The 262,500-nt window shown below is 45.3% G+C and overlaps 5 protein-coding genes and 1 non-coding gene across 7 annotated transcripts in view; 5 read left to right on the top strand and 1 right to left on the bottom strand.

Annotated features, from left to right (window-relative positions):
• The window catches only part of LOC8036004 (protein unc-13 homolog B), a 281,470-nt gene extending 198,340 nt beyond the window's left edge, over nucleotides 1-83,130 (top strand). The window contains exons 11-40 of the mRNA XM_042288825.1: nucleotides 9,465-9,529; nucleotides 13,080-13,167; nucleotides 18,408-18,482; nucleotides 19,741-19,960; nucleotides 23,206-23,326; nucleotides 26,065-26,276; nucleotides 34,181-34,322; nucleotides 35,323-35,364; nucleotides 35,798-35,925; nucleotides 36,742-36,857; nucleotides 37,968-38,030; nucleotides 40,176-40,273; nucleotides 41,323-41,473; nucleotides 43,320-43,388; nucleotides 43,535-43,624; nucleotides 44,104-44,366; nucleotides 45,275-45,360; nucleotides 51,359-51,485; nucleotides 52,627-52,723; nucleotides 53,561-53,704; nucleotides 55,767-55,844; nucleotides 56,316-56,393; nucleotides 57,811-57,899; nucleotides 59,208-59,424; nucleotides 60,002-60,070; nucleotides 65,624-65,722; nucleotides 66,344-66,557; nucleotides 70,138-70,236; nucleotides 76,378-76,537; nucleotides 78,376-83,130. Coding sequence (XP_042144759.1) covers nucleotides 9,465-9,529; nucleotides 13,080-13,167; nucleotides 18,408-18,482; nucleotides 19,741-19,960; nucleotides 23,206-23,326; nucleotides 26,065-26,276; nucleotides 34,181-34,322; nucleotides 35,323-35,364; nucleotides 35,798-35,925; nucleotides 36,742-36,857; nucleotides 37,968-38,030; nucleotides 40,176-40,273; nucleotides 41,323-41,473; nucleotides 43,320-43,388; nucleotides 43,535-43,624; nucleotides 44,104-44,366; nucleotides 45,275-45,360; nucleotides 51,359-51,485; nucleotides 52,627-52,723; nucleotides 53,561-53,704; nucleotides 55,767-55,844; nucleotides 56,316-56,393; nucleotides 57,811-57,899; nucleotides 59,208-59,424; nucleotides 60,002-60,070; nucleotides 65,624-65,722; nucleotides 66,344-66,557; nucleotides 70,138-70,236; nucleotides 76,378-76,537; nucleotides 78,376-78,667 — 3,792 coding nt within the window. The 3' untranslated portion in view covers nucleotides 78,668-83,130. The remainder of the gene's footprint in view (nucleotides 1-9,464; nucleotides 9,530-13,079; nucleotides 13,168-18,407; nucleotides 18,483-19,740; nucleotides 19,961-23,205; nucleotides 23,327-26,064; nucleotides 26,277-34,180; nucleotides 34,323-35,322; nucleotides 35,365-35,797; nucleotides 35,926-36,741; nucleotides 36,858-37,967; nucleotides 38,031-40,175; nucleotides 40,274-41,322; nucleotides 41,474-43,319; nucleotides 43,389-43,534; nucleotides 43,625-44,103; nucleotides 44,367-45,274; nucleotides 45,361-51,358; nucleotides 51,486-52,626; nucleotides 52,724-53,560; nucleotides 53,705-55,766; nucleotides 55,845-56,315; nucleotides 56,394-57,810; nucleotides 57,900-59,207; nucleotides 59,425-60,001; nucleotides 60,071-65,623; nucleotides 65,723-66,343; nucleotides 66,558-70,137; nucleotides 70,237-76,377; nucleotides 76,538-78,375) is intronic.
• Nucleotides 83,131-123,420: 40,290 nt separating this feature from the next.
• LOC8051326 (multiple C2 and transmembrane domain-containing protein 1) lies at nucleotides 123,421-247,128 on the bottom strand. The gene is made up of 21 exons (XM_042289145.1): nucleotides 247,098-247,128; nucleotides 246,196-246,459; nucleotides 242,343-242,512; nucleotides 240,553-240,784; nucleotides 205,498-205,720; nucleotides 204,331-204,460; nucleotides 144,862-145,056; nucleotides 143,993-144,123; nucleotides 140,245-140,437; nucleotides 135,701-135,755; nucleotides 134,917-135,058; nucleotides 132,033-132,135; nucleotides 130,845-130,946; nucleotides 130,681-130,755; nucleotides 130,098-130,217; nucleotides 129,483-129,611; nucleotides 129,373-129,423; nucleotides 129,115-129,221; nucleotides 126,877-126,986; nucleotides 125,466-125,563; nucleotides 123,421-124,015 (listed from the first exon to the last, which is right to left on the bottom strand). Exons 1-21 carry the CDS (start codon nucleotides 247,126-247,128, stop codon nucleotides 123,938-123,940), a joined length of 2,739 nt encoding a protein of 912 aa, XP_042145079.1. The 3' UTR covers nucleotides 123,421-123,937.
• Nucleotides 155,939-156,010, top strand: Trnas-cga. The gene has a single exon. It is a non-coding gene; the product is annotated as a tRNA-Ser (tRNA).
• Nucleotides 210,566-220,213, top strand: LOC120836013. Of its 2 annotated transcripts, none has more exons than XM_042288824.1 (3): nucleotides 210,566-210,811; nucleotides 216,775-217,080; nucleotides 218,665-220,207. In XM_042288824.1, the coding sequence occupies exons 2-3, from the start codon at nucleotides 216,793-216,795 to the stop codon at nucleotides 219,649-219,651; spliced, it is 1,275 nt and encodes a 424-aa protein (XP_042144758.1). In that variant the 5' UTR covers nucleotides 210,566-210,811; nucleotides 216,775-216,792; the 3' UTR covers nucleotides 219,652-220,207. The 2 variants fall into 2 exon arrangements, with proteins under 2 accessions (XP_042144758.1, XP_040064756.3); XM_040208822.3 differs by lacking the exon at nucleotides 210,566-210,811 and adding an exon at nucleotides 215,400-215,427 and having other exon boundaries at nucleotides 218,665-220,213.
• On the top strand, nucleotides 225,073-227,565 carry LOC121046317 (TNF receptor-associated factor 6). The gene is made up of 2 exons (XM_040500428.2): nucleotides 225,073-225,401; nucleotides 225,953-227,565. Exons 1-2 carry the CDS (start codon nucleotides 225,102-225,104, stop codon nucleotides 226,973-226,975), a joined length of 1,323 nt encoding a protein of 440 aa, XP_040356362.2. The 5' UTR covers nucleotides 225,073-225,101; the 3' UTR covers nucleotides 226,976-227,565.
• Nucleotides 231,989-237,693, top strand: LOC8051328. The gene is made up of 2 exons (XM_042288823.1): nucleotides 231,989-232,823; nucleotides 236,285-237,693. Exons 1-2 carry the CDS (start codon nucleotides 232,476-232,478, stop codon nucleotides 237,305-237,307), a joined length of 1,371 nt encoding a protein of 456 aa, XP_042144757.1. The 5' UTR covers nucleotides 231,989-232,475; the 3' UTR covers nucleotides 237,308-237,693.
• Nucleotides 247,129-262,500: the final 15,372 nt, after the last annotated feature.

Here is a 262,500-nt window from a genome sequence, read left to right as displayed (position 1 = left end):
ATATAGCGAAGTAATTTTCGATTCCCGTTGACTTAGTTATAACCGTAGTCGGTTATAACGAAATATCGGATATAGCGAAGTGATTTTCGATTCCCGTTGACTTAGTTATAACCGTAGTCGGTTAGAACGAAATATCGGATATAGCTAAGTGATTTCCGATTCCCGTTGACTTTGTTATAACCGTTCTCGACATGTACTACGAGATCCGGAACGCATGTAGTCGAGGCCAGCGGCGCGCGTCTAGTATGGGCACTATAACGGCGTCTTCGTTGACGGTGAGTCTAGAGGAGTAGAGAAAACAAGGTCTACGAAACCCCACTAATACCCCACGATCCTATACGCTTGTTTCTGCGTGTGATTAGTTTATATAAAAAAAAGAAACACAAAGACAACTGCCGTCTGTACGATGCACTTTTGACGCTGCTTCAGATTGGCCGCGTCGAGTCGTAGCGTCGGCTTTTGGTCGGTCTTGAATCGAAACCTACACGAGGCATCGGCGGGCAGCGCTGTTGCGCCTGGCCCTAGGGTGCGTATACATGTTTCCGCAGCTCCGTAAAAGGGTAGGCACCTACCTGTCCCAACGAGAACGTTCGTTTTCACCACCGTGCAGCTTAGGGCTGCGCGGTTTTCCACCTTCGCTCCAACTCGCATTATTTAGGGATTAGACTCGGGCGAAAAAAAATAAATAAGAGGGAGACGAAGAGTCTTTCGAGTGGGGAGGCTTATTTTTAGCCAGCTTGCTCAAAAACACCGTATATATGCGCAATCGGCTTTCGCAGAGGCAAAGAGTAAAAATTCCTTTCAATCGTCGAAAAAAAAAAAAAAAAAAGATGTAAGCCTTATAAACTCTGTTTCGCCATAACGTAGCGCACGGAAAAGACTTATACGGCCCTATACCCTTTTCACTCCCTAAGCTGGCATTCCGGTGGGAGCTGTGGGCTCGCGGAGATGCAGTCACTCGCGTCCCTTTCATCGCGTGGCCCTGCTGTCTGCCGATCGCGTTCACGTGACGAAGTATATACACGTATGACTGGACCAACTGGTTACGTATACAGCTTGCAGCGCAGGGTACAGTCGCCCGTTGAACCGGCGACTTCTAACAACTTGGTTTTTTTGTGTTTAGCCCTTTAAAGAGATGCTGAACCAAGCATTTCAGTGTCTATAAATAAGTGCCGCACTATCTTTCAGTGAGTCAGCAGCCGTCGGTGTGCGCGAGCACACGCAACGACAATGACGTCATCATATCCCACAGTCAACCTTATTAACCTTGAATGCGGGATATGATGACGTCAGTTTCGTTACGTGTGCTCGCCCACACCGGAGGCTGCTGACTCGTTGAAAGATAGCGCGCCACTTATTATAGACACTGAAATGTTGGGTTCAGCATCGCTTTAAGGAAAGAAAAGAAAAAAGAAAAGAACTATATATTTATATTGTTTTTTGTTTGTTTCTTAAAGGGGACCCTGTTGTCTTCTTTATCTCTTTATATTTAAACGAATACTAAATAATGTTTCAAAATTGGAAACCATGTAGTTGAAGGTTTTTTTTTCTTTATTTTTTATTAAAAATTTATTCTCTTGTTTGTCCCGATGTTAGTTAAATAACGTCTCGGAGAATCGGCGCTATGCAACTAAGAAATTTAAAGAGTAACTCGAAATTTCTCTACTTCGTGAGCATAATGTATACAATAAATGTTGGCCACTTCACGTTCTCCAAGACGGAAGCCTCACTTCATTCCGACTAGTTATTCGAATCGAATCACTTTACGGTTATCGTCACGTACGCTTTCTCGGCGCGGCTCTCTTTACATTCTGAGCCAACTCAGCGGCGTTTTTAGTGTTACTCGGAGGCGTTGTGGACAGTGTGCGCAGCAGACCCGTTATCACCGAGAGCGTATATACATACGACAGTGAGGCTCGGCCCGCGTCTGCCTAATTAAGCAACTTCGGCGCTGTCAGCCGCAGCTGCGCATCCTGCAGCAGAGAAATAGACTGTGGCCGACCGTTGGGCGGAGGGGAGCCTCCTGCATTCGAAGGACAGCAGGCGGAAACCGAAACTAGCTGCGAACACGAAGCGGATGAGCTCTAGCAGACGAACAGGCTTGCATGGGAACGTCGCTGTTGCCTGTTGCCAGACTTCGGGACGAAAAAGAAAAGAAAAACGAAGCCGGAAACGGCGTCTGTTTCGGAATTATCTAATTAGTTGGACGTCGCGTGTCATTAGCGCGAATGGCACATATAACCGCCAAAAGTCGCCACCGCGGGCTTAGGTTTGGTCTGTTGTTTTGCTGTACGCGTGTCTCGCTGCGGCTAGCGAATTGACAGTGCTTTTATATTTTTATTTTTGTGCTGTCGTTAATTTGTTGTGTTAAGATTTATTCTAACGTCGCTAGATAAAACGTACCGAGGGACCCCAAAAATTAAATTAATTCACTAACTTGCCGAGTCTGAGAGCTCATTAAAATTTAATCTCCAGTTGAAAAATCTGGTGAATAGTTTCAATCACCTTATTTTTCGCTGCATGGCGGGCTCCAGCTTTTTCTCTTTTTTTACATTCTTCTCAACATTTGAAGCTGGTGTGAACTTAACACCAGCGCTATACTCACTCTGCCTGAAAAACGGTAACAGAAGAAACAAGAAAAAACACAAAAAAAACTGGCTTTTTGCGGAGTCTTTTTATAATCTCCTACTTCGCATAATGAATGAAGAGGCTGGTGTGCCGGTTTGAGATAGACTATTTGTTATTTTTAAAAACGTACACAATTCTTGTAGAAAGTAGTTCGCGTAAACCTGATTTACAAGATATATATATATATATATATATATGTATATATATATATATATATACATATTTTTCTTTCGATATTGTGTATAGTTTTATAACTATCACGGGCTCAACGTTTGTGGTTTCGGGCGTTACGGCGAAACCGGAACTATCTGCTAGAAAGATGGAAACACTGATCATCAGCCGTATGGCTGATGATCAGTGTTGGCTTAGTCTAGGTGGCGCAAGCTACCGCCCTTTACAAAGGGTATAGCCATTAACATCCATCCATCCACTAAAAGCTAACCCGCTTGCCGCCCGCCAAAGAGCGAATGGTCGCGTCTTTAAAATCGGTTTTAGCGGACTACGCGGCTTCACTTTGACGTAATACATCGGCTGTGATCGTATTTCGTGCAACTACAGCGATACCGGTCATTTATTTTGGTTTCGTTTTCGACCGCAGTTGCATGAGGGCAGCGCAGTCTCTTAAAACTACATAGCTAATTTTCTCAACAGAAATGCATTTTCTGAAAAAAAAAAAAACAAGCAGTGTGAAGCTGAAACCAGACGGCCAGGGTGAGGGTGTGTGAATTCAGACTCGTGGAGTCACTTCTGCTCTTTCACTTCCTTACTTCCGAGGGCAAAAACCCCTAAAAACAACGGACAAGTAAAAGAAACGAACAACACAGAGCACTAATTGCAACTGAAGTTTATTCTCGGAAAACATACATTTATATATATGCACCGTGAAATCACGACATGTACCACAGAATTACGACATCATGCAATCAGTGCTTGTCTTTCTCCTATTTACTTTACAAAAGATTTTAAAAACGCCACCTCAGAGCCAAACAGGGCAATCGATGGAGCGCTGACACACGTGCCTCAACGCACTCAGTTCCTTCGAGGCACTCCCGCGACTGCGCACTCAAAATGGTTCTATACCGACACCTTTGCGGCGGTTCAACACCCATAAACATCCCATTTAGTGGTCCCCACTAGTTTCTTAATTGAAGATGCGCCTCAGATGACCCATTCACCTCTAAAATATACCCGGAGTTCTCGGATGCCTTCGCGCGCGACTGGCGGAATTGGATATGAAAGCCACATCTTGAGTGTTGAGTATTCCAATTGCTGGCTGTTGTGTCGTGGTTGTTGTGCCGTGGTTGTTGTATCGCGTTTCTGTCATAACATCGCTTCATAGACGCAGAAGACACACACATAAACACGCGGATACACGTATACAAAATGTGCAGGATCACGCCGCATCCACTGTGCTTGCTCAGTTTAGTCGGTGGTTTAGCGCACCCGCAAGGACGATGGTCACCTTGACGTTGCCCTTTAGGGCGTCGGCTGAACGTTTTCCAGTGTGTGTGAGATCAAACCTACGCAGCATCTATGGGGGGGGGGGGGGGGGGGTTGCTATAGCTGATAGCTTTGCCAGAATTATTTCGAAGTCCGTTGTGGAAAAATGCTACGTAAAACTACGAGGAAATGCACTTGGATATTGAAGTGTTCTTCACTCTTAGAAATGGGGTGTGGTCAGGGGTACACCCGTTGTCCCATACGTGACACTCCAAAATTATATTTGGACGTTCAGTTTACTGACGTCGAGCTTAGATGCCCACTTTTACGAGCGACTTGATAGCTGTTGGGTATAACGTACTAAATTGCTAATATGCGTATCAAAAACTAGAAAAAAAAAACAAAAACACTGAGGTATTGCAGCAGGGCCAAAAAAAACCTTGCCTTTAATGCATACATTAGCTAAATAAGTTGTATCGGTCGACTCTTAAGCCGCTCTTGAAAGTTGGTATCGTCGGTTTGACGTCCGTGGACTGAACGTCGAATTGTTGTTTTGGGGTGTTACATACGAGACAAGGGGTGTGCCCCTATACACCCTCTATTTCTGAGAGTGAATTGGGTTACCCGAGGGGTAGCGCCAGTGCATTCTCTCGAGGGAGTCACGGCTAAATGCAAATGAGTGAAGTACCCTCTATGGTCAAACGAAGTTGAGGCGCGCATAAACAAACGCTTTGTCAGCAAGGATGAGTTGGTCTGTATCCCCTCCTCTACATACAGTTCCCTCCGCCGGTATATGCCTCGGAAAGAGGCCGTCGAGCGGACGCAAGAACACGATGAATACGATCGCCGTCATCTCGGGGCGTTCTCGCCGACTATACGTCGGTTCGATTTCGGCTGGAGGAAGCTACAGGGGGCTCTTTCGAAAAGCCGACGCCGTTCGCCACGGCGGCGGCACCCCCCCAGTTTGTGATCGATATGGCAGATACGCAAATGCGTCTAGTCGTTGTTTGCCTTCTTCTGTCCGCTGTCTTCAGCCTTCGGCGAGACGCGTTAACTTTCGCGTCTTCATTTTCCGCGTTCGCTGACGGACAACCGTTTCGCGAATTTCCCACTGCCCCCAGGTCATCCGTCGACCCCCATGCTCTTTCCCTGTCTTCCCTATACCGCGTGCCCTCTTCCCCACTTCCCCTAGTTTCCAAGTTTGAGTTTGTTCTTGTAGGCTTAAAACGCGGCTTGGGTTTCTTTTTCTTTTCTTTTTTCTTGCGAGGTTGTCGGCGGTAGCCGTTGTCGTCGGTGGCTCATTCGGCTCTCTTTGAAACTCGTCCCTTCTTTTTCCCCCTTCGGGACAGGCCTAAACTGACTGACGAAAAATGCCCGTTAACGGCGGACTCGATGCACTACACTTGTCCTCACGAAACGTGCATGCTTTGCGCGTAGGTCAAACGATGCGCGAAGTAATTCTTGCAAGATTTAGTTTTCAAAAGAAAAATCAACGTTATTTTCCTTTTTTTGTTTGTTTTCGTTAAAAAAAAGAAAGAGAAACAACAACATAGGACAACATATGGCTGATCTTAAATTGTGCGTCTGCGTGGGGGGGCGTGAGGTGTAAAGTGTAGTATGTAACTATACTATACTTCGTTTCACCTTATCAAGGCGAAAGCCTTATAGGTTTCATCGTTCAGTCCTTTAGCTAAAACGCATCGCCGACACGAAAGGTACCAAAACCCGCGGTTCGCCACCGGACCGCGAGATGGCGGTACTTGAACCCGAATCGGCGGGGGCGCGCGCGCGGTGCAAACCCAGCAAACAAGGACATCCCGAAAGAGAACAGCGCACCTCAGAAGGTATACTGGACTTATATTTCGAGTTCATCAATAGTAATAAGGTCGAGAACTGGGTAACTTGGTATTCCTTGCATAGTTAAACAACGCAAAAAAAAAAAAAAAAACGTACAGAGGGAACGAAACAAGCGTATACAGGTCAAGCGCTTTTTCTTTCTCGCTACTGTTTCGTCCCCTGCGTACGTGTTTTTGCGCTGTTTAAAACCGTACGATGTGTGACTAATAGTCCATTAAAAACATACTTTTGGTGCGTACATCTTAGTTGCCAGACTGAGCCAGCAGTAGAGTTCGTATGCGCCATATACTATATAAAAGTTCACTTAAATTATAGTAGTATATCTTAGTATACTTTTAGTGTATCGCTGTTTTCCAAAGCGGCCGCGCTGATCGGCCATTGCGAGACTTATTTCGCCACATCGGTTTTCCCTAAATACCCTTCGTCGTCACTTCCATTTTTTATACCCCCCCCCCCCCCCCCTCCTCCTCTCATGGCCCTGCACGCGGGCGTCACCAAGCTTCCACCATCGTCTTACCCTCCCCCCGTTCTTCTCCTCAGCCTCTCTGCAAAGAGCAAGAAACTTAATAGTTCCGTCATCCGTTTCACTTTTCCCCCGCTCTCCCCTTAATCAAAGTCACGTCGTCGTGTTGCCGCTGCTTCTACTATAAGAGGGAGCGATCTCCAAAGCACTCCGCGTCGCCATTAAGCCCTCTCGCCCCCCCTTTGTCTCCCTCGCCCACTAAAACACTTGGGCCGGCGGCGAGCCTTTTCCTTCGTTCCCCGTCTTCTTCTGCTCGTCTAGTTTTACGCGTTCGTGTCTTTATCAATCTTCGTGGACGCGAAACATGTTGAGCGCCGTCGAAGATTGCCCGAGAACTTGTGAAGATTAGTCTCCGTTACGGTTTTGTATACTTAGTCTCCGTGGGCCAAACAATCCTGTTGTCGTTTTGCTCGTTATTTCTGTGAGCCGCGATTTTTTTGTTTGTTTTAATAATAGAGAGTCTTAGTAGGAGGTGTATAGTTACCGGATCGCAACCACGGCGTACTAATTTGGGGTTTTAGTAGATCGTTTCGATAAATTGATACCCGATAAGGGTATACGATGCATGCTCTTCCCCTCTGAGAAAAGAAATAAATCATAAATGGTTTGTTAAAAAAAGCAAAAAAAAAAAAAGAAACCCATATAAATTATATTGGGCGTGTATAGAAGTGTATCATATCTTGTATATTATCACATATTTATTGAAATATGTGATATTTCAATAGTTTTGTCACATATCCCATGGATGGGTATCAAATTGTCTAAAAAAAAGTTAAACAACGCTGAGGCTGGTTGAGGGCTCGGCTGTTGTTGACGTTGCACAAAACATTGACAGTGCAAGAGAAACCGGAGCGGTCTGTCTCGTATTTTTTTTTTCTCAAAATAATCGAAGGTTTAGCGTTCCAAAATGCTGTACCTTAACAAGAAATTGGTTTGTTGTATGTGTGTGTGTGTGTGTGGGGGGGGGGGGGGGGGGGCTACTTAATTGCGCAATCCTATGAAAAACAAACCTCGCGAAATCAAGAAACACATTTACCGCGCCCGTTCCATTGTCAACCGCTAAGTCTCTTTCGCGTTGTCTTTCCCCATTTTCCCCCTTGTCCGTCTTCCCACCTGTTCTTTTTTTTTTTTTTTCTATACTGGTTTTTTGTTGACCGAGGAGAATGTTTGACCACCTGTTAACAATGCCGGCTCACCACGAGCTCCCGAATTGGGGAAGCCCCGTTTTGTCCTCAAATGGGCGAATCAGTCAGACGGGAAGGAAGCGTTTCTTGCATTCTCGTCCCCATGGGGAGGCTTTTTTATCTTTCGCCGACGTCGCAGTTAAAACTGCCGTTTGCGCCTCCCCAACGAACGAAATCTCTGTCGGTAGACGCGCGTCGGTCGAATGACCGTTGAATACTCTGCATGCGTCGCGGCCATCGAGGTCACGCTTCTTTCCCCTTTTTTAGCGCCTTGGGAGTCTCACGCTGCTGGAGCGGGGACCGTTACTGGGGAAATGGGGAGGAGGTGGGTCTAATCACCCCATTACGCAGCCGAGATGACGCCCCATCCAACGACGGGCAATCAGGCCAGGAGAAGAAAATGGCTCAAGTGGCTCCCTTAAACCTCGGCTAGGGGAAATAGGGAAGCGTAGGCGTGTTCTTTCTTTTTTTTTTTTTTTTTGGTCGGATAGAAAAGAGAAAAGTGGAGGGATAGCACTCCTTACCCTCTCCCCACCGTCGTGGCTTGGCTTGGCTCTCTTGAGCTGTCCTTGGATTAGTTCCGGGTGCAGTTTCGAGTTTGGTGGTGGTTAGAAATGGGACATACTATTTTCTGTTTTTGGATTGTTTCGTGGATGCCAGTCAAAACATGGCACCATGCATGAAGGCAAGATTTTAATTTATTTATTTTTTGTTTTTGGAGGGGGGAGGGGGGGGAGTTGAGGGGGCGCACGTAATATTTTTTGTTTTTTGCTTTTTTTACGTGTTGCAACTGTGATCAGACTATGTCTGCGAAGAACTCATAACTTATTTTGATTTGTGTTACACGAGAGGTGTCAAAAACGAATTATACAGTCAAAGTACAAATTGAGTAGAACGTAATGTTAGCAGTTCAAGGCAAACAAAATGGAAACAATATATATATAAAAGATGGGTCAAATCTGGACATTTTTCTCAAAACTACCTGATGCAGTTCGCGAAATTCGGCCCGGTTATATGACCGAACTTGGAATTTCTGTTCTCACGGAGAGAATTCCACTTATTAATACCTAGAAAAGAGATAATATTGAACTGCATTAGTTCCTTCGATTTTGACTCGGCGTTCAGAATATATGACATAACATGTACGTTTCACTGTTTGATCGCTTGGTACAGCTGACGGTTGATAATAACCATGCAGTGGAACAGGTGGGAAAAGAGGGGGGGGGGGGGGGGGGGGGGGGGGTTGGCCTCATGCATTTAACACGGGTGTCTTAACACCCCTGCTTCGAGCGTTCTCCAACATTCGGCGCAGCAGACAAACGCCAACATTCTACACATACAAAACTGGTGTGTGCAAATGGTTAGAAGAATATAACTAAATCGCTTCCTTCGCGGGTGCTATGCCCTCGGAAACTTCGACGTCGATCTGACTTTCCATCGACTTCCCGGGAGGTCTTTAGCCTGTTGTGCCTATCTTCTTCAAAAGAGACACTTCCTCTGCGTCGCTTTCCAAATGCGTTTTTTTCTTTCCTGTTCGTTTGTTTTGTTTTAAACGGAGATACGCCTTTCCGGTCTGCTCGGGCGTCGATTAAAGATGGCGGCGACACACGCCATTTTTCGTACCGTCTGCAAATTCGAATGCTTGTCACCAGCAAACTTTTGTCCGTTGGGATCCGTTGATGAAAACGAATTTCATGAAAGGGTGCGTTTTTTTTGTTTTTTTGTTTTTACTTGTATCACGGAAATCACGACGTTCGTTCTTATGATGAAGCTGTAGTCTATTTCAGGTTGCAAATGTACTCATGACGTGTTTCTGCTTTTGTCTGTTTCAGAGCGGAGGCGCTCTTAGGTCAAGCAGTCGTGATGGACCCAAGAGCCTATGGCCTCGCAGCAATGCGTGAGTTGTTTGTTTGTTGTGGTTTTGCATGGCTTCTCCCGCATCGACGTGGATTGCTTGTATAAGAGGAGGCCCCTGGTAGAATGGCGGGGCGCACTATATATATATATATATATATATATATATATATATATATATATATATATATATATATATATATATATATATGGGCGGTTTCATTTGGATTAAGGCAATGAGGTGCATTCGTATTTTTTTATTTTGCTTCCAATTTTTATATTGCGTGGCACATGTTCCAAGAAGAACAATTCTTTTTTTGTTTTGTAATGTCCAGACATCTTTAATATCCGAGAGAAAAAAAAACACAAAAACCTTAAAGAAGCAGGAAAGAACGACGAGGTTTTGACAATTGTCGTGTGTGGCGTTTTTGAATCACTCTCAGTCTCGAAGTATTAAAAAGAGAGCGTCTATATTTTTTTATTGGGATATATACGCAAGTGGGTAAAACGACATTATAACTTGTATTTATTATTCGTCGCTCCAATTTTTGTAAAAATCCCCAAACATGCATTCACGAAGAACTGTAACCTAGACTGCGGATGTTTTCTTTTTTTTTTTTTTTTTTTTTGAGTCGACTATGTTTAGTATTGCTTTTAAAATAATACCACCTGTAGAACCTTTCATTGCCTTCTAAATTATGCAAAATTTGTGTCAATCACGTACGAGTACTTCGAAATAAATTATGAAACAGAGAAGGTTGTCACTTTTTGTTCAATTTCAGCACGCTGTATATAAAAAAAGAGCAATTTTTATTGATTTTTTTTTTATTTTTCTCGCGTCGCGTTCTTTTTACACCCTTCTTTTAGCCAGCATTCTATTCGTTAGAGGTATATGCGCTAATTTTGGGTTTTAAGCCTCTAAATATGCTAAAAAAAAAGAGAAAATGCCGATGGTGTGGGGTTTATGGGTTATAGCTGTATATTTTTTTCGTTATTATAAAAAATCGAAGGGACGTTTAATAAGTAATCATATAAAATACATTCATGTCGTTAGGCGTAGAATAATAAGTTTGCAATTGCAAACGTCAAAACTTTCTATAAAATCGAAACTGCCGAAAGCGGGTTTTCAGACAATTTCCGCCGGTGCTACAATCGGAGAGGCCTCAAGCCTAAACCCTATGCGCTACATAATCTATACTACATCAGAAATATGGAAGTATAATATTGTAAAATATTACAGTAAAATACAACTCCTATTGGAAGCCTAGAGTTTTAAATCGAAATTTTATATTTTTAATCCGAAATTCATGTTAATAACACTACAGTATTTATTTTTGTCACTCTTCAATGTTTACGTTTTTATTTTACTCTGCAAACAACTGGTAAGTCTTTTTTAAATTATTTTTTTTATACAGCTGCTGAAATTGAACAAAAAGTGAAAACCTTTTTGGTTTCATAATTTATTTCTCAGCACTCGTACATGATTAAGGCAGAAACTTTGCATAATGTGGAAGGCAATGAAAGGTTCTACGCGTGGTATTATTTTAAAAACAATACTAACCATAGTCGACAAAAAAAAAAAAAAATCGCAGTTTAGGTTACAGTTGATCGCGAAGGCATGTTTGGGGATTTTTACGAAGGTTGGATCGGCGAATAATAAATAGTATTTGGGATGTAGTTTTACGTACTTGCATATACATCACAATAAAAAAGTATAGAAGCTCTCTTTTGAATATTATGAGATTGAGAGTGATTCGAAAACGCCACACACGACAATCGTCAAAAGCTCGTCGTTCTCCCCGCATCTTTGAGATATTTTTTTTTCTCAGAACCTAAATATTTTAGGACAATAAAATAAAAAGGATTGTTCTTCTTGGAACATGCCCCACGAAATATAAAAATTTAGAGCAAAAATAAAAAGAAATAAAAATACGACTGCACCTTGTTGCCTGCATCCAAATGAAACCGCCCATATATATATATATCAATCCTTTTTATTTTATTGTCCTAAAATTGTCCTAAATATATATATTGTCCTATATTGTCCTAAAAATATATATATATATATATATATATATATATATATATATATATATATATATATATATAATTTTAATTCGTTGGTTTATAATGATAACTCAGTCTGCGAGCCCCAAGCTGCCTAGATATACTAAAATTACGATAATGTGCGGCTTATTTTTGTATTAAAACATCTAAACACGCCACCTTTTTTTTATTTTTTTTTTTGGCCTGGAGGATTGGTGTTATGTATGATTATGTTTTGAATATGGAAATGGATCACGGAAGTCATAATTTGTGTTTTCTTTGGATGTTAGAGCGCGCAAAAATTAACGACGTAAACAAATAAAATACGCGCAAATTATTTTTAAATGCATTAAACATACGCCGTGTTGTTGTTGTTGTTGTTTTTTTTTACGCACGTCAGTTGAACGTCAGTACAATCTAGCCGACAGGATTGCCATTGACAATCACGGCAAATATTTCTACTTCCGCTTTGGTATTTACTTCTGCTGATCATTTGGGGGACCCAGTCGGTGACGCTTAAGGTGTAAACTGGATTGTTGACAAGCTGTGTTTGGCTTGGTGTCGAGCGGTATTTCTTGTTTGTCGATCTTCCGAGGTGACGTCCTTGTGGACAATGTAGGCTTCTTTGAGCCCAAATAAAAGTGGCGGTGTTGTAATAAAAAAAAAAAAAAAAGAACAAGAACGTGACGTGACAGTCGCGAACCCACTTGTATACATCAGGGAGTGTTACACTAACAGCAGTGAACACAATGTTCATAAACTGTAACGTTACCACGATATGTCGAAGGTCAGATGAAAAAAAAAAAAAAAAAAAAAAAATTGCAATCTCTCCTTTGGCCGCTGTCGACGCCCGGACAAAGTCAATTGACACTCTGAAATTCGTCACGTATCTTAAGAGTTCTCGTCTGCGACCCCCTCTCTATTTACTTTTATATTTAAAATTCTGCGTTTTTTTTTTAATGCCCCGACTGGTTGAATGCAATGAACAACCAGTAAAAAAAAAGGCACTGTATACATGCTACATGAACGAAACATACGTAGCCTCATAAACATAGATAAAAAAAAAAAAAATATAACGTCAAAGTTCGACAACACGCAATAGCGAAAACATAAAATACAACTGGAAGCCACCATAGTGCGTTCAGTGTCGCATTTTGTACCTTCCGTCTATACTCGGTTTTACCTAAAAAACGTAGTACAAAAAAAAAAAAGGCCTGGTTTTTTTGCGGAGGAATTTCGATTTCCCCATTTATGTAGAAAATTATGATATATGTGCGTTAATTTCAGATTAGATATAGCCTCGCTTTTTCGTCCGACAAGCGTATCTTCAAAGGCATATATTTTCGCGCGGGTTTTCCAAGTTGTCTTGGACTTCTGGACAAAGACGATTCTCCCCCAATTTGATCGAACTAAAAAAAAAGAAAAAAAAAAAGAAAGAAAAATGTTGTTTGACGCAACTTTGCGTTCCGCTTGCTTCTCACTCAAAATGGCGGCGTCTGCCCGTTTTTGTGAGTGCGTGTCATCCGCGTGTCTTTTTGCTTTGGCAGGCCTGGGGATAATCCCTTCTACAGTAACATCGACTCGATGCCTGATATCAGGCCTAGAAGAAAGTCAATTCCTCTTGTCAGCGAGTTGGTGAGTGCCCTTTTTTTGGCCGTGCTCTCTCTCTCTCTCTCTCTCTTTGCCTTGCTCGTGACCTTCCATTCTCATCACTGACAACTTAGAAAAAAACGCGGATCGTGCACCTTATTACGTTCACGCGTCTCTCTTCGTAATTTCTTTCTTTCCTTCGGCGTTCTTATCGGTTAATTTCATCTGTTTGCGGTACGATAATAAAGCCCCCGGGGTATTCGCTACGTGACGCCCGTCTCTAGGCTGTCAGTGGCCGTACAAAGCGAACATTTATAAGAGCGTTCAACCGATACCACTTAGAAGAAAAGGCCTGCTCGTGACGTCATTGTTTCTGGACCCCCGATCCGCCCCCCCCCCCCCCCCCCCCCTTCTAGGAGTTCCGTATTTAAAGCAGCTTTAAACTCGTAGAAGACAGATACACTTTATTTATTTATTTATTTATTTTTAAATAAGAGTAAGTGTGGTGAAAGAGCAGGAGCCGTGTCGGTGTTGCCTGACGAGACCACATGTATGGGACGGCAAAATTTACTTCATCTTTCGTTCCTCAGGTGCTTATTCGATAGGAACAAAATGGCGGCCAACGTTAGTTGAGTAAAAGGTTTAATATCGCGGGGGGAACAAACGGGGACAACGAAGAAACACGGACGACAGGACAGGCGCTTCACTCTCAACCGGTTTTTATTATTACCATCGTCACCTATATGCATATACGCATTGCCGGAACCGCATCGCACTCAATCGTCACAATCAAAAGCAGCCACCCAAACACACCATTTCACTCTGAAGCTCGGACGCAATTTCTTTATTTCTTTTTTTTATGTAGAATGCCTCTTAATCTCTTTCCGTTTTGTCTTTTGCCTTTCTTAAAAACTTGTGGGAATCGGGTCAGGTTTACGCCCCATCGCCTACAATGGTCAGCAAAATGCCCCCCCCCCCCACCCCCCCCCCCGTTTTGTTGCGCATGCACACACAGATTACGGCCTCGTGCTCTATCATTGAAGCAGCGCCGAGTCTGCCCAGTGTAGAATCTGCCACAACTAAACGCAATCTCGTATATACCACGTTGGTGACGCAGGCTGTATATTGCACCGCGTGTTTCTTGGAACAGGTTGTATTTTTCTGCCTCGCCAACATCGGACAGCTCCCAGCAAGTTTACAGGGTGCCGAAAAGACCACGTTAATATCGTATCTGCCAGCTACCTTTTTTTTAGATTAATAAGATGTTAACGTGGTTAATATGACCATCAATCAACTCGCCCAACTTTACACCTTGTTGTGGAAACCTGACCTGATTTCCACGACGTTTTTAAGAAAGAGAAAACGAAAAGAGAGATCATAAAGGCTTTCCACACAAAAAAAAAAAAGAAAAAAAAATGAATTGCGTGAATTGAATCCGCGTATCTTTTAGAGTAAAATTGTGCTTTTGTATGATTGACCGATTGTGGCGATTGAGTGCGATGCGGTTTGGGCAATCCTCTCTCTCTCTCTCTCTCTCTCTCTCTCTGTATATATATATATATATATATATATATATATAGGTGACGATGGTGATAAGAAATAAAACAGTTGAAAGTGAAGCGCGCCTGTCCTGTCGTCCGTGTTTCATCGTTGTCCCGGTTTGTTCGCGCTTTTTTGCCTTTTATTCTGTAACGGACCAACTAGCCCAAACTCAAGTTTAAATGCAACCAAAAATTGTCCTTTTTCTTTTCTCCTTTTCGTGAAACGGTCCAGTCTCCCTGCGCACCCAAACCTTTGCCACCTATATGTGTATGCCTTAAGCGCGAAACACATGTACGACGAAACCGTCCGATCCGACGTCCGACCGCGCAATACGACGGTCGGAGGCGAGGGTTTTCAACGCTCTCCGATGCTACGAAAACCCTCGCCTCCCAAGGTCATTCCGGCAGTCCGCACGTCGGATCGGACGGTTTCGTCGTACATGTGTTTCGCGCTTAAGTCGGTTGACTCCGATCGGGCGGTTAAACGCTCTCTCGTGCTATTGGCTCTCTACGCCACCCAGTGCACAAGACGGCGCGTCTCACGAGTCACGACCCATTGGCACTTTGGCGATCCTATAGACTGACCGGCGCAGGACGTATTTGCTCCGTTGCGCATCTAGACAGCGCCACCGCTTCGGGTGACCTTGTAGACACGAGTTAACTCGTGCTTATTATTCGCAGACGATTGAATCTTTCGAAGAAAAAAAAAACGGGTTATTGCGCGTGCGCAGTGCTGCCCGAACCTGCTGTTAACAAACAGCGTGCAGCTTCGACGCTGCGTGTCACGTAATGTGACCTTCGGAAGGCGTGCGCAGCGACGCGTAGTCACGTGATATTTTCGCATGACTGGATTGGCTGGTGGGATGGCTCGTAGCGTCCGCTCCGGTCCACCGTAAGTGGGATGCTGCTTTCTAGGCACCGAATCCAACGTTCACGTCTTCGAAATGGCTCGCCTATGCTCCCAGGAGCCAAACGGAGTTGGCGCGCTTGTCAACACAAAGTTAAAGAGCCAAATTGATTTTTTTTTTTTTTCTTTTGGGTATGAGTTTTTGATATGACCAATGCTCCGATATATATATATATATATATATATATATATATATATATATATATATATATATATTTTTTTTTTTTTTTTTTTTTTTTTTTTTAATGGGGAGGAAGTTTAGGATTGCATGAAGTGCTATGCATAGAGTTATTATAATGTACGCTAGGGGTTCAAGTGGCGCTAGTGTGCTGACGCAAATTGAAGCAGACAGCAACCAGTCGAAAATGGACTTCCGGTAATGCATTTCTATGGGAAAAAAGTGAGTGCATTTTTTCCCTGCGCTCGATCATAAGAGCAAATATCGTTCACTGATGAAGAAAAATGCGCTAACTAAAGCAATTACACTTTTACAGTGTTAATCAAGGTACATGCTATTCGGTACGACCCAAATAACCAAAGTGTTCCGTGTTAGTTTCCGGCGAAGAGACCTGTCTGTTTTTTTCTGTTACTTCTGCTCTTCAAAAAAAAAACCCAGTCTCAGGGTAAACGACGAAATGGTTGACAAAATGCACGCGCGTTTTCCCATAGGAATGCACAGGAGCACCGCAAAAGTAGACTGGTTGCTGTCTGCTTCCATTTGCGTCACGGAAGTCGCATAGACACTAGCGCCAGTTGAAGCTCTAGCATACATTACAATAACTCTATGGTGCTATGTACCTTTTATACTCTGTGTCATCCCCTTCGTGTTCGGGGGATCGAATACGCGCGAGTGTGTGTGTGATATCTGTCCGTTGTGAAGCGTCTGTTTCTGACAACTTGTCTCTCGATTCCCTTCTGACTTGTGATTTTCTCTTTCCATCTTTCCTCTTTCTCCCCCCTCGCCCTTTTGTGTCTCTGCTCGGTGCGCTTCGCTCTGCAAAGGTGCTCAAGGTACTCCTTTGAAATACTCTTTTTTTTTACCCCCTTCCATCTTTGATCTTAAGTTTTCCGGTTCTTTCTCGAAGCTTTTAGTTTATTTTTTATCGCCCGCACTCATCTTTTCGTGTCCCCCTTTTTTTTTTTTTTTCCTTTTTTTGCTTCCCGTTTTGAAATTTAGTCAAATTGGTTTTCTTTGTTTCTGTTTGCTTGGATCGTCCCATTTTGGAGCCGTTTTTCGGGGAACGACGCTTTCCGTCCCTTGTTTGTTTTGTTACAACGCATTCTTAACACTTTTGTTTTGTCTACTCTTTATTGCGTAATACGCTTTCGAAGCGTCGTTGATTTTTTTTTCCCCCCCATACTTTTGTGGTGTCTTTTCCCCGAGTGCTCCTTTAAACTTTCTCAGATTCTTTTGTGTTCGTCGACAACGTCTCCCTATACTCCCAGTTCAACTTCGTACTTCATCTTTTTTATTTATTTATTTATTTTTTCTCAGGCGCTTCGTGCATGCAGCGTTCTTTTGGAGGTGTCGTTTGCATCTTTGGTACTCCCCATCTTGCACCTCTTAGGCCCCTTGGAAGTGCCTGCTCTGAAATGCCGAATACGCCCTTTACGTGAACTTTGGACCCTCCCTCGGTCTCGCCTGTTTATTTTCTTAACCGCCATCCTCCAACCGCCTTCTGCCAACTGATTATGCGGCGTCTGCGACGAACGCTTATCTTTGCATTGTTTTTTTTTTATTTTTCTTGTCTTTATTTTTATTTTAATGGCGTTTGTTGCATTTGAAGTCACTCTGCATTTGTAACGCGGAAAGCGTGCGCCGCCTAAATTGAAAAACCCCCAAAATCCGTAGAAAAAACAGCAGACACGATGTTTTGGTTTTTTTAATGCCAGATCTGGCGCCGCTTCCTTTTCTCTCTCTCTCTCTTTCTTTCTTATTTTTGGGCCAACAAGTTTGTAACTGCGAAGTTGAGATATCCGTTTTCGAGCCCAAGAGACTTGCCACTACATCGCGGCGCTATTTTTTTTTTTTTTTTTTTTTTGAGTAGATGTGTTTTTTTTTGTTTTTTTTTTCAGGTTTTTTTTTAGCTTTTTTTGACTACGACGCAGCTCAGCTAGGGTATGACGTCACTACCTCCGAAGTGCATAGTCAAGAGGGGAATTGGAAAACATAGGTTCATGTCACCTTGTCCGTTTATTTCTTCCCTGTCTCGGGGTTCGAACTACGACATATGGTCACGTTTGATGCATCGTAACCTTGGTTACCGATTCCTTGGTTGATAAGGGCTTTAAAAAAACAAACAAAGGAAACTAAAGTCCTCAATTATGTTTTGTAAACTACAAAACAGATGTGTTTATTCAAGTGCTTAATGATTGAAGTTTCTTAAGAACTGTCGAACTCACTCAGTAGGATACAAGTATCCACGTTAGGAGTTTTGGCAACAGAACCCAATTTCTGAACCCAACGCTTAAAAAGGCAACTTTCTGTTTTCATTCTGTTATTGAAACTGTATTAAACATTAACTTTAGGATCTACCTATAGATGCTTAAAGATGCCACATTTTCCGCCGCGCTTTAGTTTATGCTCGGGCGTAGTAGGGCGTATGCCTTTCTCTCTAAAGGCCCATTCACATAGCATTGTTCGCTTACGTTTTCTTACGTTAAGTCACCGGTACGGTACATCCACGCCTCGAATGTCGTGTGCAAAACTATACTTCTTGAATAATCGTCATGCGAAAGCACGGATGTCCCGATGATCTTTGGCGCAAGCGGACATAAGCTGTCGTGACATCTGTCGAATGGTTTGTGACACACGTAACCCTTCCCCGATGGCGCAGACTATGGCTGCCACTAAACGGAATGCCGGATTGACTTCAGCCGTTCCTCGCCAGTCGCTCAACGACGAAGAACTGGTACGTCCTTCTCCGATCTTTACCAGCTTTGGCGTCGTCGTCCTGTACGATCCTACCTCGACCCTTTTAGATTATACATTTGGTCTGGAATCTTTTTTAAGATTACTTTGTTTTAAGGCACTTTTTATATATATATATAACTCCTACATGGATCAGTGTTGCTCTTGGTGCCATAAATTCGCATAAGTTTCCAGACCAGTTAGTAGTTCGTCTAAGAACTGGGATACCACACTATGGCGCCTAAACGCATCTCTGACTCCCGTGGAACGGCGTTAACGCACCTCACAGGAGCCACTGCCAATGTGACTCTACAGATCGCCGCCGTCCTGACGGTGGCTTGCGAAAGCGACGCTGTAGTGGACGAACGGGCGGTTGGTATCGCCGGTGTATAAGCTGGGCGTCCCAACCTCCGGTTTTCGGAGTTTCCGTGGACCGACTGAAGCTTCGGCCGCTGGGAGTTCGGACGGATGGATGGATGGATGGATGAATACGGCTGAGCCCTTTGGATCGGGCGGTAGCTTACGCCACCTAGCCATTTTGTTTTACCATTTAAGCTCAGAATATTTAAATGTGAAATCTATATTCACTCCGCAGTGCAAAGAAAGTGAGGCTATGAAACCCCCTTGCCATCAGTGGATAAGAAAATACCTAGTTTTCTCTCGATTTCTGCCACCATTCACTTAATCTTTGCTTGGTAATCTCTACAGTCTTGAAATCCACTCTCCCTTCGCTGTCTCTAAAACCCAATGACTTTATTAAATCTTTATTAAAAAGAAAGGACGCGCTGCGACGGCAGCGACACCTTTCGTTCGCTCGTCCCTTTCGTCGGAACTTCTACGACCGACCGCCAGGATCGCGACGTTCGGCGGCGTGACGCGCTCCGGCTTCCGTGACGTCATTCGTTGCCGCTTCCGGTTCGACTTTCCACGTGCACCGATCGTAGACGCGCTCCAGGCACCGTGCCTCGGTCCTACGATCACTGGCAGAGCTAGAACGACGGGGTGTCTCCAGTGCCTGACCTCCAACGAGCCCTCGTCGCCTTTCCTTCCCGCATTGGCTGGGGAGTGCGTGCTCAACGCTCGCGAGACGCCGAAGCAAGTGTGACCGACGCTAGGAAGCTCTCGCTGGAGGCGGGACAACCGGAGAACCTTCGTGCCGTTCTAGCCCTGCCGGTGACTGAAAGTGCCTCACACCTCGGAACGAAGCGAGGGAACGCACTACAGCGAATTCAATCGGGTTGGTCTCCCCCGGCGTGCAGAAGACGCACGTGTACAAGAAGACGCTGCAGGCGCTCATCTACCCGATCTCCAGCACGACGCCGCACAACTTCCAGTCTTGGACGGCAACGTCGCCCACGTACTGCTATGAGTGCGAGGGTCTGCTCTGGGGCATCACCAACCAAGGCCTCAGATGCACCGAATGCGGCGTCAAGTGCCACGAGAAGTGCCGCGACCTGCTCAACGCCGACTGCCTTCAGAGTAAGCCGACGTCGTCGCCTATCTTGACATCTTTACACGTTTGCAAGTCCGGTCTCAGGGCGCCGCCATCTTGCCCAGGGGGGTGCGCTTGGGCGCGGCCATAATCCGATTATGACGCCTCAGCAAGGCTTCGTAATCGGGTTAGGACGCGTCCAATAGGTGAGCGGCGTTTGGCAACTTCCGGTTCCTTAGGAAATTTTGTTTAGCTGTTGACAAGTGGCGACGATAATCTGCAAGCCTGTCTAAGCATGGTTCTGAAAACTACAGTCTGGAGGTTTCAAAATTATGCTTCCACAGGCTTCCAGCTCATTGTTGTGCTTGTCAATGGTGAAACAGAATTTCCTAAGGAACCGGAAGTTGCCAAACGCCGCTCACCTATTGCACCCCAGCGAGCAAGATGGAAGCGCCCTGAAGCCGGACTTGCAAATGTTAGTCAGCCCCAAATGGGCGTCTGCTGTCTCAGCCGTAGATGACAAATTCAGCCAGTGTAGTACAACTGCTAGCCTGAGGCCTTTAACGTGCATCACGCGGTGAACATGCACGGCCACACGCCGTTACGATGCTCATCCGCACATCCAAGTGGGCAGGAGTGGGGATTGAATCCAGGATCTCCGGGTTCTGCAGCGCAAAAAAAAAAAAAAGCAAAAAAAAAAAATTTTTTTTTTTTAAACGGTTTAGATGGAAAAAGGACTCCATAAAACGATTTTACAACGAAGAAAAAAAAAATTTTAGAGCTATATTTACGGCGCAAAACGAATTTGTAGTTGGCGCCCGCGGGCACCGCGGAAAAGTGGTTCGTATTTATCACGTGACTGGTCTTTATCACGTGGTGCTTGTGCTCTTTCGGGAGCTTCCTATGGCCTCTAAAAGTAACTTATTCATCTTTGTTTGAAGTATAACAAAAAACCAAGACGAATAAGTAACTTTTAGAGCCCAAAGGAAACTCCTGAAAAAGCGCAAGCAGACGTGATAGACTTGTGCGCCGGTCAGACGACGGCGGCGGCGCCCCGAAGCAGACGAACTTGTGCGGCGGCGGCGACGGCGGCGTGGAGAAACGCGTTGAAGCGGCGTTCGCACAACGCTCAGCGTGCGGCGGCAACGCAGCGCGGCGGCGCGCGGGCCTACCACGTGACCAGCGGCGGCTCCCACGAGCGCCAACTACAAATTCGTATAGCGCCGTAAATATAGCTCTAAAATTTTTTTTTCTTCGTTGTAAAATCGTTTTATGACATCCTTTTTCCATCTAAGCTGTCAAAAAAAAATGTTTTTTTCCTTTGCATGTGTCCTTTAACACAATCGGTTATGCGCATTTTCTGCCGCAAAGATTAATGGCTGTTACCGCGGGGAAATTTGTTACATCTTTAAAAAAAAAATAGATTTTGTTGTCTTTCGAATGTAAAAGTTTATTCGCGCGCTTGCGTTCGCGTGCCCGAGAAGCGTGCTTCTCTGTGGTACATCTGTGTACTGCGGGGAAGCCGAGAGATGGGAGGGGCCATCGCGCCGATGCGGCCGCTCCCGCGAGTCTCTGACAAATGAGCTAATTTACTAGCGCAGCAAGTGTTGGTAATATTTTTGCTTCCTTCAAAATTTTGTGTTTTTTTTTAAATTTTGGTTTAGTGAGATATATTGATATTCAATGGGATTTTTCGAAGTGAATTTGGGATATTTTTTTTATAAATAAAATTGCCGTCCCACTGCTATCATGCAATGTTGGTAAAGTTGAAATTTTGGAATGCGTGCCCAATGAACATTAGTTTTGGGTCAGTGGCATATTCAAGATTTTATGTAAAACCTGGTAGGATTTAGGTATTAGTGAAATCTATCGTCGTGCAGCTTTCTTTCCCAAAATTATTTTGACTGAACTAGCTGGAAAATAATTTGTAAGTCATGCGATGTCGCCAAGATGTCTGCAGAAAACTTGAAGCAGTTGAGGGATTTTTCAAAAATGTGCATAATAAGCGTGGAGAAAATGTGTGCTTTATGTTAACCAATACATGCAGGGAGGATTAGGGGAAATAGGGAAATCTCGGAAAGTGTTACTTGAGAACTTGGGGGAAAACATAGGGAAGTCAAGAAATTTCACTAATATGTGCAGGGACAAAATGGTAAAAATTGACAGTATACTTAGGGAGAACCGGAGGAGGTTGGGAAATTTGGTTTACAGAGTTAGTATAAGCCGGAGAAGTCAAACTTTGGCTTTTACATGAAGGACTACCTGGAGTACTTGTCTAGGGACATTCTGGGGAGGTTGAATATTGTATTTAGAGAAATCTTCAAAAGTTGTGGGGAATTTTGTTTGAAAATTTGGGGAAACCGTGAGAAGGAAATTACTTGTTACATGCGTGGACAGCCTGGGGTGTCGACCAATGCCTTTAGGGTAATTTGGGGGAGTTAGGAAATTTGACCCCTGGAAAGTCAGGAATTTGTCTAAAACAGTTGGGAATAACCTGGGAAGTTATGTATTTTGAATAAACATTCAGGGAATTCCTCATAAAACTGTGAAGTTCTTACAGATTTACAGAAATATATGAAAATTGAGGAGTACTTTTAGTGACTCAGAAAACTGCAGAAGTTTTAAAATTTAGCAGTTATATATGCTCAAACAGCTTGAGGAGTTTGCCTCATACAGTTACAGAAGGTTGGGAATTTATCTGAAACAAATAGGGAAACTTGGAGAAGTCAAGGAATTTGGCTATACATTCAGAGAAGACCACAGGAGCTTTGGATGGCTAATACATTCAAAACAAACTCAAGGACATGAAGAGAAGTAGTTGGACAGTTTGGATAAGAGTCTACAAACCTTATTAGATTGCCTAAAACATTTAGGAAAAATCGTGAATTTATTTGAAACAATTGGGGAAAATCTGGAGATATTGGTGTATTGTGTTAAGCAATCGGGAAGACCTGTAGGAGAGGTGGAATCTGGCTAATACATTCAAAACAAACCCAAGGATGTGGAGAAAAGTAGTTGAACTTTTTGGGTAAGAGTGTGCCAACCTACGGAATTTGCTTTGTAATCTAGAGAAAATTGGGAATTTAGCTCAAATGATTGGGGGTAACCTAGAGAACCCAGGCAATTTGCCTATGTAATCAAAGGAAACATCCAGAAGCTGTGGAATTTGGCTAATACATTCAAAGTAAATCCAAGAATGTGGAAAAAAGTAGTTGAATGCCTTGAATAACAGAGACTGAACAGCTGGGGAAGTTGGAGAACTTCAAAATGGCTACTTCATTTCTTACAACAGGGGCAGCGGAGAAAAGCACGAAACACGGAGCCGAAGACAAAGCAAACAACATCATCATGGCCATGAAGGAAAGAATGAAGATTAGGGAGCGCGATAAGCCTGAAATTTTCGAATTAATCAGGTATGCCCTTTCCATGGTTTTGTTCTTTGTTGACTTTTCTGTGCTAACAAGACTAACCCACTTAACCAAACTAATACTTCCTGGCATCTAATGAGCTTTGACTGTTACCTTTTAAACTATAAAGGGGAACAGCCTTCAAAGGAAAATTCTCCCTTCAGGCTGTGGGACTCTTTAAGAGCCAGCTTAAAAATTAAAATGGCAAAGTCTTGCCAGTAACTAAATTTCTAAGTTGAATATATTTTTAAGTGCTTCATTTTCATGAATCATATTGTGTATGTTGTTTATTATCGTTGAAGCTTACAATTTTGTGTTTTAAGCATAAAAAGGATGATGATTTGGTGTGAGGAAATTAGAATGTCTATGAAATGGAAGCATAGTTGTGTTCAATATATTTGGGGTCTATGTTTCAATAATTTATTTTGTGTTCATATTTAAACATTCAAACATATAACAGTGGTGGATCTATTTTATATTAATATATAGTGGGATCATCTTAAGAAAGTCTGTCCTATGTTTAAAACTAAAAGTAATAGAGTTCCTAAAGTCTCTTGTATTTGTTAAACATTTCATTAATGTTATTTTATATTATCACTTTTATTGTAATTATATTGAATTTAATATTACGTTAGTGATCAACAAGTCAGTTATTTGGTTTTGATTAGCACATTTATTGTAAATATTTTGAATCTAATATTAGCTTTGTGATCAACAAGCCAGTTGTCTCCCGCCCGTAAGTAAGCTATGGTGTTTTGGGCTTCTGGTACAATAGACTCTTTTCGAAATTCAGTGCCATCTGGTGGTTCGTAAAGCAGTTTAGCTTTTGCCATATCAATGGCGGAAATGAACTTGTATTGGCACCGTCACTTTTGCAAGTCAACGGCACGCGAGGAATTCTTCAGTGTGAGTTCTTTCTCGATCACTTTCAGTTCGATGGTGACCAAGAACCTGCGTTCAGAACAAAGCTCCAACCCACTCAGATGCCTCGGGAAAATTTTATACACCAAAATGCTTTGAAGCCAATTGTGTGCAGCCGGCAGATTGACTGAATCTGAGTTATTAGAAATGAACGCTTACGTAGCTCTTGTGTTTCATTCCTACGTCGCGTCGTACTGACCCCTCGGATGTACAGGCCTTGCATCATCCGCTTAGAAGCATCTTCAACGTCTTCCTTTATGAGTCGTTAGAAGGCCGCCATTGGTATGGCACAGGTGCCTTTCCACAGATGATGATAGCGATCAAAGTGGCCAGACTGAATTTCGGAAAGGGTCTATTCCTTTGTGTATATCTATGCCTAAAGTTATTATTCATAATACTAGCTTTCATTATTTGGGCAGTGACAGATTTCAAAAGAGGCTGGGAAAGTTGGGTGATTGTTTAATTGTGGCTAGATGTAGGCACAAACTGTCGAGGTCATTGAACCAAATTTTCCGGAAGTGCACTCCTGGTCATTTTTCGCCAAGCTTGTACTTAAAGCGGACAGGGCCTGTGTATACACCGTCTCACTAAAACTGTGTAGTACAGCCAAAGCTACAGGGGAGAGAGTGTATCCCAACCTGTTCAAGAGAAGGGAAAGGTGGAATGAGGGAATCCCAGCTTTTCTCTCCCATTCCTCCTTTCCCTCCTCTTGAGCAGGTTGTTGTATACTCTCTCCCCTGTAGCTTTGGCTGTGCTGCGCGGTTTTAGTGAGACGGAGTATAGACCCCTTCACACACTTGCGACCTCTTAGAACCGGGTGCCTTGGAACCTCTTAATATCTCCTACAATGAGAGGACACACTGGCACCATTCCGGTAGCGGTGTAAACTTAGCAGTCCAGCATATTTTTTATTTCTCTTGTGCAATATCCTTTCTTTCTTGGCTCGAAAAACTTTTCTCAACGTTCTAAACGAGCCTTTCTTATAGGTATTGCGTACATTTGACCTCAGAAATCCCACAAAACCTTCGCTCTTGTGAAATGCAATGCTAGGGTCACTGCATAGGTGGCGCCAGAGTGCCAGTTTGTTCTCTCGTCCTAAGAAATTTTAAGAGGTTTCAACAGGTCTCGTCTCTCTCAGTCGTACTCGGCTGCACGAGTGTGAACGGGCCTTATAGGTAAAGTAAGTCTGGTAACACTGAAAATGGAATAAACTTGGGGAAAATTGGGAAATTGGCAAAGGTTTGAGATGCTGGGAATTTGAGCAAAACTTAGTCAGACTCAAGACAGTTTGCTAGAAAGTTTTTCCACTGGTTCCAGAGGAGAAGCAGAAAGTAAAAGAAATAAATGGCTGAAAGAAAACAAACCAAATGCCCTGTTATAAGAAGTGCATGATCCTGTTGGGCCGTGAAATCTGCTCGGACCAATTTTATTCTTTAAGCTGCATCATGAAGCTTCTAAGACAGCATCAAAGGAAACTTCATTTTGTCTGTGCAGTACTGGTGGCCAAGAAAATTGATTGAGTGGTTTGTAGAGTTGTACTGGGACATATTACCAAAATGCAACGCAACACTTTTGTGCCGCCCAGTTGTGCAAAGAAAACACTGACAGGGCTGTTCGTATCAAGAGTTGCAGCATAACTTTCTGGCATTTAAAATGGAGGAATGTAATTTCTGTTGACTGCAGAAACCGATAACCTTTTATGTGCAGGCCACTTACATTATATGGAAAGCCGTGTAGACGTTCCTTAGGTGCATCTGGCACATTTTTACCACACCAGCTCTGCGTGGGTTCTCAAAAGACGGCCCTTTTGCTTTGTGTTTCAGCGAATGTGTAGCGAGTGTGCTCAGAATTTTTGTGATAGCTGTTCTGTTGCAAACAGTCGTGCAGCGGTACAAACCTTTGTGGACTTTTGTGTGGTGCCGCTTCAGGGAAGTGTTTAGCGTGGATGTTAAGAGCCATGCGGGCCACCAGAAGGCGGTAAAGCAAAGTGTCCTTGACGGAACGTCCAAGTGGTCTGCCAAAATAGCCATCACTGGTAGGTACAACCGACACGTGCACCACTCCCTCTGGAGGGCATCCTTCTTTGTTGAGAACCACAGAGGTCTCGCTGGCAGGAACCGCCACATCTGCCGGCTTTCACCGAAGATGGCTGTGACAAGGTTGATCTTCTGCGAGCTATTTTTCAGATCGGGGGAAACGTCAGAATAAGAGGAGGTGGGGATACCGTTTAGAAGACAATGCCTTGGCAATGATTGAGGCCATTTCGGTTGTCGGGAAAGTCTAGACAGAAGGTTCTTGACCTATGTTGAGTGGCAGCTTTCAATGCTTCTGTTCCATTTTTGTCGTGTACTCTGTAGTTTAGGTTCTGCAAGATATTTTGAAAATTGCTGCTAATACAGTATTGTTGACTGTGCTGTAACCTGTGTAATCAACAAACTTTGCATAGGAGTGCAGTTTTAGGAGGCATTTTTTCATGTAGTGCTTCAAGTGTAGTTTTAGTATATAAGTTAATCTCAGTATATGTCAGGACTACGGCTACTTTACTTGGAGTAGATGGCATACTTTTCCAAGAGAAGCATGACAGCCGACCTCATAGTACATTTCTAAAATTTTTCCAAGTAAAAATGTTGAAAGTATTGATGGAGTCATTTGGCTGATTGGCTTACATTGGCTTTTTCAAACCAAACTCTGCATTTGTTCCTTGCTAATGTAGTGCACTTAATTTTAACTGCACTCATTTCTATTTCAGGTGTGCAGAAAGAAAGCTTATCTGAAACGTATCTTGCAATTTCTTAAGTGGACATTTTGTATAAAATGTATTTCTTAAGGGTACATTTTGTATAAAATGCCTTAAGTTAAAATGTATCAATTGCTTTGAACTTCAAATACCTTTTACATCAATGCAGAATCCCTTTTAGAATAACTCCACATACAGTTTTATCAACAGCTTGTTACTGCAAACATTTTTGCAGAATGTAGCCCTGGTCTTTAGTGTAGATGCTGCAGAGACATAAATAGCTGTGAAGCGTTGACCAGAAGTGTAAGTGGCCGAAGGAACACTTGGTCTACTTTTGGTCAACGCGAGGCATTCTTTCCATTGATAGCGTAGACCAGATCCCGTAAAAGTGCATCTGTCATTGCCACTCATACTCTGAGCTTCATGCAATGCTGCCAGAGCACATCTTGCAGCAGACTAGACCTTGTCACAGCTTTCTTTGGAACCTAGCTGGCTTCCAGACATGGCTTTTCCACCAGTTGAGCACACACACATTTCCAAACCTCCAAATGAAAGCGTCAAAGAACGCTGAAACTCGAAAGAATCCGAGAGTCGCCAGAGTACACCACCTGTGGTGCCTGGAACGAAGTCCAGCCTGCAATGGCACGCCGCTGCGGAAGGTGTGCTACGTTTCCCCCCTGCCTGCCGAGCGAGAGCCCCTGTGACGTGGTGATCATGGTGACGTGATTAATGTGACGTGATTGCTTACCCCCGCAAGCTCCCAACGGTCGACGCTGGCGGCGATTCCTTTGTGGGACCTGTGTGACCTCCCGCGTTTCCATGTTTGTGGTTTTCTTTTTTTTTTTTTGTGTGTGTTTGTCGCTCACGTTGACATGGTTGTGGTTGGTGCTGTGCTGTGTCATCCTCTTGTGTGCCCCTGTGTGGAACTTGTGACAAGTGAGCTTCGGTGCGCATCACCACCACGCTGCGGCATCGCTTGAGGGGTCGTGGAGCGCTCCGGGCAATTCGTTGTGGCTATCTGACATCATGATTCGCAATGGGAAAGTTTGGGGATGACCTCTGGCGTCTGGCTTGACATTTCATCTTTCGCTGTTTTATTCAACGCTCTTTGATAAAAGCCGTTGTGTGAAATTCTGCTTTGTCGGCTGCGCAGTAAAATGGAGTCAGAACTCGTGTGGTGGTTGGCGAAGTTTATGACTGCTTCACGATACTCGGGAGAAAATGATCTGTCTGGAACAATCTCTATCAGTTCTGCTAATTGTTCATTTTTTTTACAAAGAAGCCTGCTCAATAGTGGAAAGATTTTATCTTGCATATAGACTCAGTTTTGAGGAAAAAATTCGGCACAATTTGGTCTCACCTTACGTATAGCAGAAGAGGTCTGAAATTATGAGGCAATTTATCTGTAATGTTTTAGTAATAGCTTAAGATTATTGTTAATTTTTGGAGTGCACTTTAGAAGAATAGAAAAGGGTAGTTCCTGTTTGCCTAGAATGGGCAGTTCTGAGACCAACACTTTTATCAGGCCTCATTGTTCTCATTGAATTGGGCTTTGTGGCAGTCTTATTGGTTGTATAGCTGGTTTTAAGTATTTCCTCTAGATTTGGCCAAAGAAACTTCAGGTTGGGTCACATTTGATGCCATAGTTTGAAGGGCTTTGAGTTTGGGTTCGGAGCGAGACTTCATCTAGCTTATTTGAGTTGGATACAGGTTGAACTCCCTGTTACGTGACAAGTGCTGGAGCACACTAGTCAATAGGAACACTGGCATCAGTTGGCCTGGTTTTAAAACTTGTAAATGGCTGTTCACTGCAGAGCGAGTCATGTAAAGCCTCCCTCTCCTTACTTCATCTTTGGATGGTTCTCTGTGAAAGGCATTACTGGAAGTTCGTGACACAGTGGACGATTGCTGGAAGTGGCCGTCGATACATCAAGCATCCGAAAATTGACATCCTTCACTGCTCCACGGCCCCTCGACATTGCGATAGGTTGTGGCAACATTGGTTGCGACAACGCTAGCTGTGGCGGCGACAGTAGTGGCAGAACTAGTTGAGACAACATTAGTTGCAGCAACATCAGTTGTGGCAACATTAGTTGCGGCAGCATCAGTTGCGGCAGCGTCAGTTGCGGCAGCGGCAGTTGGGGCAGCAACAGTTGCGGCAACGTCAGTTGTGGCAGTGTCAGTTGTGGCAACGTCTGTTGCGGCAGCGTCAATTGTGGCAATGCCAGTTGCGGCAAGGTTAGTTGCAGCAGCAATAGTTGCGCTAATTTCCCCCGGGCGACAACAGGAACCCGGTATGTCCCTCCTCGCAGCGCGCCTCACAAGGCAAGCCCCCCTTTCTTTTTGTGTCCGGTTGCTGTTTCAGGCTGACTTTCTCGATTGACCCCGACACTCACATTGACGCCATCCAGGTGGCCGAAGAGTCCATCTTCGAGGGCACTTCCAAGTGGTCGTGCAAAATAGCCATCACAGGTATCCGCGTCAGGCCCTTGCAACCCCCTCTCTCCCTCTAGGGGCCAGGTTTTTTTGCGTTTGGGGATCGCTCCAGGTACCCCCCTGGCATATGTTTTTGGCTCGGCATCTCTCTTTCTTTTTTTTTGCAAGTGGTCGCTTAGATGAGCGCTGGCTGCAATGCTCTGCTTTGGAGCTCCGAATGTTCTGTGTTTTAGAACTTGCTTCACCTTTCTAGAAGCTTTATTTATGTATTCTGTACAACATTTCTGCAAGATAAATCAAAGTTTTGCACTGCTTTAGATTGGAAAGATTGGTGGGGGAATGTAACTTTCATAGCTCTTATGACCCTACAAGATACAGAATTACTACTCTAGAGTGTAGGTGAGGAAAAAAATTGAAAATTGGTTATCTGATGAGTAAAGAAAGGTTTCAGATCATTGGCGGTCATGTACCTTCCTTGCTAAAGAATCTTAATGCCGCTTTTCATTTCTTTCAATCTTCAGCTGGTTACAAACATTCTGTGGAGTGTTACTTTCAATTAAATAATTGTGACATACCTTTGACCAGAAAGTATTAGGGATGGCGACACCTAACATGTCCTACTGTATCGACTGAATGTGTGCCTTTTCAAACAGTACAGTTACTAACTCGTCAGAAGTTTTGAAACCATTGAATGTGAAATCATCTAAAGAATCTGCAGGTCACGAAAGGGAATACCGATGCAGCTGCATAAAGCACGGCACGAGCTCTGTTTGGTTTAAAGTGTCGCAGTCTTCGCAGCTCAACCGCATCAACACAGAACATTCGGGCTCTAGCGCAAGCTAGTCTCTCGGTGCAGGCTTTGAGCCGCCATTCTTTTTGTTCCTTTCAAACCTGCAAGCCAGTCTTTTTTTTTTTTTTTTTAATCTTGAGATTTACACACTCGAGTAGCCTCCAAGTTAGCAGCACATCTAGAGGGTATGTTTCTAAAGGCATGGGGGATCTCTCAACGGGCTCTTTTTGTGGCTAGGCTCCCTCAAAAAGAAACACACCGGCCATTGGCGATGGCCTCTCCTTTCCTCGAATGTAGTGGAGCCAATCTCCTCCTTAAGGCAGCGGTCTGCAGCACGGCATGGGACTACTGTTGGTGGATTTTAGAACAAATTGTTGTCCACCAGTAGTACGGTTATGCACTCTTCGTCGTATGGGCGGGATGCACCTGGGCATTCAATCCACCCTCACAATGAATCCGTTCTTGCAATGACTATCTTGTAACAGCTGTCTCATAGTGGTTATCCCTCGGTGGTTATCCCATTGTGGTTATCTCGTATCAGTTAGCTTGTAATGGCCATCTTGTATTGGCTGTTTCTTAGTCACTATTTTGCAATGGCCATTAAGAGAAAGGCTTACGTTTTGTGCATAACTAGTAAAAAGTACCAGGAAAGTCAGTGTATGCATTTTTTTTGAGACAGCTGTGTTGGGGAATCGGTGTAGGTTGCAGAAGCTTGTGCTTTTGGATTTAGTCGATTTTCTGCGCTTCCAGCTGAGAGAAACGTACCAGGAGATACTTGTTGCCACTAAGAATACTATTGGATTGAGAATATGGTTGCTGTTCTTATTGACACATTTGTATCTCCACACCCAATTCAAGGGTACTTGGTGTCTACCAGCTCATGTGCGCTCTCCTCATTACCTATTATATATTGCTGCAATGATAAGGTGCTTTGATGTGCCATGCTAGGAAAATAGACGTCTTCATTAATGGCATTGCCCACTACAAAGATCTGACCTTTTCGAATATGCATTGCAGTAGGTCACCTGGACAGGCTTATGTAAGCTGAAGCATTTCAAACCGTCCCAGAAGTAAGGCTGGGGAATTTTGGTTTGCAGTTTGCATAAAAGTATATTAAAGTCCCTAGATTTTTTTTTACACGTTAGTATAGGATATAAAGAAGCTGTATTTGTATTCATACTTAACAGTAGTAATAGAGCTTTTTTTAATATGAATGCAGTCTGCCTCCCTTTGCAAATTGGTTTACTTTGAAGATTGCAAAATTTGAGGAATAGTTATAAGTCTTTTTTTTTTTCTTCCAACAGATCTAGATGTTTAGGTTTCTTTTTGGCTGCAAACATTGTGGGATAGTTTAATGTATTTTCTTGTTTTTTTTGTTTTTTTTCCTTACCTCTAACAAAAATTTGAGCATTGTGTCAAGGAAATACTGTGCTTCTGTGGCAGTCTCACTTCGGCCAGTTAAAATGTCTTCAGTGCCAAACCGAACACAGTACAAACTACTCTTGTTTACTTGAGGGTACCACACTGGTACATTGGAAAAGTACAACACAATGTAAATTTGACCTTGCGACTTGACTACAGCTGGTTCGTTTTTAGTTTTGCTCCAAACTTGTCTTTGCAAACAAGCAAAAAAAATACATGCCTCTGCATTTCTGCATGCTGCATCCTTCTAGAGCCTTACTGCCCCGCTCTTTTTGGTCGTCGCATGCTGCATAATCAGTGTCATTTCTGTCCGCACGTTCCCGTGCATGTGCGCACAGACTCGCTTGCATTTGCATGTACCTTGCCGCCCACTCTTGGACTTCTTTCTTTTAAGCTGTCGGATCTTAGAACGGACTCCGACGCCTTCTAGCAAAGCGTCGTTGGCGAGTCTTGAGAGTCGGCATTGCAGACTTTGACATCGAGTAGACTAACTCGTAGAGTGTGCTACTTATTCAGTGTTTAACCACCATGTTTATGTTGTCTGCACATCACTGATGTGATTTCTTTGCTTGAATACGATTCAGAGATTAGTATAATAAATACGGGTCTTTGAATGCTGCAGTCTCGGAAGCCATCTTGAATGTTCCTTTTGAAATCACTTAAATTTTAAAAAAAGTGTTTGCGATTTTGATTTTTATACAGGTAGTATTTAGTGAATCCCCTTATGTTGTACTAGTCTCTGAATGGTCCGAGTTCACTGCAGCCCCAGTCTATGAGGCTGTGCATTTTGTTTTGGTTAGCTCACAATGCAGTCTTTGTATTGGTCTAGTACAGTATTGCATTTAAAGAGAACTTTTAGTATAAAAACTTTTCCTGTTTTGAGGACCGTGAGTGAACTATCTCCTGAAGTGAACAGTGCTGTGGTGGTTAGAGGAAGTTTGCAATCTCTGTGGTTTAGGTAGTTGCCACATCCAGAATACTCATTCTGATTTCCTCGTGGCATCACGCTCACTCATGTGTAATGTGCCAAATAGCTTAGGTGCCCTCTCACCACATCCACTTCCATCCCACCGCAGCCGCCGCATTACATTAAGGGGGTTGAGGGTTCTTAAAATTAGGTTCTTATTTAACAATGTGTCTCACTCAAATACAGTGCGAAGACGTAATTCTTAATGGTGGTTTTGAATCTGCAATGAGATTAAAAATATCTCTCCAAGCAAAGTATATGTCAAAATATATAATCCTCTTTAAGTAGGTAAACATTTCTTAATGCGAAAAAGTGAAATAAACGTTCCTACTACTACTACATTAGGTCACTTCCAGTGGGCTGTTAAAGTGATTTTTTTATTTAAAAACTCTTCTTTTAACTACATATAATATTTTATAAGAATCCACCATACACCCCTAAGCTAAAAGGGTATTTTTTAAGGGGTGTTATTTATTAAACATAAATCAGAATCGCAAAAAGGAAATAAATGGGGTTATAATTGCCTCAAGTTGCAGCTAATTACTTTTCATTTATTAATTAGTGAAGCTTTAGGATGCAGTTCAGTTATTGTAGAAACCAACAATACTAAGAAAGTTACTCTCAAAGTTTCTCCTATTCTTGAAATCCAGCTCCTGGAGATTGAAATCTGCTGTTTTTAAAATAGCTAGAGATGGTACTGTGCATCCATATTTTGGGGCGAGATACTCCAGGCTGTAAAGATTTCTGAACTGATTTCTTAAAAATTAGTGGTTTTTTATATTTTTTATTTGAAGACCCTTACTCCCTTTTAATGCAGATCAGAGTGCAACTTGAGTGGCATTTTACTGTAAGGTTCGCTGGTGCAGAGATTGTGTGGCTAGAGCTCTGGACCATTTGCTTCTGGTAATATTTATTTTACGGAGTGCTTTCCTGCATCAATATCTTTCCATTAAACTTTTGCCATGTCTTAACAATAAAACTTGGTAAGGAACTCCCTTCAAGTCTTAAAATGGTTGCCAATGTTTAGCAAGGCAACTTGGATGACTCCTTTAGAAACATCTTGCCAAGACTCTTGACGAAATTGCTTCTAGTATGTTTCTTTTTTAAGGTTTTCCCACCAACATAGAATCCTCTCCTGTTTTGTTTGGTCTTAACAGTAGGGTCAAGAGGCTCTGGGTTATAGGAGTTTAGGAGTGGTTTCCGAATTTGCCTCCTACAAGATTTGGACTAACACTTTGTTGACCCAATGGCTGTGTCAGATCTTTCAGAATTTGACAACTACAGGTTACTGCAGCTAATTGCTGTTGAACAAAACATTCAATTGATTTAGACTGTGTGTGAAGTGACAAAATTCTCGTGACAGGTTTGCACTATGTGCTGCTTCAGTTCCAAGATGCAAAGTCCGCGAGGAGAACTTGAATTTCTTGTGGGGAGGTCTTTGCCTGGTCCAGTAACAGTGATAGGCATTCGATTGATTAATTGATTGATTAATTAACATTGTTCTTAATGACATTTGGAGTAATGCCTCATACTTAGACTTGCAACATTGCAAATGCCTGACCCCGCCTTCTTTGCATCCCTGCACAGTCATCTGTGCTCAGGGTCTGATCGCGAAAGATAAAAGCGGAACCAGCGACCCTTACGTGACGGTTCAGGTTGGCAAGACAAAGAAGAGAACAAGGACCATGCCGCGTGACCTGAACCCAGTGTGGAACGAAAAGTTTTTCTTGTGAGTGCCGTTTCGTTTTTCTGCTTGCATTCGTGACCATTGTTGGCCATTCTGGAACTGGTTTTAATGAAATTGGCACCCACTGGTTAGGGTAAACAACTTAATTTTCACGAGGATCTCATTTCGATGAGTATTGCAATTTGAAAGATTTTGTAAAAAATTTATCGCGTGATTACACAAACCTATGGTTACGAATATACAGTCCACCACTTCGAGTCGCAAAACATTATGCTCGTGAAATATTCCCGAAGCTCTAACTTTGCAAATTTCATGAAATATTGAGCCCATGAAAATAAAGCTGTTTAAAGCACGTGAGGTTGGAGAGATGTTTTCCTTTGTGTCTGTTGTCAGTATTTCAACGCAAATGGCTCCTTTAAAGGGGGAATGGGTTTTTAATGCTAAATTATTTCACAAAAACTTGCATTCTAAAAATTGAAAAAAACTTAGCTATATTTTTCCTTGTCTACCAACTTTTGATTTTGATATTTGAGCTTGATATTTGAACGTTGATATCAGTTTATAACATCTAAGCGATTTGAAATTTCACTGGAGTTGACGCTAAAACTGGACTTCCTCAAAACACGAATGTTAGACTTTGCAGATTTGTGGGAGGAATATCTCAGCATCTAGGGTGGGTAGGATTGTAATTTTTTTGTATCATGTAGCAAAATATGCGAAACACCTAATGTTGGAAGCAGAATTTCGGTATAGCTTTAGGAAATATGTTAATTGCTCTGTCTTTTATTACTTGGTTGCGTTTGTGATATGAACCTATTCCAGCTATCCCACTATTTATCATAAACCTACGTATATCAGTTCACTTGTCTTATTATCGTGCTCTCATAGAGTATGCATGTTCCATCAACCTACAAGTCTATAGAATGATCTACATACCTCCGCATCCGTGTTAGCTACGTAGGTGTTTATATGAATGCTCTTGCAGTGACAGTGATTTCCAAAAAAAGAAATTAAAAGCTTTTTTTTTTTTTAATTGTTGCAGCGAGTGCCATAACTCTTCGGACCGTATCAAAGTGCGAGTCTGGTAAGTGCTTGTAAAGCCATGCTTTGGGCACTTGTTAAAATCTTCCAATGTTTTGTGGAATCTTGCTCTCTTCTGAGCATCCTTTAAAAACACTGTCCTCTAAATATTTTTTGAAAATGTTTGATTTGCATCAGGAAAGCCACAGCAGCGCAGAAAAGGCCCATGGCCCATGTCGTGAGACAAAACGTCATTTGGGTTCTCAAAATGGCAGCCTATATTGCGCTGAGATCAATGAATGAAATGGCAACTGGCCCTTTTGAGGCTCTATAATTAATTTCTTTTTATTATTTCATCTCATTGCTTTCTCTGTACTTCAAAGCTCTTATTTCCTAATTCCCCAGACTATGACGTTCTCTAGAACTTTGATGTTCCCCAGAACTTAGTGTGACACGTTCCCTTGAACTTGACGTGTCAATTGCACGGATCTCTTCAGGGATGAAGACAACGACCTGAAGTCAAAGTTGCGGCAGAAGTTGACGAGGGAGTCGGACGATTTTCTCGGCCAAACAATCATCGAAGTCCGAACACTGAGTGGGGAGATGGATGTCTGGTACAACCTTGGTGCGTGCCCGTTTCTTCCTAATGGGACCCTGAAACGCGTGAAGTTATTTTGTCGGGATAGCACCATGTATTCTGCAGAACGCGTCACGTTCCAAAGCGACTACTGGTTGCAGAATTGTTTTGTCCGCTAATTCTGAGGCTGATGGTTCTTTGTGCTCGATCTCCGGCGAGCCCGGTTAAGCGAATTATGCGCTGCTAAAAAAATAATTTAGTTTTTATCATTGTTTTATCGGACTGGCAGGCTTAGGGGGAAAAGTGGGAAGTGGGAATGAAAGGGAGTCCAATTCTCATAGTTTCATTTTATATATGAAGAGCAGCACATGTAATCTAAGACTTATTCTTGTTTCGTTTTTTTATCTGTCAACTAGTTAGACAGAATTTAAAAAAAAAGAAAAATTTACGAGTTATTTTAAAAGTTTATAAAACCATCGACGGATCCTTTAAAAGGATCATGAAACGGGTGGCATACGTGCTTCAGACAACGTTGAGTCAGTTTGGTGAAAGCCATAAAACTATTTAGGCTTATTTAAAAGGATTAAAACATTTTGAGGTCCTCAGCCTCTTGTTTAGGGGCGACTGTAGTGATGGCCATTGAGGAGCAATATTTTCACCCAACCAGACAGACTTGTGTTAAATGTTCACATTCAAGTTTGAAAAAACTGTCTTGCAGAGTTTCTGCAGATGAGATTGAACTGAGTTCTAATCCAAGCATATAATGTCTCGCTGCACAAACTAATGAAACCAGGAAATGAATGTGTGCGTTGGTCGGAAATTGGAATTTTGTCGGTGATGTCGGCCGTTCTGATCTCTCCACAGAAAAGCGGACGGACAAGTCTGCGGTTTCCGGTGCCATTCGCCTCCACATCAGTGTAGAGATTAAGGGTGAAGAGAAAGTTGCACCGTACCATGTGCAGTACACATGTTTACACGAGGTGGGTTCACATTTTCTTGAGTCGTTCACATTGCACATATGTTGGCCGTGTGAACTTGAAAAAAATCCTCCTGGAAGCCTCAGAGCTGCTGCCAACACTTGGCTAAGATACTTATAGTCTGTTGCAGGAGTAGCAAGACATGTCTTTCCCACAATGCTCTCTGCTCATCATATTTGGTTGTTTTCTCCTGTCCACTCACTTCCTTTCCAGCGTTCGCTCTTCTAAAGTGAAAAGAATGAAGGGCTTCTAGGGCGGAGCTTGTCCTGCCTGCTATTCTGAACCTGCAATGGACCATAAATTCATTCATAGTTTTTATGATTAATATAGAAAGAAGGTCCACCATCTTCCCACACAATTCGGGCACCTCGAAACGGTCCCAGGATGCCAGGCGAAGCCTCTGTTAGGGCAGTCAGGCAGCAAATCATTAGTGGCAAGATCGGTACACACTGTCTTTTTTTCAGCTTTATTTGGCAAGAAGACTTTAGTGCCATGCATGGCACAAAGAAAACATTGGCCAGCAACGAAACGAGTTCAACACGTTGCTGCACCTAGCCCTATGTCTGCTTTCCTTTCATGGTTTACCTGTCATTCTCTCGTTCAATCTCTCAAGATCGCCGTTGTCTGCGCTCACGATTTGCCACTCTCCACTCCTGTCTTCATCCCCAAGGCTTAATCATTGCAGGTTATAAGTATGCTTGTATAAATGGGCATTTGAGGTGGTCCTGCAAAAAAACTGTCTTGACTGTGGAGAAGGTTGTTTTTTCTCTTGTTGTAGAACTACCATCAGTTAACAAAATAATTGTACATTCCACCAGAGGGCCATGCGCATGTGCAGAAAGAAGCTTTGCGAGAGTGAAGGGTTTGCACATGCTCTAAGTGGCATATGTATGGGTATATAGTTTTTCTTGCTAATAATGTCTTATGATTATGTATGTTGGATATGCACATTATGAACAGTACACCTAGGGTCTTGTACCCTTACATTTTGATCAGTAAATCTTCGGTGCTCCATTTTAAGCTGTATCATCAGTCAAGCTTAACCTTTCTTTTTCTAATGCTCTGTTTCATGGGGTTGTGATGTGGTATTAATGTTGCCTTTGCCCGTTTCAGAACCTGTTTCATTACCTATGTGAACACAACGCTGGAGTTGTAAAACTTCCAGAAGCGAAAGGGGTGAGTCGGGAATTTCTCACGAAGCGTGCTTGCAAAGTACCGCTTCACTTTCTGAGCACTAGGTGATACGCCTTTCTTTATAGCTGTAAGCATATTTGAATACTAAGTTACCTTTGAAATGCCATTTATTTATAATCGTAATTACCTAAATTCAGAACTAATTGCAACTACTTCTGCACAAAAAGTAATTAATTATTATTTGCAACCTTAGGGAATACTGCAATTATTTTACGATTACTTTTGCGATTTGACTTTGCACAATGTTTATGCTAACAGCATTTTGCAGAAATTAAACATTTTGATTAGCTTCTTGCCATGCTCAGGACTCATTATGCGGTGTTTTATAATCTTCAGATTTGAGTCTTTTGTTGCAACAAGCTTTTGTGATTTACAGCAATATGTCAAGTTGGAGCACCATAGAAGTCTCAGATATTTGCTGTTGAGCAAGAAGACAGAAATCCTTAACTTCCTTTTTTCAGTTTATCTAATGAATAAACTTGAGTATTGCAGAATCATTGTGAAAGTAGTGGTAATTGTAATGTAGGTTTTGTAGCTTCCAATGCCAAAAAGTAATTAGATCATATTGGAAACTATTTTTAGTCAAAGTAGTGAATTGGACTCATGATTTACTCGAAAATGTCATTTGATTTTTAGTCATGGTGTGAATAGTGGATTTTCAGTTCAAAGCAAATAGTAGTTTCAGCCAAATATTTTCAAATCAAATAGTTTCTCTAAGCCTTTCACTACTGCACCATGCTTAAACAAAAACCCAGCTGAACTCATGAAGGTTGTTCTCAAGCTTTCACTTGTCCATTTCTAAACTAAATTAATTTTAATCTAACTATATTTATCAACTGTGGCCTCAGAAAGTTCAATGCATACATTAGGTTGGCAAGTAAAAGGCGCATTTGACATAAAATTATGCCTATGAGATGCCCAGCTACACCTAATTAAGGGGATTTATAAATATTCTTGCTATATGCAATACCTTTTCTCCAGTCAGGAATGATTGACCCAGGTTGTCGGGGCATCTCTGCCTAACTTATACTCATGCAAAATAGACCGTTTGATTTTGAAAATTTTACTGCAATGTAAATATTTCGTTAAAAAAATAAGATACAGCAGACGCACTGTCACCATTCTGCATTGAGGATGTGCTTCTCTCCTAAGCATGCGGCTGCAATACTTGAGTTTTTTTCTTACGAAATGAGCCAAATCTATGTGAAGCAAAACTGAGATAAACAGGAATGTGTGCTTATCAGACTAGCTTTGAGCCCCGTACCGTGGCCACATCTACATTGGTTTTTCTCGCATAATAGGACAGATTTCAGATTAATACCTTTTGAAAACAATGGACCCCAAGGTATACTCTGAATTTCAGCCAAAATTGGCTTAGTTTCGGTTTCTGGATTTGGCTTATTTCGAGAAAAAAAAAAAAAAACCTGTTAATTTGTATGTGTTTATCCTGCCGTTTTAGCCCCATTGAGTGCACTTCCTACCAAGCACCAATGCACTGTGGAGAAGCGACACCCACGGAAGTTAGTTCTGCGGGTGTTGCTTCTCAGCAGTGCACCGGTGCTCCGTAAGAAGCACGCTCAACAGGGCTAACCCGCTGCAATCAGCACTAAGAAAAATACAAATATTGCAGTCCACCTTGAAGCAAATATCGAATAGCATATTATTCTAAACTGCTATTCGAAAATTTGAGTACTTGCACAACACTGTTAATTGTAGTTATTCGTCATTACTCAAATGGGGTTGTTAAATGTTATTTTTTGTGGAGAACATTTCTGGTGATTTCACCGAAGAATTATAATTTTCGTCAAATATATCTGTGTGAAGTCATGCCTCATCACTTGCGTTTAATTTTGTCAGTTCAAGTTTAAAGTAGTAGTACAGTGTTTGGAAACACAAGATTTATACATGTTTTGTATATTTAATCTAATATTTCTTTCTCTCCTTCACTGCCTTCAAGTGAAGGCTGGCAGTAATATTGAATATAAAAATAAATAAATTGTTGTAGGTGGAATCTCCTTTTCTGAGTTGTATTTTCAGTATGAAAACATGCCATTTCTAAAATCCCGGCTGTTAATGTTGCCAAGTGTCCTGGCACGTTCCTCAAGTGTCCCTGCTTTCAATTTGCAGGACGACGCCTGGAAAGTTTACTTTGAAGAAAATCCAGAGGAAATAGTGGACGAGTTTGCTATGCGATATGGGATTGAATCAATCTACCAGGCAATGACGTAAGTGCTTCTTAATCTTTCTCTAGAAACTCTTTGGCTGGCATTACCCACAAAGGAGCTTTGTATTACAGAATGCTCGCTAATGGTCCAGATTGTAGCATGCCCATTTATGTGAATAAAGGAACTGAATACATAAGATAATGTCGAGAAAGGAATTTTTAGAATGGTTGAAGCGAGACAGATAATTAATGAGGCAATTACCTCAATGTTCGTTTGTCTTATGTCAATCACTTTTGCAGCCACTAGAAACCCGGCATATTGTCATTCGTCAGATTCTTAAATATTCTTGTTCTCTGCAGGGGAAGGGATGAAACCTCGGTTGCCTTTCATGGAATAAATGTTGGAGCCTTCCTTAAACTTTTTGTTTCATGAATATTTCCGTTTAATATAGATTTTATTTAGGCTACAAAAAAAAGAAAAGAAAAACGTTTACAATTTTCCGTAATGCCGAATTAGAGCGCAGTTCTCAAGGAGAAGGGGGGGGGGGGGGGGGGGAGGATATGCCCGTGTTACGTCACAAGGGTGACGTCACTCGGGACATCGCTCCTGACTCGTGACCCTTGCGACCCTCGAAACGTCACACATGATGTCACGTGTCACGTCATTGTGGGAAACGTCCTGTAATGCAACGCCCAATTGCGCCGACAGTGACGGCAACGTTGCTTAATCCAGAAATGGGCGCCTAAGAGCTGCACTTTAAAATATAGGGTTTTTTAAAAGTGTGAATACCGACAGGCATAGTTTCAGAAATTTTGAAGCTTTTGTTTGCCGTCCTTGAGTGCAGGTTTACTCGATGCCTCCTTTCAGCATGTGAGTTTTGCTGCGATGCAGTCGCCCCTTGCAGCGAACCATTCCACCGTGGCACTATTAAGAGCTTTCTTTCATTGATTTCCTTCCGTCGACTTTCTTTCGCCGACAGTCATCGGGTCACGTATTCAGTCTCTATTACGCAGTGTATTGAACAATAGGCATCTAACTTTTTGACTCGTAGCCCCGACATCCTCGGCTCCTCTAATTCCGTACGTTGGATTGCTGGTGTGTCCCCCTAGCCACTTCCACTGCCTGTCGACCAAGTACATGTGCCAAGGGGTACCTGCTGTGATGAGCACCCTTCTTGCCAACATCAACGCCTACTATGCACACACGGCCGCATCGTCTGCTGTCTCTGCGAGCGACCGTTTCTCGGCTTCTAATTTTGGGGTGAGCGTGCTGCCGGGACCCTGCACCTGCGGAATTACGAAATTAGCACCAGACTGAATTTGAGGCCGGTTTGCACATACGACACGGTGCCCAGATAAGGCTAAGTTTGTGCTGAATCAAAGCTATAGTGTCAGCGTTAAAAACCAAAAGCACAAACACTAAGAAAAGAAGAGAAGAGGGGACGGGACAGAGCACTTGCTCCAACTGTTGGAATATAGGTGTTCAGTGACAGTCCCGGACGTGTATGGCGAGATGCCCCGATGGTGATGACTTAAGAGAAAGGTGATGCTCTCGAAGTCTCACATATTCCAACAGACTAAAACCCTCAAGCATTACTATAAAAAGAGATCCAGCGAACTCCATGAGGCAAAAACCATCTTGTCTCAAGGGGAAGCTTGCATAAGCACACCATGAATAGCATTGTCTGAGAAAGAGATAGGGTACCTCAACCTTCTGTCTTAACCCAGGTCGCTTTAATGTTTTCTTACTTTATCTTTGAGCTGGTTGCTTTTGTTTATTGAAGTCACATTTAATTTTAATCTCTTTAATGCATCTATAATTTATAACATTAATTTTCGTTTTATGTCTTGCTCGGCGAATGCATTAAACACTCAGTTGAAGTAAGCGCTCCTGTCCTGTCCCCTCTTCTCTTCTTTTCTTAGTGCTTGCGCTTTTGATTTTTGATAATGTATAACCAACTAGCCCAACATTTAATTTTGATCTAGTGTCGGTGCTCTGAGTTAGCGCTGCCTCGTGGGTGGGAGGAGGAAAAGGTTGGGTTGCACTCGCAGAAAAGCAGCGACGCAGTGCCAATATGTGGTGGAAGGTCAGCGCTGCATCCGTAGTACTCAGTTAGCACCCTGCTGTATGAGTGAACAGACCTTTCAGTGAAGAGTAATTCACCCAAACTACTTTTTAGGGAAGCATGATTAGGGCTGTATTCTAGCTCTGTGCTCCACCTGGGGGGTTTCGTGGAATCGTTTGGGAACGCACGGGTTTGGGGGAAAGTTTCCAGGGGTGACTTTCTAACGCATTTTGAGTTTTTACGAGAACAACTTTATGCATCGGAGCTATGTATAGTCGCAGACCGATTTTTCTGACTTTGCAGGTTCCGAAAGAAACGTCCAAATACTAATAGAGCAGTCCGAAAAACCAGCAGACTAAAAACTTGCCTTTATTACGTCCAAGCAGGCTTAAAAACGCCGTCAATAGTGCCTTGCTTCAGGTTACGCCTCCGCTTGCATTCGGCCACTTTCTATTAGCTTGAGAATCGCCGCCTTCTTTTTAAGCATTACGGTCGAGTAGTACTTTCCGTGCTTTTTAGTGATACTTTGTGGCGGCGGAAGAACAAATGGGGCCACGACGTCCAGGCCGGCATAGTTTGAAAACACGATTTACCGAGATGAAAGGCGCAAGTCCATGATTACAGAATAGCGAATGAACAAAGCAAAATGCTAACAGTGATGATAATGACACGCAGCTGGAGAAAGGGAAAGCCGTAGCGTGGCGTCACCTAGCGGTAGGACTTAGCAGTATCCAAGTAGCACTGCCAAATTAAGCCAATCCATGTGCAGCCAACGTAGAATCTAATGGCGGCTTCTCGATGGCATTTCCCTCCGATCGCTCGCGACAATTTTGTCAGAAGAATTAAACTGTTGGACTTAGAGCTGTCTGAAACATCGGTTGTGATTATGCGCTAGTTCTATCGTGTAGGTCACTGTTCGTCCTTTAGGTCGGAAATATCGAACAAGTCCGAATTATCGGTGTCCAAAAGATCGGTCAACGACTGTAGTACTCGCAAGCATACTGGTCATTTAAAACATTGTTGTCTTCTCATTTTTTACAGAAAGAAAAGTTTGTAAAGCTTCTAGACCAGTTGCATAATTCTCTAAGAATCGACCTTTCTATGTACAGAGTAAGTACTACCACTTTGCCCCTTTCTTTTTTGTTCTCAAGAATGCATGCACTCGTCAGCTAGGGGTATACTAGAGTACAAGGAAAGAGTTTTTTTTTTCTGAAAATGAGCCCGATTTCTGTTGATTCAAGTGATTACTCTTTCAGAATAATTTCCCTGCATCGTCTCCAGAGAAGCTACAGGACCTGAAGTCAACAGTGGACCTTCTCACTAGTATCACCTTCTTCAGGATGAAGGTATGCTTGCACTGCAAAGATTTTGCCTTCAAGCAGAAACAGTGATCGAGCCTGAAGGATGCCATTCTATAATGTTTAGTTGAGTCGAACATTGTTATTTTGATATCCTACATTGACATCTGTTACTTCTTTTGTAAGCAACACCCTTTTTTGAACACTGCCATTTGTGGCATAGAAATTTCCGAGTATGTTAATACGCCTGAGCTCAGCATTGCAGCGGAAGCCGTTCATCCCTACGTATTTGAGGACTTCCTCGGCAGCCATTTTCCGATTTAAAATTTCCGAGAATCGCCGATAACTTCCTTATTGTTCTACGGCTAAGTTCCGAAACTCGGTCCTCTGGCCACGACGGCTAGTGCTACGTTTCGGCCGAGACTGGGCATTCGGTGATGCATAGTTTGTTTCTGCGGTGAGAAAAACATGGTTCCCTTTTTTCCTAACCACCCTGTGCCCCTCAATACCACCCGGTCGTCGCGCAGGTGCAAGAGCTGTCGAGCCCACCGAGGGCGAGCACGGTGGTGAAGGACTGCGCCAAGGCGTGCCTGCGGTCCACGTACCAGTTCCTGTTCGAGAACTGCTACGAGCTGTTCAACCGGGAGTTTCAGGTGGACAGCCAGCAGGGGGAGAAAGATGAGGACCACGGCCCCAGTCTGCACAACCTCGACTTCTGGCACAAGCTCATCGCCCTCATGGTCTCCGTCATCGAGGAGGACCGCAACAGCTATGCCCCTGTGCTCAACCAGTGAGCGCTGCCGCCATCTTTTTGCGATTGACGGATCCAGCTTTGTTAGGTCTACTCAGTTGTGGAACTGCACTGAAAACTGGATCCATTCCGTTGTGGAACCTCACCGAAAACACAGGAACCCTGTGCGATAGAGCCAGAACTCTACTGCACACATTGCAACTTGTCCTAAAGCGACAACTTTTTATAAAAACCCTGCAAGAGAGAGCCAGCAGTACAGACCGTTTTTTTGTGCAATTTATCGAATTTGAAGACCGACTACTTGAATAACCGGGTTGTGTTACTGGGCTTTTTGGTTTTTATAAATATTCGGATACTCGAACAAAGTGTGCACAACCAATGACATAGCACTGCGTAGAGTGGGGGGTTCAGCTGGTAAGCTTTGTAGTAACATTACCCTGTATCCCACCCCCGCTACGGAGGAACAAGGGCTACATAAGAGAGTAGGAACTGATTATTGATAGAATAATCCTGTAGTAGATGCTGTGCATTTCACCATCAGATTGCATGCGCGGCAGCATTTTAGAGGAAACGGTCCAATGCCACCGAAGAAGAAGATGAGGTAAAGAGTGTGTGCGGTGGCAGGCCGAAGCCGACCAAGCTTGACGTGCACATGGCACACCCGAGCAGAAGGCTTTGTGGCAGCCCGTTGCCATCAATGCAGAAAATGCTGCTCGTTCAAAGCTCCGTCGAGCGCTATCGCATTTTCATTGCATTTGATGGAATGTCTAAGCTGGGTGATTGTGTGTGCAAGCAGAACAGTCTGAATCAAACATTTGAGAGCCTCTACATTAAAAGACAGTTTCGCCTGGTTAGGCCCACATTTTCAGCTGCTCTTACCGTGCCTTCTCTTTGCTGCAAACGTGCAGTAAACGTGCCCGACTCGTGAAACGCTGCTCTGCTTCCAGGTTCCCTCAAGAGCTCAACGTCGGGCAGTTGAGTGCCGTGACGATGTGGAGCCTTTTTGCGGTCGACATGAAGTATGCCCTAGAAGGTGAACAACCTGGATTTTGGTTTTGCTTTCTAACTGCCATATTTGTGTCCTACTTTAGGACTGCAAAGCTTAGCATTTGGCTCATTAGAGGTAGGAGTTGGGGGTTACATGCAGAAATCTGAAGCTTTCAAACCTCCCACTTTCTTTGTTCCCTTTGGTATCTCTTACAAGTTTCTGGGTGTTGCAGTTTTTCTACTCTACAGGGCTTTCAGCCTTTGGTAAAAGTGTCCACGTACCATTGCACGTACCATTGCACGTACCATTGATAGAATGTCCATTGTTTGGCTGCATTCATGAAAGAGCAATGGTCTCTTGTTCTGCGCTCGAACAGTGATGCATATAATCAAGATTCGATTGCTCTCGTATCGGTTCCAGGGTTTAAAAGCTAACTCTTTAAACAGTCCCTTCAAACCCCCTTAGACGGCACATGAAAATTGCTGCATTAAGCTTAAGGATACGCTAAAGGGGTTTGTGACTTCGTTGACGTGATCTCCAACTTGATCTACGAGCAATTGGAGATAGTAGAGCTTGAATTGCGCCTTTTTTGGTGAGAACCAGGACTGGCATGGGTAAAGTTTTAAAGTTTTGGAACTCCGTGAGGCACGTTAAATTAGGTTGGAGCTAAACAAACCCAGAAGTTTCTTTGGTGTGCCTCTAAGTAACTTACTGTTGAAGAGAAGGGTCGCGAGTGTTTTGACTCCAGTATCCTTTTGTTTTACTCTCGGGTTTCTGTCAGGCTTATTGTGGCTTGTTTCTAGATTGACCCCAATCTGGTGCTTTTTTGCTTCCCTCGCCACCAACTCCCATTACTTGTTTAGGTTTTGCCACAAAAATCCCCCTGCTTGTTTCAAACAAAGCGGACCGTTTCGAACTAGGTTGAATTCCCCAGTCAAGCCCAGCCGTGCTAACTACACGTCATGTCAAAACAATTCTGTTATACTCTCTCGCTGTAGTGCCTTCGAGCACTGCGGTAAATAAAGAATATTAATATCTGGCGCTGCAACCAGTCCTACGGGGCAGTGCCTCAAATTTGATATTGATGGACTGATCGCATTTGTTTCTGGTCGACTACCCGTCTACTGTCTTATTACGGACAGACGGGCGGAAGTTTAGTTTTATGGGAGGTTACCGAAAAAGTTGCAAAGCCGCAGTGAAAGTTCGTTTACGAAAAGTTGTCTTGAGACACTCGTATCCAATGAAATAAAAAAAGACTGACAACAGCATAATTTCGTGGAATGTAATTCAAGGAGCCCCAGTAAGTAGGCGAAAAATATAATCGTACGGGAACTTGCGCAAAACGATCACATTACAGGAAACCTGACAATGTTCCGTAATATTATGTTAGATCCTTCAGACTCTAGTGTTAAGAGAACAACCAATGTGGGCATGCTCTAGGGAACGTCTTTAGAACCGATTGTGAGATTAGACGGGGAAGTCAGACAATCTGGTGTGACTACAGAGGGAGGAGGTCTGATGAAAGACGACTTCCTGAGCAACTTCCGGCATGTCTGTATGAGTGGGATAGCAAACGTAATCATCCAGGAGGTTTCTCTAGAACCAGCCAGTGTGAGAATGTTAGACGGAGAAGTCACAGAAACCAGTGTGACAAGAGGTGTGTCGGTGTAAGCGGTGCAGGCCCGACTTTAGGGGAGGCCCCCCCGCCCCCCCAGACCCCCACCCCCATGTCTAACCGCTGGGACTGTGTTTTGAACCCTCTTTGCCTCCCCCCTTAAAGGACACCTTTCCAAGGCTGGTATGTACCGGTGATGCGACTGGATCCCTTCTTTGGACCCTCTGTGTCCGACCCTAGGAGCCTGCAGGTAGCGGCGGGCGCGGCGCCACCCCGAAACGCCGGGCGACTGTTGCAGGCCATTCCACGCGCCCTTCCCTGAAACCCCAAAGTGACAACGCATGCCCACAAAAAACTTTTTTTTTTTAGCTGCCTGGGGAGGACATGTATGACAGAAAACATACGCTGTGCCAAAACCTCAGCACAGGTGTCTGTTCTCATGCATTTGTTGACAGGGTGTATGCCGACCAAGAAAGCCTGAACTCGTCCGGATATCTTATCGGGACATTACGGAGAGTTAAAGCAAAACAGCTTGTTAGGAGAGGCATGTAGTTGCATGCCTCGCCACAAGATGGCGCCACAGCGGCATTGCGAGGACGCCTTCCGTGAGACTCGAGAGGTGGCGCGCGGGATGCACAGCTGTGGGGGGGACATCACAGACTGGGGGAGAGCATGGGGCGAACGGAGGACGGGGCGGGCGGGTGCGCAAAGAAAGGAGTTCCGTTTGTACGAGTGCCTTTGTTCCGAAACCGTGAGCGAGCTATCGTGAAAAGCTTGCTGGGCCCTGACAAGATTGAGGGACTGTCACTTCTTTAGCGCTAGCCCGCGCGAGCACAACTGTTGGGTGTATCGACAACTCTCTTATTAAAAAGCAAGAAAATAGCAGATCATATCGAGATACCTATAGACGTTCTTAGTCTAAATCATGCTCTTTTGGTTATCGTTATCGCAATCCCTCTTTGAACCAAACTTGGGAAAATTAGGGTCATGATCGTGGTATGCACATACACCCATTTCAAAAGTTTGGTCAAACTTGCGCAGTTAGTCAGATGCAGAATTCAAATGATTCAGGAATCCTGGATGCCGGACGCGGAATAAATTTTCTCATCTATGGATATAAATTGATGGCATTGTTTTCGAAAGTTCCCAATGCTGCTCTTACTACCGACCTTCCCAGACTGTGGCCATGATTGGCACGATTGGTCAGTTGGCCGTGGCGCCGGGGAAGGCCTGCACTCGCCTGGGGCGTTTGGGTGGCGCCGCGTCTGCAGTCTAGACTAGGTGGCATTTAGGGGCCGTGCCCGTCTAGGCGCCTCTTGATGCCCCTTGCTTCTGCTTCTTCTCTGCTTTTGTTCTGAGTCTGGTGGACGTTGGCGGGATGCGTAGGCGCCCTCGACTCGCTTGGCTCGGAAGCGGCTCGGGGCACTTGCCCCACTTTGTTGTGTGTTGTCATGGCTCCTCGATCAATCAATCATAAATCACATTATGGTGATCAGTCTATTAATTAGTTCATCATTATATACATTGAGGCAGTAAATTAATTAATTAGGCAATCACTCATTCAATCATAATTCACATTATCACAATTGGCAATAAAATAGTTTGTCTTTCAGACATTTTCTTAATCAATCATAATTCACATTATGATAATCAATCCTAATTAGTTGATCGTAATTTACATTGCAACAGTAAATAATTAATTAGGCAATCACTCATTCACTCATAATTGACAATTGGCAATAAAATAGTCCGTTTTTTCAGACGATTTTCTCAATCAATCATAATTCACATTATGGTAATCATTCTATTAATTAATTCATCAGCATTTACATTGAGGCAGTAAATTAATGAATTCAGCCATTAGCCATTCAATCATAATTCACATTATGACAATTGGCAATAAAGTAGGTAGTCTGTCTTCCAGACAATAATTTTCTCAATCAGTCAATCATAATTCGCAATATGACAATTGGATGTCAGATATTTCGTGAAGCCTTGGGTTCTTTAGGTATCTGATGAGGCAGTCTCATGGCAGCCATCTTGGGAACCTGCCAGTTTCTTTTTCTTTGTTTTTGTTTTATTATTCTTCACCAGAGAACATCAACCAGATTTATGACTAATCCATGATGTAGTTTTTAAGTTATTTTCTTGCTCGCACATTGTGTTTTAGTGGCAGGTTTTTTTTAATGGTATTGACGATTACCAACTATTATTAAAGTGGCGGCGTGGACAGCGTGCTGTTTTATGGAAAACTTGTTAGGTAAGCTTTGGCGAATGTCTTTCAAACATCATATTGTTCTGTTGATAAGGCCTTTTTTTTTAAGAACTGGATTTGAAAGTAAATTTAATCTTTCACACTCTTGCAAGAGGAAAAACGGCAGCATAATCCAGAGACAAAAGTTATGAAAAAAATAGACTTAATATTTAAACTAATTTTTTCGAGAGACCGGCATATTTCTTGCACGTACCTTTACGTATTGGCATCGCCGCCGCATGTTATTATTCTATTTCAAAATTATTTAAGAGGATACAATATAAACCAGCTACCAACTTCCAATCCATTATTAATATTGAAATGTTTATGCATAATTTTCAAACAAAGGGTGTGGTTTCCATCTTCTTTTTTTAGAGATACCATACTTCTGAAGGTTTCCAAGAGCCTTGTTTTGTAGTAAAGGCGAAACCTTTCCCAAAATTAACCCTAAAAGAATTTCATATTTTTATTCTTTCAAGAAAAACTTGATTTTTTTTTTTTGGTCAATTAAATTGAGCAAAGATAGAGAGAGGTAAGTGGTCACTTTATTCAAGACCTATGCGACCCAAAAATCTGAAGAGAAACGGTTGGAGATTTAGAGTATTCTCAAAATAGTTGATGTTTGACTGTAAACACCAGCTCACACATGGATTGCAGTGCTGCGGATAAAGAAAAGTCAGCTCTGCATCAGTGCTACTGTCAGCCCCGGTCCAGCACTGAGTTAGCACACCATTATGTGCATAGGCAGGAAAAGGCAGAGCGCCAATATAGCACTGACATAGTGCACAGTCAGTGCTGTGTCTATAGCACCGAGTTCATACCGTGGTGTTTGTGTGAGCACGCCTTAATCCTTAGAACTTTAACAATGCATATTGCGGGTAGAAGGCAGCGGTAGGACTTTGGGGCAAGCGTTGGAGCTTTCTTCCGAGCCCTGCGAGTTGTTCGGCCGGTGACCTAGCGTCTGGTCCTTGGGAATTGCGAGCATGGCGTGTGACTGGTGACAGAGTCTTCGCATCGTGACGCCGCTGCGGTAGAGGAAACGCCTGTCATGCTGTTGGCCGAAGAATGTCGTCTTCGGGGAAAATGGAACCCTGTGGATTGCGCGTCGGGCCCCATTGCCAGACACAGCCGGCTTCCTGCTGCCCTTGGTTTACTTCAATGAAGGCTTGTGGAACTCCGATACCCATGCCAAAAGTGGCCAAGATACCAGTATATATTGGAATGAAATTTACAAATTGATGTTCTTAAGTTCTTAATAAATTATGATATCAAGGAGAGTGAACTAAATTGCAGCATAAACTAAATACTTAGGCACCTCGACTGAGTACAATAAAAGTCTTGATGTGATTTCATAATTATATTTACAAGCTGCTTTTATTAAATATGGCTGTAATAATGATCTCATATAGATTAAATAGTTTACAGTACAAACTGTACCCCATGTAAGTATTGTAAAAACTAATGCAGTTTTCAAAATAAATTTACGAGAAATGGCAAAAAATTCTTTCTGGGAAGCAGTTATTTGGATCGTTTTCTGTCAGGATCATGGCGAAATTTGTTCTTTGTTTGCCATTTATGTATTTGTTGCTTACTGCATTCGTTCCTGTCCCTCCTTAGAAGACTCGTCAAACTTGTGTATTCGGCATTTTGGAGACAACAAAACCTGAAAGGCGTGCCTCGTCTAAATCTACCATTGCAGAAGAGGACAATTTGGTTGTGAAGTTAACTTTGCAAGAAATTTTGACATTAAGTAACCTAACACATAGTAATCTGCTAAAACTCTCTCAGACCTCCTCGGTCGGAGCATCTAGGGCAGCTGGTTAGCTGGCTTTGTCTGGATTGGGACTTGGCTGTGAGGCTGTCTTGTGCTGCATCCAGTTTGTTTTCTCTCTCTCTCCCTCTCTCACTCGGAATGTCTCTAGGAACGCATAGTACTGCTGTCTGGACACCTTTCTTTACTGCTTTGGAGAGTAGTGCAGTCGCTTTGAGGTGCCTTGAGAGGCAGCAGTCATGGTACAATCTTCAGCAAAGCCCTGAAATAACTGCTTACTCGAACCCATTGCTTTTCTAATGGAGATTGTCTTGACTTTTGCCTAAGGACCTCTCCGCAGCGGATTTCGAGGCAGAAAAAACATGTTGCCATTTGCGATACGACCTGTCCTTTTTTTTCGCAGAACACGAGAACCAAAGGTTGTGCAAGAGTTCAGCGTACATGAACCTCCACTTCAAGGTCAAGTGGTTCTACAACAACTATGTCAAGGACATTTCTCCCTACAAAGACTCGGTGCCTGAATACCCTGCGTGAGTACACCTCTGCCAGTAGCAAACGGTAAACTCGCTGAAGAACTTCACAGTGTCACCGAGTGACAGAAGAAACTCCGGGCATTTGTGAGAAAAGAGAATCGTGTTTTTCGGCTTGTGGAAATAGTCGCAGAAAGCTCGAACCCTGCGGAAACGTGATGCTAGCGTTTGGGATAGAACGTGAAAGTTTGAGAGCATGGTATTACTGGATCCAAAGATAATTGTGAAAGACTATATTTTTTTTATGCACTGAGCATCCTTTTGAGTCTAATATTGCTAAAACAAGAACTGGGATTGTGGACACGTGTGGCATTTACACCAGTGAAAAACACCTGTCAGCTAGAAAGAGAATATTGTAGCGTGAGCTACACTGGCCAAGGTTGAGCAGTTTCGTGTGGCTTCTGGAGAGCCGTGCTGCGCATGCGCGAGGAGCAGTGACGTCGCATGGTGCACAACTGGCGCGCCGGAGCCGCCGCCGCGCTGCGCTGCGCTGCGCCGGTCTGCGCATTTCAGAGGAGTGACGTCATAGCCGCGGCTGACGCACTGGTGCCGCCGCGTGGCCAGCTGTGCGCCTCTATTGCGCAGTAGCCAAGTCTGACGCTGCACCGGAGCCGCTTGATAGCTCCTCTCATTTTCGTTTTTGTTTTCTTTCTTGCTGACTGTTCTTTTCACTGGAATAGATGCTACAGGCACCTACAATGTGATAATTATTGTTTTGACGATATTAGGTTTAACTGGCCATCGGCGCATAGATGAATTTTGTCTTTCCTTTTTATCTTCTGATCCAGGTAATGTCATGTTCTCAAACTTTTGTATCCTGTCCCAAATGGTAGCGTCACATTCTTACGAAGTTTGAGCTATATATACAATGCGTAGTTTGTTTATGTTGGCCAAAAAACATGGTTCTTTGTTCTTATGAATGCCCAGTATGTGGAAAGGAGTATGTGAATCAATTTTCCAACTGCTGTGAATTCCCATATTCAGGCTAAAGCGGTAATGTAGGCGAGTCGGCATAGGTTCATGATAAAGACCACAAGTAGCCTGCGAGATGTGACCCCATGTGGGTCAGAGCAGGCAATTTTTAGTTTGCTTTGGGCTGCTTGGCAACACTGGTTTCTTCCTCTCTTTCTTTTCTTTACAGGTGGTTTGAACCTTTTGTGATGCAATGGCTCAATGAGAATGACGATGTTTCTCTAGATTACCTCAAGAGTGCCTTCCTCCGTGACAAAAAAGACACTGTGAGTAGTGGACTTGCAAATGTTCCTGTGGCCACCTGATGGCTGCTTACGTCATCTTATGCCTATTTCCTCCCTCTGCGTTCAGCTTTTTACAGCGGAGCTGTTAAGGGCTAGTTTCCCCAGGATCGTGACCCCCGCAAAAAAATGAAGACACCAAACTCTGGACACCTAGTGCCATCTATGAGCGACGGCGACAAGCCACGTATCTGGTTGCTGCCGTCGCTCATAGATGGCGGCAGCCTTCCCACTCTGGCTTGCCGACTTGCGGTTGGCCATTACTTTCCATTGTACAGCTCCGCTGGTCTTCCTTCCTCACCAGAGTGGAAAGGCTGAAAGTTTTTTAATTTCTTTTATCATAAATATGTGAGCACTCGTTGAGGTCTTTCAAGACAATAGTGTCAAAAGAAAACATCAATTAACTCAAGTTTATAAACTGCAATAGCGAAGATACGAATATAGTGGAGCATAGTTGAAGTATGCTGCCATTACTGTTCCAGGCATTTCAGGTGCTCCCATAGTGGCGACACTGCTCTAGGATGCCTCACCCATTTTTTTTAGAGGTGCAGCACTTCTTCTAGTACTTGATACCAATAGTACGCGCTCGCGCTGGGAAAAGACAAAAGAGTAGCAGGAAACAAAATGCTATCGTAGAACAGATAAAAAGTAAGAGCTCGAGCTGGGAGACGGTCTTTTGTATGTCTCGGTGCAAAGAAGAAAGAATACCAATATTTTGAAAACATTTTCCCTGAAAAGCCGGCCTTACTGTTGGAAAGGTTCTGCTCTATGTGGATTTTGACATGGAGCAAGATTCTAACGTCTCAATGTTTTCCATTGCAGTTCATTCAGAGCTCGGAGCACGCCCTGTTTTCCAATTCCGTGGTGGACGTTTTTACACAACTCACGCAGTGCTTTGACGTCATTAGCAAGCTAGAGTGCCCAGACCCTGAGATTGTGAAGCGCTACATGAAGCGCTTTGCTAAGGTGAGTGTTGCTTTGTTGCAGTTTCATTTGGTACACTTCGAGTCGGTGGTACCATATTTTCTGGACTCTAGTCCGCGCTTGGTGTGCACTCCCCAAACCAAATTTCGGCTGAAAACTTTCTTTTCTTTAGAAACAGTAATTTTATTGTCATAACAAAGTCATCGGGATGGCAAAAACCTTTTATATAAGTGGTAATTCGATAAAAGCGATAGAGCAGGAAAAAACAGTGCCAGCAACCTTGAAGGTGGACGGGAAAACTGTGGAACACTCTGACCCTATATTGAATCAAACAAACCCTGGTTATGAACATCCTGTGGCAGCTTTACCGAATAAAAAAATAATTAAGTGGAGTTTGCCAATAATTTTATTTGAGCATCAGTTCTCCTCGAACTGCTCCAGGCATCGCAAGAACACTGTGACCGCCGCTGCATTCTGCTTTGTATCGAAACAGCCGTAGGACGTTTCGCGTCTCCTCAGTCGTCGACGTTTCCCGAGGTGCCTCTCCCACGTCGCTTCGCGTTTACCCTGGCCGCACGCAAGGTCTACGATCGCAGCATCCGTGACGGGAGCAACAAAGGGAGCGTCCGCATCGACAAGCGCAAACAAATCAAAGTTATCTTCGGTGGCTTTGCCAACATGTTTTCACACACTCCTGCAGAAATCGTTGCAGGTATGGAAATCGTGCACCGACTCGGCAAGCATGCCCACGAGAAAAAAATCCGACATGCAGTTGGTGATCTTTCATCTCCGGGTCATGGGTGCGCTTTCTTCTGCATAAGAAACTTCTCGAACCCGTCCAGTGTGCCTTGCTTGTTCTGCAAAATGGTGGACAGTGTTGAACAGCCGATGCCGGAATGTCAAATTTTTTGGCGATTTCGGACTTTAAGTTGGCCTATTTTCTCAATCTCAAGTGACTTTCAGTAAACACTCCCAAACTCCCGTACGACGCACGAGTGTGTAGTGCGCCGCAGGCGCGCGCGTCGGGGACTTCCGAAGGGATGATCTCTTCCGGGCTCCATCGCTCTCTTGGCCCGATTCTGACAGGAGTCGAGCAGCGTCTGCTGCTGGCGCTGGAAGTAGCGTTGGAACGTAGACGCTGCTCCCTGCCCGTGTACCCGCGTCGATGCATCGGCACTGAAAGCAGCGCTCTGCCAGCTCTGTGCGCTCTGGCCTCCGTCACCCATTTGCTCCGTTTTCCCAATTTGCCGTTTGCCTTGACGGAGAAGGGAGAGGGAACGCGAGGGTCTCTTGTGTGCCTCCGTGTAGGCTTGCGTGCTTTTGGTACCGCAGCCTTTGTAAGAAGCGTGGTTGGCTGCCGATACACTTCGAATATTCCGGAGATGCGTGCATTTTGGTCGGGACCGTGTAATAAAAGCAATCATTAAAAAAAAGCGGGATGACTGTATGTTTTTGTGCATAGTCCACACCCGGTGCTTAGCCTACAGCTGGTGCATCATCCGCATGTAAAATATTTTCATACAGAGCACACCTTGGAAAGTGCCTGCACCGTTGGCACACAAAGAAGCCTGTATTTCCAGAACTCGTTATTGGCATAACCTGTCACTCACAACATCTGTCACATCTCTCATAAGGAATGATCTTGTAGCAGTGAATCATTGTATAGTGTGAACAGCATAAAATTTAAACTTTTAAGTATGTACAGTCTGCGGACCATAGTCCAGAAATTATGGTAGATGGGGAGACGACTTCGAAATTCAACTGATATTTTGGTTCCCAGTGACAGTAACACGAACCGTGTGAAATAAATATATTAGCATTCAGGAAAAGCCATAAGGGGCTGGTGACGAGCCAAACATTTTTTCATTTATACGAAAGTATGTCGTCTTATCACATTTCCTGTGCTGTCTGCATAATATTGATGTCAATTGACTGTAGTCTCGCCGGGTATTTGATTTTCATTGCCTTGCGTACGAGGGCATTGATATGGGCTACGAAAATGGAAAAGAACAAGAAGGAATAAAAAATCGGGAATGGTTTTTTGTTTCATGGAGTTTGGCAGCCATGCATACATTGGCTCACCCAATGTTGCTTTTTGTTCCAGACAATTGTGAAAGTACTCACTGCTTATGCAGACATTGTAAAGAAGGAATTTCCAAATTACGTCTTGCAGGAAAAGACGGTGAGTCCGTTTACGTATTGTGGCGTTGCACGCCTAACATTTCACGGAAGTAACGGCTAAAACCCGGATGACTTTAATTTTGCCTGTATTTACTTGCTCCTTAAAAGAAAAAAAAAAAAATGAAAAAAAAAACAAGCTTTGCACAAAGTTTATATGCTGCACGAAGCTGTTCTTACAAGATTTTGTTGCCAAAAAACAAGAAGCTATGGAAAGCAATTCAGTGCACATCTATTTTTGTAAGCTGTTGTCTTTTGACATAATAAAAAAAGTCTCATATGTCATGTTGATGCTACATTATTTTTTCCTTTTTTTGTCAAATTGTAACCAAACAAAAGTTGCAGAAAAACACGATTTCCTTTTATTAATTCTATAATCTTCTTTGCTGGTCCAGCTTGACTCGTATTATTGGCGAATTTCAAAAGTGCAAAAAGCTTGAGAACGTTCCAATTGTGTGCAACTCTTGTCTTTTAGGCATGCATTTTAATGAACAACATTCAGCAACTAAGGGTGCAACTTGAGAAACTTTTCGAGTCTATGGGAGGTGAAAAGGTGAGTGAATCTGCCATCCTTCTTTTTTTAATTTAGGATATTACTTGGTTTGTGATTATTAGTTCTTTGTTTGTGCAGTATATATATTTAAGGTAAATGAACTGAGCAGTTTGTGAAAGTTTTTAGATATCGGAACTTTCCAGCGTGCCAGCTCATTGTCCAAGTCTTAGATTTTTCCAAGTGAGAATTTGTAGAACTAGTATCATCTAGTTTCATCTATCATGTTATAGATTTTGTGTTGTTATAACTTCATTGTTTGCTACAATAATGTATTAAATTTATGTTTGATTTTTAGAACGCAGCTTTTAGGCGCCCATTTCCGGCTTGAGCGGCGTCGGCGTAACTGCGCGTAACCCTCACAACCCTCATGATGGTTATGAGGGTTACTCTCACGAGGGTTACCCTCACGAGGGCTACTCTCGTAACCTTTGTGAGAGTAACCCTGGTGTCCCTCATAACTCTCACGAGGGTTGCGAGAGTTAGTTACCCTCAAAAGGGTTACTCTCACGAGGGTTATGAGAGTTACCCTCACGAGGATTATGAGAGTTACCCTCACGAAGGTCACGAGAGTTACCTTCACAAGGGTTACTAGGGTTGCCCTCACGAGGGTTACCCTCATGAGGGTCACGATGGTCACCCTCACAATTGTCATAAGGGTTACCCCCAGAGGTCACGTGACCCCCCCCCCCCCCTGAGGTCATGTGACACCCCTGAGGTCATGTGACCCCTCTGAGATCGCGTGACCTCAGGGAGTCACCTATTTCTCCGTACCCTTCCCTCCTCCTCAAGAGCTGCGCTCTGATCCGGCGTTACAGGGAGTTGTAAACGGCTTTCATTTTTTTTATCAAGAGAAAAATAACATTAGATCTAAATTGTTCAATAAGGCTCTCTATTTTGTGTCCTTGCAGTGTGCAACTTGGATATATTTTGTTTAAAAGGCATTGCATGTTAGGAGGTTGTATAGGTACTTCTAAACTTCTCCAAAAAATGGTGAATACGTAAAATGAGAGAAACAACAAAGAAGATGCAGGCAAGCTGGTGAATTGTAAATTTTGAGCTTTTATTTATATTTAATGGCCATGGTGCCATCACACTCACTGGGTTGTTCAAGACAAGAATAAGTCTCATCAACCAGGAGTCTAGAAATATTTGCCAAACAGTTCTTTTTATTTTCACCCGGGATGTGACTGCACAAGTTATGGTACTTTGGTTTTGACCCCTGCTTTAGTAATCACAGTGGAGCATTGAAGGGTTTGTGGGCTGAGTTTGTTGACAATCTATTTTTCGTTCCATGTACTCTGGAGCCGCAATACCTTTCCCAATAATGTTACTTCTTTTCCGTTCTCATATGCAAACTTTTATATATGGGACGAAGGAAAATGGGAAATAAATATAAAGTATTCTTTGCACTTTTCAGCTGGAGTCTGATGCAGGGAACATATTGAAAGAGCTTCAACAGTCACTCAATTGCGTCCTAGATGACCTTAGCATAGTGTTCGCAAAAAGGTGAGTCATGTGTTGCTTCTTTTCATCAACCAGAGGCTCTACGATATTTTGTATCTGTTGAAACCCTCGGAATTCTTTGAATGGCTGTTTGGACTTGTTTTGTCAATGCATGTAGCATTGACGAGACTACACTTGGTCCGTAGTCCATAGGAATCACATTTTTGGGCTTCGTCCTTTCGGATTGCTGAATCGTATGTCCCATCTGGTGTCATGCATTATATAATATTTGACGCAAAGCATCGTATGTCACCCAAGTGCGGTGATATGTGTTTCATTAATGTCACGCTGCTGTTATATGGGACACATGACAACACTTGTGACACAGGGTACAGGCTTCTTGCACCTGACGTAACTTCCGGTTTGTCTCGAAAGCAAAACCATCATTGTCATCTGCCGTCAGTGCCTTGGCACCATGTTGGAGGCATTTGGCATCTTATTGCGGCAGCAGTAGTGCTGTAGAACCCTGGCATTTGCCTCGCTCGCATTTGACGATAAAACAAATTGGTGGCGAACAGCCGATGGAACACAGGTCAGAATAAGTGTGACTTGTGTCTGACATCCTCAGATGGCAGCACCTTGCAAGAGTGCCGTCGGATGGCAAAAAATGTGTTGTTTGCTAATCATTTGCAGTGACTGACAAGAAAATTAGTGCCGCTACGTATACGTGAAATTATTGGGGGATATTGTGCATAATTTGTCAGCAGTGTAGCCAGTCCTGCAACTTTTTGGCTGGCAGCACTGATAAAGACTGGAGCTGCTGCACAAGTAATTTGGTTTGCTCTACTTGTCCTAGTCAATTGCAAGGGGCTTCCTCACCTGACTTGAAGTGCAGTCCACAAAGCCTTAGTTGGTAGAAAGGTTTTCTGTCAAGACTGTGCCGGCGTATTCGTTGGAGCTATTCATGGTACCACAAAACATAGCGACGAATGCCTCCAACATGAATTCCGGCAGGTTCCGGCGAGATTTCCGAACCGAAAGTAGTGTTGCATCATGGTCTCGTATGTTCCATGTGGCATAGTCAAACTTTGATCTTGAGCAACTGCACCTTTTGGGCATTGCCTTTCAGATGATTCAATGGTACCTTCCATATGGTATCTTATACTGTTATGTGTCACATTGCACAATATGTCACACACGTAACATTGCACGTCCCTGGAAATTTCATGCTATGTGGGACACATGACACCACACGTGATGCACAATACCGTGCGACTTGCGACGCGATGCGTGCGGCACCTCCTTGCGACGCGTGCAGCGTCTCGTGCATGTGTCACGCAAGTCCCAACGGTTCCTGCGGTCTCCTTTCAGCCTGGAGCCGACCATCAAGCAGAGCATGGGAGAGCTGAGTGCCCTGCTCATGGGCGTGAAGGGCAGCGGCCAGGTTTCCATGAACCAAACGTCGCAGCGCAACGAGGTGACGGCCGAGGCAGACCACGTGCTACACCCGCTCATGGACATCCTAGACGGGAAGCTCACCATGTTTGCACAGGTCTGCGAGCGCACCGTGCTCAAGCGTTTGCTCAAGGCAAGTCTGTCCTGCCTCTTCTTTGCCGAGTGTGTGTCTATAAATAATAATGATGATAATAAAAGGAACGTGCTGTTTTCAGTAGCGACTTCCAAGAATCAGGAAATAACCACTCAGGGTATCTATGCCTTGTTGGAGATGTTGGGGAAGCATTAGGAAATTCTGTGGGGCCTTCGTTGACCCATGAGGCATTGAGCATGAACCATTGACTCATGACTAAAAGTTCTTGCATGTTTAGTTGTGAGAGGTGACTAAGATACATTTTTAACAAAACCCTCTTCTCTGGCAAGAGACTACACATAGTTGGCCCAACTACAAGTTTATGGTCTTTTATTCTCTGTTTGAGGAGTTGGTTATAGATAGGCCATACTATAACAAGTTGCAATGATGAAAGTAGCCATTTTTGTCGGTGTCCCGCTTATCACTGTTTTCCAGTGTCATTCCGATAAATGACGGAATTTTGGCCTTTCCAAGGTCTTGAGGCGCTGCTGCAAGCTCTTGAGCAAATGTGGCTTTGCCATAGCTGAATGGTTTCATAGTCTGCTCCGAGCTAACCCTTGTTGGTCAACCGTTGCAGGAACTCTGGAAGATTGTGATGCACACGATGGAGAAGACGGTCGTGCTTCCACCAATGGGAGAGAAGAATGTGAGTGAAACACTGGTTTCTGTGCGTACAGTAGACTCGCGGTAATTTTAACTCAGATATTTCATACTTCTGGTTAATTCGAAAACAAGTTTAAAAATTTTGGTCGTCCCACAATGTTTTTAATGTATTCATAAGCCGCTTAATTCGAGTAGAGTTTTCGTGCAATTCATATTTTTTGTTCTCGCGGCCCCGTTGAGTGCACTTCTTTCCGAGCGCCATTGCACTGCAGAGGGGCAAGACCCGTGCATGTTGCTTCTCCACAGTGCACCGGTGCTCGGTGGGAAGCGCTCTCAACAAGGCTCAAGCTGCCCACCATGAGCCATGAAAACGGGCACCACGCGGATATTTTCACAGCAACTTGCGCAGACGGTGTGACGTGGCAGCGGCATGGTATAGGTTCATGTCACAGCGTCCGTTGTTATGAAAACTGCCGCACGGTGCTATGAAGTTGCTATGGAAACTGCCGCGCTGTGCTCGTTGTCCTGACCCATGTGTCACCTGCCTTATAGTTGACATCAGACAACTTCTTGGCCTGATGAACAAACTTGATTTTGTTTTGGGTTGTCAGGTTCTGTCTAAGCAGTCCACAATAAACAACATCTTTGAGAAGTAAACAAACTTATGAAATACATTTCACAAATGTTTCATGCGTGGCATACCTGCTTATGATCGGTAGGCCTATGTAGAGGAAATCATCAAATATCTGCTTTGTATGTGTAGCCATTCATATGGCAAATCATAATTTTATCTTGCATCATATATAGATGAATTCCTGATTTATCAAACTTCCAATAATTCAAACAAAATTTGTGGCTTCTTGGAGTTTCCATTAATGAGAGTCTACTTTATGTCAAAATCTAAAAGGTTGAAGCCAACATTGTAATGTGACAGTAATGGATCATATTTTTCATCATTCATCAATAAATATTTAAAAAATTGCTGCAAAAATAAAAAAATTCCATCCAACTGAAAGCAAGCTAAAGTAATTCCAGTTCATAGATTGGGCAACAGAGAATGCGTTTCAAACTATGGACTGATCCCACATTGACATGTTGCAAATTACTGGAACATATAATCCTAAAGCACATAACTGCTTTCGTCGAAGAAAATGACGCCTTAAATGCTTGCCACCGCTTAAATGCCTGCCAGCACGGCTTCCGATCCGGCTTGTCAACCGTTGCCCAGTTAATTGAAAGCTTGCACGGTTTCTCCTCTGTCATAAATCGCAGAAGTCAGGTGGATCTCATCTTTTTAGATCTGTCAAAGGCTTTTGACAGGGTCTCTCGCAATAAACTATTTTTTAAAAATTAACAAAAATCTGAGACGACACTCAAGTAGTAAATTGGATTAGGGACTACACCTCTGGTTAATCTCAGTTCGAAGAAATTAGCGGAAATAGTTCAGTAAATAAGCTTGTGTGTTCCAGAGCACCTCAGGGCTCAGTATTCTTTCCTGCTTCTTTTCCTGCTCTATATAAACAGTATAAGAGAAAGCCTCGACATAAACATTAGACTCTTTGCTGAAAATTGTATAATACACTCTGAAACAATAAATCTTTGGGACCACTTAAAATTTCAGTGTGCTATAAACGAGATCTCATACTGGTGTAAAGAATGGCAGATGCTTATCAACACAAACAAGACAGTAGTCATGTCAAGTAGAAAGAAAAATAAAATAAATCACTCTACGATATCAAGGGAAACATTATATAAAATGTGCACGAATACTACTTGGGTGTTTTGTTCACAAGCGATCTTGACTGGGGCATGCACATAGATGCAGTGACTAAAAAAGCATTAACGAAGCTGGGGTGCCTAGGACGACTAAAGTGTGCATCGGGGGTACTGAACTTTTGGCTTGCACGACACTGATTTGGGCTATGCTTGAATGTGCTAGTCCTGTTTAGTATCCTTTCACAAAAACTAACATTCAGAAATTGTACAAAGTACAGAGACTCACTGTAAGATTCATTACCAATAAGTTTGGCATGCGTGATTCGCCTGTTGAACTCGGTTGAAGGCTTGGTATGCGGCCACTAGAAAAAAGAACTGAGCTCATAAGACTAATACTAATTTACCAAATAGCCAATAATATGACAAAAGTAGGCAAGTCAACTACCTTTTTTCCCATGATGGAAGAGCAACCCATTCATACCGTGGGAAATTATTCAGAGCTCCAGCCTACAAATAACGGCATCAAGTTTTCATTTTTTTCCTCTAGCCATTCAGGGATCAGGGGTGGAAGCGCTGCGCCAATTGCGCCATTGTGCTCCAATCCACTTTCGCTGCGCCATCCTGCTCCCAAGCGCACATGTTGCGCTAAAACTATCCAAACATGTTTTTTTTGTTTTTTTTTAAGGCTATATTTATTGGAGTATTCTTTATTCGCCACAGTGGTTTACCATGTTGTGTTCGTTTAGGTAATTCTGAACCGACAAAGCCTTTTAGCAAACCGTTACCGCGTACCGCGCACTGCCGGAGCCTTTGAAGCACGCTTCTAACCGTGCGCCGGAGTGATGCCGTGACCGCGGGGCGCGTGCTTAAAAGCATGCTTTCAAAGGCTCCGGTACTGCGCGGTACGCGGTAATGGTTTGTTAATTGGCCGTATTGATAAGAAACCATCATACCGATGTGGTCGTGTCAATTGCGTGGGAGTCTGATCTCCGAAAATGGCACAAGCGCAAGTTGCTTTGTCAGAGTACTCATTAGAACTCTGACAAACGGCAAAACGATGCTTCGATGCATCGTTTCGTCATTGACTTCAGTTGCGAGTCAGCCGTTGTCCTGTCGTATTGTTTACCCGTTCGTCGTCCCTGTTTTTCTGAAACTGTTTCTCATCATGTTCATCTTCTTTTTTTTTTTTTTTTTGCGCAGTGGCACTGAGCATGATTGAGTGTATTCGAAATACCACACACGCGCATTAAATCGCCGTAACGTCTCGTACAGACGCCCACCCTCAAATAATCACACATCTCGTTTGTTTTTTGTTTTTTTGCATTCATTGCGTTATTTGCGGTATCGGTACGCGACAAGCGCGCTCGCGGCGGGCTTTCTCGTGCTTATCGCACGGTGACACGCGAATCTGCAGCATCCGTACAATGCGGGGTGACATGACACGCAAATTCAAAATTCGTTGCCATTTTTTTTTTTGCACGCAATATTGGTTTTTGTGACACCCGAGTTTGTTTGAGGGGGCCGGGTTCTCGCGTCTATATTGCAGTGTGAAGCGCGAATGCGCTGCGTCCGCATTCTGCTGCCGTACCCGTTGACTGGGGAGTTCATAGCAAATTCCCACATATTTATTGCAGACGCGAGTTCGCCGTGTCTGCAATATGTATCAGTAACGAAAAGACAGTAAGTGCGTAGGCGAGCTGGCTATAATTAATCGTGGTGTTAAAAACCCAAGGTTGTGGTGAGGAAAAAGTTAGGAAACTTTGAAGTTGAAGAGTTCCCGTTTCACGTAGCTTGTAGTGCCCCCCCCCCGACACACACACACGCACACACACACATAGACACACACACCATTTCACTTTTAATTTTGGGTGGGCATTCTTTCAGGACCTCATTGTATATAAATGTACATAAGATCTTGCTGGCTTTTGTTCACCTATCATCTAATTTCTGGGGAAAGAAATAACTACTCTACAAAATTAAACATTGGGTATAATATATATTTATTTATGCGTGTTTTGGGCGATTGCTTTTGCTGAGGCTGCTTCCGCGTTCCTCATTCGTGTCGTAAACGTAAGATATAAAAGCGATACTTGGTTGCCTCAATCATCTGTAGAGTTTCGTGTACGTGGCGAATGCACCTGCTGGCACCCAAACAGCAAGCCGGCGGGAGGACATGGAGAAGAGTGGGAATGGACCTGCTGAGCGAAGCAAATTCTGAACCGTTGTGCTAGAACACATCCAAGCAATGCAGTGGGCAAGTCGTCTGCCTCTTGCACAGGAGATGCGGTGACTTCAGAACGACGCCGAGCTGTGATTGGTTTTGATTGAAAGGGTAGTGAGTAGACCTCAATGCTAAATGCCTTGAGGTATACCCACTTATTTTTTTAATCGGCCAATAAGAGTTCGCCGTTTTGACGTCACGCAACCCCTGTGCAAGATGCAGGCAAACTTGCGCTCCGCATTGACTTAAGGAAAACCTTCCATTTTATGGTCTTACTTGCTAGTTTTGTAAGTCAATTTTTTTTTAAACTCCTAGACAAGCTTTCTTGTTTCTTTTTAGTCAGTGATACCTGTTTTAGTAAGGGTTAATTAAGTGTGTATGTATGAGCAGGAATGATATAGGTAGTATCATGAAGTTTTCAATATTTTGCATTTGTACTTTTATCAGATAGAGTAAATTTGTACTCTATTGAGCATTGGAATACTTTTGATTTGTATTCTGTTGAGTATTGGAATACTTTGGTTGCTAAACAGGGACTTCAGAGATTTGTATTTCTTTATAATGAACTGTAGTCAGTATTGGACTTTATTCCATACCATACTATTGCAGCTTGAAAGGGTTTTGTTTTTAACTTATGAAACGTGCGATTTAGGTTGTTAAATTGTGAAAATGTTTTGTCTTCATAAGGCTTAAGTTGTTTTTCTTTAGTTGCATATGCCTACTATTGTAAATCCATCAGAGAAACCAACCCGTTACCACCAGGACAGTTCTCAATGGCAGCCATTCAAATACTTTTTATGCCATGGGCTGGAATATATTTAAGGAAAGGTCATGTTTGGAAATAGTTCTGGAACGTCACATGGCGATGCTTTTCTATTTATATTTATTTTTGTATTTCGAAAAACACATCTGTGCTTATAGCACCGAGTTTGAATCGGGTTACCAGCTCCAAGATATGCTTATACTGCTACGAAACTCGATTTTTGTTGCTTCTGAGCAGCTCCAAAGCTGAACTTTTACTGCTCCAAAGCTGAACTTTTACTGCTCCAAAGCTGCTTCAAAGGGGCATCTTTGCTGCTCCCAGACCTGCTCCAAAAGGCTGAAGCTTGCTTCCACCCCTGAGGGATGGAACAGCTTGCCCAAACACGTTGTCCACGCCAGCTCGCTAACACAGTTCATGAATAATGTTGAAGTGCTATTGATGTGAAAATAGCATTCTCTTTCACTCTCTTTATGTTTCATACTTATTGTTACCCTCTGTTTAACTATGTATTATGGTTAGGCACCTGTGTTTTGTACCACCCTACAAAAACCCTCCAATGAGGAGGATAAATAAATAAATGGATTAAAATGGCAAAGAAACAACAAATATTAAAGGCTCTATTGATAAATAAATAATATTTTCTGAAGAACACAGCAATAATTTATGTTAATCTGATGAGGAAATATGCTGCACTTCGTGAGAAACAAAATTCGCTGGCATTCTTTTCATACCACCCTTAGATAGCATCTCCTTGTTCCGCTGATCTGCAGTGCCTCCTAGAACTGCCCTTTGGTTCTCACTGGTCTCACCTCAATGCTTCACCACCTCTCCATCCTCTGAGTCTTACTCCATCTTCTCTCTTTCTTCCTATCTCTCTCCCTCTCTCTATGCCACAGATGATCCTCCCTAACTTGCCCAATGCCAAAATCGAAGACGTGTCACGGCTCTTCCGAAATCATGTGGCTGCCAACAAGCTGCCTACGCTTGGCGTTATGGTGAGGGGTGAATCTGGACCCTTCTCCCCCCCTTTTTTTTCCCCTCTCTTTCTGACCCACTTTCTGAAACACCTCCTAGAAAATAAATCTGTAGTGCTTGAATTTCTGAGTCACTTACTGGAGATCAGTAAGAAGCACAGATTGAACATGAGGGCTGCATCAACATTGTGCTGGGACTTGTGTTCCCACTGATTGAACATGAGTCTTAGCCAATGCTAATGCAGAACCCATGTCCAATCTCTGCTCCGTGCTGGCTTCCGGAAGGTAACGAAATGATGTAAAACATTATTGCCTTTTTATCTACGAGGTGGGTCTTTCTCGACAAGCTGTGCTACCCAAATTACAGCTGCTGTTGTCACATTTTTACTGTTGCCAGTAGAGCCTTTCAGCTTGAAAAAAAGGGAGTGAATACCAAAACTTAAAATTCAGTAACTTGTCAAAAAAATTAGTTCGGCCTATAATTTGGGTCACCGTTTCACCTGTGTCTACCTATGTGTTAACCAAATTGTGAGGCAAATCGGCGACCATCGAAATTTTGCAGTTTGTCAGATGAGCGTCCTTGGCAAGAGATGTTGGTCGTGTGGCTCTGCAACTGTGGTCACAGTGGGCTTACCCTTGCAGGAGGTGGAGAAGAACCTGACGCCAAAGCAATGTGCTGTGTTGGACGTAGCCCTGGACACGATCAAGCAGTACTTCCACGCGGGTGGCAACGGCCTCAAGAAGACCTTCTTGGATAAGAGCCCTGAACTGCAGAGCCTGCGCTATGCTCTGTCCCTTTACACACAGACCACGGACACTCTCATCAAGACTTTTGTCACCAGCCAAACCAAACAAGGTGAAGAGCTAGGGCAGGAGATAATGGAACACCCCCCCCCTGGCTACGCCACTGGTTCATAGTCCTGGGCTTGCTTCGTCATGGGTTCTCAGACTGGGTTCCAAGGAATTCCGGGGCTTTCCCACTGTACCCTCAGGGGCTGGCTCTCCAGAGTATCCTCCTGGGTTCCCCAAAGTGCCTTCAGAGGCTCCCCAGAGTACCCTCAGGAGTTCCCCAGAGTACCTTCAGGAGTTCCCTAGAGTACCCTCAAGGGTTCCCCAAAGTATCCTCAGGGGCTCCCCAAAGTACACCCAGGGGTGCCCCAGAGTACCCTCAGGAGTTCCTTAGATCCCCCTCAACGCTCCCCAGAGTATCCTCGGGGTCTCCCTACAGTACACTCAGGGGCTCTCCAGAATACCCTCAGGGGTTCCCCAGAGTACCCTCAGCATACTCTCAGAGCTTTCCAGAGTACACTCGGGAGCCCCAGTGTTCCTTCAGGAGTTCCCTAGAATACCCTCAGGGGACTCCCATAGTACTCTCAAGGGTTCCCCAGAGTACCTTCAGGGACTCCCCAGAGCAGAGCCGTATATGTAGGGAGTTTGTTCAATAGTTGGCACGAATAGGGCAAAAATAAGGGCATGTCATTAGCCGAAATTGTTTCAATGACCTTAAGCGCGATGATTGCAGCTCTTGTGACCAGCCACTAGCCACAAATATTTCCCTAAACATATACACTCCAATCACGATATCTAGGTAAGGATGTATTCAAGTATTTCATTTCAGCACACTAGGGTTGAAGATTTTTAATCATTGTAACTGAAAGGGCAACGCACACAACGTTGACATCAGGGTGACATGCAGAATGCACTTATCTCCCTTTTGATGGCAGTCGCAGCCACGGCAACGACCGAGTGGACGTTTAAAACTGTGGTCACGACTTCGTGGGGATTTTGACCCTAACCCAGAACATGCACCCCATGTTTGCAGTTTTGTCTCATGTTTCAGAAAGCTTTTCTTGTCAATGTCATCTTTTGTGGCTGAGTAAGCACACTCAGCACCTTGATGATCCCTATTTCCACCAATCTCTTACTATTATTCATTCATGTACTTTCAGCCTCATCTAGAAACAAAAAATACCTGCGCCGAAGTGTACGGCTCTTTCAAGGTCATTTCGGCTTTATTTCACTTCGCAGGATTATCGTGGAGGATATGTGGCGCTGGCGGTGGCGATATGCCACTTTGACTGCTCCCGCCAGCTGCTTTTATTGATCAAACTCTCAATATATGGCTCTGCCAGAGTACCCTCAGGGGCTCCCCAGAGTACGCTCAAAGGTGTCCCAGAGTACGCTTAGGAGTCTTCCCAGAGCACCCTCAGGAATTCCCAAAGAGTACCCTCAGGGGTTCCCAAGAGTATACTCATGGGTGCCCCAAGTACCCTCAGGAGTTTCCTAGAGTACCCTCAGGGGCTCCCCAGAGTACCTTCAAGGGTTCCCCAGAGTACTATTGGTGTCTCCTTATAGTACCCGCTGGGGTACCCCAGAATGCCCTCAGGGGCTTCCCAGGGTACCCTCAGAGGCTTCCCAGAGTTCACTCAGGGGGTGCCCCAGAGTACCCCCTGGAGTTCCCTATAGACCTTTTCTGCAAGTGCGCCGCCATCTTGAATTGACGTCACTTCCAGTATGGGCGAAAACATTGTTTCGCCTTTGCCACGCCAATAGAAGGCATTTAGGATATAAGCGTAACCGTCACACTTTCTCGTTTTGCCTCCCCTTTATTTTTTTACTATTTGCAGGTTGAAACGTTGGATTATTTTTTTGTCGCCCATACCGGATATTCCTATTAGGTGGCTGGGGACAAGAGTGCACAGAAAAGGTTTATTGTACCATAAGGGGCTCCCCAGAATACTCTCAGGGGTTCCCCAGAGTACCCTTAAGGTCAGACCCTTGTACCCTCAGAAGCTCCCCATAATACCCTCAGGGGCTTCCCAGAGTACCCTTACGGACTCTCCAAAGTACCCTCAAGTGTTCCCCAGAGTCCCCTCAGGGGTTCTCCAGAGTACACTCAGAAGTGCCGCCGGGTACCCGGAGGAGTTCCCTAGAGTACCCTCAGGGGTTCCCCAAGTTACCCTCAGTCTCCCCACAGTTCCCTCAGGGGTTCCCCACAGCACCCTCAGGGTCTCCCCAGAGTACACTCAGGGGTGCCCCAGAGTACACTCAGGAGTCCTGTAGAGTACCCTTGCGGGCTCTTCAGAGGACCTTCAGGGGTTCCCCAGAGTACCCTCAGGGTACTCCAAGCACCGACACAGTGCTCATGTCGAATCTAGAAACATAGAAAATCTAGCAGTATGGCCTTCTTATTTAGACGTTGACATGAAGCTGTTTTCACATCAGAAATTGGACAATTGCCGCCGCGCCACCGGCTTCACGTCGATGTGTTGTCATCATGTTGACATTTGCAGAAACTTAAGTGACTTCACTTTGGAAATAGGCCAGTTACTGACGCGGAGCCAGCACCAGGCAGGCCTCGGCAACAGACATTTTGGGTATATTGTTTCAGATGCTTAGTTTTGCATCAAGTCATTTTTGTCCTGATATTGGGATATTGTCTATGTGCAGCTGGCAATGTAAAGCACCAGTAATTATCACGCCAGCTATTGCAGACGCTTCATTTGGCATGTAACCGGCTCAATGTTGGAAGATGGGCTTCAGTCGAATCTCGTTAATTCAAACTTGCAGATAATTCAAACGAACATGCAGGTGAAAAGACGGTGAGAGTGCAGGCGAGTTGGTGGTAGCTAATCATGTCGTATTACACCTGAGACTGCGGTGGAAGAAATCGGAAGAACTTTCAGTAGAAGGAACAGACACAGAGAACGAAGGTCCCGTCTCGTGTGTCTCCATGGGAGGAAACTCCCAGTAATTCAAGCTTTGCTTTATTCAAACGAATTCTCGGTCCCTTTCAAGTTTGAATAAACGAGATTCGACTGTATCTACGAAGCGCAGTCGACAGTGGCTGAGTGACGGCAATAGCCCGAATGTTTCGAGTGTGGGGCTAAGCTTTTGGGGAAAAAAAGACTTGACCATCCAATGGTAAATGATTTGTTCTTCTGCGTTTATCTTCGCCCTTTCTTACTATTTTCAACTCTCTATCTTTATGCCACTTTGAGAGCATTTTTGGTTATTTATTGGCCCCTCACGGTGATGCTATTCCAGGCGAAAATCGGTCCACTTCCGGCTGGATTATGGAAGTGGAAATAAGGTGGTCCAGCTGGATTCCAGCTGGACCCAGCTTGACTCAGCTAGATCCGGCTGAAATCCAGCTGGACCCAGCTGAAATCTAGCTGGATTCCAGCTGGACCCAGCTCGACCCAGCTAGATCCAGCTGAAATCTAGCTGGACCCAGCTGAAATCCAGCCGGACCCAGCTGGATTCCAGCTGGACCCAGCTGGAATCCAGCTGGACCCAGCTGGAATCCAGTTGGACCGCCTCATTTCCAGTTCCATAATCCAGCTGGAAGTGGACTGATTTTTGCAATGTAAGTTGTTGACATGAAGCTCACTCTCTCGTGGTGTCTGCCCTCTCTTTGATTCTTCACTCTCCAGATCAGCCGGGTGCAGACGAAGGCAGCGTTGGGGAGGTTTCAGTTCAAGTGGACCTGTTCACACACCCCGGCACCGGGGAGCACAAGATCACCGTGAAAGGTGAGCATCTCCAACTGTCGGTTCTAGGCGCTAGTGAAGAGTGGATTTGGAGTTTGTTTGAAGCAAATTCAAATCGAATAGTGGTATTGGCCGAATATTTTAGAATCGAATATTGAATAGTTTTTCTAAGCCTTTCACTACTGAACAGGCTGAAACGAAAACCCAGCTGAGCTTGCGAAGGTCGTCGCCAACCTTGCATTTTTTCGTTTCACAGATAACTCAGTTTTAATCGAAGTATATTTATGGACCGTGGCCTCCGAAAGGTCATTGCGTGCTTCAAGGCGGCAAGTAAATGACGCATTTGATATAAAATTAGACCTGTAGACATGCCCAGCTGTGCCTATAATCGAGGGAATTAAAAAATACAGTCGCTATATGCAAATATCTTTTCTTCAATTAGGTACGACTAATACCCCTGTCAGACAGGCATCTTAAATGACCTTTACGCTAAAGGACCTTTAGTGTAAATGTCATTTAAGCAATGGCGCACGGCAACTCAAATGGCATTTAGCGTAGAGGTCGTTTTCATGAACCTGAGTTCCCACAACTCATTAACTGCTGCTAAAGGCATACTCTCGTCAGCAGCAGTCCACACTGAAGACGCGAATTGAAAGAAAAGATTGTACTTGTACCTAAAATCAATGTTTTTTTTATTTTTATAATTAAAAAAAGAGTGTGTTTCACATATATCTTGTACAGACCTCGCTCTACTAAGAGTTTTCTGTACTCGCGGCCCCAGCTATCTAGTAGGCCTCGTCGTCGCGTGCTCACATCGTCCGCTTCGGGACTTCGGTTTTCCTTCTCTCGATTTTCCGTATAACTATAGTTACCGAGCTTTTATTTCTCTACTTTATATTTTATCATCTTTTAATAGTGTATTACTAACTGTACTGTATATATTTAGTATTTTTTGTACATATATAAATCTTTATCTCGCTCTCACTTCGTGTGATATGTCGAACAACAAAGGAGTGTCCACAAGTAATACCCGTGTCAGACGGCGTTCTAAAGATCCTTTTCACTAAGCTCCTTTATAAAACCGGCAAACTAGCGCACGCCGTAGGCCACGTGTGCACTCAACATCGTGAGCAGATTGGCCGATTTTTTAAAGGAGCTTAGTGAAAGGATCATTAGAACGCCGTCTGACGCAGGCATAAGAAGGGGTCACTGCGCTTCCATTAGAGTGTCGAGGCGACCTGGGTGCTGACATGACTTTGCGAGGAGCCCTTCCTCGAGGCAATCAGCCTCTTGTTGGGCAGATTGAACGTCGGTGCTGATCGTCAGCAAAGCATGCGGGATCGATGCCAAAAAACCATTCATTGATGCCAAAGCACCTTCATAGTGGGCATGCAGGCACATCAGGAACGCGACACCAGACGCAGGGTCCATCGGAGCCGGATTAACATTGGGAGGAATATTCATCGAGGGAACAAACATAGACGCGTGCGATGAAACTCAAGCGCGAGCACGACGATGAACCGAACAGGGCAAAGTGTAGCAGAAGCACGAAAAGGAGCGGGAGACGCTCAGGGCTGCCGATAATTGCCAAAAAAAACGATTTGCTTGCGCTTAGGGGGGGACACCTTCCAGAAAAAAACAATTTCTGCAAAAAAAGTTGATTTTGAAAAATGTCATAATTACATCCACCAGCATATAGAGAGTTAAATAAAAACAGAAAGAATAAACATAGGGACGGACAGAACAACACCTCTTTCGTGTTGTGTTGAAAGTCGAAAGAGGTGTTGTTCTGTCCGTCCCTATGTTTATTCTTTCTGTTCTTATTTAACTTCACCAACGCGCTCACGTCGAACTAAATATAGAGAGTATTCCCAGAAGGTTTCATTCGTGTACACTGCATACTTAATTTTTGATAAATTATTTTCGGTTTAGCGGTGCTAAAGAAAAGGTTCAGGTTGGAGCACTTTGAATGCATTTTTCTCCATTCCTTTTTCTGGCATAAATATCACTTTAGGAAAACTATCATTTTGTTATTACACAACTTGGATTCATTTTTATGAGTTTTTCTACGGTGAAATATTAAGGGGAAGATAGGTATGACCTTGTATTTTTATTTTTGCCATTTTTTTATGCTCAAAAACAAATTTTGGGCAAAGGATGGAAATCTAAAAAACAATATTTGTGTTTATGTGGCTTTTTTGTCATGAAACATGGTATAATATAGAAATATAGCTCCATAGCTATCTGTTCTGAACTGTCCTAAAGCAATGTAACATATGAAAACAACAAATTGATAAGTAATTTTAAAATGATAGTTTTCCTAAGCAGACACGCCCACTTTCATCTTTGAACATTTGCAATTTTTTGTACTTCACCCAGGTTAACAAAATTTGGCACAAATGTTCTCAAAATCAAAAGAAACAAGCCCTGTAAATGTCATTTAAATCAGACAAGTAGTTCAAACATTCACTTTTTTTGGGTAGTGTTCCCCCTTAAAGTGGACTTTGTTATAATAACTCAACTGAACTCGTCATATTTTCTTTTTTTGAATATTTTGTTTGCTTCAGAAAAACTTTAAAAAATTATATTTATATTGCCAAAATAATATTTTTCTGGCGTGAACATGATTTTTGCGTTTGAACCGAGCTACGAGACTTCAATCGCTGTAAACATTGTCTAAATGACATTTGCTTGCGCTGTCTGGCACGGCAGAACTTGAAGGTCATTTGAAAATCCTAAAGGCCTTTGGCGTAGAGGTCCTTTTAGGTGCCCGTCTGACAGAGCTATAACACAGGTTGTCAGAACATCTCTGCTTAAAGGGATACTACAACAAAATTTCGGCACTCATTTTTTGGTCTATATGTGTTCAAAGGAGCAGCATCACATCGAACATACCAATATCTTCTTAAAAAAGTCACGAAAAGGAATTTTAGAACGAATTAAAGGATTAGTAAGGAGCACCTGGTGGATGTCGCTAACGCCTCGCTTGTAATGCCCGTCTAGAAACCTTGGCAGCTAGTGACGGAGGTTGTCTCGCCTCCAGCTACGACGAGAGAAGAGGAGAACGAGGAACTCCCCTCCTCCCGGGAATGCCTTTTGTCTGTCGCAGAAGTTGCTATTGTCCCCCTACAAGATTATAGAAGATTAACCCGTCACTCAAAATTCATACAAAAGCAGCCGCTTCGGTGGCTGGAACGACTAGGCCATCCTCTCGACGTGGGCCTCGCCGTAGCTTTGCTCGTACTGAGACGACCCACGTCACGATTGCGTTGGATGTCACGTGGTCTCCGCTCGGCCTTCTTCTAGCGCTTGCCAGAGTGTGCCGTTTATAACGAAAAATACAGCCACCAGGCTCAAAATAGAAACGTGCGATTGTCTTTTACGGATATTGTGGATCATATTGAACCTATTTTTGAACACGACGGGAATATTTCAAATTTCTCTGAAGTACCCCTTTAAGATATACTCATGCATGCCAGTTTAATTTTGAACATTTTACTGCAGTGTAGATATCAACATTCATGAAGTTTCTCTTTCTTTTTGAATGCACAAGGCGCACGTGCACCATCCCACTTTGGAAATGAGCTTTTCTTCTTTTCGAAATGTTAATGGCAGCGGATTAGCAGATGTGGCAGAAACTGCCCCCTTTCCTCTCCAGTGTTTGCACTTCCAAGGCGGATACTGGTGGGAAGAGCTCCCCTGAATTCTTAACCTGTCACCGACTATGGTTGTGACAAGTATTTTGTATACAAATCGTTGGCGAACTACATTGCATTGATATCACTTTCTGTTGTGAGGAAGTATTTCTATATCCACATATACAGTGATGTGATTGCTGTGCCAATTGTGCCAAACTGCTCCAAGTGGCTAACCCTGCTACATCCTGCTACATTTTGTCAAAATATGGGTAATCTGCGCCGAGCCTGCGCCAAAAAAACAATTTCGGTCGCCTTTCGAAACCGAAACTAAACTGAGTACCGTAATCGAGCATGCGTGTGTTATGTGGCGCAGGCGGCCGCCCCACACAAAGTACCCTGCAGGCGCGTAGCCAGGATTTTGATTCGGGGGCGCCCGCCCATGACAAAATGCTGTATGAGGGAGGGGGGGTAGAGGAGATTCCAGCAAAATAGGCGATTTTTGACAAAAAGGTCAACAGTGCACAGTAAACGGGGACTAAAGAAAGTGCAAACAGGACAAGCGCCGCTTGTCCTGTTTGGACTGTTGGACCAAAATGGTACAACAGTCCAAACATCCTGTTCGACCAAAATTAAAGATTTTTAGGGATCCAGCCCCCCCCCCCCCCCCCCTTCCCCCCCCCCCCCCCCCCCCCCACTCCCCCTGGCTTTGTGCCTGGTAACCTGCATCAATCGTCCGTTCAGTCTTGCATGGTTTTCCCGCTGCTTCGCGTTTCGCGCTTTCATCGTCTCATGGGTCTCGTCTTGCGTCTTTCCTTGAAATATTTTCAACGATAAACGCGGGGGTGTGCAGACGCTCCGACGCTAGCGTGTCGGGTACCAGTTATGCCGTCATGCTGCGATACAAAAGCATGTGTTTTTGCGTGGCGGGAGTTATTTTGTGAGCTGAAGCACTCGCTCCTGAAAGCAATGGCCGTGGGAAAACTATTTGTTCCCCGCCTTCCAGTCACCGTGGTCGCGTGACGTCGGGTGTTGCCGTCCCCACGTCGCTGCAGATACGGCTCTTTCTAAATTGAAACTAAGTACCGCCACATGTGCATCAAAATTCCTGTTCTTGTGTAAATCATACGTTACTACAAAAATCCCTCTTTAACTCAGACTGTTATGTCCAAGCATTGATTACGCAGGTTTCTCTCGGTGGGCTTTTTTTCGAGAGGGACCCCAGTACATGAAAAATCTGCCGCAGAAGAAAGTTGGTGAAGAGAAGTGAGCTAAAGCAAAGAAGGCAATGTCTTCATGCTGAACTCGCACAGCGCGCTCATTTGTCTCGAGTTCAGTCGTTGCCAAAGCGCTCCACTGACGTTTTGACCCTGGCTCGCGATGCCTCGCATCAGTGCGCTCAGGTTCTTTTTTTATGTGTCTTTAGCTTGTACCTTGTTTGCCGACCTGGAAAACACATGCCGCTGAACATTTTTTTTTTTTTGTCGTATGCTTGAAAGTTACATTTTGCATACAATTTTGGGAATCAGTTGGTAACGAAGCAGAGTGGCATGGTTTCGGTTTTGATCAAATAGCCGTTGCCTCCGCTCGCGCGACGAAGCACGCGCAACTGGAAGCCTGCCGAAGTTGCCCTCACGTGCATGCGACCATGATTGCACGACAGAGGCACCAGCCGGGATGCTTCCAATCCATTGTTGTACGTTTGCTTACTACCTTTGATGAAAATCTGGCACGTCGGGAATCAGTAAAACGCTAGCAAGCAATTTTTCGGAATTGCTCGGCAACGCCTACAGCACTGTATGTACGCTTGTGGGATGTCTCAGCAGTAAAAACACTGGCAGCGAGTTCCGTCACAACACGTCACATCAGAACACACAAAGTACATTCGTTTGTAGAGCCCTTAAAACAAATATTTTTGTTTTTCTAAGAATATCTGCTGGAAAAGCCACTTTTGCTGCTCTAAAACACTGTTTCGGTTACTCCAAAGGCCATATTTGCTGCTCCAAAACGCTGTTCTGGCTGCTCCGAAAGGTGCTCCCAAATGGCTAAGGCCAATCCCATCACTGCATATATCTTAGGCAACTTTTAGGTTTGGTAGTTTAAAAGAATATTTTCCTGCGGGATCGTTTTTATAAAAGGTGTTTATTGCTGACATGTCAAATAAATCATAAATTTTTTCTTAAATCAAAGGGCTTTGTGGCATTTTGTAGTTCATTTCTTCTGCCTGTTCCTGCTTTTCGGCAAGGCTGGAAATTGTTTCCCTTTCTCTTTACATGCGTCATTGGGGGAGCAAAAACGTCCTTTGCATATGAACTGCTAGGGACAGGATGATTTACAGCGGGCTTAACAGCGACGTTCGGAGGACTCAACGGAGTGTGTGCATTAGGTGTGCTAGCGTGTGGCATTTGGGAAAGGGTGTACTCCCACATTTCCTCCTCTCCCACTGATTGTTTTAATTTTTTCTGCAAAAAATTTTTGAGGTCTGCACAATGGCACTTTTGAAGAGTGCCTGCAACCGGATTAACTCGCACTTCTTGCACGTGCTCAGTGGTGGCGGCCAATGACATCAAGTGGCCCAACACATCCATGTTCCGGCCGTTCGTGGAAGTGAACCTGATTGGTCCTCACTTGAGCGACAAGCGCCGAAAGCACGCCACCAAGTCCAAGAACAACAACTGGTCCCCAAAGTACAACGAGACCTTCCACTTGTAAGTCTGCTCCTGCATGCATGCTTCATACATATTTTACACGTTTTAAAATGATTTACATTTCTTTTTTGGAAATGCCAAAAATGAAAGTGTTATGGTTGTGGCACAGTGTGTAAGTTTATACTGATTTTGATCACCTCTCTATAATTGTAAACTTAGTTGGAAAAGTTTTTTCTTAAAATGGCTCTCCAAAGATGATGAGGGCCCCATTAATTGCATCTTGGCTTCGTGACTGACCATCGTAGCACCAGTGATTACAGTCAGACCCGTTTATATCGATCTCTCAAAAAAATGTCTACCAGTTCGATATAGCAAATAATTCAAAAGAAAAGGTTGTTTATTTTTTTTATGTGCATTTAGTTTTTTTTTTTTTTTTTTTTTTTTTTTCATTTTGCTATGGGCACATCTAATATCAAATTTTGTAGATATGGTATTGTTCAAAATTTTTATTGGAGGTATGAAGTGTATCACTTTAGCAGTTCGATATATCGGTGGCGGCTGCTACTTGTGTTCAATGTAACCGTAGTTTTTGCTCTATATTATTATTGTAACATTACTCTGTACAAAAATTGTTCGATACAGGTGATAATTCAATGTAACAGGGTTCGATATAGTCGGGTTTGACTGTATAGGTAATAATGTGGTGAGTCTGCCAACGCTTCAGATCGGCAAGGTCTGACTTCTAGCTTTTAACTATAAGTTCAACAATTTGTGCAAGGCTGATAGTGGGCTGGCCCAGTTGGCAAAATGGCATGGGGTTTAGTTAACGGTCATGTGGCTCGCTTATTGTTTCTTTTGTTAAGAATTATACCGTTTCGAGGACGATCTACAACTTATGTACACTTCATTAGCATGTGAATTTTAAGTAAAATCTGAAATATAGCTCGCAATGTTTCATTTGTGTGCTGCGCCTTTAAAATAATAATTGTTCTACATGTTCATGGCAAGTGTGCTGTCAAGGCAAGGGTGTGATGCAGTTAGCACAAATGTGCCATTTTCAGTTGTCTCTATTCTTTATTAAGCATAAGTGAAATGCTACGGTAAAAGCTAAGTAACTTCGATGGCCGATGCACGCATTCCACCCTAGTGGTAGTATGATTTTATTGCGATTGAATGTGGTCTTGGACACCAAGATAGGCACTAAAATATAGTGCTTGTTAGTGCTGCACGAATATTCAGATTTTCAAATAGTAGTTTAGAATAATATGCTATTCGATATTCGCTTTGAGGTGAACCGCGATATTCATACTTTTCAAAGGGTCGATCGCGGCGGGTTAGCCTTTTTGAGTGCGCTTCTCACTGCGGGCACCGGTGCACTGCAAGCTCTGCAGGTATCACTCCACCCAGTGTGCAGGTGTTCGGTGAGAAGCGCACTCAACACGACAAACCCGCCGCGATCATGTAAGAGCAAATATTTGGCAGCAACGTCACAACAGCCCGCGTCGTCACTTACGCTTGTTTTGTTTTTATTTTCGTCAAATTTGAAATAAAAGAAATATTATGTGTATATGACACGCATATTTATACATCCCCTCGATTGGGATAACTGCGACAAATTTGTCGTTTACAAGCCACAGTTCATATAGTAGCATGGTGCACAGTAGCAAAAGACTAAGAAACTATTTGATATTCGATTAGAGAATATTCTATCAAAGCCACTACTGTAAACGACTCATATTTCACAGGCTCAATATTTTGCGATTTAGGTCAAAGCTGAAGTTTTGGAGTAATTCGAGGAAACTGCGGATTGTGACGATTTGTGGATTTTCTATTTAGTAAGTTTTAGAGAACTGCAAATCAGGACGGTTGGCGTGACACCCGTCTTTGTCCCCACGCAGCATCATTGGGAATGAGGAGGAACCGTCGTCGTTCGAGCTGCACGTCTGCGTCAAGGACTACTGCTTTGCCCGCGACGACCGTCTGGTGGGCGTGGCCGTGATGCAGCTGCGCGACATTGCCGACCAGGGCAGCTGCGCCTGCTGGCTGCCCCTGGGCAGGCGCATCCACATGGACGAGACCGGGTGGACCATCCTGCGGATCCTCTCGCAGCGCACCAACGACGAGGTCGCCCGGGAGTTTGTCAAGCTCAAGTCGGAGCTGCGCAACGACGAAAACATCCCCCGCAACTAGGACCCCGAGGGGCTCACGCGATCGGTGGCCGTGGGAGGGGCTCCCGTGATTTCGAACCGCCCGCAGAGAACGGACGCCGCGCTCGCAGTCGCCGAAAAGACGGGCACGCGACAAAATTAACGTTCGTTTTGAGAAAAGTTTGCGAGGCAGGATTCCTATATATACAACTGCAAAGTGCCTAGTCTGGGGCAACCATTAACCTTTGCTAAGACCGTGTTGTGCGTGGTCACTCTTCCTGGTGGGCGCCTTTGTTTTCGCGCTGCTTTCGTCGCTCTCCAGACAGTGCACCACAGCCGGCTTGAGTCTCTATTGAGGTGTAGCGTTTACTCGAGTGTAAGTCGGCGCAGGTTCGAAAAGACCCTAGCATTTAATACTTGGGCACGATACCAGCAAGTTAGTATGTTCCTCGTGCCGAAATTGCAGGCTACCATATTTACAGGCTACCATATTTGCAGGTTAAGAGTCAGATCTCTTTTTTTTTTAAATGTCCATGCATTTGTTGTTCTTTTTTTTTTATGAGGAGAGGCAATGATTACAGTTAGGATGCAGCGAGTGAAGATATCTCAATCATGCCCCAAAACTGCCTCCCCATGTCCAAATTCGGAACGTAACGTTTAACGCGCTCGCAATTTCGGAACAGATTGCTTTCCGTAAACACAACGTCGTAAGCAGAGGATAGTCTGTTTCGTAGGGAGATGTTGGCCGGCTCTCCTCGTAGAGATTTATAATTGGATGTCCACGTGCTTGGAGAGGAAAGTACGAGGACAGTTTTCTCAAAAGGTTTTCACCAAAAACCGATTAACTTCGCTACGACTGCCCGCAATCTCCGTTGTCTGCGAGCGGTTCCACGTCGAGGATTTTCTCTTCCGGCGCCCCTCACACCCCTAGGGAGTCTTCGAGTCGCGTCGGTTACAGTCCGTGCGCAGAACCAGTGCAGTGGAGGAGGGGCGCGTCTTGCAGGGGCTGTCTGCAGAAAAGCGGGATCCCATTGCAGTAATGAGAACAGGACCAAACAAAACTTGAACACAAAAAAACAAAACGAAAAAAAAAATTGATTTTATGATGGAGTGATTGTACTTTGCGATGACACAAAAATTTAAACAACCATTTTGAAATAAATTTGATTTTTTCTTTCATTCTTTTGTGAAACAAACGATGGCAGTAAATAATAATAATAATATTTATTTGCACAAAAAGAATATTACCCTGGATGGCATGCCAGGCCGGGCAGAACGGTTGCTATATAATAGCGACTCAGATTTTATAAATAAATTCAGTGGCCTTCTTTACGACTTTGAAAACATGTAGAGTGTGATTCAAAGTGTAAACTGTAGCGTCCACATGGAAGTTCCTAAATTAAACATGTTTTTTTTTTATACTTCAAAGGCTTTGCCATAGTTGAAAGCTACAACACTTACCTGTCCTAGCGGGTTTTAAAGACGACCTTTGCAATTTCCAGATAGCATTAGATAGCATTCTTTTGCCATTTTCCTGGAGGGTTAAGTTCAACTTCTGCAGAAAAAGAAGTTTAAAGTACAATCTGTTCAGGGTTCAATTCCACTCTATTATTTTACATTTGCACTTGAAAAGTGAGATTCTGAACCACACATTTGCTCAAGATGGCTGCCTAAAAACCCTAATGAACATGGTTGAATCTTTTCCTCTAGATATTTATTTTTAGTCATATCTTCAGATCTTTTCAATTTTCTCTTTTCAAAGTGATTCTAAAAACATGTCTGTGTCCGAGTTCTTTTCGAGCTTGCTCCCGGGAAATGTTCAAAGGAGTCGCCGAACAACAGAGCACTGTCGAGGCCTCTGTCTCCACAACGTTGAACGCAAGGTTTCGCTAAAAGACGTAAGATCGGCATATGAAACGGAGGGCTGTTCGTTCGGTGGCTTCAACAGGACCGAAATTAGCGAGAACAGTTCCCGGAGCTTGGAATCTGGTGCCGCGCTCGATGCAAAGTGAGGCGAGGCAGCCCCCGCAATGACGCGCCGAATAAAAGGGGAGCCAAACCGTCTCCCTGACAATGGTTGTGATGTCAGAGGTAGGATCGTGGCACAAAACGTCGTTTCGCTGCGAAAAAACTACAAAATAAACTGCGCGATTGTCGCGTGCGTGTTGCACAAAGCGGCGACCGCGCTTTTCAAGCGTTGATTATAGCAACTGTTTGCCAGCGGTATGTATAGTGGCTGCATTGTGGGGGGGTTGGGGAGAAAGCTGCAAAACATTTGTTCTGATTAGCAGGCCATTTTTAGTTTGCGAAGTAACGTCGATGTGGCCTTAAGTACACTGCAATAACAGCCGTGACTTTGTTTGTTTGGATCACTCGTCTTTGGCGGTTCGTCGGCTAGTTTGGACCACCCAGATTGCTCCTTGCAGAGAGGGGAGTGACTGCGGCAGAGTGCGCCGACCCGGTGAGGCGGTCGCGCCAACGGGAAAGGAGGAGATGTGTTAACGCATGACGTCTCAAGAACAAATGGTAGGCGAAGGAAAAGAAAAATGGTGACCTCTTTGTTTCGACAAGAGCCCTGTTCGTAAGACGAGCGACGCCTTGCTGCGTTGCTGGAACGACGGCCGCGGAATGGGTGCAGGTCTCGCAACTCCGCGAGGTTGCCCTTTCGGCGTGTCGGGACGCCAGTTTGTGCCGTGGCGGTGACGACCCGCGCACGTCTTGCGCTCTCCTGTTTCTTTCATCTCTTCTTGCTCAGATGTTTTGCTCTGCGGTGTCGAGGGCAACATATTTTTCTTTCCCCTGGGTTGCCTGTCGTCGTGCATTACGAACGTGACCTCCCATTTCTCCTGCCCCGGAGGCGGCCTCCTCGTTCCTTGTTCACTCGGAGCCGTCTTCGAAATCTATGCCATGCCTGAACAGATCTGCCATGTGTCGAGTTATCAGCATCACGAACGCACGCAGTCTCTTCGGGAAACTTAAAACGAGCGTACGGTCTAAGAGAAGTTCGCTGGACGTTCGTGGAACCTTGTGACGTCTGCAAGAGCACACGTCTTGTAGGGAGTAATTGCAACGCTGGCTCGTGTGTGCTCGCTGCAATACCACGTGAAACTAAACTTGCCTAAGCAGTTGCAGGTACAATGACTGATTTGTCGATCCCCTCTAAGCAGATGGCACCGCACTCAATTCCTTTCCAAGGTGGACCACAGCCAATGCCATAAGCCATCCTGGCCAATCCAGGGTAGCAAGTGTGTCATGTGACCTTGTGGTCGGGTGCAACGGTGGCCAGAACACGAGGTCACATGGCTAGATCCTGCTGCTGCATTGGCCCGAGTGGCTTCCGTTGGGGTAGCGGCAGTATTTGATTTGTGCGAGTCGTCCGGTGCACCTTGGAGGGAGATGAGTGTAAAGTAAGCGGGAGCAGACCGATAAGGCCAGGTACCTTGGCAACTCCCTGCAGGCATCAATTGATATATAGCCGGGTTCAATTGGATAACTTGCGACGTATATAAGGGTAACACCAGTTGCTCTTGGATTAGAACTGTTACATGCTCGCTGCAACGAAAAGCATCCATAGTTCAAGTGAATGCAGGTGTACCCCGAAATTCTGCGCGCCAGCGTTGAGCCAACAGGCAGACCTGTCCAGGCGTTTTTCACGAGTGGACAAAACTAGCTTCCATAATTTTCTTTCTTTTTCTTTTTTAATTCTCATTCCCGATCCTATACGCTTCGATTGCGCATCTAAGACATCTGTTCGTGGCTTGTACAAACTACCGGCTGTTTTTACTATGGGCGGGGACTTGACCCAAAGGGCTGTCTCTGTGTCGTTGCGACCAAGGCCCTCGCGGTGTGGGCTGAGCTCGCCTTAGGCTATGAAGGCAGAATAAACATGGTTGTAAAATATTTCCTAGGGATTGTGAAACAAAGTGCAAACGTTGTGTTGCCCTGCATTGCATATCTTGCGTTGTCTGTCAGTTTCTTTTTTTTTTTCTCTTTTTTGGTACTTTTTGTGCCAGCTGTCAAGAAGGATTCCTTTTTCAACATGTCCACCTCTGGAGTCGTGTTTTTCTTTTTTTCGTTACCTCTTCGACTCATGTGCGTGCTTTTTCCGCGGTTACCAAGTGTGCGTGTGCGTGCATGTGTGAACATTTGACGAGCGTGATGCCAAGACGCGCACATCTAAGCTTTGTCCTCAAGACTAACTTTTTTCTAACCAACCAGAGAATGGAATCAAAACTCCTCACTGCATGCTCTCTTTGTAAATATGGGGACGAGGGAAGAACAGTCTCTTGTGTGAATTTACAATAAAACGGTAAAATAACTACTGTACATACCTTTTTTGGAAGAAAAATGAAAGCGAAACGCTCTCGCAGCAATCTCGTTGTTGAACTCTGTTGAACAATGTTCTAATAAAAAAAAAAATAAGAAAGCTCTTTTCTGTGCCCTCTGAGAACGTGTTTTCCATCGGGGCCCAAAGGAGACTAATAAAGTTGATATATTGAGTTCAAATGACTTGGCTGTTGTGCTTTGATGTTATGGATGGCCAGCTGCGAACTTGAATCGGTGTTGCTCAGACCAATACTTTTTAAGCATGCGAGCGTTTTTTTTTTTTCACGTGCATGTTATGTTTGCCAGACAAAAAATTTAGCACTCCTAGGTTTACCCACAGCACAGTCGCAGCGACAAGTCACGGCGAAATCGTTTGGCATCGGCGTCGCGTTCACGCGGGTGCGTGAACAAAAGCGTTCGGAACCAAATAGACGGACATCTGACCATTTTATTCTGGGGAATTCGAAAGCGCGTCTCCCGGCACAAGTTCTTGGAATTGGCAGTGCTATACATGTACACGTTTGCAAGTCCGGCCTCGGGGCGCCACCATCTTGCTCGGTTGGGGTGCGCTTGGGCGCGGCCATAATCCTATTATGACGCCTTAACAAGTCCCTGGGAAGCTTATCGCACCGCCGATACTCCCTCCCGGGCTCCAGCTATACGCAGGTTGCCGGTTTGCAAGTCGACTCCCTTGATGTAGAGCGCTTCGTGAACAACATTGTGAAGGGGTGGCAAGACCTTACTGCTCCGGGTCTTGAGCAACTGCGCAATCACCAGGAAGAATACGGATCCTGCATGGATCTGGCTCGCCGCTGCGAGCGTGGGTGGCTGCGGCGAGCGTTGCAAGTTCCTGCCCATCTCCGCTGCTTTTCGAGCACGAGGAGCAACATCACAGTCTGCGAGGGGCTACTGCTCTACAACAACCGGATTCTGGTTCCTACTGTGCTCCGACGTGAAATGCTGGCCAGACTGCACGACCTGCTGGCCAAGACGAAGGATACCTACCTGGCCCTTCTCGTCTGTCGCGACACCCCGAGAGTAAGTGGATGGAACCCAGAGCAACGTTTGATGGGAAGACGGCTGCAAACCACAGTGCCGATGCTCTAGGAGGCTCTGATCCCTAAATCGCCTGCAAGGACACTCTTCCACTAGCGAGACTCGTCTGCTCGACGCCGACAGGCGCAGGACTACAACAGGCGCCACGCCGCTCGTCCACTTTGTCCGCTGTCTCCGGGCGAAGGTGTTTGGCTCGATGATGTTCCTGAAGCTGCGCATGTCCTGGCCCCAGCAAGGCGACCTCGCTCGTACGTTGTATAGACGCCAACAGGCATACTTGAGCGGAACCGTCGTCATCTGGTTCCATTCACATCATCTCGGCCTGCAGAGGGGTCTGCTAGGTCGCCGGTCTCCGACACTTCAGCTGCATTTACCTTGCCTCCAGTGCCTTGTCCTGCTACTTCGACGCCTCCGCAACCAATACAGCACTCCACTGGGTCTCAGCGGTCTCGGGCGGAATCCCCGGTGCTTAACGCAGCATCAAACGCCAGGGGATGCCTTCGCCGCGGACACCAGCCTGCCCACAACATCAAAATAGGATTTTTTTTATTTTTATTTTTTTTGCTTCGGTCGACGCATCAAGACGCCCGAGAGACTTAATTTATGAAGACGGCAAGTTCGTGTCTTTTTTCCTGAAGGGAGATGCAGAGGTCGCAACTGGCGCCACCTCACTTTTTTCCTCTTTATCGCTCGCCTGAATAACGTAACTTAACTGTCTGTGCCTTTGCGCTTTATGTTATATGCATATTGAACCAACTAGACTACGGTAATATTTTAGTTAAAAGCATTTCTCTACTTCATGAAGTCACTTTACTCGGTGATGAGCCGGAGTTTAATTTTCTTAGTGACATCGGGCTTATATACTAACTATGATTTTAATTCATCATTTGAACCCAGTTCTATCACCTATTTACTTATACAAACTCTTGTTCATACTTGTATCACATCATCAGCTACAATATCTCTGTCTTCCACACCTTGGCTAAAGATGAACCATTCGGTAGGCATCGACCTGGTTTTGGAATTATAATATTGGGACAAAAAACTTCTGGTTTTCTTTAAGGAGCAAGCGAGACACTTGCTCGCGTCCCGCGGAAGTAAGGCACCACTGTGACACATTAAACCAGTCTCGACCATTGGTCATTGTCTTCCAAAAAATCGTCCCCCTAAAGAAAAAAACAAAACAAAAACGCAAAGGCTTATCTACAGGATTTCTTGTAGTGGCTGCCCCGCCTCGTATTTTGGGGAACTCAGATCGTCTACGTAGAAATTAGTACGATGTTAAAAAGGACATTCAGGGCATCGCATTAGCCGAGCACGCTGAGCAGAGCCACACCATCGCGTTCAAAAACAGCACCATCCTCGACAAGCAAAGAAATCGGCGAAAACGCCCGTGGAAAGCATCCTTGCATATTCTAGACAGCGTCCACATGACGCCGTCAAGCGGCCTGCCGGAACGCTACCATGCAGCTAAATCTCCGCATTAAGATTCGTGACGCGAGATACGTCCAGAAAACAGACACCGAAACTCACCCTCAACTTTGAAATGCAAAACTGGGACAAAACGATAGAAAAAAAATTAGAAATTAAAAAAGAAAAAAAGATGATGCCGGGAACTTTGGAAGGCGGCCAGGACAGAAACATTACCCGTAATCAAGAGACCGATCGAGCTCGCCTTGAAGGGTTGGGCTTTCAAATTTCACATGGTCGCAGTTTTTATCTCATATTTTAAACTCTTTCTATCACAGTAGGTTATGCTCTTAGCACATCTTGAAATGTGTAGCACTTGAGCAATGAATTTACAGTCAATCAATCAACCATGGGCAGACAGGCCGAAGGTTTAAACGTGTGTTTGTGTGCGTTTGTGTGTTTGTTTTGGGGAGGTGGCTGATGGGTTGCTGTTTTTCCAAACTACTCGTCCGGCCGACTAAAGGAGTGCGGATGGTTGAGTATAAAACTGATATCTACTTGTAATATGGTTCATGAGCTAGGTTTGAGTCTAGTCAACCTTTACATGATAACGGTTAGGTTGGGATTCTTCTATGAAAATTCCTTGCTAAAGGTCATATATATGAAATTATACGGGGTGCCGAATAGGACTCACATTTGAAGTCGCCCATCGAAATCGGAGTCGTGCGCACTAAAGGCGATTAAAGATGCATTGCTTGAGCTGGGGCGAGAAGCATACATGTAATATACCCTTGATGTAAGAGAGCTAATTCAATTGAACAGCAGCAAAATGTTATATTAGTTTTAAAATTCATAAAACAACACCAAAACAAAAATGTCCAACACATAAACATAACATTTATTTACTTAAATGTTTCGTATACAACCATTTATGATTTTTTTATATATAGGGTGGCTCAAGTCACCAGGATCGATCTAAAATGGACCGTAAAAATCGACGCCTGCACGTAGCCGTTTAAACTTTTCTTCAAAGGTGTATTTCACAGGTCGGTTTTTTCTTGTAAAATTACAGAGCGTAGTTCTCTTTTAGTAAAAAATAGGGCCACGAAACTTGCCAGGGGCTACGGCGGGCGGTGACCCAGACGACCAAGTCCAGTAGCGAGCTGTGTTTGCCGTTCGTATTGGTAGATGGCGTCGGGAGCAGCGTCTGAAGGTGAAGCCGACCAGCCAAAGATAGCAGACGACACGCAGACGAAATCCGTTGGCAGCAAAAGCGCCGCCGTTATGCAGACGCTTTTTTTACTTTAAGTGTTGCTTTTTTTATTCACATTCATTTTTTAACCGAAGGTATATTTCAAAAAAGCTTATATTCATTTTAATAAACCACGGTGGTCGCGAGCCGTCGCGATTAGGAGGTAGCGCCATCTATCAATACGAAGGGTCCATATCACAAGAGCGAATGACATTTTAGCGAACGGCGACATTTGAGCGAATGGTCGTTTTAGCGAATAACGGGGGCGCGCGTTAACCCATCCGTCGCGCTGCGCTTTACGCCGCTTCGCGGCGACAGTCTACGGCAACTCATTACAAAAATATGAACTCACTTGGCCCACCCGAAAACGCCGCTTCGCGGCGTCCGACTATTCGCTAAAGTGTCGTTCGATGAAACGTGGGCGTTCGCTAAAACGTCATTCGATCAAGTGAGTGCCTCCCCAATACGAACGCCAAACACACCCCACTACTGGACCCCTGTCGTCTGCGTTGCTGCCCGCCGTTGACCCAGGCAAGTTTCTTGGCCTTATTTTTTACAGAAAGAGAACTACGCTTTGTAATTTTACAAGAAAAAAACGACCTGTGAAATACACCTTTGACAAAAAGTTTAGATTGCTACGTGCACGCGTCGATTTTTACGGTCCATTTTAGATCGAGCCTGGTGACTTGAGCCACCCTATATATACTCATAGAATCACAACAGTTCCTTGGCCACTTTTGACAGAGCAGACACATAAAAGTCAAGGCATTCCAGAATCAAGTGAAAATGTTAAACACGCTATAAACCTACAAACTGTACGAACAATAAGTGAGAATGTTGAATGTTTTCTTAATTTATGAATTCCAGGGTCAACACGCGTGTTTCACAAATTGGTGCAAATCAATTGTCTTCATATACAGAGTAGAAAGAGTGAGACTATTTTGCAGAAAACCTCATCGTCTCACATGACGGCTAGCGACAAATTCTCAAGAAGTATTTGGGACATTTGAATTCTAACCATTCTTCCAGAACCTTATAACTTGAATAAAAAAATGAAATCGGCTCTGGCTGGAAATTTGTATACAGAAACACATCTAGTGAAGAAAACATGTGCCTCACTTTAGATGTATTTAACACCCATCTCTTGATTACACTTCTACAACTCCAGCAATGTAATCGCGTCATAGTTTTTTTTTTTTTTTTAACGTTCCAAGAGCAACTTGTTTTACAGGAGCTCGACCACACGAATTATGCTACACATGCGAGAGCCTTGGTTTTTCGAACATTGATTATGACTCATACTTGCATAAAGATAGCCAAGCTTTATAATAAAAAAAAATAATGTACCGATTAAATTTCAGGTCTTTTGGGATTTCAAATTTCAGTGCCTATGGGGGGTCGAGTACATATTGAAACTTCGTCGATTAGATCCCACACTTACACGTTAACATAAGTGTCTACAAAATATTCGTTTCCCGGTTTGTGCCTCAGTACGCAGTATACTCTAATCGAGCATCGGCTTTTAATGGAAAAGGGGAACGTTATAATATCATCTAATTAAACATTAGCATCGAGTGAGACGAAAAAAAGTTGAGAGTATGCTCCAACTGAACGTCAGCTTCGGGCAAAAACATGTGTGGCAGTATACTCAAATGAACCATCGGCTTTCAATGATAAAATTGTAAGGTTGCCAGCACACTATTACTGAACATTACCTTTGAATAGAAAGAAAGCAAGGTTGGCAGTATACACTAAATGAATATCAGTTTTGAATGCGAAAAACTAAGGATTACGGTATACCCTCATTGATAATCATGTTTCAATTGAACTTTTTTAAAGAAATACAGCCTAAAGAAAGCTTGTAGCTATCAAACCCTTGTCGTATATAATGCACCCCAAAACTTCAGCTCGACGTACAGCGTACTGGCGGCGAATTAAGGGCCCCACCGCTTACAAGAGGCTTGATCACGGTTTGATCTAACGAGTTAAACATCTAAAGTACGCCAATAACTACAGGGAAAAAACACTAAGGTTTTGCATTAAGGCCGGAAAAACCCAGATTACTTTTTGTTTCTTCTTCTCTTTGCAGACAATCCCACGTACAGTAGCTATTTTAATAAATTGTACAACTCGGCTATTTTATTTATTTATTTATACTACTGGTCCTTGTTCAGGACCATTGTAGGATTGTTTACTTTCATGAGGTTACAAAATAGCCATCAAACAAGCAAACAAACACAAGAACCATATGACGCTAATATGTCACGAACGAAAAAACATGCAAGCAAATACAAATAGAAACAAAATCTTCACTCAACATTGAAATGTTTTCTAACAGAATCAAGAAATGAAATTAGGGAACTAGAGCTCGTTATTTCAGCGGGTAAGTTATTCCAATCTTTGAAAGTGCGAGGAAAAAAGGAGAATTGGAAAACATTATTTCGCGGTAACGGCTCAGTGATATAATACGGATGCTGGCTACGTGTATTGGAGCGTTCAGAAAATGATATATACTTGACCCGATTGATGTTCATCATGACATCAATTATCTGGAAGAGCAGTTTCAATCTGTTAATAGTATTTCTCGTGCTAAGGGTTGATAATTGTGCTTTATTAAGTAACTCACTAACTTAAGCCGCTCGTGATAGTTGGTACCGTCGGTTCAGCGTCAATGCGGTGTATGTCAAACTGAAGTTCTGGGGTGTATTATATATTATAGGGAGTGTAAAGACTCTACACTTTTTTTTTTTACCGTGTACACAAAAAGTCTTCATTTTAAAATGTTTCGAGCATTCACTTTCCATAACTTGACAAAATATACATGCCAAATGGTTCCACATTCTTAGAAGTTTTCCTTTAGTTTCTTTTACCAACGACACTACGATCTGTTTTTGTAAGGCGCGTGGTTCGTATCACGCGTCGGAGAGATTGTTTGGATTTCATCCTCCCATCATCCGTGCAATTGAGGACTCCCACACGCAATAAGATCGCCTCAACAATAAACACAAGAAGCTGCGCAGACCATACCCACGACCCAAGCCAGAAAGAACGGTCTCAGATCGTCGAAATTTAGAACCAGTTCTTACGTGTGTTCCAAGTGATTCTCGTGAAAGAATCTGCTCTTGTACTCGACAAGGGCAGCGTATCTTTCGTATAAGCTCGCCTCAATCGCCCGACTCAACGTTGCGCTGAAGTCCTGTCGGTAGATTGAAGATGGCCTCATTTCTGGCCCTACGGGGTACGAGAACAAAGCGCCTTTGGTCTCGACATAGCCTCTTGCGAGAAGCTCTCGCCTCAAGGCCTCGCTGGCACCTGTTCGCGAGTTGTAAGTGATGAAGGTTATGTCCAACCTTCAATCAGGCTCAGCCGCTGAAATCTCTTACCATATTATCATTCTCGTGGTTGTTGTTTTAGCAGGGATTACTTAAAAGCCGAGAAATTACCACAACCAAAACCGGGATTTTGATCGGATTCAGCGGAGCTGTTTATGACATGTTTAGCGTTTCTAACTTAATATCAGCGTCTTTTAAGCTGTACGAGAATGATAATAATATAAGAGATATGGATGCAGCTCATCCAGGTTGAAGGTTGGACGGAATGCACAGTACTGATATTGGCGGGAGATTTTACAAGTGGTATGGCAGGTACTTGTGTTCTGTACGGCACGTGCTCAGAGTGACCCCGAATTACACTCAAATCTGTGTAACCATAGAATTGCTCAAAATTTTCGATCACAAGGCAGCTGAAGAAACACCGTCCCCATGATTCCTCGAGTACGGGCCGAAGCGCTTGGGGGATTTAGCCAATTGTCTATTCGGGCGTAATGTTAACACTTTTAAATATTTAAGCTACGTTGAAATCCTCGTGAAAACTAGCACAAATAATCTCAAACTTAAGCTTGTCAAAGCTGAAGTTTGGGATTATTTGTGCTAATATTTAGTTAACGTACCATGATTCATTCAGAGTCTGCTAACAAAGAATTTTTTTATAACTTTTTTTTTTACTTTTTAATATATTGAAAACCGGCCACGAGATAAGTCTGTATATACGCCAGATAAGTCTGTATATACGCCATATCATGGCTGTATATACGCCAGATAAGTCTGTATATAGGCCGTATATAATCATATAATGTTCGATATGGCCAGATATGGCACAGATGTAAGATTTCCATACGCTTAAAGCTTAAAACGTCAACTTCAACGTTTACGGAAAGAACAAAAATATTCGGCCTAAAATTAGAACCCAAATATTGATTTATCAAAAAAACGTGTCCTTAATATATGCAAACTGCAGCGCTACTTGCCAATACATTTGGTCGAAACATCAAATGTACTACTCAATGTATTTCGATATTATCACTCTTCTAGCTTCACAATTATAAAAAAAAATGTTATCTCGTTTGTGCGGGAAATAGGACAACACGCATATTTTTACATCTAATTTAGAATATGCGAACCGCGACAATTTTTTGTATGGCTCAATAAATACGTCCACGATATTATAGCGGGACTTATTTGAGTAGTGGCATAATTTCAGCGCTTCAGATTTCTGCTGAAATTAGATAAAAACCTTAGGTGGCGAAACCGAACACAGATGGACGCGGCGACAGTCTGACAGCCTCCAACGAACGTACTCCCAGACCGCACAAACTCCATCCTTCGGATAGAGGAGGACATACGAGAAGACTTCCCGTTCCGTCTGCAAGTGCATTATTTTGATGAAAATACTGTCCGCAAGAACAATTGTTTTCAAGAATTTAAGAAAAACAAAACTACGTTTCTTCAGAGTTACGAAATTTAATAGAGACCTTGAGTTACATATAAATCTTAACGACTGCCAGAAATGTTGTCATTATTGCAAGGAACCATGTTTCTGTTTCTGGTTCTGGAGAAACCGACGATCTTGGAAAGTTTGAAATACGAAGACAATGGCCTCAAGATGTTCAAAGACATACCCAACGAGTTCATCCTCTCATTTGAGTCGGGGAACGGCTTCATGGACGTCTTTGTGCCTACAGTCTGCCTCAAGGACAACACTGCGCTGTTCAAGGCTTTCCTGGACTCCCGAGAGAAACCGGTGACGTTCTGGACTGACGGCAAGTTACACTCAAAACATTGCGGCAACAAGATATGCTACACATTTAGGAAGTTGTTTTTTCAAATAGTTTACTTCATATGCGGAAAATACGATTTTGATAACCTATTGCATAGCATCACAACAGATTACTTTATGTCTGCTTTCATCGTAGAGGAATACGGGAAGCATTCCTTGGAAGGTAATCTAGAGCTTCTTAGATTACCATATCTCCCACCATACCCTAGAGCCAGCGGTAGATACGTAATGAGTTTCGACAACGGCAGTATCATCTTGACTATCGAGTTCGAAAGGAAAGTAATCGAACAGAAAACTCTTACGAGGGGTCTTTTAGAACGGCAACGGACGCTTAATGGGAGCTTAATATTCATCGAATGTGAAGGCACTTACGCCTGCCAGCATCCAAGTACCAACGTTACATTAAAGCTGTTGACGCACCTCAACGCTTCAGTTATATTTGACAATAACGTCCCCATTTACAAGCAATTTTTCAGCACATTTATAAATTGTTTGAACAATCGTGCTGATAGAGACAGCGGTGGCCTATTTGTTCCGCTTCATGACTTCGTATCGGCCGGTTTTTCATTTTATGTTCGCAAGCGTGATCCGGTTCCCAAGGAAACAATATATATCTTGCCATTCTGTTGGGAGGTATGGGTAGGGCTTCTGGCGTCTTGCTTCTTATTAGTCTTGACTTATGGCCTAATAGCGAAGTTTACGCTAACTGGGGATGTCAAGATCGCCGTCTTTGTATTGCCGATGATTGCGGCATTCTTTCAGCAGAGCACTCAGCTCCACATAAGACTTTTGAACACGTATCAGTCCCGATTGTTGTACGGCATAATGGCATTAATGTTTGTCGTGATGTCGACAGCATTCAAAGGCCGTCTCACTTCGCTCTTGAACGATCTTCCGCTCGATGGGGAAGCCACCCAGTTCGTTTCTTTTGAGCACCTTGCTGGAACTGGACATCGGCTGTGCTTCCTTGAAAGTCCGGGCATCCTTGGTGCACTTGGACCACTAATCCTCTTTGGAAAAAATAACCTAATCCGGAGTCATGGTAAATGCTACCAAACCTCAAACTCGGCTCGAAGTAGTCCTCGCGCGATTAAAATCGACGCTGACGGAAGGGACACCTTCTTCACCTACAACTCGCGGACAGGTCCCAGCGAGGCTTTGAGGCGAGAGCTCCTCGGGAGAGGCTATGTCGAGACCGAAGGCGCCGTGTTCTCGCACCCCGTAGGGCCAGAAATGAGGCCATCTTCCGTCTACCGACAGGAATTCGGCGCAACATTGAGTCGGGCGATTGAGGCCGGCTTATACGAAAGATACGCTGCCCTTGCCGAATACAAGAGCCGATTCTTTCACGAGAATAATTTGGAACATACCGAAGAATTTGTTTTGAATTTAGACGATCTGAGACCATTCTTTCTGGCTTGGGTCTTGGGTATGTCCTGCTCAGTTCTTGCGTTTATTTTTGAGGCGCTCTTATCGCGTATGGAATGCCTAAATCATGCGGATAGCGCGAGGATGAAACCCGAACAACATTCAAATTATGTGATGCCCGCCACGCGCCTTTTGAGAAAAGGTCGTAATCGCGTTCTTGAAAGAAACTAAAGGGAATTTTTTAAGAATGTTAATATTAGATGGCGTTAATCTTTTTGGCCAAATTATAGAAAGTGAATGCTCTAAACATTATAAAATGAGCAGTGATGTTTTTTATTCACTCGCTAGATTTGTGCACAACTTTTAAGTTTTAAATGTGAATTTATACTCGCAATTCGTTACATTTGTGTATTCGTATGTGTCTTATTGTTTAGAATAATTTACGATTTTTATGTTAAGATTTAATGTTTTTGAAATATTGACGAACACGAACTATCGGCCTATAGAAATCCTGAACGAGGATTCGCTCGGCACAACTATATACCGATCGTGTGACGGAGAGTACACAATATTTGTAGACCAAGTGACTTTCTTTTGTATTGAAATCTGATAATGAATTAGATTATACTGTGAACCTGTCTATGTTTTTATATAAGAACTCATATTTCATTGGAGTGTGCCGTAGGACCTTCTTTTTATTTTTACATTTATTAAAAGCTGCTTTTCAATTATAGTGCGCATTGAAGCACTGACTGCGAAAGGCATATTTCACAAAAATCTAAAAAAAATGAGTGTAGGAGATATTCGACAAAGTTTCATAACGTACTTATTTCCCAGAACCACAGGGCGTTGAAATCCTCATAAGACCTAAGGTTTAATCGGTTCCTATACTTTATATTAAACAATCATTGCCTCTTTTGGGAATATAAGCCATAGCCTCTCTTCGAGGGAAATTATTTTTCACTTCTGCGTGTTACTTTGTGTGGTCGAGCCTTGTTAACGAAATTCTTGAAATGTGTCAAAATTTAATAAACTGTACTACGCAATAACCTATTCGGCATTCTAGGAGTGCAACCAAAGATTATTTTAAATACACATAGATCGAGATGCATGCTTTACCCACTGGGTGTTTTCCTGTATAACATTTTCTCACACAGGCACAGCTGTTATTTTGAATCAAGTTGAAAAGGTCTGAAGAAGAGTTCAGAATCACATTTTCTGAAGAGCGTTTTGACGACCTTGCGCCTGCCGCCATGTGAGACGCTGAAGTTTTGTGCAACTCTAATTTGATGCTTTGAACATATCTGCCATATATGCGGAAACTTATCTTGCACAACACACGTGTGGAATATGCAGTTGATGATATAAGAAATCTTTCCAACACCCCGCCTTTTAGTGCGTGCAGTTTGCGGGTTTATGTCACGGTCGGCACTGAACCTTATTTCCGAACTGCCTTGAAGTGTAATGTGTACTCGCTTTAAAAAAAGGTGTCACTCAAGTTGAGTGAATTCTGTGATTAGATATCACATTGAATATTGATGTATGCAAAAGTCTGATGTTAATAAATATCGTGTTCCTGTGTTGGACATTTTCATAGCTCTGTTGCGTGCAATTATTTGCACAAATGAAATTCTGATATTGTTCTCTTCCGCTATATCTCGTTGTCTGGAATGTCAAACAGATATTCAATACCAGAATATTCCATGCATGTCTCCTGTTCCCAGTCTATCACGACATATTTCATCACACTAGTGTCCACGACTTTGATGGGGATGGGCGAGTTAAAAAGTGACTCCAAATCAGCCTCCGAGTACATCTATTTAGAACCCTTTAAAGGAAATCTTTATGCGAGCATCCAACCTTCCCGCTGTTATGTACTGGCTGACTAGACTCTAAGCCCGCGCGTAATTTAAAAAAGTACTTATTAAAATGTCCACACTCCTGTAGTTGGCAGGTGAAAACTTGTTACTTCATATCATCAGCCACCTGCCAAGACCTCCCCCCTCCTCTTTTTTTCAACTGTTCTTCTTGCCCTTTAGCGTGATAGACCACCAGGAAATTCTTGAATTTAAACAAAGAGTGATTGATACAAAGTTCCCAATAAAAAGTATTTACCCGAGCAGCACGGAATTCGGCCAAGCATATTGGCCAATGGCTGGCGATGGGGTTTTGGCCAAAGGCCAAAGAGTGGCCACACATCGGCCAATGCATCGGCCGGTGGATGGCCACTGTTTGGCTACTTGCCAAAAGCCCATTGCCAGTCATTGACCAATGACTGGCCAACTCCGTGCTGCTTGGGTGAATAGAACCTTTGTTGACGTCAGATAAATGCGTGGAGTGTTACGAAGTGGTTTCACTCGGAAATCTCAGATGTGCCGAAGAGATGAACTGGTCCTAGGGAAGAGGTATGTTTGAGTGGGCTACGTATTTTCAAACTGTTCCTGTTGTTACCATGAAGTCAAAGGCGGCGCAGCCATGCAAAAAATTGAGGCGAGGGCAGTGTTTCATCAACTGTAGATTCTCGTTATTGGTCGATCAGCAAATTTGCCACTCCTTGGAGTTCATTCCTGCCAGAGGTCTTGCGGTTTACCCTATCATGTTTGCTTTAGATGACTGATCTGACACGTCGCGCCCATGCTCTACAAATTTTTGCTTGGCATGCCCTACGAGTTGGTTATGACGAAATTTCAAGACCGCCAAGAGAGGCGACTTTTCTTTCTTCAAGAACCGTTTGCGCACGTCAGGAATACCGGTCGACTTAGTTGTTGGCTTCTGGATCGCCAAAGGATTCTGGCTGAAGGTCCTCTTTTTCCCTGCCCCCCCCCCCCCCCCCCCCCAAATCGTATTCGTCAGCGTGGAATTCGTCACCAGACGCCCCCCTCTTTGGCGCGGATTTCATCAGTGGGGGAGGCAGCTCAGCAGCGATGTGGCAGCCATCTCCCCCACTCTCGTCCAACCACAGGTCTTTGCTTGGCATGCCGTACGACTGGGTTACGACGTCCTTTCAAGACTGCCAAGAGACTCGACTCTCCTTCAAGACCGGTTGGCGGACATAAGGAATACCAGACGACTCAATTGTTGGCCCCTGGATTACCAACGCATAATTGCTGGAGGTCCGCGCGTGCTTTTTAAAGGCACACGAGGCAACAAAGCGTTATTGAACGTAGGCGTTTCAAATGCTGGATGCGAGACAACCAAAGAACCTTCCGAGCGTTCTCGTCCGGTTCATGATAACAGGTTTCTAGACATCGAAACGTGCCGCTTTCAATGCATGCAGCCTCTCTCCTACTTTCTTTACTTACGGTACGAATATAATTGCAGCAGCTGGACGTTCAGGTATTTTCATTTGTGCGGCGAAAGGCGTCGACGTCTGCGAAACAGCAGGATCGAGCGCTACGGCGAAACTGACTCCGCTCGCCTTGCGGGGTCCCTTATGTATGCGTGTGGGTTTCCGGAACATTCGGCGTGGAACTTTCGGTGCGTAGATCATTGGGAACTCGATCAGACGAGAATGTTCTCGAAATTTCGAGAACGCCAAATTGAAAGAATAAATAAATGAACATTCCACTGACTGGAACCGAACCTAGACCTTCCGCGCGACACCCCAGCGCGGTAACCACCGCGCACGCGCTCGCTCGGCGACGCGCGTGGCAGTACTCCCCTTTTTAAAAATGGCATCGTCTCGATGTAACTTGCCTGGAAATGAACGAGAAAAGCTAACCAGAATAATGACAAACTACGGAGGCTCGTAAAACACACTCCTATCGGTCGTAGTACGGCTTGAGGCGCACGACCTGGACGACTTCCGGACGTGAACACTTCCGGTCGTTGAGCGCGGCGTGATGAAGTCCGTGTTTCGTCGGGCATCACCTCCTAGTTCAGATGCCCGAGTCGACGAAGCACTTTGTAGGGTCCAAAGTAGCGCTTCATGATTTTCTCACTTGGACCGCGGCGGCGAATCGGTGTCCACACCCACACCCTGTCTCCGAGCGTCCCGACGAAGAATGTTGTAGCGGCCAGTATCGACACGTTGTTGGGCTTCAGTCCGTAATTGAGCGTGACCAATCTCCTATATGCATCGAGTCGATGAATCAAGGAAATGCTCTGGGTGTTCCTGTCTTGTACTCGCTGTTATGGTCTTTGCTACGGTTATTCAGTAGTAAAATGTTTCATCAAATTTATAAACCGATGTACCTCCCTCACTCAGATGCTACCACACCTGCTGCACTCAATGAAACTACCATAAAAACCTTTGCGATCTTCCAAGCCAGCCTTGTATGTTGCTCGTGACAAGCAATGCTTGCTCAAAAGATTCAGTGGAAATTTGTTCTCTGGAACCTGTGTTAAAATAGTGATTTGACAATGTTGCGCATAATCTTAAAGGCCAAATGCCTTCTCATGCGGAAGGGTTTTCAATGGAGGAAGGCTGGGTAGCCCCAAAGGAAACAAAGAATGCTGGCTGTAAGTGATGTCATTCTACTTCTTTTTTTTTTTCAGCTTGACTAGAGAAAGGAGGCAGAACATCGGGCAGATTGATTCATCGGGGGCATGTTGGCATAAAAAGCAATGTCCAGATTCCACTTCAAAAATTTACTTTTCCCGAAGAAAGCCAGATCTCGCAATGATGTCCTCATTTCAACTTTTTATTTAGGGCTAGCATGTTGAATGAACGGGCAATGTGAAGGGTGGGCAATATAAGCTGCCACGGACGAGTTCAGGCAGGAGCAATAAAAATGCCATGTGGATATCCTGAGCTGCGTTAAGCTGGTGGCGCTTGGCTGTCGTCCCATGTTGCCACGGCGTCTGTACATATTCGCAGATCCGGATAAGCGAACGGCACCAAGCGTTCTATATTCGAGCCTGATCATTGAGGATCTCGCGCTACTTTGCACTTTATCTAAATCTTCGGTCGCATGCCGTACAACGGATAAAGCTGAAGCTTGAGGCCCTAAAAGCACATACTCGGAGTCGCGAATATCCACCATGAAAGCAGAGTTTACAGGGAGTGCTTAAAAGTTTTTTTCGCTTCGTAGAGAACTAACATCAACGACAAGCCCTCAGTACTGCTGTAAGTTACTCAATGTCCCTCTTTCAGATGCCGAGTGGTCACCAGGCGAAACTAAGCTGCAACGCTGCTTCCCCCAATTCGGACCGCTCAAAAAATTTAAAAACAAGAAATGTGTATTTATTAGAATCTCGGAAGACCTGCGGACTATACTCAAGTCATAAAAAAAACGCCAGACCAGTGCAATATGAGGCTGAAGGAAATACAAAAGCGCAAGCGACAAGCGGTCAGCTTTAACGACCGTTCTCTTGTGGGACCTGTTGACGTTCCTTACGACGACGAGCTCGATATTATCACCATGATGGACGATGCATGGGGCAACCCACAAGAAGGCTATGCCAAGCGGTTAAGCAAGGGTGGCTGCTGCATGCAGCTGCTGCATGCAGCTGCTGCAGCAGAAGCGATTTGAACACATGCTGACAGTGCCGTAGCCAGCAAGTCTCCCTCAAGCACAGAGAAGTCGCCCCAACCAGCCAGCGGTGCAGGCACCCCTCACCGTTTAGGAAGGTTGAACTCTGCACGCACGGAGCATATGAAGTTCTTCGCTGAGATGCCGAAGCTTGAGAAATCAAGAGCGGTACGAAAAGCACGGCTGAAGGGGTTGAAGGAAGAAAGGCATGCAGCCACAAGGAAGATAAGGGAAGAGAAGTGTGCAGCCAAAAAGAGCTAAAGGAAGAGACGCGACTGGAACGGCAAGAATTGCACCGAGAGAACATGCGGCTGCTCGCTATACCCGTCACCCAGCCCGAGACGAAACAGGATTGAAATAACTTTTTTTACAATTGCTGTATTCTTGACATGAGTGCAATAAATCCATAACTTGCAAGTTGGCCCTTCTTATAATCTGAAGTGGATACTTCAAAAGATGGCTAGGTAAACATGCTTAAAGGTATTTGAGCATACAAATGCTGTGATCATGGCAAGGACAGCTTAAATACTGAGAAGAAAACACGACGGAAAGTGATTATTCGGTAACACTAACACAGGGATCTGTTCACTGGAAGCAGAAATGTTTATATTGAAATACATTGTGAATCGCTCCTTGTATTGTCATGGTACAGTGGACCGGTACTCTACTTACGGTTGGCTCTGAAGCTGCAACCCTTACACCGTCTATCGACAGTCTTTATAAAATGCCCAGATCCCACGGCTCGCTGGTCGGAGCGGGCTCGCTCTCGTTCTGTAGTGCTGCTAACGTTGTGGGGGGGGGGGGGGGGGGGGGGGGGGGAGGGGGGGAGGGAGGGAAGGGAGGGAGGGAGGGAGGGGGGGGAAGGGGGGTTATGCTACAAATCCCTTCGCTCTCCCCCAAAGTTGGCAGTGCCAGAATACGGGAGCAAGCTCTCAGTCATGGGCTCTGGACTTTTGGCGAAGACTGTAAACTTGTCTTCAATAAGAGAGTGAACACAGAAGCGTTGTTTGATCGCCATTACCAGTCCATCAAAGGGGTGCCAACACAAATAGAGACTACCGCATGTTTTGTGTCATTTTTTTTATCTGTGCATGCGCATACTTTTGCCATTATTCCTGTTGGCACTGCTTTCAAACATGGCAGTTGCGACCGAATGGTGGGGACATGTTCACCCTCATATTGAAGATGGCTACACATGGGACAAGGAGGGCAATGTATACACTTGCGAAATTCAACATGGGATAGGGAGGGCAATGTATACACTTGTGAAGCTCACACCACCAACAAAATCTGTCCTTAAAATACTATCGCGATTCTGCTCCATTCTGTTTCAAGAAAGCTTGCCTGGGGCTGTCGAAATTCCACTACCTGTTACCAGGGCCACTGCTTGTCTACAAAATGGGGCACTGATAGCGACAAAAAAATTTATCACACAAAAAAAAAAGGAATTGAATGGAATGTCATGCCCCATTGATGGGGATGGGGAAAAAGCAAGATCCCGGGTGGACGCCCTTTGTCCCCAAGACCTACAATTTACAGCCCTCCAACGAGGGGTTGTGAAAAGAAGCTTGTGAGTTTACCTCTCTGAATGTTGACTCATCTCAGCCCCATTTGGGCAATGACCCTGTCCCTCTTCTCCTCTCCAAGTCTGCGGAGGATGGAATCTGTGGCTGTCTTGAGCCTAAACTCCTCCAGGGAGTCAGTGTCTGGGCGTCTGTTGTCACCGTCCTCGGCGTCCCCTACAACGCTTTGCTTTCCAGCCTCAATGCAGAGGTTGTGGAGGATGCAACAATCAATAATGAACCTTGCAGAATGGTCAAGAACAACGAAATCGAGGAGCTTCCGCTGTCTAAACCGCATTTTCAGGTCAGCGAAAGAGTTCTCTATCAGCACACGAGTGCCTGAGAATTTCAGGTTGAAATCCCTCTGCTTTGTCGCCAGACGACCATAATCCCGGATGGGAGTTAGCATATACTCCCTCAGGGGATAGGCGCCATCGCCAAGGATATGGTACTGGCTCCTGCAGCAGATCTCTGGAAGCTTGTCTGCGACGCTTGATGTTCAAAACACCCTGGCATCACGTACCTTGCTTGGGTGTCCTGTAGTCATATCCGGGAACCGCTTCTTGCGGTTACAGATTGCTTGCAGTGTTAACGACGGGTAGCCATGCCGGTTGTCATAAATTGACCGGATCTTTTTGCCGGGCACTCAGTGGTGATTTACGATCCAGCAATGCAACCAATTGTGTCAGGCACACCGGATACCTGCAGCATAAAAGGTAGACAAAAGTTGCAGTCGGTGTTCTGAAATGTTCTGTCAGACGGAACGAAATGACGGTTAGCATCGAATTTGTTTAAATTAATCCACTGTTATATTTTCTGTACCTAGTAAGTTACTTGACAACAAATCAATTAAAACAAACTCAGCACGTAGGATGACGAGCATTTGTTTCAATTGGCAGCTGCATGAGAGCATTCTCTAGCATTCTTTGTGGTCAAAACTGACAGCAAATATTGGAGAAAACAAAAACGTATGAAAGGGTCGAGGAAAGTGCGAAATGCAAAAATCAATGTCAGAAAGAAATATTTGTGTCAGAAAAGCTATTTAATAAGCTGGAAGCTGATTTCCGGCCATGCAGCGATGCCAGCTCTGGAGTCCCATTTTTAGATTGGAACAGCGATGGTGCGGAAACATTATTGTCAATTGCTCTTATGATGAATGATTCGATGATTTCCTTGCCGATTTGCTCTCTTGCCTTTCCAAAATCCACTATGCTCAAATATTGGGTATAAGACTCCTATTTGTAGCAATAAGTCTCACAGGCAGTCTTGGGGCGGCCCGTGAGAGTGATTTCAGGGGAAACAAAATCTTCTAGTTACTTTGCAAATAGTTGGGTATTGGCTGCTGATAAGTTCTAATGTTTTCGCTCCGTTTTTAATACCACACCTACGTGTTAATCTGTGTAATATAATTCTTGCAACGACGAAATATGTTCTTGTCGAGACGTCACCGAAAGGATGCAGCAACCGTTCAGTGGGCGGCGACCGCCGAGACACATGCTCGTTTTCAGGGCGAGTGTACACTACAAAAAGTTCCTGTAAGCTGCCTACTGTTTAGGTTCGATGATCACCAGCACTGCCTGTTTGTCCTCTGGGGTGTTGTTTTATCCGTCTATTACTATGCCTACGGTTAATTGCACTTTTTCTCACGAGACTTGCGCAAAGTGCTTTTGGACGAACTGGTCTTTCGACTCCGTTGTTTGCAGAACTGGTTGTCGATCCTGATATGTGACGAGTGATGTGCCGTGCTGACGAAGGGATTGTCCATGGCTCCAGGAATAGCAAAGGTAAGACGTAACGTGCGCGAAGTAGCTGGGTATCGGTTGTGCTGACGACCAGAAGACTGGGTTACAGCTTGCGAGTTTCTTTACCTCCGGAGGCAGCTGGCTTCGGAAATAAATGCAGTTTGCGGAAAGCTCGTGTTACGCTTTTATCGGCTCCTCCTCTCGCCCTCTATACAAGAGACCCGGAGTTCTCGTTGAGCCATATTGAAGTCGATTTGCTCGATTCGTGACGCCATAATTAGATGCAGACGACCGAGAAACTTTGCTACCTTGCTTTCAGGGACAAACGTTTCTCCTCTTCTGAAAGAACATAGGTTCCAAGCGCATTTCTCCCTTTAGGGAGGTCTATCTAAACAGTATTTTTTTCTAAGTGTGTAGTCCCTTCCATACCTCAGCGGTCACAAGGAAGACCCGTCTCCAAACAAGAAACCGCATGCATCTCGACTGAGGGGCGCGGTCGAGCATGACAGAAACAATACATTTTTGTTTCTTTATTCATGCTCGGTTTTCAGCGCTAAAGTCGAGGAACCAAATCACTTCCGAAGAAACCGCCTTAAGCAGTCTTTTGTGTAAAGAAGAACATAGGCGATAGAGTAACGGAATACAGTATAATAGCTTAAAATGTCTACTTCAACTTTTCAAATTATTCCGACTAAACTTGGAAACAAAATATTGATGTATAAAAATATGTGTCTTTAATATATACAAAGTGCAGCTCCACTTGCCAATAAATCGAGTCAAAACATCAAATCTACTACTCAGCATATTAAAGATATGATCAGTATTCTAGTATGATAATAAAGAAAGGATATCTCGTTTGTACAGGAAATAGAACACCGCCTATATATTTACGTCTAATTTATAATATGCGAACTGCAACAATTTCTAGTATACCGTATTGAATGAATCAACAATCACATGGCGAAACTAATTTAAGTAGTGGAATAATTTCAGGGTTTCGGTATACCTTTGCAATTACATTAAGACCTTAGGAGGAGGAACCGAGCACATACTGACGCAGCGACAGTCTGATAGCGTCCAACGAGCTTACTCCCTGGGCTCATATAAACTGCATCGTTCGAATAGAAGAGGACATACACCGAGACCTCTGGCTCCGCCTACCAATACGTTATTTTGATTCAAAACTGTCTGCAAGATTGTTGTGAAGTCTCTAAGAAAAACAAAACTACGCTTGTTGAGAGTTACGAGATATAATAGAGACATCGGGTTACATATAAATATCAACGACTGCCAGAAATGCTGTCATTATTGCAAGGAACCATGTTTCTGCTTCTGGTTCTGGAGAAACCGACGATCTTGGACAGTCTGAAATACGAAGACAATGGCCTCAAGATGTTCAAAGACATACCCAAAGAGATCATCTTCTCACTTGAATCGGGGAACGGTTTCATGGACGTCTTTGTGCCTACAGACTGCCTCAAGGACAACACTGCGCTGTTCAAGGCTTTCCTGGACTCGCGAGAGAAACCGGTGATGTTCTGGACTGACGGCAGGTTACAGTCAAGGCATTGCAAATACAAGATATGCTACACATTTAGGAAGTCGTTTTTTCAAATAGTTTACTTCATATGTGGAAAATACGATCTTGATAACCTATGGCATAGCATCACAACAGATTACTTTATGTCTGCTTTCATCGTAGAGGAATATGGAAAACATTCCTCGGAAGGTAATACAAAGATTTTTGCATGGCCATTTTACCCACCATACCCTAGAGCCAGCGGTAGATACGTAATGAGTTTCGACAACGGCAGTATCATCTTGACTAGCGAGTTCGAAAGGAAAGTAATCGAACAGAAACCTCTTCCGGGGAGTCTTTTAGAACGGCAACGGACGCTTAATGGAAGCTTAATATTCATCAAATGTGTAGGCACTTACGCCTGCCAGCATCCAAGTACCAACGTTACATTAAAGCTGTTGACGCACCTCAACGCTTTGGTTATATTTGACAATAACGTCCCCATTTACAAGCAATATTTCAGCACATTTATAAATTGTTTGAACAATCGTGCAGATAGAGACAGCAGTGGCCTATTTGTTCCGCTTCATGATTTCGTATCGGCCGGTTTTTCTTTTTACGTTCGTAAGCGTGGTCCGGTTCCCAAGGAAGCAATATTTATCTTGCCATTCTGTTGGGAGGTATGGGTAGGGCTTCTGGCGTCTTGCTTAGTATTAGTCTTGACATATGGCCTAATAGCGAAGTTTACGCTAACTGGGGATGTCAAGATCGCCGTCTTTGTATTGCCGATGATTGCGGCATTCTTTCAGCAGAGCACTCAGCTCCACACAAGACTTTTGAACACGTATCACTCTCGATTGTTGTACGGCATAATGGCATTAATGTTTGTCGTGATGTCGACAGCATTCAAAGGCCGTCTCACTTCGCTCTTGAACGATCTTCCGCTCGATGGGGAAGCCATGCAGTTCGTTTCTTTTGAGCACCTTGCTGGAACTGGACATCGGCTGTGCTTCCTTGAAAGTCCGGGCATCCTTGGTGCACTTGGACCACTAATCCTCTTTGGAAAAAATAACCTAATCCGGAGTCATGGTAAATGCTACCAAACCTCAAACTCGGCTCGAAGTAGTCCTCGCTCGATTAAAATCGACGCTGACGGAAGGGACACCTTCTTCACCTACAACTCGCGGACAGGTCCCAGCGAGGCTTTGAGGCGAGAGCTTCTCGGAAGAGGCTATGTCGAGACCGAAGGCGCCGTGTTCTCGCACCCCGTAGGGCCAGAGATGAGGCCATCTTCCGTCTACCGACAGGAATTCGGCGCAACATTGAGTCGGGCGATTGAGGCCGGCTTATACGAAAGATACGCTGCCCTTGCCGAATACAAGAGCCGATTCTTTCACGAGAATAATTTGGAACATACCGAAGAATTTGTTCTGAATTTAGACGATCTGAGACCATTCTTTCTGGCCTGGGTCTTGGGTATGTCCTGCTCAGTTCTTGTGTTTATTTTTGAGGCGCTCTTATCGCGTGTGGAATGCCTAAATCATGCGGATAACGCGAGGATGAAACCCGAACAACATTCAAATTATGTGATGCCCGCCACGCGCCTTTTGAGAAAAGGTCGTAATCGCGTTCTTGAAAGAAACTAAAGGGAATTTTTTAAGAATGTTAATATTAGATGGCGTTAATCTTTTTGGCTAAATTATAGAAAGTGAATGCTCTAAACATTATAAAATGAGCAGTGATGTTTTTTATTCACTCGCTAGATTTGTGCACAACTTTAAGTTTTAAATGTGAATTTATACTCGCAATTCGTTACATTTGTGTATTCGTTTGTGTCTTATTGTTTTGAATAATTTACGATTTTTATGTTAAGATTTTAATGTTTTTGAAATATTGACGAACACGAACTATAGAAATCCTGAAGCACTGACTGCGAAAGGGATATTTCAGAATAAACGAAAGAACTGATTGTAGGAGATATTCGACGAAGTTTCATAACGTACTTATTTCACAGATACAGAGAACGTTGAAATCCCGATAAGACCTGAGGTTTACTTGGTTCCTATACTTTGTAATAAACAATCATCACCTCCTTTGGGAGTATAAACCACAGACTCTTTTCGAGGGAAAATATTTCTCACTTCCGCGTGTTATTTTGTGTGGTCGAGATCTTGTTAACGAAATTCTTAAAATGTGTCAAAATAGAATAAACTGTACTACGCAATAACCTATTCGGCATTCTAGAAGTGCAACCAAAGATGATTTTAAGTACGGATGGATTGAGATGCATGGTTTATTCACTGGGTGTCTTTTCTGCATAACATTTTCTCACGCAGGCACAGCTGTTATTTCGAATCATTTTGAAAAGCTCTGAAGGAGTGTTCAGAATCATATTTTCTGAAGAGCGTTTTGACGACCTTACGCAGGCCGCCGTGTGAGACGCTGAAGTTTTGTGCAACACTAATCTCAGGCTTTGAACATATCTGCCATATATGTGGAAACTTATTTTGCGCAACACACGTGTTGAATATGGAGTTGATGATATGAAAAATCTTTCCAACCCCCTGCCCCTTCGTGCCTGCAGTTTGCGGGTTTATGTCACGGTCGGCACTGAACCTTATCTCCGAACTGCCTTGAAGTGTAATGTGTATTCGCTTTGAAAAAGGTGTCACTGAAGTTGAGTGAATTTTGTGATTATATATCACATTGAATATTGATGTATGCAAACGACTGATGTTATTAAATACTGTGTTTATGTGCTGGACATTTTTATAGTCTGTTGCGTGCAATTATTTACCCGAATGAAATTTTGACATTGTTCACTTTAGCAACCTTTCGTTGTCTGGAATGTCAAAAGGATATTCAATACCCGAATATCCATGCATGCCTCCCGTTCCCAATCTATCAAGACATATTTCATCACACTAGTGTCCACGACTTTGATGGGGACGGGCGAGTTAAAAAGTGACTCTCAATCAACCCCCGAGTACATCCATTTATAACCCTTTAAAGGAAATCTTTATGCGAGCATCCCAACCTTTCCGCTCTCTGGCCACTGGCCCTTTGCCAGAGATGGCCACTTTCTGGCTACTTGCCAAAAGGCTATTGCCAGCTATTGGCCAATGATCGGCCAACTCCGTGCTGCTTGGGTAAATAGAACCTTTGTTGACGTCAGATAAATGCGTGGAGTGCTAGGAAGTGGTTTCAGTCGGAAATGTCAAATGTGCCGAAGAGAAGAACTTGTCCTAGGGAAAAGGTATGTTTAAATGGGCTACGGATTTTCAAACTGTTCCTGTTGTTACCATGAAGTCAAAGGCGCAGCGATGCAAAAAATTGAGGCGAGGAGAGTGTTTCACCAACTGTAGATTCTCGTTATTGGTCAATCAGCAAATTTGCAACTCCTTTGAGTTCATTCCTGTTAGGGGTCTTGCGGTTCACTCAAACGTGTTTGCTTTGGATGAATGATCTGACACGTTCCGCCCATGCTCTTCTTACTACAAATTTTTGCTTGGCATGCCCTAGTAGTTGGTTATGACGAAATTTCAAGACTGCCAAGAGACTCGACCCTTCTTCAAGACTGGTTGGCGGACATCAGGAATACCAGACGACTCAATTGTTGGCCCCATTGATGGTACAATTGACGGCCCGTATGCCCAAATTTATGGGAAACGCCCCCTTTTTGCCTAAATTTGACGTCTGGGGTCACCCTTGTGGAGCGATAACTTAAGAAACACTGAACTGCTTCAAAAGCACTCGGGCATATGCGTCATAGACCTAGAGGAGATTCCTTATAATGAATTATAGACTGCCGAGTGTCGCCATTGATGGTGCAATTGACGGCGCGTATGCCCACATTTCTGGGACTCGCCCCTTTTTTGCGTGATTTTGACGTCTGAGGTTGTGATGAATTAAGAAATACAGGGTCGCTTCAAAAGTTGTCGGGCGTACGCGTAACAAACCTACATAAGATTGATTAATTAGCAGTAACAGCGTGCTAAATGTCGCCACAAATGATACTCTTCATGTATCGTTTGGCGAAATGTCTGAACCACGGCCACTTATTTTGGCATTTTTATCTTTAATACCATCCTTGAAGTGATATAGCTGGAGAAATAAAATGCTGACACTTTGTAGAGGATAGTTAGGGAAAAAAACTTGTTTCCTTAATTATTCAGCATTTTAAGTATAATTTATTTGTGCTAATTACGCGAAGAGAAAAACAAAAGCACTCAGACTTCGTTTTTAGAATTTAAGAAATATTCAGTGTGTTTCCCGTTTTGGTGTACATTACATGTGTTGCTAAAAAAAGTATTTAGGAACGCAACAACGTCACTGAATCCTGGAGTCTCCTCACCAACTGCGACTTCCTTTTGGTATTTAAAGTCCCGGGGAACCACTTTAAAATTAATAATTTGGAAAAAAAATTCCATATAGCTAGACACAATGGTTGTATATATATATAGCAAAATGCCACTAAATTAATGGTGTGGTTTTCTTGGGGTTTGCATTGAATGTTGAAAAGACGTATGATTTTTCTGCGGTTCGCCATAGTAACCAATGAGTAAAATTTGGTTGAATTTTGGCGAGACTTAATATAAACCCACGACCATGAAATTTCTCAAGCGGGTTGAGGGCAACGTAGTAAAAAGTGACACAAAAGTGCAAAGCGACTGAGTAATTAGTTGTCTTTGTATTAAAAAAGATCGCTTTGGTCCATTGAGTTACCGGCGCCGGCGCAACGGCGGTCGATAGATGGCGTAAGTAGTGGCGGCGCGCGCCTGTCCGGGAATCTTGGGGTTGGGGTTTATGCGCCCTGGTCGTGGGTTCGTTGAAGCCCGTCAGTGTGTCGTTGTAGGAATATGTGCTGGATTTGTTCACATTAGGTCTCAATATAATTCGAGAAGTTTACCGCAATGCGGCAAAACTCAACCTTGAGTAGTTGTCTTGACATCAAGCGGTCGATAGATTAAATAGATAGAAAGAGTTGTGGCGGTTTAGATATTTTAAAGTGAACGTTAAAATGTGAGTGCTAGTCTCGTTACCTGAATAAAACGAGATGATATATTGACGGAACAAAGCTAGAGGAGAGATTGCATCAAAATAAGCTGAGTAGTTGAAGCGATATTCGGACCATATATATTAGCAAGTAGCTCTGTACTTTTCAAGTATTAAGGGCTTTCCTTTTTATAAATCAATATTTTTTTTACTTCGGCCGGGTTATTTTGTTTTGACCGGGGACGTCGAAGTTGCTTTCTATGCTACTTGTTGTTTTGTGTTACTATGTAGAATATGTCCAAAATAAAATATTAAAGACAGTTTAAAACGATTGTTGCAGTAGTGACCTCGGTGTTCGACTTTAGCGCTGAATATCGATCGTGCAAGAGAATACGAAACAAACCTTTCGCGTATTAGAGCAGCTGCGCAATATGCGCACTGTTTAGTATACAGGGTGGTTTAGCCAAGTTGTGCCTAGACTTAAAGACATCCGGTGTAGGCTACGCCAGTCGATTTAACTTCGAAGTGTTATTGAAAAAAAGTGAAAGCCGCTTACAACTCCCTGTAACGCCGAATTAGAGCGCAGCTCTTGAGGAGGAGGAGGGAAGGGCACTGGGGGGGGGGGGTTAAACTAACCAGGGGGGTCACGTGACCTTGGGGGTCGCGTGACCCCCAATGCCGATGATGTCATCACTGACATCACTGATGACGTCATCAGTGACGATGACGATGCGGGTACCGATGACGTCATTAGTGACGTCACTGATGACTTCACCAGTGATGATGACGATGACGATGCGAATGTCGGTGACGTCATCACTGATGATGACGATGACGATGCGGATGCCGGTGACGACATCAGTGACGTCACTGATGACGTCATCAGTGATGATGACGATGCGGATGTCGGTAACGTCATCAGTGATGATGACGATGCGGATGTCGGTAACTTCATCAGTGATGATGACGATGACGATGCGGATGCCGGTGACGTCATCAGTGATGATGACGATGACGATGTGAATGCCGGTGACGTCATCATTGATGATGACGTCATCATTGATGATGACGTCATCAGTGATGATGACGATAACGATGTGGATGCCGGTGACGTCATCAGTGACGATGACGTAATCGGGGGGTCACGCGACATCGGCGGGGGTCACGTGACCTCGGGGGTCACGTGACCTCGAGGAGGGGGTCACGTGACCTTAGGGGAGTCACGTGACATCGGGGGGTCACGTGCCCCCCACGAGGTCACGTGACCCCGGTGGGGGGCTCGCGCGGTGCATTATGGGACATTTCCCATGATGCACCGGGGTCACGTGACCTCGGGGGGTCACGTGCCCCCCCCCCCCCACGAGGTCACGTGACCCCGGTGGGGGGCTCGCGCGGTGCATTATGGGACATTTCCCATGATGCACCGCGCGGTTACGCCGACGGCGACGGCGACGGCGACGGCGACGCCGCTCAAGCCGGAAACGGGCCCCTAAGAGCTGCGCTCTAAAAGTCAGTATACATTTGCGATGTGCCAAACTCAGTAACAGAGACCAATAAGTTATATTTTAATTTTGGCGGACGCCTTTTAATACAAACTTTCTAGAACGTGTTGAGGAAGTCTTGGCGTTTTGATTAAAGTATGCTTCTTGAGATTCTTTTTTAGAGCTTTAAAGAAAGCGCGTGCGATATTAGGGTCCTTAGTCACATAGAATTATTTCTTTTTTACATGAGCGCTATCATTGTTGTGGCTCATATTGAAGTAAATAAGACACGGGCTTGGGATTTCCCAATCTGGGGAGTTATATGGGAGTAATATGTTACCCGTGGGAGTTATATGTAACCCAAGGTCTCTATTATCTTCAGTAACTCTGAAGAAACGGTGTTGTTTTGTTTTTCTTAGAGACTTTCCAAGAATTGTTCCTGCACATAGTCTTAACATCAACTTAACGCACTGGTGGGCGGAACCGGAAGTCGTGGTGTATGTCCTTTTCTATCCGAACGGCGGAGTTTAAGCGCCCTAAGGGGAAGCTTTGTTGAAGGCTATCGGTACGTCACTGTGTGACTGTGTGGTGGATTTCTCCACCTCCTGTCTTAATGTAATTGCAGCAATTTACCAATTTCCTGATATCATCTCATTTCTAGAAGTACTCTTGCCATATCCCGTACGAAAATGTCAGATTTGGCCTTGACATATTTTATATACGGCCATATATGATAATATAAGCAGTCAGCTATGGCCATATTCCGCCATATATGGGAGCAAATACTGCCATATTCCGCCATATAAGTGTTCAAATACTGCCAGATGTGCCCATATAAGTGAGTAAATACGGCCATATATTGCCATATATGCGTGCAAATATAGCCCCTGATAATGGTATATTGGCCCGTTTCGGTCGCGCATGCAATAACTCATATGTACTCGCCAAGACACTAGTAGATTGATCTATATTGCATGAGTGTCATGTAATTGGTTCAATATTCTTAACATCCTTAAAGTGAAGTTATTCCAGGTATTTGGACCAATTAATCAATCGCGCATTTTGAAGATTGAAAGACAAATGAAATTTAATTGTATGTTTGACGTGTAACAAAATGACGAAGTGCATAAGATCGGAAAGCGAGTTAATCAAATAATGGATTTGAGATCGCAGCTCTTAGGCGCCCGTTTCCGAGTTAAGCGGTGTGGGCGTCGCCATCGGTGTGACCGCCCCGCTAAATTTAGCGGGAAATTGAATTGGTATGCATGTCACGTGACGTCAATTTTCCCGCTACATCTAGCTGTGAAACTGATTTTGTTCATGTTTCCCAGCTAAATTGAGCGGGGAAACACGAACCGTTAGCTTACTGAAGATGCAAGACGTTACTTTATCGTCCCGAATCCTTTTCCCTTCGAACGGCTGTGAAGCTGTTGCGCCCGGAGTGCGTACCCAACGCCGCATCTTTCAAAAACCGTTCGCGCAGCACCGAAACCTTCCGTTTGCGAACGCTGCGATTCATCGTGTTTCGAAAGCGGGAAGATGTGCTGTCCGTGGTGTCTTTTATGTGTAACTCTCTCGTAAAAAAATTTTAAATTTAAAAACGCGAGCCTAACAGTGTACACATAATTCTAAATTTATTGGTAAAAAATATATACATATTTATTTATCTATTTATTTGTGGACATCGTGCGCAAAAATATAGTCGCGCTTACTTTTTTCCGTTAAAATATAATGTGGGTTATACAGCGTAAAACATAGTATCTTCAAACTCGCATCGTTTTGGGTCACTTTCAAGCTGGAAAGTTTGTTCGGAAGTTCAAAAGCAGGACTTCATAGAGCTGTATGTTCACTCGGTATTGACAGCAGGGTAGACACTATGCATGTTTTAGGCCAATCATGTCTCCGGTTAGGGTCACGTGACTACAGTCTCGAAGCTGGTCATAAAGCAGAACACGGCACCTGCCTATAGCCGAAGGCCACACATAGCATTCGCTGCACTATCAACCTTGGGTATAAGTGACAAATCCGCTCGTTGTGGATGCGTTGATGCCCCATAAGATAAGCCTTTTGTGTGTGTTCACTCACGTTTTGGCCTTTCCGTTTCTCCTTTTCTCTCTTACTCTAAGCTGAAAGCGTGGTAGAAGGCGCGTGGTCACGTGGTTTGCGAATGACACATGAGTTGCTGGTAATCTCGGCCGGATCTAGTTTGGTGAGTGTTGGCCCTGCGTGGCTGCTGCGCGGATTTTTGCTTCTGCAAGCGATTTCTTCAAAGAAGCCCAAAATTTTTTTTTTTTGTGATGCGTTTAGTGTTCGGTTCTACAAATGACAGCTTGTGCTACATCGTGTTGAATCTTCACAAACACTTTCCTTCTCATTTCTGTGTTCTGCCGGGCCGTGTCGATACGTATCTCGGATTACAACTTTCAAGTCCCGTCTCGTCAACGTAAGTGCGCTGCAAGTCTGCAACCTGCTTCGCGACAACTGATCGTTTTCCTAAAGGTACTCTTCCAGATTAGCTCTAGAATTAGGCCGTGTCTATCTCCTGGCAGCCAGGAGAATAATTTCTCCGAAATTCTAAAATCATGTCACAACTGCAGGAAGAATACTGATTTTTTTTAAATTTTCCCTGCGTTTCGTGATAACACGTTCCACGGCCACCTTCTCGTGGATACACGTTTCGTCGACATTAACGTTTCATCGACTTTAGCGTTTCATCGACATCCATTAAGCAAATGTCGATAATCCTGCTTTTCCTGGGAATTAAGTTGAGCGAAATCATGACTGGCGTAAAGCGCAGCTCATCTAAAAATTAATAAAAGTTGGTACATGCTCAATATCCAATTGGCATTTTTCTTATACAGATGAGAAGTTACTTTTGGTAGTTATTTGTAGAAAACAACATTATACCAAACGTTTTTTTTTTTTTTTTTTTTTTTTTATTATGCAGATTTGTTTCAAAAGTAGCCGTGAAGGCTACACTTACGCGGTTTGTGCGAGTGAGTTATACGCCCATTGGGACATTATGTGGCTGGCTAATCTTTGCGATAATTCGGCTGATTAATTAAAATTCACTAATTAGCTTTTGATTAGTGAAAATAGACGTATGGTTTCAATTAGAAACTTGCTGAGTGTCGTCCAAAAGCCCTAAATCAGTAATTTTTAGAAAGTCAATGAGCACGTGTGAAGCGAAGTAGTGCGTTGAAGTTACCACTCGTGGACCAGGTACAAGGCTGGGGCTAGATAAGAGACGGCTAAATTCCGCGGGCGCCTTACCAAAACCGCTAGCCTTGTCCCTGCTCCACGAGTGGTAACTTTAGTGCACTACTACGCTTCTCACGCGCTGAAAGTCTTTCTGAAAATGACTGATTTGGGGGGTCTTGACGGCGCTTATCAAGTTTCTAATTGGAACCATATGTCCATTTGCACGAATGAAAAATTTAATTAGTGAATCTTCATTCATTAGCCGAGTTATCGCAGAGATTAGCCACCCACATAATGTCCCCCCGAGCGTATAACTCACTCGCACAAACCGCATAAGTGTAGCTTTCATGGCTTTTTTTTTTAAACAAATCTGCAAAAATAAAAAGAACACCCTGTATACTGTAAATAAACATTTGGTGAAGCGATTTTGTGTGTCTCTTGGTGAACCATTTGAGGTGGTGCGCTACAGTTTCGATGGTTAATCACCTTCAGAGAGTGGAATGGCTCACAATTTTTTTTATTTTTTTGGCTATTTGCTTAGGATTTTGTGAAACCCGGGACTGGAACGTCCCGACTCCAGTTTCCCCGCTAGATTTAGCGGGAAAGTTGACGTCATGTGACCTCAACACCGATTGAGTTTCCCGCTCAATTTAGCGTGGAAAAGTACGTCCCTTGACTTCATCTCATGTAACCTATACACAAATTCAGTTTCCCCGCTAAATTTAGCGACGAAAATGACGTCACGAGACATGATGCCAAGCGGCGCATACACCAACTCAGTTTCCCCGCCAAATGTAGCGGCACATTTACATTGTTTGACACCAATTGCATTTCGGGGCAGTCACAAGGTGCAGCCGCTCCCAGTAGACGAATTTGGATAGCAATTTCTGTCACACGCATACGTGAAACTCATAGAACAACTATCAAGTGTGCACATATGGTACGCGTTAAACTATCTGATTAAGAGCGCCATGAGGGTATCGTTAAACTTTTGAGATGCCAGTACGTTTCAGGTATGCAACACAACTGCAGAGCAATTTGCCTTACTCTTTTCTTCTTTTTTTTTAAGGGGCGGTGAAACAATTTTCGGACTTCGGTCAAAGATTCCTGGAAGTTGCCCCCTGACACTTCTGAAATAAAGAACAGAAAACCGATTTCGTCTGCGTGTCCTAGTTGTTGCGTAAAAAAAAGATAAAGATTGGCATTTCGGGCACCCCTCAACTCACTCCCAGTCTTCAGGGTCACACCTGGTCGCACTCCCAGTGACGTCATTCGGAGTGCCGTGTAGCTTCCCGTGTGCTATCTCGGAGGACGCTCCCCCTCCCTCTCTCTGCGTACATTAGCGGGCGCTATCTGCAGCTTAGAGCCGAGCGAGGTCACGTAATCTTTCCGCCGTAGTTCCTTCGGCTGCCACTTGGGGCTGCAGGTGGGGGAAAAAGCTCGACTTTTGCTTTGCGATTATGCAGCGGAATCGCGACATTTTTAATAAAGGAAGTGTTTTCTCTATCCTCTGGGATACGATAAACAACGTAAAAATGACGAGATGCAAATTGTTTTAATCATAAAATCGTTGCACCGCCCCTTTAAATTTTGCTAACAGGTGATTTAGAGAATGTCGTTTAAGCAGTGTCAAATAAAATGTATCTCAACCCCTCTTGCAATCTAATCGCATTTTTTCTCGGTGGGGTACTGCCTATGCCATTCAAAGCACCAGCCAATTCAAATGTAATTTCACTCGTTAAATGTGATCGCGATAAACTCTTTATGTGCACGAAAGCCCATTTTCCCGCGTACCAAAAACGGACTTGCCCGAGAATATCAAAAATAAGGTCTATTTTCGGTATTCTCCTAACAGTCGCAAAAACAATTTATCCTACTAAAATGTCGGGCGAAACGTCATTCCGTAGGCCGCCATTTTCTCATTGAACTTTTCAGGAAATCACTTATAACTTTTAAATAACATATCAGATCGGGCTGAAACTTTGGCATTTGTTCGTGACCTCTAGCGCTCCCTTCGGGCAGAGAATGAGCGTTCGGCGAAGCCTAGTTTATTTTCGCAATAAAAAAAAAAAAAAAAAAAATCTTTTTTTGTTACACTTCGTATAACGGAACATATTTTGCAGTCAAGCTCTCGGGACTTTTCGACACAACTGCTTTCAACGCAATACACACAGCTGCTGAGCCGCTATTCTTTTTTTCTTTTTGATTAATTAAGCGAAGTAATAAACGTCAACAAGCACCAAACATCAAGAACACACGCTATGGGGAAAGTGGGGCGGCGGAGAAAAGCTCACCGGAGAAAAGCTCACCGGAGAAACGCTCACCGGAGGAAAGCTCGCCGCAAAACTGTCCCATGCGGAGAAAAGCCCGCCGTGCTTTTGACGGATGAGGAGAGAAGCTCACCTACAAATCTAAGAATCGATCATTTCACTGAAATACGTTCTCAACTAAAGTATGGTGGCGTGCGGTCATTCTACACTTCCCTAGCAGAATTTATTTTTAAAATATGAAAACGTCCCGTAACACGTCGGGCTAAATAAAAAATAATTTCATTAGAGCGCTGATTAAATTATTTAAATCGTACCTTTCCCGCAAAAATAACCCCATTTTTTTAATTTACTGTTTTGTTTATTATTTGATGCTTTCAATATGCTCATACATTATGTATTTAAGTGAAAGAATCATCACACAAGAAAGATTTATATCGGACTGACCACGAGCAAAAAGCTGTGGTCTTCGGACTAAGTCGATGAGCTGAGCTTGATGAGCTGACCTTCGACTTTGTTCGTCATTACGTAACATCGTTTTGCAATCGAATCAGAACGCGGAAGAAAGAATCGAAGACTGGGAAAGTAATGTCGTGTTGCAAGAAAATTAAGTCACGAAAAAGAAAAACCAGAACAACTTTTCTTTTTGCTAAAAAAAAAAAAATCTACGCTGTTTTTGCTCTAGTATGGCGGGGATTTCATTAAAAGAAGTTGTTAAAATTGTCCATTCTTTTTCCGCATTGTTTTCACTGATCGGGAGAATTCATCAAACAATCTGCCGCGTTTAAAAATGTATATAGTGATAACTAATCAATATTTTCTAGCTACAGCGATTATTCTAAATCAGACTAATTTGATTTAAATCAAATGAATCTGACCCATATTTTAAAACAATGTAATTTCTTTTATTTTGCTTATAGGAAAGCGATTTGTTATGAAGTGTACACACTGTGTGACACTGTCACCATAAACGAGCAAAGGGCCTTTTTAGGGGTGTCGCGAACTTTTGTCGAACCGGATTTTTAGGTCGAACTTTCGGGGTTCGACTGGGTCGAACCGGTTCGACGAACCTTCGAACTTTTCACCAGATTCGACCGGTTCGACTTTGTGGACAGTGTGGTCAGACCTTGATACAAGCATGTCTAGGTTTGGAGAATTTTTTTTTTTATGCGGAAGGTTATTTTATTTTATTAACAGTTGCAATTAAAAGAAACCAGTTCTAATCACTAAAGAAGTTAATAACTTAATTTTTCGTACACTATTAACTGAAATAACGAATCAGCGCTGCCCTTGATTGATCCCTTAGCCATCACCATCCAATCCGAAGCCAACTGGCCAGCCTGTCGCGCATGCGCACACGAGTCGAACCTCAATATAAGGTTCGTCGAAATTTCCACTAAAAGTTCGAAAAAGTCGAACCCGGTCTAACTCGAACCTCGGCCGGTTCGCGACACACCTAGGCCTTTTCTTCTTCTTACACTTGAGTGGTTGCCATTAAAACTACTAGTGCGGTGAAAATTGCTATTATGAGGCACAAACTTGTGCGATAGAAGTCTGACGCTGGACAACCCTTTTTGTAAGTAAAATGCGAAAAATCGCCTCGTGCTACTGTGTAGCTACACAGCACACTGTGTAGCACACTAACTGTGTGCTACACAGGCGGTCTGTCGCACACAGTGTCCTACACACCGCCTGTGTGAGAGAGCCTAAAACGTTGGCACCACTACTAATGGTAACGACCCCTTTACATAACAATTTATTTCGAGGTGAGCTTTTCTCTGGACTTGCAGAAAAGTGGGTGAGCTTTTCTCCGGGATTCGGTGAAAGGGACCTCGTTTCGTAGCTTCTTGGTGCTGCCGCTACGTGGCGTCGATTTAGCTGCGGAGTGAATATAGATTTCACATTTAAATATTCTAAGCTTAAATGGTAAAACAAAATGGCTAGGTGGCGTAGGCTACCGCCCGATCCAAAGGGCTCAGCCGTATTCATCCATCCATCCATCCATCCGTGATGATTCAGAGTATGTGACACTTCCTTTGGAGGAAGAGGCTACAAATCTTTGTTTTGCGTAAACTTTATAGAGTGAGAAAAAAAGGAAACGTGCAGTGGAAGAAATGGCTGCAGGACGCAATGCTAGTGACAAGCTTTTATTTGGTGGAATGTGGAGGTGCGGAAGAAAACTTCATAGCATAATGGCAGATACAGTGCAGAAATCTGAAAATTCTGCAGAGGTCGCCGCATGCCTTTCCTTCTTCAGAACGTAGCACAATTGTAAACGCCGCTTCGATTAAAAAAAAAAAATAGGTATCAACAAAATATTGGGGTGCATGCTTAAATGCAGTGAACAAATGCAACGATATGTAAGGTAGAAAAAAGAGGGAGCGCACCATGCCCATATGTACACACAAGGTACCGGTATATAAACGTTTTAGGCTTGTGGAAAGGGGGATGTAAAAAATGAAGGATATAAAACTTGCTTCTAGAGATCGCTTAGAATCAACCATATACGTTTTGCGCTCATGTAACAAACAACGTATAACTTTGCATAAACGCATCGGGAGAACAAACAGGCATATGTGATTATCATTACAGCCGGCGCGCGCTTCAGACTGTTGTCGCGGGCAATTCCGGTTTGATTGATGCGTCGCTTGAGACGTCAGTAGAAAAGGCACGCGTATCGTTTCAATCAAATCAAGCTAAACGACTAGAAAGCACGACCACCTAGAATGAAAACGGTCAGCGACGTAACTATGTTGAAAAAATGTCTAAGTACAAAATGCTTCTAGAGCTTCTCTTAGACAAGATACGTATAGACATATGTACAATATATATGGCATGCACATGCTAAGTGCGATAACATTACAACACAACACTCTAGCAGTTGATTGGCAGCGAGACATTTGTCACACGGATATTATCTTGAGGCTTCTTAGGACGCTCAGCACTTTGAATCCCGACTAGACGTTGTCAGCTTCGCATCAGCTCAGAGTTTTGTCTGCAGATGCAAAGTAGAGCCGACTTTTACGGAAGCTTAGAGAAACGGAGGCTCGATATCTGACTAGACAACTCTGTCGATATGCATTGCTTTAACGAGAAAAGCCACGGCAAGGTTCCTAGTCAACATCTGAACAACACTCTGATAACCACTGCCCGCTTTTAACCAACTAGTTAAGTGGGAGTCGTCAAGATACACACGCCTGCATGTGAAGGGCTATGTTTGCGTAAGCTGTGGGCTTTAGAGTTTGATGTAACACCTGAAACTGTGGTGCGGAAAAATTACAAATTATTTAAGTTGAAAAAAAAAAAAAAAAAAAAGGCAACAGCAGGAGAACGTATCGCAAAAGCTACCGAGATCTTGCATTTTTTCTCGCTGGTCATATACACTCGAGGAGGGCACAAGGTTCCGTTTCCCCAAACTGCCAAGCGACGACGAAGTTTGCGCGAAACCGTCAACACCTGGCAGCAAAAACTGGTCCCCCCCCCCCCCAAGACAACAGTGTGCTGACGACCGTAGGCAGCGCTTGAGGGATGCTGTGGTGGCTAAATCTGAAACCGCCAACGGCAGGCAGGACAAGACCGGCATCCCCTAGGACAACGGTATGCGGACCGCTGCGAGGTTGATGTTTGCGTCCTCCGCCGAGTTGGAAACCCCCGCGCTAAATGCTAACGCACTTCTTGTCGAGAATCAGCGTAATGTGACAGCAGCAGCGATATCGGAATCATTTTGAAACACTTCTAAACAGAACCTCGAGTACAAAAATGTTGTCCGTGCGTACGTACGTCCATCCCTGTATTTCCTGCTAAATTTAGCAGTGAAATTGACGTCACGAGAACTAAGCACCGATTCAGTTACCTGCTAAATTTTGTGGGAACACTGACGTCTCATGGCCCCCAATTCACTTTTCCCGCTAAATTTGGCGGAAAAATTTATGTCACGCGACAACTACACCAATATAATTTCCCGCTAAATGTAGAGAGAAAAAAGTTGATGTCGCAGGACCTTTGTACCACGTCAGCTAAATATATAGGTTCTTCACTCCACGAAAGGACTGCTCCAAGTCTTCCCAACAAATATAAACGATATAATTCCTTAAATTGCGCATTTCATGCATTAAACGTATTTGGAGATAAAGGTCTCTTTCAATTTCTATAGATATATACTATATAATCTTATTTTTTTGCACGGGAGAGAGAAGTAGGTTTACCAGGAAGCGGCGAGCCTCACTTGGGCCCCCGAACAGTCGCATGAAGCTCGCAAGCTGCGGTTTGGCCGCCCCTCATCTAAACTGTACTACTCTTTCTCACAATAACTATGACCTTCAGACACTTTCTTTCACATTGAATAACCCCTTTGACAAAAAAAACGCGAACAAATCACGGCGATAAGGGAGATGGGGGCTGCTGAACACCTAGGCGATCTATAGGCTATAAACTAAAACATATGTCACCAAGAAACACTGAGGGTAAAAATGAATCTCCCTCTCCCCGCTTATAAAAAAAGTGAACACGAAGTAATTGGAGAGCAAACTATGAACCAAAAACAACCGGTCGGAGAAAATGGTAACCTCTAGGCTACATATAAAACACGCGCGCACACACACACACACACACACACACACATACAAAAGTTGGTTTGTAGTCACATTTGATTTGTTGTCGTTTGGTTTTTGAATCATAGTCCGCTGTCAAATTATTTTGTGTTACTTCTTTATGTGTACAAGGTCTGTCTTGGTGGCAGATGTTATAATTTATTGGTCGCCCAGGGGATCAGCGGCCGGTGCGTTCTTGTATCGTCGTCTGTCCTCAACCCGTTTTTTTTCCGTTCCTAGGCGTTCTTGTTTTTTGTTTTTTTTTTTATTACGAAAGGGTTTCAAAGTCATAGCCATGGTAAGAAATGGTTGTACAGTTTAGACGAACGTGTCTACCAGTATCAAGGTCTTGATGCTAAGGGGTCATTCGGTCGCTGTGTCTACAAAGAATGCATCCGTGAAGAGGTCAGTGACGCCAGCATCGGGTATATAGAAAAAGCAAGCAAAATGAAGGATTTTAGCAGCTTTCGAGACTTTCTCCTTTGTTGTTTTTTTCCCCTAAACTTGAAAGTTTCTTAATTCTTCTGCACCACAGTTTCAGGTGTATCATTATGATTAATTATCACCAGCTCGTCGGCACACTCGCCGTTTTTTCTTTGCACTAGGGGACCCAGTAAGAACTTCCAAGGGAACGCAGTCGATTACCACGTTGCAGCACTTTCAAATATCTGTCATGGGGCACGAAGCGAGGGGAAACCATTATACAAAAACGAAGCTTCGAACAGTAAAATTCGAAATGATTTGCACAACCTGGCGAGGTACACAGAAGAGGGAGATACGGTGACAGGCTTAGAAGCACCTGGGGCAGCAGCAGTCTGCTGATATATTCGTTGAGCGGGCTATAGACCATTGGGGTGGCAGCGGCAATGAGGTTCCTCCCAAGGCTCCATAGACGAACATGAGGCATCGTAAGAAAACTGCACAAACTTCATCTATCAGACACACTGGCCGCCAACATGACAAGGACCGAATCTCGTATTCCTAAATATTAGACGATACTTCACTACAAAACGTTGTGCTGTGCATACAAGTACATATTACCGAGAACTGCTTGTAAACAGCAGGAAGTACTCGCAAGCAAATCATTCTCGCTAATCATCATTACATTTCTTTTTCTAAATCAGGTTCAACTTTGCAACTAAATCGTCTAAGTGGAGCTGCTTGCAATGTTGAAGCATCACACTGCACTGAACCTATTACTGTGGCTCCTGGTACTCTCAGAATTGCTAATTTCGAAGTCATTGTTTGGGGGACAATCCTAAATTTGTTCTCAATTTCACATTAAAAAAAACACACAGTTTTTAGTTATAAAAATTAGGAGCATTGTTTTTGCACTTTCCTTTCTATGCACCACAAACATGTCGCAAAGCCTGTCTCGCAAATATTTGCATGGATGGGCACACCCGTGGGTCAGTACTAAAGGTGGCTACATCCGGAGGGACGAATGGAGATGGCTTGTGTCTGCTAAGTTTGACTGATTTTGCAATACCAGAAAAAGTAGGACAGGGCCCTCAATTGCATAATTGCCTATGTCCCCACCTATTAGATATTACTAGACAAATTTCATCTTTAAAAAACATCTTTCCCAGCCTCGACGATTTTTTGATTTAACAATTTCCACGCCATCTCCTTCGGTGTAATGTTGTGGTTCGACAAAGCAAAGCTAAAAGTTAGGTTTACTGTAATGTAATTTTGTCAGGTCGTTGTCAGAGCCATCTCGAAACTTCACTGGCATTCATCCCTGACAATCTTTTAGACCTGGATGAGAGGTACTGTGGTCAGCAAACTTGCACGGAACACCTGAACGGAGTCTAACCTCGTGGAAGCGCTACCCTGGCGATTGTTGAAGAGCAGCTCCAGGATCTGGCGCTCAGTGGAACAGTCTGAGCAGGAGAGGCCGTTCACTCAAGGTCCAACTTACGGCTGGACCACGAGCGACGCATTATCGGCAGCCACATGCGTCAGAGTGCGAGGGGCTGGCGAAGAAGATAGATCGCCCGGCAGGCAACAAGGTAGCGCTCCCACGCGACAAGATGCTTTTCGCGCCTTCCGTAGAAGATTGTTAAGCACGTACAAGCAGTTTCAATCGAGACAAAGTTACGGACAAACCGAAAAAAAGAAGGAACCAAAGGCACAACGTGATCACAAAAAAACTTGGAGGTGCACCCGTTGCAGAAGGATACAACCTAGTGGATGACGGGAGGATACCGAGAACAGACACATGGGAGACCGCTGTAGATTTTGGCACGGTGCAAATCCAGTGCTACTTTTTACAATGCCATCCAGCACACGGCTGACGCTCCCACGGCACTTAATCTTTGCTCTACCACCATTCCCAGCGTGCAACCACACCTGCAACACAAACTTTGATTTGCGCATTGACCCCGCGTCTGGAAATCCCCAGCCCTTTCGACAACCCACGGCGAGACAGGCTACAAGCACCACACGGGAAACCTGGGACTGCTTTAGAGCGTATTGGCCGGGAGAACAGGCACAAACATTTCTAGCCGAATACTTTATATTGAACAACACAGCAGAGAACTGCTTCGAACAAAGTTGTTACGTGCGGATTCATGTCACTTTCAAATCAATGATAGCCTAGTTTCTTCTCCGAAAACACTCCTCATATTCCTCGCAATTTCCGTCATCCTGCCAAGGTCCATTCATCATATACATAGGTTAGTTTGAACGGATAGTGTTGGCCACATTGCGCATCTGAGAACTAGCTGCAACGTAATTCTTTTGTATTTCCAAAGACGACTCCAGTAGCGTTCACAAAGGGCACGTGGAGTGTTCCTCTACTTATTTTCCACAACAAAGGACCTGTCTTGCCAATTTAGCGTTTTCCCCGCTAGATTTAGCGGTTTTCTAAATAGTTTATTGAAAGAAATCGTCATTTTTTGGGTGGCGGGATTTTAACCAGTTTTCAAGTCACGTTAGCGTTGTTCTTTTATTTTTCTGGTGGTTTTAGATGTTTTTGAATTTACATTTATGAATCATAAATAAACGTTTGTGGTAAGTTAGTGCCTTGTGGTCGTAATTTTTGCACACTGGCAGCAAAACTATTTTCAGCTCGCAACACCATTGAGACATTACAACGACAAACCTCGAAACAGGCCTTCAACTGATTTATGCATGAACGCACAAATTCGTTTTTCAAATCTGCCAGATGATAAAGGCCCAGTGAACCATGCACAAACATTAAGAAAGCACACGGGCAATGAGATTCTTAGCTTCGAAACCGATTGCTGCAAGTTCCAAGCGACGTTAGACGGGCCAGGTAACCTGGAAAATATAACCCTTTTTTCTCTCTCTGCAGAGCGTGTAAACTTGGTCAAGGAAGCTTTGAACTGCCACAAAAATATTGGACTAAACAATAGGAACAATAGAGGTGCGCTGGCAGGTACGGCAGACGACATACCAAGCAACCTTAAGATTACTAATGGAGATCGATCTGTGCATGGAAGCAATTGGCGCCGAACCATGTATCTCCCTTCCGAGGGTTCTTTTATTTATTATACTGACGTTAGACTAACTATAGCAATAAACTGCTCTCACTGAAAATTTTACGGTTTTCGGGAATCGTTAGAGAGAGTTTTTTTTTTAGTGTACACGCCACAGACCGAGTTTAAACAACACGTAGGACATACACCATCGCTCGTCCATGGACATCGCTCTAACGCAGTCCCACATTTCCTCGCAACATTGGCAAAACGGAACCCGTTCGAAGAGACTCTCGCCGCGCAACCTTCGTGAAAGGGAAAAATCCCTGTTGAAAGAAGAGGGATGGGGAGGGGGACATCGAATATCACAGCAGACGTGGCACCCCCGCAAAAAGGCGCGCATCACGAGGAACGTTGGGGCGAACCGCGACGGCGCCATTCGTTGTCTGTGAAGTGAAAGGCGGGGACCATCCCCATGCGCTGCCGGGCCAGGTTCTGGAGGGAAGCCCAAGATCAGCTGCTCTTCTTCTTCTTCTTCCGCTCCGCCTCCAGTGCCGCACTCAGGTTCGGCCGGATCTCCCGGTACATGATCTGCGGGGCACGTCATGACCCTAGCACGCGCGACCTTGAACGTCCCGTGTCCTATCGATTGAGAATTGTTGTGTCCTGTGAATTGCGACACGTCAGCATGCATCAACACCAAGAACGTCATCTTAGTGGTGCCGCCTTCCCGCACCTCTGGTAAACGTACCATCCATTGAACTACCGGCTGTCCCAAATAGCGGCCAGGCTCTTTCAAGAGACCGCAAAATTCGGTTTCTTAACCTATCACCCCACGATTTTGTGCAGCGTTGCCCACAGGCGGGGCAATTTTCGCCATAAATTTTCCAAAGAGCAAACTTACCTGAGGAAAAAGTAAAGAAAGAAAAAGGCTTATTCTTATGAAAATGCAGCGAAGTCACCGGTCTTCAAACCTGGCCGCCCTATTGTTGTAAGACTGGTGGCTTCGCTGCATTCCCATAGGAGTTAAGCCTTTTTCTTTTTTTTACTTTTTATTCAGGTAACTTCGCGTTTTGCAAATTTTATGGAAAAATTTCACTGCCTGTGGGCAACGGTGCACAAAATCGTAGCGCGGTAGGTTAAGAAACTGAATTTTGCGGCCGATTTAAAGAGCCTGGGCGCTATTTGAAACACCCGATATTTAAGGTGGCGTAAACTAATCACCCTTGCTAAAACGCCGGATTGATTCATTTATAACAAAACGGCTTACTTTATTTCTATTTTTATCGAGTGATTTTAGAGCGCAACTCTTAGGCGTCCGTTTCCGGGTTGAGCGGCGTCGCTGTCGGCGTCGGCGCAACCGCGCGCGTTGCGTTATGGGAAATTTTTCGCTAACTTTTTTGTAAAAATTTTCCTCTAAGTTTAGCGGAAAAATTTCCCGCTAACTTTAGCGAGTTACGTTTCCCCGCTAAATTTAGCGGGGAAATGGACGCCACGTGACCTCAACAACAATTCAGTTTCCCCGCCAAATTTAGCGGGGAAAATGAAGTCATGACTTCGTGTCACGTTTCCAATGAAACAATTCAGCGGCAGGAGGAGAGGAGGAGGGAAGGAGGACGAAAGAGGACGAAAAGAAGGAGGGGGAGAGGAGGGAGGGTACGGAGTGGGAGCATACCCTCCCCTCCGTACCCTCCCGTCCTCTTCCTCAAGAGCTGCGCTCCACTTTCGCATTACAGAGATTTGGAACAGTCTTTAATTTTTTTTAAAGTGTGAATTCGTATGTCTTCTTTCTGTGTAACGCCTTTGGACCCTGGGGGTATTGAAATAAAGAAATAGACCCGCGCCACGACGCCCAATCAAATTAGAAGTGAAAGTATGCCCGAAGGTGGAAAACCGTAGACCGGCAGCCAAAGCTGCGTACCGGAATAAGTCGGCCGGACGGCCGTTGTAGCCTTACATTGACACGCGCTGTCGAATCTCCACTAGCTCTTTCCTCCGAAATCGAAGCATATGCCTAGCCAGTGAGAGAAGCCGAACCCACCTTTTCCTCGTTGTCGGGCACGCGGCTGAGGAAATCCATGACCTCGTTGTTTGGAATGATGTCGGGGCTGCGTAGCTTTTTGGTGAACTTGTTCACCCCTGCGCGGAGGCATATGCGTTTTAGAGAAGCTCGTTTTAGCGAACGCCGTTCGACCGACCCCAGTTTATCGAATCCTTTTTATAAAGAAACCCAGTTTAGAGAAAGTGGCGATGAGCCTCTTCTTAGCGAATGCGAATGGTTCAGGTGAGATCGAGTTAATATTAATTTATAATATTACATTAATTATAATGCAGGTGAGTTAATATAAAGTTATAACTCACCCGAGTTAATAACTCGGGTGAGTTAATAAGGCAATCTGTAACTTGATTAATTTAACGATAGATCTTAATATTCTCGCGGAAGCAAAAGGCTCGACGAGCGTTAACCGAAAATAGAGGTTTAATCGGAGAACTTTTCCTAGAAACAAGAGAGAATGAGCGTCGAAACAGCAGCAGCGAACGTCGTGGCGTCGGCGTGCCAGCTGACTGGAGTGAGACTGCGAGAGAGTGCGCCTCGTCGTCGGGAGAGTGAATCGGCAAGGCCACGTTCGGCTCCTCACCTACTAGGCTCAGTATCTCGAATATTCAACCTAGATTGTTCGAGAGTGAGCTAGGATGAAACAGACTCGGCAAGCTAATGTTGGCTTCCTCATCTTTTACACTTGAGGTAAAAGTAAATTCGAATCTCCTAGAAGCACGGAGAAGCGTTCCCCCTCAGTCATGCACGCCGCAATATCATCAGAAAACTGCAGCACCTCTGCGCTGTAGATTGTGCACCAAATCATTAACAAAAATGTTGAATAGCAGGGGTCCAAGATTAAGTTCCCGAGGCATTACAGCGTTCAAAACATACGAGGAGAAAAACAACCCTGATATGATACTTTTACGTTCCACCGATGTAACTGGAGATCCCACTAGAAAATCACCCGATCAAACCCAAGGCAGAAGGTTTGTTTTTTTTTTTTTTTTAAATTACGTTTACGGTCAACAAGATCAAAAGCTTTTGTACAGTTAAAATCAATAGCATCAACCAGCACTCCAGATGTGACCTTAGGTAGATAGTGTATATTTATGATATGATACCCGATTTGTTTCCAATGACCTTCCCTGATTTAAAGCATGCTGCATGGTAATCTCAAGGACAGCTAGACTGCAGGTGACCAGCAAAATAAAATTTAGCTGCTGTATGTGGCCATTCGACTGCTGACTTCTGCATCCTCAAATCAGTGTTCAAACCTTTGTGAGTTTGAGATAGAATAAGAAAAAAACTCGCTTACTTTAAAATTTTACAGATGTCCTTTATCTATGTTTCAGTAGATGCAGCAGCGAAGGTTCTGTTTGGGACTCTGGGCAATGTGTGCTTGCGGACTCACCCCAGGCCATGAGCACGTAGCGTATGGGGATGTAGTACAGGATGAGTGTGACGAGTAGGAGCACGATGATGGCAAGCCACGACAGCAGGGGGACGCTGAAGTTAAACGTGCTGAAAAACAATTGTTGCGAGATTTCATTATCCTGCAACAAGAATTTCCATCACCATCCCTTTACCAATCTCTCATAACTCTGGAAAGCTAGGAAAAGTGTATGCCTTCAAGCGTGTGCAGTGCAAGGACATGCGATTTCTCATTATTTTACAATTAGTGGCGATGAAAAATGTATTGATTAATAACGATTGTTTTACCTAACGATAACAAATTTATAAATTCATGATAATAATCAATTTAATAAATAACGATTTATTGATTTGGCTAAGTTTAGCAGGTGATTTAGACAATCCTGCAACACTCAGCGGCTGCGTGACAAATAATTTTTGGTGGTGTCCTTTCGTAGCAGGAAACATATAATCCTCTTGGCGTCCACTTCACTTAAAATCCTTCATAATACATCATACTTTTTTTAGACGTGCATTCAGCAAGACATATGCTTTGTGCGCTAATGCTTTTCTTGTTTCTTTTTATGATATATAATAGTTCTAATTAATTAGCCTTCGGAAGATATAGCTTTGCATTTCGTGCAACTTGGTCATAAATGTTTAATCCAATATATTACAAATAAATCAAGCTTAAAATAGGATCACCGCACAAGGCTTGTCTTGGTGAAGGCAAATATAAAAAAAAAGTTATTATATAGTGTGAAGAATTTTGCCTTAACGGCCTGTAACGAGGGCTTAACAAAAATTACAAATTTATTGATAAGTCAGGATCTTGTACAGCTTTATAAAATCTGTTTGCATGTTTGAAAGTGCCACTGAGCAATACAACAAAACGTTGATGCCCTCATCGCTCCCTTAAGCGTGCACCTAAATGGTGTCTGTCAAACCTTACAGGGACTCTTTGGGATGTCAGTTAAAATCGTCTTCACAATAAATCAAAGGTGGCAGCACGTACAGGAGTCGCAGGTTCGGATGCCTTAGGGGATAGGATGCAGGGTCCTTCGTTTTTGGGTAAAACACGATATTTCCCGGTATTTACATCCCGGACATGTTTCTTAAAAATCAGGTTAAGCCCGATGTTTCCCCGAATTCGAAAATTGAATTCCGGCATTTTCCAAATGACTTTACTCCGAAAATATTTTCTAGAAACCGAAGAATTGGTAGGAACACATGCGCTAGCGCTAGACCTCGTAAACAAACCTCGATTTTTTCTAATACAGTAAAAGAGGCACAAATCGAGACCTTCAATGTTGCCGTCATGTCCATTGTGAAGTATCCATTGCCCTTCTCCTTTTTTCGTTTCAACCAGCGCAACAACAAAAAAAAAAAAAACAGAAAAAAGAAAGGTGAGAAACTAGGTATTCCAAATGTATACGTAGGCTGTAATGCCTACGTTCTCTCAATTCAGATACAATGTCCGATAACTGGACAGGTCTCGGATGGAGACAGATGTTGCGCATGTCGAATATTATGCAAGCAACAAGGATTCATTAAAATTTTAAAAGTCCATGTGAGCTCTTACCCTGTTTCAATGCTATTTTGTGTGCAGTACTTTGATAAAAATAATATATGTATTCAAACCGATCAATTGTTAAACCTGCATATTTCTAAATATTACCTGAAAAACGCGAATTTTATAATAATTTATTTAAAAAAAAACAATTTCTTTCTGATTACCATCTTGAATCAAAGGGCCCAGTTTTTACCCCCCGATTTTTGAAAAATACAAAGCCCAAAAACGAACAACCCCGGAGGGAAGTATTACACGCCATGTGGTCTTAGATTAAATTTTGTGTATACCCTCAGGCTGGAGAGAGATGAACCTGAGCACAATGGTTCATCCGCTAAACACCAATGCAAATTGTACGACGTTCGTTTTACCCCATACTAAAATACACTATACTATTAAGCAATTATTACGGTTTACGGCGTTTCAAGTCAACGAATTGCGGGATATTTCACTAGAGTCCCATCGCTGAGTAGTGAAATTTTTTGGGGACTCTGAAACCGTTCTTAGAAAACATTCCTACGCAAGATCGATTTCTCGTGCAATGTTCTTGGCTTTTGACACTTTGATCCATTGGAAACTCGGTCTCGCATCAATGCTCGTCTTTCGCTAAACAAACCGGCCTTTTGTGATTTTCTCTGGTATCGGCAAAAGGAGAATCATGTACGGTACTTGTTGATCCTTTCGCCGAGCGATGCCACTTCTCCGAGAACGTTTTGCACCGTGGCGGTGGCCTCTTGGACGGCTTGAAGACGCTCTTTCAGGCTTTTCTTCTCTTCCTGGTGGAGGCAGGAGAAACCGCCATTTCAACATTTCCGCGCGACCCTACACAATTTTACTTCCGCCAGTACACTCGACACCAGAAAGGTGCCATACCTATAACCGGTACATTCGTAAAGAAATAAGCTTGGCATCTAGGTAACACTCAACTGTTTTGGGATCCTTGTCATCCTCTTCATCTTCCTCGTCGTCTTCATTGAGCTGCGGGAGAAAGAGAAACAGATGAGCCTTCTGCTTGAGCTTTGAGCAACGTGGCCCACCTCTTCCTCCTCCCTGCCGCCCCCCTGAATCCCGGCCACTGTGAGAACCAGCAGATTCTTGAGGAAGACCAGCAGAAGCACCAGGGGCAGCATGTACAGCTCAGCAGTGTACGTGATCACCAGGAAGGCCTGGAAAATGTGACATCACCCCTCTGCTACTTGTCTGCTTGGAAAACATCAGCTGTACCAGACTATCTCGCGAGCTCTGTGATTGCAAAATAGCCAGTGTTCGCTAATCTGGATTTAAAAAAAATATATATATATATTATCTGAAAGTCCTGATGGTTCCATCGCCTGAACCTGACTGAGCTTAATCTTATCTAGGTTTGGGGAAATGCTTCTATTATTTAAAAATAATCCACTGCGTTTACTGGCCCGCTATGCCTTCACTCCACTGAACCACTCGACGAAAATCTCATTAAAAGACTACATTGATTCCCCGATAAGGTTTGACAGAGTTGATAGCAGAATATTGACTTGCTAAGACACCACCGGTAGGAGTCAAACCCAGAGACAACTTAGAAAAGAAAAGCCAATCTTTCTGAGTCTCTGATTGTTCCTGTCTACCGGCTCAGATACTGAATAAACAAATTCTCGATGGAGAAAGTAGCTCACGGCAAAGGCAAGGAGGGATCTTGGCACAGACTCCCAGAGGAAGCAGCTATTGAGAAACTTGCCCATGTCAATGACAAACATGACAATGTTCTTGACACGCGTCAGGTTGCGCATGAACACCTGTGAAGGCAAAAGAACAAAAGGATTAGATGAGCAAGCGTTGGCAAGGTTCCCTTTTATACGGGAACCTGCACTGGTCATTACTAAGCGATGCTTCGAGACTACACGCACTTCGAAACAACATTAAAAACTGCGTTAAAGCTCCTTGTACTGACTTCTCTGCAGCATGGCAGTACAGTAGTGGATATGGATTCTGAAAAAAAAACATATGGGAATATAATGGTCTAATGATGTCAGCATTGTAGTCCCCTTTGAGAGTCCAAATAGAAGCTTCGAAGGACTTTACGATTATATATAATACGCGAACATAGATGATAGTTGGCAGATCTCAAAGTCTTTGTTGTTTTTTAGAGAATTTGTGAAGTTACACATAGGTTTAGGAACCATGTTCAGGCCTAAGGTTTCAGATAGACGGTTGCATGAACTTTGTAGCCTTATAAAGGAAAAGAGCCGACCTACTCACAATGCGTTTGAACTTCTGGTCGAGTTGCATGAACTTGGTTTCTTTAGGGTTGAATGTCTTCACGCAGGCTTTGATCTGTGGATGTATCAATGTTTTGGGGGTGCAGTCACAGCCTTGCACAGAAAGACTTGATGGAGAAAGGTTGCAACAAGCCAAAAACTTACCGGATTGTAGACAACGTTCATCTCCAGAAGGATCTGACCCTTGACTCTAGTCTTGAGTTTCCGGTCCTTCAGACCGTACCATTTCTTTTCTCCGTTTTTAATCTGAGGAAAATAAAGCATGTTAAATCCTATTAGGAGCCTTTCCCCGAGAGATCGCCCATCCCGTTTTTCTGGCTAAATATCTAGAAGATTAAAAATACTAAACATCGCTCACTCCCTATTCCCGTCGGAAACCATAGGATGTCCGACGGGAATCAGATCACCTGCATGATATGCGGTACCGGTACGTGTGACATGGGAGTTTGTAACGGATTTCCGCGTTTTTGTCCGCAATTTGCGAACACGAAATTGGTTCCCATGTGACACGCGAGTTGATTCCGCGTGTTTCTTGCACCGTGAAATGCGTGTCTGCCTCGTCCGCGATTTACGAGATCGGATCCCATGACATGCGAGTTTGTGCAGTTCCCGCCTGTCCTTCGCACTGAATCTGCAGGGTGCGCAATCTGCCATATCTTTTACCCTGACACAGGAGTTTGTCGCTAATTCCCAACTGTTTATCGAATCGTGAAACGCTAACTTTCTCTGTCCGCGATCGGCGCTATCTGTTCCCGCTTTACGTGGTTTGTAGCGGTCGCCCCACATCCCGGTGTTCTATCGCTACTATTTTTATATAAAGTTTTGCTGTCGTACCTCTAAAGATAGCCCACCCAATGTTTACCACGATTTATCTCTTCATTTTGAGTGGGCCTGCTTATGGGAATTTACGGTAGTGTATCTTTATTCACAGATGTTGTAGGGTGCATTCAGGCATAATTTCCAGTTTGCATTGAAGCACATTCATTTATGCATAAGACCTTCACAGGAGTACTGACACCTTTCAAAAAATGAGCTTTTACGACGTCAGAAGTGAACAAGACCGAGCCAGAAAGTACAGTAAAAGTAATGACATGAAAATAGAATATTTCGATCATGATACTGCTCAACTCTAAGAGCTTCTGACAGAGTTCTGACGAACGTTCCAGTGTGTGCTTGGAAGTGCGAGAAGTTCTTTGACTGCCATGCTCAAGACATCTACATCCTTATGTCTGTTGCTGAAGTTCTCTAAAACAGAAATCATTCATATGTATGTCATAGCGGTAGCCTTTAATTTGTCTTCAGTGTTTTTAAATCTTTCCAAAATGTATTTACCTTGATGAGAGGCACGGCAAGCTTTCCGAGGAACTCGCACTTCTTGTCCCGGTCTTCGTCGTACACCGTTAGTTCCAGTACCGAATGAATGTCCTTTACTTTGCTGAGGAAGAAATAAAAGAGGGAATGCCCTTCTCGAGAAAACATATTATCAATTTAAATATTAAATGTCTCATTTGTCCGGTGCAAATAACACTTTCATTATTTAGTTTTTTACTATTGCATTTAACATCTACTCTAAGCTTTTACACGCTTAAAGAGACAATGAAGGCAATTTCAGATTTTTTTTATTGCATTTAACATCTGCTCCAAGCTTTTACTAAAGGCAATTTCGGATTTTTTTTTTTTTGTTTCGGCGATTGAACTGCCTTTTAGGCACGTCTCAGGCCACGTTGCCCAAATTTCAGCCGAAACTGGCGCTTGTGGGCCGCGCAAATCAATTAAACAGTCGCGGTAATAATCGTACCGGGATCGACTGGGGCGACGCCCCGAGAGTTGCGGGAGAAGCCAAGATAAGCGGGGCTCACGTGACCGATGCAGGGCCTAGAAGCGCGACGTCACAAGAGATGCGTCAGCGATTAATCGAAACAAGACAAGTGCCCTTGGTCACGTTTTGGTTCGCAATTTTTATGAAGACTGTTCCAATTTCCCCTTCAATAACCATGAAAAGTATAAATCGGACCGGAAATGATTACTATACCGTAAATAAAACAGCGGAATTATATTTCTCTTCGCTACGCTGGACGCGGAATGGGCAACGAGCAACTATGGGCAAACAGAATAAATAAATAAAAAAGAACACAGCACGAAGCACGCGGGAGTCGTTTGGTTTTGGTTTCAGGTATCGGTGTCGTGATTACTTTGGGAACACGGCACTCGAAGGATTCTGCAAGGCGGTATAGTCATGCCAAATTCGTGCGCCGTAGAAAGCTGTTCAAACGATCGACTGTTCAAAGACCCGTGATCATTTGGGCGACTCAAGTTTTCACGTACTCCCAAGCGATGAAGCATTGCGAAGTCGCCGGTTCAACAGCGTTGTCTAGCGTAGAGGTCTCGGAGATGGCCTCAGAATTCGTTCGCCAGATTTTCGGTGAGAAGACTTTGAACAGCACGTTCGGTGTTGCCGTAACAACGTTGCGGTGGCGTAGGCGAGCTGGGTGGCAACGAATCACTCTGGGTCGGCGAGTGAGAGGTCAGTGGCAATTCTGGGGCGTCCTCGCAAAGAGGTATTCCAGAGTCCCGCTTCCTTAGGAGAATGTCCCGTTCCATTGGTGTTGGGCCACTGAACGGGAGCCCGAACTCGCTCGCAAGAACGATATTGTCGTCCATGTTGTCAGGTTTGACGAAACGACCGCGCCAATGCGTTGCTATAACGCCCCGCGGTAACCAGAGTCCCGATCTCCTAAATGCTTCCAATACCGACTATTCATACTTAAAGTCACTCCCTACGTCTCCTGCGCCTTCGGAGGCCCAGGAATGAATTAGAATGGAGATAGTTCAGTTTCGGTTTCTTCGGTTCTCTCGTTGGCACAGAAATACGCCTCACAACTGTCTATAAAAAATTGGACAGTGTGCTAGGCTCCCAAGAAGCCTAAAAACGCCATTCAAAAAAATTCATAAAATCGCCTTCATTGCCTTGTTAAGGTATACTACAATTGCTGCATAACAGAGAATAAACTGTAAGTGTGAAATACATTTTTGATTGCACCCGATTGATGCAGTCTCTTTAAGAATGTATCATTTTTAGGCATGTGCAAACAGTGAATTTTGAGTTCGAAGCAAATAGTACTTTTTGCTGAATATTTTCAAATCTAATACCGAATCGTATCTCCAAGTCTCTCACCACTGCACTATGCTTAAACAATAACCCAAGTGAAGGCGTGAAGGTTGCTCCTAAGCCACCATTCGCCCATTTTTAAGCTAAATTAATATTATTCTAACAATATTTATTGACTGGAGCCTCAAACTCCAATGCCTACCTTGGGATGGCAAGTACACGACAGATTCAACATAAAATTAAATATATCAATATACCCTTCTAATTTAATCGAAGATATTTATTAATGTTCTTGTGGTATGCAAATTTCTTCAATGAGGAAAGGTTGAAGCAGGTTGTCAGGGTATCTCTTCCTACATATACTCATGCACTGCTTAATTTCGAAACTTGTACTGCAACATAGATATCAACATTCCCAAAGCTTATTTCTAAATACACTTCAGGCACGCGCGTGCATCATCCCGCTTTCAAAATGTGTTTTTGTTATGAGCAAGCGGCTGCGATATTTGTATTTTTTGAAATATCGATCGCTGGGGGATAGTCCTATTAAGCGCGCTTGTTACCGAGCACCGGTGCACTGCAGAAAAGCAACATCCACCGAAGCGAGCTCTGCGGATGTTGCTTCTCCGCCACGCACCGGTGCTTGGCAGAAAGCGCACTCAACGGGGCTAACCTGTCGCATCAACACTTGAAAAAAATTCGAATATCGCAGTTAATCTCAAACCGAACATTGAATAGCGTATTATTCGAAACTAATTTTTCGAAAATTCGCGCACGATCGCAAACACTTTTGCAAATTATATCCTGTACCTAATGGTTTTTCCATAAACATGCACCATAATGACCCCAGACTGGATCGGTGAAACGAGGCCCAATTCTCGAGAACTCTCAAATAAGGCGCGCTATGCTGTCACAACGCTTTAAAAGACGAAACATGCAAATATCTGCGTTCAGTGACATAAACTTTAATTTCTTTCCCTCTTTTGAGCTAAAACGTGCACAGGTGTAGCTAATGCAACAGGTGTCACCGTCTGCTTGGATACAGATAGCGAAATACCGACTACTACTCGGCAGGGAAATTTAGCACTCTAGGTGTGGCTCACGCACAAGGCAAAGATCTTGTTCCACTCGGGCGAGAGCGTCTTGTACTCGGTGTGGGTCTGTAGCCTCGAGTTGACCAGCTCCAGGACGCAGAAGGGGTCGCTCTTCCCACCCAGGTCGGCAGAGGCAAGCCCCTGGGCCTTGAACACTGCGCAAGACAGCCAGCTCGAAATGCTACACACGCGCTAGAAATAAAAGTCATTTGCTTCGTCTCCCTTTTTGTTTCAAGCTTAATTATCCTAAACGCTACGCAGCATCCATCGAAGCGATCAATGTAGCATCGATCGTTACTCTGAGCGGCACAGTTTTTGCGGGAAAATTTTGGAGTATACGCTTCCCCTAACACTCAGCTTTTGCACCGAATACCGGGGGGGAAATAATAGCGAAAAACCTGGAGCTGTAAGAACACCTTGGCAGCTCTGGCAAGTTTCGGCATATGACCGAGGATATCTGTTCGTGGTCATCGATAGGTTTAAGATAGCACGCACTTCAATGGATGCCATAACCCATAAGTTTGAATCATCATTCCTGTCGGCCGCAAACAGTCGAATCATCAACAGATCAAGCATTTTCTTTAGATCCTCAAAAAAATAAAGGTTAAAAAATGTGCCGGTGCAATCATGAAAGGCAGCTTGAACTGGGTGCTAATCTTAGTGTAAGATGATGTGGAAAGTCTCGTTTTCTAAAGATCTAATTACGAATCAGCATTTTTGATGGTTCCGGCTTGGAGGTTTTCGCAATTCAATTGTCCTTGTAAGGGTTGCGTTGCGTGAGCGGAGCAACGACGCACCTTTGACGACTAGGTGACCAACGTCGTCCCAGTCGTGGAAGCTGTGCAGGAGACCCTAGAGTAAAGAGTATAGAAAGCATCACATTCCTGTAATCTCAAAGTTGTCGAAACAACAAACAAGCACCATCACCTTTCTCAAAGTGGTCTATCAAGCAGAACCTTGAGACAATTAAGCATTATTGACCGATAGATACTTTGTCGTTATACTTTTATATCAGAAAAACTTGAGCTCATGTTAGTTATGAGTCCTTGTATATTTAAAGGGATGCTGAACCGAAATTCGGATTTCACAAAATAAAGTAACAGAAGCATTGAATGGGATGCTACGAACCCCAATACAGCATGCACTCATGCAGTGATATCTCAAACGGATGGCCGTATTTCGGGAAAAAGAGGGCGCGCTCAAGTGAAGAACGTGACGTCACGATTTTCTTCGAACAGTTGAGAATGAGGGGAAGCAGCCTCGCCTCTCCTCCCCACTTCGGTTCACCAGCTCGACGGGACGAAGCGAAGAGGAGAGGGAATGAGAATTGCGACGTGACACGTCTCCTCGGCCTCGACGGTCATGTTCAATCGCGCACTTCTTTTCCAAAAAATACGGCCATCCGTTAAAGATATCGCCGTATGAGTGATGTGATTGGGTTTTGCAGCGTCACGGCTATCGCTCCAGCCTTGTTTTGTGAGCTCGAAATTTCTGTCCAGCACCGCTTGAAAGGGAAAATACAGTACCTAACGAGGTATCTGATTAAAAATAGTGAAAGGGAACACTGAAGCCATTTTTCCTAGATACCGGGCGATGTGCCCACTAAGCACCGACGAATGTTCCAAGATGCACATTTTTGAGGAGACCTCCCTGAACCTAATGATCTCAGCATCGGAGCTAGGAGGCTGAACTAATGCTAGGACACGGCATTAAAATTTTAATAATAAAGCTACGCGGGATATCACCAGTCATAAATACGGTTCTCGAGTATGTCGGACACCTTTCGACTGAAGCTCGAAAGGAACCTACGCTCCCTTGGGCCCGTTTATGCTGCCAAAGAATGTTTACATCCAAAAGAATCCGCCAAGCCATTTCGAAAACCACGACGCAAACTGCGTTTGACGGATCTGAGCTGACGATGCTGGACGGAACCGACGATGACACAGGCTATATTCAGGCACGCAAATCCGGGCGTAGTTTTTTTTTTTTTTTCATGTTAGTTTTCGTTTTTGTCATGTTTGGTGACACCTACTGCGCAAAATACAATAAATATCTAAAATATTTTGCACTCGCGTTAAACCATGAAAACTATTGATGTAAATATTTACAGCATTGCGGAGGTAATGCATCTCGCGTCGAAAATGAGCAAACGTTGCGCCTTTCACCTTTTTGTCGGTAGATTTCTAAGCCATAATTTGAAGAAGAAAAAAATGAATAGACTACAACAGGGGTGGCCAAGCTGTGGCTCTTCGCGCGTTAAAGTGCGGCTCGCGGCTCCCTCTCCTACACCCCCCCCCCTCCTCCCTCCCCGGTCACACGAGCACTTTCCCAAAAAGAGAAATGGAACGCATTTTAAAATCAAAAGAGAGGTTGCGGTTTAGTAGTCTTGTGCTACTGCTAACTTACGTACAGTTGGACTGCTTTTGACTCCAATAAACCGAAAGTGGTCTAAGTTTCGTTTATTGCTCTAAAAAAAAACTTGTTTACCCTTCTCCCTCTCCCTCCCCCTCCCTCCCTCCCTCCCTCCCTCCCTCCTCCCTCCCTCCCTCCCTCCCTCCCTCCCTCCCTCCCTCCCTCCCTCCCTCCCTCCCTCCCTCCTCCCTCCCCCTCCCCCTCCCCCTCCCCCTCCCCTCCCCTCCCCCCCCCCCCCCCCCCGTGGCTCGTGGGTTTTGTGGTTTTGTTTGCAACTCTTAGGCCGGGTCAAAGTGGCCACCCCTGGACTAAAATATTAAAATGTGCGCAATATATAATTACCAAAAAGTTATTTCCAGTGATATATAAATGACTACATTACAGTGCAATCCACTTATAATGATATTACATATAACGATATACCGCTTATAACGATCAGTTTATAGTTTCCAGACCAGAAACGATCAGTATCTAGTCGATAATCGGCTAAAACAATTGTGTTTTTGGTTTTTTTTTATTATTGTTGTAAGTGGATTTCACTGTACGGAAATATTAAATATTTAATGCTCTCTACACTTGCCCTAGCCCGGCGAAAGCTTTTTTTTTTTGTTTTTTTTTTCATTTTACACGTTCTGCACTGCATGGGCCATTCGAATTTCGGAACGAACATCCGTGATCAAGGTCTCTTCTATCTCCGCTTGCTTTTTTTTCCATACGACTTTCTACAGTGATTTGCTACCTGACTTGGCAGCTTCAGTGGTGTCACTTTTGCAGGCACTACATAGCGGTTTAGTGGCTCAACAGCTTCAAAATCTGGGATAAATGAAACCTCCCTATGTGGGAAATTTCTGATGCACGTTGTCATTCACTGTTGAAGTACTAAAAACAGTGCTGGCAGAGGTAGTCAGTACCTTCCAGTTCTCCTAATGTCTCCCCGGGCGAAATCGTCTTCACAGATTTGATGTCCAGACCTTGCACACTGCGAAACTTGCTCTGCTTTGCTACCCTATTTTTCGTGTTTACTGGGATAGTCAGCACAAAATACTCTACAAAAGCTGTTTCTTCTGCCAAGACGCGACTGCGCGGAAGTGGCAACCACTTCGTTTGTTTTGACCGCAATGCGTCTTGTCTTGTCTCACAATCACAAGACTCCGCGACCATCTAAAAGCATGACGGAGGAGAGAGATTGCGTTCTTAGCTTTTCTACGAAGCAATGTACAGAGCACGTCTAACTACGTGGCAATCAGTTCCTCCAGAAAAAAAAAAAGTGCCCCAGGACCAAACAGGCGATAATTTCGTGTGTTATGTAGTCCATGCAGTCTCTGGTTCCCTTAAAGCCCCTATTTAGGTTCACGAGGGGGGCCATCGCTGTAAGTCTTGTGGGGTTTGCTTTCAGTCTGAGCCACCGCCTTTATGATGTAGCGCTGATTAGGTCGGTGCCGCTAGTACTCCGTGCGCCGCTTTCAGGGCTTGCGGCATTTCGCTTTTGGCCCGAACACGGCGTCGGCGCTTTTTTGTATGGCGGATTGACGTATTGAGCGAACGAAGAACATGTGGGAAGCCAAGTGAAGGCCACGTTAATACTGTCCGATGTACGATAAATAAGTGGCGAAAATAGAGTGAATAGACCGGTGAGCTTGTTTGTTACACACTGTCGAGACGTATAGCCAACCGGCAACGGCCAGGAGGCGCCAGCAGAGTGAGAGAGCTTGGCTATACCCTGTCTCGTTGTAACTTGGCAAAGGGTGAACGATAAGCCTCACATTGCGTGCCGAAGGCTTCGAAATGCGATACGCGCGCACCACACACAAATTGGAGCATGACGCAGCAAGAAGCCTGATACTCCTCCGGAGTTGAGGCGCGCTCCGGTGATAGGCAGTCACGTTCCGATTGGCCCACCAGAGCCGTACCTTCCGCTTTACTGGCACGTTACGCGATCGCGGCTTCCTGGGATACCCAGTATTTCTTGCTTCAGACACTAGGCTAAGCGGCGCCACCAGAGTAAAAGCTCACGTTTGAACAATGCAGCCGCCACTCCCAGGGGTACCCAATATTTCTTGTTTCAATCGCTAGATGGCGCCAAACCAAACAGCATTGCAGGTTGCCTATTCTGTTTGTCACCTTTTTCGTACGTCGTCTCCGTTTCTTTTCTTCTTTTTTTTTTTTTCAAAAGTGTGTAATGATTGGTCTATTCTCTTTGCTGGCACATATGTGTCAAGATGCTTGTTCTGTGTCATCACCCGTACGCTCAAAATCTTTGAAAATAAAGAGAAGCCAGAAAACGGGGGCCAGATAAAAGCTGCCCCACATAGGAAATACAAAAAAAAGAGACCTTTCCATAGCCCACATACTTCATTCTTTACGTTTTGAATGCTTTTTTTTTTACCACTGGTAAGGTGCACGACGGCGTTATGTTTAAATATGAGACAGGACTCGCATATAAGCGTCACCAAAATCCTGGCACGAATCATAAACACACTCTACATTCCTTTCGATGGTTATTTCCCTTAGATTCGTCGCTCGTGTTCACACACCGACTCCAGAAGACGCAGGTTTGGGCCCGAAATATAACGAAGTTTAACATCGTTCACTGGCAAAGAAAAATGCCGTAACCAAAGCAATTACACTTTTACAATGTTAAGAAAGGGACATACTATACGGTACGACCCCAATACCGAAAGTGATCCGGGTTATTTTCCGACCAAGAGAAAAAATGCACCCGCGTTTTCTCGTAGAAATGCCCAGGAGCACCGCAAAAAGCAGACTGGTTGTTGTCTGCTTCGATTTCGCATCCCGGAAGTCGCACAGACACTAGCGCCAGTTGAACCTCTAGCGTACATTAGAATAACCCTATGGGCCAAATAGGACAATAAACACGTTTTTCGGATACGCGTTGCAGACACCGTAGCGAGAAAAGGGGGGCACTCACGTATCTGAGACGGACGGCCCCGTTCCTGGCCACGGCCCCGGCCGCGTCGTGGGCGATGAGGTCCGAGACGGAGCTGGAGCCCTGGGTCCCGCTCACGGTGAGCAGGAGGAACAGGGAGCCCGCCCCGTCCTCCAGCTCCTGCCAGACCGAGTGCGTCCTCTCGGGCTCCAGGCTGCCTACGTCGATCGAGCACCTGGGCAGCGCACCGCACACCACAGCCTCCTATATATGCTGACAGAGCCTGGCAGATTGCCACGAGAAGCGGCCGCCGAAAGGGAAAAAAAAGGTGGAGCGGCAGACAACGGATGAGAGGAGAGCCACGTGACTGGCGCCCCGCTGCGGCGAGACGCCGAAACGCACTTCTCCCGAGCGAACGAGAGTGTTGTTTCGGGTCCTCGCCGCCGCAAAAGCTGTGCGCGCTGGCGTCCAGGTTCCCCGAGAAATGGCTCTTTGGCGTGCTCTGTGCTACCAGACCCTCGCGCTCCAAATCTGCGACCGGGCACTCTATGGCTCCGTCGTCGAACTGCCAGGCTTTGGGTGTGTAGAGGAGACTATGCTTCCGTCCGACGTGCACACGCGAAGCCGTCGTCAAAGGTATATAATAAGCTCGCGCCGGGACAACCGAGGCTCCTAACCGCCATTCTAAACTCATCACTAACTGTATAATAGTACATTATTTGCTAGAAAAAAAAAAAACAGAGTGAACGACAGCTTCGATTGGCACACATTTTGCCAAGACGCTTTCCTTCTTCACGCGCACAAAAAGAGCTTACAGCTCGAGTTCTTTATCGCTGGAAAATGGTGCGAAAGGGAGAAAGAAAATTAATAGCATGAAAATAATTGAAATAATATGACATGCACGCGGCAAAAAAAAAAGGACAGAGGGGGTAAAATATGGGCAACACACCAAAACAGTAATTCAATGTGTGGTCATGCGAATCGCGAGAAAATATATAGAGAATAGTGAAGTGAATGCCGCATTAATTATCTCCTGGTCGCTTTCATAGCCACACTGAGTTAGGAAGCGAGCACTGAGACTGAAGCACTGAAGTGCCAGCACGAATAACGATGCTTATGTAAGTGGCCATGATATTTATATATACGGACGACACGGTGCCCAATGTTGCCGAAACACACCCCTCCCTTCAATACAAACCTTTTGCAAAGACAAAACAAAATCTAGAAATCGGAGATACCGACGGAGATTGTCACATTGTCGGAGCACAACCTCGGTAATGGGGCTTGTCTCAATAATTTTCTTTTGAGGTGGGAAAAAAATAGCTGTACGCTTTTCAGCTGAAACCTACCAATTTCACAAACTGGGAGAGTGAAGGTCATAATTGTTTTTTAATGCGAAAGCATTAACTTTTTTATGGAGCGAACCGGTGTTCTCAGCTTTTGAAGCCGCGCCAAACGGCACCTAAATTCCCGTCTCAATGGAGAGAAACCTGTTGTCTGTAGCAGCGAATTGACGGATAAATTCCCATTGGCTCCGTGTCACGCGTTTCCGGGGTTGAGGCTGCTTCTGCTCCTGTCGGCGTTGAGGAACATGGCGGCGCCTGAGGCATCTATATCCTCGGCGGCCGCAACCTCGGCAATAGCGAAACGTGGCCGTCCACGCCAGTACACCGCAGACGACTAAGGGAGCGGAAGAACAGCATTCATGCTTTCGCATTCACAACTCATAAGAAGTACTTGAGTGTCATCGGAATTTTTGTTTTCCTCATACCAAGTGAGAAAAGTATAAGGTTTTTCCTTTTTTTTTAATTTCGCGTTTACTATAACAATTTGCATGCACAGTGTAACGGTAAACAATGTGCGTGTCTGTTTTTTTTAAGTAGTCAAGAAATCTTTAAAAAAAAGGAAACTTTAGGGTTTTCTCACTCCCGGGTTAGTGGCCATGGCAGCCACTAAAAAACAGGTGAATTAACTAAAAAGCTCTATGTAATTTTTTTAATTATCATTTATGGGTGCGTCATGTTATCGAACAATCGACGTTCGACCCCAATACGGTCTAGCCGTGCTGTGAAATTTTGATTAAAGAACTTGTAGCGGGCGCAAGCTGGTGAAAAGTTTCACCCTTGTACTAGGCTCCAAACCGAAACTACCGTATTTACTCGCACAATGAACGCTCTCGCGTAATGAACGCACCCCCCAAGTCGGCTCTCAAAATTTCGACTTTTTTTTCACTCGCGTAATAAACGCACCCCCAACTCGGACGTCAAAATTTTGACCCCCTCCCCCCACGCGCGCGAAATGAACGCACTTTTCTATCCTGGTGCAGCGAGGTCGCAAATGCATGGGCAGTGTCGGCGAACAAAACGCCTTGCAAAAGGCGTTAAAAAATTCGCAAAGATCCAACAGAAGCAAGAAAAAAAGAAACATGGAGAGGAGCTTTTTTTTTGCACAGCGCAGTCTGGACTTTGGGTTCGCGTGCCGCCGCGCGCAAGGAGGTAAGAAAGAGAAGGGGAGAAGCGCTCTAAGCGAACGAAACAGCTTGCGAAAGGCGGCAAAAAAAAAAAACCCACGGAACTATGAGAAAACAAAAACAAAGAGAAGCTTTTTTTTTTTTTTTTTTTTTGCACAGCGCAGTTTGGTTACGGGGTTGCGCGCCGCGCGCAAGGAGGTAAGAAGGAGGAGCGGAGAAACCCTCTAAGCAAACGAAACAACTTGCGAAAGGCGGCAAAAAGAAAAAAAAAAAAAAAACAGGGACTGAGAAAAAAACAAAATAAAAAGAGGAGCTTTCTTTTCTTTCTCTTTTTTTTTTTGCACAGCGCAGTTTGGTTACGGGGGGTCGTGCGTCGCGCGCAACGCAGCTTGCTAAAGGCGGCAAAAAAAAAAAAAAAACACCCAAGGAACTAAGAGAAAAAAAAAAAGCAAAGAGGTTTTTTTTTTGTTGCACAGCTTAGTTTGGTTACCGGGTCGGTCGGGCGCCCCGCGCAAAGAGATAAGAAGTTACTTCGATATTTCAGGATAAAAGGTCCGTTCATCATGCAAGTAAATACCGACGCAAAAATTTTACTTCGCGTAATGAACGCCCCCCCCCCCCTCCCCCCAACTTTGCATCGATTTTTCGGGAAAAAAAGTGCGTTCATTCTGCGAGTAAATACGGTAAGCGGGCAAAGAGCGCCAGTGACGACTATCCTTCCGCCCTGTACCAGTCTAAAGCCCCTTTATGTTTTAAAAGTAGCGCAAGGTGCGTCAATGCACGATCGCACGTGCAACGTGCGTCCCCTGAGAAGATCATGGCGGCACAGCGCGGCACAGAGCTAGATTTCAGACGCCATGTTCTTCCCGGAAGTGGTGCGCGGCACGTGTCTCGCGCATTTCCACAACAATGAAAGGCGTCACTTTTCCCAGGATAGAGGGGCTTTATACCAGACAGGCCTCCCGTGCTGCCTAACGTCTTTTTTGGTGGATCCGTCCGACCCGCTCCTAGCGGCAGACAGGCTAAAGCTTGGCAAGAGTCGCCCGAAAGCGACAGACGCATCCGTCCATATCAAGATCGAGCGTCATTTCTACACATACACATGCCAACCAAAACAAAATGTTTAAAAGGTGAATGAACACTTTTTTTTAGTTCACTATCCCATTTTATTATTTTCCAGTCGCTGACATGGCCGCCAACATTTGAATTACCGAGTCAATTGGTGTTCACAAGGAAATCTTTCTGGAGTTTCAAGAAAGCCAGGTGTTATGGCAAAATACATGCAAAGGAGAAAAAAGGACGAATGAGGGGAGTCCCGACCTGCCCATGAAGTCACCCTTTCCGCTGAAGTCCTTGTCCCAGACGGTCAGCTCCAGTGTCCGGGACTGGTCGGAATACACGTGCAGGTCAAACTGCTCGAGCCACTGCGGATTCAGCGTTTTCGCAGCGCTCTGCGCACAGGGGAACGCACCAGAAAGAGGGGGTTATCCTGGGCTTCCTTCGACACTCAAACAAGCACCTCTTCAAGCCGCATGAGCTCGGAGCACATCTTGTGCCTTTGCATCTCCAGTGGACGCACCGAGCGTGACATGGCTCGTGCTAAACTAGAAATCCAAGAGTATTTTTTTAATTGTTTTTTTTTCTTTCGAAGCTGAAATCTTCATTTTTTTTTTGCATAAACTGATGGGCGTATATTGGCAATTCAATGAACCTTCAGTGTAAAACTTCGTTAGATATTTACAATCCGAATGTAAAAAACGAGACAAATATTATTTGCATTTGGATGCCAAATTTAGAGTGCATGAATGAGAAACCGCATGAATTCTATATCTTGGGCAAGATGCAGTGAGCACCGATAAGCAGAAATAACAGTAGTAACCCACTAAACACAAAACATTTTTAGGCACCTTAGGTCGTTTTAAAGCGTTTTACAAGTGATGCTTTGCGGGGATTTCGGTGTCGGCGTTTGTTGTCTGTCGTCGCAGCGGAAAAACCCTCCTTCTCTTCTCTCATGGGAAGAGAAGGAGCTTCTAAAGAAAACCTCCCAAAAGCAGATCGACTAAAATCGAATCTCAAAGGCGCATCTTTCAGGAAACGCAGCAGCTGGCGCTGTCAGTCGCGCCACACTTTGCGTGGTTTCTCTTAAACCTCTGGAAGCACGATGTGGATATGTGTAACGAGGGGCGTACTTTGCTCTTGTACTTCTCGTTGCCCAGCTTGAAGCGGACGTACGGGTCGCTGAAGCCGTTGTCGTCCATGGACAGGAGATTGCGGCCCTCGACCAGGACCACGTTCACCACGCTGTCCCAGGGCTGGGTCTTGGCCTTCTTGGCCCCCGCGTCGCCACTGCCGCTGGAGCCCAGTCGCAGGCTCTTGCTGAAGTACTGCGAGCAATCGGGAGGTCTGCTTAGGGGCCCACCAATGCATTCCCAAAAGTTTTTTTTAAAGTTTTTTTACGTATTTATTTATACGGGGTGTGTCCGCTAGGCCCTACGCGTGTCCAACCAACCCAATGTTGATCGCAGTCTTATTGAGAGAGTCGAGACACCTATGTGCCATGGCAAACTGGCTAATATCGCGGGTGCATTAGCCAACTTTTTTATGTATTTGTGCGCTGGTCCTTCGATACAAAAGTTGTAGAGTGTGAGATCCCAACGTTTGACTTCCAACGAGTTATCCTTTTAGAGCGCAGCTCTTAGGCGCCCGTTTCCGGCTTGAGCGGCGTCGCCGTCGGCGTAACTGCGCGGTGCATAATGGGTAAACTTCCCCGCTAAATTTAGCGGAAAAATTTCCCCGCTAAATCTAGCGGAAAAATTTCCCCGCAAAATCTAGCGGTAAAATTTCCCCGCTAAGTCTAGCAGAAAAATTTCTCCGCTAAATCTAGCGGAAAAATTTCCCCGCAAAATCTAGCGGAAAAATTTCCCTGCTAATCTAGCAAAAACAATTCCCGTAGCGGAAAGATTTCCCCGCTAAATCTAGCGGAAAAATTTCCCCGCTAAATTTATCTCCGCTAAATGCAGCGGAAAAATTTTCCCACTAAATCTAGCGGAAAAATTTCCCCGCTATATCAAGCAGAAAACTTTTTCTGGGGGTGGTCACGTGACCCCCCCCGGTCACGTGACCCCCCACGTGGACCCCCCTACCCCGAGGTCACGTGACCCCGTCAAGGTCACGTGACCTCGGGGTAGGGGGGTCCACGTGCCTTCTCCTACAAGTCACGTGACCCCCCCAGAACACGTGAACCTCAGGACCCTTCCCTTCTCCTGAAGAGCTGCGCTCTAATTAGGCGTTACAGGGAGTTGTAAACGGCTTTCACTTTTTAGTTCTAATTTTCTGGAGCAATAAATAAAGCGCGCGGTTTAAAAAAAGAAAAAAAAATCGCATTTCGTTAGCGGATATTCACGTGGGAGTTTTTAAAACTGGTTCCTCGTAACTGTGCATCCTTCTATATTCTTCACGCGCGCCCAGGTCGGGACGTTTTGTGTAGAGTAAAGATTATATCCATCTCAGGCGTCTATAAAAACATTTTTATTTCAGTTGCACACAAATGCTCTTCAAAAAAAAAAAAAAATCTTGCCTCGGTCAAAAAAAAAAACAAAAAAACATTATTGGTTCTATGGGGGTGTTCGTTGCTTTCAGGGCAAGAACCCTAAAAACAACAGAGCGGGTATTTTTACACTGCTGGCATGCCTTTCTATTAAAGCGTCAGCTGTATTCAGCTGGTCGTACAGGGCGAGTGTGGTGTCGCCGAAAGCGAACGGAACATGCGCGCGCTTATCGCAGGTGGCTTCTGCGCCGGGAGATGGCGCCACCCGCTCTTTCTCGCCTTTGGTCGCCCCAGTATTGCCAGGTCTACTGATTTATCAGTAGATCTACTGATTTCGTTCCGTGTCTACTGTTTCACTGAAAAACAAGAAAATCTACTGACTTTTTTTTAGTACACATTTTAAAAATTTATTATTTGGCCCCTTCCGTTCCCAGTGTCGGTCATCAAAGGAAACTCACATTGTCTTAGAATTAATAACGAAGAACTGGCTACATGGCCCAGAAGCCCGTCCTATTCGTGTGACGTAGCCGTAAATTCATCTACCTATTTACCCAGAGTAGGTTCGGCAGATTCGGCAGATTCGACGGTGACATCCGGGCCAGAGCCATATATCGAGAGTGTTTGGCCAGTCTATGATCTCGCCGTAACGTTCCTCTCTCGAGTGAGCCAATCAGCCCGCGGCGCAGAGCGAGAGGCGTAAGTGCATGCGCCTGAACTCTCGGCTGCTTGAGCGGAGAGGGCCGCCATTTTCATTCATTTGCCCGGCGGAATGCAAGGGATCGACATCCAAATTTCACTTATTTACTTTTATTTGGCAGGTTGTGGCAAGAAAATTATATAATCTTATTCCTCGGTGGCTTAAAAAGCTAACGATTGAAGTTCTCCACGTTTAAACGCAAACTTTGGGTCAGGCGAAAAAAAAAATAAGCCCATAGCAGACGACGCGTAGCCTCAACAGTGCTCCGCGCCGACAGCGTTGCTTCAAAAACCTTCCAAAGCCCCGTAAAGAAAAATGGCAGCTTGCAGATGACTTCCATTAGACATGTACGCACGCACTTGACGGAACGTCTTGTTTCGGTTTCGTTTCAATAATAGCGACAGGTGGATGTAGCACTGTCGCCCTCATCTGTTGATGCCAAAAGTGGCTCAGTCTCGATTTCAAAGAATAATCCTCGGAATAGTCAATAATGATTAATAAAAAAAGAAGCATTTATGGTGCCATTTTAATTTGTCCTTTACAAACAATTACTCCAGAGCTGGTCTTGTTTTTTTTTTTTTTTTCATTTTTATTTGTGTTTATTACTGTGTTTTATGTTACTCTATACTGTTTCTTCGAAGTGTGTATTAATGGAAATAGAAAAACATAGTAAAGCACATATTTCGTAGAATCTACTGATTTTTGTGCAAATCTACTGACTTTTTGGGGATCAATCTGCTGAATTTTTTTTTCTCCATCTGGCAACACTGGGTCGCCCGTCAGCCGAGCTCGGACCCACCCTGGGTGTTAAGATGGAAAGCATTCGACGTCAAGATCACGACGCGCGAGAACGTGAAGCGGCACGTATACTCTGTTTCATGCTTAGTGTGCAACGCTGTCAAAGCTACTGGCGCGAGCACGGGGCTTAATCTCGTTGATCATTTGCACAGGCTCTCGCGCGAAAAAAAAAAAAAAGAATAGATGAAGCCACGAGCCCGCGCCAGTAGCTCTGACAGCGTTGCACACTAAGTAGAATAACCACGCTGCTGCGACTCACCAGTTTGTGCAGCGCGTGGTTGCGGTTTGCGCGAGACCCGGTGTCTTTGCCGGCGCCTTGCCACGAGGTTATGCAGTCGCCGTGCCCGGACAGGGACCTTCCTTCGAGGTGTGCGCTACGTGCCTATGCAGTGTTTGTGCTGGCAAGATACCGAATTTCGCCACGTGGTATACGGGTACGCACACCCGCCGATGCCAAAGGATCTCGTGGGCGAACGTTCGATAACGTTCGATAACAGCTCGGCACCCTAAGCCTTTCGCGCGAGCACGGGGTGGCCGAAGCATTCGCTGGACCAGCTGACGCTGTCCATTCGAATCCTGTTACGTAATCGTCTGCCCCATTTTTTTTTTTTTTTTTTGGGGGGGGGGGGGGGGGGGTAGGTGGAAGGGATGTTTTCTAACGAACTTCTAAAAGGGACTGCTTTAACACGGCATGCCATTCGGTTCCTCCATGTAGATAGACACGGTGACATTCCCGTCAATTTTGTCGAGCTCTTGGGTCTGCCTGCACTATCGCGCAGCAGAATGGCTGTGCGCCATGTATTAATGTACAGGGTGTCACAAAAGAAAATTCACACGGTCTTTTTCTCCGCAAAAATAAACTAGGCATAGCCGAACGCTCGTTCTCCGCCCAAAGGTAGCGCTAGAGGTCACAACCAGATGCAAAAGTTTCAGCTCGATCCGATAGCTTATTCAAAAAGCTATAAGTGATTTTCTGAAAAATTCAATGGGATAATGAAGCCCATTTTTGCCCGTTTTCGGTTTCTGGTGCCATAGAGCGCCATGTGTTTGAAAACACCGTCGGCCGCCATTTTCCCATTGAAATTTTCAGAAAATCAACTATAACTTTTGATTAAGTTATTGGATCGGGCTGAAACTTTGGGATTTGGTTGTGACCTCCAGCGCTACCTTTGGGCGGAGAATGAACGTTCGGCGATGCCCAATTTATTTTTGCGGTAAAAAAGACCGTGTAAATTTTCTTTTGTGACACCCTGTATCTTATAGAGACTGTCCCTGCAGACTGAAGTGAGCATACGCCACGATCAAATGTCACCCGGTTTGGGTGCCAATTGGTAATGCTGTGTGGAACGTGAGTGATTTCCTTAAATTACATGCCCCAGCCCACCGCGTGTCGTGCATAAAACTGGCATTATGAGTTTATCAATTCTCTTGCCAATGCAAGCAATAAAGAAACAAAAGTGTGCTTGAAGTCGAGAGATCCGGACTCCGGCGAGTCGCTTTTTCCCCAACTGACTTCCCTAAGCACTAAGCTCGAATACTTTTAGTTTCATTTCTTTTTTTGCTTCATTTTATGTATCTGAGGCTATGTTCTCTTCCAGCCAGCCGCAATTGCTTATAGCAGAAACTGCTAATTGTTAATGTTTTTTTGTTTTGTTTTTTTGCGGGTGCAATTAAGCAAAGATGATTTTCGAATATGTTTATTCGTATACTATAGTGGCAAACACTTGTGAAATCTGACGAGGCTAGCGAAATGTAATTTCGTGGTGGCAAACTAAATTCCACTCACCTCCCTGCACCGTTCGTTCAAAGTCACTAACTTCATCGGGTCATCACATTTTGTTTTAATTAATATTCTGGCAATAATGATTTTATGCGCATGCTTGCTACAAGTATAATTCGCCCAGTGGTGAAATAAATACGCGTCAATCGAGTCGAACCCCTACCTAAAAAGAAGATTTTGAACAAATAAAAAAATTTATCGGCTAAGCGCACGATTTATGTTCTTGAATTTCAGCCACCTCTCATCAGTATCCGATATGATATAAAAAGTGGCCTCCCCCCCCCCCCCCCCCCCCCCTAAATCGCTTAAGGCTAGAAAACAAATTTTTTACAAGTCAGGAATAACGAATTTGGCTTGTACAAACACCACGTTCTTCGACACCGTTCAGACTCTCAACAAGGCTGAGTGACTAAAAAAAATGCACACCATAAGCACCCCCCCCCAAGAAAAATTGTGCGGTGATTACCGGTTGGAATTTACTGAACTCCGACTGTGTGCATATATTCCATATATTGACTGCTTTGGATCTCTTAATAAAACATTGATATAACCCTCTGCTGCAAACAAAATTGCATTAATAAGAGCCGACCGTTACGTACTCGCATTGTTTTAGTCTAAAATCTCCAGCAGACGTAAATGAAGACTACAGCGTTTGGTCATCCGAGAAGAACTGCGACGCAAAAGTCGCGGCTCCAGCTGCATTCAAACGGCAGGTCAACAGCGACCTCCGTACATCTCCGTAAGTCGGCGTGACATCGTCGCATTTTTTTTTTTAAATTTATTTCCGCATCTGGCGTACTTTGCGAGAACCGCTGTATAAAGCAGCTGCATGCCAACCACGCACAGGCCACAAGCAACTTGACAGTACCGCAGGTTTTCGCGCCGTGTTCGTTTTGTTTACGCGGTTGACGCAAACGTTTCATTTCTGTTTCTTTTGTGCGTGTCTTCTTTTTTTTTTTTCACAATACAATATTGTAACAGAAACCGAGTACAGGCAAACGACACGCAGGTCTAGCGGAACACGGTAACGCGGCCGCGGGAAATGTTTCCCCGCGCCCGTGGTTTGATCTGAAGCAGTACGCGGCACTGTTAGCGCGAACGAGCCATCGCCGGATTCCTCTGCTTTTTCTCTTAGTATCGAAGAAGAGGAGCAGAAGGAGAAGACAGAGAGGCCCTTGGAAATGTGGAACTTAAATTGAAAGTTCAACCCTTCCTTTTTTTTCAGGGGTAAAACAAGTACCTTGATTGTTTCCTCTTTTACAGAACTAAGAGGACGCTGTCTAAGCAAGTGGCTATAGAGGGCGTGCTTGAGGGACACGCTGGGTTCTCCCGATCGCGAATTTTGAGATTCCATAGACCTTTTCCGCAAGGGCGCCGCCATCTTGAATTGTCGTCACTTCCAGTATGGGCGACGAAAAAAAAGTAAAACGTTTCAACCTGTAACTAGTAAAAAAATAGAGGCGAGCCAAAACGAGAATGTGTGACGGTTAGGCTTATATCCTAAATGTCTTCTATTGGCGTGGCAACGGCAAAGTTACGTTTTCGCCCATACTGGAAGTGACGTCAATTCAAGATGGCGGCGCCCTTGTGGAAAAGGTCTATAGAGAGGGATGGCAGCGGCTAAGGATTTTTTCGAAGCCCACTTCTCCCGGGAGTATCTGGAGAAAGTTAAAACAAAAACCCTGTATTGGGATACTCTTAGCTGTGACGTTGCCGGAATGAAGGAAATATGTTTATTATTATTATTGTTATTTGCTGATCGGAAAATCGTACCCCCTTGAATAAACCGTAAAATGCTATGAATTGTAAAAAGCGTGCCGGCTACTACAAGAAAGGTTTCTCGAACTCGGGCGAAATCGCTCCTACGAAAAATACGGATCGCGCAGAAAAATGATTGCTTTCATATTAGTCTCTGCCAAAGGGCATGTTTAGGGAAACTAATAACGTAAGTTATGAATTACTTTTGAGTTATTGACCTCTGAATTTGGAAACCTAAGTGCATCGATTCAATTAAAAACCTTTTTCTAGAGACGTCGAAAATCACTAAATCGGCGCGCCTCACAAAAATGTAAGACACGCGGGTTATTTCTACGGCGTTCCGAAAACAACACAATGTCTGTGCTTTTCTAGGTGTCGGTTTTCTATCGAAAAACGTATCCGCATTTTTCGCGTGACAGCCGTCAATTCAAAAAGCAAAGCTTACTCTCGGAATGTCATTCAAACACCACAAAATGTTTTTTTTTTTTTTTTTTTTTTTTTTTTTTTTGTCAGCTTGAGCTACGTTAGCTTCTGTTCTACGGGAGGCGACGATGGCGTGAGAAGCGCTTTGTCAGAAAACCTAAACTTAAAAACGCCTCCAAATTCGGGATTCTCTTGCAATACCGCATAATTCCGCGCGTAACCTTTCTTTCTTTTTTAGTGCGCGTATCTAGTAATTTTTGATGCTGCCCACAGAGTTTCTGTGAGATCATATATTTTAAATATACAAAAGTATTTAAGACCCTACTTCTACCGAGCGCTATTAGTTTTTATCAATAGGCCCATTGGCAGAAACCGGAATGACATTAAAAGCTTCTCCGACGTCTCATTAACGCGAGGAAAAAAGCCTCAGGGGGACGCAGCTCCTGTGCAGCAGAGTCTTTTTTTTTTTTTTTCTTGCGAAGCAGTCTGAAGTCTACCCGAGCACTTCCAATAAGTGTTTTCTTTCTAGCACAGGATGGATGGATGGCACTGGCTGCACCCTTTGCATTGTTTGGCAGCTTGCGCCACCTAGAAACATTTACGCCCCCTACGCTTCACATTTCCCATACATATTGTCTCGTTAAATCACCTACCCCGCCAACTTTGTGTATTATCAAGCTCGTCTGGATCTACTTCTTCAAATTTTCTTTTGTGATTGTATTCCTCCGTTCCTGCATCCTCGTCAGCAAAAGCCAGCCTTCTCGCCAACGCCATTATTCAGGGAGGGCGGTACCTTGAAAACCGCATGTTCTAGCGCCTCGCTGTCACTAATTTGTGTCTATTCCTTGGAACTTAACCGTACATGTCCTTGTCCTTAAACACACCCGGTTTGACCTCAAACCACACCATCGCTACTCTTAGGGGACCTAAGGCTGGTCCACACTGCCCCATTTTCTTACTTTAAGTTACGTTACGAAATATTACGTTGAAGTCACCGGGACCTCAGTGCTTCATATTAAGCGAGGCTACCAGTTCAAGGAGAAAGCATGACACGCAACATTCGAAACACGAATGTTGCCGTGACTTATACGTAGGGCAACTTAACGTAAGCAAATGTGGCAGTCTGAATGAGCCTTAAAAATGGTGATGGTGTTGACGACAGTGTCCAACGAAAAATAGAACGAGCGCACACGCCTCACAATAAGGAGTATTCACTGGACGCCATATTTGTGGGTGCTGTTTAGAGCGCATGCTCAGACCGAGCTCACATCAATAGGCTGCTAAGACCGGCACCCTTGATGGTGCGGAATGCACGTTGCTAAAGAACTGTGGAAGCTCGCCATCAGCACGCGCTCAGCCTTCGCGCACACAGCCATGGCCGCCAGTGAATACTCTCTATAGGCATTTTTGTAGGGGGATCGGTGGCCGAGTGGTCTAGCGCACACCAGCTCGGAGCACGTGGAGCGAAAGCTCGCGCTGCAGAACCCAGGGATCCTGGGTTCGAGCCCCACCCCTGCCCGTTTCGATCTGGATGAGCATCGTACCGGCGTGCGGTCGTGTATCACTACTGCGTGGTGCACGTTAAAGACCCCAGGCTAGCGGCTCTACCGCACTGGCTAAATTTCTCATCTACAGCTGGGAGACTCGTCGCCCCTGTGAGGCAGACCAAGTTCTAGGCTGTATAAACACACACACAACCCAATTTTTTTTGTCTCGGTTTTTTTTTTTTTTTTTCGTCTTGCTTTCCGGTATTTTTGTTTACGCGGTCGGTGCGCCGTCTCTTTATGGAGCGCTTAATTTTGCACCGGCAGCAGCGGGCTCGCTGGAAGCGGGCAGGAGGACTTCGTTGGAAGGACCGCGGTCGGCCACAGCGGCCCGCGGTCGGGAGACCTCCGCAGGGCGCACCGGGGTTCGGAAAGACTCCTGGTCTGGTGGACCAACACGTTATTTTAAGGAAACGAGTCGGCGTACCTTCAGGTCTATATGGACTAACCACGAATCGTCCAGCATCTGGTAAACATATACCACCCACGGGTCACAGGCTTCTTCCTAAATGCCTTCCGTTGACGTCCGAAAGAAAAATAAAAACACGGTACGTTTCGGTGAATTGCGACTTTACTGGAAGTGAAAAAAGTCCCATAATCCAGTAAAATAGATTTTTTCCTGGCAATGCAATTACGGTAAAAAAAACTGGTGATATTCCGGTAAAATGTCCGGTAAAATTCCGATAAAAAATCCGGTGACATTTCGGTAAATTTTGGCTTTACCGGAAGTGAAAAGAGCCCCATAATCCACTAAAATAATAGTTTACTGGAAATAAAACTCCGATAAAAAGTATTTTTTTTTCAATAGGGGTCTGGTCCCACCAGGTGTGGGCACAACAGCGTACGTGCACAAACCAGAGGCGACCGCGTAAGCGCACTACCGACAAAAACGCCTCCGCAAAAAAAAAAAAAAAAAAAAAAAAAAAGCATTTTAACGTTGTTTTTTTGTTTGTTGTTTTTACGATTATAGGCATATTAAAGTGCCTTATTTCTGCATCACAGAAATACGCGATTGTACCGGAATTGTACACCAGTCAAGGAAACCTGCTTTACCAATAGTGTTTTGCCATCACTCGAAGCTTTGACGCGCACCTTTTTTTTATATATCTATTTCTTTTTTTCTGCTTAAAACCCTGGGTTATGTAGCGCCGGCTTTAAAGAGCAGCCGCGGATATATGTGAAAAGAGAGCTGTTCTTCGTGGGCAGTGTGATGAGAAACCTTTCTTCCCATTTTGCTTTCTCGGTTATTGTGAGAGCACGCGAGAAAGGTATATACCTTCAGGAAAGCGCGTAAAGGTCGCGTCGGCCTCGCAGCCATCCGTTACAACGAAGACCAATGTGTAGCAGGTGAAAAAAGAGTATTCTGCCCGGAGTTTTTTGCAGACTTGGCAAGGAATAGCCTCGTGCTACGCAGCTCACGCCCGTTCGTATACACGCGGGACACGGAGCGAAACATCGCGCATTACGATGTCTTTACCTGGCATTTTGAACGGATGGAAACAACCTCATTTATTTCATTTATGTACTTATTTATTCGAATGGCCCCACAGCGCCCGGGATAACAAATAAAAGAAAAGAAATTACCGAATTTTTTAACGTGTAAGCAAAGACTGGTAGTTTGTAGAAAGAGCAAGTATTAGTAAATTGACAATGCACGATAAAACTGGGAGTTTACGCCTTCGAGACTAGCTCTTCAGGTAGCTGATTCCAGTTAAGCATAATACCCGCAAAAAAACAAAAAAAAAAAAAAGAATTTAGATAGGACCGTTCTGCGCGTAAAAGGCCTAACGTTTCTGTTCTGATCGAGTCGCTGAGAGATGAAGTGAGGCGGAAGCAAATAAATTGTTCTGACGATTCCACGTTGATTGTGGTATGTGGTTTCAGGTGGAGGCATTGTCTACGATTCTGTATAGGCTGCCAATTGAGCTCGCGTTTCGAGACAGTCATGCTTTGATTACACGAGTTTGGATTAAGGAAAACCTGGCGGCTCTATTTTTGATTAGTCCTATGGTTTTGATCAGGCATTGCTGGTGGGGATCCCAGATTTCTGAAGAATACTCAAGAATTGGCCGAATAGTTGTAAGATACACAGTACTTTTGATGATAATACAGTTAATGAAAAGGTGCAAGCTAGCTGGACAACAACAATGATAATGATCCCTGGAGAAGGGGAGCAAAAGGGACACAAGACAAACACAAATGTCTGAACACAGCTAGGTGATTGCTGCACACCAAAAACAATTCCGCCTAATCCTGGAATCGCACCAGGGACCTCTATATTTCCAGTGGAGCGCTCTACCAACTGAGTTAACCAGGAGTTATACATCGGTAGGGCAAAGAGGTTTTAACAGCTGCCTCCAGTCTAACACCAACAAGGGTGAACAGCCTGCGTTTTTAAGGTTATGATGATAATGCATTTAATGCAAAGGTGCAAGCGAGCTGGACAAGAATGACGATAATAATCCCTGCAGATGGGAAGCAAGAGGGACAAAGGATTTGTTCGGTTTGCACCAGTCACCTGTGTTTGTAGGTCTGTTTGTCCTTTGTCCCCCTTGCCCCCTTCTCCAGGGATTATTATCGTCATTCTCGTCCAGCTCGCTTGCACCTTTGCATTAAATGCATTATCATCATAACCTTAAAAATGCAGGCCATTCACCCTTGTTGGTGTTAGACTGGTGGCAACTGATAAAACCCGTTTGCTCTACTGACGTCTAACTCCTCTTTAGCTGAGTTGGTAAAGCGCTCCACTCGAAATGGAGAGGTCCCTGGTTCGATACCAGGACCAGAAGATTTTTTTCGGTGTGCACCAGCATAGCCTCCTCTATAGAGGAGGCTATGGCACCAGTCACCAAGCTGTGTTTGGGGATACGTGTTTGTCTTTTGTCCTCCTTGCACCCCTTCCCCAGGGATTAATACTGACAGAGTACTTTTGACTTCCTAAGGAAACTTTTTTTTTTTTAATTACGTTCAACGAAGCCTGGTATCCGATCGGCTTTAGCAGTTAGCGCCAGGACAAATCATGAAAAAAGTAAACGCCTACATATTTTACGTGTAGTGACATGTTGATGGGAATATCAATAATCTGGTACGTGATACTAATAGGGCTTAGCTTAGTCCCTCGAACAAAATGACCCTTGTTTACGTTTAATTATGTCCCCCAAGTGGAGCACCAGTTAGCTATGCGGTCCATGTCTGTCTGCAGAGTTATACAATCGTCTAAATATTTTACTCTACGATAGACTACGCGGTCATCAGCATACAGTCGTATACTAGAAAAAAAAATGTCTACGACAATATCGATAAAAAAAATATGAAAAATAAAAGCGGCGGCAACACAGAGCCCCGAGGGACATCAGAAGTGACGGAATGAATTTAGACGATTTGCCATCTATTAATACTGCTCGAGCCCTGTCATTTAGGTAATCATTTGACCAACCCAAAACTTGATGATCTATTCTTAGGGACTGCATGCAAAATAAATGTATGTGGTACGAGATCGAAAGCTTTCCTAAAATCAAGACACGTACAATCTGTCTGAAGGCCTATATCGTATGCATGTATCCAAGCCACGGTAAAATTCCACTATACTCCGTTTCACTTTAAGCAGACGAGACGCCGATGCTACAAACGCGAGTCTGTGGCCCTGAACAGTGCTTGCACTGGACGAGCGCGCGTGCTTGGCAAGGAGCTGAAAGCCCGAAGCTCGCGCTTGTAGCTTCTGCAATGCTCACACTTAAAGGGGTCATGATACTAGAGAGTTTTAGTAGATCGTTCCCATGACTCCGATAACGATATCCCGATACTCCGCCACCGCCTCCCTTGCGCATGCATAGTATCGTTATCGGGGCTATGGAGGTATCGGAACGATCTACTAAAACTCTCTATTATTGGGCCTGAGAAGGGCTTTCGTCGCCGGAGACGTTTTGGCGCTTTATATAGCCCTCTAAACCAAAAGAAAACGAGTTGAATATTGATGATGAAATTGTGAATGACCCCTATTATATTGCTGATGCTTTCAATAAATATTTCACGCCCGTTTTATGTTTAGACAATGGTCACAGTCCGATATTTCATGAAATTCGAGAAGACAACGAACGCGCTAGAAACTCTTTGTCAGATATAACAATTTCGGGGGAAAGTATTCTAAATTATATCTCGAATATTACCGTTAAAAAAAGGCAGTTGGGCCGGACGGAATTCAAATGCTGTTTTGAAAAGGTGTGCGGAATGGGGCACTAAGTACTTGACTGCAACATTCAGAAAGTCGCTAGAAACTTGCACTGTACCTTCAAAATAGAAAATAGCAAAAGTGATTCCCATTTTAAAATCCGGTGACTCGATGGCTGTTACCAATTATACACCTATTTCATTGCTTAGTAATTGTAGTGAAGTTTTGGAACATGCTGTTACAGAGGCTCAACATGGTTTTCGGAAAAAAGTGGCTACCGTAACCCAGCTGACCGAAACAGCGCATGATTTTGCGTCGGTAATTAATACTCAAGGGTAAACTGACGTTGCACACTTGGACTTTTCAAAAGCGTTCGACTGCGTTTCACATGAGAAGCTACTAAAAAAATTGGTGGTTGTCTTAAATAATTTTGAAGAGGCTAGAACGTTATTTGACTATGACACAGCAATTTGTACAATTTAACAACGCGTGTTCCGCAGTACTACACGCGTGACGTCTGGTGTTCCACAGGGATGAGTTCTCGGGCCTCTATTGTTCTTGATATTTGTTAATGATATCGTTTGTGAAGTCCCAGTCAAGATAAGAATGTTTGCCGATGATTGTGTTGTTTTTAAAGAAATCAGAAGTCTCAGAGACTGTGAAGTATCAAACTCCTCGCTAGAAAGATTGTCTAGATGTTGTGCTGACTGGCAAATGCCACTGAATTTATCAAAGACTGTATATGTCTATTTTTTTTTTTTTTTTACTTTTTGATTATTCTATCGGTAACCGTAGCCTTCTTAGAGTTTGTTCATATAAGTATCTGGGTTTGACTATAACATCCGACTTAAGGTGGAACACATATCCAGTAGAGCAATGGGTAAGTTGGGTTTTCTTCGCAAGTATATGAAGCATGGCTCCCGTGAGACAAAGTTATTATTATATAAAACTCTGGTTAGGCCAATGTTAGAATATGCAAGTGTCATCTGGGATCCCCACACATCATGTTGTATTTCAGAACTCGAAAGAATTCAGAGATTAGCGGTGCGTTTTGTGTACAATATGTTTTCCTCTTATGTTTCCCCTACAAAACGTTGTACTGAGGCGGGCGTACAGGAAAGAAGGATAATGAACCGTCGAAACTTTCTCTACCTTATCGTTAACGACGAGCTTGGAATAGACAAAGATGATTATATTACATTTTTTTCTGTCCCAGGTCTGCTATGCACTTTTCACAGCGGAACAATAAAACCATACAATTATAAAAATTACGTACTTAAATACTCCTTTTTTTCCTCGAACAATTATCGACTGGAATAGTTTGCCACCTGATGTTGTAAATACTACTAACTCTTTTAGATTTTTGTTCTAAGTTACCCCAGCAAGTGCCACCTGCGTGATATTATGTTTGATCCACTCCCGTAACAGTCTCGAAAGCGATTAACAGGATTAATGAAGAAAATAAGAATAGCCGGACACTAACAATGCTTGGAGATCAGCGCCCGTTTTCTACTTTGCCAACCCCAGCACGCGGCTATGATTAACGTTGGCAGCATAGGGTAGGAACCAGGCCATGTGGCCGCCTGGTTTTGCTCAAAGTTAAGGGGATGGACGGTGCTCGTATTTCTCGAATTTTTTTTTTGCCGACTTACGTTGTCTATAAAGAAAACCTAAGGCATGTTTATTCGGTTATTAACGTCAGGGAGTGATTCTAAATAGTACTAAGCGAAATAAGAAAAATTGTTTCGTGGTCCCTTTAAAGTGAAACGGAGTCTAGCTGAGTTGTGCATGATAGGTCTGGGCGGAACCCGTGTTGTGATAAAGTGAAAAAAAATTATTTGACTGTAAATGTCGAACAGTATCCTGGTGTAGACAGCATTTCATATGTTTAGAGTAAGCGCATAACAACGATATGGGCCGACTTTGTTTTCGAATCACTTTTATGACATGCACAACACGAGCTTCTTTTTTTTTTTTTTTTAACATTCAGAAGGCAAGAGACTATCTGATAGATATCTGCTAAATGAAACGTGCAAAAAAATAGCAAGTACACCAGCACATGCCTTAAAAACTCTCTTCGGAACGAAATCAGGACCGGAAGGCTTGTCAGGTTTAAGTGACTCTATAAAGGTTTGACCAGGCCATCAGAGTGAAATTCAATTTCCGGCATGTCGCTCGACAGATTTACCACGTTAGGCAAATTCAAGTTTACCTCAGCTACCGGAAAATAAAAAATAAAAACACTGATTGAAAGTATCTATACTGAAGCATGCTGTTATCATTTAGCCGTTGTGTGCGGTTTGTTCGAGTTTGTCAATTGATGATATGCCCATCTTGACCTTTTTATCATTTTTTATAAGTTTCCACAAATTGTTTAAGCTCTTTAAGACAATCGCTTAGAGTGCCATGAAAGACTCTTTTTTAGCTGATTTGGGTGTGCTTTTATAGAGTTTACTCAGGTCGCATAGCCGGGTAAGAGAGGCCGTAGTACAAGTTCTTTTTCCTAAAAAATTGTCGCAAGTCCGTATTTATTTGAGACTTGTTTTGTTTGTCTGTTTGTTTTCTTGTTGAAAATATTGTGTGTGGTATGTAGCTGTCGAATAATTAAAGCAGTAAACTTAGCCTTACAAATGTTCCACAAGTTTTCAACATCCAAATCATAGCTGTGCATTTCAAAAATGACAACAACAACAACCAAAAAATGCCAAGTCGGAAGTTCACAAGCTATGATGAATCACTCTGTTGGGTGGAAGCTGGGTTTGATCATTTGATTGGCTTGTTCATCCCAGGTATATATATATATACCGTACCTCGGAACACACGCGCACTTATCAACACTAAACGGAGCGCTGGAAGACGCGCAGAAAATATGAACGATTAGAAATGCCGCGCTTAGCTCGCGGACCAGAGTGCGTGCTCCCACGGAGAAACCAACCTTGTTTTTGATGTTATCCATAAAGAGGCCGACCTTGGCGACGCCTGCATTTTCCTCCTCGCCGCGCTCTTGGCCGGCTTTGGCGCCAACATCCGAAACGTCCGAGAACACGTCGTCCGACGCCGTCGTCACACTATCTCCCATGTCAACGACGCTCCACTCGCGATCCGAACAGCGTCCATAACAATCGAGCGACGGGCAACATCTCTTATTTCGGCCGCACCAACAACCTTCGCGGTTCGCCGCACGGCGATCGCACCGCAAGTCAACAAGAGAACCGTCGCAGGCCTTCCGATACCGCGACGTCTGCTAGCAACAACAACAACGTCTGCTACGGACGCGGCCGGCGGGACCGACGGGCGGGTTCCTCCGGGCTTCGTAACTGGTCACGTGATTCCCGCCGGGAGATCACGTGACGTAACGAAAGGGTGAGGCGGGAGTCGTACATTGGAAAGGGATAAGCGGTATCTTAGTGCGCCTAGGTTTCAGAGTGTCTCCAAACGCACGACCGGGAATCACGTGATTCGTGGGCCGTGCGTTTGCAGTACGTGCTGCGAGGAGGTGACGACAGCAGGCAGGAGGCAGCGTCTCCGCCCATTTGCTCCGCCTGCTTTCCTCCTCGCCTCGCGAGAAGGCAACGCATGCGCAGTTGCGACCCATCTGCCGCAGGAGGCGTCCGCCATTAAAGGGCGAACGGTTCCCCAAGGGTGGTGTTGCTCCCTCTCAGACCCTCTATAGGCTCCCCCAACGTATCCAAGGGCGTGGGGGCGGGGGATCAGCAAGCGGCGGCACGTTTTTTTACCGGTTTCAGAGCGGCAGCGCGAAACAAAAAAACCCCCTCTCCGGGAATACTTACGTAGCAGGTGTTACACAGTAACAGCGGTGGTTGGAAAAGTTCGATGTCGGCTGCTGCCGTCGTTTACGCGCCGCTGGGGAGCTTATGGGATTCGTGAGGGCCACCCTATTTTTGGGGCGTTTCGGAAATGAGCCCTTGCACGGCTGTGCCGTCGGCGTGACCTTTCTCGTAAATGGCCGGTCTCTCGTCGTTATTTCTTTCCTTCCCGCCTTCTTCGACGCGACCATCTCTAATGGACCGGGGCGTTGCTCGGAGACATCCGCCGTCTGGGACCCTGAGATTTGTGCGCACGTGGAAGATTAACGACCTTGAAGTCTAGAACGCGAGTGGAAAGGAAAGCGCAGCGTTTCATTGCGAGTATACCAATTATTTTTTTTAGCCGTCATTGTAATTGTAATTGTGTGTATGTTTGGACAACCGGAAGTTAGTCAGCCTCAATGAGTGCCTGGTTTTTCGGCTCTAGATGAGAACCCAGCAGCATTCTCCCTACCACGGTATCTTGAAAATCTCCAGTGTCTATACGACTTCGTTTATTGTGTTCGTAGTCATTGTCAAATAGAAAAGTTATTGTTGTCGTTTTTTCTTTGTCTCATTTTTTAACCTTCATTAAACACGAATCTGTCATCAGTATCCGACGCGAGGAATTCTGGAATCGTTCCTGATTTCCCCACAAATTATGCATTTCGTTCCCTCGTTCTTAACCTGCCTACACTACGTAGCAACTTCGTCATCGGTCAAATTGATAGTCGTTGTTTATCTATAAAAACAAAAACATAACAGAAAAACAGGGCGCGCTCATTTTTTTTTTTTTTTTTTGTCGCAGCCACTATTTTTGACAAAAGTAAGAGGTGCACAGTGTGGGTGCGCAGCTTCAATCGACACTCAGGCACGCGGGCTCTCACACCTGAATAGCCAGAGAACATTGTACAAAAGTTTAGACATGCACTCTAAAAAAAAAAAAAAAGGTGTCACCTTGCACTTTTTTTGTCCCATATGAGGCACCCCAAAAACTTCAGTTCGACATACAGAGCACTACAGTGGAACCGAAGACGCCAAACTTTACGAGGGGCTTGATAACGGTACGATATAACTTATTAAGTAGCTAAAGCTGGAGTGCCGCAAGGAAGTATTCTAGGACCACTTATTTTTTTGTTGTGTATTAATGATATTGTGAACATTGATTTAAACTGTAAATATATAATCTATGCGGATGACACGAGTATCTTTTTTTCTGATATATCCGAAGAGGCCCTCATAAATAAAGCTAACGCATTTCTTTCAAAGTTAAAAGTATGGTCTCAGTCCAATTGCTTGACTATAAATACTTCGAAAACAAAAGCAATGATGTTTCGCCCACGCGGCTCAAGTAACCGAGTTTACACTCCTCTTCATTTCGGGTCTTCATACATTGAATTTGTAAATAGCATAAAAACTCTCGGAGTCATTTTTTCCGAAGACATGCTCTGGACAAATCACGTAAAACATCTCTGCTCCAAATTAGGCAAATTCGCAGGAATTATGAACAAGCATAGGCACGTTCTTCCATCCAGCGTAAAAAAGGTTTTGTACAATTCCTTATTTTATTCTCATTTATGTTACTGCACCCTTATCTGGGGTAACACGTCTTACTCAAACTTGCATATAATACACTTATTGCAAAAAAAAAAGGGCTAAGAATAATAGGTAACGTTCCCTACATACATCATACGGATTCACTGTTCAAGTCATACAAGATTATTAATATTCACCAAATCTATAACTATCGTTTAACGATGGCGTATAAATATGCGGCATTAGGACGCTCAAATGTAATTCTTCAACTGTCTGATTTAAAAGAAAAAAGTGATTATTATTCATCGAGAAATCACCAGCCCTGGCAAATTCCGAAATGTAGGACCAACAATGGAAAACAAAAAATAAGTTATGCTTTACCGTCTATTCTGAACGAATATTTTGTTAAAAACATAGATATTGTGCAATTGTCCAACAGCCAAATATTCAATTTGTTCATTTGATTGTTTTCTTTTTTGACCAGTGTACTGTATGTACTCCGTCGTAGCTGCTGAATGGGGGGCCCGGAGCCTCGTCAAGCTGCATTTATGCAGCTTTTTCTTCGGCCTCCCATTCACCACTTGTATTTGTGGTGAAAAATAAAGTTCGTATCGTATCGTATCGTATCGTAAAGTACGTATCAAAAACCACAGAAAGAAAACACTGAGTTTTTGCAGTAGAGCCAAAAAAAAAACATTTTTTTTAAAGCAGTGATAGAGTGCAGGTGAGCTGGTAATTAATCGACATCTTGTAAACCGTCAGTAACACGTACAGTACATTTGCTATTTTATTTAATAAGTTACCACAGGGCTATCAAGCTTTTCGTGAAAGTAACGTCCGATCGACGTTAGTGCGCTGTACGTCGAACTGAACTTTAGGGGTGTCTTATGTGGGACAAAGGCTGTAACAATACACCCTTTTTTTACAATGTAATCGTCGAAGGGAAAAAAACGTCTTGAGGGGACAAAAATGTTAGATAATTACCATGCAATTCAGAAATAAACCGAGCAAACAAGGATGAAAAAATTAAGCACCTCTCGGGAGTAAAAGAAGAGTTCCACCCCCCCCCCCTTTTCCACACGCACACACGAAAAAAAAAAAAAAAAAAAAACGTAATCACACACTCGCGTTGAAAGAAACCGCCAATCGTGCATCCGCGTCCGGTGTCCCCATCCGCAGCGTGTTACATAAAGTAAATCGAATAAAAAAAAAAAAAAAAAAAACGTAATCACACACTCGCGTTGAAAGAAACCGCCAATCGTGCATCCGCGTCCGGTGTCCCCATCCGCAGCGTGTTACATAAAGTAAACCGAATAAAAAAAAAAAAAAAAAAAAACGTAATCACACACTCGCGTTGAAAGAAACCGCCAATCGTGCATCCGCGTCCGGTGTCCCCATCCGCAGCGTGTTACATAAAGTAAATCGAATAAAAAAAAAAAAAAAAAAAAACGTAATCACACACTCGCGTTGAAAGAAACCGCCAATCGTGCATCCGCGTCCGGTGTCCCCATCCGCAGCGTGTTACATAAAGTAAATCGAATAAAAAAAAAAAAAAAAAAAACGTAATCACACACTCGCGTTGAAAGAAACCGCCAATCGTGCATCCGCGTCCGGTGTCCCCATCCGCAGCGTGTTACATAAAGTAAATCGAATAAAAAAAAAAAAAAAAAAAAACGTAATCACACACTCGCGTTGAAAGAAACCGCCAATCGTGCATCCGCGTCCGGTGTCCCCATCCGCAGCGTGTTACATAAAGTAAATCGAATAAAAAAAAAAAAAAAAAAAACGTAATCACACACTCGCGTTGAAAGAAACCGCCAATCGTGCATCCGCGTCCGGTGTCCCCATCCGCAGCGTGTTACATAAAGTAAACCGAATAAAAAAAAAAAAAAAAAAAAACGTAATCACACACTCGCGTTGAAAGAAACCGCCAATCGTGCATCCGCGTCCGGTGTCCCCATCCGCAGCGTGTTACATAAAGTAAATCGAATAAAAAAAAAAAAAAAAAAAAACGTAATCACACACTCGCGTTGAAAGAAACCGCCAATCGTGCATCCGCGTCCGGTGTCCCCATCCGCAGCGTGTTACATAAAGTAAATCGAATAAAAAAAAAAAAAAAAAAAACGTAATCACACACTCGCGTTGAAAGAAACCGCCAATCGTGCATCCGCGTCCGGTGTCCCCATCCGCAGCGTGTTACATAAAGTAAATCGAATAAAAAAAAAAAAAAAAAAAAACGTAATCACACACTCGCGTTGAAAGAAACCGCCAATCGTGCATCCGCGTCCGGTGTCCCCATCCGCAGCGTGTTACATAAAGTAAATCGAATAAAAAAAAAAAAAAAAAAAACGTAATCACACACTCGCGTTGAAAGAAACCGCCAATCGTGCATCCGCGTCCGGTGTCCCCATCCGCAGCGTGTTACATAAAGTAAACCGAATAAAAAAAAAAAAAAAAAAAAACGTAATCACACACTCGCGTTGAAAGAAACCGCCAATCGTGCATCCGCGTCCGGTGTCCCCATCCGCAGCGTGTTACATAAAGTAAATCGAATAAAAAAAAAAAAAAAAAAAACGTAATCACACACTCGCGTTGAAAGAAACCGCCAATCGTGCATCCGCGTCCGGTGTCCCCATCCGCAGCGTGTTACATAAAGTAAACCGAATAAAAAAAAAAAAAAAAAAAAACGTAATCACACACTCGCGTTGAAAGAAACCGCCAATCGTGCATCCGCGTCCGGTGTCCCCATCCGCAGCGTGTTACATAAAGTAAACCGAATAAAAAAAAAAAAAAAAAAAACGTAATCACACACTCGCGTTGAAAGAAACCGCCAATCGTGCATCCGCGTCCGGTGTCCCCATCCGCAGCGTGTTACATAAAGTAAACCGAATAAAAAAAAAAAAAAAAAAAACGTAATCACACACTCGCGTTGAAAGAAACCGCCAATCGTGCATCCGCGTCCGGTGTCCCCATCCGCAGCGTGTTACATAAAGTAAACCGAATAAAAAAAAAAAAAAAAAAAAACGTAATCACACACTCGCGTTGAAAGAAACCGCCAATCGTGCATCCGCGTCCGGTGTCCCCATCCGCAGCGTGTTACATAAAGTAAACCGAATAAAAAAAAAAAAAAAAAAACGTAATCACACACTCGCGTTGAAAGAAACCGCCAATCGTGCATCCGCGTCCGGTGTCCCCATCCGCAGCGTGTTACATAAAGTAAACCGAATAAAAAAAAAAAAAAAAAAAAACGTAATCACACACTCGCGTTGAAAGAAACCGCCAATCGTGCATCCGCGTCCGGTGTCCCCATCCGCAGCGTGTTACATAAAGTAAACCGAATAAAAAAAAAAAAAAAAAAAAACGTAATCACACACTCGCGTTGAAAGAAACCGCCAATCGTGCATCCGCGTCCGGTGTCCCCATCCGCAGCGTGTTACATAAAGTAAACCGAATAAAAAAAAAAAAAAAAAAAAACGTAATCACACACTCGCGTTGAAAGAAACCGCCAATCGTGCATCCGCGTCCGGTGTCCCCATCCGCAGCGTGTTACATAAAGTAAACCGAATAAAAAAAAAAAAAAAAAAAACGTAATCACACACTCGCGTTGAAAGAAACCGCCAATCGTGCATCCGCGTCCGGTGTCCCCATCCGCAGCGTGTTACATAAAGTAAACCGAATAAAAAAAAAAAAAAAAAAAAACGTAATCACACACTCGCGTTGAAAGAAACCGCCAATCGTGCATCCGCGTCCGGTGTCCCCATCCGCAGCGTGTTACATAAAGTAAACCGAATAAAAAAAAAACAAAAAAAAAACGTAATCACACACTCGCGTTGAAAGAAACCGCCAATCGTGCATCCGCGTCCGGTGTCCCCATCCGCAGCGTGTTACATAAAGTAAACCGAATAAAAAAAAAAAAAAAAAAAACGTAATCACACACTCGCGTTGAAAGAAACCGCCAATCGTGCATCCGCGTCCGGTGTCCCCATCCGCAGCGTGTTACATAAAGTAAACCGAATAAAAAAAAAAAAAAAAAAAACGTAATCACACACTCGCGTTGAAAGAAACCGCCAATCGTGCATCCGCGTCCGGTGTCCCCATCCGCAGCGTGTTACATAAAGTAAACCGAATAAAAAAAAAAAAAAAAAAAAACGTAATCACACACTCGCGTTGAAAGAAACCGCCAATCGTGCATCCGCGTCCGGTGTCCCCATCCGCAGCGTGTTACATAAAGTAAACCGAATAAAAAAAAAAAAAAAAAAAAACGTAATCACACACTCGCGTTGAAAGAAGCCGCCAATCGTGCATCCGCGTCCGGTGTCCCCATCCGCAGCGTGTTACATAAAGTAAACCGAATAAAAAAAAAAAAAAAAAAAAACGTAATCACACACTCGCGTTGAAAGAAACCGCCAATCGTGCATCCGCGTCCGGTGTCCCCATCCGCAGCGTGTTACATAAAGTAAACCGAATAAAAAAAAAAAAAAAAAAAAACGTAATCACACACTCGCGTTGAAAGAAACCGCCAATCGTGCATCCGCGTCCGGTGTCCCCATCCGCAGCGTGTTACATAAAGTAAACCGAATAAAAAAAAAAAAAAAAAAAAAACGTAATCACACACTCGCGTTGAAAGAAACCGCCAATCGTGCATCCGCGTCCGGTGTCCCCATCCGCAGCGTGTTACATAAAGTAAACCGAATAAAAAAAAAAAAAAAAAAAAACGTAATCACACACTCGCGTTGAAAGAAACCGCCAATCGTGCATCCGCGTCCGGTGTCCCCATCCGCAGCGTGTTACATAAAGTAAACCGAATAAAAAAAAAAACAAAAAAAAACGTAATCACACACTCGCGTTGAAAGAAACCGCCAATCGTGCATCCGCGTCCGGTGTCCCCATCCGCAGCGTGTTACATAAAGTAAACCGAATAAAAAAAAAAAAAAAAAAAAAACGTAATCACACACTCGCGTTGAAAGAAACCGCCAATCGTGCATCCGCGTCCGGTGTCCCCATCCGCAGCGTGTTACATAAAGTAAACCGAATAAAAAAAAAAAAAAAAAAAAACGTAATCACACACTCGCGTTGAAAGAAACCGCCAATCGTGCATCCGCGTCCGGTGTCCCCATCCGCAGCGTGTTACATAAAGTAAACCGAATAAAAAAAAAAAAAAAAAAAAACGTAATCACACACTCGCGTTGAAAGAAACCGCCAATCGTGCATCCGCGTCCGGTGTCCCCATCCGCAGCGTGTTACATAAAGTAAACCGAATAAAAAAAAAAAAAAAAAAAAAACGTAATCACACACTCGCGTTGAAAGAAACCGCCAATCGTGCATCCGCGTCCGGTGTCCCCATCCGCAGCGTGTTACATAAAGTAAACCGAATAAAAAAAAAAAAAAAAAAAAAACGTAATCACACACTCGCGTTGAAAGAAACCGCCAATCGTGCATCCGCGTCCGGTGTCCCCATCCGCAGCGTGTTACATAAAGTAAACCGAATAAAAAAAAAAAAAAAAAAACGTAATCACACACTCGCGTTGAAAGAAACCGCCAATCGTGCATCCGCGTCCGGTGTCCCCATCCGCAGCGTGTTACATAAAGTAAACCGAATAAAAAAAAAAAACAAAAAAAAACGTAATCACACACTCGCGTTGAAAGAAACCGCCAATCGTGCATCCGCGTCCGGTGTCCCCATCCGCAGCGTGTTACATAAAGTAAACCGAATAAAAAAAAAAAAAAAAAAAACGTAATCACACACTCGCGTTGAAAGAAACCGCCAATCGTGCATCCGCGTCCGGTGTCCCCATCCGCAGCGTGTTACATAAAGTAAACCGAATAAAAAAAAAAAAAAAAAAAAACGTAATCACACACTCGCGTTGAAAGAAACCGCCAATCGTGCATCCGCGTCCGGTGTCCCCATCCGCAGCGTGTTACATAAAGTAAACCGAATAAAAAAAAAAAAAAAAAAAACGTAATCACACACTCGCGTTGAAAGAAACCGCCAATCGTGCATCCGCGTCCGGTGTCCCCATCCGCAGCGTGTTACATAAAGTAAACCGAATAAAAAAAAAAAAAAAAAAAAACGTAATCACACACTCGCGTTGAAAGAAACCGCCAATCGTGCATCCGCGTCCGGTGTCCCCATCCGCAGCGTGTTACATAAAGTAAACCGAATAAAAAAAAAACAAAAAAAAAACGTAATCACACACTCGCGTTGAAAGAAACCGCCAATCGTGCATCCGCGTCCGGTGTCCCCATCCGCAGCGTGTTACATAAAGTAAACCGAATAAAAAAAAAAAAAAAAAAAAACGTAATCACACACTCGCGTTGAAAGAAACCGCCAATCGTGCATCCGCGTCCGGTGTCCCCATCCGCAGCGTGTTACATAAAGTAAACCGAATAAAAAAAAAAAAAAAAAAAACGTAATCACACACTCGCGTTGAAAGAAACCGCCAATCGTGCATCCGCGTCCGGTGTCCCCATCCGCAGCGTGTTACATAAAGTAAACCGAATAAAAAAAAAAAAAAAAAAAAACGTAATCACACACTCGCGTTGAAAGAAACCGCCAATCGTGCATCCGCGTCCGGTGTCCCCATCCGCAGCGTGTTACATAAAGTAAACCGAATAAAAAAAAAAAAAAAAAAACGTAATCACACACTCGCGTTGAAAGAAACCGCCAATCGTGCATCCGCGTCCGGTGTCCCCATCCGCAGCGTGTTACATAAAGTAAACCGAATAAAAAAAAAAAAAAAAAAAACGTAATCACACACTCGCGTTGAAAGAAACCGCCAATCGTGCATCCGCGTCCGGTGTCCCCATCCGCAGCGTGTTACATAAAGTAAACCGAATAAAAAAAAAAAAACAAAAAAACGTAATCACACACTCGCGTTGAAAGAAACCGCCAATCGTGCATCCGCGTCCGGTGTCCCCATCCGCAGCGTGTTACATAAAGTAAACCGAATAAAAAAAAAAAAAAAAAAAAACGTAATCACACACTCGCGTTGAAAGAAACCGCCAATCGTGCATCCGCGTCCGGTGTCCCCATCCGCAGCGTGTTACATAAAGTAAACCGAATAAAAAAAAAAAAAAAAAAAACGTAATCACACACTTGCGTTGAAAGAAACCGCCAATCGTGCATCCGCGTCCGGTGTCCCCATCCGCAGCGTGTTACATAAAGTAAACCGAATAAAAAAAAAAAAAAAAAAAAACGTAATCACACACTCGCGTTGAAAGAAACCGCCAATCGTGCATCCGCGTCCGGTGTCCCCATCCGCAGCGTGTTACATAAAGTAAACCGAATAAAAAAAAAAAAACAAAAAAACGTAATCACACACTCGCGTTGAAAGAAACCGCCAATCGTGCATCCGCGTCCGGTGTCCCCATCCGCAGCGTGTTACATAAAGTAAACCGAATAAAAAAAAAAAAAAAAAAAAACGTAATCACACACTCGCGTTGAAAGAAACCGCCAATCGTGCATCCGCGTCCGGTGTCCCCATCCGCAGCGTGTTACATAAAGTAAACCGAATAAAAAAAAAAAAAAAAAAAAAACGTAATCTTACACTCGCGTTGAAAGAAACCGCCAATCGTGCATCCGCGTCCGGTGTCCCCATCCGCAGCGTGTTACATAAAGTAAACCGAATAAAAAAAAAAAAAAAAAAAACGTAATCACACACTCGCGTTGAAAGAAACCGCCAATCGTGCATCCGCGTCCGGTGTCCCCATCCGCAGCGTGTTACATAAAGTAAACCGAATAAAAAAAAAAAAAAAAAAAACGTAATCACACACTCGCGTTGAAAGAAACCGCCAATCGTGCATCCGCGTCCGGTGTCCCCATCCGCAGCGTGTTACATAAAGTAAACCGAATAAAAAAAAAAAAAAAAAAAAAACGTAATCACACACTCGCGTTGAAAGAAACCGCCAATCGTGCATCCGCGTCCGGTGTCCCCATCCGCAGCGTGTTACATAAAGTAAACCGAATAAAAAAAAAAAAAAAAAAAAACGTAATCACACACTCGCGTTGAAAGAAACCGCCAATCGTGCATCCGCGTCCGGTGTCCCCATCCGCAGCGTGTTACATAAAGTAAACCGAATAAAAAAAAAAAAAAAAAAACGTAATCACACACTCGCGTTGAAAGAAACCGCCAATCGTGCATCCGCGTCCGGTGTCCCCATCCGCAGCGTGTTACATAAAGTAAACCGAATAAAAAAAAAAAAAAAAAAAAACGTAATCACACACTTGCGTTGAAAGAAACCGCCAATCGTGCATCCGCGTCCGGTGTCCCCATCCGCAGCGTGTTACATAAAGTAAACCGAATAAAAAAAAAAAAACAAAAAAACGTAATCACACACTCGCGTTGAAAGAAACCGCCAATCGTGCATCCGCGTCCGGTGTCCCCATCCGCAGCGTGTTACATAAAGTAAACCGAATAAAAAAAAAAAAAAAAAAAAACGTAATCACACACTCGCGTTGAAAGAAACCGCCAATCGTGCATCCGCGTCCGGTGTCCCCATCCGCAGCGTGTTACATAAAGTAAACCGAATAAAAAAAAAAAAAAAAAAAAACGTAATCACACACTCGCGTTGAAAGAAACCGCCAATCGTGCATCCGCGTCCGTTGTCCCCATCCGCAGCGTGTTACATAAAGTAAACCGAATAAAAAAAAAAAAAAAAAAAAACGTAATCACACACTCGCGTTGAAAGAAACCGCCAATCGTGCATCCGCGTCCGGTGTCCCCATCCGCAGCGTGTTACATAAAGTAAACCGAATAAAAAAAAAAAAAAAAAAACGTAATCACACACTCGCGTTGAAAGAAACCGCCAATCGTGCATCCGCGTCCGGTGTCCCCATCCGCAGCGTGTTACATAAAGTAAACCGAATAAAAAAAAAAAAACAAAAAAACGTAATCACACACTCGCGTTGAAAGAAACCGCCAATCGTGCATCCGCGTCCGGTGTCCCCATCCGCAGCGTGTTACATAAAGTAAACCGAATAAAAAAAAAAAAAAAAAAAAACGTAATCACACACTCGCGTTGAAAGAAACCGCCAATCGTGCATCCGCGTCCGGTGTCCCCATCCGCAGCGTGTTACATAAAGTAAACCGAATAAAAAAAAAACAAAAAAAAACGTAATCACACACTCGCGTTGAAAGAAACCGCCAATCGTGCATCCGCGTCCGGTGTCCCCATCCGCAGCGTGTTACATAAAGTAAACCGAATAAAAAAAAAAAAACAAAAAAACGTAATCACACACTCGCGTTGAAAGAAACCGCCAATCGTGCATCCGCGTCCGGTGTCCCCATCCGCAGCGTGTTACATAAAGTAAACCGAAAAAAAAAAAAAAAAAAAAAAACGTAATCACACACTCGCGTTGAAAGAAACCGCCAATCGTGCATCCGCGTCCGGTGTCCCCATCCGCAGCGTGTTACATAAAGTAAACCGAATAAAAAAAAAAAAAAAAAAAACCTAATCACACACTCGCGTTGAAAGAAACCGCCAATCGTGCATCCGCGTCCGGTGTCCCCATCCGCAGCGTGTTACATAAAGTAAACCGAATAAAAAAAAAAAAACAAAAAAACGTAATCACACACTCGCGTTGAAAGAAACCGCCAATCGTGCATCCGCGTCCGGTGTCCCCATCCGCAGCGTGTTACATAAAGTAAACCGAATAAAAAAAAAAAAAAAAAAAAAACGTAATCACACACTCGCGTTGAAAGAAACCGCCAATCGTGCATCCGCGTCCGGTGTCCCCATCCGCAGCGTGTTACATAAAGTAAACCGAATAAAAAAAAAAAAAACAAAAAAACGTAATCACACACTCGCGTTGAAAGAAACCGCCAATCGTGCATCCGCGTCCGGTGTCCCCATCCGCAGCGTGTTACATAAAGTAAACCGAATAAAAAAAAAAAAACAAAAAAACGTAATCACACACTCGCGTTGAAAGAAACCGCCAATCGTGCATCCGCGTCCGGTGTCCCCATCCGCAGCGTGTTACATAAAGTAAACCGAATAAAAAAAAAAAAAAAAAAAAACGTAATCACACACTCGCGTTGAAAGAAACCGCCAATCGTGCATCCGCGTCCGGTGTCCCCATCCGCAGCGTGTTACATAAAGTAAACCGAATAAAAAAAAAAAAAAAAAAAAACGTAATCACACACTCGCGTTGAAAGAAACCGCCAATCGTGCATCCGCGTCCGGTGTCCCCATCCGCAGCGTGTTACATAAAGTAAACCGAATAAAAAAAAAAAAACAAAAAAACGTAATCACACACTCGCGTTGAAAGAAACCGCCAATCGTGCATCCGCGTCCGGTGTCCCCATCCGCAGCGTGTTACATAAAGTAAACCGAATAAAAAAAAAAAAAAAAAAAAACGTAATCACACACTCGCGTTGAAAGAAACCGCCAATCGTGCATCCGCGTCCGGTGTCCCCATCCGCAGCGTGTTACATAAAGTAAACCGAATAAAAAAAAAAAAAAAAAAAAACGTAATCACACACTCGCGTTGAAAGAAACCGCCAATCGTGCATCCGCGTCCGGTGTCCCCATCCGCAGCGTGTTACATAAAGTAAACCGAATAAAAAAAAAAAAACAAAAAAACGTAATCACACACTCGCGTTGAAAGAAACCGCCAATCGTGCATCCGCGTCCGGTGTCCCCATCCGCAGCGTGTTACATAAAGTAAACCGAATAAAAAAAAAAAAAAAAAAAAACGTAATCACACACTCGCGTTGAAAGAAACCGCCAATCGTGCATCCGCGTCCGGTGTCCCCATCCGCAGCGTGTTACATAAAGTAAACCGAATAAAAAAAAAAAAAAAAAAAAACGTAATCACACACTCGCGTTGAAAGAAACCGCCAATCGTGCATCCGCGTCCGGTGTCCCCATCCGCAGCGTGTTACATAAAGTAAACCGAATAAAAAAAAAAAAAAAAAAAAACGTAATCACACACTCGCGTTGAAAGAAACCGCCAATCGTGCATCCGCGTCCGGTGTCCCCATCCGCAGCGTGTTACATAAAGTAAACCGAATAAAAAAAAAAAAAAAAAAAACGTAATCACACACTCGCGTTGAAAGAAACCGCCAATCGTGCATCCGCGTCCGGTGTCCCCATCCGCAGCGTGTTACATAAAGTAAACCGAATAAAAAAAAAAAAAAAAAAAAACGTAATCACACACTCGCGTTGAAAGAAACCGCCAATCGTGCATCCGCGTCCGGTGTCCCCATCCGCAGCGTGTTACATAAAGTAAACCGAATAAAAAAAAAAAAAAAAAAACGTAATCACACACTCGCGTTGAAAGAAACCGCCAATCGTGCATCCGCGTCCGGTGTCCCCATCCGCAGCGTGTTACATAAAGTAAACCGAATAAAAAAAAAAAAAAAAAAAAACGTAATCACACACTCGCGTTGAAAGAAACCGCCAATCGTGCATCCGCGTCCGGTGTCCCCATCCGCAGCGTGTTACATAAAGTAAACCGAATAAAAAAAAAAAAAAAAAAAAACGTAATCACACACTCGCGTTGAAAGAAACCGCCAATCGTGCATCCGCGTCCGGTGTCCCCATCCGCAGCGTGTTACATAAAGTAAACCGAATAAAAAAAAAAAAAAAAAAAAACGTAATCACACACTCGCGTTGAAAGAAACCGCCAATCGTGCATCCGCGTCCGGTGTCCCCATCCGCAGCGTGTTACATAAAGTAAACCGAATAAAAAAAAAAAAAAAAAAAAACGTAATCACACACTCGCGTTGAAAGAAACCGCCAATCGTGCATCCGCGTCCGGTGTCCCCATCCGCAGCGTGTTACATAAAGTAAACCGAATAAAAAAAAAAAAAAAAAAAACGTAATCACACACTCGCGTTGAAAGAAACCGCCAATCGTGCATCCGCGTCCGGTGTCCCCATCCGCAGCGTGTTACATAAAGTAAACCGAATAAAAAAAAAAAAAAAAAAAACGTAATCACACACTCGCGTTGAAAGAAACCGCCAATCGTGCATCCGCGTCCGGTGTCCCCATCCGCAGCGTGTTACATAAAGTAAACCGAATAAAAAAAAAAAAAAAAAAAACGTAATCACACACTCGCGTTGAAAGAAACCGCCAATCGTGCATCCGCGTCCGGTGTCCCCATCCGCAGCGTGTTACATAAAGTAAACCGAATAAAAAAAAAAAAAAAAAAAAACGTAATCACACACTCGCGTTGAAAGAAACCGCCAATCGTGCATCCGCGTCCGGTGTCCCCATCCGCAGCGTGTTACATAAAGTAAACCGAATAAAAAAAAAAAAAAAAAAAAACGTAATCACACACTCGCGTTGAAAGAAACCGCCAATCGTGCATCCGCGTCCGGTGTCCCCATCCGCAGCGTGTTACATAAAGTAAACCGAATAAAAAAAAAAAAAAAAAAAACGTAATCACACACTCGCGTTGAAAGAAACCGCCAATCGTGCATCCGCGTCCGGTGTCCCCATCCGCAGCGTGTTACATAAAGTAAACCGAATAAAAAAAAAAAAAAAAAAAAACGTAATCACACACTCGCGTTGAAAGAAACCGCCAATCGTGCATCCGCGTCCGGTGTCCCCATCCGCAGCGTGTTACATAAAGTAAACCGAATAAAAAAAAAAAAAAAAAAAAACGTAATCACACACTCGCGTTGAAAGAAACCGCCAATCGTGCATCCGCGTCCGGTGTCCCCATCCGCAGCGTGTTACATAAAGTAAACCGAATAAAAAAAAAACAAAAAAAAACGTAATCACACACTCGCGTTGAAAGAAACCGCCAATCGTGCATCCGCGTCCGGTGTCCCCATCCGCAGCGTGTTACATAAAGTAAACCGAATAAAAAAAAAAAAAAAAAAACGTAATCACACACTCGCGTTGAAAGAAACCGCCAATCGTGCATCCGCGTCCGGTGTCCCCATCCGCAGCGTGTTACATAAAGTAAACCGAATAAAAAAAAAACAAAAAAAAAACGTAATCACACACTCGCGTTGAAAGAAACCGCCAATCGTGCATCCGCGTCCGGTGTCCCCATCCGCAGCGTGTTACATAAAGTAAACCGAATAAAAAAAAAAAAAAAAAAAAACGTAATCACACACTCGCGTTGAAAGAAACCGCCAATCGTGCATCCGCGTCCGGTGTCCCCATCCGCAGCGTGTTACATAAAGTAAACCGAATAAAAAAAAAAAAAAAAAAAAACGTAATCACACACTCGCGTTGAAAGAAACCGCCAATCGTGCATCCGCGTCCGGTGTCCCCATCCGCAGCGTGTTACATAAAGTAAACCGAATAAAAAAAAAAAAAAAAAAAAAACGTAATCACACACTCGCGTTGAAAGAAACCGCCAATCGTGCATCCGCGTCCGGTGTCCCCATCCGCAGCGTGTTACATAAAGTAAACCGAATAAAAAAAAAAAAAAAAAAAAAACGTAATCACACACTCGCGTTGAAAGAAACCGCCAATCGTGCATCCGCGTCCGGTGTCCCCATCCGCAGCGTGTTACATAAAGTAAACCGAATAAAAAAAAAAAAAAAAAAAAAACGTAATCACACACTCGCGTTGAAAGAAACCGCCAATCGTGCATCCGCGTCCGGTGTCCCCATCCGCAGCGTGTTACATAAAGTAAACCGAATAAAAAAAAAAAAAAAAAAAAAACGTAATCACACACTCGCGTTGAAAGAAACCGCCAATCGTGCATCCGCGTCCGGTGTCCCCATCCGCAGCGTGTTACATAAAGTAAACCGAATAAAAAAAAAAAAAAAAAAAACGTAATCACACACTCGCGTTGAAAGAAACCGCCAATCGTGCATCCGCGTCCGGTGTCCCCATCCGCAGCGTGTTACATAAAGTAAACCGAATAAAAAAAAAAAAAAAAAAACGTAATCACACACTCGCGTTGAAAGAAACCGCCAATCGTGCATCCGCGTCCGGTGTCCCCATCCGCAGCGTGTTACATAAAGTAAACCGAATAAAAAAAAAAAAAAAAAAAAAACGTAATCACACACTCGCGTTGAAAGAAACCGCCAATCGTGCATCCGCGTCCGGTGTCCCCATCCGCAGCGTGTTACATAAAGTAAACCGAATAAAAAAAAAAAAAAAAAAAAACGTAATCACACACTCGCGTTGAAAGAAACCGCCAATCGTGCATCCGCGTCCGGTGTCCCCATCCGCAGCGTGTTACATAAAGTAAACCGAATAAAAAAAAAAAAAAAAAAAAACGTAATCACACACTCGCGTTGAAAGAAACCGCCAATCGTGCATCCGCGTCCGGTGTCCCCATCCGCAGCGTGTTACATAAAGTAAACCGAATAAAAAAAAAAAAAAAAAAACGTAATCACACACTCGCGTTGAAAGAAACCGCCAATCGTGCATCCGCGTCCGGTGTCCCCATCCGCAGCGTGTTACATAAAGTAAACCGAATAAAAAAAAAAAAAAAAAAAAACGTAATCACACACTCGCGTTGAAAGAAACCGCCAATCGTGCATCCGCGTCCGGTGTCCCCATCCGCAGCGTGTTACATAAAGTAAACCGAATAAAAAAAAAACAAAAAAAAAACGTAATCACACACTCGCGTTGAAAGAAACCGCCAATCGTGCATCCGCGTCCGGTGTCCCCATCCGCAGCGTGTTACATAAAGTAAACCGAATAAAAAAAAAAAAACAAAAAAACGTAATCACACACTCGCGTTGAAAGAAACCGCCAATCGTGCATCCGCGTCCGGTGTCCCCATCCGCAGCGTGTTACATAAAGTAAACCGAATAAAAAAAAAAAAAAAAAAAAACGTAATCACACACTCGCGTTGAAAGAAACCGCCAATCGTGCATCCGCGTCCGGTGTCCCCATCCGCAGCGTGTTACATAAAGTAAACCGAATAAAAAAAAAAAAAAAAAAAAACGTAATCACACATTCGCGTTGAAAGAAACCGCCAATCGTGCATCCGCGTCCGGTGTCCCCATCCGCAGCGTGTTACATAAAGTAAACCGAATAAAAAAAAAAAAAAAAAAAACGTAATCACACACTCGCGTTGAAAGAAACCGCCAATCGTGCATCCGCGTCCGGTGTCCCCATCCGCAGCGTGTTACATAAAGTAAACCGAATAAAAAAAAAAAAAAAAAAAAACGTAATCACACACTCGCGTTGAAAGAAACCGCCAATCGTGCATCCGCGTCCGGTGTCCCCATCCGCAGCGTGTTACATAAAGTAAACCGAATAAAAAAAAAAAAAAAAAAAAAACGTAATCACACACTCGCGTTGAAAGAAACCGCCAATCGTGCATCCGCGTCCGGTGTCCCCATCCGCAGCGTGTTACATAAAGTAAACCGAATAAAAAAAAAAAAAAAAAAACGTAATCACACACTCGCGTTGAAAGAAACCGCCAATCGTGCATCCGCGTCCGGTGTCCCCATCCGCAGCGTGTTACATAAAGTAAACCGAATAAAAAAAAAAAAACAAAAAACGTAATCACACACTCGCGTTGAAAGAAACCGCCAATCGTGCATCCGCGTCCGGTGTCCCCATCCGCAGCGTGTTACATAAAGTAAACCGAATAAAAAAAAAAAAAAAAAAAAACGTAATCACACACTCGCGTTGAAAGAAACCGCCAATCGTGCATCCGCGTCCGGTGTCCCCATCCGCAGCGTGTTACATAAAGTAAACCGAATAAAAAAAAAAAAAAAAAAAAAACGTAATCACACACTTGCGTTGAAAGAAACCGCCAATCGTGCATCCGCGTCCGGTGTCCCCATCCGCAGCGTGTTACATAAAGTAAACCGAATAAAAAAAAAAAAAAAAAAAAACGTAATCACACACTCGCGTTGAAAGAAACCGCCAATCGTGCATCCGCGTCCGGTGTCCCCATCCGCAGCGTGTTACATAAAGTAAACCGAATAAAAAAAAAAAAACAAAAAAAAACGTAATCACACACTCGCGTTGAAAGAAACCGCCAATCGTGCATCCGCGTCCGGTGTCCCCATCCGCAGCGTGTTACATAAAGTAAACCGAATAAAAAAAAAAAAAAAAAAAAAAACGTAATCACACACTCGCGTTGAAAGAAACCGCCAATCGTGCATCCGCGTCCGGTGTCCCCATCCGCAGCGTGTTACATAAAGTAAACCGAATAAAAAAAAAACAAAAAAAAAAACGTAATCACACACTCGCGTTGAAAGAAACCGCCAATCGTGCATCCGCGTCCGGTGTCCCCATCCGCAGCGTGTTACATAAAGTAAACCGAATAAAAAAAAAAAAAAAAAAAAACGTAATCACACACTCGCGTTGAAAGAAACCGCCAATCGTGCATCCGCGTCCGGTGTCCCCATCCGCAGCGTGTTACATAAAGTAAACCGAATAAAAAAAAAAAAAAAAAAACGTAATCACACACTCGCGTTGAAAGAAACCGCCAATCGTGCATCCGCGTCCGGTGTCCCCATCCGCAGCGTGTTACATAAAGTAAACCGAATAAAAAAAAAAAAAAAAAAAAACGTAATCACACACTCGCGTTGAAAGAAACCGCCAATCGTGCATCCGCGTCCGGTGTCCCCATCCGCAGCGTGTTACATAAAGTAAACCGAATAAAAAAAAAAAAAAAAAAAAACGTAATCACACACTCGCGTTGAAAGAAACCGCCAATCGTGCATCCGCGTCCGGTGTCCCCATCCGCAGCGTGTTACATAAAGTAAACCGAATAAAAAAAAAAAAAAAAAAAAACGTAATCACACACTCGCGTTGAAAGAAACCGCCAATCGTGCATCCGCGTCCGGTGTCCCCATCCGCAGCGTGTTACATAAAGTAAACCGAATAAAAAAAAAAAAAAAAAAAAACGTAATCACACACTCGCGTTGAAAGAAACCGCCAATCGTGCATCCGCGTCCGGTGTCCCCATCCGCAGCGTGTTACATAAAGTAAACCGAATAAAAAAAAAAAAAAAAAAAAACGTAATCACACACTCGCGTTGAAAGAAACCGCCAATCGTGCATCCGCGTCCGGTGTCCCCATCCGCAGCGTGTTACATAAAGTAAACCGAATAAAAAAAAAAAAAAAAAAAAACGTAATCACACACTCGCGTTGAAAGAAACCGCCAATCGTGCATCCGCGTCCGGTGTCCCCATCCGCAGCGTGTTACATAAAGTAAACCGAATAAAAAAAAAAAAACAAAAAAAACGTAATCACACACTCGCGTTGAAAGAAACCGCCAATCGTGCATCCGCGTCCGGTGTCCCCATCCGCAGCGTGTTACATAAAGTAAACCGAATAAAAAAAAAAAAAAAAAAAAACGTAATCACACACTCGCGTTGAAAGAAACCGCCAATCGTGCATCCGCGTCCGGTGTCCCCATCCGCAGCGTGTTACATAAAGTAAACCGAATAAAAAAAAAAAAAAAAAAAAACGTAATCACACACTCGCGTTGAAAGAAACCGCCAATCGTGCATCCGCGTCCGGTGTCCCCATCCGCAGCGTGTTACATAAAGTAAACCGAATAAAAAAAAAAAAAAAAAAAACGTAATCACACACTCGCGTTGAAAGAAACCGCCAATCGTGCATCCGCGTCCGGTGTCCCCATCCGCAGCGTGTTACATAAAGTAAACCGAATAAAAAAAAAAAAAAAAAAAACGTAATCACACACTCGCGTTGAAAGAAACCGCCAATCGTGCATCCGCGTCCGGTGTCCCCATCCGCAGCGTGTTACATAAAGTAAACCGAATAAAAAAAAAAAAAAAAAAAAACGTAATCACACACTCGCGTTGAAAGAAACCGCCAATCGTGCATCCGCGTCCGGTGTCCCCATCCGCAGCGTGTTACATAAAGTAAACCGAATAAAAAAAAAAAAAAAAAAACGTAATCACACACTCGCGTTGAAAGAAACCGCCAATCGTGCATCCGCGTCCGGTGTCCCCATCCGCAGCGTGTTACATAAAGTAAACCGAATAAAAAAAAAAAAAAAAAAAAACGTAATCACACACTCGCGTTGAAAGAAACCGCCAATCGTGCATCCGCGTCCGGTGTCCCCATCCGCAGCGTGTTACATAAAGTAAACCGAATAAAAAAAAAAAAAAAAAAAAAACGTAATCACACACTCGCGTTGAAAGAAACCGCCAATCGTGCATCCGCGTCCGGTGTCCCCATCCGCAGCGTGTTACATAAAGTAAACCGAATAAAAAAAAAAAAAAAAAAAAAACGTAATCACACACTCGCGTTGAAAGAAACCGCCAATCGTGCATCCGCGTCCGGTGTCCCCATCCGCAGCGTGTTACATAAAGTAAACCGAATAAAAAAAAAAAAAAAAAAAAAACGTAATCACACACTCGCGTTGAAAGAAACCGCCAATCGTGCATCCGCGTCCGGTGTCCCCATCCGCAGCGTGTTACATAAAGTAAACCGAATAAAAAAAAAAAAAAAAAAAAACGTAATCACACACTCGCGTTGAAAGAAACCGCCAATCGTGCATCCGCGTCCGGTGTCCCCATCCGCAGCGTGTTACATAAAGTAAACCGAATAAAAAAAAAAAAAAAAAAAAACGTAATCACACACTCGCGTTGAAAGAAACCGCCAATCGTGCATCCGCGTCCGGTGTCCCCATCCGCAGCGTGTTACATAAAGTAAACCGAATAAAAAAAAAAAAAAAAAAAAAACGTAATCACACACTCGCGTTGAAAGAAACCGCCAATCGTGCATCCGCGTCCGGTGTCCCCATCCGCAGCGTGTTACATAAAGTAAACCGAATAAAAAAAAAAAAAAAAAAAAAACGTAATCACACACTCGCGTTGAAAGAAACCGCCAATCGTGCATCCGCGTCCGGTGTCCCCATCCGCAGCGTGTTACATAAAGTAAACCGAATAAAAAAAAAAAAAAAAAAAAAACGTAATCACACACTCGCGTTGAAAGAAACCGCCAATCGTGCATCCGCGTCCGGTGTCCCCATCCGCAGCGTGTTACATAAAGTAAACCGAATAAAAAAAAAAAAAAAAAAAAAACGTAATCACACACTCGCGTTGAAAGAAACCGCCAATCGTGCATCCGCGTCCGGTGTCCCCATCCGCAGCGTGTTACATAAAGTAAACCGAATAAAAAAAAAAAAAAAAAAAAACGTAATCACACACTCGCGTTGAAAGAAACCGCCAATCGTGCATCCGCGTCCGGTGTCCCCATCCGCAGCGTGTTACATAAAGTAAACCGAATAAAAAAAAAAAAAAAAAAAAACGTAATCACACACTCGCGTTGAAAGAAACCGCCAATCGTGCATCCGCGTCCGGTGTCCCCATCCGCAGCGTGTTACATAAAGTAAACCGAATAAAAAAAAAAAAAAAAAAAACGTAATCACACACTCGCGTTGAAAGAAACCGCCAATCGTGCATCCGCGTCCGGTGTCCCCATCCGCAGCGTGTTACATAAAGTAAACCGAATAAAAAAAAAAAAAAAAAAAAACGTAATCACACACTCGCGTTGAAAGAAACCGCCAATCGTGCATCCGCGTCCGGTGTCCCCATCCGCAGCGTGTTACATAAAGTAAACCGAATAAAAAAAAAAAAAAAAAAAAACGTAATCACACACTCGCGTTGAAAGAAACCGCCAATCGTGCATCCGCGTCCGGTGTCCCCATCCGCAGCGTGTTACATAAAGTAAACCGAATAAAAAAAAAAAAAAAAAAAAACGTAATCACACACTCGCGTTGAAAGAAACCGCCAATCGTGCATCCGCGTCCGGTGTCCCCATCCGCAGCGTGTTACATAAAGTAAACCGAATAAAAAAAAAAAAAAAAAAAACGTAATCACACACTCGCGTTGAAAGAAACCGCCAATCGTGCATCCGCGTCCGGTGTCCCCATCCGCAGCGTGTTACATAAAGTAAACCGAATAAAAAAAAAAAAAAACGTAATCACACACTCGCGTTGAAAGAAACCGCCAATCGTGCATCCGCGTCCGGTGTCCCCATCCGCAGCGTGTTACATAAAGTAAACCGAATAAAAAAAAAAAAAAAAAAAAACGTAATCACACACTCGCGTTGAAAGAAACCGCCAATCGTGCATCCGCGTCCGGTGTCCCCATCCGCAGCGTGTTACATAAAGTAAACCGAATAAAAAAAAAAAAAAAAAAAAACGTAATCACACACTCGCGTTGAAAGAAACCGCCAATCGTGCATCCGCGTCCGGTGTCCCCATCCGCAGCGTGTTACATAAAGTAAACCGAATAAAAAAAAAAAAAAAAAAAAACGTAATCACACACTCGCGTTGAAAGAAACCGCCAATCGTGCATCCGCGTCAGGTGTCCCCATCCGCAGCGTGTTACATAAAGTAAACCGAATAAAAAAAAAAAAAAAAAAAAACGTAATCACACACTCGCGTTGAAAGAAACCGCCAATCGTGCATCCGCGTCCGGTGTCCCCATCCGCAGCGTGTTACATAAAGTAAACCGAATAAAAAAAAAAAAACAAAAAAACGTAATCACACACTCGCGTTGAAAGAAACCGCCAATCGTGCATCCGCGTCCGGTGTCCCCATCCGCAGCGTGTTACATAAAGTAAACCGAATAAAAAAAAAAAAAAAAAAAAACGTAATCACACACTCGCGTTGAAAGAAACCGCCAATCGTGCATCCGCGTCCGGTGTCCCCATCCGCAGCGTGTTACATAAAGTAAACCGAATAAAAAAAAAAAAACAAAAAAACGTAATCACACACTCGCGTTGAAAGAAACCGCCAATCGTGCATCCGCGTCCGGTGTCCCCATCCGCAGCGTGTTACATAAAGTAAACCGAATAAAAAAAAAAAAACAAAAAAACGTAATCACACACTCGCGTTGAAAGAAACCGCCAATCGTGCATCCGCGTCCGGTGTCCCCATCCGCAGCGTGTTACATAAAGTAAACCGAATAAAAAAAAAAAAAAAAAAAAACGTAATCACACACTCGCGTTGAAAGAAACCGCCAATCGTGCATCCGCGTCCGGTGTCCCCATCCGCAGCGTGTTACATAAAGTAAACCGAATAAAAAAAAAAAAAAAAAAAAACGTAATCACACACTCGCGTTGAAAGAAACCGCCAATCGTGCATCCGCGTCCGGTGTCCCCATCCGCAGCGTGTTACATAAAGTAAACCGAATAAAAAAAAAAAAAAAAAAAAACGTAATCACACACTCGCGTTGAAAGAAACCGCCAATCGTGCATCCGCGTCCGGTGTCCCCATCCGCAGCGTGTTACATAAAGTAAACCGAATAAAAAAAAAAAAAAAAAAAAACGTAATCACACACTCGCGTTGAAAGAAACCGCCAATCGTGCATCCGCGTCCGGTGTCCCCATCCGCAGCGTGTTACATAAAGTAAACCGAATAAAAAAAAAAAAAAAAAAAAACGTAATCACACACTCGCGTTGAAAGAAACCGCCAATCGTGCATCCGCGTCCGGTGTCCCCATCCGCAGCGTGTTACATAAAGTAAACCGAATAAAAAAAAAAAAACAAAAAAACGTAATCACACACTCGCGTTGAAAGAAACCGCCAATCGTGCATCCGCGTCCGGTGTCCCCATCCGCAGCGTGTTACATAAAGTAAACCGAATAAAAAAAAAAAAAAAAAAAAACGTAATCACACACTCGCGTTGAAAGAAACCGCCAATCGTGCATCCGCGTCCGGTGTCCCCATCCGCAGCGTGTTACATAAAGTAAACCGAATAAAAAAAAAAAAACAAAAAAACGTAATCACACACTCGCGTTGAAAGAAACCGCCAATCGTGCATCCGCGTCCGGTGTCCCCATCCGCAGCGTGTTACATAAAGTAAACCGAATAAAAAAAAAAAAAAAAAAAAACGTAATCACACACTCGCGTTGAAAGAAACCGCCAATCGTGCATCCGCGTCCGGTGTCCCCATCCGCAGCGTGTTACATAAAGTAAACCGAATAAAAAAAAAAAAAAAAAAAAACGTAATCACACACTCGCGTTGAAAGAAACCGCCAATCGTGCATCCGCGTCCGGTGTCCCCATCCGCAGCGTGTTACATAAAGTAAACCGAATAAAAAAAAAAAAAAAAAAAAACGTAATCACACACTCGCGTTGAAAGAAACCGCCAATCGTGCATCCGCGTCCGGTGTCCCCATCCGCAGCGTGTTACATAAAGTAAACCGAATAAAAAAAAAAAAAAAAAAAAACGTAATCACACACTCGCGTTGAAAGAAACCGCCAATCGTGCATCCGCGTCCGGTGTCCCCATCCGCAGCGTGTTACATAAAGTAAACCGAATAAAAAAAAAAAAAAAAAAAAACGTAATCACACACTCGCGTTGAAAGAAACCGCCAATCGTGCATCCGCGTCCGGTGTCCCCATCCGCAGCGTGTTACATAAAGTAAACCGAATAAAAAAAAAAAAACAAAAAAACGTAATCACACACTCGCGTTGAAAGAAACCGCCAATCGTGCATCCGCGTCCGGTGTCCCCATCCGCAGCGTGTTACATAAAGTAAACCGAATAAAAAAAAAAAAAAAAAAAAACGTAATCACACACTCGCGTTGAAAGAAACCGCCAATCGTGCATCCGCGTCCGGTGTCCCCATCCGCAGCGTGTTACATAAAGTAAACCGAATAAAAAAAAAAAAACAAAAAAACGTAATCACACACTCGCGTTGAAAGAAACCGCCAATCGTGCATCCGCGTCCGGTGTCCCCATCCGCAGCGTGTTACATAAAGTAAACCGAATAAAAAAAAAAAAAAAAAAAAACGTAATCACACACTCGCGTTGAAAGAAACCGCCAATCGTGCATCCGCGTCCGGTGTCCCCATCCGCAGCGTGTTACATAAAGTAAACCGAATAAAAAAAAAAAAACAAAAAAACGTAATCACACACTCGCGTTGAAAGAAACCGCCAATCGTGCATCCGCGTCCGGTGTCCCCATCCGCAGCGTGTTACATAAAGTAAACCGAATAAAAAAAAAAAAAAAAAAAAACGTAATCACACACTCGCGTTGAAAGAAACCGCCAATCGTGCATCCGCGTCCGGTGTCCCCATCCGCAGCGTGTTACATAAAGTAAACCGAATAAAAAAAAAAAAAAAAAAACGTAATCACACACTCGCGTTGAAAGAAACCGCCAATCGTGCATCCGCGTCCGGTGTCCCCATCCGCAGCGTGTTACATAAAGTAAACCGAATAAAAAAAAAAAAAAAAAAAACGTAATCACACACTCGCGTTGAAAGAAACCGCCAATCGTGCATCCGCGTCCGGTGTCCCCATCCGCAGCGTGTTACATAAAGTAAACCGAATAAAAAAAAAAAAACAAAAAAACGTAATCACACACTCGCGTTGAAAGAAACCGCCAATCGTGCATCCGCGTCCGGTGTCCCCATCCGCAGCGTGTTACATAAAGTAAACCGAAAAAAAAAAAAAAAAAAAAAAACGTAATCACACACTCGCGTTGAAAGAAACCGCCAATCGTGCATCCGCGTCCGGTGTCCCCATCCGCAGCGTGTTACATAAAGTAAACCGAATAAAAAAAAAAAAACGTAATCACACACTCGCGTTGAAAGAAACCGCCAATCGTGCATCCGCGTCCGGTGTCCCCATCCGCAGCGTGTTACATAAAGTAAACCGAATAAAAAAAAAAAAAAAAAAAACGTAATCACACACTCGCGTTGAAAGAAACCGCCAATCGTGCATCCGCGTCCGGTGTCCCCATCCGCAGCGTGTTACATAAAGTAAACCGAATAAAAAAAAAAAAACGTAATCACACACTCGCGTTGAAAGAAACCGCCAATCGTGCATCCGCGTCCGGTGTCCCCATCCGCAGCGTGTTACATAAAGTAAACCGAATAAAAAAAAAAAAAAAAAAAAACGTAATCACACACTCGCGTTGAAAGAAACCGCCAATCGTGCATCCGCGTCCGGTGTCCCCATCCGCAGCGTGTTACATAAAGTAAACCGAATAAAAAAAAAAAAACGTAATCACACACTCGCGTTGAAAGAAACCGCCAATCGTGCATCCGCGTCCGGTGTCCCCATCCGCAGCGTGTTACATAAAGTAAACCGAATAAAAAAAAAAAAACGTAATCACACACTCGCGTTGAAAGAAACCGCCAATCGTGCATCCGCGTCCGGTGTCCCCATCCGCAGCGTGTTACATAAAGTAAACCGAATAAAAAAAAAAAAACGTAATCACACACTCGCGTTGAAAGAAACCGCCAATCGTGCATCCGCGTCCGGTGTCCCCATCCGCAGCGTGTTACATAAAGTAAACCGAATAAAAAAAAAAAAAAAAAAAACGTAATCACACACTCGCGTTGAAAGAAACCGCCAATCGTGCATCCGCGTCCGGTGTCCCCATCCGCAGCGTGTTACATAAAGTAAACCGAATAAAAAAAAAAAAACGTAATCACACACTCGCGTTGAAAGAAACCGCCAATCGTGCATCCGCGTCCGGTGTCCCCATCCGCAGCGTGTTACATAAAGTAAACCGAATAAAAAAAAAAAAAAAAAAAAACGTAATCACACACTCGCGTTGAAAGAAACCGCCAATCGTGCATCCGCGTCCGGTGTCCCCATCCGCAGCGTGTTACATAAAGTAAACCGAATAAAAAAAAAAAAACGTAATCACACACTCGCGTTGAAAGAAACCGCCAATCGTGCATCCGCGTCCGGTGTCCCCATCCGCAGCGTGTTACATAAAGTAAACCGAATAAAAAAAAAAAAAACGTAATCACACACTCGCGTTGAAAGAAACCGCCAATCGTGCATCCGCGTCCGGTGTCCCCATCCGCAGCGTGTTACATAAAGTAAACCGAATAAAAAAAAAAAAAAAAAAAAACGTAATCACACACTCGCGTTGAAAGAAACCGCCAATCGTGCATCCGCGTCCGGTGTCCCCATCCGCAGCGTGTTACATAAAGTAAACCGAATAAAAAAAAAAAAAAAAAAAACGTAATCACACACTCGCGTTGAAAGAAACCGCCAATCGTGCATCCGCGTCCGGTGTCCCCATCCGCAGCGTGTTACATAAAGTAAACCGAATAAAAAAAAAAAAAAAAAAAAACGTAATCACACACTCGCGTTGAAAGAAACCGCCAATCGTGCATCCGCGTCCGGTGTCCCCATCCGCAGCGTGTTACATAAAGTAAACCGAATAAAAAAAAAAAAAAAAAAAAACGTAATCACACACTCGCGTTGAAAGAAACCGCCAATCGTGCATCCGCGTCCGGTGTCCCCATCCGCAGCGTGTTACATAAAGTAAACCGAATAAAAAAAAAAAAAACGTAATCACACACTCGCGTTGAAAGAAACCGCCAATCGTGCATCCGCGTCCGGTGTCCCCATCCGCAGCGTGTTACATAAAGTAAACCGAATAAAAAAAAAAAAAAAAAAAACGTAATCACACACTCGCGTTGAAAGAAACCGCCAATCGTGCATCCGCGTCCGGTGTCCCCATCCGCAGCGTGTTACATAAAGTAAACCGAATAAAAAAAAAAAAACGTAATCACACACTCGCGTTGAAAGAAACCGCCAATCGTGCATCCGCGTCCGGTGTCCCCATCCGCAGCGTGTTACATAAAGTAAACCGAATAAAAAAAAAAAAACGTAATCACACACTCGCGTTGAAAGAAACCGCCAATCGTGCATCCGCGTCCGGTGTCCCCATCCGCAGCGTGTTACATAAAGTAAACCGAATAAAAAAAAAAAAAAAAAAAAACGTAATCACACACTCGCGTTGAAAGAAACCGCCAATCGTGCATCCGCGTCCGGTGTCCCCATCCGCAGCGTGTTACATAAAGTAAACCGAATAAAAAAAAAAAAAAAAAAAACGTAATCACACACTCGCGTTGAAAGAAACCGCCAATCGTGCATCCGCGTCCGGTGTCCCCATCCGCAGCGTGTTACATAAAGTAAACCGAATAAAAAAAAAAAAAAAAAAAAACGTAATCACACACTCGCGTTGAAAGAAACCGCCAATCGTGCATCCGCGTCCGGTGTCCCCATCCGCAGCGTGTTACATAAAGTAAACCGAATAAAAAAAAAAAAAAAAAAAAACGTAATCACACACTCGCGTTGAAAGAAACCGCCAATCGTGCATCCGCGTCCGGTGTCCCCATCCGCAGCGTGTTACATAAAGTAAACCGAATAAAAAAAAAAAAAAAAAAAAACGTAATCACACACTCGCGTTGAAAGAAACCGCCAATCGTGCATCCGCGTCCGGTGTCCCCATCCGCAGCGTGTTACATAAAGTAAACCGAATAAAAAAAAAAAAAAAAAAAAACGTAATCACACACTCGCGTTGAAAGAAACCGCCAATCGTGCATCCGCGTCCGGTGTCCCCATCCGCAGCGTGTTACATAAAGTAAACCGAATAAAAAAAAAAAAAAAAAAACGTAATCACACACTCGCGTTGAAAGAAACCGCCAATCGTGCATCCGCGTCCGGTGTCCCCATCCGCAGCGTGTTACATAAAGTAAACCGAATAAAAAAAAAAAAAAAAAAAAAAGCGAGACCTTGAACGATTGAGCATTTCCTCGCAGCAATTTCTACCCAGGCAACTTATATCGAAGGTTTCGTTACATCACGCCGCGACAAGTCGAGCGTCGAACTTAGCCATCAACGGATCTCGAGCGAGCAAGTGCGCGCTTGAAAGTATATGGATGCACAAGGAGGAGCCACCGGCGTTTTGTCCGGAACCGTCCGCAAAGTCTATGTTCCTTTTCTACGCAACCAAAGTAAAGAAAAAAAAAAAAAAAAAGAAAAAAAGATCAGCTTCTCGCGAAGTGTTGTTACTTTCCCCCTTTATGTTACTTTTCCCCTAAACATCTATTTAGGATCAGTTATCGAGACGTAGCCATCTCAAACGGAAAAAAACGTATGTTTTTCTCTTTTTTTCTTTCTTTTTTTGACGAAGAGATTTTGCAGGGACTGTACTTACGGCAGTTTATGAATTATGCGCTAAACACTTTGTATTTATTTATTTAATTATTGGGGTTGGAGGGGGGGGGGGGGGTGGAGAACAATGAGCATAAGCGATTATTCGAAAACGTCGCATAGGCGTTGGTCGCTGAAGGTTACATATGCCATCCTCCACAAGCATCGGCAAATGTAGGGTCGAATCCCGAACCGGGTATTCCAGCTACCACCGTGTCACCTAGAAGTTGCGGGTTGTGCTTCACTTCAGCTGGATTTCCGTACAGCTATATATTCACAGCTGCTCTACGATGTACAGTGTACCCACATTTAACGCCCACTTGCCAGGCGACGTATACGCACATGCATTATATATATATATATATAGAGAGAGAGAGAAAGAGAAAGAGAGAGAGATAGGTTTGCGGCAGAAGCGAATGCAGAGCAACAGCTTTTGGTTACAAAGCATTTGCTGAACGGACGCTTCTGTGCTTGACTCGGCGTGGCGTATATTTCTCAAATACACGTTCGTATTTAAAATTCTGCATAAGCGCAAGATCTCAAACGACACGTAGCTTTTCTAGCCACATCCCCCTTTCGTGCAAAATTAATCTCCGAAGATTATTATTGACATTGAACGAATAATATGTCAGGTTTTTTTTCGGATGTCTGTTTGGTATTAGTCGATGCCTTGCAAGCGGCAAATTCTCTAAATTAACCGAAGAAGCATAAGTCGCGTGAGTATAAACTGTACGTCCATAATTTTTCTGCTAATTCCGGCACGCAGGTCCAAATATTAAAACAAAATTTTATTTAAAAAAAAGCGTGCGCTATATGGGCGACTGAACCAGCCAGCCACGTCCAGAAAAAAAAAAAAAAAAAAAGAAACTGCAAATACAATTACGAGGAATGTACCGTTAAAGAATTACGGAAAATAGTTTCTCTCCTTTATGTAGATACTAGATTTAAATGTCAGCCACTGTGTTCAACGCGCGTCTGCAAGCAAGAGCGCCCGTGGCCGGATGGTTACCGTACATAGCTGGGCTCGAACGCAAAGGGCTCGAGGTTCGATGCCTGGGAAAAGACGCGCCTTTCTTTTTTATCCCTGTAAATTTCGCGTTCTGGTGAATTCGAGAACATTGCTGTTTATGCTATAGGTCCGAATGTTCTCCGCGTCGAACCTTTTACGCTGATTATTCCAGAAGCCCACGCGTGTACATATAAGGGGTTTCGCGTGGCGAGGCAAAGTCAGTCTCGCCCCAGCGTTCGATCCTGCTGTTTCGCCGCCTGCGACGCTAGCCTGTTTCTGTTCTGTTTTTTTCGGGCACATGCTCACCCCATGAAACGTTTAGTTTGCTTCAGTCTTCGTCGCCTCATCAATTGTCAATCGTGACAATAGTAAAAAACAAAAGTTTTCCGAGGTTCCTGCGTACTTTGAAGAATTATATATTCATATAATCACCGTCTGAACAAAAAGCCTAGAGGTTCAAGGTACTCCATAAACTGTGCTCCTTTCATATTTATTTTTAATTTTATTTGTTACCTCGTGTGGCGAACAAAAATGGATATAAAAAAGGGCCCAGTAAAAAGTAAACGTTAGAACAAAAAAATATAATGAGCAATGCGCGAGAAAGAAGTTTGAAAACTCCCACTTTTCTGCCACTTATTACTCAATATGAGCAATGAATGGAACTGCGTCATGCGGAACGCTATCACATCCGTTTTATAAAGTATGATGTCAATCATACTTCATAATCGTCCAAACGTACTGGTTAATATATATACTTATGATATAACATGCAGGCTGACAGTAATTAGTGTTATACTTGACAAGATCGTACCTGGATTGTTCTTAAAAACGCATAGATTGCGCAACACCCCCCCCCCCTTCCCCCTTCCCCCTTCCCCCTTCCCCCCCCCCCCCCCCCCCAATAGTACTTATATAGGATTGAGCTTGGCACAAACGGCATGTGTCAGAAAACCGCCGTCGAGTCGACAGCTGCTGTTTTAGAGCAAAGGCTGGGCACTGCGCCTCACGATCTGTGTACGGGCTAAAAGAAACAGACACACACAAAAATGGAAGATTGAACAAAACAAAACGAGAAATAAAAAAAAAAAACCCGACTTCATGTGACCACCACAAAGCTGATGACATCACTTCACGTAGTTCTTTCTTTCTTTCTTTCTTTTTGGTTTTCTCTTAGATGGAGGAGCTCGCGCCGCGAGCTCGGCCGCTCGGCCGCTGTCCAGAACGATGAGCGGGATTCATCAAAATTTTTGGCTGACCATTTACTTTTGGATCTTGGAATCGACCACGAACGTGCGGCAGAACCCGAGAGGAACGAGTAGATACCCGTTTTTCGGGTGTGCGGACCGCTTTTCGTGAGTTATCACCGTTTAACGAAGCGAAGCAGGGCGGCCGCCCCCCTAGGCCTAACGCACCACCCAGAGCCAGCGTAGCGCCGGCCGCCGCCGACTCGGCCAGATGGATTCCATTCACTTAAGCGAAAGGGACGTCCATCCCCGTTGGACCGGCGACATGAGGATCGTCGAAGTTGAAGGTGAGCCTATTACGCCGGAGGACTTTCACGCCAGCAGCCGAGACTGGATAGACATCCATGTCAAGAAGCAGCGACGGGCGGACGTGCTAGGCCTAACTGCCAGTTTCCCGCCAAAACGCACTTTTGATAGAAAAACGGGGAACGGGCCTCGAGAACGTTCCAGAAGCAAGTGGCCGAGGACGCCGAGGCTCCCGGAGGACGACATAAAGGTCGTTATCCGCCCAAGAGATGGCCTGGACACCTCGAGGCAGAACGAAGTCAAAATTCAACGGGGAATATTGATGGCGGCGAAGATCTCCACCGAGGAGGCGAGCGGGGACGTCTTCCGCGTGAACAAGGACCAGAACATCATGGTGGTGAGCACACCAGTGCTCAAAAACGCTCAGAGGTACAGGGGGATTGTGGAAATCTTGCTGGACGGCAAGAGGTTCGGGGTGGCAGCGTACACGACGCCACCAGAAAACACCGCCAAGGGGGTCATCCACGGAATACCGGAGGAGGACACGGAAGAAGACATCAACGGCAACCTGATTGGAGCCAGGAATCCCTCGATCCTCCAGGCGCGGCGCATGGGACACTCCGGCTCCGTGGTCATCGTGTTCGAGGGGAAGAAGGTCCCGTACTTTGTCCGGTATGGGGCCACCGAGAAGAAATGCTTCCTGCATAAAAAAAAGATAGAGTGCTGCGGGCAGTGCGGTCGCGTCGGACACCGCACTGACGTATGTCCGAGGCCGGAGGAGAGAAGATGCAAAGGCTGCTGGACGCTGAACCCACCGGCGGAACATGCGTGCACGCCGGCGTGCGGGGTATGCGGCAAGGCGCACCCCACGGGCGACCAAAAGTGCAAAAAGAAGTTCAAGACGCCGTACATCGTACTGCAGAGAAGCTGGGAAAAGAAACGGAACAAGCAGGGCCTCCTGAAGCAGGGAGAGGAGAACTTTCCCAAGCTGCTAGGGGACGCCTCCCGCTCGCGATCGAGGAGCCGTGCCGAGGGACGGAGATCCAGGTCGACATCGAGGACGGGCGGACGACGGCAGTCGGGATCCAGAAGCGGCGGAGAACGCCACGTGAGGTGGGCGGAGATGGTCTCCCGTAAGGCTCCACAGAACAAGAGGGGTAACGCGTTCGCAGAAACGAGCCAGGCGAACGAGCTGGCAGAGATTAAGGCTTTGCTGAAGCAGGCCTTAGAAGAGAATAAGGCGCTCCGCGAGGAGCTAAACAGGCTTAAAGAGGGGACGCGTGAAAGAGTAGAGGTTGTGCACGCAACGCAGGAGACGATCTCCGCGGAGTCTGACGGTGGTGAGTTAGCGTCACCGCCACTGAAGCGGAGGGCGCGGGTCACGGCGCGACCGAGAGGAGAGGCACGCGAGGCAAAACCCGTTAGCGGGGACCAAGAGACCTTCGTGACGAAAAACATGTTGGAGAGCGCGATCACAGGATGCATGGAGAGGATGCTGACCGAGTTGCAGAGCCGCGCCTCGAGACTGGCACAAGGCACGCCGAACCCGTTCGACGCCTGGGCGCACTACACCAGAGTCACGGGGAACATCACACGACCAGAGACTGAGGCTATGATCAACGAAGATGGATCGGAGCCGTAGGAAGTACGTCATCTGGCAGTGGAACTGCCGCGGGTACGGAAAAAAGAGGGGCAATCTGCAGCAGTACATCAATCACAAGGAAGAGGGGGATCGCCCGGACGTCGTGGCCCTACAAGAACCAAAAAGACTAGCAAAATTATCTGGCTACAAGTCATACGGGAAGGACGCGCAAGACAAGACACTGGTCACGACGATGGTGAAGAGGAACATCCCGGTCATAGAGCACGAAACCGGGGTATCCACGGTTGATCACGTCCTGATCGAAATCATATCGCACGAAAAGAAAGACAGGCGCAGCATCTTCGTCTTGAACGTTTACAGCAGCCCCTCGAAGACGCACAGATTCGCCTCCCTTTTCAAGGCGACCACGAACATCGCAAAAGGGCAGACACTTCTTGTCGCGGGGGACTTCAACGCCCCACACCCGAATTGGGGGTATCAAGTTGAAAGAATCAAAGGGAGGAACCTGTGGAACGACTCGCACGAGTACGGCCTCTCTCTCATCACCGATCCAGACCAACCGACGCGGCGGGGTAACCACAGAAATCAAGACACGACCCCAGATCTGACTTTTGTAAAAGGCACCGAAGACGCTCTGTGGTCCAACACGTGGGAAGATCTCGGGAGCGACCATTTCGTCCTCTGCATCACGACTGCAACGGCACCGGCAAAGCCGAAAGGCAAGCGGTGCAAGATCACGGAATGGGACGCGTTCAGGGAAATACTCAAGGAATACGGAACCGAAGACATTGTAAATATCGAAGAGTGGTCGGAAAGCCTTAGAGCGGCAGCCGAACGGGCGACCAAGGTCGTTCCCGAAGAGGCGAACGTGACGGTGGCGGACAGCCGACTGCTACACCTCTGGGAGGCAAAGGCGAAGCTGGAGCAGAGACTGCGAACCCAGAAGGGAAACAGGAGCCTGCGCAGAAGAATAGCTCAACTCAGCAGGACCATAGAGGCGCATGCTAACCAAGTCACGTCGCAGCAGTGGCAGGACACGTGCAACGGCTTCGACGGGCAGCCAAACGTGCCTAGGACGTGGAACATCTTGCGCCACCTGCTCGACCCGGAGGGTAACAAGACTGCGCAGAGAAACAAGTTGTGCGAAATCATCAGGAGGCACGAAGGGGGAGAGGCGGACTTGATAGAAGACGTCCGGAAGCGATACATCGGCGACTACCCGAGAAGACAGCTAACAACCTATCGTGGAGAGGCGAACGCCCTCCTCGACGAAGACATCACAGAATACGAAGTCGCGGACGTCATACGCGGCCTCAAGACCAAGTCGGCCCCCGGTCCCGATGGCGTCACAAACAAGATGCTTCGAAACCTGGACACGGAGGCGGTCGCAGCAGTAACGCGATTAATGAACAAGTGCTGGCAGAACGGGAAAATACCCGGGCAGTGGAAGGCGGCGAAAGTGGTCATGATTCCCAAGCCGGGGAAGAGGCCCCAGCTCGATGCGCTGCGCCCCATCTCCCTCACCTCATGTGTGGGAAAACTGATGGAGCACGTTATCCTAAACAGACTGAACAACTACATGGAACGAAAACAACTCTTCCCACACACCATGATCGGATTTCGACCACAGCTATCAACGCAAGACATCATGCTCCGGCTCAAGCATCAGATCATAGACGGTGAGCAGAGCTCGCGCCTAGACACGAGAGCGATACTAGGGCTTGACATTACCAAGGCCTTTGATAACGTCAAGCACGACGCCGTTCTCGAGAACCTGGAAATGCTCGGAGTGGGCGCTCGCACGCACGATTACATTCAGGATTTTCTCAACGACAGAACGGCGCAAATCTCGATCGGAGGCGCCACGTCAGACGACATCATGCTAGGAGGAAGAGGTACGCCCCAGGGCTCGGTCCTTTCACCGTACCTCTTCAACGTCGCCATGATCGGACTTCCAGAGAAGCTAGAAGCGATCGGCGGATTACACCACAGCATTTACGCCGACGATATCACGCTCTGGGTGACCGGCGGCAGCGACGGTTTCATACAAGACACGCTGCAAGAAGCGATTCGGGCGGTGGAAAGTTACGTCGAGCCAAGGGGCCTTGCCTGCTCCCCGCAGAAGTCCGAACTCCTCCTCCTCAAGCCGGTCCGTGCCCGCCAGCTGCCGTCGGACATCGAGCTGTACGCCCAGGGTAACAGAATCCCCACGGTCAGGAGCATACGAGTCCTAGGCCTCAGGATACAAGCCGACGGAAACAACTCCGAAACGATAGCGTCGCTAAAAGCAACTGCGTACCAAATTACGCGCCTCATCTCCCGAATCGCCGGTAGAAACTATGGCATGAAGGAGAAGAACCTCGTGCGCCTAGTACGCGCTTTCGTCGTCAGTAGACTGGCGTACGTCCTCCCTTTCCTAAGACTCGGACTCACGGAAACGAACAAGCTCAACTGTCTCATCAGAAAGTCATACAAGAGAGCACTCGGCATCCCGGACACCCCCTCGAACGAGAAGCTCGCGGCTTTAGGTCTGCACAACACGGTAGAGGAGATCATAGAAGCTCAGCGTGTTTCGCAGCTGGAGAGGCTGACGAAGAGTGCCACGGGCCGCCACATCTTGGCCAGCCTTGGAATCCGCTACGAGAGGCAAACGGGGGAGAAGGCCGACGTCCCTAGGCGGGTCAGGGAAGCCCTCGTCATACCAAACATCCCAAAGCACATGCACCCGACGCATCATGCGGAACGCAGAGCGGCGCGAGTCAAGGCGCTCCAGAAACGGCTAAGCATCGCGGAGGGCGTCCTCTATACGGACGCTGCTAGAGCTGGCGGGGGTGCCATGGTCGCAACAGCGGTCAACCAACAGGGAGACGTGATCTCGAGCTGCAGTATCAAAACGTCCGAACCGGAAGTCGCGGAGGAGGTGGCCATCGCCCTCGCGATCCGAGTCCAGGGGGTACGCATCGTCGTCAGCGACTCGCAGCAAGCCATCCGGCAGTTCGCCAAAGGAAGAATTTCTACAGCCGCGCTCAAGGTCCTGGGCGACCCCGAGAAGACGTTAACGAGAGTACAGCTCATCTGGACACCGGCGCACTCGTCGCTCCCCGGCAACGAGAAGGCACACGGCGCGGCCCGAGAACTCGCTCACTGGGCCGGGGAGCCGCTGGACTCTTCTCTGGCCTTTTTTTCGGGGAGTGACAGGCTGGTCAAATTCGGGGACATTCTCGATCACTACACTGGCGAGAGGTTACGCTATCCACCCGCGCACCCCTCGCTGGACAAGAGGACGTCGGTGGCATGGCGCCGCCTCCAGACGGGCTCCTTCCCGAGCCCCTCCCTACTCAATAAGTGGTACCCCGACAAGTACAAGCCAAACTGCAAGCTCTGCGGCGGCCACGCCAACCTCCGACACATGGTGTGGGAGTGCAGCAGGATCGACCGCAAGACTCACCCCCTACTGGAAAAGATCGACAACCAGGAGAGCTGGGAAACCCTACTCCTCTGCTCCGACCCCTCGGTGCAGAACCAACTAGTCCAGCTGGCCGAAGACGCCGCCAAAACCCAGAGGGTTCAGGCCGCCGTCTGAGGAATGGCTAGCGGGGCGACCCTAGGGGTCTCCCGTTCAGTCATTAACCCATGCTTGGGCAAATAAATATTGTTTACTACTTACTACTACTCTTAGATGGAAGGAAGGTTTGTTTATTTACTACACGAAGAGGTCAACCTCCATTTACAGCTGAGTTGCTACTTCGCGAAGAAAAGAAGGACAGGGGTAGGGTTGGCTATTAAATAGAACAGAAGGAAGAGAAAAGAGAAGAGATAAGCCTACCCTAAAACGTATTGTTAATTTACTAAAAAAAATATATTGGTGCGAGATGAGGGTTAATTAAAACTGTTCCTTCGCGCTAAATTCCCAGCCCGGCATGGCGGTAATACGGTAACTCTGTGGTAAAACGCCCTAAACGCTAGTTGACCTCGGGTTGCTGATGTTTTCCTCAAACGTTACCGATGTATTAGTTGAGTTAAAGACGAAGATTTCGACACTCGTTGACATTTTAAATCTGAGTGGAACGTATGATACAGCCTCGCTCCTAATTAACAGGTTTCTTTCTGCCTCTCTACGCCTCTGACTCGACCGCAAAAACCAATAAACTCGAAAAAAAAAAAAAAAAACACTTTGAAGGACGAGTTTTTGCGTCTCCGTTGGCCATATGCGCAAGGCCCCATTTCCCACGCCGAGGACCGTAGCATGACCTCAAGAACCCGGATTGGCTAAACGCCAGAATGATGTTGGATGGATAGATGGATGGAGGGTTCGCCAGAACCATGTGCAATGTTGCCAAATAAAAAAAAAAAAATTCAAAAATAAACGCGAAAAGAATTCCGGGACAGCACTAACATCCGCTATAGAGTCCATACACAGGGACACGATGACTAGTCAATGCAATTTGCTCAAATAATTAGCCCAGAAAGGCTATAATAAACAAAGCCCCCTTTTTTCTTATTCAGGTCGTTTTCATGCACAGAACGATGTCTACTCTTTTGTGCACCATATGCGATGACAGTTCAAAGCGACTGAATTTTCGGGCAGTTATATTTTCCGCTAGAGATGTCTTGCACCGCTTGGAACTTCCACTGGTCAACCCAGTCAAGATTCCTATGTTCTTTCTTTTTTCGCATACATGATCGGGCCCATAAAATCGGACTTGGAAATCGTATTCATAACACTAAATCACGCATAAATCGGTTCAGAGCACGCTTGTTGCTACTTCGCGTAATATCTCAATGACGTCGCGATCGTTAGTCTCGCGGACAACAATTTTGCTGAGAGCAAGCAGAGATGGCGGACTCTAACGTACTACCGAACTTAAGCTATTTAGAATAGCAAAAAAAAAATTTTTTTTTTTTTTTGAAACATTAGATTTGCAAACAAAAAAATTCAGAAACAGTCTGAAATCTTAAAACCCGCAAAACAGCCATTCCTCCCGTTAGAGAAAGCTAAAAAGCGCCAAATTTAAAAGAGGATACAGCTAAATTCGCAATGTCGACCCCAAGCCGGTGTCGCACTGCTTATATATCATATAAAAGACATTCTGCATACAGACTCGAACGCGAGTCCCAGCGACATCCGTGCTTCGAATGGTCGCATGGCAATGAGTTCGAGGAGGAACATGGGCAGGCGGCATTCGAACCACAGACATTGCGGTGACTCGTGTTGCCAGACTGTCGTTAGTAGGATCTATGAGAAGTGTAACCCCGGCAATACTTACAAAACAAAAAATGCGATGCGCAAAAAAAAAAAAAAAAATATTGGCAGGGACATTTAAGATTGTTAACATGTCAGAATCCGAGAGGGGAGCATGACGCACGAACTGGGCACACGTTTAGTCAGCCAGAACCGTGGAGCCGCCGTGGCGTCGGGAAAGCGTGCTCGTCTCGCACCCCGAAGTACCGGGTTCGAATCAGTGTTGTACACGTTCTTCAAAACAAAAACAAAAAAGAAACAAAACTGAAACGCGCTCCCGTTACAAGCTCCATCTGTGGAAAGGGAACTCGTTGCAGTTAAAAAAAATGGAACGTATCGTTACATATAGGTTACATTTGTATTTTGCTGATTACCATATTTAGTCAGATCGCGCAAAGTTATTTTTCTTTTCTTTTTATCTATCTTATTAAATGGGAACATACTAATTTGAATGCCGTGATGGAAGGGCACCAGGAGAAGAAAACAAGCGGAAGCAGGGTTTCATTCGTTGATGTCTTCGAGTTTAAAAAATCTCAGCTTTTAACCAAATTCACGCTTCTGGTGGGCGATTCAGACGAGCCAAATGTACGGTTGCCCCACATTGCACGAGCGTTTTACAGCAACCTCACACGTCTCAAGCTAACAAAGTCCCCTGTTCGAACTTAACAAAAGTTGTTTCTCGATGTTGCAGTCAGCAAGACGAGCAAGTGAAGGCGAGGTTAGGGCTTTTGGAAGGTCAGTCTTGAAAACTACACGTCCTTCTTCGTGATGGTTGGATTCGTTGTTCAGTTTGAAGGCGGGGGACAAGGGGAAAAGGACTAAAGGTTAATTTTCGTGTATCTTTTAAGTGACCACCAATGTTCGGGATACAAAGGTGCGTTCGATGTCTGGTAACCTGTTATTTTGTTGTAACTGTAGGTTACTTTGTGGAATTTTAGTGATGGCTGTAGTCGGCCCAAGGTTTGTGGCTGTAAGAGGATTCGTGGAAGCAAAGAAAGTAGCCGAGTTTGAAACTTTCCTCTTTCTGTGTCTTTTCATTCGACTAAAAGTCTTACTTTCTGTACCGCATTCTCGGGCACTACACTCTTAGAAAAAAGGGTATGGATAGTCCTCCCTTAGGGGAGGAACGGTCTTGTAACCTATGTTCCTTTAGAAAGGGAGAAACGTTCGTCCCTGAAGCAGGGGAGCAACCTTCCTCCATCGCTTGCATCTCAATATGGCGGCCCCGAATCGAGCAAATCGAGCCCAATAAGGCTTAACCAGGACGCCACGTCTCTTGTACGGGACGAGAGCAGCAGCAAATAAAAGCGTCACACGAGCTTTCCGCAGACTGTGTTTATTTCCGAAGCCAGATTCCCCCCACAGGTACAGAAACTTGCGTTTCGAAAGCAGTTACTCAGTCTTCTCGTCGACAGCACTGCGATGTTAAACGGAGACAACCGATACCCAGTTACTTCGTGCACTTTGAGTCTTACCTTTGGTGTTCCTCGAGTCACAATTCCTTCGTCAACCGCACATCACAGAGAAGGGCAAACTCAATCCTCGAAACCAAAAGCCGCTCTCGAAAGAACAAACTCGAAGCCGCTGTTTATCGCGTAGCGTGAAAGGTTAAATCGCTAGCCACCAGATGGCGGGGTCAAGCAGAGTGATTGCAAGCAGCTAGGCTAGGTGGCGCTAGGTACCGCCCAATTCATGTTCTACAAAAGATAATTTATTCTCTTCAGGCCACTACTGCGCTTCAGAGCCGCTCTCCTGCGCTTGGGGATCCTCTACTATACACACACATTACACTTATTACAAGCATTAGGTGAACATGCATTGAGCACATACACAGCACACTCACAAATATCAATACAACGGAACACCACACTAACCCGAACACTACGCCCGTGCTCTGCGTTTCCGTCTTTTATACTGGTCGTTTTGAACGTACGGAACTTTTCGGTGACCCCCTAAGCAATAAAAAATATTCCCAGCATGTTGATTTTTTCCCAGCAATGTCATACCTCTGAGAGTATTTTGAATGGCTCAGGGGATGAATCTCTTATTAAAAGTAAACGCTCGATCACGCCGTAATTATTTGAAAGCCAATAAATCAAGCCGCCTTAATGCGGTTCGAAGCCATGAGTTTGTTTCCCCACACGGCACGTCGTAGCCTGTATTTCTATTGGTTTTTCTATTTGTGCTGTTCGGGCAAAGCTGCAATTACCGTCTTGAATTAATCTCTGTAGAGCGGATATTCACTCAGCTGGAAGTGATGCTTCACATGCTGAGAAATCGCTTTTCGATCAACTTGAATGCAGTCAATGCCGCGACTTGCGGCAGGTGTTCAGCGTACGGAGCTACGCCGTGGCGAGCCCAAAAACGTCTAGCGCTCATCCCAGCGCGCCACTTGGAAGACAGTTTCTCCAGGAACCGTAGTATATTTAAACAGCAAAATAAAAGGCAGCTTTTTTTTTCGATTTTACCTTCTATTGTTTTTTAATGCCGAAATTCCATACTGTAAATATACGTACTTTCAGTCACGATTTCGAACTGTTCAGTCCTTGCCCCAGAGCGCAATCGCTCTCGGGGACGAGACGATTCCGACAGTCATATTGGCCATTGTACGATAGCGATAGGAGCTTCTACTGTTCAGACCAGCGTTCCAACATGACTATCCGCACGTTGATCGATTGCACGTAATCCCTCAAGTGGTATTAAACTTTTTAATGTAAAGCGGAATGTCAACCTGCGACACCCCGCCCCTCATCACGGCCCGACCAACGGTATCAATGCCCGACAGTTTCCGTCATCTCATCTTGTTGTTACACCACTGATACGCGAACACACGGTCACATCGGCGATAATTCCAGTCTTCGGTTCACAACCCACAACACTGCCATCACGATGTTGCAGCTATGTTGCTGACACGCACAAATACAGAACCACGTTGAACGCCGGTTACACTCGGCATCGGAAAACAGAACCGAACTCAGCGCGGAAGGCACCCAGGCAGCCGGCAGCAAAACCTGCCTGTCTTGGACGCAGTTCCTGCGGTTTCCATAACGTCGAAAACGTCGACACAGTTCCGCGTGGTTTCGCTACTGTAGCGACTGTAATTCCGTCGGTTCGCCAGGTTCGCCGCGCGCGCGAGTCCCGCATAGTCCCGCAATCCGGAGGCCATCCCCCAGTGTACGTGGCACTGCTGGCACTGCTCCGCAACTTCGCTGTTTCTAGCGGCTTCGTTTGCTCGTTTGATAAAATTAGTGATAAAAGCGTCATTGCAACCGAAATGTTCTGTACGTTTAGACTAGAAGACGGAATTACAGGCGGCCTTCACTGCCGCTGAAGCTCAATGAACTCAACAACTATTTATTAAACAATGTGCGCGACCTGCTCCAAAAACGAAACCGAAAGAAGATAAGTCGGGAGGGCGAAAGCTTTCTCCCGTCTGCCTGGAGAAGGAGAAAAACGTTTCGTTCCTCCCCTTTTCTCGTGTCCGGTTGGGGGCGCGTCAGTAGAAGGGAGGAAGACGCGCCGTTGCTACTTTTTTCCTCCATTTTTTCTTAGAGTGTAGCTGTCATGCACCCGACTGTTACCAAGCGAGGGCCACACAAAATAAACTCTAAGTACAAAACGTTAACGAGATCCTGCTCTTTGTAAACATATTGTTTTTATACTTCTAAAATGGACCTTTTCCAAATACCGACGGCACCAGGCGGTGGCTGCACGAACTAAAAATCGAGGAAGTGACCTACCTGCGCTACCAATCGATACTGGGAGCTACGCTACCAGTTGCTTCGCTCTCTGAGCTGCGTCGAGTGCACAACGCGACTTTAAAGAGGGAAATCCGTAGCGTCCACCCAAACGTCGTGTTTTTCTTTCCGTCCACTTTCTTTTTCTGTGTAACACAATTATATATATGCTGCAATTACGTGTTCTACTCGTTGATCTACAGCCTCATTCCGAATTTCCTCGATTTTTCGTGCCGACTTCCACCGCTTGGCATCGGGCGCTCGCGCGTGCGCAGAACGCTTTTCGGAAAAGGTCCATTTCCCCCTTAGAAATAAAATAAAAATTACCACTCTGGACGAAAAAAAGAAACGCCGTTCCTTTTTCCTTCCAGTAAAAGAATAACGAGTTCCCGTTTCAGTTCCACCGATAAAATATGGAACGGCGGCGTTCCTTCGTTCCTCCTAAATGGAACGCGTTCCAGGAACGCTGTTCCATACAACACTGGTTCGAATCCCGCCCAGACCAAAATGTACATAATTTTCTTTTCAAGGGCATTCATTTACTTCGTTTACAGGAACCTCCCTGACAGATTTTACGCAGCCAGTGGGAATTTAGGTGCCGTTTCGCTGCTACAGACAACGCCCAGCCAATGGGAACTTAGTTGCCGTTTTCACCGGCTTCGACCAATGAGACAGTTAATGCTTCCGCATTTAAAACGCGCAAGCGTTTTGAAAAATGTGGAAGTTTTATCGGGCGCGTACGTTTTCATTAAAGACATCAATCAGGCAAACATCACGGCTTGTCTCCATGCTGTCGTCTCTTTCCTTGTTTTTGGGAGGGACCGACAACACGAGCGGAGCAAGCCAGCAGAGCGTGCGAGCGTCTGTCCGGACTTACGTGATGAGCACGCTCGAAGTCTCTGACCGTAAGACAAAAGCAAAAAAAAAAAAAAAAAAAAAAAGTTTTAAAGCCAGCTTGTACCGAAGGAAAGGCTCCAGTTCAGTTACAGCACTTGGCGTGCACCGCATCTGCTATGTCTAGTTTGGACAACCCTTAACAGGACTCAAATGTTTGCGGGATTAGTGTGATACCGATCGTTCACTGCGATCGAACATCGAAACATGCTTATCTCATTCGGCCAAAAACGCACGGGTATACTTGATCTCCGCGCTCAAGTGCACAGAAAGGGGGAAGACAGAATGTATTGCATGGCTGACACTAGAGCCACGCGCTCGAAAAGCTACGCTTCTAGATATTTCCCGAGTGTGGGCGCAGCCATTCTGGTGCTTAGTTCAGGGCATTGGCGACTGGTACGATTTGAGACTTCCCCGATCGGCCTTAGAAGCTCGAGCGACATAGCGTTGCCGTATTAGGGACGAACGTTTCTGAAGGGCCGAAAAAGGCGTTTCCTGCCATTTTAAATAAAGCGAACTGGCAAACAACGATTGTAACCAGCAAGGGGGCGGAAGTGTCGTGCAATCTCCCGTGAGAACTCGTGCGCTCGCTCCCTGACCGTAACCCTAGTGGCCGCCGAACACCGCCGCAAAACTGGCGTCCGATCTGAGCTCCACTACCGTCCTTGTGCGGAGGTTGCGCCTGCCGGTGGCACAGCATGCAGCGGAGTCAGTGAACTTCCGGTTCTGCTCCAGCTCGGCAGTCCACGAGGCAGCCGGGGGTTAGTGTAAACAGGCCGGTCCAAGTACTCACCTGTTGTTCGACGTCGTCCTTGGCCGTGGCCGGTAACAGGGTGACGGTGAGCACGATGTAGCCCAAGTCCTTGGCGTTCACGTCTTCGGGCTTGCCGGACTCCGTCAAGTTGAGCAGCACGTCCGTCGGCCTGACCCCGGAGCAGGGACATAGCTCAGACGACCGCCAAATAAACGCCTCTGGACATTGCTTGAGACGACGGACATAATCATGACAGGTGGACAGACGAAAAGCTCGTAACAGAAAAGAAAAATGGAGAAGAAAAAAAGGTGAGCACATTTTGCATCTCTAAGGTTTCTTTGAAAAAAATAATCTTGGAAATCGTCATCGATTATATTTCAAATACTTCGGAGTTCTTTCAGACGTTCTGTTAGCGCGAGTGAAGAGACGCTGACAGGCGTGCATAAAGGGACGGGCGCGTCACTGACAAGGTGAGAAAGGCAGCGCTTCCCTTCCGAACGCCCGACTCGCCCATGTGCTCGTTGTCTTTCGCCCGTGCCATAGTCTCCTCTATACTCGCAAAGCCTGGTAGTTCGACGACGGAGCCATAGAGTGCCCGGTTGCAGATTGGGATCGCGAGGATCTGGTAGCACAGAGCATCAAAGAGCCATTTCGCGGGGAACCTGGACGTCAGCGCACAGCTTTTGCAGCGGTGAGGACCCGAAACATACTTGTACGCTCGGGAGAAGTGGGTTTGGGCGTCTCGCCGCAGCGGGGCGCCAGTCACGTGGCTCTCCTCTCATCCGTTGTCTGCCGCTCCATTTTTTCTATTTCGTCGGCCCCTTCTCGTGGCGATCTGCCAGGCTTTGTCAGTGTAGAGGAGGATATGGCCGTGCTTTGGATGCGCGCTCGAGGCTCTCGGGACGACGAAGGGTTATCGAAGGTCTCACGCCGGGGGTGAAGGGGGGGGGGGGGGGGGGGGGGTGAAGGAAGGGGGGGGGGAGGGAGGAGGGGAGCAAGGAGGAGGGGGGGGGGGGGCAAGCAAAGCTCTCTTCTGGCATTCTCATTGAGAATTCCTGCCAGAATGGCAGCATCAAACGGTCGCCTCTCGCGAATGCCGCCTCTTTTTTTGGTGGTCGGAGAGAAACGAAACCACGTTTTCCGCACTATACTATAGAGAGTTGTGACGCCGACCTTCTTGCGACGACGCGGAACGAATGAAGGCACCTGTCCAGTTCCAGAGTGTGTAGTTCGACGAGCGCTGCGCCCATGAAGTCGTCCTGGAGTCCGAAGTCGTAGTCGAAGACCCGGACCAGCAGCGGGTCCCACAGGTCCCGGACGGGCAGGAAGAAACACTCGTCCCAGTACGGGTCCAGGGAGCGGGACACCGTGCGGCTGCGGTACACCTGCCGGCCGCCGTGCTTGAACTTGACGTACGGGTCGCTCGTACCTGCACGCAGACGGCGCGGTCCCGCCCTCACTGCTCTGCCCTCGGCAATTCCCATTGTCGGAGAAGGACCGTCAGCGCGCCGACGCTTCCAATCTCGTCTCCCTCCGGCGAGAGCCAACAAGAGCGTCGTCTCGCACATGCAGGGTCTGCCGTTCGATCGCCACGCGACGCTCTTGCTCGCTGCCACTGGAGGGAGACGAAGGGTGTCCTTCCAATCCCGGGTCCCTCTCGTTTCCTGCTCTCTTTCTTTCCCGCAAGCTACATGAATCCCCCTATCAAAATGTCCTCGCAACGTTCTCCGAGATTATCTTTATCGATTTATAAACAAATGGCCTCGCTTCCCGAAGACGCGCAACTCCTCTTTACCTAATAGTCCTTGTGGCATTCCCCAAAGACTCGCTGCTTTTCTATATTCTTGGATGCCGGCTGAGGAGTGCGCGTGCGCTGTATAATAACCGCAGGTTGTATTTCTTTGCCAAAAAAGTGCACAGGTTCAAAATGACTTGAAAGCAAACATATTCGGCAGAGATCTTCCTGGTTGGTTGAGTATCAAAGTCTGAAAAATATAGTTCCAACCGAAACTCGAAAGGAAACCCGGCGTTCCGAAACTCGGTTTCGTCTTCAGAGTGACTAAAAGCCCACGGAACAGCAGCATCTCCTATGTATATTTTATCTCTTTATTACAGCGAAGCTGTTTATGGCGAGGGTTCCATGGATTGTTCGTGTCCGTGTCCAAAAACTTTACGCTCGCACCGCCGCGCGCGCCACACGCGCCGTGCGCGCACGCCTTTCGTTTATAAAAGATTCCAAGCAAATAACAAGAATAAGGCGTTGACGAACGCGCATACAAGATGCCATTTGTTTTAGGCTTTTGCTTTAACACAGGTACTGCTGCAGACGCCGGCACATGCAACACCGAGTGTCACCGAGTGTCACCGAGGGCCGAGTGTCGCCACCGGCGGCCATTGATTGACACCAGCCAATGCATGGGACTCTATGGGATTCTATGGGAGGAACGAGAAAAAGTGCCGTTTCCCCCGCTTCCAAGTCGTTGTCGGCACTGAAACTGTTTGGATGTTTTTCAATAGGCCCGTCAAACAGCTTGCGTACAAACATTAAAACTGACAGCTTCTCGCAGTTCTTATAAATAAATATTTTGTGGTCGAGAGTGACTCCGCTGTAGTGCAGCTCAATGAGGCGAGAGTTACCTAGGGTTACCGCGGAGTCGGTGGCGGTTAAGTTGAGTTGGGTTTAGCAGACGACAAGCTCGAAGGCTTTGCTACGCGGAATTCGCTCACTCCCAGAAACCCGCTGTCGAGATGGAACTTCTTGGTCATTCGTCAACTTCTGGGCTTCCTCGAGGACGGTCTCATTGACCGGCAAGTTTCTTTGTTTACTCCACTACGAGAGCAAGCTTGCCAGCTCAGCCGTAAGTGCTCCGGTACGTTTGATTTCTTTAATCGGAGTTCGAACGTTTGACAAATACCGATTCGAACTCCAAACACCCGACATTAGGATCGCAGCACACTATAAAATACTCGCCTCCGAGCACAGCGTATACATGCTGTACCGGCGGCCATTGCTTGACACCAGGTAATACACGCAAGTCTATGGGAGAAACGCACAAAAGTAAGAATATATTCTTACTTTTGTGCGTTTCTCTCATAGACTTGCGTATATTCTTACTTTTGTGCGTTTCTCCCATAGACTTGCGTGTATTGCCTGGTGTCAAGCAATGGCCGCCGGTGGCGACACCGACGGGCTCCCGAACCACGATTCAGCCTACTACAATAGAGATCAGTGGCAACACCATTCCCTGCATCCTCCTTGATGCTTGGGTAATTTAGCAACAGGTATATGTATTCAGTCGAATAGTTATCAATCAGCACCGTTTCAAGATCAGTAGACTCACAGGTAGATAATAAAGGTTTCTCAAAGATTTGAGCTGTCCGACCCGCGTCGGCCATGTCTACGCTCGCACCGCCCTCTCTTTGTCGTCGTTCCAAGCGCTTGCGTGCCTAGTTTCCTTCCGCTCTCCCGGGGTGGCTGTCCCGTCGCGCGTGTCTAGTTTCCTCCGGCTTTTCAGGGTGGGTCTGTGTTGTGTGCTAAACAGCTTCGCTGGTCATCCCCCTTGACAAAGCGGAATGGCTCATGATTTGTTTTCCTCTTTTACAATTTTTCTTCGTTTTTTTTTTCTTTTTTTGAAGACGAAGAGGTTAGGAACTGCTGCTGCTTCGAGTACTTTCAGTCAACCTTGATGAGGAAACGGAGTTGGTTTCTAGACGTCCGGTTTCCTTTCGAGTTTTGGTTGGAGCTATATTTTTCGGACGGACTCAAAATTATTTAAACGTAATTAATAACGTCAGCGTACATTATTTTTTCAAGATCTTGTTTGAGAAACGACGCTGCCTGCAAATCTTGCGCCCTGGAGTTCAGTTCCAGCTTTCTTCGAAAAGAAAAACGAACCGCGCTCACCCTGTAGCTTAGCCGCCATTTCACAGAGGCACCTCGCGTTGTCTAAACACTCGCGTCTGATATGCTTTGTCTTCGCACTCTGTAATTCTGAATCCTTAATGCACAGAAAGCAAACTGCTATCGTTCGTCGGCGTTGCCAGCTCACCTCCCTTTGCGCTCTAAACCATACGAAGGACAAAGACTCCTCAGAGGAAGGCAAAGCAAATCAAAGAAATGAGAAGTTGGGATGGAGAGTAAAAACTCAAAATACTACTGTGTTGTACAGCTTGTTTTGAAAAGACAAAAGCGCGTGTCAGCTTTTGGCACGGTTGCCTATTTTTGAAACAACGCCTTTATTTACCGGAATCCCCGTTGCGCAAGAAAACAGCGGGGAAGGTTGGTCCCCAGGAGCTACGAAGCTCCTCCTGAAAAGGAACATGACGACAACTGAAAAGCAGAAAGGTCCCTAGAAGTCCCAGGAAATCCCCACGGCTGATGGAGCTGGTCACATATTCATTGGATAGGCTTTCATGCTCGATTACCGGGCTGTGGTTGCCGTTGCGGCTGTTCCAGGGGTTCCGTAGTCATTCTGTTTGTTGTGTCGCGATGCGCCGTGGGGTGTTCGCTAATTACCGTCTTCAGACGGATCAAAAGGTGCAGCGGTATTTGGGTATACCCTGCTTAATAACCAAACCATTAATAATAATAATAATACTTTTTACTCAACCCTGAGGGGCTGCGATATCAAAGAAAGGTCGTCGGCCCACACATTAGGCCTGCGGTTCCGCATTACTGCGGACAACAGAAAAGTTATACACAAAACACGTACTGTACACATAAGAGGGAGGGAGAGCTAACTACTGTTGTTCTTCTACGAGGACTCTAATCATCACGCTGTCAGCTCACGGATCGGCAAGCTTCACCGGCAGATGTATATGTTTCTGCAGAAGTTGGGAGACTGACATACATGGACAAACTTAAACCGAGTTAATCTTTATTCTCAAAAACAGGTTGCCGAGTAGAGCTGCTTACTTCCCGCTGGGCACCGCAGCAGGTGCACTCTATACTTATCGTTACAAAACATAAAAACTTCAGTTGTACTTTTAAGGCAACGCCTAGCTTCACAAGTTATTCAATAAAGAAAATTATATTTTTTGAGCGAAACAGCAAGTGAAGAAAGGGGAGAAATGTTTAATCTTCACATTAACTGAAGAGCGTGTTAGTAACATTGACTGGCAAAAGAAATAATAAAACAAACTCGGTACGTCCCTCGCCCCGAATTTGTTTTGTTCTCTTTACTGCCAGTCAACGTTTAATCTTCCATGTGGCAGTTTTTTGCTCACAAATCATTCTTAATAAATCGTGCGCGCTCATTAAAAAAAAAAAAATTGTTTTCGCCGTTTTTATTTTTTGGTTTGTGAGCAAGTTCCAGAACTAATATGTTACTGCGTCTGAGAGTGACTATGCGGGCAAGTGATTAAACTCAACATGCTGCGGAACTTTTCTTCCAACTTCTGGTGATAAAGCGATTACTCATGGAGTTTGGACGTATAAGTACAGGAACATTCAGATGTACAGTTCGAGGGAAGGAGTTATTGGAGATTCTGTAGAATAATACGTATTATTGTTGCGCACCACGCGCTACTGAAGAAGAGTTTCGCAAATTATGTAAACTGTGGAGCATTGTACGATCGCGTTATAAACATAAAAATATCTCAGCTTTTTCTTTAAACGATGAGCAAAAGGAATATCGTTTTCATCATCTGGTTTTCGAACATATGTCACTAAACTTTTTTCTTTTCTTTCATTTTTCTTTTGTGTGTGTGTGTGTGTGTGTGTGTGTGTGTGTGTGTGTGTGTGTGTGTGTGTGTGTGTGTGTGTGTGTGTGTGCAAGTTACGTGGACTTGCAGTCTACTTACTATTCTCCAATGGTGCGCATTAAACATTCTATTTAACTAAGACAAGCACAAACATTTGCAAAACATGAAGTCACGTTTATTCATTAGGTACAAATACTCGTTTTCGCAGAAAGAACCGCAGTGAAAAGAAAGTCCGGCTATTCGCGGAGCATTACTAAGAAAATTGAGCTATACGTAGGTGCATTTTATAATTAGATATATGTTACCTCATCAATACGTACACATTTCAAACACCAAAAGCATCGCTTCTTCCTCCGACAATCAAATTCGCCAGGCCGTTTTAGAAGCTCGATCATGAGCAAAGCCAAAGAGGTCTTCGAAGCTTCCCGCCATAAAACGTGCGCGAGGGAACGTTTGTCCCTACGGAGGCACCAGAAACTCCCTATGCTCGCAAACCGACCTGGGGATGGAGCCGACAGAGCGCCTCGAAACTCCCTATGCGTTCGGCGAAATCCCTAGACGGCCCGTTTTTCAAGGCGATTTCTCCAGTCGAGTCATTTTCCTCCATTGCACCGCGGTTGCTTCTTCGGTGCGTTCCGCGTAGTCGGTGGTATCATATGAATCGTGGGGTGTGTGCTGACCAGTGAAGCAGCGGGAGAGCCCTCGGACGTTCCAAGGGTCGCCACGAGCGGACCCGGTTTCCGCCGCGGCGGTTGGCAACTCTACCAACTCTACCGACCCTGTTTCGCCAGGGCTCACGGATCATTAGCCTTCACCGGTACGTGTTTACTCGCCTCCTCATAATGCTGACTGACCCACAGGCATAATGAAGCCCGACCTCTGAATCCCGCAATAACCGTGTACAGTGTACACAATAACCCGTTAAATATTCATGCTAGAAGGCAGGTCACCGAAGAGAACTCGGTTAGTGTGTGTATACAAAAGGGTGGTGTGTCGTCCGGCGGACGTGCGAGCGTCGCGATGTGCAAATACGCCGTTTAGGGGCGCTCTGCGGCAGAGCGCGGCAAGCCACTGTAGCGCGGCCGCCTGAGGGCTGACGGAAGCTGGAGATTGTATCGTTCTGTTAAGAACGACAGATAAAGCAGTCCGTACACTTGGATGGGATTAGATCAACTGCCGTCGTCGTCGTCTTTATTCCTGTTGCTCGTCCATCGTTCATACCGATACATCCTCTTTTCTCCAGCTCTTTTTTTTTTTTTTTTTTAAATGAGGATGCAAAGAAACAAACAAAAACATTAAAGAAGGAAGAACGGAAGGAAACAGAAAACAAAAGAAAAGGAAAAAAAAAACTACGCAATCTGCTGAAATGTTTCATCATAGCTTAGTCTACGTGGAGGTCGTCTTGTTCTGCGTGACGTGCCTGAGGTGCGCCCATTGAGCCTTTGATTTTGCTGGACGTACTCATGCGGCGTCCGAGCTTCGTGCTCATCTGTATTGTCTGGTCGAGGTGATTCCGATAGTCCCTCATCTTCCACTTCTGAGTCTTCGTCATGGTCATCGTCATTTGTTCCTTGAACGTATTTTTCACATGTTTTCAAGAGATGTAGCCTGTTGCGGCGGAACGTCCTGCCATCCTCTGTGATCACGCTGTATGACCTTGGGGCTACGTATGATTGCACCCTGGCTTTTGTGACCCATTTTCCGTTATTTAGAATCCGCACAGTGTCTCCTGGCTGCAACCGTCCTAGATGTCGTCCTTTTTGAAGGTTCTGTGCATGTTTTTGTACAGGCGGTGCTGGTTCACTGGAGAAGTCTGGCACAAGTGTTCGAATTCCGCGACCCATAAGAAGCTCTGATGGTGAGCGACCGCCCTCCAGCGGAGCCGTGCGGTAGCTGAGAAGAGCCAGCCAGAAATCCTCCCTGGTAGCCTGCGCCTTTTGGAGCAGCCGCTTGACCACCTGGACGCCCTTCTCCGCTAGGCCGTTGGAGCGGGGATACCGAGGGCTTGACACTGTATGGATAAAGTCATACCGCACAGCAAAGTCTTTAAATTCTTTCGCAGAAAACTGTGGGCCTCCGTCAGTGCAGACCTCTAACGGTATTCCATGACGCGAAAAAATCGCAGAAAGTTTGGCTATCACGCCATTAGCAGTTACGTCCTGTAGCTCCTCCACTTCCGGAAAATTGGAGTACGCATCATAAACAACTAGGTAATGTCTTCGAGCCAGTTCGAACAAATCTGCCCCAACTCGGCCCCAAGGATTTTCCGGTACCTCACGTGTATGCAAAGGTTCATTTTGCTGTCTGTACGCGAAGACTTGGCAAGTCTCACATTGCCTGATTAGTTCAGTGATGTCCGCATTCATTCCTGGCCAATAAACAAGGCTTCTTGCCCTTGCTCTGCACTTGTTGAGACCTAGGTGACCGTGATGTATTCTTTTAAGTATTTCTTTGCGCATTGCCGTAGGAATTACCACTTTGCTTCCTTTCAACAAGACTCCGTTGACCACGGAAAGCTCTGTCATGACGGCCTTTAACTCACCTAGGATTGGTTTTCCCGCTTCCAAACAGTTGATCGCTTCTTGCAGGACCGGATCATTTGATGTGGCGGTCTTTAGGCTGCCCAAAGTCCGGCTGCCTACCAGTGTTGAAAGCACCGCATTTGCATGTATCTCAACGTCAGTGGAGCTTTCTTCGAGTTGTGACTCGCAAGAGATACGAGAAAGTGTGTCCGCGATCACCAGCTTCTTTCCCGGGACAAACTGCAAATCAAATTCAAACTTCAGCAAACGAAGAAATAGTCTTTGCAACCTTGGTGGCAATTCACCCAAGTTTTTCTTTGCAAGAGCGATTAAAGGTTGATGGTCGGTTTCAACTAATATTTTCCTTCCTAGCACAAACTCGTTAAATTTCTCGCACCCAAATACAATTCCTAATGCCTCCTTCTCAATCTGGGCATATCTACGCTCTGTGTCTGTAAGCACTCTTGAAGAATATGCCACCACTTTCCAATCTTGTCCATCATGCTGGAACAATGCAGCACCCAGAGCAAAGGCAGAAGCATCTGTTGAAACCTTGGTAGGCCTAGCGGGATCAAAAATTGTCAACACCGGCGCTTCAGTCAGCATTTTTCGTAACTGCCGCCACTCACTTTCGTGCACCCCCAACCATTCAAAAACAGTGTCCTGCCTAATGAGTTTACGCAGGGACTCGGTCTGCGTTGACAGATGAGGCAAGTATTTGCCAAAGTAGTTGACAGCCCCTAGCAACCTCTGAACTTCTTTTTTACTTGACGGAGTAGGGAGTGCTGCCACACACTTTACAAGATCTGGATTTGGCTCAATGCCAGCAGCACTAATCTTATCCCCTAGATAGGTGATTTCTTTTACCCCAAAGACACACTTTTCGAAGTTTAGGGTTAGTCCTTCAGCTTGTATGGCGGTGAGCACCCCCTGCAAGCGTTGGTCATGTTCAGCTCGTGTTGCACCCCAAATCAAGACATCGTCAATATACACCCGGACGCCTGGAAGGCCATCCAGAAGGTAGCTCATGGTACGCTGAAACACTTCTGGAGCTGAAGCGAGTCCAAAAGGTAGTCGTAAAAATCGGTATCGCCCAAAAGGCGTACTAAAGGTGCATATTCGAGAAGTGCCGTCATCTAGCGGTATTTGATGAAAACCGCTGTTGGCGTCAAGCCTGCTGAAATACGCGGCGTGCGCCAAGTCCGCTTCAATTTCCTCTCTTCGCGGAAGTTGAAAATGCTCTCTCTTGAGTGCTTCATTTATATGACGGGGATCCATGCATATCCTCAACTTATTGTTCTTTTTGCGTACTATCACTAAAGGACTCACCCAGTCTGAAGGTTCTTGCGCTTTCACGATGACACCGGCTTCCTCCATTCGATCCAGCTCTGCCTTGAGAGGCGCTCTGAGTGCGTGCGGTACCCTACGAGCTGGTTGTACCACCGGGGTAGAGTTTTCACGGAGAACCATTTTGTATGGTCTCTTTGCGCATCCTAGACCACGAAAGAGAGATGGAAACTCGCTTTCTACTTTCCGACGCAGTTGGTCTTCGTGCCCCACAGTGTTGACCCTGTTGATGAGGTCAAAGTACTCGCACGCCTTCAGGCCCATAATGGCCTGCCGTCCTTTCTTGACAATGAAGAAATCCATAAGTCCTTGCTTTTTTCCGATGGACACGGACAACCGGACCTTTCCCAGATGTTGGATGAGTCCACCGCCATAGCTGCGTAGAATTGCAGCGGTTGGTTTAGGCTGTTGTTTGGCTCTAATCTTCAGAAACAATGTGCGCGGAAGTAGGTTAGCCTGAGCACCGGTGTCTACCTTGAGCTCCACTTTTTTTCCTTCTATCAACGTGGTGATTGTCCAGTCACGGCTGCCTTCGGGCCGCGAGCTGCTGGCTGTTAGAATTTCGAGGGCATCAAATTCGCTGTCTCCCTCACTGGCTTCTTCGACCTCGTGGATACCAGTCGGCTTGGTCTTACAGCAAGCTGCAAAATGGTTCTTTTTTGCGCACTTCGAGCACGTCTTCCCATAAGCTGGGCACTGTCGAGGATGGTGAACATAGTTGCAAAAGCCACACTTCCTCTTAACACCGAGCCTTCCCCCGACCTTACTTCCGTGCTTGTTTCTCTCAACGTGTTCCACCTCCAGCGTTGCTTCCCTCTTCTCCTTGACGGGTGTTGCGGCACTCCATGCTTTACTGTGCATATCGGCTATTTCTTCAGCCTTGCAACATTCGACTGCCATTTCCAAGGTTAAATCCTTCTTTCGCAGGAGCTTCTCTCGCAGCTTTCTACTTGACGTTCCGTAAACAATCTGGTCACGCAGCATTGACTCCGTTAGTTCGCCGAATCCGCAAGTCCTCGCCTTCAGCTGTATGTCACGGTAGAACTGTTCAAATGGCTCTTCTTCCTCTTGTTGGCACGTCCGAAATATGTAACGCTCAAAGGTTTCATTACATCTCGGGAGGCAGTACTCTTCAAATCTTCTTACCAGACTGTCGTAATTTGTGGCTTCCTCGGGTGGTAGTCCAAATGTATTGAAGACATCAATAGCCTCCTGTCCCGCGATATGCAAGAAGATAGCGGCCTTTTGCTGCTGAGTCCGAGGCTTGATGGGTTCCGTGGCCAACAGAAAGAGCTCTATTCTCTGCTTGAACTTCCTCCAGTTTTCAGCGGCATGCTCTCCCAACCTCAGCGTTTCTGGCGGCGGAAGATCAGTCATGATGTGCAGTGATTAACATCCCACTTCTGACACCATGTATCGTTCTGTTAAGAACGACAGATAAAGCAGTCCGTACACTTGGATGGGATTAGATCAACTGCCGTCGTCGTCGTCTTTATTCCTGTTGCTCGTGCATCGTTCATACCGATACAGAGATCACAGCCACGATTGTTGTAGTACTGAAATGGTCAGTTATTCTTATGATACAGTATTCTCCACATATTCTTTTCTACCGGGTTGTTATAAAAAGGATATATCCATCCCATCTCATAGCAACGTGAAGGAGCCCGGCTAATGAAAGCTGCAATCAAAGTACCAACATTATTCTTTATTATATATATTTTTTGCTGCCGTTTAATTTTGTCCAACGATAGACGCATACCTTTTGTTTTGGAGTCTATACACCTATTGTATGCGTCAGAGCTTACATTTTTACGACGATTCACGAATTACTGAAAGCGAGCTCGCTCTTATATTATTTCTGCACTCCCAGGAAAAGGCTCAGAACAAGGAATCTCTTATACTGATATCATCTTGTCAGTCTAGATTTCATCTTGTCGGTCTAGTGGATGAAAGATTTCACCTTTCATTCACTAGACTAACGAGATGTTTGCAGCCGCTTGGACTGTTATTTTACTCCAGAATGCTCCTACTTGGCTAAAGTTTAACGAGCATTTTACCGGCAAAAATATCATTTCACACGAATAACAGGTCTAGTATACTTTACTTATTCGCTCGTTAGGAATATACTCAGGTTTTTTATTTAGCTTTTCTCCTTTAAAGTGAAGATCAGGGTTTGAGAAACTCTCCTGCGAGGGGCAGAGTTTATGGGCACCATCGGGAGTGTTTGAGAGGACCGGGGAAGTTGGGAAGGAAGTCCTCCCAATTGTTTAGTTTCCGAAAGGTTTGGGGGGTTGAACGCAATTCCCTCCCCCTCCCCTCCTCCCTCCTCCTCCTCCTCCTCCTCTCCCCCCCCCCCCCCCCCTCTGTGCCGTCCCCTACGCTTCTCACACTTTGTTGGCGAAACCTTCCTGCAGGCAGGGACCACTGCGCTCATTTACACCCGGACAACATTACGTCGCTTCATGCACTATGCAAACCCTATCGTAGATTATCCTAAAACAACCTAAAATTATGCGATGGAAGGGAATCTCATTAACTGAGGTGTCCCCCGGGTGTCCTGTCCTCTTTTGGCAGAGAGATTAGGTGAGCCCAGGAGATAATGGGGCCTAGGTTCGGTTGTCGCGATCCTGGCGGTTGGTGGCAGAAATGATGGCGGAAAGGGGCGAGCGGACGCGAGGGGTCGCTGCCATCGCAGCGTCCCAAGCTGGCCCTTGAAGCTTCCGTGAACTGCCCGACTGCAGCAGGGCCACATGCAGCAGAACAAGTGTCTGCCTCTGCGGCGCCACCGCCAGGATCCCGGCAAGCAACAGCGTGAGACTTGTATGACGTCGTCAGGAGGAAATCGAGGGACCCCACATTTGCAGACGTCATAGTTCGCCGTTGCCACATCCGGCCGCCTCTCCTCTCGCAGAATCGACCAGAGACGGGTATGGCAGGAGGTGACCTCGCGAATTTACGGTGCGTGTCCGGTTTTTCGGATGCCCTGGACTGGAGGCCCACGCTGTTTCATGAGCCCGTTGTGGCGCAGAGGGCGTGCGCCCTGTGCGGTGTCGTGGCCAGGAAAGCGGTCCGACTCTCGTGCGCTCACACTATGTGCACCGAGTGCCAGGCCACCTGCCTTCAACTGGGAAGCAGGTGTCCGCTCGACGACGAGTCCTTCTGTGAGGAGGACCTGATCCGATTCGAGGTTTCTGATGGCTTCCTCGCAAAGCGCAAGGTGAGTCCGGACCCTGTGGGTTGGTGGCAGGCTTAAGGGCCGAGTACGAGCTCCACCTACAAGTACGCGCTCCTAGCCTTCTGGCTTCGGCTGCGTCTTAACAGAGGCATCGAGAATCTACTGGGTTCTTCACCTGCCACCAGCTGTATGTGCCTGCTAACACATAGATGAGAATAGAATTCTCATCTCGGATGTTCTTGAATGAAAACATAGCCAAGCCTGGGTCATGCGAACGCACGTTGCATGTGATCTGCATGTGCCACTCTACTCATGCACGGAGAGCGTTTACTTTCAGACGGTCCTTAACAGGACGTGACCCATCCATTTGGTTCCGAGCGAGCCAACCGAGGAACTATTGCTAGCGTCAATTTACAGATGCAAAAAGGAAAGCTCAGGTTTTTGTCGTTACTGGTGAACGTTGTAGCAGCCAAGGATGAGGGCGAAGGCCCATTAGCCGCAGCGTCGCGGTTCTGTCGAGGCTACTTCGCTAATATCAGATTACTCCCGATGGAAGGAAAACACCAACAGAACCGGTCATCGAATGAAGGAAGAGCCGGGACTTTTACAAAAGATAAATAAGGGGGGGGGGGGGGGAAGGGGGGGAAGGGGCAGGCGGCTATTTGTTTTTCTTTTTGTTTCTCTTTCTTTTTTTTTTTTTTCGTGGCGCTTCCGTAAGCAAATGACGTTTCTGTGTGTTTCTTATGATACCGCACCGACGTATTACGGTGGGTAAATCGTGTAGGCTCATTTTTTTTCCGAATTAAAATTAACTGTAGGGCTAGTTGGTTATTCATCACAAAATTCTAGCGCAAAAGACTGGGACAGGAAGGAACAATATGTGAAAAAGTTGTCCCATTGTTCCTTCTTTTCCTATATTTCGTTTCAGCTTCGGTCCGAGCGCGGCCGATGTTATGAGCCGAATGGCCAATCAAACTGCGAAAGAGGCACAACGTCATGGCGTGCCCTCTGCAGTTGATAGGACCAGCCGGTATTCGCCGTCTCTCTGTGCGTGCTCCTCCGACGGCTAGTCTTTTCAAGCGCAGAGAGCACGCCATGACGCTGCGCTTTTTGCAGTGTTTGACTGGCCCTTCGGCTTATAACATCGGCCGCGCTCGGACCGAAGCTGAAACGAAGTATAGTCGTTTGCGCTATAGTTTTGCAATTATCTTTGCTACCTGAGCTTCGAACCTTGAGCAGCGCGCACCTTATTAGTGCTCACCAAACTTACACGTAACACGCAAACTGTGTGTTTGCTTATGGCAGCACTTCCCTGGAGGAAGCTAAACAACGGCTCTTTGACGTAACGCTTTGGAACTGCTTGTTGAGTGCTACGTCACAAACCGTTGCTTGGCTTGCCGCCATGACAGCGTCCCCACGAGAAAAATAAACACTTCTCACGTCCCGAATAAATTTGGTGTGCACTATATATACGTGACCCCTGACAACAGAATGCCGCGATAGATTGCTGGGCCCCTTTAAATAAAACTGCAAGTTTACCTGGCTATCTCAGTCCAAGTACTCGTGGCCCGCTTAGGGAGCATTTCTACTACTTATACCTGGTTCTTTCTTTCTGCTTCACTCCAGGTTGCCTGTTGGAACACACTGAACGGCTGCGACTTTGTGGGTACTATAGACAGCCTCTCGGACCATTTCAAGGAGTGCACGTTCCACGTGGTCTCTTGCCCCCGGTGTCACCGTTCCGTGCTTCGACGCAACATCGTGCAGCACGCGAAAGATCGTAGCTGCGAGCTTACAGCTACAAAGACAGCTGTCCAGGTCACCCACGGCATGAACAGCGTCGAAATGGCGTGCTCCGAAGTGAAGGAAGCGGTGGCGAAAATCTCGGAGGACCTGATGTCCCTGCAGACGAGCCTTAACCGCTGTTGCGAAGACGTCCGCGCAGTAGACGCAAAGTGCGAGCGCCATCTCGAAGTCCAGGCCATGAGTCTGGCCGGACAGATCAACGAGCTCAGCGCGCTCTGCACCACAGGCTTTGCCGAGGACAGGAGGACGCTCCACGAGGCGATGGCCGACTGCAGGGACCAGCTGGCCAGACAGATGAGCGCGCAGGGCGACAGGGCGGTCGAAGCGACCAACAAGTTGTCCCAGAGTTTCGCCGGCCTTTGCGGACCCAAGACGTCCCACTGGTATTTCGCGTTCTGGGAGGACCTGAAGAGACGGGCCATCAAGAAGGGCTACGCGGACGCTTTCGGACCCGTCCGGGATATGTTTGGGTACAGGGTGAGCCTGTGCGCGGACATTGGGAAGGACGACGACCATCTCCGATTCGGGTGTTTTCTGACGCTTCACGGCGGGCAGGACGACGGGGAGGTGGAATGGCCCTTCGGCAAAGTGTACACTGTAGGGGTCATTCACCCCGAGGACAAGACGAATGTGATCTCCATAAAGGTGGACGCGAGTAAATATTCGGGGTTGAAGAACTTCGAGAAGCCCAAAGGGGTGAGGAACTTGAGCTTCGGCGATCCTTATTTGTCCTCTCCGGATAAGCTTGAGAGCGAAGGGTTTGTTTCCAATGGGGAGCTCCATTTGTTTATGACGGTTGAGCCGTGATCTGGTCGGCCTCTTAGCCTGGCTGATGGTTGTAAGCAACGTGCTGGCTGATAAGCATCTTCACAAGGAATTCTGTAACTACAGCATATACCCGGAAAATTATAATAATGTTGTTTTTGTCACAACAAAAATAAAATATTTATCGCTAACTCCGCACAAATGTAACGAACGGTCCGGACCAGGTGTCAAGTTTTCAGAACTAACCGTTTTCTTAGTTAAAAATTATAAATTACTTTCTGAAGGTTTCAGTGGGAACATGTGATGTTGAGTTGAGTCCAAGTAACATGTGATAGCCGAGGCCATTAATCTCCAGGTATATTCGTGGGCATCGTCGGCCGCCATTTTTTCATTGAAAATTTCCCAAACATTAAACTCTTGAACTCGGCAAGCTATGAAACTTTGGCATCTGGCCAACGCTACTTTTGGACGAAGACTGAGCTTCCGATAGTGTACCTTTTCTTCTTTAGGGGGGGGGGGGGGGGGGGGGTTATTTTAAACCTTTGACATGCAATATGTAATATAGACAATCCTAAAATAAAGGTATTTTATTTATACTCCGAAAGGCTCGATGTGCTTCATGACTCAGTCGTGTGCATTTCGTAATGCTTTTCATAGCAGCATGAAAAGCCAAGGCAATAGGAACGCAATTCAATCCTTCCAAACGATGTGACCTTATTAAGAGTAAACTTAGTAGTAAAACAAAGTATATTGTTACGAAGATATGCGGCCGGCAGCAAATGACAATGATGCGTCCACTCAATGAGATAGAAGGATTTTTATGGAAGCCGGGCCGTGCGCGCTGAGCTTGGCACGTGATGGTCAGGCACCCACTGCCCCAGCGTCGTCGTCTTCTTCGTCACAGTATACTGGCATGGCATTCATCTGCCAGAAACATCAATATCAGAATCAAGTGCTACATAATAGGAATACTTTGATTTCCATATTATAAATTAAATCGTTTCTTATTTCAAGACTATATGACCTCGGTCGTTTGGTAAGTGAATAAAAAGAACTCTTTCTGCATTTTCGCCTTGGTGTTGTGCAAACGTTTACGCAGGTGGGTACTTGAGGTCATCCATTCAATGCATAACGACATTAAGAGTAGAGAACATTTTAAGCAGTAAATACCTAGGTATATCTGCTTGACTCATACGGTGAAAATGCGCCAGTCACTAAACTTGATCAAAACAAAAACGAAACTGCCAAACGGAAAATGCCAGAGAAGTGCAGCGACAGTTTACTTGAATCGTGATCGAAAGGTTGCGGGTGTTGATCACACACAAGCATTATTGATTTCATGGGCCATCGTCGGCGCTCACTGGCTGCGAGGGTTTTCAGAGTGAGGGGGTACTTGGCTATTGTGTACTTGTGTCGCGACTTGGTTATCATGAATCAAAGGCGAGCGCAAATACTCTACTAGAGGGAATACGGGTCACTCCCCGTGAATACATTAGTCTTGTCGCGCACAAAATCTTGGACGTTTGAATGGCTGAGCATGTCGCAGCGCCGTGGGCTTCCCCTTTTAGTAGGCCGGTAACGACCCAGGCGAGTTTTCGCCACCAACTTTCACGAGCGGCTTGATAGCGGAGTTGTACAACTTATTAGAATAGCTAATGCACGTGTAACTGACTGCAAAAAAGTAATCGAGGTTTTCTTAGCACTACTGCAAAACCTCATTGTTTTTTTTTCTGCAGTTTTTATGCTGTTTATTATGTGCAAAACCTCAGTGTTTTTGTTGTTTTTTTCTGCAGCTTTTGATACGTGCTTAGGCTGTTTATTATGTTTTATCCCACCATCATCCGGCCTCTCGCAAAGGTTGGGGCCCTCAGCTCGACATCAGTGTGCTGTACGTCAAACTGAAGTTTTGGGGTGTCTTATATGTGACAAGGAATGTAATGGCCACACCCTTTCTTTTTTTCTTCAGAGTGCTATACCTGGTCAAAGGAAAAATAAGGTATCTTCATGATACATTTAATCTAAATTTTTTTGTAAGGTTTTGATTAGCTTCTTAATGTAAATGTAAAAGGTGTAAAGCGTTCTTGCAAAGAGTTAAAATGGCAATCACATCAGACAGGAAATATCTTAATTGTGGACAATGGAAGAACAAACGAATGGTATCAATGTTCCAAAAGGTTTGGGGTGATGTTCTGGATGATGCAGTCATGCAACACATATTGTTTTTGTTTTTCCATTGCTGCTTGAAAAGCAAGCGTAAACAATAAGGGTGGAAGGGTAGTGCTTACCCACGACATGACTTTAGCGAGAGCTATAGCGACAACACAGTAGATACCGCATGGCATTGATTTGTCCAAAAGCATTAATTTCAAAAAGAGCTGTTGTGTAATAAGACGCTCATTTCCATTTCACGAGTGGTGGTTCTATTTTAAGGCTGTGAATCCGTTAAGTTAAAAAATGAATGAAAAAGGTTAATACGCTACATGTTTTGCGTTGTTGTGCGTACTTTTGATTAGGTATTGTCATATTTACCTGACAAAAAGTGCATTACATTATCGTATTCGAGCAAGGAATACATTAAGTAGTCACATATATCCGATTGATTGCTTCAAAATACGCGAACGTATAAACCGCAAAGAACAGGATCTAATTGTATCTGCCGAAAGACTCTCCCAATGCAGACTAGTGGTAGGCCCCTTGCCAGCAATCGAAAGGTTTGGATTTTGATCCTGCAATTGGGTTTACTCTGTCGAAGCAGTTTTCCATTCGATTTCCTTGCTTACAGTTGATGCACCTGCATATTTAAACACTTGGATAGGTTGAAAGGAGAGAAAGTGTTGCGATTGATTAGAATTTACTGTTTCTGTGTCTTAGCCAAGTGTTGCTGACACTAAAAGAACTCCGATTTTTGAGGTTGAGTACATGATTGCATGATTCCTTCCACATTTAGGTACGTCGACTTTGTAATATTTGTTTGTATACCTACAAAATTGTCATCTTATAAATGGCACCTCTATATGTATATCTTTCCTCGCACCCTTAAGCACACGTATAGCAACAAAACAAACGATCAGCGCATGCTCTGTTGATATATGCTTTGTGGATATTTCTTTCAGAAGGCGACTTTGTTGATGGCAGCAGGTATACTGGTACTTTTTTTGTTTAGTTTATTTAGTACAAAAATATTTTAAATAAGATTTCCTTGTTTTCTTACTAGGATAACAGTAATAGAGGCTGCCTTTGACTTTTTGTAACAGGCTCAATAGCAGTCAAAATGTTGTTCAGGAGCAGCCACTGACGCTGTTAGAGTAGATGTCAACATCTGTTTGCTCATCACTTGAAGATGAAAAAACAAAGTGTTGCATCGCTAAATGAGCCTATTTTTGAAAATAGCTGAGGGTTCTTCTTTGATACTGGAGCATATTATGACCTCTTGTAATAAGAATACATAGAGCGCAAAAGGAACACAGAACCTACTTTTAAGAAATAAGCCTATGGTAAGTGTAGGTTCAATTTATAATGGGTTCTAAAAATTAATGGAAAATGAATCATAGCGCAACACTTCAGATGGCATAAAGCCTCTCTCCACTCCCACTCTTATACCCGGTAGTTTACTTAGCCAGTAAGTATAATTTCTGTAAAATGCCAGCAAAAATTAGTATATCCGCTAAAACGTCTATCAATAAAGTGTGTGCCCCAAGTTTTATGGGCCTGCGAATCTCGAGACTTCATTGTTATAAACTGCAAAAACAACCACCCACAAGTATTATGAAGGCCTAAACTTGCGCTTTAAAAGTGACCCTGCTTTTTGGCGGCGTTGAAACCATAGTGAAGTCAAGGTTCGCTGCTCTTTCGATCGACAGCTGCCTTGACTTGACTACCGTATTTACTCAAAAATATACCCGCGATATATTTTTTTACTTCTCTTTCTCGTTTCAGCTTTTTTCTTTTAGATCAGAGATTAACCTGCAATTAAGTCAAATGTATTTAGACCTCTGATAGTCTTGAGCATAATTTCCGAGCCTATTGCGCTCCCCTAAGTCAGCAGCTGCTCCTAGTGCTCCGGTGCAAAGCGGTGAAGCTCTGCGCGTGCGCGTGCTGGTGAGATCTGGCACGGAGACATGCGGCAGACATGATAATCATGCGACTTCATGAGGAGTACAAGACCCTGGTTCTGTCTTACCACAGTAGCCGCCATCCAATTATTCCGCAATGTTTTCTCGCAACTTTTAGCACCCGACATCGTCTGGAAACTTAGATAATGTCCAAGATCGACCCTCCAGCCAAATCAGCAGGCCATCGCGTGATGACGAGCAATTTCAATACTTCGTTTCATCTTAAAATCCAAAGCCACACCGGCGCTGCCAGCCAATGAAGTCAACCAAACAACGTCAAAGCGCGACATTATGATATTCGTCCTTCTTTCGGTGCATGTTCCTTCATCGGCTAGGTCAATTAAAAGCAGCAGCTTTATTAGGCGTGTTCGGGGTTGTATGTGTGCGAGCCTTCGACTGTGCTCTGACCTAAGATGAAACAAACTATACGTTGAGTAGAAACGCTGTGAAATACGTCTTTGCATCATTTTTTCGTGCGACTCCTCTAAATTTTAGCATCGACCAACAATAAAATATTTTAGTTCTTTTGCTCTGCTTAAGCCCATCTCGGCGGAGGTGTGGCGCAATTCTGGCACTTTGGCACAATATGTAGTAAACTTTAATTCATGCCGCAATTGGGGGCAGAAGGTGCAACACTTTCGTCGCCGGGATAATTAATGAAAACACAATTGCTAGACCTGCTTCTTTAAAGTTCAGTAGAGCTGTCGCCAGACAGCAAGATCACATCGGAAGAAACACCGAGTCGTTTCGTATGTGATAAGGGTGAATGAAAAATCAACGAATCAACTTTTTGAGCGAATCTTACTGCGTAAAATGAATGCCACTGAGCCTAGCAGACCACCACGCACCCGGGTGTGAGTGGAGCAGTTTGAACACGAAGATACCTCACCTCCTTACACATCTGATAAATGACAAATATGTTGTGCCAGCCCGTAGTACTTGACGCACCTCTTGATACATCGCGAATTATGTGTGTGTGCAGCACGTAGTTTCTGAGCTTACCTCTGCGAGCGGGCATTTTCTGCGAAGCGTACGTTCATGGCGCTAGGCAACGAGCGTGGCCATCTTTAAACGCGGTCCACAGCAAAACAAACAACAGGCCTATCTACTTTCTGCAATGGTTGTGGTAAGTATCCAAGGAAAAATAAAGGTATCTGCTAGAGTGGTGCTGTGTAACGATTGTCACGCGCTTTCGTCTATTAAATTAAATGGTATTGACGTCATCTGTGTGGTGAAGATCTATTCCTTGTGTGGCTCAAAAAAGAGAAATCCCTACCTTCCATCATTCACAGACGCCAACAGGGCTCGATCCTGTCTGACGATTCAGACTCCTCTCCTTTTTCACAGGTTCTTTAACTGCACTCGTCAGCAGCCAAAGGAATGGCGGACGGTGACTGCGGCCCAGTCAGCACGAGGTCCTACTGCATGTCTGGATTCTCCGACGCTCTAGACTGGCGGCCATTGTTGTTTCAAGAGGCGGTCATCGCGCAGAGCGCGTGTTCCTTGTGCGGAGTGGTCTCCAGGAAGGCAGTGAAGCTGTCCTGCGCTCATGCGTTCTGCTCGGACTGCCACGAGGACTGTGTCGAACAAGGGAGCACTTGTCCGCTCGACCGAGAGTCCTTCAGCGAGGATGACCTCATCCAACTCGATGTCTCCGACGGCTACCTCGGGAAGCGCAGGGTGAGGGCGTTTGCTGAACTTGACGTCGAGTGGACGCAATATTCCTCGAGACTTTTGTCACACGTTAACGTCGCTATTCTCGGGGACAGGTTAAGAGCGCAGTAGATGCTGCGCCTCCAGCGCGAGCTTCCTGACTTTGGCAACACTTCGAGGCAGGCGCGGTTAAATCCCGGTGGGAGACAACGAGCGCGTGCTTCAGGCGTAGCTTCTACTGCATTCTTAACCTGTTGCTGACTATGGTAAAGTTTCAAGAGTGTGTAGCGTGAGCATATTGTCCTGGAATGTTAAGATGCTCATCGTCCCGATCATTTTCTCTTTAGAGCTTGTTTTAATCATCAGCAAAATAACAAAAAACTGCTCCAAGGCATAGTTGGAAAGGATGGTCAAATGAAGTTATGCTCAGAGCATGAAATTGAAAGTGGGAGTCTCAATCTTGCAAAAACTACTTGAAAGTCGGATTTTGTAAACGCAGCTTCTCGCTTTCATGCTGTACTAACAAAATACCAAAATGGAGCTTGTACTCAATCCTCCTATGTGTTTTCTTCCCTAAGGTGGCGTGCTGGAACGTCTTCAGCGGCTGCAGCTTTGTGGGCCCTGTCGCCGGTCTTCTGGACCACTACAAGGAGTGCAAGTTCCACGTAGTCTCCTGCCCTAGGTGCAGCTCTTCCGTGCTTAGGAGCGAGATTGCGGGCCACTGCAGAAATGACTGCAGAGTCCCTCTCGCTAAAGAAGCGCCAACTTGCAGTCGTGCCCTGCTAGACTACGACCACATAGAGAAAGCGAGCGACGACCTGAAACAAGCCATGCTCAAGACGTCCGAAGACCTGATGTTTCTGCAGACCAGCCTCAACCAGTGCTGCGAGAGTGTCCGAGAAGGCGAAAGAAGGTCCACGGAAAGACTCGAAGCGCAATCGTCGGTGCTTGCAGAACAGATCGCAGGACTTGCCGCGCTCTGCAGGACAGGTTTCACGCAAGATCGCAGCGTCCTTGACCGGGTCGCGGTGGATATCAGGAACGCCATGGAGGCTGCTAGTGTAGACAGCAAGCTGCACTTCACTCAAGAACTGTGCTCGCAGAGTGAGAGGCTGGTGGCCATCACCGAACAGTTGTTCAAAAGCGTGCGTGTTTGCTGCGGACCCGAGGCACTTCACTGGTACCTGGAGGGTTGGGCGGCCCTGAAGCTGCGTGCGTTCAAAAGCCCGCAGAAGGCTCAGAGCCCCCCGCAGTACACGAGCGGCTACAGGGTGTCCCAGCTAATCCAGCTTCACAAGGAAGGCGGGCGCTTGCGGTTCGGCTGCTTCTTGGAGATCCATCCTGGCGAGAACGACGCCAGGCTAGAATGGCCTTTCGGCAAGACGTTCACGCTCGGCGTCCTTCATCCTACGGACAGGAGGAAAGTAATATCGTGCGAGGAAGACGCCAGCCTGTCTGAAAACAAATTGCCTTTTCAGAGACCCAAGGATAAACACAACCGGGGCTACGGAAATAGCTTTCTTACTACCGCAGATGAGATCGAGAGAGGCGGCTTTGTCCGAGACGACACGCTGCATTTGTTTTTGAGATTAGAGCCGTAGTCCGTCTGCGCATCGGATCCCTTAAGGTCAGCCGAGTCGTTCTCAACAGCCTGCATTTTTTTTTTTTACTTCTTTTCCCGGATATGACGGGGAAATCGTGGCTGCTGTTTCCGCGCAAAGTGTTGAAGTTTTCTCGGGGATCGACAGAGCGCCGTTGTAAGCTGCTGAGCATGCTCTACGAATTAAAGTTTTCGAGAGGTGCGAACAGAAAGAGAATGGCAGTAGTAGTCTTCCTTGCTGAAGGTTCCCAAGAGGCGCGTCAGTTAGCGTGACTTAGAAAGTGTTTTCTAACGAATTGCAGAAATGCTTCTTCCTGGCTTGCAGGTAGACACCGTTTTTTAAGCAGTGGTGTGCTACTTTGATCAGCTTGGGAGCCTTTTCTGAAGGTCGTTAACAACAATGCGCATATATTCTATCTTTCTTGGCGTAATCGCCACTTGCATTTTATCTGAAAGCTTTTAAAGCAGTTTTTTTTTCAGTAACCCGATAATTACGTTTATTTACACAACGACTGGTATCTGTCAATGAATAGCAATCTCGAGTTCCACCATATTGTATTTCAAGCAAAAAATAAAAAGATTTGCAACGTGTTTCCTCGAATTAATCTCTTCTTTTTAAGTTTTTAGCACGCTGAACGAGAAAGTGCATTAGTGAAACTATACCTTGACCTGTTTTCTTATATTTCCTATATATTTCGGTAATACAATACAATATTTTTCGCTTAAAATGCAGTTCCAATGTAAATCCCACATAAGCCAATATTGGCTTGTGCGTGAGGCGCCAGAAATGTCTCTGCATTTTTGTTAGCGAATTAGGAAACATGCACTAAAACGCACCGTTGCAAAATAAATGCAGTTTCTAGCTCCAGGAAAAAATATAGTTTTAGTCTATTCCCCCAATTTATTAAACAGCAGTAATGTATAAGATATGTTGGATTTTGGCTTTACTTGCGTCACGTCGTTAACTACAATCCAACTTATCGAAGAAAACCAATTCTCTAGGGGTGTGTTTTACTGCATTCAAGTATCCATGTTTTTTACCTTCTTTATTTGGGGGTGGTGGTGTTTATTTAAGTAACTCTTCAGATAATTTATTAGAAACCTTAGGTACAAAATAATTTCTTGTGGCCTCTCCATATTTAATATAAATAACTGGTTCAATATTTTCTTCGGTCTTAACCTTTTTTTTTTTTTTTTGCATTTTACACTTCATGTTTGATGCTGAAAAAAATATTTTATAATAATGTCATACTTCATCTGGTCTCTAAAACGCAACATTCCTAGTTTTTTTATGCACATGGTTTTGCAGATCAGATTCTTCACTTAGGTAACCGGTATTCCTGACTCCTTTCTTTAATCGATTCTATTTTTAGTCGTAAATATTTGGCACAGTGTTCGTAGACCGTCATTTCATATTGGAATATGGAGTTGCCCAGTGAATTGTACATCATTCTTAGTAGGGATCGAGGGACCAGATCTTGTATGCGGCACATGTGCGCCATTAATATCCTTAATTTATTTATTTCTTTTACAAATTTGTTTTACGTGAATATTTTATTTAATTGGTTTGTCTATACGCATCCCTAGGTATTTGACATCTTTCAGCAGATCGGATGGGCAATTATTGCAATTCTGCTCGTGCATTTGTATCGTAATGCAGTCAGGATTTGTTTCCTCGCGTCTCCAAAGCATAATACTTCCACGCCCCCTCGCAGCTGCCTGGTTGCCTGTGCGTCAATGTCTTGCTTAGATCAGCGCAATATATCTATCGACGAAGCTCGCCCTAGCGGTGAGGAACGCGCTTCTTCCGAAGCATTTCGGGAAGCCCACACGCCCAAGCTTACATGTCGCCTGCATATCGTACGAGCGTGCGGTCGTGTCATCACTACTTCATAATGCCGAATCCCCGGTAGACTGCACTGGCAGCACTTTACTGAACCAGTGCCGCCATATTCCACGCGACAATACTAGCCGTATAAACATTCGTATGCGTCCACATGGCTTCGCTTTTGCTTGAGCTTCTTCGAGCCACACACACTGAGATGACGCATTCCCTGGAAGTGGTGTCCTAATATCCGTTTCATGGATAGTAGAACGAGGTCAATGAGCCCATTCAGAAGACAATAACGGCGCAATAGGCTCGGAATTCCCCCTTTTTATGGTTACTGCAACTTCGATTGCAGACAAGCCTTTGCGGAGCGGGAGTTCGTCTGCTTGATTTTTCCGCAGGGGTCGCGATGACGTCAGTATGCCGAACTCTCATTGGCTGATTGAAAACAAAGCATTGAGGTCTACCATCTATCTTTTAAACCAAAGCCAATCAGAGCTCGGCATAGTTCTGACGTCATCGCAACTCTGGCGCAAGAAGCAGACGACAATTGCTCTCTGCATACCGTTTTTTCGTAGTGTGCACGGCGGAAAGTGTGCGTGCGAAAGCTTTGCTCAAAGACTAAGCTCTCCTGCCTGGTGCTACGTGACTTTCACATTCTCTAGATACTAGGCGAAGCTACGTACGGGAATATACTCGATAATGTGCTACACTGCCCAAGGGCCACCCCCGTGATTCCTTCCACCGTTATGAAATGGGGTCTCGCCAGGCTTCTCGTCTCACAGTGCAAGTGCCGCAATACGACGAAGGCTTACCTACTGTGATGTAGGTACCATGTAGCAAAAAATTTGGTTGCATATACGTTTTAGACTTCCTTGTCTTTGGATAAACAAAAGAAAATCACTCGCCGGTTGAAATTTTTGTTAGTTCGGATCTTTTCCGAAGAACTTGGATTTTCAAGGTCACGATGGTAAAATAAAAAGAAAAAAAAACACGGTATTTTACAAATAAATCTTGTGAGAGCAGAGTGTCGACCGATCTGTAAAAGAGGCCATTTGGGTTCCCTTCGACATCTCGGACTATTGACAAAAGGGAGTTTCCCGTTTATCTCGTCGAGGTTTGTTCAGAACAACGAGTCTCTGTTCGTTTAGGTCACGACAAAAATCACTGTTCCGATTTCAAGTTTGGATCATACTATTTTTGTATTTTATAGGAAGCAGGGGTCGCGTTTTTATAACTGAAAGCTATGAGCCTGTGGATTTCCTAGAAAGGGGGCAGGCCAGCTGGAGCTTCTCTGCTTCCCAGCGACTACGTTCAGGTGTTTAGTTATATTAAACTACTAACGTTACTTTAAGGAACATTTCTTTTGCAAGATTTATCGTAAGATAGTTTGTACGTTCAACGCTGATGGCGGCAATTTCCAATGCAGCTGCGACATATCATTCGATTCAGGTGATGTCCTTGTGAATTTAGAATACGGTCGTGTCCGGGTAAATTTTATTTTTATTCTTAATTTTAAAGAATTGGAAACAGTGTATAGTTGAACTCTGAATTTCGGAAAATTGAGATTTAAAGAAAGGGATAAACTCCAATAAACTCTGAATTTTGAACAAAAGATAAACTCCGATGACACCTATAAGGAATCCCCACCTGGTCTAATCACCAGTCCTTTACTATGCCAGATGATTGCCTCCTTTGCGGGGGGGGGGGGGGGGGGGGGGGGGGAGGATCCTGTAACGTCTGCGCCGAACGGGCAGTCAAAACCGGGGGAAATGACAAAACAGCAGAAAATCACATAAATAGGGTATTGGGATGGTGGCGCCCTCGCTCACCCGCAGACGCTTCTAGAATTTATGTTTTAATGCGAAAGCATTAACTGTCTCATGGAACGAGCCGACGACATCAGCTTTGAAACCATGCCAAACGGCTCTTAATCCTTCTCCAAGTCAAGCCAGCTCCCATTCGTCAGTTAGCCACGGCACCTTTTACACCGCTTCGATCCCATTGGCTAACGCGCGTCGACCAGGCTCTCATTCGCCGGACACGCAGCGCCATGGGGTGGCCGGTCGTTGAAACTGACTCGCAGCGCGCCAACACGCGGAGAGCAAGAATGATGTGCATGCTTTCGCATTCACAACTCACAAGAAGTGCTTAGGTGTACCTCGATCTTTTTTGTTTTTGTTTTTTTTTTTATTACAAAAAGAAAAGATGTGAGGCCAGATTCACGGAGAGCTTCTTAGGCTACGACAATTTAGGTTAGAAGTTCGTAAGTTAGTCACATTGTAAAAAGTTTGGAAATCGGTATTCAAGGACGCGCTTCGTTCGAGACTGCCGCTGGAAAGGTCTATAGACCTTTCCAGCGGCAGTCTCGAACGAAGCGATTTACAGCGCCCGTCCCTGGTTTTGAGAGTGTACGTCAGTGTTGCCCGACTGCGCTGAGCTGTGGAGTTTCTCGTCAGTAGGCTGTGGCAGCCTGCGTTGGGCGCAATTCCGGACGCTGGTGGCGGCTGAATTGCCGCGTTTTCTTTTTTATCTTGTGTTCTATATACCGCCGCAGTGATATTAGAGCGCAGCTCCGCTTCCGGCTTGAGCGGCGTCGCCGTCACCGTTGGCGTAACCGCGCGGTGCATTATGGGTACATTTCCCCGCCAAATTTAGCGGAAAACTTTCCCCGCCAAATTTAGCGGGAAAACTTTCCCCGCCAAATTTAGCGGGAAAAGTTTCTTGCCAAATTTAGCGGAAAAATTTTCCCGAGCGGAAAAAATTCCCCGACAACTTTAGCGGAAAATTTCCCCCTAAATTTAGTGGAAAAATTTCGCCGCTAGATTTAGCGGGAAAAATTACCTGCTAAATATAGCGGAAAATTTTCCCCGCTAAATTTGGTGGAAAAAATTCTCCGCTAATTTTAGCGGCAATTTTTTTTCCTAAATGGGAGGCGAGCAGGAGAGGAGAGGCATAGCCTCCTCTCTGTACCTTCCCCTCCTCCTTCTCAAGAGCTGCGCTCTAATTCGGCGTTACAAAGAATTGTAAACGCCTTTCATTTTTTTTTATTCCCTCCCCCCCCCCCCCTCCCCTTCCCCAAGGGGGAGCCCCATTGGAAGGGCCCACCGTCGGAGCAGCGCTGCGTCGGAATGCCTTGTTAGGCCTAGCCTTAACGGTCGCTTGGCTGGTGGGATCGCTGCCGCTGTAGCTTTTCCGGGCATTAGTGGTTCCAACGTTCGTCTCTGTGCCGTTCAGTTTCGAATACTTATGTAATTTCTCTCACTGCATCTTGAAGGCGGGACGTGCGCGGAAAGTGATTGGAAAAATAAGCGCCCTTTGGTCGTTGTGGCGATGTATAAGCCAGCAATATGTTGTCGGCCATGAGGATTTGATCGTAAAAAGTGCGCAAGAAACCTCTGGAGCTGTCGTAAGATTTCAACGTAACGACGCAAAACTTACAATAATTTCGTTCGAGAATACGAATTTGTTCTTAGCTTTTGTCGTACGGACCTTTTCTTGTCGTAAGATTGTTTCATAAATCCGGCGTATACGGTTGGTTGTATGCGGTCGCTACCTGCGCGTGTCGCTGCCTTCAGAATCGTTCCCCCGGGCCTGACGCTCAACCTCCCTCTTTTACCGCGACCCTGGCCGTCTCTTAGATGCTCTTTTCGCTTGTCTTGACACCCTCGAAATGTCTTTTTCCGTTTTTGCAGGCGTAGCTGGCGGCGGCCGAAAGAAAAAGATGGCGGAGGGCGGCGACCTTGCGTGCGCGAGGCCTCTCTTCGTGACCGGATTCTCGGCCTCCTTGGACTGGAGGCCCATGCTGTTTCAGGAGGCGGTGATCGCCCAGAGCGCGTGCAGCCTGTGCGGACTGGTGTCCCGGAAAGCGGTCAAGCTGCCCTGCGCCCACACGCTGTGCAGCGAATGCCAGGCGGACTGCGTGCAACGAGGCAACTGCTGCCCGCTCGACCAGGGCTCCTTCTGCGAGGACGATCTCATTCAGCACGAGCTCTCGGAAGCCTACCTCGGCAAGCGAAGGGTATATATATATATATATATATATATGGGAGAGCACTCACTCGCACAAGTAGCACGGAATTTGGCCAAGCATTGGCCAATGGCTGGCGATAGTCTTGTCGCCAATGGCCAAAAAGTGTCCATTCATCGGCCAATGCTTGGCCGATGGCTGATGGCCAGTGGCCATTGGCTGATGGCCAGTGGCCATTGGCTGATGGCCAGTGGCCATTGGCTGATTGCCAGTGGCCGATGGCTGATGGCCAGTGGCCATTGGCCAATGGCCAGAGAAAAGCCAGTAACCTCTATCTTCTCCTACGAGTAACCTCTATCTTCTGGCCATTGGCCAATGTCCAGAGAAAGGCCAGTCATCAGCCAATGGCTGGCCACTGTCTGGCCACTGGCCAAAGGACCATTTAAAGTCATTGGCCAATGAGTGGCCAAATCTGTGCGGCTTGGGCCTGGATCTCATATATAGACTCTTATAGGCAGGATGTCGAACCGTTCGTTCGAAACATTAGAAGCGGCTTCTAATGTGTCGCGGCGGATCCCGAGTTGTAAGCGTGTGTTTTCCGCTCCGAAGGTGTCCATGCCAGCCCCATCCTTAGGGCGATCGGAAACAGCTGAGTCGAGCTTAAACCGAGTGTCGTAATTGTTAGATGCGTTAGCGTTCGTTGCCCCGGTGCGATCCAGCACGCGCTATGGCCTCGATTGTGTCTGCGGCCACAGCACCAATAGTGTATCATGGACGAGGACACACGACCATCATGGCCAACAGCGAAACGAGTAACCTCTATCTTCTCCTACTAGTCCATGTATACATGCACCTTGTGCCGGCATATCCCGATACAAAAAGGAGTAAAAGCAACAGTGTTTGGTAGAAGGCTCGTGCATGGGCCTTCGACAAAGTGGTGCCAAACCTCTTGGTATGGACATTTTCAGCCTGTTTCCAATCGCTCCTGACACGGTTAGGGGGTGTCACGAACGGGACCACGCTCATTGGCTCCGCGCTTTCATTGCTTTCAGACACCCGACTCGAACCTGTGTAACCATATCGCCATCACTGAAAAAAAGAAAAAGTTCTCGGTTTACAACGGATGTTTATCCACTGCCAACCGCTAACTCAAAAAATCGCAGTACAGAGACTAAAACCGTTGACAGTCGGTGAGTCGATCTCGGATGTCGTGTCGTCACAGCTAACTTTCAACTACATACTGTTGTCTAAGAGGACGCCGCTAGTCTTAGTTCATGTAATAGAAGGGTGTCTCCACACATATATATATATATATATATATATATATATATATATATCAGTGTGTCGAACCGAAAAAAATACGGGTTCGGTTACGGTTCAGGTTCAGGTAAATTTATTTTGTTCCGGTTCAGTTCCGGTTCGACTAATTCGATCCGCGAACCGGTTCAGAAATTATAAATGACAAATTGCAACATCAAAATAAATTACAAATAAAACATCTGAAATCAGCACATACGAAACGGGATACATCGTAGTGTAAGGCTCAGGGATTTCTACCAGGAATGGTTTCTTTATGTGCACTCAAAGGTTACCTCACCGACGTTTACGCATTCGGACTTCATCTAATTGAGCCCGACGCAGTAGCTGTAAAATCCGCGACCTCCTTACAAACCCGCTTACAAGTAGAACTCGCTAACTATCCCGCCACCTCGGCGTGTAAGCAATTGAAGGAACAGTGGGGAGAAAATACAGCTTTCTTTATTTGAACTAGCCTTCGGTAACTCAAATTAGACCCTTAAAGAAGTTTTCATTAAACAAGATACGGAATATGAAAAACACTTTACCGAACGCAACGCCAGAAGGACGTAATAGGATAAATATTAAAATAGAAGAGTTCGCTGTCTCACAAATATGTTAGCTTCTCAGTGCCTATACGAAACCGGATGCATTATTATCAAACTCCACAGCCTTTTCTCTTCTCATTCCGATGGAAGCAAGCTTCAAGAACTCGCGCGTTCTAGAAAAGTGTTATGAAATGAGCACACAGCAGCATTTAGGATTTACGAGATTGTAGAAAAATGAAATCCCGTGACGCGATTTTTTTTTTTTTTTTTGCACAGCCTTCCAATTCTTTTTTTTTCGTGCAAGCCGCGACCAGCGCAATACTGGTTCCTATGTCAAGATTCATGGATGCAGCGTTTATATTCCTAAGACTGAGTGGAGAAGAAAAATATGTAAGCGAGGTGTGTGTCAGTTGACGGCACTTAAAAAACAAATGGCATTGATAGCACATTCATTGTCAACAGCACGTGGCCGAACCGTTTTGACATGAGCCGGTAACCGTTATATTTTTTCCGGTTCAGTTCCGGTTCGGGTTCGGGTTCATCGCGATAACAATATAACGAACCGGAACTGAACCCGAACCCGAACCGGGTTCGGGTTCAGTTCCGGAAAAAATACCGGTTCGGTTCCGGTTTTCGGTTCGGTTCCGGTTCGACACCCTGATATACATATATATGTATATATATATGAATATATCCATTTTACTTATACAATGCCTGGACATTTACACTCACCAAGTAACCATTTTCAGCTGTGATTTGCGACTGTGTTGTGTTTATCCCGCTCTTATTTATTTATTTTTTGTTTCTCCCGTTTCTGGCCTTTTTAGTATAGGCTTCCACCAGCTCGCTAGCGCGGCAACTCTAATTTCAAGTGAAACAAGTTTGCAAATTAGGATATATATATATATACTGGATATGCGAAAGGAATGTTCTTGGGAGGGACATTCAGCTATATGCGAACGTGGTGGCTCATTTTCTTCCGGAGGAACGAACTTTCTAAGCTCCAGGCGTGGAGACTGCCAAAGTTTCACTATGGTGTTTGGCACACTCGTCAATTTCACACCGTAGCACGCACGTAGCAATAATTTTTTCTACATCTTTCATGAAACGTTTACGACATTTACACAGAATATTAGAAATTAAAATAAAAACACTTTCAGCCTTTCCACTCTGGTAAAGAAGGAAGACAAGCGAAGCTGGTACTATGGTGGGAATGAAGTAATGGTCGGCCGCAAGTCGGCAACCCAGAGCAGAAAGGCTGGAAAGGTTGCCGCCATCTATGAGCGACGGCGGCAACCAGACAACCGGCGAGCCGCTTGGCTGGTTTCCGCCGTCGCCTATAGATGGCGGTAGCTGTCCGGAGTGCTGTGTCGACATTCTTTCATCCTTTAATTATCGTTTCAACGGAGCCAACTAGAGCTCGGCGTCGTTCTGAGGTCACCGCAACTTCTGTAGAAAGAAGCAGACGACTTGGACCAGGAGTTGCATAGAGTTTTCCGGACCTGATTGGAGTCCCAGTTTCTTGTACACTTTTGCTACTACCTTTTCTGGTACACTTTTTCTACTACTGACTAGCCCTAACCGCCCCCAAAAAAAAAAAACAAAGTAGTGCACTGCGCAGCTACCTCCCCAGTGTTCAATGGGAGCATATGGGCCCTCTCCCTCAAGGTGGCCTGCTGGAACGCGTCCCACGGCTGCGGCTTCGTGGGGCCTGTCTCCGGTCTCGTGGACCACTATCAGGGCTGCGCCTTCCACGCGGTGTCCTGTCCCAGGTGCGAGTCTCACGTTCTGCGGAGCGGCATCGTGGATCACTGCCGAGACGACTGCTGCAGCGTGGCCTTCGTCTCCGAGGCGCCCGCGACGACCGGGGCCCTTTATAGCCGCGACGCCGCAGTCGAGCGGGCGTGCGACGAGGTGAAGGAAGTCCTGGCCAGGATCTCGGACGACATCGCGTCGCTGCAGACCAGCGTCAACCGATGCTGCGAAGACGTCCGAGCCGTGGACGCCGGCTGCAGGCAGCAGCTGGAGGCCCAATCCTCGAGCCTTCGTAATCTGGACGCGGTCTGCGCCGCGGGTTTCGCCGAGCAGCGGATGCCCTTCGAGGAGGTCGCGACCCGCGTGGCCATTGCGGTGAGCGCGGCGAGCGACAAGAACGAGCAAGTGATCGTCAGGGAGCTGAACGCGTGGAGCCACAAGCTGAGCGCGGCCACGGCCAGGGTGTCCCAAGACGTGCTGCGCTTCTGCGGACCCAAGACCTACCACTGGTACCCAGACGACTGGGCGGCGAAGAAGGCCAAGGCGCTCGCGGGCAGCATGGAGTTCTACGAGAGTCCAGCGTGGAACGCGCACGACTACGTCGTCTCCATGTACGTCAAGATCCTCAGGAAAGAGAACCAGCAGCTGTGCGTTGGCTGCTACATGTGCCTTCATCCCGGAAGCAAAGATTCGGACTTGGAGTGGCCCTTCAGCAAGGTCTATAAGCTCGGCATCGTTCACCCGCGGGACAGGTCCAAGCTGCTCTCGTGCGAGATCGACGCGAGTAAGCACAAGGAGGACATGTTCCTGCGGAAGCCCAAGGAGAGAAAGCACTGGGGTGTGGGGACTCCGTTGTTGTGCACTACCGAGAAGATCGACGCGGGTGGGTTCGCCGACGGCGACATGCTGCATTTTTTTCTCAAAGTGTACCCGTAGCTTTCGCAAGCCTTCGCAGGTTCTCTTTGAAGGAGGTCATTCCACCCGGTGAAAGCTCTCTTCAGCAATCAAACTATCGGCGCTTTCCTCTCGTACATGTTGAGCTGCTAGAATCACAACTATGCGCGCACGCTATTCGGTTTTCCTGAACTGACCCAGGAATATTCTTTGCCGTATAGACCTTTGCCATGCTTGCTGGCGATGCATTTACAGAAGAACTAAGCCGGGTTATAGCAAAAATGTTTTCACGCAATCTGTACGGCGCTGTTATATAACAGCACTATAAGTTATTGAGTTATATACTCTGTATATCTTGTGGTCTATATAGAATCAGTAAAATGGAGCGGCTTGAGATTGTCGAAAATAAAATAACGGCTTTTTGCTGCGCGTCTTTTTTTTTTTTTTTTTTTTATCGAAATCGCCATTCAGGTGAGTGAAAAGTGTTCTATGAAACCACTGAGTGAAGAGTTTGCACTGAGCTGGCCAGTCGGCAGTCGTGGCTTCGATTCTCCTTTCCTTCTCCCGCGTATTCACTGGTAGAGCAACCCTACGGCGGAAATGTAATATATAGGGGACAATAAGCACACCATGCTCCGATTAACCCTTGGTGTACAACGCTGTCAGGGCCGCTGGCTCGAGCCCTCGTCTTCATCTAGTGTTCGGTCTGCAGGAGATCTCGTGAAAATGAGACGCTTCAACAGTTTCCTTTAAAAAGAAGCTTTCTCTCTCTCTCTCGACAATTTTCTTTGCCAATCAGGATTTTCCGGTCCCGCCGACGCCGGATTTTCTGCGAGAGGAGTTCCTTAACGCTATCGCGTTAAAAACAGATCTTGATTTGGACGTGGCCTGGCTAGATGAAGTCAGGCGCTCGCGAGCATTGACACGCATTGTAGTATGAAAGGGAACGACGATCTTTTCTACACACTGGCGAGTCCAGTCAATAGCACCTCTATAGAAACCACCACAAACGTCATTACAAGTAAATCCGGGCCAGGGGTTTCCCCAGGAATTGAAATTAGGGGGAGGGGGTGTCTCAATTTTTAGGGGGGGCGGTCGAAAGTTTTATGGTGGGGGGCATTGAGATAAGAGGAGTCGTTGCGAATTAAGGGGGTGCCTTCAAAAAAAAAACAAGGGGGGGTTTACGCACCCCCTAGGGGGGGGGGTGTAAACCCCCCCCCCCCCCTTCTAGGGATTCGGGCAACTCAACTTCGCTCCCGGCGCAGACAGCGCGTTCTTTCGGCTCCCCCCAACGAGTGCGACGCGAGCACCTGGCGACGCCAGACTCTCCTGCCGTCGAGTTTCAGCCTGTCTGCCGCCAGGGGCGGGTCGGGAGTCCACATACCGTAACGCCGTGCGCAGGCCTCGTCTTCCAGCTGGTATTGGTTTGGCGCACGCATGCGAACGAGTGGTAATTCTCTAGACTGGCGATGGAGTGTGGTGTGCGCTTAGGTGCACAAGCAACTTCCGGCGAGATAGGAGAGAGAGCTTTCCCCAAGCACGACTCGCGATGCGGCAATGCAGCCTTTCCGGGAAAGTTTCCTCGGTAGGGAAATTTCCCTGGAAAGTTGCGAGAGGCGTCTCAGAACGAGCGAGCCCTCGGTCCGTTCTGAACCGTCGCCAACGCGTCAGAAACGCGCGGCGTAAGGGCGCAGGGCTCCGCTCTTGATGGCCGCGAGACCTACTTCCATCCTCTAACCGAGTGAGCTAAGATGGCCTTCGCAAAAATGGCTCCTCCGCCGACGCGAGTACAAAACGGGTCTGTGTGCTACGCGGCCCTATTCAAAGATAAAACTGGAAAACACCGTACGTCGACTGCTAATAAACCGATCAAGAGGCAATCCCCGCTACGAACCGAGCGAAGCGCCGAGGTGACATCAAATGCAGCCAGGCTGAACTGGCAATCGTCCGCTGGGTTGGAAGCGAAACACACCCGGCGCTTCCTTCGCGAATCTCCAGATGTTCTGCTGCCCTAAACCCCCCCCCCCCCCCCCCCCCCCCCCCCCCATCGACCGATGGGGGGAACCTTTTTTACTCGGGACAAGCACATCCGAGCCGGCAATAAATACCTCTCCATTTGTGTGTCCGATGAGGAGTTCTCACCCAAATATCGCCCTACCGTGAACTCCCAAGCGGGTCAACCATTGCTCATTCGTCGATTCAGCGGCCCCAGCAAGAAGCCGCCACGCCGCGCCCAATCAGCAGCCGAGAACGCCCGCGCTCTGTTCTCGACCAAACTCTTACCCGAGACCTCTGGAAGTCGGCGGCCAAGTGTATTCATGGGCCGCAGCTAGGACAGCGTGTAGCGAAAGCTCGCAGTGTTGCAGAACCCACGGTGTTCAGTCCCCATCCCTGCCCGTTTCGAACTGGATGAGCATCGCACCGGCGTGCGGTCGTGTATTCCCACTTCCTTGTTCACGTCGAAGACCTATATAGGCTAGCGGTTGTACTGCACTGACTAAATTTCTCATCTACGCCCGAGACACCAGACGCCCATTGATGCTAGCTATAAGTTCCGGCTATCTAAAAGAACACACGCGCAACACAATTACGTTTTAACCCAGACCTCGTCTTCTTTCGTAAAAACCTGGTGGCCAACTTTCGAACAGCTACGAAGGGAAACACACCCAGCAATGTTAGCAGGTTGGGAGGACATCGCAAACGGCCGCAGAAGCCGTTGAAATGTCACGCAATACAGCCATAATCGCCACCGGGCGTTTTCGACTAGATAGTGGCACCTAGGGGGCGCCCCTATCCAGTTGCCGCCGTCTACTGAAGCCTTTTGGAAGACCATCGAGCAGACGAAAAGACGAGTGGAGGATTGGTGGCATCATACACAACACAGGGGGCGCTGAATTCACCCCCAGGCTTGGCCACGATTATTTGAGCCCGCCCGTTATAAAGGGAGCAGCCGCAGTATCATCATCATCATCATCATCGCCGTAAGTCGCCACCAGACTGCGCGTCTGGTAAGCCCAACCGGCGGAACGCTGGAGCGACGGGCGCGTTGCTTAGGACCCCGGGGACAAGAGGAACAAAAGCCCAGGAGGCCTTCTGGGCCCACTCGGGTTTCTGTTCGATTAATCAAAACTATTACACTAATCGTCCATCTACCATTAAATGTAGTTGCTTGTTTTTGAAAACCCTGGCACGGTGTCGTGGGTCGTCGTGCAGCGAGCTAGGCAACTTCGCCCACAACCGTCTAGGGTCCAATTACTCCCTCAGCAAATGGCTCTGAGTCGACTTACCGCAGGCGTCTTTGGCCACGAGGTTCTTTCCGCAGCGGAGGTGGACTTGGAGCTTGTAGAGGACCACGCCGGCCGTCGCGGAGTCCGGGGCCCCGGCGGCCGCACGGCGGCTCCGCAGTCCGAAGACGTCGCTGAGGTCGGTGCTGTCCACTCCGGCCAATCGGGACGACGGGGGCGTCGAAGACGCGAGCGGAGGCGTCATCGACGACGTCTCGTCTTCCGTTGACTCCACCTGCGGTCCGGAGAGCGAGCGAGCGAGTGCACTATTCGACAACTGTCCGATCGACTGTCATCTCGATTCATATCGATAAACTCGGGGAAGATGGAACGTGTCGTACGTGCGCCGAGTCACGATTTCCTCGGTTACAGAACAATTGGGACTCTCGGCTACTTTCCCTGGCAGAGTAGTCGAGACGAGTTTATGTAAAGGACGTCGCGAGATTACGTGAAGAGTCGTTCGGAAAGCCGCGCACCGACAGTCCCCTACCACCGCAGGTTCCCTCGAGTCACAGCTATAGTCCAGACGCTTCCGATCGCCTCCTCCTAGTGGCGCCCAACAAACGCACGCCGAGCCCCTGGGAAACCTAGCGTTACGACCAGGTTCGATTCATTGTGACTAAGTACGCTTCTATATGTGTTGTATTCCTACGCGGTATATATAGGGAATGTATGCTTCACGTTGCCTCGGCCCGCGCGTAAAGGCTTCTCGTTGCACTCGAGCGTAACGCGCTTCGCACCAAGTCCAACTCCATAAACCGATTTCGCGTTTCAGAGAGCCTCCCGGGAGGTTTACGAAAGCTTCCTGGGGGGCCTTTTGTTCCAGAAATTTCTGCGGGTCAAATTGCCCCTTACAGTCCAACTCGTAGACGAGCGCGATATAGAAGGCAGAAACGCCCGCAGACACGGGTATATACTTTCCACTTTCTAAATGTCCTTTCCTCGAGGTGTAGGAGGGGGGCGTTACATACCCTCAAAAACACGATTACGGGTGTAAACCCCGCGTTAGCAGTGTGAAGACTTCGAACCCAGAACGTGTCTCCGACTGGTCCCCTTATCGCGACCATTCCCTCCTTAATGTCCATTCGATGACGTCACAATTACTGGCCGGCCATGTTCCTGCGATGGCCGCCACGATGGCGGAGGAAAAACAAGGGCGGTTTCTGTGCCGCACCCTCCGCTCGTGGGCCACTCGCGTAAAGGCCTGTCCCCACACTTGCACCCGAGTAGGACCGTCTGAGACAAGACCGGTTATTAAGCCTCTTGCGACGGCTTAAGACCTGCTCCGCAGCAACGTATCCGATCCTAGGCCATCGCAACAGGCTTTTAAAAACCGGTCTTGTCTCAGTCGGCCCTACTCGGTCGCAAGCGTGTGAACGGGCCTTAAGGGCCGACGACCAGACTCGAGATTCTGCGGGGCAGAAGATCCTCCTCTCCATGGGGGAGGAGGAAAGAGGCAATGGTGGACAGGGTAGAAGGGGGAGAGGAGGAAGCGAGGGAAAAGTGGAAAGCGCGAACTGGTCGTCGATCTTTAAAGACCGACGACCAGTTCGCGCTTTCCACTTTTCCCTCGCTTCCTCCTCTCCCCCCTTCTACCCTGTCCACCGTTGCCTCTTTCCTCCTCCCCCATGGAGAGGAGGATCTTCTGCCTTGCAGAATCTCGGGTCCGGTCGTCGGCCTTTAAGCGGTCGGAGACACGTCCCATGCAGGGGAGCGGGGGGGACGGTGTGTGAACGGTCGGAGACACGTCCCGTGCGCGGGAGAAAGGGGACGGCATGGCGAAGACGGCGCACCCGCATTCTGCGCCGACTGCGCAGCATGGTCGGGTCCGAGTAGGAGGCGCCGCCCGCGGCCGCCACGTCCTTCCGCTGGCCCCTCGGGAGCGGGCACGAGGCCGCCGAGTCCCTGGCCAGGGCGGCCAGGTCCGAGCACGACACGTTCGGGTGGCTCACGCTCAGCCGACCTGCGACCGCCGGGAGGAACAAACACTGAGTCCTCTCCCTCCCGGCCGCGTCTCCTCGCACCAGACAAAACATGGCGGCACGGATTGAAAGAACAACCTCAGTCCCCCTCATCCATGAGTTACGTATCGCCGACCAAGAAAAGCCCGAGTGGAGCGATCCGGATTAGCTGCCGAGGTGGCACAACTAACCTTTATCTTATTCGAAAGTTAGAAAAGACGAACAAAATGCACTCCCAGAAAAAAAGGGGGGAAAAAAAAGGTGCATTCGTAGACTCGTTGTTGCATATAAGACACCCCAAAACTTCCGTTCGACATGGAACAGCTCATTAAAATTGCTAATGTACAGGGTGTCACAAAAGAAAATTTACAGTCTTTTTTACCGCAAAAAGAAACTAGGCATCGCCGAACGCCCATTTTCCGCCCAAAGGTAGAGCTAGAGGTCACAACCAGATGCCAAAGTTTCAACCCGATCCGATAACTTAATTAAAAGTTATAAATGATTTTCTGAAAATTTCAATGGGAAAATGGCGGCCGACGGAGTTTTCAAACACATGGGGCTCTATGGCACCAGAAACCGAAAACGGGCAAAAATGGGCTCCATTTTCCAATTGAAATTTTCAGAAAATCATTTATAACTTTTGATTAAGTTATCGAATCAGGCTGAAACTTTGGCATCTGGTTGTGACCTCTAACTCTACCTTTGGGCGGAAAATGAGCGTTCGGGGATGCTAGTTTATTTTTGCGGTAAAAAAGACCGTGTAAATTTTCATTTGTGACACCCTGTATACGTGTTACTGATTACAAAACAAAATAATCGGGCTTTTCTTGGCCCAACTGAAAAACCTCAGTGTTTTCTTTCTGTAGTCTTGGATACGTACGCCGTCATCAAGCTCCACGTAAAAGTTGGGGCCGTCTGCTCTACGTAAGTGCGCTGTATACGACGAACTGAATTTTCGGGGTGCAATCTAGGGGACAAGAGGGTGTAAAACGACACCCTTTATTTTATTTTTCTTCTTGAGAGAGTGTGAGGCCCGTTTTTGACAGTTTGCGCTACTTTGCGCCGTTCAGCCTCTGTGTATATATCCTCCTCGATATAGAGGAGGCTATGACAAAAGATGCGCTCAAATAAAAAAAAACAAAAAAGGTCATATATTTTTAGCACACATTTCAAGCAGACGCGTATCTCGTAAACATAAAAATTAAGGACAGACTCATTACGCAGTGTCAATTTATTCCGGTCAAGAAATAAAATGTGGGAGTGAAATGGTGGTCACTCACCCCCGCAAAGCTTCGCATGTACATACATGGTAAGACGCGAGTATTTTGCTGGGATAATAACGGAATATTTGATAATGGCAACACCTCCCTATCGGTTCCAGTTGTAAACACGACCCCGAATTGCGTGCTTCGAACCACATACTCGTCATCAACTACCCAACTGTCGAAAAACAAAAAAGCACACACATGTCACGTTTTATATTTTTCGGGGAGGCTTCTACCTTATTGTGGCTTGTACGTTTTTGATTTTCTTTCCCCAAATAACGTTTTCCTTTCTTTCCTTGCCAAAAAAAAAAAAAAAAAAAAAAAACGCTTTTCCAGGACCATTGACGCCCCCTGTATTTTTTTATTGTTTTTCTATGGACGTTATTTTTGGCGAGATAGAACTCTCTGAAGCGATCTTTGGTGAGAACCAAGTCTTTCTAAAGAACAATTTTCTCTCCCTTTGGCGCTTTTTCTCTAAGAGAACTATTCGCTCGCGCGAAACATTCGATGGTGTACTTCATAGTATATCGCTCATTCATTCGCTCCATACTCTGCATTCGCACACGTGTTTGTGGGCCCCCTCGGCAAAAATGTGGATCCGGACCCGCGGATATCCGCATCCAATCCACCATCCGCCAAATCTGATTCATTTTTATCCGCATCCGAATCGGAAATCACTTCGCTATATCCGCTATTTTTGTTATAACCGGGCTCGACAGTATGGGAGTTAAATTTTTCTCTGGTGTTTGTCTCCTTTCCCTCACGGCATTCTGCGCACGCTTCTTCGGACATTCTTGCCAGCGTCTGGCCGCCATTACAATATATAGTTGAAATTCGCGCGTACAAGCTTCCCTCGTCATCATGCACCGCCCAAGAAAAAAAAAAAGAAAGATCTCCCTAAAGGCATCTGCGCTACCCGTATTGAGCTACAGGAGCGCACACTCGAAGCTTTGGGGAGCTGCTTTAGCGCACCTCAAGTTTGCACCTTCCCTATAGCTTCGGCGTCACAGAGCATCTTCTGTGTTTCGCCTCAACTCGCGCAAAGCAAGAGGAGCTGACACACCTTGCGGAGTCGCGGACGCATGGCGCGTCCTGACACGAGTCTCACTATGCATGGTTCCGCATGTCTTCCAGGTAAATTAACATTCCCCATGTTATTTCTAGAGCAAGTTTGTTGTGTTGTTTTCATGTAGATCCGAGATTACATGTGGAACGCTAGTTCTCTTCGCTTTGTTTCCGTTTTTTTTTTAATGTACATTTTTGGCTTGTCCCGATCACGTGGTTTTCTTTTCCCTCGTGAACATTCTCTTTAAGTGGGCTTACCGAATTATGTGAACGGGAAGGGGGGCTGTCGCCTCGACGGGCAAGCATATGCCTTTCGTGACGCCCCCCCCCCCCTCTTTTCCTCCCCCTCCCTCCCCCCTCTTCCTCAAACAGCTTTACTACCTTTCGGCTGCCTGAATAAAACTGATTTTGATTTTGACTTACGTTTCAGCCCCTCGTTCCACTCCCAGTGCCAATCTGCTCCAATTAAACTTACAGCAAGCGATTCTTTTTTCTACATGTATTGTTTAAAATTTTCAAGTACCTGAAACTGAACTCACCAAGTATTTACAATTATCTGACACACAGCTACATGCAAGCCACCAAGTATGAGAATCATGGTTTCTCCTACTTAAGTGAAACGTTTAGCAAAAAAAAATCTAGAATAATTAATAGGACCGGGTCGGATTTCTTCGTCCGACTTGAGGGGAAATTTCGCTCAGGGGCCTTTCTGAAGAGATGGAATGTCACGGACAGGTTTAAAGACAAGGGCGGATGGGACGACACGCACAAAAATAATTGCCATTTTACCAAAAACAGAAGCATTTATATACTAAAAAAAACTGGCGTAAAAGCCAATCGAATACTTATTGTATTCGATTCGAATACAATAAGTATTCGATTCGAATACAATAAGTATTCGATTCGAATACAATAAGTATTCGAATCGAATACTTATTGTCCGAATAATTGATTTGACTTTTTTCATTCATGACGTACACGAGTTTTCGAGTAATATGATTCATCGAATACAGGTGGCGTTGGCCATCTTTCAGGCTTTATTCGGGAACGCTGCTCGTATTCGGTGAAAGGAGCCCGGCCCCGTGTTGGATCTCGAGCAAGCCTGCGTTCAGCGGCTTCGACTAAGGAACCATTTTGAAAAGAAAGAAGTTCGCTTCTGGAACAAAGCAGTCGTGCTCCGAGCTTCTAGGATGCGCTCAGCGAAAACTCGCAAACCAGGCGCTTTGTTGAACTAGAATTCGTTGCCCGCGCAGCTAGCAATTCGTACACTATAAAACTCGGTTGTTTAACGTCCACACCATGATAAATTATTATCTTTCGAAATAACGGCGATAATTAAAGCCGTTATCTCTCACCGGGAAAGTGGAAGAGGTTCCGGCGCGGTCCCAACTCTGCCGAGGCCGGCGGAGACCTGCGGGGCGCCCTCTGCTGATGTCGGTGGTGTCCCAGCTTGTGTCCCAGCTTGCGGAAGGTGGTGGACACGGCGCTGGCCAGGCGCCGGGTGGCGGCGCCCGCCCGACGCCTCGGCGACGTCGGCACGAGCGTCGGCGGAGACGACGCCGGTCGGAGTCCATCCGACGACGAGCCCGGACGTGCCTCATGGTCCTCGTCGCCGGACCCTGGGTCGGGAGGGGGGAAGGGTCTCCATCATCAAAGGCTATAACTTTCCCGGTGGTGCCGGTGCAACCGACTCGCGCACTTTCACTAAAATACCGCGTACAACTCGACATTCAGAACCTTCGAAAACAAGTCGCGAAAAAAACAAAAACGAGCGGTGCGTTCAGCCCGTCAAATCGCAGCCCAGAGGAATCTTCCTCCCCATTTGGACACTGGTCCCAGCTGGGCCTCCTGATCGAGGAGTTCGTCACGCGAGTCACGTGATCAAACATAAAGCGGCGCTCATTTCTTTGCGCTTTCTGGATAGCGCCGTCACTCAACTTCTTCGTTTCCGAGATTGTGGAGCCGGAGTGGCGCGGAAAACGGCGGCGCTGCGATCGAATCCGGCTCCATCACATTCGTTGTCGCCATTTGCCACGATAGTGGATCAACACAGAATTTTTTTGAGAACCGTTGCTTTCACAAAAACAATTGGCCGGAAAATAAGAGCTATACGGTGTAACTAAATCCCCTCTAAATTGTAACCCGAAAATTTCATGTTTGCGCTATAGATAACGGCTAAACGCTTTCCGCTAGGATTTTTTCCGGGAAAAGGATCGACTCGGGGTTTTCCCGCCAAATGTACCCGCGAAAAACGAACCGCGGAAGGAGAAAACTCGGATCTTCAACATGTCCGGCTGGCACTCGTGTTTGATCGGTCGAGGACTCTAGCCGAATGCTGACGTTGTGTGACGGCTGCCATCACTGGAGTGCCAAACCGGACAAACGCCAAAAATAATATAACGCAGATTAAAAAAAAAAAGAAGTGAAGCTATTATTATGTTTAAATTCTTATCGCGCGTGGGTGTTGAGTCTTGTTGTCACGTGACAACGTGACTTCACGTGGGTGTGCACAGACGAGTTTATGGGTCTTTGTTATAAAATGAAAACAGTTATTTACGTCAGAACCTAGGGGCACATATACGTTGTGGTCGTTGTTTTGTTTTGTCGGTCCAGAAATTAAGAAAGAAAACTCGCTTGGGGTTTTTCTTTAGCACTGGGGCCAAGTTGGTGGTCACGGCGGTCACTAGAGAAGCGACTGCATTAGTTCATTAGTTCGCGCATTAACTAAAAGACTCTAGTTAACGTAAATTATTCTGCTTCATGACCTATTTAGCTCGATCAAAAAAATTCCTGGTGTACGCTACGGGGCGCTAAATGTCAGCCCCGTACACGGCTCCAAAGCGAAGCCTCTTAGAAACTAAGGCCTGCGCGCCCGCTGTGTGACGTCACTGCAGCGAGCGGGAAAGCGACATTCCGATGGGCGCTGGGCTTCGCTGTGCGACGCGCTGACGCGGGCGGCCTTTAGCATTGATTGGAAATATCGTACGAAATGCCACTTGCCCGTGCGTGACGACGACTTAGTTGATCGAATTACTCTTTTAAGATTAGTAATTGTATAACAACTCTAACTTCTGCAGTTCATTTATTAGATTATTATTAGATTAATCATTTGAAACTAAAAACGCTCGTCAAAACTATTGGGGACTACGCCCTTTCCACGGTTATTTAACTCATTCTTCTTTGTAAAACCAAAGCGCTCCTCTGCAAGCACAAATATTTTACCTTCAAACATATTTTTCACGTCAGTGCTTACCACATAACTAGAAAATGTGTGAAATAGTGTTTCACGCCTAGCGGCTTCCATGTGGTTTCTTGAAAGAGGAAATAAAAATAAAACTACGCTCTCGAGCTCCCACCACAGGTTGAACGGCTACTTTTGTATTTAAAATGTACGAAAAATAATTCACGGTGTCGTCATCTTTGCTTAGTCTCAGCAAAGCTTTTGCCAGTGAGAGTAAAGCTCGCGACGCCATTGATGCATTACAGGGGCAAACTTTGGAACATCGTTTCAACTGATTTTCGAGTGAATGTCTGAATTCCTTTTCCAGGTCTGCCAGGTGAAATGAGCTAAGAGAAGTAAGAGAACATGCTTGCTATAGGATTTTAAACTTTGACACTGGATCGTTCCAAGTGACGTTACATGAGCCAGACACCTCTACTACAAGATATAGGTAACTCTCCGCGAAGCATGTGATTTTGATAAACGTAGCTTTGCACTGCCACCGAATATCGCACTAGAAAGATCCGAACGATAAAGGTGAACGTTGGCCGGTATGGCAAGGCAATACAACTTGCAATACCTAATAAGATCATGCAGTGAGTATCGCTAGGCGCTCCCCTTTTAGGGAAGCGTCTTCCCGTCCCGTGGATCCCATCTTAATCTTTCCTGAGTTCCGTGCGTAGTTCTTGAGGAGCATTGTCAAGGAGTCCTACATCCCGAAAAAAACACGACGCGAGTAATTACCAATCAAATCACACTCACCTCTAAACTCACAAAGCCTGGCAGTTCGACTACTAAGCCATAGAAAGCCCGGTCGCAGATATGGAGCGCGAAGATCTGGTAGCACAGCGCATCAAAGAGCCAATTCTCGGGAAATCTGGACGTCAGCGCGCAGCTTTTGCAGCGGCGAGGACCCGAAAAAACACGCTTGTTCGCTCGGGAGAAGCGTGTTTCGGCGTCTCGCCGCAGCGGGGCGCCACTCACGTGGCTCTCCTCTCATCCGTTGTCTGCCGCTCCACCTTTTCCATTTCAGCGGCCGCTTCTTGTGGCGATCTGCCAGGCTTTGTTAGTATATATAGGAGGCTATGGTACAGTCTATAACACAATTCCATCTTTCGCTCTAAGACCGAACGCAACGAAGATGACGAAGCATTAAAAAACGAAAAGGTGTTTTTCAGGGCGATGCGGAGTACTTCGTGAGCGGCGCAGTAGATGTTCGGCGGTAAAATCCCTCTGCTGGCTCTCTTCGCTTGGCCTAGGAGCAGTGACGTAACTAACGTAACATAACGAAGCGCAAGGCTTTAGTCTCTAAAAGATGTTTGTAACGCCCAGGAGACAAATCTCGCACTCCCGATTTCCCCGCACCGGTAGACAGTATTGAGGTCGAGCGCCCGTTCTCTATATATACATTTCGAAATTTTAAAAAAAAGTTCATCAAATAAGCTAATTTATGAGCTAATTGAAGCATTTCGCCTTTTTTTTTTTAAACTCAGTCCCAACGCAAGAAAAAAAAAAAAAACCTTAACCCGAATTATCTTTAGAACATATTCTGGATTAACTTCAAAACAAACAAAAATACTGTTTATATAGCTTAGGCCGTTATAGTACGAGGACGCAGTATCTGTAGAGGAGACAGGGCGCCTATAGAGCAGACTTTGCGCAGTGTGTGCAGAACAAGCTCGGTCCTGCCTCGCTTCATGCGCCTCAAACAAGACTCGAGACGAGGCAATCACTCATCCTATATTGTTTGCCTCCCTCAGGCATTTCCGCGATTGACTAATGAAACCACTATCGCGCATAAACGGTCCCTTCGCAGCCGCGTTCAGCACCAACAAAAGCGCGTATTTTTGTCCGCACGATGAAAATCTCCAACCGCACGAAAACAAAGGCAAACGGGAGGTCCGCGCTCAATACGCGGAACGACTAATCAACGTGTATCCGACATGCTGACCACCCAATCGCTCACTACATGGCGCGGGAGAACATGACCCGGTTTCCAAGCTAATTAGCTCTGATAACAAAGAGCCTTTTCTTGGATGAAGCTCTCTGGAAACGCGAGGCTTCTCTATGCTGTTGTCTCTGCCTTAGCTGTCCGATCTCCACCGGAACGAATTAATTAGAAATCCTGGCGATCTCCATTTTAATGAATAATAATACTTATCTTTGTTTTGCGTTGAATCCAGAAAAGAGGAAGGCACAAAGTTTGATGAGGCTCCTTCACAGATCATGGAAACAAACAGCAAACATATTTCCAACAACAAGAGGCACGAGTCGACGCTCAAACAATGCAAGTTTTAACACTTTAAGCCAGTGTTGCCAATTTCGCGGTTCTTCCCACTGAATTTAGCGGTTTTCAGAGTTGTCTACTGTTAGGAATTGCCGTTTCGCGGGCGCCGGGATGTTAAGCTGTTTTCGAGTCACGTTCGCGTTTGTTTTTACAGCGAAGCTGTTTATGGGCTATGGGCTCCGCTGATTTTTCGTGTGCATCAGCAAAAGCTTGTTCCGACCTCTTTTAGTCGTCGTTCCAAGCGCTTGCGTGCCTAGTTTCCTTCCGCTCTCCCGGGGTGGTGGTCCCTAGAGCCACTAAATGAGCTACGCTTAGAGTATCGGCACTCCGTTCCCCGACATTCTTGTGGGCACCGCCATTTTGGCTCGTATGCAGAGCAGACGCAACTGCCGATCGTCATGATTCAAAAGTGCGACTTCCTCGGCATTCGGTTCGGTGTTAGAAAGGTTATGTAACATTGCTTTGCTCTGCCGCGAACTGTTTGAACATTTGTCGAGGGCGGAAAAGCGCTTCCTGTGATTTCAGATAAAGCTTCAGATAACTGGCAACCATGATTTTAAGACACAATATGGCCAAGTGACGCTACTCTGAAGCGTAGCTTATTTAGTGGCACTAGTGGTCCCGTCGCGCGTGTCTACAATACTTTCCGCTGGATGGCGGTCCCATCGCGCGTGTCTAGTTTCCTCGGGCTCCTCGGGGCGGCGATAGTCGTCCACGCGGATGTATATAAAAAACTAGAAAGACAAGTTGCCGTTATCCATTTTCAATTTCACTTCCCTTCTCTCGTCGTAATTGGGAGGCTGCGTATAGTCCCGGCTCCCGAAGAGCAACGCAGCTACGAAGAGCAACGACGGGAACGGCAACGAGAATGTCAGCGACGGCGGCGGGCTGCAAACACCACCGATGAAGATCGCACACAAAACCCGAAACACATGCGGCAAAGCAGGCAAGACAACGAACGTTGCGGGGCGGAGAACGCATCACAAAGACGCAGGTGCCATGCTGGTAAATTGAACTTTAATGGAACATACACTAAATTCAAAAAAAGACTCTCTGGACAGACAGTTAAGGGGTAGTTCTGGGGTTTGTGATCGGCTGTGGTTCGACAACGACTTGACCAACATCGGCAATGTGTGGGATCCTGCAAAGCGGACTGGTGCGCTGCAAGCGTTGTCGGTGACCACTTGCACCTCATCGATGATCACCGATTAAGACAAAAAGTGTGTTCGTATCTTTGTTCAAAATTCTGCGTGTGCTAAACAGCTTCGCTGGTCATCAACCTTCATAGACTGGAATAGCTCGTGACTTTTTTTCTGGCGGTCTCAAATGTATTGAGTTAACATTTATCGCTTAATTTCTGCGGGACGTTAGAGACACGGTGTCGTCATCTTTGCTTAGTCTCAGCAAAGCTTTTGCCAGTAAGAGTAAAGCTCGCGACGCCATTGATGCATTACAGGGGCAAACTTTGGAACATCGTTTCAACAGATTTTCGAGTGAATGTTTGAATTCCTTTTCCAAGTCTACCAGATGAAATGAGCTACAAGAAGTAAGAGAACATGCTTGCTATAGGATTTCAAGCTTTGAGACTGGATCGTTCCAAGTGACATTACATCAGCCAGACACTTTACTACAAGGTATAGGTAACTCTCTGCGAAGCAGGTGTTTTTTATCAATGTAGCTTTGAACTGCCACCAAATATCGCACTAGAAAGATCGGAACAATAAAGGTGTATGTCGGCCGGTATGGCAAGGCAATACACCTTGCAACATGTAATAAGATTATGCAGCGAGCATCGCTAGGCGCTCCTCTTTTATCGAAGCGTTTTCGGGTCCCGTGGATCCCACCTTAATCTTTCCTGAGTTGCTTGCGTAGTTCTCAAGGAGCCTTGTCAAGGAGTCCCACGTCCCGAAAAAAAGACACGACGCGAGTGTTTACCAATCAAATCACACTCTTATTTCTGCAGTAATTAGGTTTTCCCCTGGCACCCCCAAGTCCTTGCAGCCGCCACCTACTTCCGGTACCAAGAGTTCCCTCGACCTGCATGCAAGGGACAGCAGGGATCCTGCACACCGAAAAAAGCGGGCGGGGATATCGTGGGTGTGTGAACTCGATTGCAAGTGCTTCCATAGGCTTGGTATAATTGCCGCTTTAAAACTTCTGGTAACTACCGGTTTTTGAGAACTGGTAATTATACTTCAACCATTTTCGAGCTTAGTGTCAAGTTCACAACTGCTTGCTTAAAGCATCGGCATGTACACTTCATGTCCGAGCCTCAATTAACAGTGTGTGGGAGTCTGGCGTCGACGTTTTAATGTCGTGCCTCCAGACGCGCTGGCTGTTGTCAAGGTCTCTGCTAGTGATACTCCGGCTTCCAAGACCTTGGAGGTGGCGGCTCCTCGTACGCTTAGATGTGAGTGCCAGGCAGATATGACTGTCCTGGCTGTTCATGTTCAAAGTGACCCAACCCTGTTTCGCCCGAAGGGCTTTAAAGGGTGCCCGGACATTTATATACTTCCTGCCTGATGCTAGATGTATTGAAATGATCTGAGGTTTGCGCTTATCTCGGCACCCGTGGCTGAGGGAGCCTCTCCCCCCTCAAACAGCATGGAAGACCCCTCGTCCTTCCAGTCCTTGGCCACCATTTGGCGGAGCTCCGGTGCAATCCTCGTGATGGCGCACTCACGGTGCTCTCGGGTCAAAGTTGCAAGCTGGTGCCCCAGGTGGGCGATGGTAGGTCCTACGTAAGCCGCCACCGTCGCCCGCCCGATCGCGTCCTGTTCCAGGCCCTCTTCCAAGAGGGAAACCAGTAGCCTCAAGGCCGCAGTCAGGGAGTCCTGGCCCTTCTCATGGGCCTAGTCCCGAGCGGTGATGGTTCCCTCTTCCAGGCTCCTCTTCTCCTTCTCCAAAGCCTTCATTTACGGGTTAAGCTCTGGCGCTGTGATGAAGGGGAGTTGTGGTCGGGGAAAGCTTGCGAGTACAGCCCCGCACCGCTCCAGGCGACCCTCGAGAGTCCAGCCTTCCCGGACGAACTCCAGAACATTGGGGTTCACCAGCCGAGGCCGTCCCTCCGATGGCTTCTCCAGCCACGAGTGTGGCTCGCGAAAGTCAGAGCCCGACTCCGAGAGACTCCCTCCCGCCGTCTTCCGGGGGAACCACCACTTCGTCCGTGGCGAGCGGGGGAAGACGGGCAGCGAACCCCGGTACAGTAGCAGCGAGTGTCTCGACTGTCCGCCTGAGCTCAGATACCTCGGTCGACATCTGAAGAAAGACGTGGAGGTTACGACTCCTGCGTGTGCTAAACTGTGGCCAATGCCTCGCGAACCCCGTAACCAACTTTATTATTTTTAAGTGTTCGTTATTGTTTGGGGCTGGGGCCCATACTACATCTGCGGAGGTTGAGCGTAATGCTGACCGGTACAGCATTTGGGGGTCCGCTTTCCTTGTTCAAGGTTAGAGCCAGAAACAAAGTCTAGGGCAGGGTGTAAGATAGACAGGTGGAGAAACGAGAGCCAAACGAGCGACCGGATTGTGCCCTCCTCGGGTTTCTCTTTTTCTGTGGCGCCATCTATGTGGAGCTCCGCGAACTCTCACTCTAGGTGGGCGACCGGTGGCGACCGGCTAAACTGACGGAGATGGTTTCTCGTGGATTTTCAATGGAGGACTGTCGTGCTCTCGGTTTATTTTGTGCACTCACCCATAAAGTTTCATGCAAATTCGATTCCAATTTTGTTTTCCTCTCGCCGCAGCGCCATCTGTCGCAAATCGGGGGTACCCGCAAGCAGACGAGTACACAATCCGGTCACGGCGCTGCGATAGCTTCTATGGGCAGTTTCCCCACCTGTTTATCTTACACCCTGGTCTAGGGGCTGCTCACAGGGGCTCCGACGCGCGGGTTTGCCAACCGCGCCTTCTCGAGCAAATAAATATTAGGTTTAGGCTGAAGATTAAACCTACAGAAGCGATATATTTCCAATAGGATTCATTTAAAATCCGAAGCGAAACTCGAAAGACCGACCTAATTTGCGATTCGAACCGTAACATGAAAGAGATTTTCGTTACAGATGCTCGAAGATGTACTACACTTCGATCAACAAATCAAGCTCGAGAGTAAGATACCGTCCCTAAACGGGATTCGAACCTTTCTGGGACTTATCAAAGGTTGACGTTTCCGAAGCAAAACTCGGAAGATACTTGCAAAATTTTTGAGTAAATACCCGCTGCGGTATACTATACCCTTCAATCAACGACTCCCGCTGGGGAGCAGGATACCGTCCTCGAACGAGATTCGAGCCCCTCCAGATCTTATCGGTTGAGGTTTCCGACGAACGAAGGACGCTTGAAGGAGAAGTTAACTCACGTCTGGTCAGTTCGGCCACAAAGAAAAAAAATGAAGATGGGATCCACGGGACCGGAAGACGCTTCGCTAAAACGGCAGTGATTAGTGCCGCCTTCATACCTTTATTTTCAAAATAGCGTTGAAACGTCAGTTCCGGTGATAGAAGAGGTAAAGAAGTTGTGAACTCGAGAGCAAGTGTATGCGACAGATACTGAAGTATGATTCCTCTACTCCCAACATGCACCCGGGAAATGTATCTCCCAAAGGAGAGGAGGACAGGATTGCGGATAGACGCAAAGGACCTCCGAACCGGCAACGTCCTCTGCCCCTCGAGCAGTGTCTCGCGTTCAGCGACCGGCGACCGACATTCCAACACGCCAAGAGCAGACCACGCTCTCGCTCGCTCACATTGGAGGAAGACACCCCAACCTGGCAGGAAACGTTAGGCGGCGCCAGCATCGCTCGAAAAATGGCGGCGCACGTATTGAGAAGGAGATCGAACCGATGGGCCCCTAGTGGCTAAATTGAGAACTACACCAATAAAAACAACAACTTTTTTTTTTTTTGCGTTTTGACGCAGCGTTTGATTTAGTGAACGTCTCTTGCGATGGTAAACCCGAAAGTCTGGGGAACACAAGCTGCGCGTAGCGCCCCCTATAGACCTTTTCATCCTCCTCCGCATGGGCGCTGCCATCTTGGAATCACGTGACGCGGCAGCCATTAGGTTGCTTCAACTTGCTGCTCCGCTCTCCCCTCCGCGCCTCGGCGGATGCGTTGTATTCGTGTTTTTCGTCGCGTTTCACCGCGCTTTTTTGCCTTATTTCGGAAACTGTAGACCGATACGTCTACTCGACGACTAAGACATCACGAGGGTTCGAAGGTCCTTATGACAACTGAGGTTTGTTTACTGATAGTGGCGGAACATTTTCAATAAGAAGCGCGTATATTTATATCGCGCATTTAGGATCGGAAGGTGTCAAAAATAGTCAGTGCAAGGAGACTATTTCTATTTGCTGAAAGTATCGTTCTTTGTATTCATAATATGTGAAAAACAGTTTCTTTTGATTATTTGAGAAAACTCGCGGATGAGATAGACAACGATCGTTTAACTTGTACTTTATCTGTGGTTAGAAGTAATGGTATACGTAAACATCGGGCAATTAGTTTTTTCATATCATCACACCTACATGTGTATGAGGTTCTCAATCTTTTTTTGCGACGTCAACGTTCGGTTGGTCGGTTTACTTAATTAATTGCATACCGTGCTCGCTCCCATTTCGACAGTCATTTAAAGGATTTATTGATTATATTTAGATAACCAGTGCCATCCACTTAATTTATTTTAACAGAAAGGTTGGGACTCCTCGCGTAAGAAAGTGCCACAGACACTTAACAGTCGCGAGTTTTAGAATAGCATGCAAAAAGAAATAACGTCTTTTCTATTTGCAAATTCAAAACGCCTTTTAAATTCGGCGCATGAGCAATTTTTTTTTTTTTTTTCATACATTGTTTTAACTCCTGTTAGTATCTAAAATCTGCAATATTTGACGCCGGGGAAAAAAAAAGGAGCCGTCTGCATAACAATCATTTGAGTCCAGGATTGTCGATGGCGAATACAGGTTTACTTTTGGTGGCTGGCGACGCCGAAATTTACAAAGTGAATCTGTTCAAACAAATAAATATTTGTTCACACAGGTCCGTGAAGTAGTGCCTAGCGCTAGAATTCAGGCGAACTTTCCGAGGTATTTCTCCTTCTGCGCCCTTTAACTTTATTTGACCAATTTTACGGAAGACAAATGTCAGATTTAGTTTGATAGGGTTTTCACTTATATCACGTGACAATTTTGAGTAAGCAAATGTTGATATCAAAATAATTTATTTCCTAGGTCCAATATCGCGAAATTCTGCTTATAAGTACTTTAGCAGGGTTGATAGTTTAAGAAATTCCCTACTCGGCCTGTTAAAACATGCTCGAGTACTGAATTAGAAAAAAAAAAAAAAGTAATAGAGACTGAGACGATACTACTTCTTTATATCAATTATCTGCGTCATTACACGATACATTTTTAGTTTGCGAAGTTCACTAAAGGTTGAGTGCCCACAAAAAACCAAACAGTGAGTAGTAAACTCGCCAGTTCATCTATTCTGTCCGATTCAGCACATTGCTAATCAAGCTGTTAATATGCTTTTTTACATTCATGTGTTAGTCTTTTCATTAGTTCGTTTCTCTGGAAATTGGTGTCATTGGGTACGGCCGTAGACGATGGTAATCTTCCCTGTAAATCAGTCAGGCGTTTCGCAACCAACCATAGTCAGATACATCAAAGGAGTTGGTAAAAAAAGACCGCAATGTAGTCTTTAAAACACCTCGTAGTCCTCAAAGTGGCTCAATACCACTGCTTCATTAGACGTGTGCTACAAGGAAAATAATCGAACCACAAAATTAAGCAAAAACAACATAAAACAGCAACATAGCCGCGTGCACGTTGAAAACGAAACCAACCAAATTGAAGCAACCTAATGGCGCCGAATGCGTCAGCGCCATCTATCCGCCGGTGAGGCAACTACTGAAATGAAAAGGTCTATAGTTCGAACTCATCGCCAATACCGTCGCCCGAACAAGTCCCTTACGTGTCCCAGTTTACTACGTGCACAGCAAGCACACACGAGCGTGCGCGTGCTTCATCGCGTAAGCTCGCAAGCCCACAATCCCGCGGAGCGCGGGCACCTTACAAAAAATCCATCGCGTCGGCGTGCCACAAGAAAAAGCGATCATCGCCGGTGCGAGGTGGCAGCCCAAGTCTCATTTTTCGAGACAGCTATCGATCCCCAATACACCTTCCCTGCCCTAAAGCTGTCTGCGAACAAACACTTGAAAAGCAAAAACAGGACTTGTCACAAAAAAAAAAAAGAGTAAATCCACTAGTGTGTGCGCTTAACACGCCCTTTTTTTTTCGTTTTTCTTTTTTTTTTTTCAATTATTGATATTGATCGAAGTGCGGATCTCCTTTACAACCCCACTTTCATTTCTCGGGGAAAATGTTTGATATGAACAGGTCTAGTCCGCCCTTGGACACTATCGGCGGTCTGAAAGCCACTAGAATTTTGACGTCATCACGCGGTGTTGCGTCTGCGTTCTGCTTGGCATCGTAGCTTTTAAGACTTTTGTAACTAACCTGTGAACATTTTGTTGTGCATCATTACCAAGGCGTCAAGTAGTTCATGAGCACAAAAAATATACAAATGAATGAATGAATGAATGATTGAATGAATCATGTCCAATGAACGAGTCGACACTCGAGTGCCGAGTTGTCTTCATTCGACTGCGATGACCTTCCGAGGAGGAGGATGTCGCGAACCTTAATCATTCTGTTGGTTCCATTTTTTTTTTCAGCCACGTTTTTATTTTACGATATCGTCCCTTGCTTTCCAGCCCTCTTCGTTCAGATATTAGAGAACCTTTCCGAAAGAAGCAACGGCAACGGGCTCACTTCTCTTATTGTCCAAAGCACGCCCCGCAGAGTCCTCATATCAACCATGCAGTCGAACACGCAGCCAGCGCACCATTGAGACCTTGCCTTGCGAGTTCTTCTTATCCCTTTCCTTCTTGGTGAAAATTACGCGTCGCTTGTAAGTTGGGTTCTGCGTTTTCGGTCAAAACACCGATAAAAGACTGACGAACGAATTCATAAATCTCATTTTAATCGAGAAAAGTCAGTATTATTGAGTAGCATATAGCAAGGGTGATGAACTGGGAGGTCATCATCGTAAGACCTTGTGACGCACTTCCTTGCGGAACTTTTTTTTTTTTTTTTTCGTGACCGTATTATTTCATGCTGGGGAGGTTTCAATCATAAGCAATCTGTTGAGGGTTAAATTGTTTTCGTTTGCGACCAGGGTTTGTGTTCCAAGCACTCCCAACGCCTTTATGCATATGGGCCTTCTCAAAGTTTTGATCCGAACCGATGGCGAGAATCACGAGCTGCAAACATGAGTTCCGTGAGTACGTGAAGACTGCGGCGCTTTGAAATGTCGATTTTGGGGTCCCCTTTCGACGGGTTCACTCAGCTCGCTATACTGCCCTACCTCGCATTGGCTGCTGCCGGCCATCTTCGAGCCTACGTGCACGGACCGGCGCGCGGTAGAGGAGCATCAAGCAGGCGTGGTGATGGTGAGAAGTCGCTTCCGAAACATGACTGTCATTCGCAGAAAGTAACGGCAGCGCAGTATAGAATGGTAGAAAACCTCGACAACGACGTGTGTGGATTTGGTGCAAAATAGCTGCCGTCTCGATTCCCGGCGATATTCGGGGCTCCTGGTTATGTCCATCCCGAGTAGAGCACATAGCGATGACCAAGATGCCAGTCCATACAACTGAGAAATCTTCCGAGCTATTTACGTACGAAAATAATTCTTCGCAGCAGAGTGGCAGATTCGGCACTTAGTTCATAGTTTACGAAGGGCGAAAGCACCGAAAACGACGAGGGCCAAGACGAAGTAAAACGTCACGAGACGCACGAATCAAAAAACAACAATAAAGCATTACGAATTCTTCGCTATATTTCCTCCACATAATCGAGCGCAGAGAGAACATGCACACACACCTTTTCCCGTAGATATATGCATTACCGCGAGTCAGTTTTAAGACTGATTGGCGGCGTCTGCTTCAATTCGATACCGCACGCGAGCTGGGCCCTCCGGCGTTTACATTAAATAACTCTTAAAAAGTAACGCTTCACTGGTAATTAGGCGCGGGTCACTTAATTGGCAACGACGTTGTCGGGGTCGACGTGTCAGTATATATATGTGTATACGCAGACGCGACACCACGGACGAGCTTGGCGGGGAACGTCGATCAAGTAAATACGTATCACGGCGCGAAAAAAAGCGGTCGATATCTATACAGCACGGACGCACATCGGCTCGACAAGCTTTACGTATGCGGCGGGTCCGCCGCCGTGTCATGTTTGCGCAGGCACTGTGTGCACGAGAGTTGCCTCTTAAAGCGCCGTTCACACTCTTGCGACTGAGGAAGACCGAGAGAGACCAGACCGGTTTTTAAGCCTCTTGCGACGTCTTGGGACCGGGTGCGCTGAAGCGCATCCGGTACTAAGAAGTTAGGCTTACAAACCGGTCTTGTCTGACTCCGTCGTACTCGGTTGCAAGTGTGTGAACTGGCCTTAAAGGGATGGTGAACCGAAATTTGGATTCCAGAAAAAACAATGCACGAGCTGTAGGCGGGACGCTACAATCCCTACAGCACTACTCGTGAGGCGATATCTCGAATGGACGGCCGTATTTTTTGAAAAAAAGGTCGAGATTGAACCAGGCCGACGAGGCGCGTGACGTCAAGATACCTAGTTTCCTCCTCTCTTCGCTTCGCTCCCTCAAAGCCGCGAGGCGGAGAAGACGCGAGGCCGTTCCCTCTCCTTTTCGGAGAAACATGACGTCAACGTGTCTGTCAAATGCGCCTCCTTTTCTTGAAAAATACGGTCATCCGTTCGAGATATTGCTGTATCAGTGATGTTTTGGAGTTTGTAGCATCCCGTTGCACGCTTTTGGCCGCGTTTTTTTTTTGTGGAATCCAGATTTCGGTTTAGCATCCCTTTAAACGGATACTTCAACGAAATTTGAAATATTCCCGTCGTGTTCAAAAATAGGTTGAATATGATCCACAATATCCGTAAATGACAATCGCACGTTTGTATTTTGATCCTGGTGGCTGTATTTTTCGTTATAAACGGCCCACTCTGGCAAGCGCTCGGAGAAGGCCCAGCCTAGAGCACGTGACATCCAACGCAATCGTGACGTAGTTCGTCTCAAGACGAGCAAAGCTACGGCGAGGCTGACGTAGAGAGGATGGCCTAGTCGTTCCAGCCACTGAAGCGGCTGCTTTTGTAAGCATTTTGAGTGACAGGTTAATCTTCTATAATCTTCTAGGCGGACAGTAGCGACTTCTGCGACACACAAAAGGGATTCTCGGGAAGAGGGGAGGTCCTCCTTCCCCCCTTCTCTCGTCGTGGCCGAAGACGAGACAACCTCCGTCACCAGCTGTCAAGGTTTCTAGACGAGCATTACAAACGAGGCGTCAGCGACATCCACAGGTGCTCTTTGCTAATCGTTTAATTCGTTTTGAAATTCCTTTTCGAGACTTTTTAAACAAGATATTGAACACATATAGACCAAAAAATAAGCGCCGAAATTTCGTTGTAGTATCCAGAAAACCCACAGGGCATAAATCAAAGCGCACGGGAACTTATGCACGTTCCCACGGGGCAGACGACAAGTGAGAATGATAGAACTGTTGCTGACAATGCACAGTAGGTACGACAAAGGACTCCAACCACAATATACGCGGGAACGCAAAGGAATTTTAAAACACGAGGTTACGCAGATATGAAACAGAAGACTAAGAATGGTGATGCCGGCGGTGATGACAATGTCCGATGACTAACATGACGAGAGGACACGCCTTACTGTAAAGAGATTTCTATAGTGTTTTTGCTTTTGACTATGCTGATGATTTGTATTATTGTGCGCGCCGCGCACTAGCACGGTTCGTCGTCACAGTCGGTTAAAACTTGAGAAAAACACGTGTTCGGAGCGTATATCCATAGCCGCCTCTATACTGACAAGGCCTGGCAGATCGCCACGAGAAGCGTCCACCGAAATGGCAGCCGCAGACAGCGGCATACAACGGATGAGAAGAGAGCCACATGACTGACGCCCCGCTGCGGCGGGACGCCGAAACTCACCTCTCCCAAACGAACAAGTGTGTTTCAAGTCCTCGCCGCTGCAAAAGCTGTGCGCCGACATCCAGATTCCCCGAGAAACAGCTTTTTTGATGCTCCGTGCTACCAGATCCTCGCGTTCCAAATCTGCGACCGGGCACCCTATGGCTCCGTCGCCGAATTGCCAGGCTTTGCAAGTGTAGAGGAGACTATGGTACATCACTCCGCACCAGAACGTCAATGTAAGAACTTTTTAGGTATACGCATTCACTGCTTTCGGCAGCTCCGCGGGGAAGAGCAGCAAGGCACCCTGACCTGCCTTCGTTCGTGCTGCTCTCGTAGACGGGGATTCTCGAGGCGCGAATATTTTGTTGATCGAATCCTGCCGGTATGCCATCGGCTTGACTGCAAGCCGCTGTCCAACCCGCCCGGCCTTCGCCGGCATCCAAGCACCCCGATCGAGGATCTCGAGGATACATTCCTTCGCGATGAACGCCTTTCGGTAACCGCGGGTCTTCGCTTCCTGTTCCGGGGCCATCTGACAGGTGGAGACAGGGTGTCCCCCAGAGATCGCAACGCACTCGGCAAGCGCAAATGTGGGAACCGTGCCGCTCGAACGAGACCAACAAAAATGGCGCGAACGAAGCTCGCGTTATTCCGCTGTGTCCGCCGTCAGATGGCGTAACTCCCCGGATGTGCTTTTGTTGCCATCCGGGGAGAAGGGGGGGGGGGGGGGGGGGGGGGGGGTGCTCGGCATGCACGCATTGCGGGACTCATCGTGGCAATGTTAGAGGCACGCCAGCTGTATTTACTGCGACAATTGCGAGTTTCCCCTACAACTTGAGCTCGAACAAATGACTCTGTGTCGTGTGCGTCACACAGAACGTATACAATATATGGATCATATATAAAGCGGTTAATAAAAAAAAAATACTAGCAAAAGTGAAGCAACGAAAAAGACGAAAGCTTATTACGGTCGTGCCATGTAGTTGTCCAGAACGCGTTAAACACTTTTAACGTCGTTTCGGGGCTACGGTCGGGAATGCGAAAATATAAATTCTTTTTTTGTGTGTGTTTTTTCTTCGT

The sequence above is a fragment of the Ixodes scapularis genome, unplaced genomic scaffold, assembly GCF_016920785.2.
Source record: "Ixodes scapularis isolate PalLabHiFi unplaced genomic scaffold, ASM1692078v2 PGA_scaffold11__112_contigs__length_91849675, whole genome shotgun sequence".
Classification (NCBI taxonomy): Eukaryota; Metazoa; Arthropoda; class Arachnida; order Ixodida; family Ixodidae; genus Ixodes; species Ixodes scapularis.
Note: the sequence above shows the minus strand (reverse complement) of the source record. Positions and strands in the feature narration are given on the sequence as shown.

Bases quoted from the DNA above. Each gene is read 5' to 3' on its own strand.
- LOC120836013 (XM_040208822.3), top strand. The intron at 217,081-218,664 runs GTGAGTCCGGAC...GCTTCACTCCAG, and splicing joins GCTTCCTCGCAAAGCGCAAG to GTTGCCTGTTGGAACACACT.
- LOC121046317 (XM_040500428.2), top strand. From the start codon at position 225,102: ATGGCGGACGGTGACTGCGGCCCAGTCAGCACGAGGTCCTACTGCATG. The intron at 225,402-225,952 runs GTGAGGGCGTTT...TTCTTCCCTAAG, and splicing joins GCTACCTCGGGAAGCGCAGG to GTGGCGTGCTGGAACGTCTT.
- LOC8051328 (XM_042288823.1), top strand. From the start codon at position 232,476: ATGTCTTTTTCCGTTTTTGCAGGCGTAGCTGGCGGCGGCCGAAAGAAA. The intron at 232,824-236,284 runs GTATATATATAT...CTCTCCCTCAAG, and splicing joins CCTACCTCGGCAAGCGAAGG to GTGGCCTGCTGGAACGCGTC.
- LOC8051326 (XM_042289145.1), bottom strand. From the start codon at position 247,128: ATGTTGAAGATCCGAGTTTTCTCCTTCCGCG. The intron at 242,513-246,195 runs GTGAGAGATAAC...CGGCGGTCGCAG, and splicing joins GAACCTCTTCCACTTTCCCG to GTCGGCTGAGCGTGAGCCAC. The intron at 129,222-129,372 runs GTTGAGTGTTAC...TGCCTCCACCAG, and splicing joins ATGACAAGGATCCCAAAACA to GAAGAGAAGAAAAGCCTGAA.